Source organism: Pezoporus wallicus, unplaced genomic scaffold (assembly GCF_028554395.1).
Source record: "Pezoporus wallicus isolate ANWC-B61680 ecotype Strahan unplaced genomic scaffold, APGP_CSIRO_Pwel_v1 contig_7553, whole genome shotgun sequence".
NCBI lineage: Eukaryota > Metazoa > Chordata > Aves > Psittaciformes > Psittacidae > Pezoporus > Pezoporus wallicus.
Window position 1 is genome coordinate 593726 of NW_026635101.1, and position 263547 is coordinate 857272.

At 48.1% G+C, this 263547-nt stretch overlaps 12 protein-coding genes across 18 annotated transcripts; 8 read left to right on the forward strand and 4 right to left on the reverse strand.

The window, feature by feature from the left end:
- The first annotated feature begins 25195 nt into the window (after nucleotides 1–25195).
- On the forward strand, nucleotides 25196–37008 carry DSTN (destrin, actin depolymerizing factor). The gene is made up of 4 exons (XM_057403040.1): nucleotides 25196–25350; nucleotides 34447–34754; nucleotides 34957–35033; nucleotides 36718–37008. The coding sequence occupies exons 1-4, from the start codon at nucleotides 25348–25350 to the stop codon at nucleotides 36825–36827; spliced, it is 498 nt and encodes a 165-aa protein (XP_057259023.1). The 5' UTR covers nucleotides 25196–25347; the 3' UTR covers nucleotides 36828–37008.
- Nucleotides 37009–42076: 5068 nt separating this feature from the next.
- RRBP1 (ribosome binding protein 1) lies at nucleotides 42077–67643 on the reverse strand. 3 transcript variants are annotated; one of them, XM_057403051.1, is made up of 24 exons: nucleotides 67504–67643; nucleotides 60346–61050; nucleotides 56120–56268; nucleotides 55810–55932; nucleotides 54696–54848; nucleotides 54036–54154; nucleotides 53109–53262; nucleotides 51831–51969; nucleotides 51324–51511; nucleotides 51108–51145; nucleotides 50540–50630; nucleotides 49710–49802; nucleotides 49291–49383; nucleotides 49108–49188; nucleotides 48919–49008; nucleotides 48417–48509; nucleotides 46984–47055; nucleotides 46701–46796; nucleotides 46254–46337; nucleotides 45149–45238; nucleotides 44072–44155; nucleotides 43514–43612; nucleotides 42783–42926; nucleotides 42078–42532 (listed from the first exon to the last, which is right to left on the reverse strand). In XM_057403051.1, exons 2-24 carry the CDS (start codon nucleotides 61028–61030, stop codon nucleotides 42494–42496), a joined length of 2997 nt encoding a protein of 998 aa, XP_057259034.1. In that variant the 5' UTR covers nucleotides 61031–61050; nucleotides 67504–67643; the 3' UTR covers nucleotides 42078–42493. The 3 variants fall into 3 exon arrangements, with proteins under 3 accessions (XP_057259054.1, XP_057259034.1, XP_057259045.1); XM_057403071.1 differs by lacking the exon at nucleotides 42783–42926 and having other exon boundaries at nucleotides 42077–42532; XM_057403062.1 differs by lacking the exon at nucleotides 45149–45238 and having other exon boundaries at nucleotides 67504–67642.
- LOC130595998 (baculoviral IAP repeat-containing protein 5-like) lies at nucleotides 55801–177716 on the forward strand. The gene is made up of 5 exons (XM_057403208.1): nucleotides 55801–55805; nucleotides 176211–176351; nucleotides 176446–176555; nucleotides 176704–176821; nucleotides 177509–177716. Exons 2-5 carry the CDS (start codon nucleotides 176235–176237, stop codon nucleotides 177590–177592), a joined length of 429 nt encoding a protein of 142 aa, XP_057259191.1. The 5' UTR covers nucleotides 55801–55805; nucleotides 176211–176234; the 3' UTR covers nucleotides 177593–177716.
- Nucleotides 105340–122278, reverse strand: SNX5 (sorting nexin 5). Of its 3 annotated transcripts, XM_057403117.1 has the most exons (13): nucleotides 122134–122278; nucleotides 113478–113582; nucleotides 112852–112962; nucleotides 112135–112256; nucleotides 111679–111802; nucleotides 110966–111061; nucleotides 109635–109740; nucleotides 109479–109554; nucleotides 108641–108680; nucleotides 108463–108549; nucleotides 107630–107789; nucleotides 106910–106995; nucleotides 105340–105892 (listed from the first exon to the last, which is right to left on the reverse strand). In XM_057403117.1, the coding sequence occupies exons 1-13, from the start codon at nucleotides 122164–122166 to the stop codon at nucleotides 105845–105847; spliced, it is 1194 nt and encodes a 397-aa protein (XP_057259100.1). In that variant the 5' UTR covers nucleotides 122167–122278; the 3' UTR covers nucleotides 105340–105844. The 3 variants fall into 3 exon arrangements, with proteins under 3 accessions (XP_057259100.1, XP_057259116.1, XP_057259107.1); XM_057403133.1 differs by lacking the exon at nucleotides 122134–122278 and having other exon boundaries at nucleotides 112852–112985; nucleotides 113478–113584; XM_057403124.1 differs by lacking the exons at nucleotides 105340–105892; nucleotides 106910–106995; nucleotides 107630–107789; nucleotides 108463–108549; nucleotides 108641–108680 and adding an exon at nucleotides 108767–109225.
- MGME1 (mitochondrial genome maintenance exonuclease 1) lies at nucleotides 122593–128785 on the forward strand. The gene is made up of 5 exons (XM_057403147.1): nucleotides 122593–122649; nucleotides 124413–125019; nucleotides 125904–126123; nucleotides 126568–126700; nucleotides 127931–128785. Exons 2-5 carry the CDS (start codon nucleotides 124473–124475, stop codon nucleotides 128123–128125), a joined length of 1095 nt encoding a protein of 364 aa, XP_057259130.1. The 5' UTR covers nucleotides 122593–122649; nucleotides 124413–124472; the 3' UTR covers nucleotides 128126–128785.
- OVOL2 (ovo like zinc finger 2) lies at nucleotides 133146–141429 on the reverse strand. Its single transcript, XM_057403184.1, has 4 exons — nucleotides 141195–141429; nucleotides 140338–140528; nucleotides 138020–138209; nucleotides 133146–133930 (listed from the first exon to the last, which is right to left on the reverse strand). Exons 1-4 carry the CDS (start codon nucleotides 141292–141294, stop codon nucleotides 133620–133622), a joined length of 792 nt encoding a protein of 263 aa, XP_057259167.1. The 5' UTR covers nucleotides 141295–141429; the 3' UTR covers nucleotides 133146–133619.
- LOC130596004 (protein PET117 homolog, mitochondrial) lies at nucleotides 151758–153499 on the forward strand. Its single transcript, XM_057403220.1, has 2 exons — nucleotides 151758–151917; nucleotides 153337–153499. Exons 1-2 carry the CDS (start codon nucleotides 151822–151824, stop codon nucleotides 153484–153486), a joined length of 246 nt encoding a protein of 81 aa, XP_057259203.1. The 5' UTR covers nucleotides 151758–151821; the 3' UTR covers nucleotides 153487–153499.
- On the forward strand, nucleotides 153760–173123 carry KAT14 (lysine acetyltransferase 14). 2 transcript variants are annotated; one of them, XM_057403083.1, is made up of 10 exons: nucleotides 153760–154015; nucleotides 156660–156778; nucleotides 158846–158967; nucleotides 160924–161105; nucleotides 161645–162064; nucleotides 163375–163946; nucleotides 164474–164610; nucleotides 165114–165289; nucleotides 168215–168405; nucleotides 171388–173123. In XM_057403083.1, the coding sequence occupies exons 1-10, from the start codon at nucleotides 153760–153762 to the stop codon at nucleotides 171559–171561; spliced, it is 2349 nt and encodes a 782-aa protein (XP_057259066.1). In that variant the 3' UTR covers nucleotides 171562–173123. The 2 variants fall into 2 exon arrangements, with proteins under 2 accessions (XP_057259066.1, XP_057259074.1); XM_057403091.1 differs by having other exon boundaries at nucleotides 161648–162064.
- Nucleotides 177717–180128: 2412 nt separating the features above from the next.
- DZANK1 (double zinc ribbon and ankyrin repeat domains 1) lies at nucleotides 180129–200319 on the reverse strand. The gene is made up of 19 exons (XM_057403232.1): nucleotides 200235–200319; nucleotides 199414–199538; nucleotides 198623–198776; nucleotides 197710–197827; nucleotides 197229–197325; nucleotides 196344–196468; nucleotides 195712–195797; nucleotides 194934–195051; nucleotides 193447–193560; nucleotides 192295–192387; nucleotides 190611–190730; nucleotides 189636–189827; nucleotides 188828–189023; nucleotides 187656–187759; nucleotides 185560–185634; nucleotides 184559–184655; nucleotides 182544–182632; nucleotides 181234–181314; nucleotides 180129–180543 (listed from the first exon to the last, which is right to left on the reverse strand). The coding sequence occupies exons 1-19, from the start codon at nucleotides 200270–200272 to the stop codon at nucleotides 180412–180414; spliced, it is 2154 nt and encodes a 717-aa protein (XP_057259215.1). The 5' UTR covers nucleotides 200273–200319; the 3' UTR covers nucleotides 180129–180411.
- Nucleotides 200320–202195: 1876 nt separating this feature from the next.
- On the forward strand, nucleotides 202196–211075 carry POLR3F (RNA polymerase III subunit F). 2 transcript variants are annotated; one of them, XM_057403161.1, is made up of 9 exons: nucleotides 202202–202276; nucleotides 203198–203315; nucleotides 203799–203866; nucleotides 204858–204925; nucleotides 205998–206110; nucleotides 208101–208244; nucleotides 208983–209090; nucleotides 209828–210019; nucleotides 210673–211075. In XM_057403161.1, the coding sequence occupies exons 1-9, from the start codon at nucleotides 202221–202223 to the stop codon at nucleotides 210748–210750; spliced, it is 945 nt and encodes a 314-aa protein (XP_057259144.1). In that variant the 5' UTR covers nucleotides 202202–202220; the 3' UTR covers nucleotides 210751–211075. The 2 variants fall into 2 exon arrangements, with proteins under 2 accessions (XP_057259155.1, XP_057259144.1); XM_057403172.1 differs by lacking the exon at nucleotides 204858–204925 and having other exon boundaries at nucleotides 202196–202276.
- A 4115-nt stretch (nucleotides 211076–215190) lies between these two features.
- On the forward strand, nucleotides 215191–232123 carry SEC23B (SEC23 homolog B, COPII coat complex component). Its single transcript, XM_057403104.1, has 20 exons — nucleotides 215191–215345; nucleotides 216310–216545; nucleotides 218028–218085; nucleotides 218753–218839; nucleotides 219049–219285; nucleotides 219589–219674; nucleotides 220445–220589; nucleotides 221085–221243; nucleotides 222297–222412; nucleotides 223584–223707; nucleotides 223802–223882; nucleotides 224212–224301; nucleotides 225094–225200; nucleotides 225385–225538; nucleotides 226882–226959; nucleotides 227231–227392; nucleotides 228825–228911; nucleotides 229828–229983; nucleotides 230821–230886; nucleotides 231691–232123. Exons 2-20 carry the CDS (start codon nucleotides 216325–216327, stop codon nucleotides 231778–231780), a joined length of 2304 nt encoding a protein of 767 aa, XP_057259087.1. The 5' UTR covers nucleotides 215191–215345; nucleotides 216310–216324; the 3' UTR covers nucleotides 231781–232123.
- Nucleotides 232124–234865: 2742 nt separating this feature from the next.
- On the forward strand, nucleotides 234866–244278 carry DTD1 (D-aminoacyl-tRNA deacylase 1). Its single transcript, XM_057403197.1, has 6 exons — nucleotides 234866–235026; nucleotides 236525–236615; nucleotides 238725–238960; nucleotides 240487–240584; nucleotides 241752–241928; nucleotides 243680–244278. The coding sequence occupies exons 1-5, from the start codon at nucleotides 234984–234986 to the stop codon at nucleotides 241905–241907; spliced, it is 624 nt and encodes a 207-aa protein (XP_057259180.1). The 5' UTR covers nucleotides 234866–234983; the 3' UTR covers nucleotides 241908–241928; nucleotides 243680–244278.
- The last annotated feature ends 19269 nt before the right edge of the window (nucleotides 244279–263547 follow it).

The following is a 263547-nucleotide window of genomic DNA, read 5'->3' on the forward strand; positions in this document are numbered from 1 at the left end:
ATGCTCCCTAGCCCCATGCATCACTGGCAGGGACCTGTGCCTCCCATGAGGACACAAGGGGAGCACCGTGAGAGGGAAAACCAGTGCCTTTGGGATCCAGGGAGCTTTGGCCTTGCGGGCAAACAAGAAAGCAGAGTCTTAGCTCTCCTTGGGTCACTTCATTGGTGTTAAAGTGTCCAGTGGGGCTTACACTCACAAGGGCAGGCAGGAAGTCAGCTCTTGGTAGTCCTGGTGATGTCACGGTTATTCCCTCAAGTGGTCACTGATGATCCCCACTTAGAGTTTCCCCCCCAGGTACCAGTCAACCCAAGCAAAGAAACGCACTGGATCTGCAGCTTAGAGGTCAGCTTGCCCCTTTCTTCCCAGTGACCTAGCCGGGCACTAGAGGTCCTGAGCACTGATGGTGCTCAAGCATCAATATACAAATTTCCTGTTCTCTCCCTTGGTCCTTCTGCATTCCTGCTCCTTCCCACAAGACACAAGAGACGTAGCTGGAGACCTGGCTGAAAGCTTTTCTAAATGTCTGAAAGGAGCTGCAGTGTCATGTTGTCCTCTTCCTTGGTCAGCAGCACCTGCCTCAGCGGAACACATACAACAGCAGAAAGCAGAGCTGACTGAGGCCTCACACCCTCAGTTCCCTTGGTGCCAGGATTTCATTTCTTCCAGGGTTCATGAAATAAAACTAAATTCTGCCTTTTCCTTCTGAAGGGTGCAGCCATTTGCCTCTGTCAGAGGTGCATTTTCAAACAGTCAAATGACCCAAGGGAATTTGAGGTAATTACCAAGCAGCAGGAGACTCACGATAACACCCCAGAAGTCTGTAACACTATGTGCTATCGCAATAACCAGAAAAATACAGTTTTAATGCCTTATTACACGGCTGGTTCAACAGTATTTGTGCCAAATCCAACATTTTCATCTTCCTTTTTGTCTATGTTCCAGTTTCACTCAGGCCTGGTGAGTTTTTCATGTTACCAGGCATACTTCTTTCTTCAGGTAGCTGCTGTGTTCCTTGCCCTTGCTGTTGACACCCCTCATCTCTCTTTTAACAAAGGAACAATTATAGATGTTTCTACTTGGTAGCTAACAGAACAGCTCTGGAATACTGTGACATGTCATTCAAAGTACAGTTAGACAAGGATGTTTGGAAAAGCAGATAGTCCTTTAATCAAGAACACCAGTTTCTCCACAGAGCTGAAGTCTAAATGACCCTCAAGAGACAGTAATTACTGGGATAGAGGCAGGGACAATGGGAAAAGCATGATTGAACACTAAACATCTGGTTTCAATTTCTCTGCAGGCCAAATCCATGCTGGGATCAGTGCTTTGTATCCCCCTAAGTGAATCTATAGCAGTGAAGGGTGGGGTGCTGGCATGGCTCCCCCTTCTCCTCCCACTGCGCTGCGTAACTAGCACAAGGTGATAGAAGGGAGATGTTCCGTAAAAGGAGCTTTCAAAAGCTGAAAGCCTCTTGAGCAAGAGAGTCAGCAGTTTATGAGGCAGGGCTCAGAGTGATTCAATACCAAAGGCAAAGCCATCTCAGTGCTGTTGAAGAGTGCTCTCTGCTTATGGAAACAAACTCACCCCATACAAGCTTATATTCAGTAACAGTGGGAGAAGTAGCGACACTCAGATTCTCATGGCCCCCTATGTCCACTCCTGGCATGCAGAAGTATTCATTTCAGGAGAGGAAATGCCATGATTTGTCTGCATAAGGAAGATCAGGGCGACATATTACTCTCAGCTTCAAAAGTGTGGGGGACACCTGGTCTAGTGGAAGGTGTCCCTGTGTGTGGCAGGGGGCTGGAACTGGATGAGCTTTAAGGTCCCTTCCAACCCAAACCAGTCTGGGATTCCATGATTCTTCAGCTGAGAAACATAATGTGCCAACAGAGACTTCAAAAGCACTAAAGGGCTCCTCTAAACATATTTCAGTCCTGGCAGCACAACTGGATTAATAAAGACCCTGCCTCCAGTCCCTCTGAGACACAACCATGCTTCCTTTGCTCTTCACAGTAGCCGGGAAGGAGTTAATGACTGTCTACTTTAAATAAGCTTAGCGCTTAGTGCTGAGTGTCCCTTTCAGGCAATTCAGTGGGAGCAGAGCTATTAGGAAACACAGGCCCTCAGTCTAGGTGTTGAGCTCTCTTGAAAGCACAGCCCTAGATTTCCTGGGAACAGAAAGCAAAAAACAAAACCCAACAGGAAGCAAGTGCAAGTGGCACTGAGCCCTGTTCAGTCATTGGCAGTCACTTCTAGGAATTAAATGCCAAGCAACCCTTAGGACTGATCTCAATAAGGTCAATGATTATCACCCTGCAGAGAGCAATTCTTGTGAGAGGAGGTGGGGGGAGCTACGCGGGTCTCTGCTGAGTCCCATGCTGCTCACATCGCTTGTGGGATGACAGCATTGAGTCCCTTTCCCTTACACCAATGCAGAAGATAATTTGCTTCTAAGAATGGGTATTCACATACAAACATCTGCTCTAGTAATTACTGATGTTAATCTGTCTTTGTGCCCACAAGGGAAGGCATTACTGGTTTACCAAGCAGTAAATAAAGTAATTGCTAGCAGGAAAGCTGCATTTCAGATAACGGCAAGCAATCAGTTAGGGTCAGATTGCACACTGGAAGCAGTGAAGCTATGGTATTGATAGTGAATGCTGATTTAAGTGAAGTACTGGCGCACTTGGGGTGTTAGCAAAATAAAACCAAGCAGCCTTTTTCACTCGGAGAAATAGAAATGCTGTCACAGCAATAGCATGTGTTCAAAATTATCACCAGAGATTATATGCAATCTGTTGCCTTTGACTGCTGCATTAGCCTGTAGTTACTAAGAATAATTCAGCCATTCCCTTCTCTTCTGTATTGCTTTCCTTATGTATTTGTTCGCCTCAGCCTGCAGGCAAAATAGCTTTGCTGCTTAAGGTTTGTGTTCATTAGTTCTTACTAGATGCTTTTTTGATACCCCAGCAATTGTTTGGTTCAGAGCTGACAAGAAAATGAGTTCTGCCCTCGGCCTCCAATCCAATCAGACACACAAAGTGTGTATTTAAGTTTAGCTTCTGAAGAATACCAGTGACTTCAAATGGCTAAAAATAAGCCTAGAATGAAGTGTATGCTTGTGAGCTGTGCTGGGGTACTGTTCATTCCTGTCTCTTCCAGCCGCAAGCTCTGAAGTTGGAGGGAAATGGTCGGATGTTTCAACAGAACTTTGCTTAATGGAAGAGAAGAAAAGCCAGGCAGTAAAAGGAGAATTTCTTCAAGTGCGGACCATGATCTGCATACTGCAGAGAAGCAAAGTGCAGTGGACAAGCCTGCAAAGACTAGAGCTCCTCCTCTGGACTTTCACAGGTTGTGGAAGCCCAGAGGGGAAAGTGTTTCCTCTACGGTAGCATGGTATATGTGCAGAATTCCTCCAAGCTCCCCAGGAGAAGGTAGTTCACTAGCCACAGCACCTTCCTCCTCTCTATAAATCACGTCCCTCTTGTCCTGCCTTTTCAACAGCTCATAGCTCTAACTTCATCACGAAGTCCAAGGGCACTACTAAGTCCAAGGGCATAGCATGAATTCAGGTGTTCACTAAACATGTTATCACCCCTTAGCTATACGTACGCGTATTTGTCATAAAAATGGGTACAATTAGAATCATAGAATCACAGTGTGTTGGAAGGGACCTTAAAGCTCATCCAGTTTCAACCCCCTGCCATGGGCAGGGACACCTCCCACTAGAGCAGGTTGCTCCAAGGCCCGTCCAACCTGGCCTTGAACACTGCCAGGGATGGGGCAGCCACAGCTTCTCTGGGCACCGTGTGCCAGGGCCTCACCTTTTGATGAAGGCCCTTTTTAGGAAGCAAGATGATACATCCCTAATGCTTGCAAGAACCCATAATACAAGCGCTATCCAGAACCTCAAGTTTGTGTTGATTGAAGCAAGCTCCTCTGCGATGCTCCCAGCAAAGCCAAGCCAGCTGGCAGCCAGATGCCAGACTGCTTTGGGTTGCATGGCACTGCCAGACAGACACAACAGTCACAACTGGGTCTGAGGGTTTTCCTTTTTGAAGAGACAGCTGTTGTGCCGTCAAATAATGGCGTTGATTTCTTGTGGGAAGGCAAACCAGTGGTGCATAGCGTGGATGCATTCACATCCCCACAGAAGTACAGCCTCTGTGTTAGATCTTGAAGTGGTTACGGTTTCTGCCTGCTCAGCATCTCAGAGCACCAAATTCTGCCTGGTTAAGGCTTTTTTTAGAGATAGGGAAGTAAAAATCTGGTGTATGAAATATCTCAGTGCAGAGAACAGCCTGTTCTCAAGGGGCTGACTTGTCAGCATGATTGCTGGCTGCTGCTCATTAGAAAGGACTTAAGCTCTTTTCTACATTGTTCTTATTGGATTTGGGGCATTGGGAAGGGGCAGGGATGTTTATTATGTTTAACAATTGCAAGAGAGAAATCCTTAGGAAGTCAAGGTAGCTTTCAAACAAAACTAGGCAGTCACCCATACCAGACAAATATATTTAGTCACTGAGACTTTTCCCTTAAGAGCTCAGGAATACTGTAAAAAAACCTCCAAATTCACCCAGTCTGCTGTCCACATACTGCTCTACACATGCATCTTCAGCAACAGGACCAGCCCATTCCAAAAGGCCTTACAGAACAGTATATATTGTTACACATATGGATGATTATTGCATCTATTATCATTAATTAAACAAAGCATAGAGTCATAGAATGATTTGGGTTGAAGGGACCTTAAAGCTTGTCCAGTTCCAACCCTCTGGCACGGGCAAGGACACCTTCCACTAGAGCAGGTTGCTCCAAGCCCCATCCAGCCTGGCCTTGAACACTGCCAGGGATGGGGCAGCCACAGCTTCTCTGCGTTAATAATAATTAGACTTCCATGAACATGGCAGCAGGGCAGAGACAAGGAAGCTTTAATTTCACTGCAATATATTGAAGATCAAGTGCCTGGCTCCTGCAGCTGCATGGATCAGTCCTTCCATTTAAAATCTTAAGAGCTCAGCCACGGTGTTATGCTGTTGGTGGGCTCCCTTTCTACCCTGGCTGCTTGTTTTGGCCTCCTCACAAACTTCAGTGCACAGACTTGACGCAGCCGCAGTTCTTTGGTCAGCAAAAGGCTTCCACTGAAATAATTAAGATCAGGATTAAGGAGCTTTTGCATAGCTTTGCAAGGAAACGTGCAGAGACCCACTGCAGGATCCCCTCCATTGTCTCTGGCATGCTGCTGTGTTTATGGGTATTAAGTCTTTCACAAGCATTCAGTAATAAATTAGGTAACATTTTCATTAAAAAAATGTGTTTCTCAAACATTTAAGCTTTGCTTTTACAAGTCTAGCTATTAGGATATGGCCGTATTTGCAGAAAATCCTTCAAATAAATGGCCTTTAGCCTCCACCCAAAGCCTCTTGCCATCTGTACAGGCACAGAGAACCCTCTGATATAGTCAGACCATTTTCCAGTTAGACAGTCCCACGGACAGCTTCTTATCAGTGGGACTGAGAGGTAAAAAACCCAGTTTAATTCAATGGTAAGATTTGTAGAATCAAGATCATGAAGACATGGACAACAGCAATGGCAGGTGAAAGTATGATGGCATACATCAACAGGTAGCGCTGCTATGGGCCATGTTCCCCAGTTTGCTTTCCTGGTATGAAACACGGGGGGCACTTGCTCTTTTGGAAAATAATATATTTAAGTATGGGAGATTTTGTCACCTGCTCTCAGCTTTGGCAATGCATAACTTGTACCCAAAGCTATTCTCTGGGCACAGAGTTTCAGGGTTTGGCTGCACTTCCCAGAAAAACAGCCTTTCTTGCAGTTCCTTGCATGTTATCTACATACCTCCACTCCTGGCCTGCTATCTGTACTTGTCTAGAGATAAAGACATCTAGCACAGCCCTGCGCTGGTTCCTGCAGGGTTGGAAAGCCAGCTTGCCAAACTCTAATCTCTGCACAGCACTTGGGATGGAAACCAGGGCCTGCCAGAGGGACAACAGCTTTTGCTGTCCCTAAGCAACGAGATAGCAAACCTCAGATGCTGACAAATGAGTAATGGTGCTCTCTAAAGCTAGGAGATTACCTTTGAAATATCTCAAACCCAATACACTCTAAATGCATTTTTAATCTGATTTTTTATTCATTTTTAAAATATAATAATCATAAATCAGGGTTGGATTTCCCAGTTTTCCTCTGAAAAAAATCCTCCAGAACCAAATGCAGTTTAACATTTCCCTTTTTGACAAGGGCCTGTAGATACAGAACAAGGGGGAATGGTTTTAATCTGACAGAGGGGAGATTGAGATGAGACATTAGGAAGAAATTCTTCCCTGTGAGGGTGCTGAGGCCCTGGCACAGGGTGCCCAGAGAAGCTGTGGCTGCCCCATCCCTGGCAGTGTTCAAGGCCAGGTTGGACACAGGGGCTTGGAGCAACCTGCTCTAGTGGAAGGTGTCCCTGTGCATGTCAGGGCCTTGGAACTGGATGAGCTTTAAGGTCCCTTCCAACCCAAACCAATCTGGGATTCTATGATTTATTCAAATTATTCTGAGATTTCTGAGAGGAAACCAAATCCACAAAGGTCAGCAAGGCTGTGATGATCCATCACTGCACCAGCCCAGCAGCAACATGTAGGACTCTGAGATACTTATTAGGCAAAAGATGTTTCCTGCTAGACTAAGAATGAACTAATAAAACCATATGCTTACAAACACACACAGAGACAGCTAACCAATATACAAATAACTACCTGAATAACTGAGAGCAGCAAGGGGAATACAAATTATGCATGAGCCTATATTCTTGAGAGATCACTGGTTTTAAAAGCTAAATTGCCACTCAGATATTTGAACAGCTTCTTCCTGATGGGACAGGAAGCCTCATTTGGAGAATGCACTGACCTGATGTATTCAGTCCTTCTTCTTTTCAAATGCTGGGGACCTCCAAAACCTGTGGGGACAGAATAAAGAGAAGTCAGACAGCTGGATGTGGAATTAACTAACCACACTGACACTTGGTGTTTTCTTTCCAGTTATTCTGAATCATGTTGTGCCAGGTCAAAGTATTCCAGCAGGCACTTAGGTACTGGCTGTTAAATCTCAGGACTTCAGCTGAATAGTTTTTTACCTAGTAGGAAATCACGCAGCAACAAAAAGGCCTTATTCACCATGGCTGCACTTCACTAGGAAAGCAGACAACAGCTAAGCATGCCTTGAGGTGTTCATGACAAGAATGCCATGGCCACCTCAGCATCAAACTGCATTACCTACCTAGAAGGCCCACTGTGCTGAGTCTGTACAAAGCAAGAACCCTGGAGGGTCTGTAGTCATCACAGAATCCCAGACTGGTTTGGGTTGGAAGGGACCTTAGAGCTCATCCAGTTCCAACCCCAGCCACAGGCAGGGACACCTTCCACTAGACGAGGCTGCCCCAAGCCCCGTCCAACCTGGCCTTGAACACTGCCAGGGATAGGGCAGCCACGGCTTCTCTGGCACCCTGTGCCAGTGCCTCAGCACCCTCACAGGGAAGAATTTCTTCCTAGTGTCTCATCTCAATCTCCCCTCTGTCAGGTTAAAGCCATTCCCCCTTGTCCTGTCCCTACAGGCCCTTGTCAAAAGCCTCTCTCCAGATTTCTTGTCAGTCCCTTTAGGCACTGGAAGCTGCTCTAAGTTCTCCCCAAAGCCTTCTCTTCTCCAAGCTGAACAAGCCCAGCTTTCTCAGCCTGGCTCTGTAGCGGAGGTGCAGAGCACTTCAATGTTGGGCTTGAAAACACAACATAGGCAACCAAATAATGTCACTTGGTCAGGTGCTGTGATGCCTTCTTGAAGTAAACAGCAGATGCAGGACTTACTCCTCAGCTATCCCTAACTTTCAAAGATGAGGACATGTCTCCTGAACCCATTTCTAGCTTCCCAAGTTAAAATTTAATTCTCCCCCAAAAGCATTCATCTAAACTACTCCCAAAGGCACCTTTTCTTTCTCCTTCAAATTCCAAGAGAGAATTGTTGAGAAAAACAAAACCAAAGCAGTGAACAGGAAGGTAGTGGATTAAAGCCCTGCCTATCTGCTACTTGCCACTGTGTTCCTCTGCCTAGATCTCACTGCTCATTTTAGGCAATCATTTGAAGCTCTGAGTGGTAAGAGCTGGTTCCTTATCCTACACTGGTACAGCATCTGCAGGTACAAGCAAGGAGCCACAATACCACAAGTCATTTGGAGTTCACTGGGCTGAATCAGCTTGCACTGGGGGAAGACCTGTCCTGTATGATCTTTCTGCATCTTTCCTGTAGCTCAGATCTTTCGTGGAGAGGTAAACTGTGAACGTGGGGAGCTGTCAGTGTGGCTGTTCACTGAACTCCTAGTACACGTGATGGCTCGCAAGGCCAGTTCTAGCAAGTGTATTGCACAAGAACACACAGAGTAGCTGAATATATTGAATGAGATTTGAATCAAGGCCCAGAATCAGGAGAGGGAGACTGAAAACATGCCTTAATACTTCTCATTTAATTGCATTATTACTTCTTTCTTTCCCCCCTCAGCGTATTTCCTTTCAACCATACAGGGAAAGTATCTCCAGGAGGTCACTGTTAATAAAGGAAAAGGCATATTCCTTGTACTTATGATTGATTAACATTAATCACTTGTTGCATGCCACACAGTAATCCACCCTCAAACATAATTAACAATGTCCACGTGGAATTAACAATGTCCCCTTTAATAATGTGAGGAATGAAGGCTCTCTTCCCCCCACTACAAAGGATTTTGGCTGTAACAGGGTCCAACATTTCAAGGTCACCCCACCAGTCTCAGTTCTGGATGTAATCCACACCTTTGCTTACACAGACTATAAAGGGATGAGTCTAACTTAGGTCCATTCTCAAACCAGGGCATCCCCTCCCCACTACCCAGTGGAGGTATCTGCTAGAGCTGTAGTTTCCATAATCAGAAGAGAAACAAAACCAATCTCACCTTTCCTATTACAAATGCTAGTTCATAGGCTGCTTTAGGAAAGAAAAAGAAGGTTGCAGACCTCTCACCATGATACAGATTATAGCAGAAAAGATGCTACACATTACCTCAGCTGCCTAAACCGCTGAAAGTTCTAACATCTGCTTCCACAAGTCCATTAAGAGACAATTTAGGCTGCTTAGAAACCCCACCTGCTTCATCCTGAGCAGCACTGGAACCCTTCTAAGGAGGGGTCCCATACCAACATAGATGAGGGAACATCGTGTCAAGGGGAGGTGGAATGATGTGGGTGACAAGCGACTTAAGCCAAGAGGCTGTCCCTAAGACAGTGTCATCTGGACATCCCCTAGCAGAAGGTATGGGGAAGAGTGAGCTCAGAGGGTTTTCACTGAGAGGAGCAGGGGAAGCACAGCCCTTTACATGGGGCAGAAGCTGAGGTCTGCAGGGAATCCACAGAACCGAGGAGGCTGAGGAAAAGGAATCGTGAGGGACCCCCAAGCTGCCCCTGTGCTGCTCCCCTCCTGAGTGCAGGGTCTGGAGATGCCTCCAGCTCTGATCCCTTGCTGTTGTCCTTGCCTGCCTCAGTCACAACATGTGACTCACTGCTGCGGTGAGATGAGTTGAAACCTGTGGTGAGCAGGGTGATCCCACTGGAGACAGAGTGAGTGCCTCCGCAATCCTCTCTGACCCTGACCCACATGAAGACTGCTTTCTCCCAAACCCTCTCACCCATGCTTAAGAGAACAACAGCCCAGCCAGTCCCCACCACAGGTCATCCTCTGTTGTGAAGCCACGCTGTTGGATTCAAGTGGTGCCTGTGTCCTGCCACTCTGGGAGTCACTCAGCTGAGATTAGAGATTCTGGAAAGGAAAGAAATTAAGCAGAAATTAAGCAGAAATAAACCAACAGTTTGGTCTCAGGATCAGAAAGGAGTCCCAAGCCATATGGGCATCTGGGGACATGGCCCATAGGATGAGGGTGGTGGCTAGCTCTCAACTTTGTGAGACAATCCTTGGCTTAGGGACCTCCCACTATAAGCAAATGGAGAGTATGGGAAGAATGAAGTGAAATGATTTACCCAGAGCTCTCAGGCAACTGTTGGCAGAGCTGAGACCTGAAGCCCAGCTGCTGAATTCCACCCTCCTGCATTTTCTTCCTCTTCGGCACAAGACAGTCTTGATAAATGAGTAACATTTGTTTCTGAAGCGGCTGTTTCTAGGCTGGAAGCAGTTCTCTTGTCTCTCTCCCCATGTGTCTATTCCCATTCATAGAGAATCCTAGAATGGTCTGGGTTGAAAGGGACCTTAAAGATCATCTAGTTCCAACCCCTGCCATGGGCAGGGACACCATTGCACTCTCTGTTGATACTATCAAGTTTACTGGCAAGAATATTTACAGGACCAGGCAAACCCAAGCAAATCTTACAGAACATGGCCAAAATACAGGTTTTCTGCATGCTTTTCATGGCAAACCTAGTTTTAACAGACAAGGGAAAACCAAACACCTTGCAGTGAACAAATACCCCACAGGAGACGTTTCTCAGATAAGAGTATCCCAGCAAGGTGCTCCCAAACCAAACCCAGCAGAAACACTGCTGAGAAACATCACAGGCAGCCAGCAACACACTGGCTGGACAAGGAGAAGGAAGGAGAAATCAGTACAGATCTGTCAGAAACCACTTCTCTCTGATCTATCAGAGCTCAACAGATTTGGGCTCCGATGGTCAAACTCCAACACAACAACTTTGGAGTTTGAGGAGAGGCTGGGAAAGCCTGTAGACAAAAGTCAAATAGGGATTTTTCACTCATTTGGCTACTGCATCCTGCTCCATGCCGAGGCCCCAACAGCCTCATTTTAAGGTCATGCTTTCTGCAAAGTCCTCACGTAGGAATTTTAAGTAGCAGCTCAGCAATCAGTGCTTTGAGGAGTGGGTAAACACTTGCCCTGGAGACCAGCAGTGCCACCATATCTTCATAGACCTGGCCATGCCACCTCTAACTTTCTATATCTCTCTTTGCCTAATCAAGTGTTCCTAATCACTCTATGCCACCCAAAAGCTTCTTCCAAAAGGTGTGTACACACCACTTACTAAAGGGGGCAAACACACATAAGTGAGTCCATGCTGCGAGGACCTCATGTGTGGCTCAAAGGAAAGCCTCTCCTAACTTCTCTCTCTTCCCAGCCATGCCATTTGCTTGTATTTGTTCGAGCTGGGACAGCTCAGCCTACCGTAGGGACTGATGCAGCCTCTCCCAGCAAGATGCAGGGTCTGTTACCAGGTGAACTGGTTCTGTTACAGATTTCCTGCTCTAGTAAGTCCCCTGCTATATAGTGCTATCACAGAGCACATCTGTAATAAATTCAAAAAACCTCCAAGAAAGAAATTCAAGAAACTTGCAAAAAATCTGGAGAGGGGCTTTTGACAAGGGCCTGTAAGGACAGGACAAGGGGGAATGGCTTTAACCTGACAGAGGGGAGAGTGAGATGAGACATTAGGAAGAAATTCTTCCCTGTAAGAGTGCTGAGGCCCTGGCACAGGGTGCCCAGAGAAGCTGTGGCTGCCCCATCCCTGGCAGTGTTCAAGGCCAGGCTGGATCATTCTATCATTCTATAATACAGGTTGGAAGAGATTTCTGGAGGTGATCAGTCCTTGTTCAAAGTAGATCCAACTTGTTCAGGTTACTCAGGGTCTTGTTCTGACTAACCTGAGTTGAGGTCTCATAAGCCTATAACAGCTAAACCCTGGAGGCACCTCTCTTTTTTGGTTTAATATGGGAGTAAAGCTGCCCCTTCCTTCTGGCAGCCTGTTGTATGCATTGCTTAATTCAGGGATAGGCCCTTGGCTTTCAATTTGTACGTAAGAATTTCTTCCTAATATCTAATCCTCCGATTTCTCTCACACAACCCAATGGCTTCACCAGCAGTATGGCCACAAAGTTTGCCACTACAGACCCTCAGGGCCAGTTCTGCTTTGCAGAACTGAAATCCCTCTCCATGAATTCCTGCACCGTGCATGCCTTCCACCGAAAATTCACTCATCTCCTCTGGAAAAACAAAACAAGCCAACAGCTTCCCAGTCACGAGAAGATGAGCTCAAATGTGACCTGGAGTGGCTGCACTGAGCCACTCGGAAACACCCCACGTTCAGACAGTAAAAGGCAATATCCAGGTACAACATCACCCCCCACCCAAGGTGGAATTTTCCAGCACCAGCTCAAAACCAAGCTGGAAAGCAAAGAGCAGAATGAAGAAGCCAAAATGAGGAAAGGAAGAAAACACCATCTGAGGTCAACATCAAAACCTAAGCAAATGGAAATTTCCAGGCAGAAACACTAAGCTGAAGAGGGAAAGAAGAATCAATCAGAAGAGCTTCAGCATGAGAATCTCAACTCGGAACAAAACAAAATTAGCTGCAAAACAAGAGACAAAATGAGACTCAAGGAATTCTAAAGAAAGATTTGAAAAAGAAGTGTTCTCACCAGAGAAAGAGTCCAAAAATAGTTCTTTTTACAAAAACCACTATTGCCTAACCGAAAGGAGACTAAACTCTGATTACAAAACCCATGTGCCCTCATGCCAGCAGTCAGGTCCCAAAAGTCAGATATTGATAGATTTCTACACTGCAGAATTCCAAAGCCAGTCTAAGGCTATTTGTTTATTTGCCGTCTGGATTTTAAAGCTATGAACCAAGTTTTCCATTGTGTTTGGGTTTGATTTCAACATCCTCTCTGGAACATTCGGCTCATGTTTTCAGGGGTTTATTCTAAGCAACACAAGGGTTAGAAACTTACTCCTTTTTTTATAATGAGAAAATGGAGATTCTTGTGCAATATCTTCCTTCCAGCAGCTGGGATTTTAACAGAAACAATATACATACATGTATGGATGTATGCATGCAATCACCCTGAGGCTCCTGATAAAACCATAAGGCTTGGTGACCACTGCAGTATGCCATAAAGAAGATGCTGTCCATTTCCCCTCCGCACATAACTCTCATTTGTATCCTTCAGTCCCTCTTCCAAAGAGTTCACCGCAGTGTTGGCTGAACCAGTATAAACTGAAATGAGCTATTTGTAACTCCTTTAAGGAATTTCCATTAATGTGTGACTTGGATGGCTCAACAAGCAAATGTCAGTACTGCACCTGCCACAGCCGAACAAACAACATCTGTGCTTGGATGGGATCAAGACATTGTTTTCTGGAGAAACAGCGTTCCCAAGCCTATCGCAAATCCCATGGAGCCTGTGAGTGCCAGAGTTTAGGTTCATATCTCAAACTAAACTCAAGGAAGTGGAAAATCACAAGTAGACATGGAGCCCCTTCATGGTTCCATCAACAGCTCAGAAGAGGCCTGTGCTGTGTTTGTTCTGGCAAATACGTCAAATATCTGAGCCTCATGAAAATGTAAGTAAATGAAGAAGCAATTTCTGCCACTCTAGAAGAGCCCTAGCTCCTTCTAGCCTATGGATATTGACACAAAAATGAACGCTCATATAGGCTGATCTTCCAATATGTATGCCTCCAAACTCACCATGGAAGTATCTCCATCCAGGGATTTGGTTGCTGTGTTATGTCTCTGTTGCAAAAGCAGGACTCCTTCAGGCTAAGAGGCTGTTCTGATAATCACTGAAGGTGTACAATCCTTGGATACAAGTTTCTAGTGAAAATCTGGGTAGCAAAAAGGCTTCAGTCAAAATGCTAGACCTATTTCAGCTGAAAAAGAAACTCATTTCACAGCTGCTGCAGCACTGGAGCCAATTCTCATCCATGCTAAACATCCTTTACACTGCTCAGAAGGAAGACAGGACACTTCATATGGCACCAGCAGTAATTCACACCCCATTTAAAATCCCTGCATGCTGGCTCTGCAACCAGAGCAGGGAGCTCACCAGGAGGGAGGGTGTTTCGTGGATGAGATCTCATATCTGTTCAGATCTGTTGGTTTGCTTCTCAGCAAGACAGAGCTCACTGCCTATGTCAGAGGCCAAGCAGAACTTCTGACTCGCCTTGGCAATTCTGCCTAACTCAGCACTCCCAAGAACCGATCCCTGATGGCCCCTTGCAAACTACCTCGAGCTGCTGCAGTTTCTTGTTGCAAACAGGGACACTCATGACCAAGCTGTACTTAGAATCGCAGAACCACAGACAGGTTTGGGTTGGAAGGGTCCTTAAAGCTCATCCAGTTACAATCCCCTGCCACACACAGGGACACCTCCCACTAGACCAGGTTGCTCCAAGTCCCTGTGTCCAGCCTGGCCCTGAACACTGCCAGGGATGGGGCAGCCACAGCTTCTCTGGGCACCCTGTGCCAGGGTCTCAGCACCCTCACAGGGAAGAATTTCTTCCTAATGTCTCATCTCAGTCTCCCCTCTGTCAGGTTAAAGCCATTCCCCCTTGTCCTGTCCCTACAGGCCCTTGTCAAAAGCCTCTCTCCAGATTTCTTGTCAGTCCCTTTAGGCACTGGAAGCTGCTCTGAGTTCTCCCAAAAGCCTTCTCTTCTCCAGGCTGCACAAGCCCAGCTCTCCCAGTCTATCTCCATAGGAGATAGGGAAATGGGGCCATTAAGCAAATTGGGAGCAGTTGTAAGAACCGGCCCTTCAACCTCCGCTGGAGCCATGAGCTGAGACTATTGGTTTGCAGATTCATCTCTACCAAGATACCACAAGGTGGCCACAAAGGGAAGAAGTGCTCCTTGGCTGACATCTCTCAGGCTTCAGGTGAGCCAGCACTTCCTCAGGCTCTCAGCCTGAGGTAGGCAGGGAGGAGAGGTGCAGGAGGAAGGCAGGACATCACATCAGCCCCCAGAAGAGGGAGTGCAGTCATTTTTCCAAGCTCACTGTAATGTTCAGACTGCTCACCCAGTACTAACTCTTCAGTTATCAGTTTCACATATTCAATGAACTAAGCCAGTTACCCATCTTTTCCTCCAAGTGTGTTACACTTGTCTCCTCAGCAAAGCAGAAGTGTGGGAGGATGGAATATGTGTTTGTGAAAGTGCCAGGTAAGAGCAGGGAAAGGAGCCAGGCACTGGAAGGGAGGAGAATAGATAGAAAAGGCCTGAGTTACATTGTCTGGGGAGTTAATGCTTCAACCCAGTAATTAAACAAGTGATGTCATTCATTACAAACTCAGATTAGTGCAAAACTAAACCTACTGCATGTGCCAACACCCGTCCTAGAAGCACAGGCAACTGATGCAAGCAGAAGCCCCATGTTCCTCTGTAGGAGATCTAGCAGCTAGGGTGTGCTTCAGGCAGACCCTCTCAAGCCCTGCTATTCCATCAGCAGGACTGCCCAAAACCATCGGAGGCAATCTGCATTGCTGCCACCAGGTTTCAAGCTGCTCACTGTTTTCTCGCATTAGCCAGCCCCAGTGAAGGGATAAAACTCATCCAAGCACTACAAAGAATAATATTTCTTTTAAAAGGCAGAGCAAGCACCAGAGTCCAGCCCTTACTACAGGAGTTCGGATGTGGTGGAGACTCATAGACTTCTGTCGTGCTGGCCACTATTCCCTCACCCTGGGACTGGTGTGAAGGATGGGAGCTCTCTGGTGGCAATGTGTGGATTTGCAGAGATGGACTTCCAGTGGCCCTACGGTTTTCCCTTGTTCACATAGAATCATAGAGTCGACCAGGTTGGAAAAGACCTTCAAGATCATAAAGTTCAACCATTCCCCAGCACTGCCAAGTCCGTCACTAAACATGGAAGACACAAAAGCATAACAGAAAACCAGCCCTGTGATGCCCTCTCCTAGAGCACTGATAGCAGACAGACCTAAACACTAGACAAGATGCTTTTTAGTGCAGGGCTGCATGGTTCAGAACCTCCTGGCCGCAGGAACTGGGAAGAAACAAGAACTATAAAGGAGAGGAAGAAAGGAAAAAAAAGGAAAAAACAGTTAGAAACTACATTTTTTCTTCGACAAATTCCCTTCATGCCACCAGATGGGGCCCTGCCTTCAGTCATCAGGAGGCAGCTGGCCTGGCAGGAGACAACAGCCCTGCAGCCTTCTGATCTCCAACCTGTGATTGATGCGGTTGAAACTGTAGGGATGCAGGGAGAGGGGAACAGCCTTACTTTGCCTGGCCTCCCAGAAGGACGCCTCATGGCTGCAGGGCCACCTCCACCTGGAACCGGGCTGAGGCTGACTTTGAACCTGGAACAGAGAGACTTGGGAACCAGGAGAGCTGAGCATCTGTTTAACGTCTTTGTTGATGACATGGACAGTGGGATCGAGCAACCTCAGCCGTGTGCTGATGACACCGAGCTCTGTGGTGCGGTCGGCACACTGGAGGGAAGGGATGGGATCTAGAGGGACCTGAACAGGCTGGGGAGATGGGACCATGTGAATATAATGGTTCACAAAGCCAAGTGCAAGGTCCTGCCCCTGGGTCAGGGGCAAACCCCTGTGACCCATCTTCAGTGTGTGCTTGAGCCCACAGATCAACCGTGTCCTGGGCTGCATCCCCAGGAGCGTGACCAGCAGGTCAAGGGAGGGGATTCTCCCCCTCTGCTCCTCTGCATCCTTTTTTTAGACAACCTGATATATCAAACAGCAAAAAACGTAAGTGAGGGCAACCTGATGTGTTTGCTCTCCCTAGCACCTCACCCACAGTGCCACTGGAGCCCTTGGACCCATCCAGTCCCAGGCTGTGGGCAGGAGATTTGTCCTACTGCCCTCCCAGTCACGTTCCACAGGCACTGGAAGTGCTGCTGATACCGAATTAAACTAGTATTTCACAGTACATAGAGACTTAGACAGGGCTACAGGGATTCTTAAACTAGCATTACACTGTGTATAGAGGCTACAGGGATTCTCACGATAAGGAAGTCATGCAACAAGAGGACCAGATGTCTTCTCTCAAACCAATGTAGGCCTTCCTCCTGCTGATAAGGCCTGAGAAATAGTAAATGGCTGTGAAAGAAAACTGCTAGAGAAGCCTCTCAGGGTCATGAATTAGCCCAAACAAGAACATGTAGGTAACTGGCAAGACTAAACACACACTCAGTGTGCTTACCTAATGGACTTCCATAGAAGTATAAAACCAGTGAGGGTATTTCTGCCCAAATGACCACCATGACTCCCAGAGACCACTCCTCAAATCCACAGTGCCTGCACCATGGCCTTATCTTCCCAGATTACATAGGCAATGAGGAAACTGGGTGAGCATTGCAGGGAATTGTGATGAATATGTCTATAATAAAGGTATACGAGTTGTAAACTGCCTCTTCTCAGTGTGCATGAGTGGCGGAGCGATCCCCCATGCTCCCAGTACTGCAATAAAGCAATGTCAGCTTCTAACCCGTCATTCTGGTTGAACAGTCTATTTCCCGGATTTCAGTGTCACTGTGGCTTCCCACCAGTGCCACAGCAGCCAGGGCTGTGCTTTGGAAATGAGTGCTTAACCTCTCCGTATCTGCCATGCAACTCTGGCCTCCAGTAACCACCCTAAATCCTCAGATCAGACCCCTGTACACCAGCACACCCCACTCAGTGCTGCTTCGTTCCCTTTGGACTGTTTTGAAGCAGCTTTCAGTACCCTCCAGTAAATCCTTCTCAGCTATCAGGCACTGAGCACCCGTCATGCTGACTAACATGGTCTCATCACTTCCTCTTTCATTACCCCATGCATTCCTTATCTCACGGTTAGGCAGTAAGCAGATTGGGGTGGGGATTTTCCAGTCTATGCCTGTACAGCACCTTGCATGCACGGTGATACATGTGGTAGGGCTAATTCACATCCTGTCTAATTGTACCCTCAGAAGCCCTCCTTATAGTGAACTCCCAGTTTTAGCCACCCCAGTAACAAGAGCCAAGCTTCCCCCATTCACAGAATCCCAGACTGGTTTGGGTTGGAAAGGACCTTAAAGCTCATCCAGTTCCAAGGCCCTGACATGCACAGGGACACCTTCCACTATACCAGGATGCTCCAAGCCCCATTCAACTTGGCCTTGAACACTGCTAGGGATGGGGTATCCAAAACTTCTCTGCTCAGCCCATTCCAACATCCCACCCCCCTCATGGTGAAGAATTTCTTCCTGATGTCTCATCTCAATCTCCCCTCTGTCAGGTTAAAGCCATTCCCCCTTGTCCTGTCCCTACAGGCCCTTGTAAAAGTCCCAAGGGCTAAACCTAGACAGGTTCAGCAAGTGGTCACAGCCCCAACAGACACAAACACCTCCCAAGCCAGAAGAAAGAGCCGTTGTGCAGAAGCAGCACACTGCTGCAAAGTTGCTTCATTATTCAGATGCAGCTAAGAGCAAACCCTATGGGGAAAAAACAACCTGCTACAGCACCCTCCTGTCTGGGTCACCGTGTGAGAGGAGAGGGGGTTAATTTAGTCAGGAAATAAAAACATATGAATGGCATTGCAGCTGGATCTCAGCAGCAGCCACCTCCACACCTGGAACAAAGCCCATGTAACCTACAAATGATTATTCCCTAATAAACTCATGCACCCATGCCACATGTAGATGTAGTAGCATTATCATCCTGCATGCAGAGCAAAGGGATGGCCTCAGGTTAGGGTGTTACCCTGCAGAGACAGCGAAGGCTTCATCAGGCAGACCACAGATTTCCTGCCCAAGGCTGGGAGGGTTCTGCAGCCTCCTTGGCTGAGCCCTCCCCCTCTATAAAAGGGGTTGCACACACAGCCTTGTCTCACAGCAAAAGCTAAAGGCAAAGCATTCAGGTAGTGCAGTCAGAGAGGCTGCTCAAAGCTTTACCCACTGGTTAAGAGGAGTTCAAGGACTCAATGCAGTTACAAAGGCATTTAGGGACAGGACAAGGGGGAATGGCTTTAACTTGACAGAGGGGAGATTGAGATGAGACATTAGGAAGAAATTCTTCCCTGTGAGGGTGCTGAGGCCCTGGCCCAGGGTGCCCAGAGAAGCTGTGGCTGCCCCATCCCTGGCAGTGTTCAAGGACAGGCTGGACAGAGCTTGGAGCAACCTGGTCTAGTGGAAGGTGTCCCTGCCTGTGGCAGGGGGTTGGAACTGGATGAGCTTTAAAGTCCCTTCAACCCAAACCAGTCTGGGATTCTGTGATTCTGTGAAATTGAAAAGAATACAAGTTCTGGCATCCATCCTTAGCAATTTAGGACAGCCTTTTCATTACTGTAAAAATAGCACGGGTTTATAAGCAACATCCAGCTCTGATCACCACTAACTCCCAAATTGTGTTATGGAAGATGTAACAGTGATAACACTTCACAAATGGGAAACTAAGGTAATGGGAATGCACCATGCCCAGCCTCACCCCACAGACTAGGGCCGGGGGTCAGACCACACTCTGGGTGTGTGGTTCCTTCACACTGCCACACCGCTTCCTCATGGAGCAAGGAATGGAGCATCACAGCAGGGTCTGGAAATCACCGTCAGGATTCCCTCCTCCCTCAAAATTTCCCTTCAAATTTGTACTCCTCTGCATCTCCGAAGCAGTGTGTTTCAGCCAAGCAGAGCGATGGGCTTCTCATGGCTCTGCTTCTGCCAGTGGCATAGCGATGACTGTAAGGTTTACAGAGACTTTCTGTTCCTGTCTAAAATTATCTTTGCTGAGCCTTGCGACGCCAAGAGCACAGAGCCAATATTCCATAAGCCCTGAGAAAAACGGACTGCATCACAGGCACCCTGAGCCAGGGTGGTTACAGCAGCAGCCATCATCCAGGACCAATGCTCAGAGCCACCACCACATCAGGCCTTGCACAAGGGGCACGGGCTGTTCCTCTGCTGCATGAGGCGGGACATGAAGCCAGAGCCTGATCCTGCTGTCCGGGTGCTCTGTGGTTGTGGGGTGGTTGTCCTGCACAAGCACAGCTACAGGCTTGGGGAGGCTGAATGGGGCAGCCATGAGGAGAAGGACTTGGGGTAGTGGGTGACAAGAAGTTCCCCGTGACCAAGCTTCAGTGTGTGCTTGAGCCCAGAAACCAACTGTGCCCTGGGCTGCATCCCCAGGGCGTGAGGAGCAGATGGAGGGAGGGGATTCTCCCCTTCTGCTCTGCTCTGATGAGACACCCCCCCCCTGCAGTCCTGGGCCCAGCTCTAGGGGCAACAACACAAAAGGGATGTGGAGCTGCTGGGGCAAGTCCAGAGGAGGCCATGGGGATGCTCTGAGGGCTGGAGCAGCTCTGCTCTGGAGAGAGGTTGAGAGAACTGGGCTGGTTCAGCCTGGGGAAGAGAAGGCTCCACTGAGACCTTCGAGCAGATTCCAGTGCCTGAAGGGGCCAAGAAGAAATCTGGAGAGGGGCTTTTGACAAGGGCTTGTAGGGACAGGACAAGGGGGAATGGCTTTAACCTGACAGAGGGGAGATTGAGATGAGACATTAGGAAGAAATTCTTCCCTGTGAGGGTGCTGAGGCCCTGGCACAGGGTGCCCAGAGAAGCTGTGGCTGCCCCATCCCTGGCAGTGCTCAAGGCCAGGTTGGACACGGGGGCTTGGAGCAACCTGGTCTAGTGGAAGGTGTCCCTGCCTGTGGCAGGGGGTTGGAACTGGATGAGCTTTAAGGTCCCTTCCAACCCAAACCTGTCTGGGATTCTGTGATTCTGTGATCCCTGCTTGAACTGTGTGATCAGGGCAAAAGGGGATGACAAGACATGAGGTGGGTGCAGACAGATGGGGGAAGCAGGGGCTGACAGAGTGACAACAACCATTAGCACGAGCAGCCGCATTCTCAGCTCACCAGCTGCTTTCCCAGCTGTCTGCCTCCTCAGTTTCCAGCAGCAAAGCAGCAATTTGCCTCAGAGCACAGTCAGTAGCTAAATCTGCCCCTCAGAACGTAAAGTATTGGGGAGACAAAACCCAATTTCCACGGCAGAAAAGCAAGGCTTGCAGGGCTGTCATGTAGGAGTTTGCCTAAGTAAGGCATGGAGCAGGCGGCTCAAATCAGCCACCAAATACTTCAGAGTGAAAGGCTAAAAAAGGAAGGTTAGAGAGGAGGAAATGAGTCAGTAGCTTGGAGGGCGGGAGGGGGAGTTCAAATAGCTAAGGCATATAAAGTAAGCAAGCAGTCACCGTCTCAAATGCTAGAAAGTCAGCAAGGTGGATGTATTGATCTTTGGTTTCAGTTGATGCAGGGTCTCATTCACAGACAGGAGTCCACAGCGACTTTTGAGATGGCCCATGCTGGGTTTTGATGCAGTCTTTCACTCAGCAGATGCCTGTTGGCTCCATTCACCCTGGTGTGTCAGACCAGAGCCAAAGCAGTACCAGCAGATACACGACTGCTGAAATTTCATGGGCTCCCCCATAGCTGAGGGATGGATTTTGGTGGGGTGCAAGTTTTAGGTTAATCACAAATGCATTTTGGCTTAAGAAAAGAAGGAGGATTCACCTTTCCAGATGGTTCATGCAGACATCCAGCCTGAGCTTTCAGCCTAGCTTATTTATAGCGCTAATGCTAGGAAAAAAAAGGACAAAACTTATTCAGTGCTGAAAGCAGCAAAGACAGTAAAAAACACTCCATCTCCACAATGCTGTAATGATCCACAGCATTCATTTCCTTATTCATAACAACCTTGTATTGCACTAAAACCCTGGGGGCAAAGGGGGATGTCTCACCCTGAGAAGCCTTTAACCTCACTATGGAGCTGGCAGTAACAGGCATGCATTAGCAGTACACCATGCAAGGGTCAGTGGCAGCATGGCAATGAGCCACAAGGCACCATTTCTCCCACTCTCTGCCCCAGGCCCCTGTCCCATCGAAAGGGCAGGACTGATGGAAAGGGAGCTTGTAAAAGGAAGCATCAAAAATCCCTCCTGAAACAGGGAGTTTCCCCCTGGGTTCAGGCACCAAGACAACAGCTATGTGCTCTAGCACGAGGAGGCTGTAGCTAGTCCTCTCTGAAGGAAACTGCAGTGCTGCAAATGGTTGGGGTGATGCTCCAGGTCATGGGCATGTGAGGAGCAGGCTGTGGAGTCTGGGAGCACAGAGAGCAGCCTGGGCTGCATACCCAGAGCATGAGAAGCAGGTCGAGGGAAGGGGTTCTCCCCCTGTGCTCTGCTCTGATGAGACCCCCCCCTGCAGTCCTGTGCCCAGCTCTGGAGGCAACAACACAAAAGGGATGTGGAGATGCTGGGGCGAATCCAGAGGAGACCACGGAGATGTTCCAAGGGCTGGAGCAGCTCTGCTCTGGAGAGAGGCTGAGAGAGCTGGGCTGGTTCAGCCTGGGGAAGAGAAGGCTCCGAGGACGATTTAGAGCAGCTTCCAGTGCATAAAGGGGCCAACAAGAAATAAGGAGAGGGGCTTTTGACAAGGGCCTGTAGGGACAAAACAAGGGGGAATGGCTTTAACCTGACAGAGGGGAGATTGAGATGAGACATTAGGAAGAAATTCTTCCCTGTGAGGGTGCTGAGGCCCTGGCACAGGGTGCCCAGAGAAGCTGTGGCTGCCCCATCCCTGGCAGTGTTCAAGGCCAGGTTGGATGGGGCTTGGAGCAACCTGGTCTAGTGGAAGGTGTCCCTGCCTGTGGCAGGGGTTTGGAACTGGATGAGCTTTAAGGTCCCTTCCAACCAAACCAGTCTGGGATTCTATGATTCTGCGACTGGAATAAAAAGACTCCCCTTCCCCTACACAAGCAGCAGCACGGCATTTACATCCCATCAGGGTTCCCAATCTGTAACATACATACTGCTGATCACCATCAGGCAGCTCCTGGTGCAATGGTGGAGCTCCCAGTGCCGTGCTGGTACAGCACATAGAGCCCGTGGGGTCTTGTGCTAAGGCAGGCCGGTACCACCATAACCATCTCTGTGCACAGCTCCTGCCTCTAGCCCCCTCAAGGCACCACAACCACTGTGTTTATGCCTCACTGGGCTACATTGTTTTGTCATTTGGAGAATGAAACCTTGGTTTTGATGATTTGTAGTTAAAAACTAAAACAGGCTCTGGGTAAGTGCCCTTCCCAGACCAAGCACATCTGTCCTGTGAAACAGAAACAAGTGAGAGATCTCTCTTACTCAGCTGGTGAAGTTTGTCCTTGCTGAGGCTCCTTTAACTTGTTAGATACCTTCGCAACCCACTGCAGTGTTTCCAAAAACACAAGACCTCTCAGAACAGCCTGAGCCAACAGGCCAGCTCCAAACTCATTTTCCCTTATAAGTATACAAGTGAAACAGCCCCAGTCCTGTTCTCATGGCCTTACATCATCCCTTCCCCTCCTCCCCAGGATCTGACTTCTGTACCCCTCTTTCAAAGCAAAAAAACCCCACAGTCAATTAAGACTTTGCTCCAAATTTAATCATTCCTTGATTAAATCAGAAGACCTTAAGGAAGAGCTACCTGCTGCCCAAAAAATTAAGTCCTAAGTCATACTGGTAGGTCTTTTGCTAGTCTCACCACAAATCTGATGCAACTGCTCTTGCAAAAAGGACCCCTGGCCAATGAAAGCCACCCAGCAGGAAAGCAGAATGAACTAGTAGTGTTTTTTCCATACATGCTTATCGGGTCTTTCAGCAGCTTCTACCTAATGTGAATAGGCGTAACAGCAGATATAAAAGGGCATATAATGGGGTATGCTGCAAGGAGGGGAAAAAAATCCCTTATTACGATGGCAATATGGGTAAAAACTGTAAGGCATGGCTCACACCTTTCATATTGAAGCTTTAGGCTAGCTGTAACCTGGTATGAAGTACTGCTGCCTTATACCCCAGCCCTGAAAACACGCAGTCCAGTCTTGGCTTTGTTTTCTGCTTACAAGAGACTCAGAGACTCCATAAATCAGCCTGGAGAAGAGATGGCTCCGGGGAGACCTTGGAGCAGCTTCCAGTGCATAAAGGGGCCAACAAGAAATAAGGAGAGGGGCTTCTGACACGGGCCTGTAGGGACAAAACAAGGGGGAATGGCTTTAACCTGACAGAGGAGAGACTGAGACAGGAAGAAATTCTTCCCTGTGAGGGTGCTGAGGCTGTGGCACAGGGTGCCCAGAGAAGCTGTGGCAGCCCCATCCCTGGCAGTGTTCAACGCCAGGTTGGATGGGGCTTGGAGCAACCTGCCCTAGTGGAAGGTGTCCCTGTCCGTGGCAGGGCCTTGGAGCTGGATGAGCTTTGAGGTCCCTTCCAACTCAAACCAGTCTGTGACTCTGTTCTACAATTCCATGAATAAATACAATTGATGCAAAGGGTGCTTAACTGATCAGTTCAAGCCAGGAACATCACTGCAGGCAGGATCCAGGAATGAAACCTAACATTCTGTAAATGTATTAACATCAGCAGGTGCTTCTGTAATCTGATTACAAACCCCCCAAGCTTCACTCCCCACAACGTTTAGAATATAGTATTTTGGTATCATTTAATTCGGCAGCGCTGCAACAAACACGGAGCCGCAGCTTCTCCCCTCTCCCCCCACCCTCCAGCAGCGGCGTTTGTCAGCCTTGTCCCGAGGACAAACCCTGCATTGTCTCAGCCACCTCGGCTCTGATTGAAGCGGGGACGCGAACGCCGCTGGTGCTGGTGCCACCGGGAAGAGCCGCACAGCGCTTCCTCCTGCTGCTGCTACTGCTGCTGCTGCAGCGAGGGCGGGCGCGCTGAGCCAATCAGGAGTGCCTGACTGAGATCGCACCAAAGTAGGTATTGAAAAAACCCTAAAAATAATTAAATAAATGAGGAAAAAAAAAAAAGAAAAGACAGAGAAAAGCCCCACACTTCCTCCTCCACAGCTCTTCCGCCCGCCCCATCTGCTCCCTCACAGCCCGCCTCCCCCTCCTGCTCGCCTCAGGGCCATAGGCACCCCATGCCACCCTCTCAGGACCCACACAGCCCCTTTCACCCTGCCTCAAATCCTCTTCGTGCCCTCCTCTCCTCGCCCCGGCCGTCTCGCCCCGGCCGTCTCCCCTCGCCCTTTCCCCGACGGCTCCCTGAGCCCCGCAACGCTCCCTCAGCGCACCCCGACCCCCCTCACCTCCCGCCGCACACCTTGGGGCAGGTAATCCCGCCCACACCTCGCACAAAGGGACGCCGCGATTGCCCGGCCGGCGCCTGACCGCCGTCAATCAGCCGGCGGCTCCCCCTGTGATTGGGCAGCGCACCCCATCCTGACTACGCTTTGGGCGGGGGGGGGGTGTCTGTGGGTGCTTGGGTTTCTGTCCCCGCACCGGGTGCGGGCGGATACACGTGTGCTTGTGGCGCCGGGGGGGTGCGGAGGGAGGAGGAGGAGGAGGAGGAAGAGGAAGGTCCCGGGGCGTTGCCACGCAGGGCTCCCACCATAGCAACCGCTTCCTCCTCCGGCCGTGACGTCGCAGCGTTTCCGCCCGGCTCGCGCCCTCGCTGCTTCCCTTCCTGCTGCCGGAGCCCGCGCCGCGCCCAGCATCCGAGGGAGCAGCCGCCGCCGCCGCACCGCGCTCCGCCGCCCGCAGCGTCCCGCCGACACCATGGTAGGCAGCGGGCGCCTCCGGGGATGCGGGAGTTGGGCGGCTTCTCCGCCTAGCAATCCCCCCCCCCCCGCCCCATGCCCTCTTCTTTCATCCCTGGGGAAAGGGGGGTGGTTGGTATCGCCCGCCCGCCCGCCGCATCTCGGCCTGCGCTCCGGGCACGACGGCATCGCGCCCCTCCGTTCCTTCTCCGTCCATCTCCCCGCTCCTTTCCGTTCGCCTTTGAACCTGACGCGGCGGATCCGTTCTCCTCCCTTCCCTCCCCCCCCCGCCTCCATCCCGCCATGAGGCGGCGGAAGGTTACTCCCCCCCTTGAAGCGATGGAACTGTCCTCCTCTCTGTCCTTCCCCCCGTGAGGCGATGGTACGCTCCGCGCCGCACACAGGCGCTAGGGGCAGGCGCGTCCATTTCACGCGGGGAAAGGGGGGAGCGGTGAAGAGAACGATCGCGGCGGGAAGATTCGGAGGGGGGACATGGACGCGGCGGGGCGATGCGCCGCCCCTCCCCGTGCCGCAGGGCGCGGCCGTGGGGGGGGGAGGCGGTGGCTTCTCCCCCGAGGGGCTGCGTGAGGAGCAGGTCGGAGCCTGGCAGCAAGGCCACGATACGGGGCGGTGGGGTGGGTCCCCACCGGGAGGAAGCGCGGCCTCGGCCGCATCCGCCCCGCCGTGCGGTCCGGGCGGGAGCCATCTTCCACAGAGCCGAGGGGCTTCGGGCCTGGCCTAGAAACGGCGGCGGCTCCTCGGCGGAGCGGGGCGGCTGAGGCACACAGGGCCCCGGTGCTGGAGCCAGCAGACAAAAGGGGGGAAGCAAAACCCGCGGAAGGAAGCGCTCGGCCGTAACAAACACGCGGTTTTTTGCAGAGGCCGCTCGGAGAAGCCTAAATTTTAAGGTGCTTGCCGCAAGGATTGGAGACTTTTTGTGTTCTCTGCACAGAGATAATGAAGATATAATGCTGGGAAGAGAGGAAATGTATTAAACGTACACATGCGCGTTTTCTCTGGCGTTCTAAAAAGCCCCAGGGGACGCCTTTCATAAATGGGGCAGAACAGACCAAACATCTGTTATGCTTCGTTTGTTACCAGGCCAGGTTGGACGGGGCTTGGAGCAACCTGTTCTAGTGGAAGGTGTCCCTGCCCATGGCAGGGGCTTGGAACCAGATGAGCTTTAAGGTCTCTTCCAACCCAAACCGGTCTGGGATTCATGGTGGTTCACTTTCTGTTTGGTTTGCCTACATTAAACATTTATATCCCTGTTTAACTCGGGCTACTGACACTGACAAAGTGGAATTACTAGTTCATACAGTTTTACTGCTGTCCTGCTTTTGCTTGAGTCCTGCACAAGCATTTGTGCAGCAACAAGCATCACAGTTGCTTAGGTTACTTCCCCTTAGTAGGGGGGTAACCCATTGAGCCCTTCCCATGGTATTTACTCTCAGTTTCTTGAACATGTGGTATGTCCAGTAAATAAATTTTTAGTGTGTGTTGGCCCACAGACAGGATGTGCTACTAATCTCCCTGCTTCCTATAACACCCAAGTTTGAAGCCTCTGTGACTGGTCTGCAGCATGGAGCAGGAGCTAATGAGAGTTGCAGAGGAAGCTGCTGAAAGTCTGACGAGACTTGCAGCTCTTGTTTAAAATAGGCTTGTCTGAACAAGCTGACTACCACCTCTGCAGTACGCAAACCTAGTTTAGAGTGACTACTCACTGTGTCAGGCTACGTCTTGCTTCCGAACCACAGAATTCCCCAGTCAGAAGTGGTATTTCTTATAGTGATCTCTTTTTTGGAACACGGTTTGCATGGGCTTTTTTAAAATGCTTTCTAGCTGATGCAGATGAATTTGCTTTTGGGCAAAGAGTGTCGGCCTTCTGGCAAAGTACAGCAATGCCAGCAGGAGGGCATCACTTGGTATCAAAAGAGCACTGGATTTTCTGCTTTTGTGTCTTGCCACAAGGCCAGTTTCTTTGCTACTGGATTAAATGAGTCCATAGTCTTTGGAGGACCATGCAAATTGTTTTTCTTGGTTGTTAGTCAATACTATTCCCAAATCTGTGTAATTACAAGGTACGTATGCCTCATATACAAGATGACAGGCTTGTGACAATTGGTAGTGTGGGTGTCTGGCGTGTTCCTACTTGCTTTGTCAGAACATCGCTATCAAGAGGCTCCTGCTGGGAGCAAGGACCAAAGCCATCTCATGCAGGAGAGCCTGCAGACAGCCATGACTTGCCTGTAAAGCAGTTCAGAGCCTGCTGCTCATCTGACTGTTCAGCATGCACAGCCATCTCCAGGAAGGATACTTCAGTAATGAGTTTCTGGGATGCCCAGAGCAGGCCTTCAGGGCCTGTTTTTAAGGGTGAGATTTGAGCTTTAGGCTGCTGTATATGCCTGGGGGGGCCGCAGGAAAATACCTACAGTCACTTTGGCTCATAATAGCTGATTTCTGTGCTGAATACATTTCTAAGAAGCTTTGTTTTCCTGCAAGAGTTCTGAGGCATACCAGCTTATTACCCTCATTGCCTTAAAAACGTGAGTTTCAACACGGGAATGGATCCTGCTCAAAAGTTCTGCCCTATTACTGGCTACCATGGTTCCTGTATTTCAGCAGTGTTGCTGGGATTGCCTTTTGTGGGTATTGCTTGTTCTGCTCACCTTGATAGTTGTATGGGGAGTGAACTTCATGGCAGCTCTAAGAAGGTGACAATTCAATTTCCTCTTTGGCTGAAAGCTGAGGAAGTGACCTCCAGGAATTCAGGGGAGACTTTTTCTCTGCCTTTTTTTAATAGTTGCTGCCTTACTCATCTCTCCTCGTCTAATCAATAACCTTTCTTGTAGGCGGGGGGCGGGAAGCTGAATAGACTTTTGATTCTTTGACCCCAGAAAAAAAGAAAGAGGAAAAGTAATGCAAACTCAAAAACTCAAGTCAGGCTGGCAAGACCTGCCTACAAGTGATATGCAAATAACTCTGTACTTCTTGCTGGTTTATGATGTGCAAATAATGGCCTCTTACACAACAGCAGTAAAAAGGCAGTTGGTTATGTTTCCTATCATGCTGCAGATCTGAATTCAAGCTTTGGACTTTCAGCTGCCTTGGCGTAAGCGGAGGTGTCTGTCTGTAGGCAGCAGAGGACATGGGCATACAGAGCCTTGGGAAGTCACTGGTCTCCTTTGCCCAGAGGTGCTGTGGCTGCCCCATCCTTGGCAGTGTTCAAGGCCAGGTTGGACAGGGCTTGGAGCAGCCTGGTCTAGTGGGAGGTGTCCCTGCCTGTGGCAGAGGTTGGAACTGGATGAGCTTTAAGGTCCCTTCCAACCCAAACCAGTCTGTGGCTTTCCCATGCCAGTGCTGGTTTTTGGGGTGATGTTAAACTAGTCACTCTGTGCATTTCCTCCTTTCTTACTCAGGAAGGTGGGGGTGGTAAAGTCAGATGGGTTTTCTTGGGTGCTCAAATAACAGATGAAAGCAAAGCAGTATTTAAGATCCTTGTCTTTTTAACCACCCACATTTTCAGTTGGCTTGTGGGCCACAGCTAACAACTTTTCAGGGGCCTGATTTGGCAAAACCTTCTAGATCTAGGTGCTGGTGATGTCCCAGTGTATTGCATGGCAACATAAGGGACAGCTTTCTGAAGGCTGCTGTCGCAGAACAGCCAGGTGGTAATAGGTTAAGTGAAGAAGTATTTGTCACAGGAATGAACCATGACACATCTCTGAGTCAGATGGAAATGCCACATGGTTACACAGGCACTTCTGGCAGCAGCAGTGGATTTTGAAGGTAGATATGAGGGGTGGTATGCCCAGCATAGGGGAAACAAGGTGTTTGCTGAAGAAACTGAGACCCACATACAGGACAGTAATATGACTAGCAAACATGGGAGCACCCAAATCTGCCTTTGCAGTTAGACAAGGCGTACCTTAATAAGTCTAAGTGTCAATTCTGGAAAAATTGATGATGCTTTTCCAAGGAGCAAAAATTTCCAGTTGAGTAGCTATAGACAGTCCACACTGGTGTATACAATGTGTGAGCATAGTTCCCAAACAAAACAAGCCAAGAACTGGTTCTTGAAATGTCTCTGTAGATAACACATGCACAGGCACTGCTATGGAGGGCTCTGATCACAGGAAGCAAAACCCACACTGTACAATTGTCAATCCTTAAATTCAGTCTTTCAGACTTGTCTTGAGGCAAACTAAGTCATTAGTTTAAAGTCTCCTTGGCTGTCTTACAGTCAAGGAAGGAACTAAGGACTTTTTCTAGGTAAAATATTTTAAATATTCAAAGAAAATACTGAAGTTCACAGCACTTCCCGACAAAAGAGGAAGTGACTTTCATTGTATCAAAGTTGTGTTTCAGTGCAGCCTTGCTTCAGATCCAGTTTATCAGGTATCTGGCATGTGTCTCACTCCTGAAGTGGCTTTCTGTATCTGGGGATTGTCTTGAGAAAGCTTATTCTTCAGTGTTCCCTCATTTAGATTAAATTTCAGTTGTGGAAATGTAATTGGTGATAGAGGCAAGCTGCTGGAAGCTCTTAGTGGAGGCAGCTGGGGATGGCTCTTGCAGTTGGAAGCTGGCTAGACAGAAGGCTCTCTCTTCGGGCTGGCCCGTGGAGCATTCTGTTCTCACAAGGCTTCTGCAGTGCTTTGCACTTAAGGCAGGAACGGTGTCTTTGTGTGGGGAATAAGAGCCACTGTGTTACTGCAGCACATGCTGACGAGGCATTTAATGCAACCATTACCTCATGTGCCTACAGCAGTCTGTATGAAAACACAATGGGGAGACTGGTGGAAGTGCTTCAGAATAATATATGAGGCCATGCTGCCCACAAGACACTGCCTTTGCAGTAGCTGCATGGAGGTGGGGGTGGAAAACTCATCTCATTTTTGCTGATTCCCTCAGAGGAACTTTGCCCATTCTTGCTAGAATGTCTCCCTGAAGGTGCTATACTGGCATCATTTTCCCATTTGATAATTAGGTGGTTTGCAGTTAAGGTCTTCAACACCTCTAGAAACAGGCTGGCTACTTGAATGTAGTCTTTTCTCTGCAGTTGTGTCCCAGGAACGGCTTTAAGTTGATGTTGCCTGTGTTATGGGTTGATCTGTCCCTTACAACAAAACATCACCAGCTGATGGTCGAGTACCCCACAAGTAGCTGCAAACATGTACAGCTCAATGAACAGCCACCGGCAGAATCACAGAATCAATTAGGTTGGAGAAGACCTTTAAGATCATCAAGTCCAACCTTAAACTGTGCACCAGTCCCCAGTCTGATAACTGCTTTCATGCTGAAAAAGGAGCGGAACCAGGTTAGCTGTTGTAACTCTGTGGTGCTCAAGCCAGAATGCACAAAATAATAATGAATGTGCTGTATTGAATCCTCTGAGCAGAGCGATACTGGGCCAGAAAGAGAAAATCCAGACTAGGATTAACACTCGTATCACAGAATTCCAGACTGATTTCGGTTGGAAGAGGCCTTAAAACTCATCCAGTTCCAACCCCTGCCACAGGCAGGGACACCTTCCACTAGACCAGGTTGCTCCAAGCCCCGTCCAACCTGCCCTTGAACACTGCCAGGGATGGGGCAGCCACAGCTTCTCTGGGCAACCTGTGTCAGGGCCTCAGCACCCTCACAGGGAAGAATTTCTTCCTAGTGTCTCATCTCACTCTCCCCTCTGTCAGGTTAAAGCCATTCCCCCTTGTCCTGTCCCTACAGGCCCTTGTCAAAAGCCCCTCTCCAGATTTCTTTTGGCCCCTTTAGGCACTGGAAGCTGCCCTAAGGTGTCCCTGGAGCTTTCTCTTCTGCAGAAGAACAAGTAAACAGTCTTGTCATTGCTGGTGGGGTGGAGGCTTCTCACCAGCTATTTTTCTGGGCAGATCAGCAGAGACATGGTTAAAATGTCAGTTGAGGATGTATATTTGAGTGTGGCATTTCAGCTTGTTCTTGTGCTCTGAACAGTCATCCTCTTGCTGCCCTACACACAATGGTTGCAGCCACCTTCCAACAAAACCTGCCTAGGATTTGGTTTTTTTCTGTTTCCTTTTAAAGTATGTTTATGGAGCCAGCAATGGCTGGTACAAGCCCACGGTTGAAGAGGGAGTCCCACAGCTACAAAAGTAGATCCCCTTTGTGGAAGCAGTTATTTGCACTGAGAGCTTATGAGTTCATTTCAGCCCATGCTGTGACACAGCTATAGCATTTTCTGAGATGGAACAAATCTGCATTGTCCCTAGCAATATAGTGGCTGCTAATGTCATCCTGTGTGTTGAATCCAGGGGTTGTACAGCAGCTGTGAGAAGGAGCAGCACCAGCTATTAACAGCATTTTGCTTTGGAAAGCTGAGAAGAAAATCCAGTTGTTACTCCTGCTGCTTCAGTTTCTGGTCAGTCCCAGTTGTCAGCTGCAATTTAACAGTGAATTTTGAGTTTCCAGGCTAAATACTCTCCACATTTTTGGCATCTGAACTGACTTGCCAGCAGTGCTCAGTTTCTTTATAAGGAAACAACTTGTCTCCCAATTTGGAGACATGTTTCTGGCTGTGCAGTAGCACATGCATATGCTCTCTGACTGCACAGTTTGCATCGGCCTGCAGCTCCGTTGCTGCTCCTTGCTTTTGCATCTCTGATGAGCATTAACCTCTTCTTCCAAAGTTGACTTCCAGTTGTTGTGGTCTTGGAGCAAAGATCAAGAAGTGACAAAAGTGGAGCTATTTTATGCAATTACTAGATGCATTCCCATGCTAGTTCAGGCTTTCTAAGCATTTTCTACTTAGACTTTTAAGGGCTTTGTGACTAAAAACCGAGTCTTGATACCTGTTGTCAGCTACTGAGGTGCCATTATTCAGAAGACAAACATCAGGGAAATAAAGGTTGTCTTGAGCTCAGTGCAGATTTGTCCTTGGTGAATGATGCTGTAGTTCTAGTTGCTGCACTCTTTGCTTTATTAGGGCAACTTCGTCGTCCCAGAGAGCTCTTGTCCACACCAACCACAAGGACAGGAAGAGAAGGACCTTTATTCTACGTTAGTTCTGTATCATGCTCTGACAAAGTGCAAGTCTCTCGCTATGGAGGAGGTGACACAGGAATGAGTCACTTTTGAGTCCATGTTTGCACTTTTGCTCGGACTGGAATCCTGGAATAGGCTCTCTCTGCTTACTTTCCTTGCCTTATTGGTGATATGTGTGAGGGTGGCTGTCTGCCAGGCACAGTGACTTTCTCCCTGTCCTCCTGTCCCAAAGTGCAGTGGATTCTGGATAGATTACCCCTAATAAGGAAGCCATGCATTAGAAATCTTGAGGGAGGTCCCCTTGTGTTTGAGTAACCCCCTAAAGAACACTGTGCGCCGTACTAGAGAAAAGCTTCTGTCTCAGATTCACTGCTGTAGGAGATTGCCCTGGTTTTGCATGACCAGCGCTTGCTGTCAAGCTCCATGGTGATAGTTGCTGCCAGCTGTGCCATCTCTCTTCACTGGGTTAGCAAAGCTATGCCAGCCACGGGAAGTTACAGGAGGAGACATGTTGGTAGGAAAACTGAGGTCCTGCAAGGTAGGCATTAGTCAAGGCTTTAAGAAAAAAAATATACATTAAGTAGTTGTCCAGTCAGTAACCATCTCCCAAGGACAACCTGTTGGAAAGCTAGCACTGAGCACCCCTAACCCCCCTGGTTTTGCAGGTGAACTCCGCTGTGTCTTTAGAACACTTTGGCAAGGTACGATGCTTCCCCCACCACCACCAGTGAATACATGAAACACACATTTTGGGCCTGAGCTTAAGGAAAACCAAAGTAAAGAACAATCCTTAGTCCTTTTCAACCTTTACTCTTTTTTCCGTTGGTGTATCTCTCATAATGCTTTACCTGACTCTGTAGTGGCGCTGACTGTGCTTTAACAGTGATGTGTAGGAGTTTACACAGAGGGAGGAGGGCCATTTTTCCTTCTGTGGTACAAATTACCATGTCTGAGAATAAAATCATTTGGATTTGGAAGACCAGCAGGGGAAGAAACAGTATGAGAAAGGAATCTCACTGTTTACACTGCGTGCAGGGTTTTGAACAGACAAATAAGTGTTGGACAGCCTTTGGTTTGGTCTTTACTGCTCTGGCCAGGATGTCCTTCCAGCATGACTTCCCATTATTTGCTATTACACAGCTGCTTTTAAGCTCTCCAACTTTGCTGCACTCTGATAACAAAACACAGATACAAATGCTTCTATCCTGCCACCTTTTTTGTCTCATTCCCAAAAAAGCAGCAGACTGAAAATGCAATTCAGCCTCTTGTCGTTCTCACTAGGTCTTGTCCTCTTTATTCTGTGTGCCTTTAACATCAGATTGGTGATGCTGCATCTGCACCTCCCATTACAGCTAGGACAGGAAGATACACCACAAAGTAACTAGAATCCCCCATCAGACTTCAAGGGGAAAAGGATGGAAAGGCAGGCAGCTTGCTTTGAAACACTGAGGAATTGCTGGGAAATAGACACATTAACTGTTAGTCTTGCAAGTTGTTCTCCCTTTAGAACACTGAATTCAGAACAGCTTCCGAAAGTTGGCTTGTTCAGCTAAAAACCATACCACTGCAGTCCCAGTGGCCCACACAACATCTCTCTTCATCTCTAAGCCAAGTCCATGTGACAAGTGTGGAATTTGGCCACGTTTTACCTCTGTTCCTAAAGCTGCTAGCAAGCATGCTAGACGTGGCTAGGACACTTTGAACAGAAGATTCTCATGGACTTGGTTGTCTAGTCAGCCTGAAGTGGGTAACAAAATTGCGCTGCTCTAATGCCAAAGGATTTGTCACAACTGAATCTCAGAGGACAAGGGGTGGATGTGTGTGTGTGAAACTACCCCAAAAATAAGGTTCTAGTATAAGTAGGATTGTGCCTTCTTTGGAATAGTTTTGGTTTGGCAGCTGCCTGTGGGCAGCATCGAGACTCCAGATTCTTTGCTTGGCTTGGAAAAAGAGGGCCTGCAGCCTTTCCTGACAAGACTCTCAGGCCACTGGTGACTCTTGCCAGTGTCGGTTGTCTTCTAGCCCCGGATTTAAGGCAATGTGGTAAAGGAGTTGTGAAACTTTGCAGTGCTAGCCCTAAAGGTCTTTGCTGTTGTCTTTGCAGGCATCTGGAGTACAAGTTGCTGATGAGGTATGCCGTATTTTCTATGACATGAAAGTGCGGAAGTGCTCTACGCCTGAGGAAATCAAGAAGAGGAAGAAGGCTGTCATCTTCTGCCTCAGTCCAGATAAAAAGTGCATTATTGTGGAAGAAGGCAAAGAGATTCTGGTGGGAGATGTCGGTGTGACGGTTACCGACCCTTTCAAGCACTTTGTGCAGATGCTTCCCGAGAAGGATTGCCGTTATGCCTTGTATGATGCAAGCTTCGAGACCAAGGAATCCAAAAAAGAAGAGCTGATGTTTTTCTTGTGGTAAGCCATCTTCCCAGCTCACTCATTCCTAGCATGCAGTCCAGGCACTGTGGGCGAGGTCTCTGAGAAGTGGCAGGCTTAAAGTGAGCTTGTTTTCTGAGCCATGAGACATTTCACTTGCTTATCATCCCTAGGATGCAGCTTCTCACTCTGCTGGATAATAAATGTCACTAACTGCACTCTTTCTGGTGTATCCCATTAGGGCACCAGAACAAGCACCCCTCAAAAGCAAGATGATCTACGCAAGCTCCAAGGATGCAATCAAAAAGAAGTTTCAAGGTATGTAATGCATCTAATGCTCTTACACGTGCCATGCTCCTACAATGCTTGCACAGCAAGGCTTAACCATTGGCTAATTGGTCTGGGATGGGGTTTTTTGAGGAGCTAGTGAGACATGAGAGCTTCACAGGCAAAAAGCCCTGTGACAGAGCTAAAATGAGATCTGGCTAAACCCTGCACTGTCTGACTCTGAATTGTAGAGGCACTAGAGCTATGCTCAGGACAAGAGTAGGCTTAGCAGTGTGTGACGCTGTATTTGTACTGTACAGAGCTGCATTTTGTGCAGACCTACCTCTGTGGTAGAGGACTCTCAGCCCTGTGTCTGATGAAATACATAATCTGGTAAATTTACTGTGCTGTAGTAGTAGTAATTAATGATTGCTTTAGAGATGCAGTTGGGATTGCTCATTTCAAAAGGCATCGCATCTCCAAGTGGAGAAGCGAAGTTCTTCTGTCAGGCACCAGTATCCAAGGAGTAAATACCTTGCTGCAGCATTCAGAAATTTCATGCAAAGTCAGTCTGGTGTGTAGGCAGATAGCACTGCCCCCCTTCAGTTCCTGCTTGCAGTGTGCTGGACTGATGGGATCATTGTGCAGCAGTGCCAGCCAGTGGGTTGGAAATGCTGCATTCAGCTCTGGGGCCCCCAGTACAAGAGGGACGTGGAGCTGTTGGAGTGAGTCCAGAGGAGGCCACGGAGATGCTGCAGGGGCTGGAGCAGCTCTGCTCTGGAGACAGGCTGAGAGAGAGGGGCTGGATCAGCCTGGAGAAGAAAAGGCTCCAAGGAGACCTTAAAGCAGCTTCCAGTGCCTAAAGGAGCCAACAGGAAACCTGGAGAGGGGCTTCTGACAGGGGCCTGTAGGGACAGAACAAGGGGGAATGGCTTTAACCTGACAGAAGGGAGATTGAGATGAGACATTAGGAAGAAATTCTTCTCTGTGAGGGTGCTGAGGCCCTGGCACAGGGTGCTCAGAAAAGCTGTGGCTGCCCCATCCCTGGCAGTGTTCAAGGCCAGGCTGGACAGGGCTTGGAGCAACCTGGTCTAGTGCAAGGTGTCCCTGCCTGTGTCAGGGGGCTGGAACTGGATGAGCTTTAAGGAAGGTCCCTTCCAACCCAAATCTTTCTACGGTGAGACTTGTGTGCTGCGTGTGTGGGAGTTAGAAAAAAAAGAAATCCTGAGGAAATTCTGCTTTTCTTCACATAAGACAGGCTTGGGTGTTGGGCTCCCTGCCCTCCCTCCCTTCACTTACACCAGCAAAGTCTTTCTCGGCTTTCCATCTCAGATTCTCACTCTGATTCTTTCACGCACATCCCCAGAGCCAGCAGAAGCTGAGTCAGCCATCTTAGTGTGCTTGGGTGTAGCTCCCTCCCCTGCCATCGTCAGGGTAGCAGTAGAAATGAGAGCTTTGCTTGTGAGACAGCCTGCAGTGAAAAGACCAACAGTCTGAGCACTGAGCTACTGAAAACGTTCTCCCTGATGTTTCTGCATTGGCATGTGGTGTGCAGCCAGGTGTCTCCTGTGACATATCAGGGGAAAACCATCCAAATGCCTGAGCTAAGGCAGGACTTAACCTGCGTGAGTGACCAGACTGCTGCTTCTTATACTACTAGCAAGTATGTTTCTTCGATTGATTACTAGCATGTGGAAATAATAATGCGTTATTGAGTGTTTTGCCTCTTTTTTAGGCATAAAGCATGAATGCCAAGCAAATGGGCCAGAGGACCTCAACCGAGCTTGCATTGCTGAGAAGCTAGGAGGCTCCCTAGTCGTAGCTTTTGAAGGAAGTCCCGTGTAGATGTCATACAGTGCCACAACTCTACAAGCATTCCATGTTTTAATATATCAGTTATGTAAAGCAACTATTCTAGGCCAGGGTTCCACTAACTGTAGGGAAGCTGTCTTGTAGAATAAAGTAGATTTTGGAGATGTAGCTCGTATGTACAAATGACCCTAAATAAATCAAATCTAAGGATTTATCTTGGTGTATTAATATTTGCATTGGTTGTCCAGCCCAATTATGTCCCTGATGGATTTAACACTAAAGGTCTCCAAAAAATCGTGGTCCAATGGAGCACCGTATCACGGAATGAAAGTGGGGGGAGGTGAGAACAATCTGGTTCCTGTTCTTGCTCTTCTAAATCGTACCAAGCAAAATGCAGCCCGTCTTTTTGAGGCTACTGGCCAAATTGCCAAACTCAAAAATGTTTCCCCCTGTAACTGTTTAGTACAGAACTTCAAACCTGTAGTTAAATGTTTGGCTAAAGCAACCTGTTGGCACCAAAACTGGGTTAAATTCTTAGGCCTTTCAGTTGCAGAGCAGTACTAATAAAGGCTAATTTTGAAGGTAAATAGAGATGAGACACTTTTTTTTTTGCCTGGAGAAATAGTCCTAACCCACTCTCTTGTAAACTCACGGTGCAGTGATAATATTTAAAGGTTCACTTGTTCTGTAGGTTCAGTTTTCTTGTTATGAAGTGTCTTGAGGTCTTTCCAGCCTGAGTGATTCTATAAAAACTGCTTTTCTGTTGATGTAGTTTTCATTTAGAACTACCTTAGTTTCTCTAATAACACACTTAACTAGCAGATTGGATGCTTCTGAAGCTTTTACAAATGCAGATCCTTATAGCAGCGCTCTCCAGTGATGGGTAGTACAATGCAGAGGAGCCACATCTTTAAACAGTGGTATTCTCAGCCCCAGTCCTTGGTCACTTGGTCCATTTGTCTGTAATTACTCTTGATTTAACTTAGTAGAACCCATCAGCCTGACTAATACGGCTTGATCTGGGCTTTTTTGTCTGTTAGCTTCTTTAATTCTGTAGAAATGCATGGAAATATCACCTACTAGAAAGTTTGACCTGAAATGCCTTTTGTATGGGGTGGGGGGGGGGAGGGGGTAGAGAACATTCCTGTGCCAGCTACAGAGATCTTAAAAGCTTCCATGTTTCACCAGTGGTTGATTAAAGCTGTTTCCTTTGTGTAATGTGTACATGGGAGTTGCATAGAGTTTTCCTGTATGTCTGTAGAGAAAAAGAAAAAAAAAATAACAAAACCAAAACCCTTAGCCTCCAGTGCGTTACTGTTACTGTTCTGTGCGTGCCAAATTAAAAGAGCCTAAATAAATGGGCTTTCCCCTCCCCTGGGTCAGCGATTTGATTCCTCTCCAGCCTCTGGATTAGCCTGGTGCTTGGGGAGCTGGTACCCCTTCTGCAGGTATTGATTGCCCTGTGCTGCTCATGGTGGGAGAAGGGATGGGGGGAAGCAGGTTCATCAGCACAGGGTGCAGCTTGCTGTAGGCATTAGCTCCCTGACCTGGTCTCTGCATTTTAGGTGCCAGACCCAAGTTTCCATGGGTTGGGGAGGTTTCTGGCAAACATTTGCTGTCTGAGCAGGAGAAGCCAAGCACGTGTCAGTGATTTTGTGCTGCTTTCCCTGTAAAAACAGGGCGCTTTCTCTGGCCAAGCAGTTGCAGGCTGCCCCTTCCTCTGGCCAGATGTGCAGGGACAGAACAGCTGTGCTGCCCCACAGCTCCTTGGCAGAGCACTGAGCTGCTGCTTGTCATTAAAGGCAGGCATTGCCTGCTTGCTCCAGCTTGGCACCCAGGTGGGTCACAGAGTTGGGAGCACAAGGTTTTCCAATGCAAAGAGACCCACCAGAGCGATACTTTGTGAGAGGAGCAAACCAGCCTGGCTTCTGCGGGTGCTTTAGCCTGTGCTTGAGTCAGCTCTGAGCTCTTCCAAGTGGGTGATCATCATAAGGAGCTCCTCCTTGCCTGGGTGTCTGCAGTACAGGTCTCTGTCCAAAGTCCAGGTTGAGATAAGGTGTGACACAGCAGGAGTGGTGCTGCCTGACAAACAAAGGGAACTCCCAGCCAAGATCCAACTGATAACCAGTGCTGCCAGAGCCAGACTGCAGGCATCTTCCAAGAGATACCCAGCCCAGGTGACGCCATGGTGGACTTCTGCCTGGGATTTCCTTCCTTGGTTAGAAGATGGAGCCAGAGACCTTGCAAAGGGAGAAGGATGTGAGACCTGGAAGGTAGGAGGGAGCTTCCCACAGCATGAAAGCTCTTGGATCAGGGTGCAAAGTGCCTTAGTCCTGGGACTTGGAGGGATGAGAAGTCTGAGGAGGCACTTGAGGCCTTGGCTAGGTGCGGTCCCACAGGTTAAGCTGATCTTTGAGGTTCTGGCTGCTTTTAGGACCCTCACAAGTCCTGAGGTATTATACTGGCCTCTGGAAGAGTGTTCCTGCACTCCAGGGCTGGCAAAGAACTCAACCTTCAGAGCTATAATGCTTCATACCTTGTCCATGTCATGGAGTTAGAGAGCCAAACTTCACCACCTCCCAGGGCTGTTTGTCCTTCTGTGATTGGAGGGGATAAAAAGCACAGGGAGATGTTTTCTCTTGTGATTCAAAGGTTTCTGAGCCTTTCAGTTAAAGTTTCTCTGGTTGGACTTAATGATGTTAAAGGTCTTTTCCAACAAAGTTGGTTGTATGAAATCACCCAGAAGTTCTCAAAAGGCAAGGCAAGCAGGGAGAGACAACATGAAGAATGCTTCCTACATCTTATCTGATTGCTGGGGAGAGAAGGTAATTTCTAACAAAACATGAAGAAGAAACAGGACATGGCTCAGAGCTACGCAAGCTCAGCAGGACCACAGCCCAGCTTGGCTGCAGCAGGAGTAGAGCTGCTAGAAACCTTTTCAATTCCATGTGCGGGCAAGAGTTTCCCCAGTTTCCAAGAGTTTCACACTGGGGAGAAGATGGGGATGGGAGATGAGACTGGTAATTCAGGCTGAGCATGAGCAGATGGTGCAAATGTGATTTAGCTGCTCCAGCAAAAGTGAACTTGAGGATCTGAGCTGTGGCTTAGGCTGCAAGGTAACTCCAACTGTGGCTGAAACCAGGAGAAGGACCCAGTGTTCCCATCCAAAATCACTCCACCTGGGTGCTTGGTCGATCTTTATCACTGAATTACCTTCCCTGCAGCACCCAGATCATACCTGCCCTGAGTCAGAGGCTGACAAGTTACAAGGTGACAGTGTGGCTTGCCTGGAGGAACGATAGCCCTCGCCGTCGGTGAGTAGCCAAAGCTTATGGTGGTACATTGCAAAGTCCCACCAGCTCCTGGCCAGTCAGCCCTGCATGAGGGCAAGGCTTGGGTTTTCCTATCCCCTTGGGATGTCTTTCCCTTTCTCCCAAGCTGCTGAGAGAAGAAAACAAATCCCAGTGATGTCTTTCCCCAAAGAGAAGTGGGTTTTTTTTTCTGCCCCTCTCTTCATAAAGCAGCCAACTCAGTGACGTGTCCTGGAAGGGCACCATGTCACCCCATGCAGAGGACACTGAATCTCTTCTTGTGTGGTTTTTGGAGCCCTATATGGCACACATGGGACACCAGCTACCTTCCTCGTGTTCGTTGGGTTGGGGCTTTGTCACTGCTGGTGGGTTAGTGCCTGGGTAACTGCTGTGTTTTGTGCAAGAGCTCACGATAGAGGAAATCACTGTTGCAAAAGCAAGAAAACTGAAAAACCAAAGTATTGCATCACTTGGTGGCTCCTGATTCTCTGGGGCCCTTCCTACCAATGCCTGTGTGGGGTGATGGTTACCTCAGTAGGCTCAACAACTCCCTCCAGCCTCTGGGGTTGTCGGGGGTGGTTTCCTGGCAAGCCTGGTGAATTCCAGGTGATCTCCAAAGCCACAAGGTGCCAGGCCAGGCACGCTGCTCTGCAGTGAGAGGAGAGGGTGGTGGCGTTGAGGGTTGAGGTCACCGGCGGTCCTTGCGCCATGAGGTCCTCCCCATGCACCACAAAGTCCAGAAGGAGAAACCAAAGGGTAGTAATGGCTGTTGCTGAGCGAGTCTGCCCCTCCACCGTGGGCAGATGGACCGGCCAGAGCCCTCGTGGGATCTGTGCATACGTGCACATCCACAAAGTGCTGCCTGCGTGGAGTCCCTGGTGTCTAATACAGAGGTTGAGCACACACTGCCTCCCACAGGAGCAAAATGGAGATGGGTCTGTTCCTCATCCCCCTTCCTGGTCTTGGTCCTTCACACATCCCTGAGGGACCCAGCACTTCCGGGGCCTTTTTCCTCCCGCCCCTCTCAAATCCTGCTGATGTCAGCACCCTGATGTCAGCTCAGCAGCTCTATTGTGGGAGACAGGCACTGAGCCATCACGTGGGGTCTGCCTCTTCCTAAGAGCACAGCTTGGGGGGGGGGGGGAAATGGAAAAAAAAGATAAAAAAAGATGGAAATATGAAAAAGGGAGAGAAAAAGGAGAAAGAAAGAAAAAGAGAAATCGGGGGGAAGAGAGAAAGAGAAAAAATAGCTAGAAAAAAAGGGGAGGGAAGGGAAAAAAGAGAACAGAAAAAAGGGAGAAGAAAGAAAGGAAAAAGGGATAAGGAAGGAAAGATAAAGGGGAAAAGAGAAAGGGAGAAAGAAAAAAGAAAAGGGGGAGTAGGATGGGGAAAGGGCAAAAATGGAGAAAAGATAAAAAATAGGAAAAAAAAGGGGGGGGGGGAGAGAAAAAAGGAAAAACAGGGGAAAAAAAGAAGAGTGAAAGTAAAGAAAAAAAAGACATTTTAAAAGGGGGTTGGGGAGGGGGGAAAGAGGGGAAAACATCTGCAGAAGGAAAGCCACAAGAAGAAGGGGAGAGCGAAGCAGAGCCCAGCAGTACCCGGGGGCCACCACCGCCCAGCAGCCCCCAGGGACAAACTCACCTGAGCTCACAGCAAGGGAGCAGCAGCAGGCAGGGGCTCGGGGAGTGCCAGCACTGGAGGAAGCGGTGCTCTGCTTTGGTTACGTTGGGGAAACACCCCATCGGGAATGGCTTTTGCAGCACAGCAAGCAAAGAGGTGGGGGGTAAAGGATCTGCTGCTGACCAAAGCTGGGGGCTTCTTCAGTGCTGCCGGGCGTGAAAACTCACACTGAGAAGAAGCAATCAACAGAAAACCAAAGCAGTGGCGAGCTCTCCGCTACCTCACTTTTAATTGCATCGACACCTAGCAATACAAAGAAGCAGATGTGCCGAGAGCCACCCGTCATGGAGCGGCTCCCTTCCTTCCGCGGTGGGTCTGACTGTCACGCTTCTTCCACTCCCAAAAGAACCAGGAGAAATAAACCAAGTAAGAACAATAATTGCACTGGTTGCTGTACAAACACAGTCTTCCCTTTTCACACATTTGTGGGCTCTGTCGCGACAGGAGGGGGAAGCCCCGGCGCCCATCCCGACATGGCCGGAGCAGGTCCCCAGGGGCCAAAGGCTTGTATAAAACAGTATGAAGATTTTCTTACAAACAGGGTTTTTTTGGGGGGGGTGTATGGTTTTTTTAAGTTTCAAAACTAGGTTTTGGGTCACTAATGGCTTGTATCTTTTATCTACAGTAAATTCAGCATATATTTTTATCTTTAGGAATGTGTAAGGCATTTTGGTAAGTCGAACAGTTAAGGTCTAGGTCGCACGCTCATCAAACTGAAGTCCCTTCCTTTGAGCTGTCCTCTTGCCCCTGGAGAAGGAAAACAGAGGTGAGTGACTGGGCTGGGTCTCAACCTTCTCCTCATGGCAGCTCAAGCATCAAAGCATTCCACACATGGCCCAGCTGCCTTCTAGGCAGGGAGAACCATGACCACTACCATGTGTGGTCCCCCAAAGTGGCACCTTGCCTCTGGTTTGAAACCATTGCCCGACACAGGCTTCTTCCCCCTCCCCGCCTCCACCAGCATCAAGGTGGGGATGGCCGTGGCCATCACAAGTACCGTTTCCTGAAGCTGTTCTTTCAACTTCTTCACCGTTTCTCTCTCTTTGGCCAGTTGGTCCTGGGTGACCTTCAGTAGCTCCTGTAGTTTAGTCGCTGCCTGGCCCAGGTCCTTTGTTAGTCTTTTCTCTTTCTCAAGTCTTTCCTACACGGGAGCCAAAAGAAGGCATCTGCCTCAGCCTCCCTTTGCCATCTGGTGATCTTCCCCCCTCCAAAACACCTCGGGTCATCTCAGGTCTGCCTTGCCCACAAGAGCTCCAAGCTCCGTCCTTGCCAAAGGGGCCAGGCATCACCCCAAACAGCTACATAGAGGTCACTCTGAAGACGCCATGGGCTGAGATAACCTCATGCTAGCAGAGCAGTCTCCCAAAACATGACAAGCACCTCCCTTATCTTGGCCAATGTGATGAAGTGGCTGTGACTTGCACCCTGCTGCCCTCCACAGACTGGTTTGGGTTGGAAGGGACCTTAAAGCTCACCCAGTTCCAACCCTCTGCCATGGGCAAGGACACCTTCCACTAGACCAGGTTGCTCCAAGCCCTGTCCAACCTGGCCTTGAGCACTGCCAGGGATGGGGCATGTTGGGAGTTCACAGCCAGCCCCAGGTAGAATGCTGCTTGCAGGGGAGCCATCTACCTTGCCCCACCATCCCCAAGAATGGGAAATGATACCCTTAGTCCTACTTAGACATGGCTGAACACCAAGCGCAGGAGAGCAGGGCAGCCAAATCACCTTGAGATGCTGGGCCTCCTCTGTGTCTGCAGCTCCTGCGTTTTCAGCCAGTCTCAGCTTTTCCAGCTCTGCTTGCAAACTGCATGCTCTGCTCTGGGCCTGGAAGGGGGACACACAGCACACAGTGGCAGTTACCTCCTGCATCCTGCCCTGTACATCCCCTGCACCCCTGCCTCTGGTGAAGGGTTAAGTCATACAGCCAGGGTTGGATGCGAAACACAATACATTGCTTTTGCTGACCCAGCTTGTACCAGGAGGATGGCACTTCTCACAGCATACAGCATGAAACCCAGCTAAAGCCCTACAGGGACAGAGCTGGCAAACCCCTCCTCAGGGGGACTGGGAGAGGGGCAATTCGAGGGGCCAGCACTGCCAGCTTTAGCACAGCTCCTGCGGGAAGTTCTTCAGATGTGTGAAGGAATGTGGCAATGCCCGATGTGGGGACAGGGATGAGGAAAACTTGCAAATTAATCCTTCAGATTAATTCCTGGGCTTCATTAGCAGCCAAGAACCCACCAAGGCTTTGCAAACCCTTGAATCCTCCTCGCCTGCACCTACCTCCTCCAGCTCCTGCGCCAGCTTCTGCCGCAGCACTTGCTCCTTCTCCACCAGTGTTTCGTTCTGCTCCAGCTGGGTTTTCAACTGTGTTAGGAACAGGGGAAAAAAGAACAGAAATAAGACTTAAAATGACCCAAGAGATGAGCCATGGGGACATCATCAAGAAGTGACACTGCCAAGAAAGCTGGGCTAGGCAGGAGAAATGAAAACAGCTTTCCCAGGGCACCAAAGGGCAATAGGTACAGGACCCCCCTCTCTGCACAAAACCTGAAGAGGCTGATGGCGAGCCCCAGGCTTGGCTTTGCATTGCAAGTTCTGCCTGCTCCTTGGGCAGCACCAGGTGGGACCTGGGACAAGAGGCACCCCATAGTGGGGGATCCCTGGCAGTGTCCAAGGCCAGTCTGAATGGGGCTTGGAGCAACCTGGTCTAGTGGGAGCCGTCCCTGCCCATGGCAGGGGGTTGGAACTCCATGAGCTTTAAGGTCCCTTCCAACCCAAACCCTTCTGTGATCCTACGATTCTATGACCCTGGCAAGTCCCCATGCCCAGGAGAAGGCTCCACACTTAATAGGATTAAATGGGAGAGATAGAGCCCAGCTCGTGGCAGCTCCACCACCAAGAGGCGATAGCTGAAAGGGAATAGCTGCTGCTGCTGCCCTCAGCCTGGTTCCAGTGAGATTTATGGAGTCTCTGTAATCCTAATCCCCACTGGCTGAGAAGGGATCCTGGTGCAGCTCTGTTGGGGTGCCTGCTTCCTCCAAAGAGACCCAAACCCAGAAGGGCATCATGACATGGCAACGTCAGCCCAACATCGCAGCATCCACTGCCTGCCTCCTGCTAAATCCTGCCAGCCTTATGCTGTGACAGAGGGCTTCCAATGGGAACAGTGCGGTGACAGCCAGCTGGTGACGTGTTCCCAGAGGGAACAGGACATGTAGTCGACGGGACGGGGGTACACAGGACAGGAGACAACACAGCCGCAACAACAGCAAAGGCACGTGCAGTTCTCCATGCGGTTAGCGACGGTGAGACGGGACAAGGGATGTGGTTAAGGGTCAGCGGTCTCACCGCCCTAACCTCGAGGGGTGCAGGCTCGCTTGAGTCAGCTCGTAACCCCACTACTCCATCCTGTACATGGCTCTTCATCTCACTCAACTGCTGCCTGACCTGGAAGGAGGACCAGCAAGCCTGGCTCAGTTGCACATCCCCACACCGCAGCCATTACAAGACCCACAAGGACCTATAAAGTTTTCCAGGGTTTTTTTCCTTGCACATGAGCTGAAATGTTTGGAAAACCACTTGTTTCTGCTAGACACGGGATGGTGGTTTAAAGCCGCTGCTGAGGGTTTGCACTAACACGGTTGAGGTGTTCAATAAAGCAATCGAGGGAGGGTGGCAGGTCCCATTGTGCCATCAATCACAACCAGGATGGACAGGGAGGCAGCTTGCCCAGAGAAGCTGTGGCTGCCCCATCCCTGGCAGTGTTCAAGGCCAGGTTGGACACAGGGGCTTGGAGCAACCTGCTCTAGTGGAAGGTGTCCCTGCTCATGGCAGGGGGTTGGAACTGGGTGAGCTTTAAGGTCCTTTCCAACCCAAACCAGTCTGGGATTCTGTGATCTAATGAGATCAAGGCTAATGATGACCTCATGCCAAGAGGCTGCACTGACCTGCACCATAGCAGTTGCAAGGCTAGGAAGAGTCATTTTCCCAAGAGCCAGTTTCCCAAGGGAAACTGTTCTGGCTCCGTTCTGAGCAGCTCTGCAAGCCAGCAGTACTGATGAGGATTTTAAAAGCCATCTCCTGAGCCTCTTACAATCAAAGTATGGATTTAAAACCAGGAGCCCCCATGGTTTTATCAGGTCTGCTGGCTCTTCTGGCCCTATATCCCAGCCCTCTTCCCCACTTCCATGCAGAAGCCCAGCCCCATCCTCCAGTTCCCTGAGTGACCCCTACATGTGCTCTGCACAGCCTCAGCTTTCCCATGCAGAGGTGGACGGATGGATGCTAAAGGCACCCAACTCTCTGCCTCAGGGTGGTGGTGGGGTAACCAGTGTCCAGCAGTGGGGTGGCTGCTACACGCCATACACGTGAGCCTTCCTGCTCTCCCTTCCTTCCCACCGCCATCACTGGAGGAGAGGCAGGCAAATAGAAATCTCCTCCTGGGTCCCAAACAACCCCTTACCAGGGCCAGCTCCTTGCTCTGCTTCTGTGTTTCCATCTTGGCTGTCTCCAGCTGCTCCTTGGACTCTGACAAGAGTTGCCTCAACTGTCAAGGAAGAACAGAGAAGTCCATTCATGCACTTGGGTTTGGAACCCTTTGGCCCAAGGAAGCATTTTCATGATGGAAAATCTTCCTATGGAGCCCAAGAATCACAGACTCATGGAATGGTTTGGATGGAAGGGACCTTAAAGCTCATCCAGTTCCAGCCCCTTGCCACAGGCAGGGACACTTCCACTAGAGCAGGTTGCCCCAAGCCGCATCCAACCTGGCCTTGATTGGATTGGTTTTCTCCTGCTTTGCAAAGCTGCAGATCCCCAGGGCACTCCCCCCATCCCAAAAGCATGGATGGGCAGTGAGTCTGGCTCAGAAGAAAGAAGCATTTGAGAAGGTAACAGCCGCCACACTTACCACTTCAACTTCTTTTGTGTAGTTTTGGCGTTCAGAGCTGGCCGTCTTCAAGTGAGTTTCCAGTTGTGTTTCCAGAAGAGAGGTGTATTCCTTTAGCTGGATTAAAAGGGAGGAAACCAGGAGAGAGTTGACTGAGCTCCAGTATCTGCCAAACATCCCATGGTCCAAGGCCGCCTTCCCCAGGACAAGACAGGTGATGGACCCGAACCCAGCCCAAGCACAGGATGCATCCATCTGGCACCTGCACAGGGACCTTTTCCAGTACCCCCAAAAAAATCCTTACCTGATCTGTGCTCTGCAGATCTGCTTTCAACTTCTCCACCATGTCTTCAAGGGATTTCAGTTGGAGCTGCGACTAAACCAGAAAGGATCAGAGAAGGTCAGCGAACAACACTTCACATGGACACTGAGCACACCAACCACTGTTCCATTCCCACTTCATCCTGCACCCGAGTGTGGAAGAGACCTGACATCAAAGCGGAGCTCCACAGCCTGCACGGCAGGAGCTCCAATTCTCATGGAGGATGAATCCAACAAGCCCAGGCTGTAAATCGTGGAGCGAGGCAACAACTTTTGCCTGCAGGACTTCAGCTGGCTGCAGTTGGCTTCCAACACCCCAGAAACTGGCACCAGACTCGGCGCAAGTTTCCTACTGAAAGTGCCTTTGGTTTGGAAACAGCAAGGCAGACTTTCCAATGAGGTGTCATGGGTTTTGCGATGGAAAGCAGCCAAGCATGGGGTTTGCATTTAAACCTGGACTGCTTTGTGGAGAGGATTCAGCCGCTGAGCTTTCGGGATAGGAGGAATTCACCTCTTCTCCACAGAGAGGCAGGGCTGCTCTGGGACACGCTCTCACCACCAGACGTTCATCCCATCACGCACACCACCAGCGGCCACGTCATCCCGGTGCAATCCTACACCCCCTCAGCAGGAGCCAGCAAGGGCTGAGGAACCAAGGACCTCTTGTACAAGAGCTCCCCCCACCACCTCCCCGCAGCCCCAGTTAACTCCAGAACCCCACGTGATGGATGGGGAGCAGCCAGACCATGGAAAGCAGCTTCAGCTCAGCTCAAGAGGGAGGAGGCAACTTAGGTCTGCTCTGCAGAAGAGGCGCGGCCAGCCAAGTTCTCCCAGACTCCAGCTAAGTCACGAGAGCTCACAGAACTCCTGGGCAACAACAACAGCTCTCTGGCTCTTCTTTAACCAGGAAGAGCCGTACCCAGAGCTAGACACACAGCTGGACCCAAAACTATGTGCAGAACGTGGCTTGGACCTCAGCTCCTTCCTAAAGGCTCAACAAACGCCAAGGTCAACTGGTCTTGAGAGCAAGCCAAGTCCTTCTGATAATGGGAGTTCAAGAGCCCTGCACGAGCTCTCCTCCCGTCACACCAGCATCCACCAGAAGGGCTCAGCCCCATTTCCAAGCATCCAAGCTTGGATTACTGAAGCAGTGCTGTGGTTTCCCAGCTACCACGATGCCTGAACTGGGGAGCTGTCACCATTCCTCCAGCTGCACTGGCAGGGTCTAGGCACACACCAGAGGGAAAAGAGGCCTCGCTCCTATGTGAGGTGGGCTTCTTGTCTCCTGGTTTGGTGACAGGAGAGTCCCTGTGTCCTAGAGCTTAAGACTGGCAGGAGCAGTCAGTGCCATAATCCCATTTACAGCCAGCAGCCCGTCTGCTCCTGTAAGTCCAGCTGCTCAAGTGACAAACCCACCTTCTGGACTTCCTCTTCGGATGCCATGAGCTTTGCTTTCCACACCTGCTCCTCCTCCTCCACGCTCTTCTGCAGGTCTCGCAGCATCCCTTCCTGTTGGCAAACCCTCAGTGAGCCCACACCTCCTCCAGTCCTCCCCAAGCCGAGCAGTGTCAGGGCTGGAAGCTCTGGAATACCCAACACCCTCCAAGGATTTGGGCCAAACAAGGAGTGACAGAATTAGGCAGAGCTAGGGGACCCCAGCTCCTTAACTGGCTCAACCACCCTGCCCATCAGAGCCCTTGCTGTGCCACATCCCACCACCACCAGCAAGGTTTCCAATGCAATTAGGCTGAAGATGAACTCAAGAACTTCATGTTTCTCCTATTCCCCTGTCTCAATAGCAAACACAGCAGCCCCCCAACGTACTGAGGGATGCCCACAATGAGCCTGAGCTGCCAGGAGACCTCTCAAGAGGTATTCTTAGTGGCAGACCAACAGAGCACAAAGGGCTGTAACCTACCGTCTCTGCAAGGATAGTTCTGTACTGCTCACATTCTGCTTGTAAAGTGCTTTGCGCTTCTTCTGCCTCTTTTAATTTAAGTGCTGAATCCTGAAAAGAGAGGGAAGTGATGGAGAGGGAGGTGAGGAAAAGACGTGAGCGACCTTCAGGTACTGCCTCACCCCTTCACTTTCCAGCCCCTTCACTCACTGGGGGCTCTGCGGTAACTGTTTGCTGCTTTAGCACATCCACGGCCTTCTCCTTAAACTCTTGTAGCCACGTGTCATAATCCTGAGTTTGGAAAAGAAGAGGACAAGGAAGGAAAAGGATGCTCAGATGTATGTCCTTCCCACGTGGTGGAGGCTAGAGGGGCCTGAGCCAGCCCATGCCTACCTGCTGCAATGACACGGTGACACCGGGGAGGGCTGAGAGCAGCGTCTGCTTGGTTCGTGTCTGGAGTGTGTCCAGTTGTTGGGCCAGCTCTTCCTGTAAGAGGGACAAACTGGCATGGGATGGAGGTCTTGGGTGCCTCCGGTCCTGCTTTCCTGTGCTTACAGGGGTGAGCTGGCACGGGGAAACCAGCCAACAGAGACCACCATAGAAACATCCCTTCCAGATCGCCTATCTTCCCAGTTCCCTGACCAGGACCTAGCAGGGATACGTGGCCCTCAAGACAACCTTTGGAGAAGCTGGCAGGAGAGCTGGGCCAGCACTGCTCCCAGGAGAAGAGAGGCAACCCAGGGCAAGCGTCTCTGGTGGCCTGGGGAGGCTGTTTCCCTTACAACATCACCAGAGAGAAATGCCGGGCTCACCTTTGTTTTTGTAGTAGCCAGTAGTTTTTCCTCGCATGCCTTCTCCATCGTGGTCAACGCTTCCATCGCTTTCCAGTTCTTCTCACGAAGGTCCTGCCAAGACAACACACAGAGGGCAATAAGGCACACGTCATGCCCAAGGCCACCAAGCTGCTTCCTGGCACTGAGGAGGATTTGAAAGCCTCCACTCAGGAAAACAGGCATCAGCTCATCCCTGGCAGTGTTCAAGGCCAGGTTGGATGGGGCTTGGAGCAGAGCTGGTCTAGTGGAAGGTGTCCCTGCCTGTGACAGGGTTTGGAACTGGGTGAGCTTTAAGGTCCCTTCCAGCCCAAACCAGTCTGGGATTCTATGATTCCACTGCCCACATGTGCCCCCTTCCCTCTCAATCCCTGTCACGGCCCAGGTGATGGCCTTGAGGGAGCAGAGCAGAGCTGGATGGAGGCAGGAGCTCTAGGAGTAGCCCTCAGGGTGCCTAGAGAGGACAGAGGCCAAGCAGAGGGCCTCAAGGTTGCCTCCACACAACTATTACCACCCTGTAGTAGAGGAATAAGGAGCAGAGGAGCAATGAGGTGTGAGGGACCCTTGCTCAGGGATTGCCGATGGGACCCTGATGGGGTAGGAGCTCCCTGGCTTACCAAGAGAACAGGGGACAGACACCCGCACAGCCTGACAAGGGGATTCCTGCTCTCCAGCAGATGAGGCAATGCCTCCGGTGCTCCGCCAGGACACACCATGGAGCTTCGATGGGTTTGTCATTCAACCCCTAGAGATCTCAGGTTTGGAGGAGTAAACTGTGAGAGGCAAAAGCTGAGCCCGGCTCACTCACGTACGTTGTTTTTCATCTTCTGTTGCTCCACCGCCTCCCGCAGCCCTGTGGCTTCCCTTTCCAAGGACAAGAGCTGCTCTGTCTTCTCCTGGAGCCTGGAAGGGCAGGATGCAGGAGTGAGTCTCAGCATCCACCACCCTCCCAGGTAGCAAGGTCCCAAGATGGGGACCACAGCCCTTCCTATCCCGGTCTGCTCCAGCATCTACAAACAGCAGGAGGAATCGGACTAAAAACCACAGCCATGGCCATGCTGGAGCAGGATCTGGCTTTCTACTGGGTTATCAGCAGTAATGGAGTAGCTGGCTGTACACCCAGGACAGGAGGAAGAAGCAATCTGATCCAAAGGCCAGAAATTCCAGCTTACACAACCAGGACTGCTCCTGTCCATGGTTCCTTAGGCTGAGACAGCTCTGCATTTCTAAAGCATCATCCTACTATCTTGAGTAACCAGTCTCAGCTACTACCTGTCAATCTGGGGCCAACAGTGGAGCCAATTAGTACTTTAAAGCCCTGGGAGACATGGACAGCAAAGTGGAAGTGCCATAGCAGTCTCCACGTGCACCCAGACCCACCTTGACTGCAGCTGCTTCATTTCTGCTTCATTGGCTGCCTGGAAGAGAGAAAGCACTTTCGTTACCTCTCCTAGGCACATGATGCAGGTTCAGCCCTTCCTGCAGCATCCCGGAGCAGAAGATAACACAGGTATCGTGTTAACACAGCGCAAAAGCACCTGCTTGAGCGGTGTCACCCCCTCCCCTCCTCCCACCCCATTTAAACAAACACACAACCTGCAAGTCTCTGTCTTTTTGTGCCTCCCTCATCTGTCCTGCCTCCAGCAGAGCTTCAATGGATTTGATCCTTTCTAGGAGCTTTGTGTTCTCCGAGCTGGCATCCTGCAGTCTCCCCTTCGCATTGTCTAGCTCCAGCAGCTTGCTTTTAACTTCTGCTTCAGAGCTCAGCAGCTTGGCCTGCAGTTCTGTTGGAGGAAAGGGTGGGAAACAACGTAAGATAGGTGCAAACAAATCTGGAGGCTCCCCACCCTGCCCTGCCCAAGTAGGACTATTGGCCAAAGAAGCCTTGGCCATGGATGCTTTTCAGGACGCAGGGATGCTGGACAGCCCAGGAGAGAGGCACCGGAGTGGCATCCATATGAGCATGGACCAGCCCCGTGTCTTGCTCACACTGATACCAGGTATCCTAACTCAACCCTGGGTCTCCTTGTCCCACCGAGCACCCAGCCCCAAAAGCTCTGGGTCTGCTTCAGAGCTCTCCCTGCACCAATCCAATGTCCTCACCAGCAATGCTCTGCTGCTGTCCTTTGGCCTTTTCTGCATCTGCCAACAAGCTTTTGTAGCTGGTCTGGGTTTTGCGGAGCTCATCACTTACTTCATCCAGCCTCTTCTGCAGCATCGTCTCCACCTCCCTTTGGGAAGCCTATATGGCAGGAAAAGAAGGCTTTTGTTGCGTGCCAGGTCGAAGCAAAGCTCCGTGTGTCACATAATGGTATTTTTAAGCTGTGCTTCAGGGGTTTAAGTCATCTTCCCCCCTGCTCCCCACTGTGCACGAAGCATCTTGCCTCGTGCGTGGGTTTTGTCACTGCCAGCCCTCAAGTGGGAAGCAGACAACACCCAAATGTCTCAGTTCTGGGCCAAGACCATGGGCATCCTCTCCTCTGCTGCAGCTCTGAAAAGCCTCTGAAAGCACAGAGGTCCTAATGCACAGCCCAGCAGAGAGAGGTGCTGCCATGGTGCTTAGCAGGACGGAGACACCCAGCCACGTGTTTCCACAGCGGAGGAATGTTCTGTGCTGTTTCAGCCAGGGAATACTTGCTTTTTCCATCTTAGAAAGTGGTGAGGAAGCAGCCTGGACAAGGCAGGCGCTTCAGGGCAAAGGCAGAGGAGGAGGACAAGCGTGCTGCAAACCAGCCACTCTGGGGGTATGAGTTGCACCCTTGCAGATGCAGAAACACTGCTTTGCATGGAGGTGATAGAAGGTAAACCAGCAACCCCGTCTCTCTCTGAGGGATGCTTCCAGAACCACTAGGATAGCAGGACTTCTCCGTTCCTTGAGGTTTTGACCCTGTATCCTCAGCTCAGAGCCTCAGAAGAGAAGGTTCAGGGGAGATCCTAAAGGAACTGACAAGAAATCTGGAGAGGGGCTTTGGACAGGAGCCTGTAGGGACAGGACAGGGGGAATGGCTTTAACCTGACAGAGGGGAGATTGAGATGAGACATTAGGAAGAAATTCTTCCCTGTGAGGGTGCTGAGGCCCTGGCACAGGGTGCCCAGAGAAGCTGTGGCTGCCACATCCCTGGCAGTGTTCAAGGCCAGGTTGGATGGGGCTTCAACCAGGGCACTGTACTCCCAGGGCTTTGCTGGTGATGCTGCACCAAGAGCACATTGCATGTGACAGACTAACAGCAGGGAGGAAATCAGGAGGTCTGCAATGCAGCCTGCTTTCCAGCCATGGACTCTCATCTCCCTCCAAGTGCTTCCCATGTTCAAGCCCACAAATCCCATGCAATTCAGCCACCATCTCTGTGAGGGGAGTGGGTTTGCTGGCGCCTGCCTGACCTGCAGCTGCTCGATCTGCTTCTCTGAGGCCAAGGCTTTGATCTCCCAGCTCTTCTTCTGCTGCTCCTCCTGCTGCAGCCCCTCTGATTTCTCAGAGAGCTCTTTCACCAGCTTGGTGCACTCCTGCCGCAGCTTGGCCAGCTCAGCGTTTTGCCTGCACCAACAGAAGCAGGGTTAATGTAGCCCATAGGCCAGCCAAGCACCTCTGATGTTACCTAAGGGGGAAAACATCCTCCTGTGGGCTTGAATCAGGACTTGAAACTTCCCAATGGCTGTGTTCCCTGTTTCTAGTCCATGCCTGGTCCTTGAGGGAGGGGTGGAAAGAGCTGACAAATCCCTTCTCCAAAGCCATGTTTCAATCACAGGAGACATTCCTTTCTCATGAGGTAGAGGACACAAGGATCTGTGTTCCCAGACACAAGAGGAAGCGCTCTGAGCAGCTGGAGCCCGCTCTGTAATTATTTGACCGCTGTTAATCACCAGCCATTCAAGCTTCCTATAAAAAGGAGTGTGAAATTCTTCTACCTGGCTCCTATTTGTTCTGCACGCACCAGGCAGCCCTCAGTTCTCTGCAGCATCAAAGAGCCAGCTGCATTTGTTCACGTGTTTGAGAGTACAAGCTCCCCTAAGGTGGGAAGTGCCACGGTGCCTTCTGGTCCCCTCTCCTTCCATCCGCTGCCTGTTGGGTCTACCATCAACACAGGTGACTCCAAAGCAGAATAGGGTTCCACTGCCCTTCCACTTGGGAAGAACATCCTTGTTTCCCCTGCCAGCCCCCAAAAGCCATTTGCCGAGCTCTTCCTCACCCTCTCCTCTAGCTGGCCTGTCTACAGAAGCAAGGAAAGGGGGTGACCAAGTGTAATGGACAGCCAAGCCCAAGGTTTGCCAGAGGGCAGCCCTATGCTCTGCCCCCCATCCCAACCTTACTTGCTTTCCATCTGGCTGGTGGCCTGGTTAAGGGCATCCCTCAGGATGGAGTTCTCCTGCTGCAGTCGGGCCAGCTGCGTGTTGGGGCCATTCTCCAGCTGCTCCTGCAGCGTCCGGATCTAGAGAAACCCAGCAGGGGTTAATGCCACCACCAGCCCCTTTGCCCTCCCTGTGAAGCCCACACAATGAGCAAGAGGGACTGGCAGCATAGAGGGGATGTCTACTGATGCTGTTGTGACACCCCATGAGGATGCTCCCACATGCCTCTTCTCCCTCAAGCACCAAGGTCCAGGAACATCACAGAACCATTAGGGTTGGAAGGGATGGCTGGAGATCACCTTCTCCAGCCCTCCCGCCATGGCAGGGCCACCTACGGTGGGTTTTGAATGCCTCCAGAGAAGAAGACTCCATGACTGAACCCCTGGGCAGCCTGTTTCAGTGCTCTGCCACCCTCACCATGAAGTTCTTCCTCTTGTTGAGGCGAACCTTCTTGTGTTTTACTTTATGCCCACTGCTCCTCGCCCGATCGCTGGGTACCACTGATAAGAGGCTGGCACCATCCTCCCCCCCAAGGCTCCGGTCACCTCGCACCCCTCAGTGTTCTCCAAAAGCCACCCCAGCAGCCAGAAGCTGCACGGAGGAGCAGAGCGTGGGGCTCACCTTGCCCTGGAGCTGCTGTGTTTCGCTGACGTGGTCCTGGTAGCTGGCCTGCATGCGCGCCTGCACCGCGGCAAGCTCCCGCTCGCGGGCCAGCAGCTGCTCCTTCAGCTTGCCCTCCACGGCTCCTGCCTTGGTCCGCTCGGCCACCAGCTCCTTCGAGGAGAGGTCACCCCGTTAGTCCCCAGCGGAGGAGATTCCCGCTCTAGGGATGCAGGATGGGTGGCTCCTAGCTCAGAAGACTTCACAGTTTAGCCCTTCCAGAGCTGCCCCCCTGCCCAGCTGCACCGTTTAGCACTTACATTTCCTCCTGCATTTTGTTTTGGGCTCTGTGGCCACTGGATGCCACTGTTGTTCCACATTGGGGCAGCTAAGAGAAAGGAGTTAAGACAGCCTGGAATTGGATTTCCTCTCCCTCCCAGGATCAATAACATCACATAAAAGTTTGGGGAAAAGCTGGAAAAGTAATACCGAAACAACAAAAACACAACCAAAAAGGCACCCTCTGCCGCCTGACCAGGCAGGATGCTCTGCTGGCTGGTTGGGCAATGCTGTGCTGCTGCCTTGTGTGGTCTGCAAAAGCTGGGGCTTATAGCACAGCATGGGGTGGCTTTGCCCTCTCCTCTCCTGCCTGCAGGCAGATGGACTCACCACTGCCTGCGTCTGCCGGGTGCAAGGTGCTGAGTCCACCACGGTGGGGTCTGCACCCACTTGAACACCCGAAAAGAGGCGTAGGCAGGGGGCTGAGTGAGGGAAGGGGGCTATAAATACAATCAGGCTTCCTGAAAAGGGATTGATCAACATCTTCTCAGCTCAGGGGATCAAGGCAGAGACAAGAATGGATTTGTTTTCCTCTCTAAAGCAGCGCAAAGCTGCATCTTTTCCATGAGGGGCTTTGCCCCCCTTCTCCCATGGCTGCCAACAGGCACTACGCTGAGGCTCTTTGGGCTGGATCAGGCCCAGGAGAAGAGGTCAGGGGAGAAAACCGCAAATGGGTGGAAAGCCAGAGATTCCCCTGGGCTTCACCTCCAAGGGGGATGAGATGCAGGAGGCACACGGTGAGCCCCGACCAGCAGAGCCCACACCAGGGGTGCCAGGAGGACCGCGCAGCCCTTACCTTGCTCAGCTCCCGCAGCTTGTTCTTGGCTGCAGCTGCATCCTCCTGCTCGGTGCTGAGCTGCTTCTCCTTCTCTTCCAGCTGCCGTTTCAGGACAGCAACCGGGTCTCCCTTCTGCGTGGCCTGAAGGGAGGCACGTCAGTGGGGACCCCCACCTCCAAACCCCTCCTCTCCATCCCACACGTGCAGGATCCTGCCCTCTGCGCCAGGGGAAAACTCAGCTCCAAGACTGACCAAGGAGATGGAGGTGCCTTCCCTTCCCTCCCCTCCACAGCTCCCAAGGCTTGGAGAGCCCACGTGGCAGCCCTACCGTGTGCCAAGTGTCCTGGACGATGCCCGCCTTCTCCGTCAGGATCTCGATCAGCTGCTGGGCCTCCCCCTCACTGAACACCATGCTGCTGATGGTGGACACAAGCGTCTTGTAGGGCAGGTAGAGGGGCCCGTCTGAGTCTGCAGGTGCTAGGGAGGAGAGAGGAGGGGTTGGGACCACTCAGGCCAACAGCACTGCTGAACAGCAGCATCTTGGCTGGCTTCAGTCCCACAACTGCCGTTTCAAACCAGCATCCACACAGATTTCCAGCCAAGTTTGATACCTCTCTAATTGAAAGCAATATGATAAGGGGGACCTTATTGCTCTCTAGAACTGCCTGAAAGGAGGATGGAGCCAGGAGGGGGCTGGGAACTGCTCCCAAGGAACAAGACATACGAGAAGAGGAAACTGCCTCAAGCTGCACCAGGGGAGATTCAGACTGGATATCAGGAACAACTTCTTCCCCAAAGAGCAGTCAGTTATTGGAATAGGCCACCCAGGGCAGTGCTGGAATCACCATCCCTGGAAGTGTTCACAGACCGTGTAGATGAGGCCCTCAGTGCCATGGGTTAGTGGTGGCCTTGGCAGTGCTGGAATGGTTGGACTGGATGAGCTTGAGGGTCTTTTCTAACCTGGTTGATTCTGTGATTCTATACTGGGCTGCATCCCCAGAGCGTGAGCAGCAGGTGGAGGGAGGGGATTCTCCCCCTCTGCTCTGCTCTGGTGAGAGCCCCCCTGCAGTCCTGCACCCAGCTCTGGGGGCAACAACACAAGAGGGACGTGGAGCTGTTGAAGTAAGTCCAGAGGAGGCCACGGAGATGCTTTGAGGGCTGGAGCAGCTCTGCTCTGGAGACAGGCTGAGAGAGCTGGGCTGGTTCAGCCTGGGGAAGAGAAGGCTCCATGGAGACCTTAGAGCAGCTTCCAGTGCCTGAAAGGGCCAACAAGAAATCTGGAGAGGGGCTTTGGACAAGGGCCTGTGGGGACAGGACAAGGGGGGATGGCTTTAAACTGACAGAGGGGAGAGTGAGATGAGACATTAGGAAGAAATTCTTCCCTGTGAGGGTGCTGAGGCCCTGGCACAGGGTGCCCAGAGAAGCTGTGGCTGCCCCATCCCTGGCAGTGTTCAAGGCCAGGCTGGATGGGGCTTGGAGCAACCTCGTCCAATGGAAGGTGTCCCTGCCTGTGGCAGGCGGTTGGAACTGGATGAGCTTTAATGTCACTTCCAACCTAAAACAGTCTGGGATTCTACAATTCTAAGTGATGGAGATGATAATCACCACACACATGCGCTTCTTGAGCCAGCTGTCACCTCTGCCTGGCATTGCTACTGGTCCCACCACCCTGCCACCATCCTCCATCGAACAGAAGGATTCCCAGAAGGAGCTGGGCAGGCTTTGCCAGCGCCAGGGAGCAAGGATGTTCTGGGCATCAGAAGCACCACGATACAACTTTGCTCAGGGACATCACCCAGTGCAGCAGGGCTGGTGACGCAAAGCACAGCAAGGTCAACTCCCACCTTTCACCAGGCAGGTTTGTTCCAGCTCTTTGCTAAGCAACAACACATCTCCAACCCTTCCCTGACCCTTCTGCTAAGCCAGGAAAGCCAAGGAGCATCAGGGGCGATGATGCTGTTGTAGGACCACAGTGCACACAGTCATGATGCACAGGGGGTGCTGGGCAGTGGTTTAGGAGCTCCTGCACAGTGTCTCTGGCCCAGTGTGCTCATTTTCCTCCAGAGCCTCTAAAGCCGTTAACACCAGGGTCCCTTGAATGCAGAGCTCAGACCCTCCCAAGGACAGAGAAGGATGAGGTGCTCCAGGCATCAAAGCAGAGATTCCTCTGCAGCCCTTGGAGAGGAGCCCGTGCTAAAGCAGGTTCATCCTGAAGGACTGCAGCCAATGGAAGGCCCCACACTAGGGCAGGGGAAAGGTAGAAGGAAGAAGGAACAGCAGAGAGGAGTTGTTATGGACTGACCACAGCTCCCATTCCCCTGCTCCACTCAGGGAGGGGAGGTAGAGGAGTCAGGAGGGAGGGAGTGAAGTTGAGCCTGGGAAGAGGAGGGGGGGGGGGGGGGGGGAGGAAGGTGGTTTAATTTTGACTTGGTTTCTCATATATTTTAAGGGGAAATAAATTAAATTAGGGTTTTTTGTAGACAAGGCCCCCAGTGACATGGTTTAATGGTGGCCTTGGCAGCGCTGGGGAACAGTTGGACTTGGTGACCTTAAAGGTCTTTAACAACCTTGTCGATTCTATGACTCTGATACCCATGTAGAGCCTGTTCTGCCTGTGACAGTAACTGCTAAGTAACTGCCCTGTCTCCATCCTGACCCACAACCTTCCCCATCTTATTTTCTCCCCATCCTGTTGAGGAGGGGAGTGAGAAAGCAGCTGGGTGGGCATTGGGCAACCAACCACGGTCAACCCACCACAGCAACAGAGCAGGAACACCTAGCAGCATTAGCATGCACTGCTTGCTCCTGGTTTCTGGTAGATCCATTTGGGATAGCAGCACTAAGCCCTATCCCTCGCATCCAGCCTGAATCTCTCCTCTCTTAGTTTCAAACAATTACCCTCTGTGCTGTCACAACAGGCCCTGCTAAAAAGTCTCTCCCTGTCTTCCTTATAGACCCCTCTCAAGAACTGAAAGGCCACAATAAAGTCTCTCTGGAGCCTTCTCTTCTCCAGGCTGAACAAGCCCAGCTTTCTCAGCCTTTCCTCAAGCAGAGGTGCTCCAGCCCCCGGAGCATCTTTGTGGCTGAAACAAGAAGCAGTCACCTGGCAAAACCGCCATGGGCAAGCACAGCAGGGACGAGGGGTCTGAAGAGCCACTTCTCAAACCCAAGGGAACATAGGAGACACGGATGGCCCTTGCATGGAGCCCATACCCGGGAGGCAGCACCCCAGATCCAGTACCACATCTGTTTCATGGGAGAGCTTGGCTCCTGCTATCACAGATACAAGGGACATGAATACAGGCTAACCACTTGCAAGCAAGTCTCTGTGTGATGAAGGAGGCTAAAACCAAACCATACAAGAGAAAAATACCCCAAGATGCTCTTTGTGAGCTTTTCCATCTGTTTCATGTCCCTGAACACTTTGAACACACATTTTTATCTGCCACGGGATAATCTGTTGCTTCTGCCTCTGAGGAGGAGAAACCACAGCTGCCAAAAGGCTGCCCAAACTACCTTGGTCGAACTGCAGCCAGCTTCACGGCACAAATACTGCTGAGAGCTTTCCTTGGGAAAATCCCACAGGACCACCTAAGACATCACTTAAGACACACAGGATCGGCACTACATACTCAACAGAGTAGATGCTCGGAGCAGACAAAGAACTCCCAACTTAACAAGTGCTGAAAGTTCATCTCCCATTCACATTCCCTCTGCTGCTACAGCTTGGATTTAGGACCATGATTTCCAATGTTAGAGAGGTACAACCCTGTATGCACATGCCAAACCAGCTATCTCCAACTTCCCCAACACCACCATTGCAATACCCTCCTGTAGTTGCTATTCAGACCACTTAAAAGCTACGTGGAGATGGCCTTTAGCAAAATCCCCTCCTCAGAGGAGCAGACACAAAGGGTTTAACACAACCTTGGAGACCAGTGGCTGCAAAACATCCTGCTGAATAGTAGGCCCTCTTCCAAAACATGGGAAAGGAAACTCTAGCAGTGACCCTGCTCCCCACAGAAGAGTCATAGAGCTCCTGTGTGCTTTTAATAATCAGGGGTAGTAGGGGAAAACACCTCGTCTTGGCTTTGCACCCAGGTGTGCAGCACCTTGGCACCTGTCCCCTCTCATAGGATAGGTACATGCACCTCCTGGTCATTCCCAGCGTGCAGATGTGCTTAGAGACCCACAGCACAACAGCAAATCCAAGAGGAACCTATAACTCCAACAACTGTGTGCTGGACCAAGGAGCTAAGCACCAAATGGGATGTGCTGCAGGAGGCAACACATTGCAGAGTGAAAATGAGTCAATAAACTCTTTATTTCAACAATACTTTCCCTAGAGAGAACTATGATCTAGATAGGCTTCTACAGCCCATCTTTCCTTTGGTGCACATGAGCCATGTCACCAGAGACAGCCTTTCTACAGCTGCCCTGTTTCCAACAGTGAGGAACGAAGAGATCTCAGAATGGGATAGCTCCGTTTTAACAGCACCAAGATGTGCCGCTAGCTTACTTGATGGGGATATACGCAGAGGAATTTGGCCTTACCTGGTTCGCTCTTCTTCTTAGACGAAGCCTTCTTCTTGACAGGTCCATCATGCTTCTGCTCCTCATGGGTTGGAAGAGCATCAGTTTTCTTGATGGCAACAGAGCTGATGCCCGGAGGAGCACTTTGCTGTGTGCCAACTGGTGGCACAGCCACCACAGGCACTTCCTTAGGGGTCACCTCCAAGACAGGAGAACTTTTGGAGACACTGACAGGAGGCGAAGCCACCACTGGGCTAGGAGCAGGCTCTACCTTTGCAACCTTCTTCTCCTTCTTCCTCTTCTCCTTAGGTGATACAGCAGGTTTCTCCTTTTCCTGGGGGGCCACTGGCACCGCTGCAACTGGAGACTCAACAGTTACAGGCTCAGGCACCACAGCAGGTTCAAGAACCACATCCTTGGGAGAGTCCACCACTTCCTGAGTCACCTGCTGCTCCGGGATCTTTCCATTAGGTTTCTCTTCCTTTTTCTTTGCTTTTCCTTTTTTCTCAACAGGTTTCTCTTTCTTCTTTTTCTCTATTTTCTGCTGCTGGGTCTTCTCAAGTTCTTTGCGTTGCTTGGCCAAGGCTTCCTCATAAGACGTCTCCTTCATGGAGAAGGTGGACACCAGGAAGATCCCAATGGCTGATATCACCATAAAACCTCCAAAGACCATAACACCCAGCGTCTGAGGATCATACACATCCATCCTGCCTTATTCTTCTGTGCCTGCAAGACATCAGAACAACAGTTAGTGGGGGGAAAGAGATGAAACAGTCTCTGTGCAGGGAGTTTCGTAAGGACATCTGTGTCTACAAACAGCACCACGGACTGAAAAGGCTGCAACAACCTCCAGAAGAACCAAAGAGAGGGAATTAAAGAACAGGGATGTGGAGACAGCCATGAGCAACTACCTATTAGTCTGATGGGATGGATTTGCATGACCTCAGGCAATACCTGCAGCCCTGTGGCAGGTAAAGAGCCTGTTTTCAGACTGTCTGGTGCAGTCTGGCCAGGACCTGGGCTCTCCCTGGAGCATCTGTCCTTGTCATTGCACCCAGACACACATCCAGGTCTCAACTTTGGAATCAAACTCTGCCCTGGAAGGAGAAAGAATGCATAGCCTTCTCCCTTCACCGCTTACACCCTGAGGCACTGCTGGCTTCTGCCCAGCCCGGGGAGGAGGATGCGGGGTGACCACATCCCGCTGCAGAGCTGTCCCCAGCAATGAGAACCACCCCAGCAACGATGCTGCATGCACAGATTCCACACAGAGAACCAAGTCACCACCATTTCCTTAAGATATAAATACCAATGAAAGTCACAAGTTCAAGCTAAAACACCCCAAAAGGATGGTCGTTAGTTATCTCATCTCCACAGGAGCTGCCTGCAGGAAGAAGTGAGACTTGCAAAGCAAGTGCTGGATGCAGAGCTTCTCTTTCTACTTCTGCTGTTAGCTGGTGGGTAAACCAGCCACAGGGTCCTTTCCTCCCTCCTCTCCAACCTCAGGTTTTCCACCTGTAATGGAGCAGCAACGGAGACTCTATCCCCTGTCTGAGATCTGTCAGCCACACATGGAGAATGATGCTGCTATCTCCACTCTTCTCAACTGCTAGTTGAACCCTGTCCCGAGTTTCAAAGCCAATCTCTTATCTGCTGTCCCACTCACGTGTTCCTCCCATCAGGGCATCACCTTCACGTGGCTGCGAGGTGGCTCCTGAACCCCAGATGCTGGAGTCTGGCAGTTAATCTGCAAAGGGGCACTTCCCAGGAGGTGCCTGCCTGCGGTTTCTTGTTATTGTGCCTCAAAACAGAGTGCAGAAACTCCTCGGCTATCGCAAGTTCCCATCCCCACACTTAACTGCAAACATGATCGCATTTCCTCTTTAGGAGGCTGTGGGTTGAGGCGGGAGGGAGGGGTTGGAAGGGGAAGAGGCAAAAAGAAGAATAAACCCAAGGAGATCAGCATCTTTTCAAAACCTCAGTGCTCTCAGAGGGACACCTTTACCTGTCCAACTGACGGAGAAGGGAACCCGCAGCCAATCTGCAGCTCAAGGCTGCTCATGCAGCAAGGGGGTGACAGTGCAATGAAAAACTCTCCTCCAACACCCAAGCAGAGCTGGAAGGGGCTGCAAAGTGGCTGTTTCCCATTGGAGATACTGCCCTGCCCAGGGAAGGATGCTTTAACCAGCAGCCCAGCACTCCCGGCCCAACCTCTCCAACCATCCATCCAGGCAAAGCAGGAGAGAGCTGGCAGGCGGGAGGGCTGCCAGTGCCAGCTGGAACCAGCCTCCCCTGGCAGGGCCAGCTTTCTACCCCAGGGCACCACTCGAGATCCCAGCTGATACTACAGGCATCCCCACTTCACATCCGCCCCGGCTGTTTCGGATTTAAACAGCCTCAGCCCGCTGTATCCCAGCACATCTGGGGCCAAGTCACCCCCTTCTTACTAAACAGCATCACCCTGGGACAGTCCCCACCAGGACAGACAGATTATTCCTAACCTACAGAGTGGAAAGGGCTGGATTTCCTCTCCCTGGCAGTAAATACAACGCAGGGCTGGAGAACACATACCCATGACCTTGTGCTGAGTTTAGGGCTACACTGAAGCACCCAGAAGCTGTTTTAGGGAAGGAACAAGGCGACCTGTGTTCCTTGCCCAGCAACCCAGACACATCAGTAAAAGTAAACACTTCCTGGCCTCGCACCACCACTGCTTTGTATTTAGATGAGAACTTGTTGCTCCAGCTTAGGGCAAGGACATTGCCGATCACTGGCAAATGCACCCCAACCCCACCAGCTGCTACTGCCACCTCCAAAAGCAGCTGGATGGAGCCCACAGAGGATGGGAGTGGAGGAAAACACCCCAAACCTTTGCTATAGAGGCACCCAGCACTCAGGGAATGGATGAGGACAGTTATTTCACACAGAGCGGGGTGGGGAGGTGGGTGAGATGGCAGTGCCGGATGCAGCACTACACTGCCACAGCTCTCTGCCTGACCTACATCTCACCCCACACTGCTGTCCCCACAAAGCCCTTACACGCAGGGTGCTTAAGCCCCACATCCCCTCTGTCCCACACGCAGCCTCACCCAGCCCCACTGCTGTAAAAGCTGCCTGCACCTTGCCTCCTCTCAGGCTTTACAGCCAGGGCCAGATAAGGATGCAGATTAGCGTTAAAGTCCTTCCTAGCTAAACAGAGAAACCACCCAGCAACCCCTTCCAAAACAAAACCAACACAAGGAAAAAGCAGCCAAGAGCACTGACCAGCTGTGGACCTGCTGGGAGAGCTGTCACAGCAGTGATGCTTGCACGGGCCATTGGGAAGCTCCCACCATTGGACCAGAGAAACCCCGTGCTGTTCCCAAGGTGTGCCAGGAGAATGAAGAGCGAGAGATATCAACCAGGCAGCAATTGCTCCCAGCAGCACCATTAAGGCAAAGGGAAACCTTGGTCCTGTCCTGATGCTCGTGCCCCGCAGCCCACAGTGTGGGGCTGGTCCTGGGAGACCCGGCGCTGACTCCAAGGAGCAAGTTCTACCAGTAGAGTTCCTCCTGCGGTTGAGACTTGGCACGGACCAGCCCCACAGCTCGTTCAGGGAAGAGCCTATCACCTGGCAGAGCAAAGATGGCAGCAGGTTGTATGCTACCAGAGAATCATAGAACGGGTTGGGTTGGAAAGGAGCTTAAGGTCATCCAGTTCCAACCCCCTTGCCATGGACAACACGTGCTTAAATCAAACCAGCTTTGCCCTTTGGAAGGAAAGCTCTCCATACTTCCCACCTGCACGAAGCCTTAGACAGGACATGATAAAACAGGGCACCAAAGGTACCACCATTTGTCTGCTAGCGGATGGCTAAAGGATGGTTTCACACTTCAAGGTTTCACTCAACAGCCAGGCTCTGAAGAGGCTTGAAGACTTCAGCATCCTCCACTCTGCAGGACTTTGTCTCTACTACGATGCTTTTCAGTCTGATGCCCAGGCTGTTCTGGGAGATGGCTGGATGCTTAAAGGGTGCAGAGACAGCACCAGCTATCACAGTCCATGTTCACATTCGGCACTAAGCACATTTACCTGCATGGAGTTTCTTGAATAAGATCATCCTCTGCTCCTCACCCAGCTGAAACAGCGGAAATCAAGTATCTCCACAGGCAAACTCCTTCCCTAGAGCAGCTTGTTCAGGTAAAGCTTTTCACAACCACAGAACAGGACTAAGATGGATAAGTGGTTATTTATTTCGCTTGGCCTTCTCATGTAAAGGAGACAACTGAAAAACGCTGAGCTCTGACTCTTCCATTCCCATTATCCATCAAACTTCCCAACATCCCAAACAACAACCTGGGAGACCTGACCTCCCCAGCCACCCTGCACGGGCACTCACCTCTGTTTGCCCTGAGCAAACCCACCCTAAGGAAGCCAGATTAGTGAAGCACCCAGCCTTGCTGGCTTTCCAATTTAACTAACTAACTAACTAATCAAACTAACTAACCCCCAGACACGTGGTGTGACAGCAGAGGGGCCACGCTCGCTGTCCTGCTGCATTTGCCAAGGACAGCTTTGTGTCAAAAATCAGGTAGAGCCTTCTCCTGTTCAGCCTTTCCTCTTCGCTATTCCATGGAATCCATGGGTATTCAGTGTCTTTGCACTCAGTCCTCCGCCAGCCCTGGTTTCAATCAGTCAGGTCAAGCGTCAGGTGGGCAGGAGCAAAGGAAGAGACGGGTTGTGTAATAACTACAGAAACCTTAATTCTTTACACAGCCAATGGAAAAATATACCTGTTATCTCTCCTGTTCTGGATAAAAGCTGCAGAAAGGAAAACATGCTCTCTGCAAGCAGAACACTTGGTTCCTCCACAACCCAAGGCTGCATAGAATCCCAGACTGGTTTGGGTTGGAAGGGACCTTAAAGTTCATCCAGTTCCAACCCCTGCCACAGGCAGGGACACCTTCCACTAGACCAGGTTGCTTCAAGTCCCTGTGTCCAACCTGGCCTTGAACACTGCCAGGGATGGGGCAGCCACAGCTTCTCTGGGCACCCTGTGCCAGGGCCTCAGCACCCTCACAGGGAAGAATTTCTTCCTAATGTCTCATCTCAATCTCCCCTCTGTCAGATTAAAACCATTTCCCCTTGTCCTGTCCCTACAGGCTCCTGTACTTCGCCATGGTGTCAAGGTGGCATCTCAGGTTAAGGCAGTGTTGGAGAAGAGGCGATGGGGTGTTGGAGGGCAGACTGAGAGAACTGCAGAGCCCTCAGCAACACCTGCCTGTGAAGCACCAGGCTGAGATTTCAGCTTTTTCCCAAGCTCAAAGTTATCCCCCAGGCCAGCAGGGCAAGAAGCAGCAGCAGCAGCAGACCAGCTGCTGCTTGGGGAGGGCACTGCCTGGCCTCTGGTTCCAAGAAACAAGGTCTCATCTCCTTCCCTGCCCCTGGGCTGCAGCTACCATCGCCAAAGAGGCAGCATCAGGGGCAGAGCGACAGCTGGCGGAACAGCACCAAGGAGGGAGAGAGAACCAGGAGGCCTGATCCTGCCAATAGCAGTGGGAAAAGACAGCAGTAGCAACACCAGCAGATAACAGACAAGCACCAGATGCCCCTCCTGGAGCTTCTCTCTCTGCCCTGTCACAACCAAGGCAAAAATTAAACACAAATGGGAGAAGCCCGTGCGCGGATCCTGCCCGCATCCCACAGCCTCTGCTGAAACACATTTTCTGCCTAAGTGACTGTGCACTTCCAGCCTCCTGGCAGCGTGTGTTACCCTATGGAGCAACTCCAGATTGTCAACAGTTAGAGCTCCACTTAATTGAACATGTCTCAGCGCTCCATTAGCTCTTGGAGTGCAGCGGCTACGGCCACGGCCCTGGGCAGTGCTGCCAGTTCCCTCCCTGAGCCCCAGAGTGCAAAAACAGGGCAGAAGAACCATACGTATCATAGAATACTGGTTTGGGCTGGAAGGGATCTTAAAGCTCATCAAGTTCCAACCCCCTGCCACGGGCAGGGACACCTTCCACTAGATCAGGTTGCTCCAAGCTCCGTCCAACCTGGCCTTGAAGACTGCCAGGGATGGGGCAGCCACAGCTTCTCTGGGCACCCTGTGCCAGGGCCTCAGCACCCTCACACGGAAGAACATCTGCCTAAGAGCTCATCTAAATCTCCCCGGTGTCAGTTTAAGGTCATTCCCCCTTGTCCTATTGCTCCAGTCCCACTACATATGTATATATATATATTAATACATACATACACACACAAGAAGAGTGAATTAGCACTGTAACACAGCTGCAGCTTCACTAATCGCTGAGGTGGCTGTTACAAATTTCCTCTCTCAAACAGCATTTCACCACCACCCCTCATCACACCTGCTCGGGGTCTACATCCCAGGGAGCACCCACCTCTCCCAACCTCCTTCCCAGCCCTTTCCCGGCGAGTGGAGGCCGCTGCCACCACTTCTTGCCAAGAGGAACGCTGACATTTGAGGCAGGGAGGTTCCTCTATCGCGCCTGGCCACGTGTGCAGCGCGATTCCCCGGCGGGGCGAGGAATTCCCGGTTTGCCGGCGGGCAAGCTGGTGACATCCAGTTTGGAAAGATCCCAAGCTGGTATGGGGGGGGGTGCCTCTGCTGCCTCTGCTTACAGAGTCGATGCCCCTATCGGAAAGCGTCGGGCATCGCTGGACGCAGCGCTGTGGGGATCCCTCAGTGCTTGGGGGGATTTGGGGGGATGTTAGTTAAGAGAAAGAAATAAATACGGAACAACTGCCTGCGGGCTGTGACCTTTTGTAACGGCGATTAACCCGATTAGTGAATTTCATCAGGAAGGCGCTGGGGCAGGGAATGGGGCTGAAGGCTGCGGAGCAGGCGGTGATGCCCGTGGGGCAATGCCCGTCGGTAACCGGGGTCGGGAAGCCGAAGGGGGGACCGGGTTCGCCTCCTTCCTTCTTCCCTCCCCTCCCGTCCGCCCCCGCCGCCATTCCACACCGCCCTCGCCTCGGAGGCCATTCATCCGCCTGACCCCCCCCCGCCCCGCAAACGTGGCCAGCCCCCAAACCCGGGATCCCATCCCCCTCCCTTCCCCGTTCCCGGGAGCGCCGGCATGGGGGTGGATGCCCCCCTCTCCCCCCCGCTGCTACGGGGGTCCCGCCTGGAAGAGGAAGGGAAAGGGGAGGGTCCGACCGCCGCCGCGTACCCACCGGTGCCGGGTCGCGGTCCCTGCTGCCGCCGTGGCCGCCCGTGTGGAGTCGTGGCACTTTCCGCCGCTGTCTCGCCGGGTTCGGGGCCGCCCCGCCCCGCCCCGTCCCGTCCCGCCCCGTCGCTCCGCGCCGCACCGCGGGGCCCACTCAGAGCGGCGGGGCGGGACGGAACCGCACCGGACGGGACGGGACGGTGCTGGGGGTGCAGTCCCCGCGGGTGGAGGGACCCCTGCGTGCCCTAAGGAAGAGCTGGGAGAGGATGGGGGGAAACCCGGGAGCTCCCTGCCGTGGGTGGGGAGGATGATTCAGGCTCCGGAGGCTCTCCGAGGGCACCACGGAGCAGAGAGAACCCCGAAGAGGGACGTGGAGCTGTTGGAGCAAGTCCAGGGGAGGCCACTGAGATGCTGTGAGGGCTGGAGCAGCTCTGCTCTGGAGCCAGGCTGAGAGAGCTGGGCTGGTTCAGCCTGGAGAAGAGAAGGCTCCTTAAGGGGAGACCTTAGAGCAGCTTCCAGTGCCTAAAGGGGCTACAAGAAATCTGGAGAGGGGCTTTTGATAAGGGCCTGTAGGGACAGGACAAGGGGGAATGGCTTTAACCTGACAGAGGGGAGACTGAGATGAGACATTAGGAAGAAATTCTTCCCTGTGAGGGTGCTGAGGCCCTGGCACAGGGTGCCCAGAGAAGCTGTGGCTGCCCCATCCCTGGCAGTGTTCAAGGCCAGGTTGGACACAGGGGCTTGGAGCAACCTGGTCCAGTGGAAGGTGTCCCTGCCCATGGGAGGGGTTGGAACTGAATGAGCTCTAAGGTCCCTTCCAACCCAAACCAGTCTGGGATTCTATGAAAAATCACACAAAAGGTCTGGGTTCGGATGAGAATGTCTCCCAGCCTCCACATCTTCAGCCAAGCCAAAAGCTGTATCTCTCCCTTTCCTGCACCTCCTCGGTCACATTGAGGTGCACACTCTGGGTTCTGGGCACTGACTGCAGACTGAGAAATGAATGCATTATAAGAGTGGCTGTGAGGGAGTGATAATTTGGAACCTTCCAGCCTCCTGCCACCTCGCTCCTTGCAGCCTGCTGTGGCTGCTTGGGGCACTGATGTTGTATTCCAGTAGCCAGCCATTCTCGGGAGCAGGCAGTCAATGCTGTTCTTCCTGGTTATCCCTGGGGTTTACATCCGCATCATCGCCCCTTGCACGGAGAACAAGCTGTGCCATTGAGGCCAGGCAGGGCACGGGCAGCAGGTCCTGCCCACAGCCTGGTACGTCTCGACACAACAGCAAGGAGAATAAGAGATTGTTTCATGCGGGCTGATGTGATGGAAGAAGAGAAAAAATGCGCTAATGGAGAAGCATTCTGGGCTAATTATGATAATAAGGCTTCTGCAGAGGGACCTGAAATAGGCATAAACACTTCCAGTGTAGAGTGAGCAGATGGAGCAGGGATGTGAACCCAGGTGTCTTCTGCCACCATGGCACAGCTCTCTCGGTTCCTCCTCCCTCTGCTGTGTTTCGGGGCTGTAGATGGATGTCTGAAAGCCTTGTTTGCCCTCTGCTCACCACCATGGCTCAAAGCTGGTCCACCCCACAGCACTCTTCCCATTATCCACAGCCTATTATTCTTTGGCCTTTCCCCTCCCACTTTCTAAGACCTCAAGCATATACCTCCCACCATGGTGTTTCCCTCTGATTCTTGCTGCTGATCCAGGCCACTGGGTCCTGTATTATCAGTATAATTTGCTTTCCCCCCATATCAAAGGAATTCTCCCTAACTACTAGTTCACCCAACTCCTGCCCAGAGACAGCATCCAGCCCAAATGGAGAGGTCTGTGTACCCTGTTGTTAAAACAACCAGAGCGCTGGCGATTATTCACGGTCATCCTCTCCGCTAGACAGTTTTTCTTGGGTTCAGTTTGAAAACCCCTTGCTCCAGCTCAAGTTTTTCAGTTCCCAGTTATTTTTGCATCCACAAGTCTTTGGCTGTTGGTAAAGAAGCTGTTGTTTAGCCCTGGAATGGCTCCAGATCTCTTCACTGGATGTATTAGTTATCCTAAATTCATAACCATCGCTGGGGTATTTTTAGCTCTGCGCAACAGTCATCAAACCAACCCCGCCACAAGGTCTGCAGGGCTCTCTCTGCAGCCCTGTCTCTTCTGAAGGTCCAGACTCAGTCGTTGCAGAGATGACCATGAAATCCTGCTTGGGTAGGATTGGGATCCACATCCAGGAGGCTGAGCATGCAAACAGACATGGCTTGTGTTTCCTTACAGGAGAGCAGTCAGCTCTGCCTGGGCTCAGCCTTGCATTTCAATCCTGAGCACTTGGACTGTGCCTGCCACCCTTGCTCCCACCATGGGATACTTTATGCTACAGGAATACACCAGAAACCTGGTAGGAATGAGAGCAGAGGGGGTCCTTTGCTCCACATTTGGCTGCTGCCTGCACTATGGGAATGATGCTGCGTTGTCTACCAGCCAAGCTGATCCTCCATGTAGTCCTCCATCCACATTCATCCCTTTGGAGACTCTGGAAGCAGCCTTTCCTTTTGTATAAATACAGGAATTGGTACATCTGGCCTGGATAAGGCTTGACACCAAAGAGACATGCCAACCAGTGACTTCAGCTTCCCAGTTGCCTGCTCAACCAGAACTGTTCTGCAAGCAGCTCCTGCTCTCCATGGCACTCGGGAGCCCCTGATTCATCACTCTGTGCCTGTCTTGTTGCCACTTGGTAAATGTTTCACATTCTACTCCTAATTTTCTCCCAGAACTCTGCATTCTTTCACTTGCCAAGACGGACACATCCCACCAGGATGGCTTCAGATACCAGAGCTGCACAGCTTAGCCAATGCCAGGTGTTAACTTTCCCTCCCTCTGCCATGATGACAGGGATGGGGTTGTCCTGGCTGCTCCTGGTCTTGGTCCAGCACATGCCGTGGTCTCCCAAATCTCACATCAAAGCTTGGGCTGTTTGGAAGCTTCCACACAGCTATGCCAGGCACTGGAATGCTAGAGAGCTGTAGGACTCAGCATTAGCCTAAGGTCACTCAGAAAGGGCAGCTGGTAGACTGAGTGTAGCTGGATCCATCCCAACCTCAGCTGCACCATTCGATGCTGCTGTAGATGCTGCGGTATCACTTGTGCCAGAGCAGGCTTGTAACAGGAAAAGCCAGCCTAAGGGCAAAGCCAGGAACACAAGCTAATTTGGGAACACAATGGTTATACTAATCAAAACACCTTCCAGAAAAGAAGGGAAGGAAATTACCTAATCCTTCACCATGCAACGTGGCACCCCAGTGCCCAGTCTGCAGAAGCAGGGCTATATACAGCTTAGAAGAACAGGCATTCTCATCTAGGCAAGGAAAAAAGCATAGGGATCTCTTGTCCTCCAGACATTCTTCATTGACATTGGATGCAGGAGAATCTCTGTCTTCCCCACCCCAAACTGGCTTTAGGTCCAGATAACTTCATGCATCTCTTGAAAGCTTGGCTGGACACAAACTGACGTGATTCCAGGAGCTGGGGCTTAGCAAGAAACTTCTTCAGGACTTGGAAAATCTGCCCAGAAAGAAGGGTTGCAATGATTCAGGGACGTGCAGCTTGTCTTGTTCCACCACTAACAGATTGTGATGGGGCAATCACTGATGATATCAAGGGAACTATTCTCACTTCCCATGTATTATCTCAGCAGGGTTCAAGCTCCTTGCCTGACTCAACATCTGGAAATTGTAATCCAGCTGAAAACAGCCCAGGAAGGACCTCCTGATGTGCCAGGAACAAACACAGCTCCCAGCTTTGAGAAATCCCAGAGCATGGCCCCAGGTGGAGAATTAAAGGTATTTTGGGGATACGAGCACGGCAGAGCTATGGAGAGGTCACGAATGCACTGGCGGGTTTAAATATAAAGCCACAAAGTACCTCTGGCTTAAGAGACACCTCTTCTGGGGTCAGGATGCTTTGGTTGAAGGTCTCCCATGTTCAAGCCTCCTCTGCCTATTGCACCTGCCCCTCAAAGGTGAAACTCATGCAGCACATCTCCCCTGGGTGAAGCATCATTTGCGGGAGAGCAGAGGCATTTGCTTCTGCAGGTGTCTTTTGCCTGGTGCAACCTGCATAAAGACAGGGGTAGGAAGAGACAGTCCATTGCTTCAGCTGTGCATGAGAGAGTGTGTGTCCATACTGGTGTTGTGTGCGGATGGCAAGTGGACAAAAGGAGGCTTATGTGATCCATCTATCTACTTCCCATCAGCAGCTGATCTCTGACCAACCTAGTAACAGGCCATAAGCTTCAAAGATACTGGTGTAAACAGGAGAGGTACCCAAGGAGTCCATGAGTGCTTTGGCTGGGTGAAAGCCAGAACAAGCAGTTGGGGACATCACATGGGAAGAACATCAGGGCTTCCCACCCCACAAACACTGCACAGCAAAGCCTGAGAGCCACTGGATGCTCACAGCCCTGAAGGCCAAAGGGAAGAGAGAACTCAAAGCAAAAGGAGCTGGTGTGGCAACCACCACCCTGTCACACCAGCTCCTCTTCTCTCTGGGCTTGGTTTGCAGGGAAGCAATATGGGAAAATGTGAACTGTGTCCATGGTTGGAGGTTTGGATGTGGGCAGAGGGACTGCAAAATCTTGGCACAAGAGCTAGGAAGGGAAAGCAAAGACCTGAAGGGGTTTCTTCTATTCAACAGTGCAATGAAAGCTGCAAAGATAATAAGGGAGAAAAACATCACCCTACGGCTTTGTGTCATGGTGTTATGGACATGGCAGCTTCCAGTATATCATACCAAGCTGCTGTGAAGCCCTTCGGATAGAAAGGCAGTGCCATCAACCCCACTTTTCAGGAGGAGAAACGCAGGCAGAGGGAGGATGCAGCTTTTCCAGGGCCAGTGATGGAGGCATCTCCCAGGTCCCAGCTGAACGTGCTGACTCCCCAGCGAGCACAGCATCATCCACCATTCATGTCTGTTGAGGCACAGTGCCTCCTTCCAAAAAATCACATTCCACACTCATGTAAAAAACATGCATTCTAGAAGGGACAAGTTTTTCTGGAGGAGAAAAATTCCTGGTTTGAATATGGAATTCCCTTCTTTTTCCACCCCAAAAAGGGGCTTTCTATGGAAAAAAATGAACTTGTATTCCCCCCCCCCCCCGGCTTTGATTTCTGCCTGTTTGAGTGTTTCTCCAGTCACAGACACGCAACACCTACCTTGCGAAGAGGACTTTGCAAAGGTCCAGCAGCACCTCTCCATCTCTGCTGGGAAAACCTTGCTTCAGATGTCCTGGGATCTGCCACATCGGCACTGAAACGTATCAGAAGGTCTCTAAAGCAGAAACACCTAGGAATCGTTATTTACACAGAGAAGCTGAACCGGTGTACAGGGAATGCTCTGAATGTGCTGACTCTGTAATGGGACCAGTGAACCAGATCCTGAGAAGGAGAAGAAGAGAATTAAGGAGGAGGAGAAGGAGAAAAGAAAAGGAGTAAGAGAAAGAAAAATAAAAAAGCTTTTTTTAAAAGAAATATATATATATATATATATATATATATATATATATGTATTTTAAGCAGCTTTCTTTCCAAAAAACACAGCAGAAAACCTGAGGCTTGAGGAGGTTAAATCTGTGCATGAGGTGGCATTGAATAATGCCAAGGTAAATCCTAATTCTGAATTACCCCTCTTAGGGCAGAGCCGTGTACCTGCACGGGGCCATCCAAGAACACTCTGTGCTTGCTGCCTGCACACCACACTTTGTACTCTGAGCAAAGCAGGGAATTTTACATTACCAAGTTAAAAGAAAGACCTCTCTGAGTGCGTATGCGATTACACCCAGGTGCCAGGCTGACGTCTCATCCAAGCGAGAGGTTTGAACCCACACATGGGTCACAGCAGCAATGCACCACTGCAGCAGCACAGTAGGATGGCTGATGTTCGGGGGTCAAAATATCAGGGGTTTGGGGCTTAAAGGAGGCTTTTGGGTGTGCAGGGGGGAGCTGGGACTTGTGGGAGAAATTCCAAGTCCAGTTTCAGGTTTGCCAGAGGCGTCACATTTGTCCCCCCATCCGAAGACAACAGACTGGTACTGAATTAACACAGCCAGGGTGGCTGCTTGTGCCAGCCCTGCAATAGCAGCATTGGACTCTGGCAAGGGGAAGGCACCCCAACACCCCAAAATGCCCTGCTAGGCTTTGCCTGGTGTCTCCAAGGGGAGCTCTAAGGGATGCTCACAAAACACCTCTTCCTTGGATGCACCACCGCTCATCCCCCTGCCTTGGCAAGGGGCAGTGTTACTGGGGACATGACAAGGGCCTTCAAAACACCCGGAGAGAGCAGTGATTAAACAGGAGAACGCTGAGGAATAAGGTCACCACGACACTGGCCGTTTGAAGCACTCTGACACAGCAGAGCCGTCCCATGGGCAATGGCCTTTGGCTTGCTCATAGCGCCTGGGGAGCCGAGCGTGCCACAGCATGGAGCCATCCCAGCCAGCAGAAGCTGTTCCCGTTTCCACTGCCGGGGGCAGTGCCTCTCATAAAGTTAATTAATCTCTTCATGCAGCATAATTACCCGGTGGGAATTGCTCATAAAGAACAACATGCGAAATCCAGGCCTTTGGATGTGACAGAAATGCCAAGATTATCCTAAATAAAAACCCCCATGCAGAATCAAATGCTTAAAACTTAACAGAGGGCAGGGGTCATGCTCTCCGGACTCTTTCCTAGCTGTGATTCCATTCATGCTGCTGGAAGAGCAGAACATCCCATGCTGGAACTGCAAGAGGTCCCAGAAGAGGATGTGGCAAGCATTGACCCGGAATAAAGCCAGCAAGCTGCCATTTGTCCCTGGATTTATAAATATATATATATTGTAAACTGTACTTTGACTCTGTGTACTCAAGGGAAATATTTACCTTGAGAGTGACAATGTAAAGCTCGTCTGCAGAGCTACCTCTGCTCCTATTTGTATCCCACCTTGCCAGCCTCTGAAACGCCAATCACCACACTCACACCTTCGCCAGGAAATAAATGGTGAATGCATAGAATCCCAGACTGGTTCGTGTTGGAAGGGACTTTAAAGCTCACCTAGTTCCAAGCCCCTGCCATGGGCTGAGCTGCTCCAAGCCCCATCCGAAAAAGCCCCATGCAAAAAGGCTGTTCCTTCCACAGGAGTGCAGGTCTGCTTGGAGGGCTCAGAGATGCTCAAGGGGGAGAGGGGCCTGGTTTAAAAGGTGGGGGGGTTCTATCTGGTTCCCAAAATTAAAGGGCTATCTTGACTCCTGGGTGAGATGTGTTTTCCTAGAAGAGTCACTTTTCCACAAATACCTATAAAAGCAAGAACAGATACTTGTCAGCCTGCCCTAGTTCAATGGGAAGAACAAGTTACACACTTGTTTGCAAGTCAGTAGATATTACCAAGGGCACTTTGTTCCAAAGAGCAGCTTTGGGATTAAATGCACTTTGGTAGCATTCAGACAGGATCATCAAAGCCTTGCTCAATCATCAAGTACCTGGGGCTGGAAGTGACACAACCACCCCATTCTGGGAACTGCAGTGGGGAGGACTGTCTCCATGACTGCTCTCCATCATCTGCTGGGGCTCCAAGGAGCAGGACACACAGGCAATGCAGGGGCTTAGCCCTGCTCCTCCCCAGCCTCTGATCTCCAAATCACCCCCTCTCACTTTGGTTTCTTCTAGTTTTAAATGTCAGGCTCTGCTGTTCTTCAGAAGGTGCTAACACCTACAGCAAGGGCTGTATGTTGGAACTGGAAAAGAGAGGGAAGGGTTTGTAGCAGGTATCCTTGCTCATTTATTAATTGAGTGCGTGAATGAAGCCACATTCATTAATCCAGGGAAGTGTTCTCCCCCTACTCATCGTGCTCAGGAACAAGAACAACATCTTCCCTGTAGAAATGCCTCCTGTTATGTGGGAAGAGGCAAGGCTAAATGGAGTTCAAAGGGCAACGGCAGGCAGGGATCAGCCTGTGAATAGATAAGTAGTAAACACAGAGCAAACACATCTTCTGGGGTGCCCGTGCCTTTAGGAAAAAGTGTCTGAGACCCAAAAAGAAGAGAAAGATGTTAGTGATGCAGCCTGACACTCCTGAATCGTCTTTATCCACACCAGATGGTTTGCAAGAGTCAAGCTCATAGTGGATCTCATGATGCTCTAAGAGTTACATGGGGCTAGATGGAGAAGGGGACAGCCAGGGACATGCACAGCCCATTTTGACAGAGCAACACGGCTCCTGTAACCAGTGGCTGCCGGGAACTTGGTGCAATCGAATGGAGGGAGGTAAAGAAAAAAGCAGCCTGGCAGTAAATAGGCTCAGCAAATTCAAACAGTGAGCGAGTTCCAGGAAACAGAGATAACCCTGTAGGCACAAAGATCCTGATCCAAAGCCCATGGAAGCCAGCAGGAAAGAAAACCGTGTTAGCTTTTAGCAGGCTTTGGGTGAAGCCCAGGGAAAGGTAAGTAAGTGACCCAGTCCCAATGAGTCCGTGATTAAATAGCCACCCCAATCTCACACACCTTCCCTGGCAGCTCCTCCCCTGCAGGTTGGCCCCAGTCTGGGAGTTTGCACTGGGGGTTCCCTGTACATACATACATACTGACCTATACATACGTGTACATACTGACTGCTGCTGGGTCCTGCTCTCCTGGCTGCTCTCTGCTCCCTACGGCTTTGTCACGAGACCGAGCATTTGGTGTTTCTCCTCGAGCCTCCTGCAGTAAGAAGGGTACTTGAAGATTCTAAAAGGCAGCAAACAAACACCTCAGCTATGGCTCACTGGTACGGACAGCACAGGTTGTGCTGCGCTTTCCTTCCGCAGGCTTCGAACACAGAATCCAAAGAGAGAAAATAAAATCTCTCTTTTAAAGAGGACAGCCTCAATTTTCCCAAGGGCTGAGCAGCCCAGGATCTCTCTCTGCTTTGGGGTGCAACACCCTGATTTAAGCAGGGCCCTTGTTTGGGCTGCTCAGCAGCCAGCAGAGCTGGGCTGAATGCTTTACGTTTGTAATAAAAATGTGGAGGTTTAACTGCAATTGTCTGGATTAAAAAATGAGAGCAGTTGCACAGTGCCTGCTCCAGAGACCACTGACATCAACGGCAAATCACTGCTGCCCTTCTTCAGTGGGTTTTGAATCGGATCCGACAAATGCAGCCCAGCCCAGCCGCATCTGCAATACCGCAGTCAGAAAGGAGCTCAAGCATCCTAGAAATCCAAAAAGGCAGGGAATAAAAGGTGACGACTAGGAAAAGAAACGTGCTGCAGGTCAGCAGCTGTGTTAGAGCTTGAGGGGAGAGCACAGAGCGGGGAAGTCACTTGGAACCACAGCATGGAGTTAGAGGGACAATTGTCGCGTTAATACCAACATCATCCCACTCCAAGCCACTCAGTTTCTCCATGCTGACAAGTGTTACTGTCCCTGGGCTGTCGGGGCAAAGCTAAACAACTGTTTTCCAACAGAAAGAGCCTTGTCAAAGAAGAAGGTGTCTTGTAAGAGCGGTATGTTTGTAGGAGAAAATACAGAGATTTGATTTCGGAGGACTCCCTTCCCCCACTCAAATCCCTAACACTAAAATGAATTGGGTTGAAAATAAGGCTGTTGGGTTTGTGAATTACAATATTTATCAAAGAGAGGCTTTCACGGCGCAGGAAAGGAAATCGAGCTGAGACTTTGGAAAACTGTTCCTGGAAACAACTCCTTTTTTCTTAACGTGGTTTTAGTATGGTTTCTTAAGGCCATTAAAGCTTAAGCAAGAGCTGCATCTGCTCATCATTCCCCCTCTTGTAACATCTTAACCCACTGAAGCCTTTTAAATAGATCTGATAGAGGGTGAGAGCTTCTAAAGACAGGTCCAGTGATTTCACTGGGAAATGAGCTCTGGAGAAATGCTCCTACAAAGCCCTCCCTCTTCACTAGAGAGGCTGGACCATCAATAGGCATTAGAGAAGCCATGGCAAGGCACAGATCCACAGAGACCTGGCACCGCACTGGACTAGCACAACTATTTGGGATGGGTCTCTGTTGCAAGGGACAGGAGCCTGGATGGGTTTGATGGATTTTTGCCTGGGAGCAACTGGGAGGCAGCTGAGCTGCAAGGGCATCTGGCTTTGCCACCCACCAGACCCAGAGACAGCATGTGGGCAAGGAAACAAATGAAGGCTGGATGACACAGCCTCCTTCAAGGCAGGGATGGTTTAGGTTTTCCATGCCTAGCATCAGCTCCCTGGAGGTCACATCCTCAGTGAATGAGGCAGGCAGGGGGTTGTGACCCTCATGCTTCCCACCCACATGCCAGCAACAGCATGCATCCAGATCCAGCACCAAGAACCAGCCCTGTTCAGGATTACAGCCAGTAATGTAATGCACCCACTGCTGTGGCATGACCTCTGAGACAGGGATGGACCATGCCCTGTGCTCTCCCTCCCGGAAGGGTTTGGGCTTAGGCCAGGTCTTTGTGTGACAGTGTGAAGGTCTAGGCTGGGTTGTGCTAATGATGCAGGCTCAGCACTTGACTCCAGAGGAACATCCCTTCATTGCCAAATCAAAGGCAGCAGCTCTGATGGGATACAGAAGGAATAACGCTGTGCAGTTCCCAAGGCTTGCTTACCTGTTTGAAGATAGAAGGTTACCAGCTCCTCGCAGCTTTTCAGGGAACCACATGAGGCCAGCCTGCCTGCAGCTACATCTCTGCCACTCTGTAAGCTGATGTTCTTCTGCTCATCCACCAGATCACCAGAGGAAGACCTGGTCTGCTCTATTCTCTTAATGTTTTTTCCTCTTTCCCATAGCATTTTGAAGTGTCAGGAGGTTTCCTCCATACATATAAAATAGTGGGGTTTGCCCCCATCCTTAGGCAGCTCAACACCAAACAGTAATCCTTTTACAGAAGCCTAATGGTTTAAATTACACCCTGCCTGTTCTGATTGTCATTAACAATATTGGATGAGCTGCTCTGCAGCTAGACCTGTAAGGAGGAGGAGGTCCCATCATGCCCAGTGCTACCCAGATGCATGCACAGACACAGGACCCTTGCCACTGCACTCCCTGGGAAGCTGATCTGAACCAAGGACCTGTCCCACAGCAACTGGAAGTGCTGTGATATCCTCTGAAGCACGTTCATACCCCTGCTCCTTCCAGCGATGTCAGGAGAGAGTGGAGTAAATAGCACAAGGTATCTCTCAGCATTAGCATCCTGGGCAGAAGCTGCAGGGGAGAAGTGCCACGCAGCAGCATGCTGGACACCACATCATCACAGGAAGCTACACTCATTTCTTTTTCCAGCACCGGCCCTGCCATCTCTCCATCTCCTGGGGTTTTCCTGACCATTCTGGAAGGTCTCTGTGCTGATGTGCATTAGCTAGCCCATGCTCTTGGGTTCAACACAGCGTGTCATCAGGGTATATTAACCCCCTGCTGCTGCAGGCTTTTCTGGCTCCCACAGACATCCAAGGCACGCAGCAGCAGCCCCACAGCTCCAGGCGCCTCCGCTGCTTGGGAAGCATCAGTCAATATTTTAGGGCTGATTTTCCCCAAGGGATTTTAGGGGCTCAGTCCAGGGGTGAAAGACATCACCTCCTTCCCACATGGACAGCTTGGACCAGCTCTTGCTGCTGTAGCTGCAATGGACAGAGCAGAGTGGCTGCAACCAGGATGGCCTCGGGATGAAGGAGAGACTGTACTGCCCATCTTCCCACAACCATGGGCTCTCCTGAGATTCCTGTTCCCTGGGGCTCTGCCTAACTCATGCTCTCACAATTTCCTATTGGGGGAAAAAAAGAGACGGATGCAAAGTAGGCCTGAGGGAAACATCTCCTCCTCACTGACTAGCCAAGAACAGGCAATAAAAGGCCGGTTCTGCCTGCTCCCTGGTGCTCCGTTTTGTTTGTCTTTCCAACACGTGGAAGGAGACTTTTGGCTGGATTTTGGATACCCAATGGAAGTATTTTGAAAGGCTGAACCTAGAGCCTTTCCTAGCTTTCCATAGGGGGGAAACACTAAATGCATCCCTGGCACCAGCATGTGCATGGAACCCCCACCACCCCCCTTCACACATCATCATCTTCTGTGCAGCTAGAAGTACTTACCCAAAGCTCTGCCTAAACACGTTTTTGTCTTGGATTTCACAATACCAGAAACTGCAATGCTAGCCCTGAAAAATGAAGCCCCATGTAGCATGTCCTGAACAAAAACAGCTTCGGAGCTGAATGAGAGCAGCGCTGACCTGCAGATAGGACAGGAGACAATGGCACAAGGCTCAGCATGGACTCCACCACCCTGGAAGACAGGTTCATGCTCCTGCCACAGCTTGACCATGTCACTCAGCACGTACCACAGACATCCAGCCAGGAGGCCTGAGGAGAACAGCAACAGCGGCCATGAGGGTACAAGACTTCAGGATATTGCAGAGATGTGTACGAGATGGAAAGCAACACCCTACTTGATGGGGAATGGGAAGATGAAGCAAGAGCTGATGGTGGATCATCGAGATAGCGAGTTAGCTGATCAACACTGCCAAAAGTCTTGACTACCAGAGATCTGTAGCACTGTTGCTGGTGTTCCCATGAGGAACTGGCACATTGAGCAAGAGCCTTCACATAATCACACAGCCAGCCCAAATCCTGGCTTCGACCCATAGCCACTGACAACCCGGTTATGGCAATGTGCCTTTCTGGAAAGAGGAAACAGGAGCTGCAACAAGAACCGCGTCACTGCCAGTAGCCATTGCTGGCTGCTGAGCCCATTCCCTTTCCATGCTACAAAGGAACAGGTAAACTCAGAGGGGCCAAGAAAGATGTGACCGAGTCCAAATAAGCCTGCCAGCAAGCAGGTTATCAAAGCAGCAAGGCCACCCAGCAAGAGAGCTTGGGCACCCTGCCCAGGGGCAAGAGCAAACCAGGCTGGGGAAGGAAGTCATGAGCTAGGAAGAAGAGAGGTCATGGCGAAGGGGAAGCATCCTCAGAAACAACAGAGATTGATGGGCATAATAAATCCCAGATTGGTTTGGGTTGGAAGGGACCTTAAAGCTCATCCAGTTCCAACCCCCTGCCGTGGGCAGGGACACCTTCCACTAGACCAGGTTGTTCCAAGCCCTGTGTCCAACCTGGCCTTGAACACTGCCAGGGATGGGGCAGCCACAGCTGCTCTGGGCACCCTGTGCCAGGGCCTCAGCACCCTCACAGGGAAGAATTTCTTCCTAATGTCTCACCTCAATCTCCCCTCTGTCAGGTTAAAGCCATTCCCCCTTGTCCTGTCACTGTAGACTCTGTCAAAAGCTAGCAAAAAGCACAGAAATGTTTCTGCTCGGTATTTATAAGCAGCAGGGAATATTGCCCAAATACCAATTGCAGGTTACACCTGGTAAACAGAAAAGGAAGCAGGCACACTCACACTGAGAAACAGTCAGCCCCTAAGACAAGCCTGAACTGTACCTGTGCATAGCGGGGCAATATCCCTTAGTGTGAAAGTCTGAAATTCACTTTCTGAAAGCACAACACTCTGCGTGAAGGGAAGCCTCCTTTCAGGAGAAAGCATGCCTTTTTCCTAGGTGTGAATGAGAGGACCTTTACTCCATTGCAAATTCTCCCTCAGGGGCAAACATAGTGGAAGAGAACAGAGGTGTTCATCCATAAAGCATCACGGCAGGCACTGAACTGACAAAGAGGATTTGCATCAGTAAGGAGAGCCTGCCCTCTGCTTGCTTGGAGAAAGAGGGGTCCCTGCAGGTATAAATCAGTGCTCCCCACTGATGCTCAGACAGTGATTTCTGCCTCTGGCAGCAGGAATGACCAAGCCTGGATCATGCAAGGGCAGAGGTCCCCCTCACACCACCTCTGCCCTTTGTTCTGGGCAAAATAGCACTGGTGAGAGTCTTGCTGCTGGGACAGAGGTGAGGTTTACCAGGGACCACCACTGGGATGGCTGGAATTACACCTTGCCAGAGGAATGTCCCCTGTAAGGAGCTCTTCCATCCTGTGCTGCTTTCGGCCCGTGCCGAAACCCAAAGCACGCACCAGCACACCTGCAGCCGAAATCAGCCCCCATGATGGGAAAGTCTGAAGGTCACAGAAGCAAACAAATATTTGGTGAGCCGATACAAGGCAGCCTTGAACAGTGCACCTCCGGCAGCGGGAGGACCCTCCTCCGCCGTGCCTGCATGTGAATGCCCTTCAGCAAACCACCCACAGCACCCCTGAGCTGCCCCGCTGCCCGCGCACCGCTGGCTTTGTTAATGTTTAGACTCCTGTCCAGGCTCAACGAGCAGGAGCCGGGGACATCGATCAGCTGCAGACAACGCACTGACCTCAAATGCTGCTGTCGCCTCTTCCATAGGTGCAGGAGCCATGTTTGTGCTGAGCTTCTCTGGGTGACCTTTCCTCCACGGCCAGCCCTCTCCTGGGATTGCCTGAGCTACAGCCAACCCGCTCTGGATTTGGCCACCAGAAACTGGATCAAGGGACGTGGAGCTGTTGGAGCGAGTCCAGAGGAGGCCACAGAGATGCTCCAAGGGCTGGAGCAGCTCTGCTCTGGAGCCAGGCTGAGAGAGCTGGGCTGGGTCAGCCTGGAGAAGAGAAGGCTTCAAGGAGACCTTAGAGCAGCTTCCAGTGCCTAAAGGGGTGACAAGAAACCTGGAGAGGGGCTTTTGACAAGGGCCTGTAGGGACAGGACAAAGGGGAATGGCTTTAAATGGACAGAGGGGAGATTGAGATGAGATATTAGGAAGAAATTCTTCCCTGTGAGGGTGCTGAGGCCCTGGCACAGGTTCCCTTCTGAATTTTCTTGCAGGAGATCTGCAAATTGCATGTTCCAGTGCTCTCACCTGAGGGGAATCACCTTCCTGACATGAAGAAGAAGAAAGCTTTTTACTGACACCTGAAGGGATGGAGCTTAGGTCTTGTCTCCTGACTCAGCAAACCCCCATATGCCCAAGTGGCATATGCCACTTGCTCTGCTGGGAGTTTTGTGGAAAGCTGGGAGAGAGACTATGATTTAGGGTGTCTTTCTCTCTTTCCCTACCGCCCCATAAATGTTTATATGGACAAATAAACCTGGCCATCCCACAGGCCCTCCAGCCTAATTTACTGCCCCATCACAGCATGGCAGGAGAGCATGAGACTTACTAGCCCTTCCAACTCTCCACCCAGCATCTCAGCACAGCTCACCCAGCTGGCGCAGACTGAGGGCTCTGCCACAGCCATCCTGGAGAAAGCCTGGTTTAAAAGGAATTAAGAGGATATTGCATCATTCCTACAGGATTAGCTTGACTGAGATGTGAGCCACAGACAGCAATGAGCCCCTTCAGAAGGAGGAGCCTATAAGGCAGACCTGCTCACAAATCCCTCTCACAGAAGTCAGTTATTCCCCCCATAGGAAAGACAAGCTGATCCACAGTGCCAGCTTAAAACTCCCCTCCTTTCTCAAGAGCTCAGCTTTCATCACCCAGACTCCATGTACCACCTAAAGCGAGAGCCACAAGGTGGTACTTGCCCTGGTGAGCTGTGATCCCCCTTGCTGCAGGAACTGAGCATTTACTCGCACTAAATTCCCCCAACCCTCCTCAACACGTAGCTGCAAGAGCAGCAAAACACCCCATTAACCATTCTTTCCCCATCATCTTCCCAGCAAACAAGGTTTGCAACAGTCTTTGTTTGCGTTCTCCAGCTACGTGGCCCTTTTTAACACCCGGCTGCCCAAGCATAGCCACAGGGCTCAGCAAAGCAGGCTGAACTTTCAGCCTTTGAGGTGGTTTCGGACCTAAAACACCTAAAATCCTGGTGCTAAAAATACACCCTCCCACTTTCAAGAACTAAACCAGTGCCCAGTAGTCATGTCAATTTACCTGCTGGCCTGGTGTTAGCATCCCCAGATGTCTGCTAGGGAGCTATTTCCCATTGAAGAGGTGCGTTGTCTCCTGACTTTTTCTGTTTTAAGTCTTAGCTTAAAGTCCACAATGAAGGGACCATTTAAAAAACAGCATCCTACTCTCTTGCAGCAGTTTCGGGTGCTCTAGTTCCTCCCAGCTGTGTGGGTTTCTGGGCAGAGGCCCATGTATAGTAGCTATTTCTATAAAAGCCTCTCAAAAATGCCAAGGGGTGGCCCAGCACCAGGATCTTCAGTCCTCCAAATGGATTTGGTCCAATCCTGCTGGCCTCAAGCACTGCAGGTATGGGGCCTCCCACCTTGGCATGGAGTAAACCTGTTGGTTGTGGACCCTGCCCAGTCCAGAAACATCTGGACTAACAGGATTGCCCCTGTATATCAGAGCCTGGGTACATGAGAGGGCTGGAGCAGCTCTGCTCTGGAGCCAGGCTGAGAGAGCTGGGCTGGGTCAGCCTGGAGAAGAGAAGGCTCCTGAAGGGGAGACCTTACAGCAGCTTCCAGTGCCTAAAGGGGTGACAAGAAATCTGGAGAGGGGCTTTTGACAAGGGCCTGCAGGGACAGGACAAGGGGGAATGGCTTTAACCTGACAGAGGGAAGATTGAGATGAGACATTAGGAAGAAATTCTTCCCTGTGAGGGTGGTGAGACTGAGGCAGAGATTAACGTGCTCATGGCCAGTGGGGGAGGCAGCAAGGGGGACTCTGGCCATTGGGTTTCCTAACAAGACACCCTGCACCAACACATGAGCTGTGCCACACGGGAAGAGGCACTGGGAGGAAAGATGGGAGAACATCCCCTGCTCTTATCCACAGAGAAATAAATGGATAAGAAAAGAGTGAGAAACCATCTCCAGAAAGAGTAACCCAGAAACCTTAGTTCAGGTAAACCAAAGATTAGTATATTGGCTTGAGAACCAAGCTGTAGAAGCCATTGTCCTCACAGCTGTCCCTGTGACTGAGAAAGCAGCTGCAGAACGTTTGGTGGGTTACTTTTAACGTGAAACCGAGCAGCAGAAGCGTGAACAAAAACCTCGCAGATGAGATTTCACATATTTACATGTAATTAGGGACTCCTGGCAACATGTGCTTTCCTAGAGCATTCACCCATCATTACCGGGAGCTCTGACACCAGCTTCTAAGAATCACAGAATCAACCAGGTTGGAAAAGACCTTCAAGCTCATCCAGTCCAACCGTTCCCAGCACTGCCAAGGCCACCACTAACCCATGGCACTGAGGGCCTTGCCTACACGGTGTGTGAACACTTCCAGGGATGTTGATTCCATCACTGCCCTGGGCAGCCTGTTCCGGTGTTTGATCTTAGCTCTGACCAGTCAGACCTTGGCATACCCTTAGGCAAGCATTATGCACGCCTGGGGTCTTGCTTCCTGGTTCCAGTCCCTTCAATGGACCCCATCTCTCTGCTTCCCACCTCCCGCCTGGCTTTGCCTCCACACCAGGACCACGTCACCCCCCCACAAAGAGGGGCCTGTGCAGCAGCCGGGGCTCAGCCATGCTGAGGCATCATAAAGCTCCTTTTAAGCCAGGCAGCACAAAGCCGAGCCTGTTTGGGCGCAGGTTGGGGCTGCTGCCTGCCCTCCCCTGCCTCTGCCAGGCACCGAATCACAGCCCTGATGTGGGGCTGCCAGCCCAGCACCGGACAGAGGAGCCCTGCCCCACTCACCACTGCAGCAGCCGGGGCTGTGCATCGGTGTGGTGCTTCTTCCAGAGATATAGAGAGGAAATATTATGGAAAAGACCCACGGCTGGCAGGGAAAGGGGCAGCCACGTGGAAGGGTCATGTGAAATCTTCCTCAGGTTTGGATTTTCCAGCACAAACCCCTTTCAATGCTCTGTTTGGCATAAAGAAAGGAGGGTTTCTATTTGCTTCCTTTTACAAGCCAAGGGAGAGGGCCAATAAGAAATCTGGAGAGGGGCTTTGGACAAGGGCCTGTAAGGATGGGACAAGGGGGAATGACTTTAACCTGACAGAGGGGAGATTGAGATGAGCTCTTAGGCAGAAGCTCTTCCCTGTGAGGGTGGTGAGGGCATCGCACAGGTTGCCCAGAGAAGCTGTGGCTGCCCCATCCCTGGCAGTGTTCAAGGCCAGGTTGGACACAGGGGCTTGGAGCAACCTGGTCTAGTGGAAGGTGTCCCTGCTCGTGGCAGGGGGTTGGAACTGGATGAGCTTTAAGGTCCCTTCCAGCCCAAACCAGTCTGGGATTCTGAAAGTGGAAGATATTTTCCAGCTTGCAGCACTCACAACTCTCACGGTGGGAGCTTCCCTCTCAAAGACTCAGCGCCCAGAGTTAACCCTGCAAAGAGCTCTCTGCTGTTGTCTAAGGCAGCACAGAGGATAAAAACATGAAAATTCAGAAGTGGGTTTCGGCAATTTTTCAAGTTTTTTAAGCACTTTCATAACTCTGAGGAGTTCCTCTTTTTTTGACGCTCTGAGCTGGCAGCAAAGCGATGCTCACAGGTCAGGGGCTTTACTGGAGCCCAAGGAATCAAGGTGCTGGTTCTCCTTAGCTCCCTTGGAAAGTATAGTCCAAATTCTCTGAGAGCAAATGGAGACGCAAAGCCTCCTGGAGAGATTTAATGCGTATCATTAGCGAGCCGGGAGGAGAGCTGGAGATACACATCTTGATTTCAGTCTACCAGCTCTTAAACCATAGCAATATAGTAATGGCAGGAAAAAGCTGGGAGAAAGGGTCCTGCTCAGAGTGAGGAATATGAGGTAGGTTGGAGAAACCACTTCTTTACCCTGCCTATGCCTGTGATCCAGGGGCTCCCTTAAAGGCCAGTTAGCACCAGCAGGAAACAGCCAGCAGCCAATTTAAGCAGAGGGAAATAAGCATAAAGGCCTTGAGCACCCCACCTGCACCCAGATGTGCGAGTTCAACAGCTGGAAGCCCTGGGCTGTTGCAAAGGCTGAGTCACACTCCTAAATACGTCCCAACAGGCTGGTTTCACATAGTAATTGCCTTCTTAGATCGAAGAGGCTGAGGGGGAAGACAAACGAAACAGTTTACCAGTCTGCAGGTCAAGAGAGAAATAACTTCAGCACAACAAAGATGACTCAATGCAGGCTGCAGATTCGTCCTCTCCACTTATTTGTCTTCCTGACTCTGCCTTTCCTCTCCCTTTGTCTTCCAGGTTATTCAAGGTATGCTAACAGCAAAGCCTTATCCAAAGTCACCCCCACGTCCTTCTGATAGTCTAAACCCAGGGCAAGTGCCAAAGACCTATTTGCTGAAACCAAACTCACTCCATTTCTGTCTCCATAGATATCATGGGCATTCTCCATCAAAGAAATGGTTTTTGTCTGATACCCTGGCTAATCGTGCCATGATCCCACCTGGACTCACCCACAGGACCTGTTCTTACAGGCATCACAGATTTTAGCATTGACCTCCTGGTCACAATGGGCAGATCAGCTTCTATAGACGTGCAGAGCTGATTGATGTGCATTTGGTCTCTGAGGAAAGCCAGTGGCAGCAGGTTCTGAAGGGATGAGTGGATTTAATCAGTGCTTGAAATGGCTCAGCCTTTTGTGCCAGGATAGGCACAGATGAGCCATGGCAGCCCAAAAGCTCCAAAGCTATAAAGGGAAGGGGTCAGATTCCTAACAAAATAAAATAAAAGCAAAGTCCTGCTGGTATTGCTGTCAAGGGGAGAGAAGAGGCTCCTCTCCCCTGCAGGGCTGGTTCCCTCTACAAAGGGGATGGGTATCTTGGGCACACTGGGATAACCCAGAGGTGCTCGCTGCTCCAACTCGGCTCCGGCTGGTCCCACATGTAACGACACCAGTCACTGCATCTTCACTGCTGGACCAGTGACTGCAGGGCAGCCCTGTGCCTCTACCCACCCTCAGGCCTGTGGAATGAGCCCTTCGCCTCCTCTTTTGCCTGTTTTGGTTGCGTCTCTTAACTGAATGAGTGGATTTTGCAGGGACAGGAGCTGGAATGGGGCTCACCAATGAAGCTGTTTTAAACTAGGCTTCCTTTTGCTGTCCAAGGGCCAGCAATTCCCTCCTCCCACTAGGATGCTCTGCCCACGCAGCCCACAATGGGCTCAAGGCACAATGGGGAGGAAGCGCTGTGAAGCCACCGGGACTCCCAGCACAGCTCTTGGCTCAGTTTCCCCTCCACAGCCCCCAGCTCCAGCAAGCCCTGGGACACCGGCTGCACATGTGCCTGCCTGAAGACCCCTTAGCCCCTTCATCTCAGCCAGCTGGGAATGGCGACCCCTGAAACACATCTGGCAATTCCAAGCTACGGTTTCAGGTGGACCAAACCAGGGTTTGCCACTGAATAAGCTCCATCAGGAGCACTGCAAAGTGTTGCAGGCACTCGAGAGCAGCTGAATTGCCCCCTGATGCTCTCCCATCAGCCCTGAGCCCTTCATTTGCTTCATTCTGAGGATCAAATGAAGCTCACTGCAGTCCTTTCCGTTCTGCAGCTTCTGAAGTCACTTTGTCCCGCTCTGCAGCTCCCAGCATCCATCTCTCCCAAGCCTCCTCTCCATTTCCTTGCAAGGAAAAGCCCAGGAGAATCTTAACCCTTCCCTCTCTTTAAACACATTCCTGTTTAACTTCATAACCCTGTCAGCGCTGGCTGCGCTCCACAACAGATCCTTGGAGGTGTTCCCACCTTTAGGCAATGTGTCACCTAACAGGACTGACCTAGGACATTTTGCAGGGTGGTCTATGCTACTTCAAGCCAGGCACTTGCTACAGGAGAGGATGGTTTTGGTTTCTCAGTCAGTTTACTCTTGCTCTCTCTAAGTGAGCATTTGGTGAGCAAGTTTACATTAAAAAGATCCTTGGTTTTGGTGGCAATTCTTTCCTTTTCCCAGTCACAAAAAGCCAAGCCAACCCCTGCTGCGCATGGAAGTAACTTTTAACACCACAGAAGCAGGCTCGCATGCATGTCAAACTCCAGCCACGCACTATACACAGCAGTCAAAGGGGAAACTGCTGAGGGGAGCACCAGGCACTGGTTCCTCACCTGGCTGAGCCCCCTGCAAAGCCCTGACCTACAGCCTTCACCCAGCGGCGGCACAGAAGTCCTGCCAAGCATCAGTAACTGCTCCTGACAGCCTCACATAGAGTCCTTCTCGAGACGTCAGGACCAGTTAGTGAGCATGCAGGAGCCAGGACAGAGAGCACTGCCCATGTCATAGAGTCACACACTGGTGTGGGCTGGAAGGGACTTTAAAGCTCATCCAGTTCCAACCCCCTGACACGGGCCAGTGCCCCACCTGCCTCACAGGGAAGAACTTCTTCCACCCCAGAGCACCTCCTCCAAACCCCATACTGATCGTTTTCCTTCTTCCCCCACTTTTTCCCCTAATCTTGACTTTTCATGCAGTCTCACCCATGCTCACTAGGGATGCTCTGGCTAACCAAGACCTCTTTGGCAGCTCAGGCACTGTCATGGCAGTGGGAAACTCCACCTCAAGCAGAACTGGGATCTGAAAAGAAGTCATCATATCCCCCGCAAGGGAGTGGGGGACACATGTCCAGTGCCTGATAGCCTGATGTATGGTAGACCACACTCTACTCTCTTCCAGATTAGATAGTATAAGAAGCCTAACTAGGATGCTTGACCTACAGAGACCTTCCTGCTCATCCCCTAGGTCAAGGGTGGTCCTGCTCATAACCCAGCTTCCTTGAAATCCTGCTTCTGAGCAATGAGTAGAGCAGGGTGGATGGGAGCAGGAGGCAGCAATTTACCCACTGTGAAGATGTGCCCCATGCTGCTCCCATCTCCAGCTGCTTGGAGGCAAGAAGGAAGGACTGCAACACACAGTGCCTGTGAGCCAGAGATTTCTCTCTTCCGCATCATGTTGATGTTGGCAGTCATCCTCAGCCTCCCTCCTCCTTCCTTTTTCTCTCTCTTTTAAAGATTCCCCCCTCCCCGCCTTCCCATCATTAAGGCCCCAGATGATATCTGTGACCCCTCTAGGTGGTAGGGGGACCACAGGAGGGGTTGAAGGTGGTGGGGCAGAGATGGCTTTTCTCTGCACAGAGGTATTTCTGCAAATCAGCCCTCCCATGTATTTCACAACAGGCAGAGAGCCACCAGCAAATGGGGCAGTGAGTGCCTGCAATCCCAGCTCAGGGAAGACAACAGAGTCTATTTGGCTACAGAAGGATCACAGGATATATTAAAAGAGCTTATTAAACTCACTTTGGTCATGCTCCAAAGCATGTTCCAAAGCTCAAACACGTTGAAAGTCAGGGGAGAGTGACCCATGACTGCGTTTTGAATGGGGGTTGATACCATTAAGCTGTGTGCTTGGGAGCTGCTGCAAAGCCAGCCAGCCCTATAGTTATTACACTGTGTGTAAGCTGTCCCTAATAAAATAAAGAAGACAAACTGGCCTCCTGTGTTTAATAATCTGCAATGACTAATGATTCATCTGTGTCTGTTAATAGCCATCTCTTACATAGCCCTGTCGGTCCCTAGCTAGCACCCAGCCTATCCTTCCTTACTGAAGCCTCAGCCAGCTTTCCTGCTGAAGGTGAATTCCTTCCCAAGTCACTTTTCATCTGCTTTAAGCTACCCCTTTAAATCCGGGCTTTTACACCCAGTGACTCCAGAGGCTGTGAGGAACTGCCTCCCTGCTTGCTCACTGAGCCCATTTAGCCTTTTTTGGACAGGAGGAAGCACCCGGGAGGGAGGGCGCATTTTTCCCCTCTTTGAATCACAGAAGGAACACCGCAGCTCATTCCTCATATCCAGGCTGCTTAACCCTTCCCATATCCAAGCAGCCCTCAGCAGCTCCTCCTGGCACTGGAGCCTCTCGCTATCACTTTGCCTGCTGGTCTGAAAAGCCATGTATTAGGGAAACAAAGGCATGGGGTTTTCCCATCCTTTCAGGGCTAGAGCCAAGGCAGTCTCTCCCACCTCAATCCCGTGACACAGACCACAGTCTGACATGCAGCCCCATAGAAAACCCAGAGGGATTCTTCTCTCCAAAACAAGGAAAGAGTGTTTTTCCCTTCCCACTCGTCTAACAGCTGGTCTCCACTGGCTTTACTGTGCAGGCCTCCGGCTTAGCTGGGTTTCCAAGCGCCCTGAATCTGCATCCCCGGCACATGAGAGAGGCATTAAGCCTGCCCACACAGCTGGCAGAGAGCTCACTGGTGTAAGTTTGGCTGCAGGGAATGACTTTCTGATCATAACATTACTCAGAGATTCCCCTGCCCTCTCCTCCTCCTCACACTCCCATGGGATGATGTGGCATGCCGGATCACTGGGCTGGAGAGCACACGGAAGCTCAGAGAGGTGGGACTCGGGTTTTATATAGACATAGATACCTTACCTCTTCTTTTTTCCCTAGTGTTTGAATACAGGCTCGACTATTCACATAGGCAAAGGCAAGGATGAAGCAAAGCAGATCACGTCTCTCTGCCCCAGCCTGGAGAGTGATGAAAGCTTGTCACAGTTAAGGATGGCATATAAAGAACTCAGGATCTCTAAGTTAAGGCATTCCTCAAGCTGACCTTTAGATATACTTTTTTTAACTGAGCCGGTGATAGAGATGCTTGCTTGGTAATAGCCCTGCTCTTCATAAAAAGAAAATCCCACGTAACAAAACACTGAAAACATCCAAATCTGACAGATGTGAAATTACATAGCAACACTTTTACAGTGGAAGAAACAATTGATTTCAGATGCTGCAGACTGCGGGGACTCAGGGAATTATCACATCTCGTCTCAGCCACGTCGGCATCTGTCCCTGCACCCTCAGCAGTGGAGACTACCCCGTGATGGAGCATCTCATCCACCCCAAGACAGGATGACACCCTGTCTCCTGTCCCAGCAAGCTGTGCTAAGAGCATCCAAGTGCTCAGGCTACGCTTCAACCACCAGAAACAGAGCATCTGTGCACCAGACCACTCACCAGCACACATTGCATCTCGGTTTTGCATGGGCAGAACATTCAATTCCTACCCAATTAGCCACGGTGATGGAGTTTATGCTGTCTCTGCACAGGGAAACAGGCGGTACGGGGTCCAACAGTTAGTGGGCTGCAGAGACAGGCAGCTTCTGATGTGGCACAAGGCTCTGCAGTCAGCCTGCCAAAACCAGTTAACAAATCTGAACCAGAAAAGGGAGTTCGCATCGGTCATTAATGCCTGCAGTCATGGGGCTGGGATATCTTTTTGATGCGGTTCCTGGGAGCCCTGACACCACAGCCTCCAGCCCTCGGCATGAATACGGCAAAGGCCAGGAGGCAGCACAGGATTCACCACGTGACGAGCAGCACCGTTCTCCTCACCTCATTCTGGAGAGCAGAGCCTTGAAATATTACAGAATCCCAGACTGGTTTGGGTTGGAAGGGACCTTAAAGACCATCTATTTCCAGCCCCCTGCCACAGGCAGGGCACAATAACTATGGTTATCTGAGGACCACACAGATGAACAGACAAATCTCAGCTCCTCCAACACGCTGACAGAAAAGCAGAAGAGCCTGAGAAACGTAAAATACGATCGCAAAAACACAGCGTGAAAAGAGATCTACACGGGTTAGGGGTAGCCAAGATGCTAAGGCAGCAGCTGCACAAGGGGACAGGAAAGCACTTCTAAAGCGACCAGACGCACTTCTGCAGTTGTGATGGTTTCTGCACATGGTCAAAGGACAAGAATATTCCGTTTCCCTTGACAGCTTCATCAGCCTGCGTGTGCGCCAGGACTCCCAGCCACTCCACCACGAGTTCCAAGTTCTCCGAGGCCAGGAGTGCTTTCTGCAGCACTGCTCAAGCACGCACAGCAAGGACAGCCCTGATCCCAAGCAGCTTACAGGCTGAGAACAGATGGGTTGCGTTGTAAGGAATTATCTGGGAGCCGTTGGAAGAGAGCAGAACACAGCAGCTGTTGACACAAGGCTTCTTTGCCCAGCACCGGCGTACTTCTGCCTCAGGGAGGAGTGTGGCAGCTGCTTCTACAGAGACCTTGGTGCAGCCACAGCTTGGAGTGGATGGTGAAAGCTCACAGCAAGATGCAGCAACATCCCAAGAAACCAAAGGCTTCCCAGCACAGACACCAGCACATATTCACATCGAACCACAACCTGCCAGAAGGGTGACAGCCCATTGCCCAATAACCAGCACTCCTCCTTCCAACCCAGCAAAGCCATTTGTGTTCAAGGCCAGGTTGGACAGGGCTTGGAGCAACCTGGTCTAGTGGAAGGTGTCCCTGCCTGTGGCAGGGGGCTGGAACTGGATGAGCTTTAAGGTCCTTTTCAACCCAAACCAGTCTGTGACTCTGATTAATGAAACTGCTATTAAGTCAAAAGAACAAGCACTTCCTGAGGAAGCGGGAATACACAGGGTGAAAACACAAGTGGAGACACAGGGACTTACCAGTCAAAACACCATCTGTCTCCTGCCTCTTTGTGGGCTGACACTGGGCAACCCCTTCTGCTGCTCCCTGCCCTTTCTCTGGGTTAAAATAAAGAGTTTCTGAGAGAGGTGTAACACTGGCACAGGGATCAACCCATGTAAACATCTCCCCAGCAAGTCAGTCAGAAAACAGAACATCATCAGACTCGGGCTGCTGCAACATTCACACTCATTTTGTCCAATCCTGGGTGTGATTCAGGCTTTAGGGCTTTCTTACTCTGAAATTACTACCTTCAAGAGCCAACACATAGCAGAAGCAGCAGCATATTTCTCAAACCCCTTCTCTGATACCACCAACCTTGTAGCTGTTAGGGTGAAAAGTGCCTGTGCTCAAAAGGTTAGAGCAGTTCTGGAAAGTCCACCTGCCTTCTCCGACCATGGCCATGGTTTCACAAGCAGTGTCAGCAGCAATACATAAGCCACCAAGTTTTGCTGTGTTATTTTTAGCCTGGGTCAGTTCCCTGCTGTTCTACTCCTGGCTCCACATTGCGGATAAACAGGGAGACAGGAGCAGGGACCATTGCTTAAGCCTGTATCGCTGCAGAGAGAATACTTCTGTTTGAGCACGGAGAAAATGGATATTCCTGAACAGCATCAGGAAAAAGGCTGGAAAGGAAACCTTGTCAGGCAGAACCTGGCAGAAGTTAGTTGCACATTAACACCCACAGATATAAGCAGGGATGCTTCCCTTTGCTCCCAAGGGATGCGGTAAAAAGCACTGGAGCAGCCATCCTACTTGGGATGCTCAATGTGGTCCAGATTGCTGCAGTCTGCACACCAGTCTGTTTGAAACCAGCTTTGTCCAAAAACTGCAATGTAGACATGCCCTTAAGTTACAGGTTTCAACTTCTATGTCATTGCAGCAGTTTAGAGCTGAGGAAATTAAGCTGATTATTTTCACTGCCTGGCTCGTCTCCCCACCTATCTCCCTTTTAACATATCTGGGCGGGCTCAGGAGTCCACCACAGTTTGAAAGCTATCAGACACTTCCTGGTATGGTGGAACAAGGTATGTCTGGAGCTTGGGAGTTCAATTGAGGATCCATCAGGAGGGAAAGGGGCTTTAAGGCAGAGCAGATCCCTGGTCCAATCCACCATGCAGCCACTGATGGGGCAAGGCTGGGCAGAAATCACATGGGTGATGACCCTCATGCTGTGGAACCAAAGCAGTACTGATGGAGAGGAGAGTGGCATTCAGGCAGGGATCACTGAGAGAGCCTCCTAAGGAGTTCAGGCTGCCAAAACACCACAGAGAGCCTCACATCAGAGCACCAAGCACCTCCCTTTGCTCTATATAGCAGCACAAACGCGCCTGTTGCACTGGGAGTGGAAGGAAAAGGAGTATGCTGCAGATCCCAGAGTGGCCCCGGCAACCAGTCCCACCACTGGGCAATCTGGCCCCAGAGTCTTAGAAAGAAGAAAGGTTAAATCTGCAGCCAGTGGAGCTGGTTGGCTCAGGAAAGCATTGAAAGATGAGAGATTAGACACGTCAGTTTACAGAAAGCCCTGGCTCTCTGTAGAAGCCTACAAGGTATTTCCAGCTAAAAGCACCTCTTGCTCTGTGGGCAGTCACTAGATAAGCTGAGTGCCCCATAAACCCCCAGATGAACGTTTCCGAGACCATGCCCCTTGGCAGCATGACACGGCAGAAGGGAACACCACTGCTTCCTTCCCACCAAGCAGCCTTCCTACCCAGCTCCTGCGGTCAGGCTGCACACAACATCAGTTCTTCAAACATCTGTTACCTTCTCCCTGTGCAAATACCAGGCTGCTGATGGACGAGGGAGCCATGCAAATATTGACAGACAAGGCGAAGGTGGGAGCTCTGCCAGGCATTGTGCTTTGCCGGGCAGCAAACAGAGCAGCCGGGGTGCCTGTGCCATGTGCCTGCTGGAGGGACAGGGCCAGCAAAGCCCAGAAGCACCAGCAAAGTCTTTATTTTGGGGCTGCTTTCAAGAATCTTGGTTTAAAGCAGAGATGTTGGAGGCAGATGGGGATGCGGGAAGCAGTCCCATTGCTGCCAAGCTATCACAGGCCCCTTGTGGTTAGGTACACAAGGGTCCCCATCCTCCCTGTCCAGACCAATGGACAAACCAGCCTCCCACTGGATCAAAGGAAGGAACAAGCAGTTCCTGAATTGACTGGGAACTGGAACTGAGGCTGTTTGGATGGTCCCTGGTGTGGCTTCAGCCCATGCCAAGTAACTTCATTCTGCAGGTATCCCAAATCCAGGAGACAGGATGGACATGGCATGACTGTTCTGAAGGCAATTTACAGACAAACCAGGCCGCAAAACACTCCTGTGTACCTTCAATTTCTTTATGGCAACGTAGCCCCCTGCATTTCTCCATTTGAAGAGCTAAGGATGAGCACCCTGGGGCAGGTGGATTATCTTCCATTCCAGTTTTTGCAGGCCTGCTCATGAATTCCTCTTCGGTCTGACCTTTGCAGGCATCCAAAGCACCAGATCAGTTTCCTGGGGTTTATCCCTTCCCTAAAGCTGGAAAGGGATTTTTGGTGATTAGGGGAACATTGGCCAGGGAAGCAGAGCCTGCCTTTGATGCTTAACAGGGAGAATCAGCTAGCCTTGCTTTGGGAGCATATTCCTCCATAGTGTGGAAACATGCACACTAGGATAGGACTCTCCTACCTGCTGCAGAGTCCTTGTCACAGCTGATCACGCTCCACTTGCTGCTTTTCATTTCCCAATCTAGCGCTATGCTACGAGCAGCCTCACTGAAACATGCCAAGGTGTTTTTCCAATCCCTGTCCTTACCAGCCCCAGGAAATCGGCCGTGATATTGCTTCCACAGATCAGATTTCTGGCCTCGCTCATTCACGGCAACCAAAACCAGATGGTGAGACCACATCCTGCAGAGCCCATCAGGGAGGCACAGGAGCCCAAGCCAAATCACCAGGCAAGGATACAGGACACTGGGGTTCAGGGCAGGGCGAAGGCTTTGTTTACCCTCTCCTACCACCAAGCTTGTCCTCCATATGGGCACCGAGTGGCTGGCACACCACTCCTCATTGGCAAACACTTTGGATACGGAGACATTCACCTCTATGTGCTTTGGTAGGAAGGCTGAGGACACGTTATTCCTGCAGCCAGGAGATTCTCGATTTATTCCAGCCCTGTGAGCAGCACTAGCTGTCTCTCCCCTCGCCAACCTGTACTTGTGCACTGCACTGCTACAACTCTTCTCCTTTAAGCATCCCTGCAACTCCAGGCCAAGGGAACAAACCTGTTTTCTCTGGCCCAAGGCTGCAGAAGCCTCTCCTGTAACTAGCACAGAGGCTGTCTGCAGGCAGCCAAGACCCTGGCAGAGCCTCCTCCTCTCTCTACCACTCAGCACATACCTGGCTATGGCCCTGCAGAGCAAAGAGCTCTGAAGGTTCAGAGGGCTTGAAAAGTGCCTGCTCCCAGGGAGACCACCAAGACCTGGGATCACCGAAGCTGTGGCTGCCCCATCTCTGGCAGTGTTCAAGGCCAGGTTGGATGAGGCTTGGAGCAACCTGGTCTAGTGGAAGGTGTCCCTGCCTGTGGCAAGGGTTGGAACTGGGTGAGCTTTAAGGTCCCTTCCAGCCCAAACCAGTCTGGGATTCTATAATTCCTACATCTTTCCTGCCATGGGTGAAATTGGGGGAGGGAAGAGGGGAGGAAGCTGTCACCACCTCCATCTTTCACCAAAGCAATCCATCTCTCACCAGCTATCAGTCAGGCCGCCTGTCCTCCCAGCGTCCTTGCTCCTTCTTTAGTTCCTCTGTAGCCAAACAGAGCCAGGTGGTTTATTTACAAAGGCTTGTCCACAAAGACATAGGGATGTTTGTCTCCCACAGAGGACTCCCTGTTCCCATTGGACCTCCCTCTGGTTGTGTGCAACGAGGACATGTTGGCAGCTGAAGGCTTGCATACTCGCACCACGCTGCTGCTGTGATTAACTGGTTGCTGTAGACTACTTCCCTGCTTTAGGAAAGTTTTCCAGCCAAGCACCATCTCTGTTGCTCCAGCACGCATCCTGCGGCTTGCCGTTTCACTCAAGCAGGCAAGCATTACATGCACCACTCCAAGGACAGTAAGTGTTGCATTTACCCTCTTCCCCTCAGCCCAAGGCTGAGGCACGTCCAAGCGCCACGTTCCAGGTTGCACTTGACTTAAGGCGTTCTGAAGGATTTTACCAAGTCAGCCTCTCCAGAGCCCCTCAAAGGGTCTGACAAAGCTCAGAGGCATGTGCATGTAGAATGTAAAAGATGGGTAGCCAGACACCCACCAGTTCTTTTGGGGGGCATTGGTTCTATTGACATTGCTTTCCTCCATCCTCCTGCAGAAGGCCAGACTCTGGCTGTCTTTTTGCCAACCCCTCCACAGAGGAGGAAGACACTGTCTCAGGGTCTAATGGGAGAGACGATTCATTTGCTGTCCTGAGCCATGCTCCTCTGCCTCTTCTTTTAACAAAAGGATGGCCTGGTCCCTCTAGCAAATAAAAGAGGCTGTATGCTGCACACAGCTGCCAGAACGGTTGTCACGGACAATGGAATTGAAGATCAGTGAGATCAGCTCTGTTTTCATTTCACCTGACAGAGAGGAGATTGAGATGAGACATTAGAAAGAAATTCTTCCCTGTGAGGGTGCTGAGGCCCTGGCACAGGGTGCCCAGAGAAGCTGTGGCTGCCCCATCCCTGGCAGTGTTCAAGGCCAGGTTGGATGGGGCTTGGAGCAACCGGCCCTAGTTGAAGGTGTCCCTGCCACATGTAAGGCAGAGCTTCGCTTTTTCACATTGGCTCATTGAGATCAATGAGTGGTTTCTGTGGCACCTTGCACGTTTTACATGCCATAGGATGAGGCATCCTTAAATAACCCCAGCCAGGCCCTACACCAACAGGCAGAATGGTGCCAACCCAGCCCCAGGGCTGATGCAGGCTCCTACAGTAGATGGATACAAAGCCTAAAAAGCCCGGTCTCACAATGGGGCAGAGGAACCTCATCACGTCGAGGTGCAGACCTCCCAAGCACACATCATCAGCTATAAATGGAAAAATAAAGCAGCCCAGAGGGTGGGACTTGACTTGTGCAAATATACATAGGGAGGGCTGGCGCAGAGAGGAGGAGATGGCACTCTGCGGTCAGTCATGGAAGGACAATGTGGATCAGGTCACTGCATGCTGACTCCAGACAGACGTATTCCGGGCTAGGCAAAGGCTGCCAGAGAGCCCCATGGTGTAAACCTGCCATGCATTCATGCAAGTCAACCCAACGAGGCCAGGTTACATCAGAAGACACTCTCCTAACAAAGAGGAAACAGCACAAGAGGGTTGTTTGAACTAGGACTGCATCATCCTGCACTGCATGAAAGCTGGGCCATGGCAAGTCTGGGAACAGTTGCCCAGGAAATCCTAGAGCAGCTTCAGGAAGGATCGAGGAGTTTAACCCCCACAATCACAGCCCTGGGATTCTGATGCTGTTCCCATCACACCAGATGTTGAAGGTGCCTCAAATTCACCCACAGCATCCCTATGAGCAATTCTTGGTATGTATCCCCAGAGGCCTGGCTGGTGATTTAACAGCATGCAGCATTAAGGACAACATCTCTCTGCTTGGAGAAGACAATTCCCAATCCAGTCATCCATCCACAGATGATCAATAACCACTGGTGTACATGAGTGGTAATCTGTTTGTCTGGCCTCTGAACGTCCCCAGACGACGGGGAAAGGACATGTACTGGTGATGGGTTAGGTATTCATGCCAAGTAGCTCAACTGTTACACAGCCTGATTAACCCACAGGCTTGTCAGGTCTCAGCTGCTGAAGGAACCACATCCTCTCACACAGCCTGCATGGGAAGATGGTACCACCATGTCCTGAAAGCTGATCCTCAAATCTCACCTCTTTCCCATCTCCTAAGGGCAGACCAGCCCCTAGCCTGTAGGTATTAGCAGACACAGACGTCCAGCTGCTGGAGCTGCACACACAGCCCAGACTGGTCTCCCCACCTCCAGCAACAGCAGCCAGGACACACCTGGGGCTGCCAGGTGGAAAACACAGACCCACCTCAGCAGAGGCCTCCTGCTCATAAAGGTCCAAGGGAAGAAAAGGCAGAGACCTCCATCTGCAAACAGTAGAAGGAAACAGGAACAAGAAGAGCCGCAGAGTTAAAAGGAGAGGCAGATACTGTACGTTGGCAAGTGCCTTATCCCAAGCGAAAATCCCGCCTGCTTCTCACATTAATCAGGGCACTTAAACTAGTCCTAACCAGCTGCTCCCACGTCCTTTGGCCATTAAGAAACAGAGCAAACATGTGCAAAGATCGCAGACAAAACCGAGACCTCTGGGAACCCCCCCTCCAGAAGCAAGCGCACCCCTCTCTCTCCCATCTCAGAGGCAGCTGTGCTTTACAGTAGGACAGCTTCCAATGTTTTCCTTCTCTGTGCAGACGAGGGATTTCCTGTCCTCCATGGCAACAACCTTGCAGTTACTGGAGGAGGCTGTGCCAGTAATCTCCGCAGCAGAGTGAAGTTTTAAAGAGGCACTGCCTGTTCGGTCGGGGCTTCAGCTTCCCGACGTGTTCCACACCATGGCCCAAACCCACCCTGCTCCCTGCCTCAGAAGGGAGTGGGGGTCACCCTCCAGCACGGCACTGCCTGCACAAGGGGGTCTTCCTGGTGTTTTCCTCAAGCACTAGTGATGGAAAAGCTTTGTGAAGATTTCTACCACCACCTCCCCGCTCACCATCCAAAGCTTTTTATAACAGCAGTACCCAGGTTGCTCCAAGCCCTGTCCAACCTGGCCTTGAACACTGCTAGCGATGGGGCAGCCACAGCTTCTCTGGGCAACCTGTGTGATGCCCTCACCACCCTCACAGGGAAGAGCTTCTGCCTAAGAGCTCATCTCAATCTCCCCTCTGTCAGGTTAAAGCCATTCCCCCTTGTCCTGTCCCTACAGGCCCTTATCAAAAGCCCCTCTCCAGATTTCCTGTAGCCCCTTTAGGCACTGGAAGCTGCTCTAAGGTCTCCCCTTCAGGAGCCTTCTCTTCTCCAGGCTGAACCAGCCCAGCTCTCTCAGCCTGGCTCCTCAGCAGAGCTGCTCCAGCCCTCGGAGCATCTCCACGGCCTCCTCTGGGCTGTCTCCTGAAAGGGAAGCAATGACTGGACCAGTGCTGGTCCAACAGTTTCAAAGCAGAGCTGAGCGCAGCTGAGCCTCCCCAGCAAGGTCTCCCCCTTTCCATCCCCTCACGCAGGCCTGCACGCTTCCCTGCTCCAGGAACACCGATTCAGTGCACTGACTTGGCACAAAGCCTGCCTTTGCCTTGGCCCATCTCATGCCATTTTAGTGAGTTACATCAGCTTGGCACGAGGCCACGTGAGCATCGGGGACCAGGCTGAGGGATGCAACGGGAACAAAACAGGAGGGGAAGTGAAGCCATTCCCTTGCGGTAGCAGCAGACTTGTGACAAAACGACATCCATCACTACCTCGAGTTTAACCAGACCAGCTAACATCTTTGCTAACCTGCTCATTAACCTCTTCTGCCTAATGAGGCTTTGTTTAGCAAGGCCTTCAAGGGGGAGCAGGTCAACAAAGAGCTGGAAGCCCCTGTCTATATCGTATCACACCCGAGGTACACTTTTGGGCAGAGCCACGGGTGCAGTCTAAACCTGCGCTGTCCTACAGAAATCAGCCTTTCCTTTTCATTTCCAGATCCCCCAGAGAGGAAGCAGCACAAACTCGATCCAAACTAAACCCAACACAATAAAGCAGTATGTTGTTTTCAAAGCAGGCAGCAGGCTGGTGTCAAACAGGAACCTTCAACTTCTTTCCACCCTTATTTTATACCAGTGAATCAGACTCTCAAGGCCATTTTCCACACATAGAACAGGCTTAGGAAAGTTTTTAAGTAAAGCAAATACAAAGAGAATGTGAATCCCTTAACGGATGGGGAAGACTTGCACAGCCTTACCTAAAAGAAAGGAAGGTGCAAGCAGCAAATGCACACGCTCCAGCCGCTGCCCTCTGCCTTCGAGTGCTGACAAGAAGCTAAAATGGCAGCAGAGAAGCACTCGTGTTTCTACCTCCCTGGGACTCCACCACCCTTCTCTTGCACAAAGTGACCCCACAGAAAACAGACCCACAAAGAAGAGCCCCAGGAGTCGCTGAAACCGACACGTTCCATCGCAGGCGGAACAGTCACGCTGGCAGCTACCACGTCTCCACAGAGGAGCAGTAAACCACAGCCAAGGGACAGGCAGCCCAACTACAAATCACAAGCACTCATTTGACTGCTTCCAACCGCAGCGGGTCGAGACGGCAGGAGCCCCGGAGTGGAATTTCGGATCCAAGTTTCTGGCTCTGACCAACAGGCAGGGCACCTTTTCCACGCTCTACCTGAATTCCGTGCCCTGTAGAGCAGGCACTGTTCCTGCCTGTCTGTTCAAGTTACAGAGCAGGCCTTGCAGGGATTATTTTTAGCAAGCAAGCACAAAAGCCCAGCAGAGCTGGACTCTGATGTCAAGCTGGGCCTTCTCGTTGGCTTTGTGATGTGAAAAGTAAACAAAGCCCAAGGCTGAGCTCACACCAGAGCTTGGCCACAGCAATTAGACAGCACATGAACCACAGGTCTCGGAACACGGCTCCAAAACTGGAGCCAGGCAACAATCTGAGGGATTAAAATGGATCACCAGTGCCTGTAGCCATTTGCTGGTGACCAGTGAGCTGCCAACAGGGAGATTTCAAATCCATTACAGATATTCCACTGTCACCAGCAGTGACGCAGGTGCCGAAGAGCACACTTTGGAATAACACATAACTGTCCTTTCAGACACAGCAGCAAGTGCTGGGATAGCAGGGAAGTACTGGAAACTGCAGCCAAGAATGGGAACTCTGCAGAGCTCTCTGCTTCACAGCATAAACAAGCAGCTCCTCCCAGTCTTCTGAGGGACTGCAAGTGCCAGAAGCTATTAATACCTGCCGAGAAAACCTCCCCAGCTCCATGTTTTGAGAAGTTCACATTTGCTGCTATCAGAAGCATAGCACAAACTGCTAGAGGTCAGGGCTGCGGATTAGGGCCCCCCTACAGAGTGTGCAGTCAGGAAGAAACAGGATGGAACAGAAACAGGAGAGGAGCTGAATGAGTTGGCAGCACATCCCAAGATACGTGAGGCTGCACCTGAACTTCTGCCCCCAGTCAGGGTGTTTAGCAGAGGTTCTCAGGCTTGTAAAGGCAGTCATAGCTGCAGGAAGCACAGACCCAGCAACAACTAACATGAAGAGTCTACGCTGATGGCTCTTCCAGGCTTTTTGTACCCCAAAGGCACAGAAACCATTCTCTGCTTAGTTCACCAGCCTTAGCATCAGCAATGTGTCTTCCCAGCATCATGAGTGCTTGTGTAAACCAGCTCTTTCCTGAAGCACACTCAACCCTTAATCATTCCCTTTCTATGGCTACAAATCTGTTTTATTTCCCACCTGGAATCACAATTTCATACAAACAGGACACATTTATGAGCTTCTCCTATGCAACCAGGTTGGTTCCCAACCCTAAGATGCTCTCATTTTAGTATGCCTGACCTGTTGCAAGCACTAGGACTGCAGCCCTTTGCACACAGTTATCCTTTTGCTAGTCTCTCCTGGGTCTGCCCCATCATCCAGATCCACTGCTTTGTGCCCATCTTATCTATTAGCTCTGCTCTGCTGGAGACAGCCATCACCCAAGGTCTTGGTTCTAGCCCCCCTTGCCTGCACCACCACAACAGTCACTACTGCTTCTCTGTAAGCAGAGATGTGCTACTCCTGTCCAAGAACACGAATCACCTCCTTACTAATGCTGAGCATGCAGCCAGATTCCTCAGGATCCATGCTTCTGTTGGAAGGATGACAAACATCTGCTCTTCCCCAACACAGAAGAGAAAAAGCTAGACTCCAAACTTCACCAGAAGTTGAAGGAAGGAGAAGCAAGCACTGTATCCTATAACACTCTGTGCAGCCCAGCAGAAACATCCTTCCTTGGAGCGCAGTTTCACATCTCCTGTGACACAGGCCACAAGTTAACACCAAGGCACAAAGTGATGCACCTCTGCTACCAGCTCTGGTTAGACAATATGCCCTTGACTACAGGCTGGAGATTTGTACCTGCTGGGAGAATCCCTATCCTATCTCATGCAAGGTAAGCTGGATTAGCAGACCTACTATTTAAACTCTTGGAGGCACCATGGCTGGAAGGAATTGCATAGAACCTAAGCACTTGTGCTGCAGGTCAACAACTTGCTTACCTCTAGATAGTAGCCGCATCTGCCTTCATTAACAATACTAGAGCCAACTACTAACACACTTTAGTAAGCTTTATCAATACTAGTTTTCCCCTCTGACTTCATTCAAATGGACAGGAAAGAACTGACATCTCTTCACATCAGTTACCATCACAGTGATGAGGCTTGGTTTTGTTCTTGAAAGCCCATTTACAACCCATAAAGCAGAGCAACAAGCTTGTAAACTGCTTTACAGATGTGATCAGTAAATATACACTAGTCCATCCTTGTTTGGGACATCTATGAAACTCCTCACTCCCCCAGCCAGCCTTTTAAATTCAGCCTCAGCTTATTTTCATGCTGATGCTAACCTGCCTTATCACACTGATGTACTTGTGCGGATCTTAGTTCTGCTAAGGCTTTATTCAAGGCCCTGCTGCAAGTAAAGCCAGGTCCAGACATATTGCATTAGTTAAAGAAAGATTTCTGTCCTTTCTTAGGAGCAGACTGCCCACATATGCAGCTAATTTCTCTTCCAGATCAACACATGTCCAGCTGCCAGGTAAGAAACTCGGCTATGCAGCAGCCTTTCCAGTACCTCATTACAACTCAGTCTGAGTAAACACCGGGCAATTATAGTTGCCAGCAGCGGCCCCAGCCCGCCACCCACTGGCCTCCAGCAACGGGATTTGTGCTGTGACTCGTATTTTCCAAGTCAAAGCGGTTCAGACGTCGACGCTGACTGCAATGCACTCTACCGGCAGAGCTGACACAGAACAGCTTCAGAGCAACTGACTGGCAGGCAGACCGCTTCCTGCAGTTATTAACTAGAACTACCATACCTACCACATCAGTATAAAGCCATAATTACATCCACTCAAGTCTTTTACATACTTTTTAACCTGATCAGATTTAACACATTAATCTGAATCGAGCTATGCCAGGAATTTAGAATGCAAACCACACAAGAGCAAGTATCTAATACTCTAAGAGAGCATTAAAAAAAGGGCATCTCGGCCTCAGATACATGTTACTGGCAGCACATAAAGCCCACAACAGTCTAGACTGCTTCTCGAGTAAGGACAAAGTGTTGTTTGTCATGTTGATACTAGCTGCAGCCTTTCTCTGGGGAAAAAAAGGCCCTTGAAATGGCCCACAAGCAGGGCCTAGGATGAAGCAGCCAGAAGTGAGAGCAAGAGGCACAGTGGGCATTTCTAGGAAAAGCCAAAACTTTGCCAGCATGAATTGCCCAGCTTGGGACCACTAGCTCCCCCAGGACAAGCGCCATATAAACTCCTAGTCATCTGTCATAGGTGACAGTGATGCCACGTACCAACTCTCTTCTATACAGGGGCCACATATCCACAATCAATATACTTGTATGGCTGCTGCTGAAACAGAGTTATTTGAGCAGAAGCTGAGCATGAACTGTAGAACCCTTAATCAACCACAAGTTGAAACCATTCCTGTCAAGCAAAGGTAAAGACAATTCAGACATTCTTCAGCTAGACTGCTTCAGGATAGTGTGGCTGGTAAGAGCTGCTCAGTTGTCCTGGAGTACTGAAAGAGAAAAGGCAATAGGTCATGGAAAAGTAAATTACTAAACAATCCTTACATATACTGCTGCTGAGCTGCCCATTCTCAGAACTTCTGTGGTTGTAGCTGCTTCAGGCAATCTGCTCAGAGCATAGCCACATAGGTTACTTTGAGCACAATTAGAAGTTCCATCACAAGAAATTAAGCACGGCTCAGATATTCACTCAGAAAGCTGCCTTTAGAAGGTTATGGCTCAGTGACCTGTATCCACATATGCCATACAACAGCCAATCTATAGAAACGACCCTGTTTTACAGGCTGAGTTGCCTCAGCTATGGCAGCATACACCCAGGTGGCCATACCAAGTTTAAAGAGGTTTATCTTACAGAAGATTCAGGGCTGTGCTTCCTGAAGTTGTGAACAGCCTCCTGTTGCTTGCAGGAGTGAAAAGATTGACAAAATATCAAGCATCGTAAAGTAATCTGAAGGAGTCCAAGCCATCTGTACAGCTCAATGCTTTGGAAAAGCTTGGTTACCTTTGTGTGCAGCATGTAGGAAGTAAAAGTTTAAAGACACAGATATGACCCGAAGTCCCCATATTTTGGGTCAACACCCATTCCAAGAACGATCCTATTGAGGCAAACACTTATCTCTAGTGCTCTGCATGAAGATCTCCAGGTGATGAGTGATTTGTCGTAGTTCTGTGCCTGAAACCTCAGTTTGGCATGTTACATCCCACACAAAGTCTTGCCATACAACAGCTTGTTCTATCAGACATCTTTATTTGCTGTATTGCCCAAGTGTACAAATACTGAATGTAGTTATAGAAATTCAAAATATATTGTAATAGAAATCTGTCTGGGAAGTGGAATGTTAAAGATATTTGCTTTATAAAATTACTACACATAAGTCACTCCCATTTGCAAGTTTTAAATATATCAGGGCTATGAAGAGACAGATAACTCTCTGATCCTGCAAAAAAAGGGAGTTCTCGGGAAACATTTTCTGCTAGATGAAGTCAGTCAACAGCAAGTTGATTTCTTACATTTGACTCATTTTGAGTTATCAGCCAAGAGGATGTTAGCTACATCCAGACAATTCATACACAATTCTCATTTATACCAAGAAAGTCAATGCATCACTATCAATATATTTAAGTATTAGTGAAACAGAATCTCAGTGACAATGTTTAAGCTAATGAAGTCAAGCCAATAAGTTGCCCCTGGCCATTGAGTGCAATTGATGCTTTTTTTCACATTTTCAGAATAAGGCGCTTTAGTTCTTGAACAAGTCAATACAGCTTTGCAGGAGAGAGACATTGTTCTGGAAAGGAAGAGAATTAGTTTCAAATGAGTATGACTGATAATTTAACAACCTGCTTCCCACACCAAAGTAACTTCCAGACCAGTAGGTCCATCCCAGGATTTCCTATCCTATGACAATACTAAAGAGCTTAGACTGCAAAGACAAGCATTTAAGTAGTAAAGCATGAAAATCAGATCACAGAGTCTGTGATCTGCCTCTTCCTGCAGGTCTGCAACCATGACTCAGTTTATGGTCATGAGAGGGGCAAGAGAGTAAAAGGTTTTAATGTGGACCACACTGAGCACCGTTGTCAAGCCTTTATGTCACATTCAAGCTCAGCACTGACATAGCTACCTGTGATGAAGTCCAGGACTCCCAGGGAAGAGTAAATTAGAATTCTTCCAAGAGAAGCTGAGGATGCACAGTTATCTCTTCCTGAGCCTTCCTGCTTTCTATATTAAGTTAACAGACCCTTCCACCAGTGTGCACTTTCCTGGATTAAGCTGGCAGTACATGGTGTTGTCTCTGCAGCCTACTCCTAAACCTGCACAGTAAAGCCTGGCAGAGGCTGCTACAAAGCCAGTGTTCCCCTTCACTGCCAAGCCAAGCGAGAAAGGCTGACAGCTAAACCACAAGCTGCAGTATGTGCTCTCACAGCACTCAGGAACACTTGAAGCAGCAGCTGCCTCTAGATACAGGAAGGGTCAACCCCACAGATGAGACTGCCTGATGGGAAATGAGGTGAGCTGTTACATACTACCTGCAAATTGAGATTTCTCACTTGCAGTGCAATAGGCTGGTCTTGTAGGAGTCACAGGCTGAAAACAATTTCTGCACATGACAGACAAGACTGTCTTTGTATGTGCTATACCTACAGCTTTTCACTTCCATTCCCTCCCCTCTTCAGCTCCCAGCTGAAGAGCTGCCCTGTTTATTTTACATTTCCTAGCTTTAAAGTGAACCCAGCAAATTCTCCAAGTTACCTCATACTCACTGCTCTAAAGCTACACCTGTTAAATGCCAACGAGAACACACCTTTGCGTGTTTTATTTCCAGTTCTGCCATTTCAATTAGGTTTTTGCGGAATGCTGCTATTCTCTTCTGTTTGAAGCTCATCAGTTCTGTAGAGAAGAAAGAACAAAGACAAAACAGACACACAAAGTGTGACTGAACTTTCAAGTAATGCCTCCGATGTTTCACAAGTTCTGTTGTACAGTTCTAGTTCCAGTACTCGACCACTAAGAGGTTCAAGAGTTAGCCTTTCTGTTTGTAGCCAGGGATGCATTCATCATACAACACTGACGTCTTGGTGAGGAAACAGCTGGTCTAAGACAGAGGTTTTGTAGGAAGACAATCAGAATAAAACAGGAGCAAACCACACATTATGTGTTCTCACTGAGCATTTAACCAAGAACATTAAAGGAGTAGCATGTGTACCATGAAAGCATGTTTCCTGGTTTATACTGTCCAAAGTATCTAAGAACCAGTGTTTGAAACTCCATATCAGACTCAGCTGTACTGGGACAGAGTAAAAGCCTGTTTGCACAGTTCTAATTGAGATAATCAGAAGCCTAAGTAGTCACCTTCAGGTGGAGGCAGAAAACAACACTTCAGTCAACTCTTAAAAGCATTTAGCTACATTAGTTTTACAGGCATCTATATTGCCCTTAGACTACTTGCTTCAGAAGCCTTCAGTACTGACAGAAGTCAGGTGGAGACTTGGACTGCATTAAGATCCCCATTCAGCACAAATACCTTGTTTTGCAGATTCTGAAATCTTTTCAAACTTCTGACAACAATCCTGTTGATGTGCCTCAGCCAGCATGACGTCCTTGCTCTTTAGTCTTGCTTTATCTAGAGCTTTGTTCGAGTTTTCATAGTCGACAAGAGCCCTTGTACGTCTGTACAGAAGATCCTGAAAGCAGACAGCAATAATGCATCAAAGCCTTTAGAGAACTACTTCCCAAACTGAGGTTCAGCTATTTTAGCAGCAGGTTTCACTTCTTCCAGCACCAGATTCTCCTTCTTCCAACACGATATTATAATCTATACTCCTAGCATGGCAACAGAAGCCTTTCACCAGTGCAGTGTCAAGTTTTCAGTACAGCCACTTATGCCTGAGCAAGAAAGAAGCCTGAGGGCTACTGTAGGCGTCACTTCTTCCCTTGAAGTGGCTTTATCCTATAAGGTGGGTCTCTCCACTAAGAAGGAATAGCACTTTCTGAACTCCTTCAGTCTACTTCTATTAAGGGATGTGTCCCTATCATTTAATTTGGTAGGGATCTAACAGATTGACTATACTAAACTAGACATGACAAGCAGTACAGGTCTCTGCGCTAATTTCTTTCTAATCTAGAAAAACTGTTTAGAGATCTTAAACAGCCCTTCTGTAAGTGGGCTGGACTGCAGCTAGCCAATATATAGTTTCTGTATTCTGCTGTGGTTTAGAAATGCCAGGTTTCTTAGGCAAAACAAGGGTCCAGCTTCCTTTAAGGTGGACTTCCCGTCTTCTTAAAGCACAAAGAAGACCACAAGCGAGTCATGAAGCCCATAATAAAACTAAGCTTCAAAGAGAAAACTGTTCTCACCTTAGCAGCTTCTATATTGAGCATGTAGTATCTCAACAGTTCAGAGAGCTTTAAGTCTTCATCAGATGAAACTCTACTCTCTACCTTCTGCAGAAAAGATCAAATAGTTGGTATGTAACAGGAAACGGCAACATCCACATTCAGAGATTCTTTTCTCCCCCTCCAAAGCTTCTCTTACCCTGAGTTTCTCAAAGAGCTCAGCAACTTTCAACAAGTACCTACAAGGAAAAACAGCGTAAGTAAGTTGTAGATACTAGTCTGATAAGTAACAGGATATACAGATCCCATCAAGGTCTTGACCAGAACTCAGGTCTAGGCAAAAGACCTGGACAAAAGGTTCAGTGGAAGAGGTGCTGGATTCCAGCTTAACAGACTACTACAGCTAAGCAGCTAAACACCATTTAAAGTAAACACTGACTTCTAGAGCATGAAGGCCTTGTGAAGAATTTCCCTGCTACTACCTCCAAGATGGATGAACTGTCTTGTTTACTCAGCTATACACTCTGTTTTAACCAGGTATATTCTGTTTTCACCGGCCTATCTATTTACCAGCCTAGGTAAATAGATAGCAAAGTTTAGGAAGGTGGAATAATTCACCTTAAAGAAGCTGACAATGTTTCCATAACTTAAAAGTGCCCTATTATTCTGGAACTTCAAAAGCCCAGAAGATAATGAAGGCCTAGTGTAAGCTGTGGTTGTATTTAACAGCACATTAGAACAGATGCACAACCCCTTCCTCTCATATTCTCTGGGAGTTTGTGACCTGAAAGAAAATATCAAGGAGACCTCTGTTTAAAAGAGGCTTTGGTGACCAGAACAATTTGGCTCTAGGGCATTATTGGCAAGAGATCATCTAGTTAAGAATCACCAGGAGCAGCAGAGAAAAGAAAGTTTCAATCCACTTGCTTGCAATTCAAGAAACTCAAACCAGCTATGACTCAATCCCCTGGATTTTGCAGAAGCAACTTGATATTCCCAGACTCAAGGTATGTTTATGGACAGTTAGAATTGCTTACTTTTTGATAACTGTAGGCTCTTCTAATGCCAGGCTGTTCAAGCAAGCTGAAGTATAAATATAGTCATCTGCAACATCTGCAAGAACAAAGGCAAAGCTTTCAGGCTGAAATCAGCAAGACTGCAAAACCTTTAGGAAAGTCTTTCAAAATACTCACTTTTATGAGATCTTGTCATCTTATCTGCTTTTGCACATGCATCCTTGATTCTGTTGTAGTAGTTCACGAGAAAAGTCTTTTCTTGTTCAAAAAAGTCTTCTACTTCCTGAAAGAGAGAATGACCTGTTAAGTCAGTTATATTACTGCAGAATACAAGCGCATCCCTATTTTGGAAGGGGCCAAGAGATATAACCACAGCCACCTGAGCATCTCAGATGAGACCTTATAAACAGTTTCTCACTGCCTAAAGGGACAGACAAGAAAGCTGGAGAAGGGCCTTTGACAAGGCCTGTAGGGACAAGACAAGGAGGAACGGCTTTAAACTGACAGAGGGGGAATTGAGATGAGACATTAGGAAGAAATTCTTCCCTGTGAGGGTGCTGAGGCACTGGCATAGAGTGCCCAGAGAAGCTGTGGCTGCCCCATCCCTGGCAGTGTTCAAGGCCAGGTTGGACAGGGCTTGGAGCAACCTGCTCTAGGGGAAGGTGTCCCTGCCTGTGACAAGGGGTTGGAACTGGATGAGCTTTAAGGTCCCTTCCAACCTAAACCAGTCTGGGATTCATTATGCCCATCAACCTCTATTGAAGAGCAGAGTTTAAGACAAGATCCTGACCCAAGGGTTTGACAAACCAAGCTGTCCAGCAAGTTTCTTCACCACAGTGAAGATGGACTTAATACTCAACTATTCAACACTGCAAGTCATCTGAAGCAACCAGTAAGATGGTAATCAGACAGCCCTCAGGGCTACCAACTGTTGGAATTTCCCAGGCCTGCTACACACAATAGCTAAGCAGCTTACAAGCTTGCTTCACATCCACACCAAACATTATACATACTGTAATGTTTCCTGACATCCTGATTAGAAAAGCAAGTCTATTAGAAAGAGCTACTGTGGCAGCACCATAGAAAAGCTGAAGCTGGACTAGTTGCAGGAGTCTTTGATAGTTGATCTTCTCTAATGCAAGCACAAACCTGTAAAATCATGTCTGTTCAGAGCTCTAAAGCAGACAAAAGCCACAAGCACGTTTGCTGAAGGTGTAGTTCCCTCCTCTTCACAAGTGTCAGGTGTTAAGACAACTTTTCAGCATCCACAGTAATTTTTAAATATGCACTTCAATTTTTAACAGCCTATAGCTTTACTGCCTTATTTCTACAAGAGACAAAATAAATCCATGCTACTCCACCCAACGTGGGACAGCAGTAACAAGGAAGGTTAGCATTAGTAGCTGAGACTTACATACCTCAATCCTAAAGCAGACATAACTAACCTCCCTAGAGCAGGAAGCAACAATCAGTATGAGGGTACGCAAGAGGTAAAGCAACTACCTTACCTTGACTCCAGAGAAGAGGACTTCATCAGCACTCTTTACCATGCTTTTCAAAAAGCCACCAAACATCTCTTTTGTGTTTTTCCTCCGAACACTCAGCTGCAACAGAGACCAAACAGCTTTAAGAAGTTATCCCAAGGGCAAAAATGTGAGGATTTTGACATTTGCAATGAAGTAATATCATTTACATCTAGCATATGACAGAGTAGGCTGATTTCCAAGCTCTCTAGAGCACTTGTATAAAGATGTACAAAGAAGTGGCCTGAATAGAGGTTGTTCAGCTATTGTGTGCCACAGAGTTTTTTCCCATTCTCAGAAACAGCTCAGTTTTTCCCTACATATCTTGGATCAGCATCTATCATTCATCATTGGGTGTGACAAAACAGATGCAGCACTAACTTTAATAGACCTCCATTATTCCATCTCAGGGCCATGCAACACACAGCACAGCTACACCTGAACCATACTTGTTCCTAAGATAAAGACATACAAAGCTGACTGCCTAACCAACTTAACTAGAATTAAGAAACAAAGATGAGATTTATACCAGAAAGAGGCCTAAAGGTCAGGCTTTTCACCCTTTTATCTCACAGAAGCACTGGCAATATCTTGCTCACTGATGCTGCACATAGATTTACATAACATTCTGACCGTGCCAGAAAAAGAGACACCTCTAACATTGTGCCTCATTCAGAAAGGAGAATGAAGTGCCTTACATCCTGGTCATACTCCAGGAAAACATGAAAATTGCGATCTTTGCTGAGCACAGGATGAGAAGAAATCCGCTGAAGGAAGATCTCGTGTGATGATACAGTCTTCTTGAAGACAGCAAGGTATTCACTGAAAGGAAAGAACAGACTGAGATCTTCTCTTGTACTGCCTTCTTCAATATACAAAGAATTGCTTTAAGTTTATCCAGTGAAAATATTCAACAGCATGCCTCTGAAATAGCTACTGGTGATAGAGAAACTATTTTCAATCCCTTTAGCTAGGAAGTTTTCCAGTTTGAAAAGAAACTTTTGGCAACTCCCAGCTCTAAGCTTTTAAAGACTATGCAGCATCAGACACCCTTCAAAACAGTCACACTCAGAATCAGTTATCACCAACTAAGTTGCCCTCCAGGAGGATTCTCTAAGTGCAGCTGCTTTTGGCAGCAGTCTCATTCTACTTACGCTTCTAGCTCTTGCTTCATTTTGGCAAACTCTTCTTTTGTCATGGACACTTCTCCTTCCCCCAGCTTCTGCATCTTCTCTCTGGGACCATCAAAGTCAGGCTTTGAAGGTGCTGGAGGTATCTAGCCAAGGAATTTGTTAGTGATAGATGCTAGCAAATAAAGCTTTCCAAAATTACTTCTAGCCTTCCCTGGAAGGAGGCCCTTTTGCCTGGTCATCCAAGCCAGGGAGGCTTCACACCCAGAAATTCCAAGGCCATTTTGAGGTCTGGGTCCCTGCTTGCTCCTCCCAGCTCTGTGCTACCCCTGCCCCAGGAAGGAAACCAACCAAGAGGAACAGCTTCTATATCCACCCTATAGTCAGCCACCTTCTATGGCCCACAGGGCCTCTTAAAAAAATCATCATAGGAAAGAAAGGCTATATTAAGTAGGAGTATTTCACTGTATCATCTTCCAGCACCACCAGAGAGTCAAAGACTCCCAGAGCATCAAGGTTTTTTTGCTGCTCCAAGCTATAACAACAGCCATAAGTTCATAAGTTAACATAAGAGCCGTATCACTCAAGCTGTTTGGGAATTAAGGCAAGAGGAAGCATAGGGAATACCCAAGTTATTAAATGCTAGTAATATTAGTAAAGCAAGCTTCATGCCCTTACTAACATGCATTTTAAATCACTATAGTCTTTTGCTTGGAATGAAGTTTCTTAGGAAGTACTTACAATGAGTCCTGCATACTCCTCAGTTTCAGTGAGCGTATCGTGCAGCCACACAAAGTCTTCGTGCTGCCTTGTAACTGAAAACTCAGGGTTTTGAAAAGCTGGCAGTGTAGTCTGGAAAAGAAGATATAGAAGCCCTACTGTTTTGTAAATTAGTAGCTTTTAGAAACAGTTCTGTCCCTTTCCAAAGGAAGCTATTTTGCCTAGTAAGAGCCTCGCCTACTCCCTTTTAGCTGAGCTGGCACTCCTTTCAGAGCCATACTCCCAAGGAGACTATTTAAAGAAAAGGCACTGTTGTGAAACAGCATTAATGCAGTTTATTCTATGAAGTTTCACAGTAACTGGTTTCTCCACCCCTACTCCCCAGTTTCCTGGTGTCAAGCTAGGATTCCTCAGCAAAGTCAATCTAGTGTACCAGCTACCTTGTCTCTATTTAGAGAGTGTTCAAGCCTCAGAAAATCTCAAGTTTCTGCATATATATACACCCTCAGGCCACCTTTAAGTGGAAAAATCTCCATCTAATTAGATTTCTTTCATTGCCAAGTCCATCTTTACAGGTATGCATATTACAAATACAAACATTACTTGCATAACATTTATAGAGACTTCTTTCTACGCCATGATCTTACCTTAGTATGCACAGTGAACTTCACTCTGTCTTTTTCACTTAGGGCATCAGGTATATCAATTTGGAGAGAAGGATCAACATTCAGGTCTACCGATACAGACCTCAGCTGCAACAGAATTCACAGTATAAGCCTCAGTTCAAACATCAAGTAGGTTTAGTGAAGCTAGACTGGTCATCAGCTATCAACAAGAACCACATGCACTGAACTGCTGCCTTCAGGATCAGCACATATGAACAAGCACAACAGACTTGACACTACCTGCACATCACTGTGGCAAGCCTTCCCTTCCAAACACAGGAAAAGAACAAGGCTTATTAGCTTAAAGCCTGAAGAACCAATAGAACCAGTTGGTAGAATTCACACAAGTATTTGGAAATACCTGCCTTGAAAGAAGCATCTTCCTCCAAGTACTTCTCCAGCTTGTTTACTTGGAATGCATCAAGCCAGAGCCTATTATGCCGTTTAGCAACAACCAAAATAGTTCTCTCTTCATTACCCTGTGCCTCCACAATATGTGGCGGCACAGCTCCCAAGAGCCTAGGCTTGTGATCTGTTTCCTCACTCTTAGATCAGAGAGCTGCTTTAATCTAAGGCAAGAAGAATTAAGTGCTTTTATCTATCACAAGTAGCAAGCCCTAGGCAAAGCCTGATGCTTCCTCACCAGGCCCAGATGGATCACTACTGCCATTCCTACCTCCCAAAACTACTGCACATATTCCACTTGCTGTGCTGACAGCTGCAGAGGGTACACCACCTCTGATCTTGGAGAAAAGTGGGGCACAAAACACCTTTAGGCTCCCATAAAGTCTAAGAGCAAACTGGTTGCCAGAAACAGGGCCAAAACCCAAGAACACTGTGGCAGTAGCACTATTTGATCTTATTTTCAGGATACCTGGCATCATATTATTCATCGTGGCTTCAATTTCCTGAATGACCTCAGAAACAAGCAAAAAAAGTTCAGGCATATCCAGCATCTCTTAAGAGATTCTTACATCAAGCAGATTCATGTGTCTAGATACCAAGAAATAGATTTTCACAAGCTATTAAACACTAGTGATCACAAGCTTCAGTCATCGCTAGTCCAGAAGCATGGAAGAACCTCAGCCTAGCACAGGAACCACCGTAACATGACACAAAACCAGTCTCCAAAGAGGCCCCCCCTTCAGTGCTGCAGCACTCATTCTCTGCAGAAGGGAGAAGCTGCCAGAGATCAAGGTCACAACACAGGAAGTTTGCTGAAGAGTGACCATCACAGCCACGCTGAATCCCAAGGTTATCCTTTAGAGATAATTCTGAATGCCTTCCCAGGAAGGCAAGCAGGAGACAGATCTCATTTCACCACCCTGAAGCATCCAAATAAATACACAGAACCCACCAGCCAGGAGCTTGCCCTTACCTCCCATTAAGCACAAGTTTCAGCATCAAAGCCCACAAGCAAGCGGTGCCAGACAGCATCTGAGCAAGGCTGTCATGTCACAGATAGCTTGAATGCTGCCTTCAGTTCTTGTGCAGCTTTCCAGAAGCTTTTGAGGGGTTGCCTTTTATACGGTGAAGCTTTGCATCCAAAAGCTTTGGAAACTCCTTTTCCTTAGTCTGGTCATCTGTGTGCTGCAGATCTGGTGGAAAACAAGTCTCTAGCTGCCTGCATTTGCCTCCAGCCAGCCTGCCCCTGCCTAGACTCCCACTACCACTGATGGTTACTGCTATCATCTATAATCAGGGTCTCACACCTAAACAAGGGATAGCCCAGCCAACATAGCCTTATCCTTCAAGCCATGCTAAAGACTTCCATCTCCCCCTTCAGTTGGTAGTTGAAGCTTGTGATTTTATGCCTATGGAAAGGCCATGTACACAGCACACTGAGCTTCCCATTCTGGCTTCTATAGGACAGAAGGCTTTTATCCCATCCTGGGTATTGGTTTGGCAACAAGGAAGACTGTTGAGCTTACCCTGCATGCCCTGGAACACAGTTCCTAGCAGTCCGAGCACTGCTCACATCCAAATGGACACAGTGGGACTCCAAACACCTCAAGGACTCCAATAGTAGTCACTTCTCTCCAGTAACCCCATAGGGCAGATTATCATTTTATCCTACAGGCATGCAATTCTGATACTTACTAGGAAGGTATAGACCAAACAGTCCAAATGTGCATTGTTCAGAGGTCACTGAGACTGGTTTAGGCAGAAGCTGCCCCATTCAAGCACCAGAGGAAGGATAGATGGAAGGCCACCATTCGGGCATTAGTCTCATTGCAAGTACAGCTCTGTGTTGCCAGCTAAACAAAAGGCAAGTTGGTCAGTGTTTCCCAGCCAGATAACCCTAGCAGCCAAAGCAGTGACAGTGATGCAGACCCCAGTGTTTTGCATCCTGCTTACTTATCTTTACTGTCCAAACAGGCTCAGCAGCACGAACAATACAAACTGCTGAGTCTGGAAAGTATGATAAGCCAAAGGAAACTGCTTCCTCTCAGTTGAACTAAGGAAAGGACTACACCAATCTGCCAGTCCAGAATTTGTGAGCTTTCTTATTAAGTCTTGTGGAGAAGGTAAGCCATGATTAAGTGCTGTCGGCACCCGCTTCCATGCCTAGTAGTTGGCTGCACAGGAGATGGGCAGGTATGGACACAGGATGGTACTACTTAGTCAGATTAAAGACGTTCCTGTATCACAGGCATTTCTCCCCACACACCAGGACTATAAATTGCAGAGGCAATGAGCAAGGACAAATAACCTCCAGCTTCAACAATCCCCAGGGATGCTGCTGCGAGAGAACTTATTGCCCCAGTGTGGCATCACACAGAAACAACTGGGAGTCAGCAGCAGTGCTCAGCTGTGCATTCCAGAGCAGCTGTACTACACACAGTGCCCAAAATGAGAGCAGCCCAGAAACAGGAGAAGAGTCAAGAGCACCCCTACATCCAGTGGTGGGTTTCAGCCTCTCAAGCCTACATGAAGCCACGTGCTAAAAGTAAAAAAAGTTGGTCCTCTATTACCCTAAACATCAGCTGTAAGTCTACATGGCCCCCTATTGTTGCAGGTCACTGCAAGCTCAAACATTAAGCATATAACTCTTTGAAGAAAGTTATATACACAGGATTATCACCTCTGCACTTCAGGACTCTGAATTCAGTAAAGGACCTGGAGCCATCTGAAAGAGAGAATCAAAACCACCATTTTGTTCTATTCCTGTGAAGGTCACTGTGGCCGCCTAACTCCAGGCCAGAAACCTTTAGGATTACACAATCATGGCAGCAAGGCTCAGACTACAAAGAGAGCATTCACAATGTCTGACTTTGGGAAAATAGAGCTCTTCCTTTCCCTACAAGAACATGCTGGAGCAGCATTTCTCCACTGAATTAGAATCAAGAAGCACCCCCCACACCCCATCTTGTTACCACAGCTCTATAAGGCACTATAAAGCAAGCACCTAAAGCAGATGTTCCACACCAGCACCTGCCCCTGTAGCATTAGCAGCTCATCATTCAGGACCTTTCATTCCACCATCTCTCTTACACTCATACTACAAACACAAATGAAGAGCACCTTGCTTATGATCATATGAAAACTTGCAGAGCAAAGGAATTAAGCTTTCATCATCAGGCCTCAGGCTTGCTTCTTTATCATAACAGACATCCAACCCAAGCCCTTCCCATGAAACCACTCCATCCTAGCTCTCTGGCCTGCCATGGCTGGCAGCTCCACCTCTGGAGGCATTTCTCTGCTAGGACATAATTACTTCTTCCATGCACTCCAGGCAGGGGGGAAGAGAAATGAAGTTTCTCCATCCCAATTACCAGAAACCACCATCACCCCCATGCTCTTCAGGGTATATAGACCAAGCTCAGCAGCTGGCAAGAGATTATTCCTTACTTGGAGCTCATGTCCAAAAGAAGTAGAGGATGGCAACTCCTGGAACAGCACAGTGGGGAAACAGCAAACTGAAACACTAACCCAAGCTCAGCACAGTTCCCCACTTTCACCTCTTATTTCCCTTTCTCAGAAAAGCTTAAACACTTCTGTTTTACAATGACCACAGCAACTGTTACAGCTGCTCTGATGCCTTCTACTTCTAGCTTCATGCCTCTAGTGACTTGTATTGGGATCCAGTGGGGTTTGTGAGGATTGAAGAAAAACTTCTCCCTGTTCAATACTGTCCATCACACTCTGACCTGGAAATTGAAACAAGACATAAGCAGAGCCCTCCAGAATAACAGACAGTCATCCTATTGATCCTTGTTTCTAGGCACCAGGACTAGAAGACTAAAAATAGATATTATGGTACCAATTAGGACACTATCACCTTATCGGGAAGCCCAAGAGAAGAGACAGCAGAGAGCATTACTGTGAGCAATCCAGAGTTTTACAGCACTTTTTCCATTGCTTAGAGATATTAAAGGGTTGGATCATTTAAGTACAACCATTGATTACCATCACCTGCCCTAGCTTTAGCTTGACAGACAAGTTTTTGACCAGCCTCACCCAATGCAAACACACCTTCACATTAACAGGTACCCAGGGGAATGAAATGCCCTCACCACTGAAGCTGCTTCTTTCAAGTGGCCCGAGCTGCTGGCAGTTTTAGCATCAGTTCTGGATGACTCAATGTTACTTCTGCATTCTAACAAAAGAATCTGTCAGTGCAAGCAACTGTGTACAATATCCGATTGCTAGCAAAATAAGAATCCATATTTGTTTAGGTTAATGCAGGGGTTTCCCACATAGCTAGGCTCCCAGAAGGAGCAAGGAGCCCTTCCACAAGGGCTTGCATGTCACAGAGCTTTCTGCTTATTGTCAGCTACCTTATAAGAAAACGCCTTTCTTCTTACTGATCACCTCCCTGCTGTCATTCAAACAACAGCCACAAACAAGAGTGTAGTGATTACATCTGCCACTACCCAGAATTCATTACTTTTTACAGAGCAGTCTAATTAAGCCAGTTTAAGTGCTCTCCAGAGAACACTAAAAGATCATGATCTTTCCTGGCAGTTTATATAGAGCCCTCAGAAGGCCTTGTCTCAACACCCAGGAGTTAACCAGCAAACCTCCAGAGTAACTGGCCAGCAGATATTAGTGACATTAGTTGCTAGAACTATGTTTTAGTCATATTTGATACAAGCAGTCCAAGTTTCCCTTTAATCAAGATACTAAAAATACATCAGAAAGTACACCACACACATGCAGCAGTACAGACACGATACAGTAGATGTGAAACTTGGATTTTTTAGCCTTTGTAACAGATTTGCTGTTTGCTCTCTAACATGCAGCTGAAGCAGTACAAGTTACATCTAGCCACTGAACCAATCTTCTTGCACTCAGTTTCCATGCTGCTACTTAGGATACAAAAAAATGCTTCCCCAAATTTGTGACTTTGGACCACAGAACTCCAGCAATGCAGTGGTTTAATTACTTTTGCTTAAAACAGATAAAGAGGAAGTAACAGCTCAATTTAGTCATCGCAATCGTGTTTCTCACCAAGTACAGTGCTTGCCAAGTAAGCAGAAGGCAGCCGCTATTACCACTGGCTGTGCAGTAAGCTGGCCCTGATGGCTTCGCTCTCCTGTCAGAGGGATCTCTGCATCACTGCAGAAACCAAGTGGTCACACACCTTTTCACAGAGGGCAGGATGTTCAAGGATCCCATATTCAAAGGAAAAGTAGCTCATCTCGCTCCACCAAGGAGCACAGGGACACCTCCACTCAACGCACTTCTTCCTCAGCTTGAGGGGTCAAGAAGCAGCTTTGGCAGCACAGGCCAAACCCACCCCACTGCAGTAGTCTGCTGGCAGAGCACAACCCATGGCTAAACACTTTTAGCCAACATGCCACCTGTAACATGATGCATGCCCAGCTAAAATTGGAATCGGGCAACAGAAGCAGCCCCTAAGCCACAGTCAGCATCTACAAGAATGTTTTGCTGACCTCCTGCAGTGAGGATGGAACTGGTGGTAGGGTGTTTCAGCAATGCAGCCTCACCCCATGCTCTCCTCATTTCCTATGGATTTGAGATCAGATCATTAGCCCAAACAGGACACAGGCTGAGAGAGCTGGGCTTGTTCGGAGTGGAGAAGAGAAGGCTCCGCAGAGACCTTAGAGCAGCTTCCAGTGTCTAAAAGCTCCGACAAGAAAGCTAGAGAGGGGTTTTTGACAAGGGCCTGTAGGGACAGGACAAGGAGAAATGGTTTAAAATTGACAGAAGGAGATTTACAGAGGGGACATTAGGCAGTTCTTCCCTGTGAGGGTGCTGAGGCGCTGGCAAAGGGTACCCAGAGAAGCTGTGCCTGCCTCATCCCTGGCAGTGCTCAAGGCCAGGTCAGACGGGGCTTGGAGCAACCTGGTCTAGTGGAAGGTGTCCCTGCCCATGGCAGGGGTTGGAACTGAATGAGCTGTAAGGTCCCTTCCAACCCAAACCAGTCTGCGATTCTGTGTCCTTAACAGTACATTATATTTATCCAGTAGCTTTCTCCTTGCTGCAGTTCATCTCCCTCCTTGCTTTCAGGCCCAGCAGGATGCACAGTTTTCTTGCAGAACACAAGCAAGATCTAGTAGGCTCTCAGTTTTCCTCTGTTTATAAAGCATATAGAAGTTGTCTAGCACGGAGAACCGCTGTTCAAGAGTAATACGAGCAAGTGCCAGGCTATGGCATACCATTTTTATCTCTGACTGTTCTGAGAAAAAAGGGCTACAATACTCTCTCAGTATTTCAATCTAGAGCAGTTTAACTGCAGACTGCAGCCTTTAAAATGCTATCAAGCCACTGACACTAAAAAACACTGAGCTTAGCTTGGCAGTCCCACTACTCGCTTCACTTTCTGAAGTGCCTTTTCCTCTCCATGACAGATTACACCATCTTTCCCCACTGCACTTCCAGGCACCCTTATCCTACTCTTCCTCCCTCTTCCTACATATCCTGAGCTTCTCTTGCTTTGCCACGTCAGGGTCAGCTTTTAGTTTATACTTACCAATGAGTCCTATTCAAGGTTAATACCTAATGAAGTTTCCTTTATAGGTACAGGCTTTATCTACTTGCCACACACCAGTTCCACATGTCTGTTCCTGTTTAGGTAAGGAAACACCAAAGACAGGAGTATTTCTATCCTCCCCCTTGCTGCTTGAATCCCAAGGCAGCCCTCCTACCTGACACAAGCTGGTTAATCTTTGGCCATTGAGCATTAGAGCTTAAAGCTACTCAAGCCCTCACTGTAGGAACATTTTCCCCTCCCCCCAATATTCCTGTTAAGTTCAAAATGACACACAAACACTCAAAGTTACCAATTGCTGAAAGACAGTTGATATTTTACCTTCCCCAGAAGGTCTTGCAGGCCTATAAAGGCTTACACTCATTCTCAGGTGGCAGACACCACAATACTAAGAGATTCACATGCAGGAGGAAAAAGTTAAAGCACTGGCTCATTCATAGCTCAAAATAACTAACAGGAAAACACCTGCCTATTCTGCTGGATCAAGATTGTTTTAAAAGTCATATGCAGGAGATGTTGTGTATATTTCAGTTGTCCATGTGCAAGGAAGTTACCTAGGAAAGTTAAAGGTAGGTGTATTCCTAGCTCTCAAGTCAGCCAATATACATCTTCCAAAACAAGTCAGCCAATATACATCTTCCAAAAAGCTAGAGAAAACACAGAATGAAAAGACTCAAGCTCCCTTAATAGTGTAAGACACATCTCATCTACCCACAAGTGAGTTAAGCTTAGTCACAGTGCAAAGCTACTGCAACAATATGAAAGTCAAATAAGCAGCTCACAGACTGCTACAGAACTGGCTTACCTTCTATACAATGTGTGTGGGGGGTAGTTATTAAACCAGGTAGATTAAGCCAGGCAGCTTCTCCAGCATAAGAAATAACTCCAAGCACTGCCAACATACATGCACATTGATTCACAAAGTTCCCATTTTTGCATTTAATTTGCATTTCCTCTGCAAAGTTGAGAGTCTTCACATCGAGCAACACCCCCCACTCCCTCAAAGACAAGATATAAACCTCCTTTGCACTTAAAGCTTCAACATTGCTACAAACGACAAATCAAGCCAGCTACCGATGTGGCAAGCAAAGCAGTGGCACAACTGAAGGGACAGCTGACAGCCTGGTTAACACAGGCCACACCACCAGGAAAGCTGGGCACAGGCACGCGAGCTGGCCTGCAAGTTTAAGCACCTCGGCAAAAACACCTACAGCATTTCACTGCTAGTGCCCAGCCACAAACCCTGACGAGCAGGTCCAGCTCCTCCATCCCCAACAGGCCCAGGCCCTGCCTGCCATCCTGCTCCCACCACCATCACCAAGGTGCTCCACACACAATCTGCGCTGCCGGTGGCAGCCAAAGCCCTTCCCTTCTTCCCATTCTGGCTTTAATTCCTTCTACCCCTCTTTATCTTTCTCTGGGCACCTCTTCCTTCAGGGGCAACACCCCACGCTCACCCTGACCACCTGCTCACACAGCACCTCGGGTGCAGGGAGCAAGCAACACAGGGACTAAGGAAATTAACACTTAAAAAGAAACAAACCAGAAACACCCCAAGAAACTGAACCGAAGTAAACCCCTGCCACTGCCGCGGGCGGGCGGGCGGGCGGGCGGGACGCGAGCTCCCTCAAGCTCCGCGGGACCAGCCCGGCCGCCCTCCCACCGGGCCGCCGCCCTCACCTTGCCTTGCGCGTCCTCCCGGACCAAATCCATACCGCCGAGCCACAGCCACCGCTCACAACCCTCCCCGCTACCGCCGCCGCCGCCTCATATAAGCCCGGGGCGGAGCCGCCACCGCCTCCCGCCGCCGGCGACACACCCCCACCGTCCCGGCGACCCCCGCGCGGAGCGGCGGCCATGTTGGGTGAGGGCAGTGTGCTGCTTGCCTTCATCCAAGATGGCGGTACAACGTTAGTTGGGGTTATTTTGTCTTTTTTCCTTACTTTTAAAGATTCGGGTTATTCTCATGAACGGTTTTCAAAGAACACTCAAAAAATAAGGCTAAAGGGAGGAGGCACAGCCCCCCCTCCCTCAGCACCGCATTCGGAGACTCCGGAGACAAGCCCCTGTGAGCAGCGGAGGAACTACAAATACCAGCAAGCCGCGGTGTGCGCATGTGTAGTGAGCGTGCTGGCGGCGGCCGGACTGCGCCTGCGCACCGGAGGCCGCGGCGGTGGCGGGAAGTGCGTTCCTGAGGTAAAGCTTGCGCCCGGGTTTCCTCCCCGGGGGTCCTGTTCGTGACAGGGCCGCGGCCGCGGCCGTCTCGGTGAAAACCTGCAGCGCGGGGAGGGGGAGAAGGTGAAGGCGGGCTGGGGCTGTCCGGCTGTGGTGGGGAGGTGAAGGGGCGCGTTCTCAGCGGCGGTCTTCATCTGGCCCTGATGAGCGGAGGGCATGCAGCGGCCTGCCCCGGCAGCTGGGCCTGCAGCTACCTCTGCCCGTGGTCAACCGGCAAGGGTGTGCCCACCCGTGTCTCCGGTTTGGAACCGAGCGGTCCTCATGGCCGGACTCTCCAGGGCTGTGGGGGCATGGCCGCTGAGGGGGGCAGGCCGGCCGCGGGGACAGCCCGACCAGGGCATCTTATCCCTGAGTGGATTTAGGTGAGAGATTAGGAAGAAATTCTTCCAAGTGAGTGATGAGGCACCGGCACAGAGTGCCCAGAGAAGCTGTGGCTGCCCCATCCCTGGTAGTGTTCAAGGCCAGGTTAGACGGGGCTTGGAGCAACCTGGTCTAGTGGACGGTGTCCCTGCCCATGGCAGGCGGTTGGAACTGGATGAGCTTTAAGGTCCCTTCCAACCCGAACCAGTCTGGGATTCTATGCCTGCACCCACACGTTGGTGTCACTGCAGTTCTGCTTGAGCACAGGATTTGTCCATGCAGGACAACTCTTCCTACTATATTTTTGTTGCCTGTGGTGCCTATGGCTTGGGCAGTGTGTGAAGTGTTGGTTAAGAAGTGTGGAAAAAAACAACGAGTAACATTTAAGTGTTGTCAGGAGCAAAATTCCGACGATAGTTGGCAGTGTGCATTGCCTGCATTTTTTTTTGTTTGTAGTGGGTGGAAGGGAACTTTATCAGGGTAAGCAGATAACTTTAAGTAGGAGAATAGGGCCTCAATTCTGCAAGTGTTTGGTGTTGATTTAAATGCCACTATTCAAGTGTTCACAACTGCATAAACTTTCATAGGACTTAGCACAGCAGTTCCAAAGCAGTGTTGAAAGCTATGCTGGGAACAATATTTCTGGTATACTGGTTTTGCTTTTCAACTTTTAAGTGTCCTGGCACACAGCCACATTTGAAACTGTGTTTAGAAAAATACTTTTCTGTTTTACTCTGATTTAGAGGAACCTGAATATACTTGCAGTCCATATGGTTTCTTTGGCTTTCCCAGTCTCACATCTCCTGATTTCAGAATGCACATACTGCTGCTGTCTGCTTTCTCCTAGAGATACGAAAGTAAAAACATCGTTTTGTTCTCCCAAATGTACTTTGTCACCACAATCCCCTTAAGCTGGTCATCCACTGTAGGCTTACATGGTTTTAATACCTCACAACAATGAATTTGCTTCGTTCTCTCTGCATAGCCTTTTTATTCTATTACCCTCACCCTCCTTTTGGGGATTGTTTGTTGCAGATCAGGTTTTCGTGTCTACTTTAGTGACAGTTCTGATACTGTTTCTGTAAAAGCATCCTCTGCTGTAGCTTTTGCTACTTGAAACACCTTTATATGTTTGCTCTCTTTCAGGTTCTGTGGACCAGCACCAGTTCTTTTCAGGATCATTTCCTCTTTTCATGGCTTATTGATTCTTTCTCTTACATTATTACTCACCTAAAGGAGTTTTGGTGGCATAAAGTGTATGAAGACACTTTATGACCACAGCAGTTCTCTGTTTGGCAAAGGGCAAAAATAGGTTGGTGGCAGAGTTTTATGACTCTGGAAATCACATATTTCTTTTTCCACAGGGTGGAAATACAGTAATCTACCGACTGTTGCAAACAGAAGAAAGAAAATTCCTATTCACAATGCTTCCTGTCAGAATGAAATTCCTACAGCTACTGTGCATGAAACCAGGGAAACTAGAAACACTCTTTCAAATACCTTTTTGCCAAAAGCAATTCCCATTTATGTGTCTGGCTACCTCCACATGTCTTCATAGTAAAAATAAAAAAGTGAACAGCTATGAACTAGTTGACCAGGAAAAATACAATAATTTGGTCTCCTCTGTGATCTCCTACAAAACCAGTGCCCAAACGCCAGAGACAATATTTGAAGAAGACAATTTTTTATATGGGCCACCAAAACAACACAAACATCCGGTTAAAGCTGAAACAAAAGCTCCAAGAAATTGGGTTCCTTTAATAAACCCGAACAAGAAGATTCCCCTTCTCAACAGTGATTCAAACTTCCCCTTGAAAATCCCTTTACAAGAGAATAACAAGACAAAAATACCCAGTGTTACCCATATTCTTCAACAGACTATTTCTCCACAGCAAGCCTTTTATCTAGAAAGATGGAAGCAGAAAATGATACTGGAACTTGGAAAAGATGGTTTTACAGAGTATACTAAAAGTAAGTCTAACCACAGCATGATTGCAAAGCGGAAGCAATGTCTGGACAGCTGGCTGGGATGTGCTAGCATAGCTGCAGTGTCTGTCCCTACAGATCAGGCATTTTGGAAATTCAGGCCTTGGAGCAACCTGGTCTAGTGGAAGGTGTCCCTGTCTGTGGCAGGGGTTTGGAACTGGGTGAGCTTTAATGTCCCTTCCAACCCAAACCAGTCTGTGATACTATAATTCATTTCATAAGACATACAAAGGTGACTTCCTCCAAGCTGTAGGATTGATGGGCGTCTGGGAGGACCTGGGGGATAGAAGGTAGCCTCTTGCAGAGAGGCTGACAAACACTCGAGCGCTCCTCGCATGAATTCTTATGCTTTTTAGAACCGAGTATCCTGTGTTTGTGCTTCTTGAGTTACACACTTCAGTGAATAATGTGGCATAACAAACCTTACATAACTATTTAAAATTTATCTTTCTTGGAATCATTTCTGAGATAAGCCTTTACTCCTAGGACTCTGCCCGCCCATTTCAGGAGGAGATTTAATTCCATTCAGGTGAACCAATGCAGCAGAAGAAGTAAAAGCAGCCTAGAATAATACTTTTAATTCACAGAAATTCACAAATGCCTTTGAATTAACATTTAAAATCATACTTTTGTTTGTGTAATTAGAGACCAGAAAAAAGTAAAGTAAGCATTAATATAAGAGATACTGATTTCACTGTTGGCATTTCATTTGGTTTTCTGTCTTATTCCCTCTCCTCCCCATATCCTCAAACTTTCAGTCCATAAACTAGGACTAGTTTATGAGCTATGTTGTGTAATATCTAGAATACAAGTCCCTCAGGTGTTAAGAGTAGTGTGTAAAATGTGGGTTTTTTTCACATTTTTCTTAGATCTTTTTCTCCAAGGACATCTCTTTCATGCCACTTTGGAATCTATATTCCTGTCTGAAGAGATGGTAACTAAGGAGCAGAGAGATGTCACTGTTTCCGGCTACTTGTCGAGTGTGGAACATGTCTTGAAAGATATCAGCGAAGTGAGAGCTCTGGAAAGTGCAGTTCAGCACGAGACTCTTCACTATCTGGGCCTGGTAGACTGCGTGGCTAAGTATCGGTGAGGTACTGGTTCTCTAAGAAACCTGATCATGCCAGTGTGGTGTGGTGGTTTGTGGCACGGAGGAGGCTGTGTCCCAGGCTGGAGCTGGTGTGTCTGGGGAGGGGGAAGCTGGACCAGATCTCTAAGAGAATAGTAATAGATGAACTCCCCTCGATGAACCTGGTGTTAGAAGTGCTGTTGTGGAGAATTCCTTTAGTGGAACACAGTATGAGTGGGGCAGGGTTAAGGGATCCTCAGCAGCTGGCAGGAACTGCAGTGGATACTCATTTTGGAGATCTAAACTACCAAAGTGTGGAAGAGACTTGTTTAGGCATAATCATGAGCAACATGCCATTGGTGAAGCAGGCTGAGAGCAATACAACTTTGCTGTCACATCCCTTATTTCTTACTTATGACTAAACTTAAGTTTAAAACATTGTCCTATCTTGTTCTCTTATGCAGAGGCCAGTTGTGTGTGATTGACTGGAAAACTTCAGAGAAACCAAAGCCATCTTTGAAGAATACTTTTGACAACCCTTTACAGGTTGCAGCATATATTGGAGCCATCAATCATGATGCCAATTATGACTTCCAGGTCAGTAGCCCTGCTGCCTGCCAAGACAAGCAGCAGCACCCATGTTGTTTTCATTGCTCCCCACCTACTGCCTTTAGCACTTACTGGCCATCATGGAACTGTTGGTAGGATTTGTGATAAAGCAGCTCAGTCTTAGATCAGGTTTAGCTGCCATACTGTGAAATAACTCCACTGCCCTTGCTAATCCTGCTGCCTTTGCCTGTCAGCAGTCTATTTTCAGTGGTTTTAAGGAGCTGCTCAGTGGCACTGAGGGATGCTCGGAATGTCAGATGAGCTCACAGTGACTTGACACCTGGGCACCCCCCAGTGCTTAGTTCTGTGTGGTTTTTGTTTATGTGAAGAGTAAGAAGCGGGATAAGTGAAGCAGAAGAGCCTGCAAACAGGGAAATGGGGTGGCAGGGCATTGCTAGCATCATGTGTTGCTGTATCCCACCAGCAAAAGAGGGACTGATTTACTCAAGTGTTTGGAAGTTGTACAGTGTTTTCTTAGAGGAAGAGTGTGTTGTCAATCACTTAACCGCAGAAGACAGTGGAATAGTGTTTTTAAATACTTCAAATGCAATTGTAGCCAGGCCTGCTTGGCCTGAAGAATTATTATTTCAATACAAAACACTGAAGGGGGAAATAGCAGAAGAAAGCAGAGTAATTCATAGGCTGTGCAAAGGACTTTTCTAGGGTACTGTAGAGGTCAGTAAACACAAGCACATAACAGGCATGATCCTTGCAGAGTGAAATATAGGCAGTAATTCTAGAATTGTGCTATTAGCCTTCTGTCCCCCACCACTTTCTTTTTATCCTGGTGGCTCTTTGAGGTTTGGATTAGATGTTTGTCAAGTATGAAGGATGTCAGAACATACCTAAGCAGCCATTTCTATTCAGACTGATGCTGGAGAATGGCATCAGTCTGGTTATGTGACCCCAGGCAAAACCTAGTCAGTCACTGGGAATTCTATCAGCATCTGCAAGGTTTAAATAGACCTCATCACTCTGAGACTCAGAATTCAGATCCTCTGGTTTGCACTGAAGTCAGTCAGAGCTTTGGACTCTTGAGTCTTTGGAGCATTTGAACATCAGTCTCCAAGTATTTTATGGTGAATTATTGCTCTTTTTTTGTTCCCTGTTTCTTATTTAAGATGCTTACATGTTAAGATGGGGTTTAGTTTGTAGAATTCCTGATTGAAGTTGTATCTTCATGTTGGATTTCCAGCAGCCTTCTATTTCTACCTGTAGGTTAACTGTGGACTCATCGTGGTTGCCTATAAGGACGGCTCCCCCGCGCACCAGCATTTCATGGCTCCTGAGCTGTGCTCAGAGTACTGGAATAAGTGGCTTTTGCGCCTTGAAGAGTACACGGAGAAAAACCCACCCAAACTAAGCTGTGCAGAGGCAAGTGGTCTGAGCACAGAGCCAGAATCCTTTAATTAAATCTGCGATTTTGATACATACTTTTTGTTGAATAACTTTGGTTAGTTTCTTTATATCAGGTTCACCCTCCCTAAAAAGGAAGAAAATTTGGAGTGGGGAAGGGGGAATGTGTTTTTTCTTGTGCTGTTGGTGACTGGAGTGGACCAGCCAGGACAAAGTCAACTTTATTAATCTCTGCTTTTCTCCTCATAGTTTATACAATCTGAGGTCAATAGGAAAGTTTCTGTTATCAAGTAAAAAAGTTCAATCAAATCATCCTTCTTTTGTCATTTTTGAGACAAAAAAAAACAACAGTTGTGGAACTGAGGCTTTGAAAATGAAGTTAGTGAACTAAAGCAAAATGACATCTGCATTGTCTTGAGCTGAGAGAAATGCAAATGATAAACAAATGAATGTAGCAGACTGGGTTTCAGTCAGCTTAGTTCTTGCTCATCTCAAAGGTATCTGTTAACAGGCTTGTTGCTATTTGTGGGTTTTCTTACAGCAATAACTGGAAAAAGTGTGCTAAGAATTAGAACCAAAATTGTTGTAAGCACCTATTTAAAATACTCGGGCAAGTGGTCATTTAGCAGAAGTGTTAAAAGGTGTTACAAGGGCAGGTAGTGACAGGGTAAGGCTCTAAGTTGACAGAGGGTAGATTTTTATTAGAAATTAAGAAGGTCTTCCCTGTGAGGGTGGTGAAGCCCTGGCACAGGTTGCCCAGAGAAGCTGTGGCTGCCCCATCCCTCGCAGTGTTCAAAGCCAGGTTGGGTGGGGCTTGGAGCAACCTGGTCTAGTGGAAGGTGTCCCTGCCCGTGACAGGGGGTTGGAACTGGCTGATATTTAAGGTCCCTTCCAACCCAAACCAGTCTGTGGTTCTAAGTGGTTTATCAAAAGAGGAGCAGAACTGTAACCAATACAGCAAGTGTTCTGAAAAGTTTGCCTACTTAGAGTGGTTACTCCTGCAGAACTGTGAGAGAGTAGACAGGCTTTGTACATCAGGATGTGAGGCTTTGTGCAGGCCAAGGCTGCAACTGCGTTCAGCTCTCCTGACATCACTGTGCATCTGAGCTGACGAGGGGCCTACCAGTGTGGAACGATCTCCAGTGTGAAGTTACAGCGTTTGCTACTGCGACTAAGTTCCTTTATAAGAGCAGGCTGATGACTTTGAAGCTGGGCCTTTTGAAGAGCCAGCTGCTGCTGGTTGGGTTTTGGGGGGTTGGGTTTTTGAGGCTTTTGTGTTGGTTGGGGTTTTTCTCCAAATAAGTTTTTGAATAAGTGTTCTGAAAACAGAAGTCACTTTTGAAGCTTGTTTCATAAAATCAAATCTCTAAGACACAGATTAAGCCTTGATAATGTCAGGCAGTATTGCTTTGTATGCTGCACACCTGGAAAGCTTTTTTCTTCCTTCTCTTTATTTTCTCTGAATGGTGTGTGTGAGTTTTCATAACACCACTGCAGATTACAAATAATATGACCAACCCATCAGCTTCAAGAAAATCAGCCAAAACCATATCTGAAAACCTCAGGCTTGCTGCTGAAGAAATACAGATCTCCATAGTGCTTAAACCGCTGCTGCTCCAGAGTAGTGAAGTATGGAAACCTATGGAATGAAACTTAGTGGTACTTGCTTATTCAAACCCAGTCTGGTGATGTTATGATTACTCTGAGCTTAATTAGATTTCTGTCTAGAAAGACTAGCCATGGAGACTGAGACACTGGGTTCGGAGATGACTAACAACGGCAGTGCTGCATTGTATGCTAAGTTCTACCTGTTCTGCAAGTATCTTCCCACATCACAGAATTTTAGCGAGTGGGTGTTTCAACATCACTGAACACGGTCAATTTTCTGTGAGAGATAGCTCCATGGATGCAAAGACGGTGGACATAAGCAAGAGGTGAGATGACCTGTGCAGAAGCAGGAGGTAATAAAACGTACTGTATTCCCTGGGTTGATTGGGATTGGATAAATGGGGAGGAGAGTGTGGAACAGTTGGGCAATATTTGGGTGGGGTTACCTTCACCATCAGTGTGTTGTTTACTCTGCAGATGAGAAGGCTCAGGGGGACCTTATCACTCTACAGCTACCTGAAAAGTGGCTGGGCCCTTCTCCTAAGGAACATGGAACACAACAAGAGTAAACAGCCTCAAGCTGCACCATGGGAGGTTTAGACTGGAGATGAGGAACAATTCCTTCCCCAGAGGGTGCTCAGGCATTGCAACAGGCTGCCCAGGGCAGTGGTGGAGTCACTGTCCCTGTGTTCACAAACCATGTAGAGGAGGCCCCCAGTGACATCGTGTAGTGATGGCCTTGGCAGTGCTGGGCACGGTTGGACTGGATGATCTTGAAGGTCTTTTTCCAACCTAGTTGATTCTGTGAGCATACAGCCATTAGGTGTCTCTGATCCATGCAAGATTTTAGCCTCATCCTGCCTCCTAGGAAAGAAGGACAAGTCTGGAGCCTGGGCAGTGTGGATTCCTGTAGGTTTCACCTGTGTTCATTTGTTTAACAAAAGCCTTGTCTGAGGAAGGCTGCCAGCTTCACTGGCAGTGTCACTCTGTAAACCTGTCTTTAAGTCCTGGGTGAGTCTGTACCATCAGAGAGCCCAGAGAAGGCAGACAGGCTTCAAAGACAGTGGTGGATGTTACTTATGTCTGGCACTTCTGAAAGTGTCTGCCTTGGGCGTCCCTGTGTTAGCTCTGGAGCATCTCTGGGGAGTCACACGCTTGTACCAGTTTTGCCCCATAACAGAACTGGCAGATGGCTGTTGCCAGCGTCATGCAAAATCAAGCCACTTTGTGACCAGTTTGAACTAACTTGCCAGACTGTTAAATTGACATGCCCAAGGCATCTGCTACAGGCAGTGACTGTCCTCCGCAGAAAAAAAACAGCCCATCAGGGCAGTTAGTCCAGCTTACAGCATCCTACTTGTCAGAGCTCTGCTCTCCATCTAGTGTGGCTTTAATTCTGTGTACTTTTACCTGCTGCTTTCTCTGCTGCTGTGCATGTTTTCTTTGGCTTAGATCACATAGATGGGCCACCTCATGGTGGCTGTAGTTCTTTTAGCAGGGACATGCTTTGGCAGTGACACTGGGGGGAAATCAGAAGCAATGTCTGCTACAGGAGGAAAAGAAAAACACACACACACACACACACACATATAAATGCATCTCCAGTTAGACAGGGAGGGCTTCAGCTGCACCTCCACTGCTCCAGTGAAAAAGCTGAGGTTTCAGCAGAGCTAAGCACATGCATCCTTTGCAGTCAGGTGAATCATAGAATCCCAGACTGGTTTGGGTTGAAGGGACGATAAAGCTCATCCAGTTCCAACTGCCTGCCATGGGTAGGGACACCTTCCACTAGACCATGTTGCGCCAAGCCCTGTCCAACCTGGCCTTGAACACTGCCAGGGATGGGGCAGCCACAGCTTCTTTGGGCACGCTGTGCCATCACCTCAGCACCCTCACAGGGAAGAATTTCTTCCTAATGTCTCATCTAAATCTTCCCTCTGTCAGGTTAAAGCCATTGCCCCTTGTCCTGTCCCTACAGGCCCTTGTCAAAAGCCCCTCTCCAGATTCTTGGTCACCCTTTTAGGCACTGGAAGCTGCTGTAAGGTCTCCCCGAAGCCTTCTCCAGGCTGAACAATTTAGCTCAGATGCTTTTTTTTTCCATGGACTTCCCATCTATTAAAGTATCCTGCTGATTTTCCCATGAAACAGGATGACAAGTTTGTTTATTACAAAGTAGCATCACTTTACTATCCTTGTTTTCAAGGTCCTACGCACCAACAGTTGTGCTGAATAAAATATTGATAGCATTAGAAATGCTTTAAAAACCACTAGAAGCTTTGTCCCCACAAAACCCCAAACAGATGCCTGTGCAAAACTGAGGCAGTTGAGAAGATTTTTATGGTTCTTGCAGAAGTGTTAATAATCATTTTAGTAGCAAAGACTACAAAGGGTCCTGGCTGTGACTCTTGTTTTAGGTGGGTTGCTTTTTAGCTCTTGTTTCAACATCTGTAGAATGCAGCATGTCCTCCCCCAACGTACAGCTTTATTTTGAGCACAAAATGGATTTGAGGACTCTACAAATGAAATCCATTCATTGATAGGCATTTAAATTGATGTAAAACCTTTTTAGCAGCTGTGTCCATTAAGAGACACATGCATAATGTGCTTGGACCAGAGAACCTTGTGGTGGGCTCACCCAAGTGCTCAGTAAAGGCTGCAGCAGCTTCTGAAGAGCTTTAAAGTGTCAGGCAACGTAAGTTATGTGGATATCCCTCTCCTCTATTTTTAAATCCATAATTTCACACTCGATAGTCCCTATAGGCTTCCTGCTTGGTTGTCCCAGAGCAGCTGGAGCAGGACCATAGGGGAGCTCTAAAAGCGTAGAGATGTAATACAGGTCCCTCATTATCCCCACAGTCTCCATCCCTTGTAGCATCAACCTCTCTAGGAGCCTTCTAAACCAATGATGGTTACAGATGAGAGGTCAGATTCCTGCCTACAGCTGATCTCATGAGGCAGAGAGAGGCCAAGCCGCCCTTTTCACTGCATTGCACTGCTCCTGTTAGTTAACAGGCACTTGGTCAGAGAAAAGAAAGAAAACTCCCCAAGCACACACTCATGCACATATACACCATAAAATACATGCAAAACTGAGTTTCATCACAACAGAAAATACAAATCTTTAAGTCATTAAAGTGTTCTCTTTGGGTTTCTGAGTGATACTGATGTATGTTAAAAGGATATGGGAATAGCCCCCCAAAGTGAGCGTAAGAAGTCCAGGAACATCAGAGTTACGGTTACACTTAAATCTAAACATTAGAAAAGTTCACAGTTTCAGGTACCTCAAGCTTGACTGTAAGTCTGTCCTGGGATAATGTAATTTGCCAGTGGAGAAAGTTTGGGAGGAAAAAGCTCTGCATCCTTTAAAAGAAGTTCCAGCTTACTTTGGATTACCCTTCCATAAATCATTAGTGTTCTGCACAGGGCAGGGTTATGGTTATTTGCACATTTTAAATATTTACCCATACAATGCACTCCTTAAGACCATTTTAATTAACTTTGCATAGAACAATGCGTGAGTAGCTGTACTTACACGGCACTTTTCACTCAAAACTCAGAAGTCATTTGCACAGGAGGTAATGGTTATTATTTTTACAAAATACACTGGGTAAAGGCAAATTATTTGTCAGTGGCCTCTTGGATGTGTGGTAGAATCGAAACAGAAGACAGGTTGCCCGGTTCAATTCAGAAAATACTCCATCCAAGAGGTGACAGCCTCTTCCAAGCTTCCCATTTCCTTTGGCCAGATAAAAACGTCCGATGCTCACATCGTATAGGGGAGTATTTCTTTCAAGTTGAGGTTCTACCAACATCAAGAGAGCCCCGTTAGCAAAAGCATCCCTTTCATCTCAGGGATTCCTTTCCAAATTGTTCTAAAAAAATAATATATATATATAGTCCTACATGTAAACTTCATTCCTGTAGACCACTGTAATCCATTGCGTTACTCATCTTTGTCATCGTCTTTGGAGTTCCTCTGCAAGACGGGGCTCAGTTTGTTTTGCAACACAGCCGCCAGTTTTTTTGAGGTCTTTTTCAGGAAGGCACTTCCAGGATGCACGTTGCTAATGTGCAGGTACAGGTCCTCCTGCGTGGGGCCCGTGTAGCCGCAGTCTTCACACACATAAAGTTTATCTCGCCTCTGTTTGTAGGCATATTGCTGCTGCACACCGTGGATCTTCTTCAGGTGGGACTCCAGGGAGCAGCGCTGGGTGAAGGCTTTGTTGCAAACCTCACACTTGTAAGGACGAATCCCTGCAACGTTAAGAGACAGAGGTTAGCATTCTGATTTATGTTTCTTAAAACCAAGTGAGCAACCAGCTGAGAAAAAGGCTCTGGCATTGAACCAATTGAACTCAATACTCATTGAACCTATTGGCTCACTCACCATATTGAGCCAATATTTACTCTACAACTACCTGAAAGGACAATGGAGCCAGGAGATGGCTGTTCTCCCAGGGAACAAGGGACAGGACAAGAGGAAACAGCCTCAAGGTGCACCAGGGGAGGTTTAGACTAGATAATGAGGATATTAGGAACAATTTCTTCCCCAAAAGGGCAGTCAGGCATTGGAACAGGCTGCCCAAGGCAATGGTGGAATCACTGTCCATAGAAGTGTTCACAAACCATGTAGACGAGCCCCTTAGTGACACGGTTTAGTGGTGGCCTTGGCAGTGCTGAGGAATGGTTGATCTTAAAGGTCTTTCTAACCTTCTTGATTCTATGGTATTGAGCAAATACCTACCAGCAGGGAGCTACTAGCCTGAGGAACTCTCTGTCCAAATAAAATATGTTACTTTCAGACTAAAACTGTCAGGAACGGGTTGATGTGTTTAGGCACAGAAAACCTCAAAAAGCTTGGAGCAGGTATAGGCAAACACTGAGGACAGCAGGTGCCCATCAGCACTTGCTCCTAAGAAGAAATTGTTATCAACTCCTGCAAAACTGGCTCCTTTAGACTCGACTTTCTGAAGTCCTGTCATCAGGTAAAACCATCAGTTCAGCCAGCCTTTCAGTCTGGCTTTATAATGAACACAGTATCGCAGTGAGATGTTAATTTTCCTCTTTTAGTGACCAAGCCTCAGCGAAGGGCAGCCCAACGTGAACACGCAGCAATCTTAGTACTTAAAATGAGTGTGTGTTTTCGTAGCACATGGATTTGATGACTGAAATGACAAGCTCAAGTTCCAGATGAGAAGTGCATTGAGAGAGAAGAAATATGTGTGTGTCTCCAGAAGAGGGAGAAGGGGCTGGCTTGCGATTTGAATGTCCAAGGAGTTTTGTTGAGTACAGACAACCAACATTACAAAAAGACTGAGCAGTAGAGTACCCATTTACCACCAACCAACATGATTTAAGAGCAACCCCCAGTACTTGAATGACAAACAACTGAGGGCTTAGCAATGCTTTAAAAAACAAAACCAGTTGTCATTTGACTTACTGGACTAGCCCAGTGAGTTTTCAAGCAAAGGCCAGCCTTAAAACTGATGCAAGGAGTTACCTGAACTCTTTTCCCAATGAAAGGTGAGACGAGCATGTGGAAGATCGGCCCTACAATGAGCCAGGCAAGAAAGGGCAAAGCACACACACCCATGCTGACAGATGTAACGTTCTAATCACACTGTGTTAAGGTCACCACTCTGTCGCTGAGATTCCAACCAGAAATCCAAACTAGAGGTTCCAGCAAGCAGCACCTCAACTGCAATTATCCCATTGCACCAGCTTAAAATATCAGGATTAAAGTTTTATAATGCCTACTGCTGTGAGACTGCTTCAATCACATCAAAATGCAGTTGGAAAGAAACTCCCAATCTTCATTAGAATTCACACACAAAAATGCCTCTTTTACAAACAGTATTTTGGGAGCAGTTTCATGCTCATCTGAAGGCAAGTTGAACCACTGTCCTTGGTTCCTGCTGCCAACAGAGCTCCACAAGCATGAATACAAGCACAAGAGGGCTGTGGGAACCTCATCATTACTTTTATCATTTTAAACCTTTATTTTACTGTGTATATTAATTACTTTTCAATGTTTGAGTCTGCTTTTACCATGAGGCTAGACTGGGAAGCTTGGCTTCCACTCTCTGATGCTGTTGCACAGTCTGGTTACAAACTGCATAATAATTTCCCCTGGAATTCAGCAGAGCACACGTAGATGAGTGCCTGTAGCTACAAAATAAAGCCTGCCCTACCACTTTCAGCCTGTCTGCTTTTTCATGTTCAAATGCTGTCCAGCTTTCCTGAACAGCAATCAACTTTGAACTAAAAACAGAGCCACACCACTTTAAGAGGTGCCATATTTCACCCTGGGAAAGATGCATCCAATACATCACTGGTACTGCTGCAGCAGCCAAGCCTTCACTCCCTCATGACCCAACGAACCAGGCAAATTCTCTGGGATTCCTGAATTGCGAAGGATGAGGGAACAGGTTGAAAACTCACTTTAGAAGCACCAACTCCACATTTCAGGTGTACCCCAGCAGCAGCTCCCTGCTGCAACAGCAGCTTTCCTTTGGACATGACAGATTTGCAAACAAACCAAACCAGCACAAAACATGTGCTGCAGCCAGTGCTTTCCCATCAAAACCAGTGGCATTGCCTTCATGAGCTCTACTGCTAAGAAACAGTTCCTGCCAAGCAACACAGGCCACCCATATGCTGGGCTGCATCCCCAGAGCGTGACCAGCAGGCCGAGGGTGGGGATTCTCCCCCTTTGCTCTGGTGAGACCACCCCCTGCAGTCCTGTGTGCAGCTCCAGGGCCCCAAACACAAGAGGGACATGGAGCTCTTGGAACAAGTCCAGAGGAGGCCATGGAGATACTCTGAGGGCTGGAGCGGCTCTGCTATGCAGACAGGCTGAGAGAGCTGGGCTTGTTCAGCCTGGAGAAGGGAAGGCTCCTTAAGGGGAGACCTTAGAGCAGCTTCCAGTGCTTAAAGGGGCCAACAAGAAATATGGAAAGGAGCTTTTGACAAGGGCCTGTAGGGACAGGACAAGGGGGAATGGCTTTAACCTGGCAGAAGAGAGATTGAGATGAGACATTAGGAAGAAATTCTTCCCTGTGAGGGTGCTGAGACCCTGGCACAGGGTGCCCAGAGAAGCTGTGGCTGCCCCATCCCTGGCAGTGTTCAAGGCCAGGTTGGACACAGGGGCTTGGAGCAACCTGGTCCAGCAGAAGGTGTCCCTGCCCATGGCAGGGGGTTGGAACTGGATGAGCTTTAAGGCCCCTTCCAACGCAAATCAGTCTTGGTTTCTATGACAAAATACTTGTGTCATCTCCAGCAGTTTGCCTGGTTGATGGTGCCTAAGCCAAAATACAGGCATTGCAGAGCAAGCCCAAATAACCAGCAGGTAACCACAGACCTGGCAAGTTGGAACCTGCCCAGGAAATGTGGTGGAGATGGTTTAGGCCAGTGGTCAAACAAATCTGGATGGCTAGATCTGCAGAGGGAAACAGCTCTGAGAAAGGACTGAATGAGCTGGTAGCCCGAAGCATGGAGGATGCACAAGTCAGATGTGCCTGGTTGCCCTAAAGAAGCTGGAGGTACAGCATGAGCCACACTCCGGTTCCTTTAGCTGGTGTCAAAATCAAGCCCTAACCCCATCCTGCCGGACAGCCATCAGGGAAGCTTCCCAAGAGCAAAACCCCAAGAAACTGCTGCTCATTGCCTCTAGAGGGCAAAGCATTTTCATGCACCGCTCGCCTCAGCTCAGCGCTGCAGGCTGGACTTGCAATAACACACAGTGAGTTAACCCAGTGGGTTATATCGGGAGTGTTAACCTGGTCTCGCTGACCAGCACAGCAGCAGCATACAGCTGCATCTACAACACATCTGGATGGCAGCTCAGGCACCCACACTGCCTCACACGGATTTCATTAATGGCTTTAATCTGACAGAGGAGAGATTGAGATGAGACATTAGGAAGAAATTCTTCCCTGTGAGGGTGCTGAGGCCCTGGCACAGGGTGCCCAGAGAAGCTGTGGCTGCCCCATCCCTGGCAGTGTTCAAGGCCAGGTTGGACGGGGCTTGGAGCAACCTGGTCTAGTGGAAGGTGTCTCTGCCTGTGGCAGGGGGTTGGAACTGAATGAGGTTTAAGGTCCCTTCCAACCCAAACCAGTCTGGGATTCTATGATTCAGAGAAGTCCTTGGACTTCATTAGTCCCAGGGCTTACATCTGTCCACACCCATATCTTTCCCTTTCCTCCACTACATCCCCTCTATTCTTTGCTAATGTATTACTGTCTTGCTGGGTTACCCTCACCCTCTCCTCATCCCATCTCAGGCTTCTCCCACCTCCCACTACCCAGAGCTGCCCACAACCCCGCCCTGGGAACGCGTTCTCACCAGTGTGGGTCCGGACATGTCTTTTCAGATCGAAGGTGTCATTGAAGCCTTTCCCACAGAAGGTGCACAAGTGCCTCTTCACCTGGCTGTGACACTTGATGTGACGGTTGAGCATCCTCTGCAGGCGAAAGCCTTTGCCACACAGCTCGCAGCTATGCACCATAGCATCGTTACAGGTGCCGGTGGTGAACTAAGGAATGGGAGAGGTCGGGGTGAGTGGGCATCGAGATGGCAAAGACCAGCAGGCAACAAGCAAAACAAGGAGGGATGACTTATTGTGGCATTAAGATATTCTTGGGATGTATTCAAAATGAAAAGTGAAAGCATTCGGAGACTCTTGCTGGGTGAAACCTTCATGCTTCCCTTGAGATCAAGCAGGTGACATATAGTGCACGGTTTGGGACTAACGCTAAAGCAAAGCCTATGTAGTGGCTACCTCCTAGGAGCAGGCACCCTTGTCCAACTGTATCCATAAGCTTTAAGGTCCCTTCCAACCCAAACCCTTCCATGATTCTATGATTAACCTCCTCCCGTTAGTCTCGTTACTTAACAGCAGAGTGTCATTAGGGGTTACTCTCCTCATTCCCGCTCCTGACACCAAAATACATTGCACCAACACCGTGACCTAACTTGACTAAGGGAGACACTGATGATTCAGCTCTTGGGAAGAGCGTTCCTCATACGGAAGGCTTAATGTCTCGACGATGCAAATACTTGGCTATTAGTTTAATTACTCGAGGAGGAGCGGACGTGCTCAGGATATGGGCAGCCACCAGAGCACAGCACCACGCGCACGCGTCCATTGGCCCTCGTGGTGCGTTTGGGGAGTTTCTGTGGCACGCTGAGAACACCCAACTCTGCCAAAACGAGGTTTCACTGTGACAGTTAATAGCCCAGGTTAAATTATAGGTTAAGGCTCTTCCCAAAGGAATACGTTTGGGGTTTCTCTTTCCTGAAGAGCCAGTTATTTTTCCTGATCTTCCTCCTCCGCTTACTACCAAAGCAACGCTACTTGAAATTGTAAAGGTTAGAGAAAGAAGTCAGCTATGAAACCACAAGGTGTGAAACCAGAGGGGGAGCAGCTGGGAAGTATCTGTTGGGCAACAGGTAGGGCTCCATCTCAAGTGGCCACATACAACTAGGGTGAAAACCTAGTTTTAACCATTATACTAATAACAGGGTGGCTACAGGGCTGTCATCCCAGCAGAAACAGTGGGAATCTTTACAGTGCCATCCAGCAAAGCAACAGCCAGGGTTTTAACAAGGTGTTAACTAGCCACAGGTAAACATGTCTTCTTCCTAGCACGGGGGTGGCCTCTGCTGAGGATGTTCAAGAGAAGGACAGTGGTCCTTCCACCCTACCTGCATCACTACTGCACTTTGGGAACTCGGTCTGGGGTATCAGGAGGGATTTGAGTCTGGAGAGGGGCTTTTGACAAGGGCCTGTAGGGACAGGACAAGGGGGAATGGCTTTAACCTGACAGAGGAAAGATTTAGATGAGACATTAGGAAGAAATTCTTCCCTGTGAGGGTGCTGAGGTGTTGGCACAGGGTGCTCAGAGAAGCTGTGGCTGCCCCATCCCTGGCAGTGTTCAAGGCCAGGTTGGATGAGGCTTGGAGCAACCTGCTCTAGTGGAAGGTGTCCCTGCCCATGGCAGGGGTTGGAACTGGATGAGCTTTAAGGTCCCTTCAACCCAAACCAGGTCATGATTTGCCTTCCCAGCCTGGGAAGGGAAATCACCACTCTTGCTGGCTCTGCCCAGGGGACACCCAGACAGCAAGAGCTCCTGCCCATGCAGCAGGGAGGTTCTGCAGCAGAGTTAATGGACAGCTAATTGCTTCACTTCACCCAGCCTGCGGGCCCACCTCAAGGTGGCAATGGCCTTTCCCAGCTTCAGGGCAGGACCTTTTCCTAGCTGCTATCTTGACAAGCCAAGAGGGTAGGGGGGCAGCGGGAAGATTAAGGCTTGACTACAGCCTCCTAGGCGGCCGTTTAAGGAGGCCCCACGTGAAGGAGTGCAATCCACCCAGGCGCCGTGGGGCAGGACTCCCAGCTGCCAGGGCTGGTCCTTCCTGGATGGGTTCAGAGCTCCTGCGGGACCCAAGCCAAGCAGGTCAGGGGCAACATGTCCCAGGCAGGGATATAAGGAAAGGCAAAGGGCACTGGAAGATGAGGGTACATCGCTCATGAGGCTTGTCCTGCCACCCTACGGTGTGTGGCACGGGTGCTGTCACCTCTAGAGCAGAGGGAGCCCAAGGGACTGTTGCCGCCCGGCGTCCCCAGCCCTTGAAGCGGGGAGGAGATGGTGCCTGGTTACCTTGATTTTCGACCTGGCCATGGGGCGCTTGACGGCCAGGTCCAGCAGCATCCCCCCGGCCGTGCCCAGGTCGCCGGGGACGGGCTGTGGCGTCGGGGGATCGCTGGGCTCCGCGTCCCGAGTGCCGCTGCTCCCGCTGCTCTCCAGGCTGCAGCTGTCCTCGTAGCCCAGCAGCACGCAGCCGATCCCGCCTGCAGCGGGGGATGCGGTGAGGACATGGGGGGGAAGGGGGAAATACGGGGTGGGGGGACGGACACCACGGAGCCGCCGGGCGCCGGTGTTTAACCTGCGGGCGGGCCCGGGCGGCGGGGGAGGATCCCCGGCTCCCGCTGCAATCGGAAACTCAAACACGAACGGTCCCAAAGTTCAAACAAGCCAGCTCCGCCGCCTTCCCGTTATACCCCAGGCAAGGGCAAGAGGAGGAGGAGAAGAAGAAGGAGGAGGAGGGGGAAACCATCACCCCCTACCCCAGGACCTTTCTTCTGCTCCTCTCCCTCCCCACCCCCCCCCCCCCCCCCCCCCCCCCCCCCCCCCGCCACCTTTCTCATGCAAACGAGCTTTCCCACCTTCCCGGACACACACACACAGACACCCCCAACGCCCGGGGGCTCTCCGGGTGGGAGATGATAGCGGGCATGGAGCCGGCCCCCGGCACCCATCACTCCCTCGGCTGGGCATGGAGGGTGCCCCCGGACCTTCCCCACAACCCCCCTCGGGGCTCCCCCAGCCCCTTCCCAACCCGCGGGGGAGCGGGGCTAGGGCTGGGGTCTGGCGGGGACCCCCCATCCCTCCCCTCGGTGTGTTCCGTCCCCCCATCCTCCAGGCAGTGCCGGCGAGGGGCCCCGCCGGTGCCGTACCTGGGATGTAGGTGTCGGCTCTCTCCTCGTCGGGCAGCCCATCCCAGCTGCGCACCGCCGGCTGCGGGCTCCGGCGCTTCACCAGGAAGGCTCTGGGCATGGCGAGGGCAGGGGGGGTCGGCTCGGAACGGAGCGGAGCGGAGCGGCTCCCACCGCCCGCCCGTCCGCGGGGAGCGGGACCGCACGCACCGGGGCAGAGCCGCTGAGGAGCGGGGAGGGGAAGGGGAGGGGAAGGGGGAAGAGAAAGGGGGGGTGAAGGAGGGGGGGGGGGGGGGGGGGGGGGGGGGGGCAAGTTTCATAAGGTGGAATAGAAAAATGCACCAGGAAACTTGGGCAGGAGCATGCGTGCTGCCAACATAACGGTGTCAACAAGTCTGCTTACCTGTCCGACCGGTTGGAGCAGCTGAGCTTTGTTCCAGCCCTTCCTAAGGCATGAATGTTTGCAGAAGAATTTAACGTCTGGAAATTAAAAAGAGGGAAGCGAGGAGGGCAGCGCCGCTGCTGCCGGGGTGCACAGGGGGACCCCCAGCACGGGAAAGGATCCCCGAGGCATATGGGAGAAGCCGAAGCTGTCGGGCAGAGAAAGTTGGTTGATTGTGACTTTCCTTCAGGACAAGACTTTGTGCTGTTAAAAAACCCAGCGCTTTATTCTGCTTCGGTCATTGATCTGAAATGAAAAACGTGCCTCAGCCATCACACACACACACCCCCCCCTTTCTTTTTCTTTCTAATTTGCTTCTTGTCTTCTCCCCTCTTCCCGAAGTGGAAATGAAACAAAAGACGAGACGATGGACGGGGTGGAGGGGAAGGAAGCAAGAGAAACAGAAGAAAACCCACAAAAGTGCACTGCAAGCCTCTGAGAACAGCACATGGCACGTCCCCACGGCTTAAACAGTGCCCGGGGTCCCTTCTCCTGCCTCACACCTACTCTTCAGTCTGCTTTTATCACTAAATGCAGTGGAAATGCTCTCGGTGCCTTCATCCCCAGCACATCCTTACTGTAGCAGCTGCGCACAGCACTGGGACTGAGCACCAAGAGCTGTCACCCCACATGAAGGAGTTGGAAGGCACAGGGGAGACCTTATAACAGTCTTCAGTGCCTAAAGGGGCCACAAGAAACCTGGAGAGGGGCTTTTGACAAGGGCCTGTAGGGACAGGACAAGGGGGAATGGCTTTAACCTGACAGAGGGGAGATTGAGATGAAACATTAGGAAGAAATTCTTCCCTGTGAGGGTGCTGAGGCCCTGGCACAGGGCGCCCAGACTGGTTTGGGTTTGAAGGGACCTTAAAGCTCATCCAGTTCCAACCCCCTGCCACAGGCAGGGACACCTTCTGCTGGACCAGGTTGCTCCAAGCCCCTGTGTCCAACCTGGCCTTGAACACTGCCAGGGATGGGGCAGCCACAGCTTCTCGGGGCAACCTCTCAGCAGGTACCAGGTGAGAAGCCACCTCAGCTGCCTCTGGGCAATACCTCAGCAGTACCACAGGTAAAACCTTCTCTGCCTTTCTCTCTCTTTAAGGCTATGCAATTTCTCTGTTATGTCTGAGAATTTGCTCCAGGTCAAAATGCAGCTACATGGGGTTTAATTGATATATTTTATTTATTTTTTTTTTTTGTAATGCTTTCAACTTGAGGTTTTTCTTTCATTTTAACCACTCCTTGTCTTTTAAGCCAAAAGAGGTAGCAAACGACATCAATCACAACTCTCCCGAACCAAGAGTTTGCTGTGACCGCTTTAATGTCGTCTGGGCTTTTTCAAATCCTGCTTTGAGGTTCCCGTTTAGCGAGGTCCTGGAGCACACGCTTCACTCTGAGTGCTCCAACCCAGACATGCACTTACAAGCACGGCTGAATCAGGAACTAAATGATCATTGTTATTATCAGCTCTGGAGCCTTGACACGAGTGGTCAGGGTTGTGGTGTGCCCAGCGCCCTCAGAGGCACAGGGTGGAGAGAAAGACCCGAAGCACCCCCAGCAGCATGAAGTAGAGCATCTCATCGGCAGCGGGCTGCCTTCCTCTTGAGCTAGAGGGTGGAAATGCAGACCAGTGACCAAGTCTTGGTGTTGCTTCGCCATAGCCCAGAAGAAAACCGTAACACCTCACCTAAGAATACCACTCCTTGGTGTTTGCAACCAGGAAGAGCACGCTCACAGCGTGGCCCCACATGCAGCACCGCATCGTCTTCAGCCCGTGGACACATCACTGAGGCAGCCCTCGGCCTTCTCCATACACCCACAGGAGCAACACTGTACACAGAGCCCGAGCACCATCATTGCTCAATAAATAACAACACTAAGGAGATAATGGCACCCGACCTTGCTGTAGGATCTTGTTTAATTTTCAGCATTAGTTGGGTGTGGGAGAGAATCCCAGTACGTTTGGGGTGTAAATCAAATTAAATGTACAAAATGCCCTGTAGGGTCAGAGCACAATGGGACCCACCCTTACAGATTGGGCTACTAAAATATGTTTCATTTGACTCGAATCATTTGGGAATGAGGAGGGAGAGATTGGATCAAACAATGAATCAGCCATGTGTCGCTGTCGCAATCGCACCCAGCTCCTTCCCAAAACTAACCCCACAGGGGAGCAGATTGATGGGGCCGGGGGGACTTGTCCCTTTGGGAGGACACCCTCTCACTGCCAACCTCTTCCCCGTCCATATAGCACATAGAAGGTGCTTAGGGGCAAGGAGGTGGGTGTAGGGATGAGGGAAGGAACTGGAGAAGAGGGAAGATTAGAGGAGAGGAGAGGAGAGGAGAGGAGAGGAGAGGAGAGGAGAGGAGAGGAGAGGGGAAGGGAAGGGAAGGGAAGGGAAGGGAAGGGAAGGGAAGGGAAGGGAAGGGAAGGGAAGGGAAGGGAAGGGAAGGGAAGGGAAGGGAAGGGAAGGGAAGTGAAAAGAGAGAAGAGAAGAGAGAGAAGAGAAGAGAAGAGAAGAGAAGAGAAGAGAAGAGAAGAGAAGAGAAGAGAAGAGAAGAGAAGAGAAGAGAAGAGAAGAGAAGAGAAGAGGAGCTCCAACTTTCCTTCCACCTGGATGCCTGCCCTTGGTCTCACAGCTCAGCATCAACCTGCAAGGAGCCAACGTGCTCCCAGGGGAATCACCATCCCTGGAAGTGTTCACAGCCTGTGTAGACGAGGCCCTCAGTGACCTGGTTTAGTGGTGGCCTTGGCAGTGCTGGGGAATGGTTGGACTGGATGAGCTTGAGGGTCTTTTCCAGCCTCACTGATTCTACAGTTCTGTGGTTCCCTCACCCGGCCCTGTGCCCCATCGCACACCTGAAGCACTGTGTTGCTGTAAGGGGTGCTGTTGCCTCTGAGGGCAGATTCCCGCTGGAAGCATGGCATCTCCAGTGGCAATGTTTGGGTGAGCACTGGCCCATGGTGCTACAGAGGTCGCGGGGTGGGGTGGGGGGGGTGGGTGAGCATCACTGTGGTGGCACAGGCTGCCAGAGCAGAGCTACCGCCCTGGTCACTCCTGCAACACCGCCCTGTGCCACCAACTACGGGGTCAAGCCCGGGCACCAGAGAGCTCTGCTTCAAGCCAGGTTTTGGCAGCTCCCAGGTCCGATGAGGAACTACCTGACCGCAGTGGATGGAGCCAGCGTGGCTCCACGCCAGCTTTATCTCAGCAGGAGCGAGCAGCGGCTCCTCAAGCAGCCCTGGTGAGGAGCGCGCTCCTGCTTTCCTCGGCCGCGCAGGGGAGGAGGGATGGAGAAGATGCCGGCCGGGGGACGAGGGCTCCGCAGGCTGCGGCAGAACCTGCCCTGCCTGTGCTTCACAGCACCCACCGCGCTGACTCACCGCGCTCTGTCTCCCTGCCTCCCACGGCCCCTGCCACTCCCAGCGTCTCCCTGTCTTTCTCCACCGATACCTCCGCTTCCCCCCGGCTCCGCTCCGCCGGCTCGGCGCTTGTCTCCGCAGCCACCCACTCGCTGCGGCTCCGCTCCCTCGGGGCGCCCGGCGTCACCCCGGGCTGCCCGGCCGCTCCCCATGGAAATGGCTCCCAGGCACCACCACGGAGCCCGTGCCGGGTGTCTGACCCCAGCAGCATCCCCAAAGCATCCTCCTCGGTGGCACCCGCAGCCCTGAGGCTTGGGGGAAGAGGGTGCCCAAGGACCTGTGCACCCCACGCACACGGAGTACAGGATGATCCCTTTAGAGAGGTGTCCTCCCTCATGAGGCGTCAGCAGAGCCCTGAGATCGCAGACTCTGCCATAGAAACACAACCACAGGAGCACTCGGCTTTGGAGGCCCTTGAAGCACCTTCCCCGGCTCTGCCTGCACCGCCCAACTTTTCCTTGTCACTTGGTTTCCCGTGATCCCGCTGTCTGCCCAGTGATTCCTCCCTGGGAAGTTGGGTGTGTTCCTGCCAAGCCTGATGTAGCAGCAGAGGTTGCAAAGGTGGTGAAATCCCAGGAGTTTCCTGCAAATCAGCAGCTAAATAGAGGACAGAAAGCTACTCCCTCTTAATGCTCCTGCTGTGCTTAAAAATACACCATGCACACAACCTTTATTAGACACCAGTAAATCCACATAGGATCTGACGGCAGATCCAAAATCATGGAATCATAGGGTGATTTGGGTTGGAAAAAGCTCACCCAGTTCCAACCCCCTGCCACAGGCAGGGACACCTTCCACTAGACCAGGCTGCTCCAAGCCCTGTCCAACCTGGCCTTGAACACTGCCAGGGATGGGGCAGCCACAGCTTCTCTGGGCACCCTGTGCCAGGGCCTCAGCACCCTCACAGGGAAGAAAAAGCCACATCGCCTCCAGCAGCCACTCACTGGCGGTGGTCCTTGGTCCCCCGGGTTCCTCTGATGTTACCACAAGAGACATCTCTCTCAGCACCAAACCCAGCAGCTGTGCGGGCAGTGAAAGAAGGGGACAGGAACCACTCACCCTTTTTGACTGGTGGTTTGGATCTGGGGCTCTCCCTCACAGGAACTCATGGAAAGCTTCGGCCAGGCAGGTGCTGATACCTGTGGAGATGAGCAGCTTCCCTGTCTGAGCCCGACTCCATTTCCCAAGAGGGCCCCAGGTACTGGAAGGCCAGAACCCCATGCCCTGATTTCATCCCTGAGAGCTGTGTGCCTTCTATCTCGTGATGCTCTGCTTCCAGCATCAACGTGTTTCCATTTCACTGCCCAGCTGGTGCCTGCTTCAGTGGCACGATCCATGCAAACAGGAAGCATTGCCCTGGAAAAGACACATTTTCCTTGCCATCAGGATGCACTGTATGTCAGGATGTGCTGCCATTGGGATGCATTGCAACCGGGGTGCACTGCTGTCAGGATGCATTGCTGTTGGGAAGCACTGACATTTGGCTGTGCTGCCATCAGGATGCACTGCCACTGAGAAGCATTGCTTTCAGGATGCACACTGCACATCAGGACGCATTGCTATTGGGATGCACTGCACATAAGGATGCACTGCCATTGGGATGCCCTGCAACCAGGACGCGCTGCACTGCTATTGGGATGTGCCGCTGTCAGGATGCACATCACATCAGGATGTGCTGCACATGCTCACAGAGGCGGGGAGCTCAAGCAGGGAATGTGAAGCCTGGCTGCTGGGCAAGGCCAGCCTGTCCTGCTAGCTGACTGGGACCACAGCCTTGTGCCAGGGGAAGGCTCTCCCTGACAAGGCAGGCACCGCTGCTGCGTGTGAGCCTCAGCTGGGCTCTGACCCCGGCACTCGCTTCCCAGGTTCCTAAAAATAACGAGAGCGCTTTCGAAACGCCTTTAAACCCCCCTGCGCCGCAGCTGGCAGAGGCTGATAAGCCACCGGGGGCTGCGCTCCCCCTGCCACAAGCCCCACCAGCTCTGACACCCCCCCCGCCTCCAAGCTCCAGCTTTGGTGGTAGAAAGTCCTTTGTCCCCTCCCCAAGGACCTGTGGGGCCCCCCAGGCTTCCTCATTCCTGGCAGATGACTGCTGCCATAAACCCATTGTATGTAGAAGGGCTTCATGCATTTCTTTACCATTTCAAAAACGTCCCGGCTGGGTGGTGGGTGCTGTCCCGGCCATCCCTCTCCTCTCTGGGGGATAATGGGATGATTAACAGCCTGATGGAGCAGTGATAAGACATAGAGGATCAGTGATGAGCTGGAGGAAGGAATAACTGTCTCGGGTTGGTTGCTTGGGGATGGTCCCACCACTGCCACCCGTGGCTAAGCAGCCCTGGAGCGGAGTTCCATGGGGATTTTGGCAACAGTAAAAAGGGAAGGTGAGGTCCATCTGGATTCCTCACAGCTCCTGTCCAATAGAGAGGACCACCAGGACAGCCTTGGCCATAGGCACCAGCCTGAGCACAAGCCTGCACCAAGCCAGGCCAGGGGACGGGTCAGGATGTCCTGGCCCCTGTTCAAACACTGCTGTGTTAAAGATGGACCTTTCCGACCGCCCGTCCTGATGCCACGGGTGCATGAGGGCAGGCATGTGCTCCAACATGCCCAGGGTGAGTTAAGCATCAGGATACGCACCCGCTGCCTATGAAACTGCCCAGGGAGCTCAGTGGTGCCGCTTCCAGACAGGATCCTTTCTATACAGCGCCAGTTTGACAGCTGGGGGGAAGGAGGGGGAGCTCATGGGTGCCTCTGCCCCCTCCACACCCACCCAGCTGAACCCCACTCCCTCTTCTCCCTGAACTTTTGCAGCACAGGAATCCCAGTCCAGTTTGGGTTGGAAGGGACCTTAAAGCTCACCCAGTTCCAGCCCCCTGCCACGGGCAGGGACACCTTCCACTAGACCAGGTTGCTCCAAGCCCCTGTGTCCAACCTGGCCTTGAACACTGCCAGGGATGGGGCAGCCACAGCTTCTCTGGGCAACCTGTGCCAGGGCCTCAGCACCCAAAGACGCTCTCCTCCTCCCCAGGGAGCCCTAGGAGAGTGGAAGCCAGGGGTGCACCCCACGGGGCTGGGACCCCACGCACGTCCTTGCAGGTACCGGGGCAGGGTTACCTTTGCCATGCAAGCTGCAGGGACACTGCTTGCAGAATTACTCCGCCAGCGTTCTGGGGGGTGCTCAGCACACAGGTTTTTATCTCCCAGTGCCTTTTACAATGTTTGCCAGAGGAAAAGAAACAACCGCCCCATGTGAGCACTTCTGCCCTCCACTCCTGCTCCGCGGGCAAGGGTCTGCGCGATTGCCGTCAATATAATGATCAAGGGCTGGGTGCGCGTCCTGTGCTCACCACGCGTAGGTAGACTTTGGCCTCCGCCTGCCTTTCAACTGCCCATCCCTGCTCGGGGGACAGCAAGGGCAGCTCCCTGCATTGGGACCCCCCTGCGGCACCCCAAACCAAAGGGCATGGATAAGGGAACAGTGGGGTGAGCTGTTGGAAGCGGAGGCAGCATCTAGATGTCCCGCCTCACTTCCCACCATCCCGGGGTGCTGGGGAAGGATCCCGATCCTCCATCCGGGGTGAAACGAGGCCGCGGCAGAGCCCACACCTTGGTTTATTCACCTGGAGGTGACCCGCTGGCGTGGGACTGGCGGAGCTGTAACCACACATCGCCCTGCTGTAAAACCAGCAGCTCTCACATAGCGGCTGCCTCCGGGTTCTGCACCCTCCCCGCTGGAAGCAGGAAATCCAAATCCAAACCAACTGTTTTGCTGGCTGCCCTGCCAAAGGGAAGGGAAGTTTCCCTTTTCCCTTGCTTGCGAGGGAATAAAAGGAAGGTCTCTCCCTCCAGGTTTTCTCTTTGCTCCATCTCAGGATGATGCTGCCCTCCAGTAACCTGGCCAAAAGAGGGCATTTGTAATACATATATTTCATTAATTACACTATTTTTTGAGTCTCTGCACACAAGGAAGCCCCCAGTGACCCTACCTTGTAATTATAGAGGAGGCACACAGAAACTTTAACCTGTTTTCCATTTTTCTCTCTGCATTTTCCGATGTTTTGAATACCAATAACGTGATGCACACCTTCTACCACCAAATCTGATAGAGACGTTCACGGTGGGGCCGCGGCGGCTGCATCAGGATGACCAGTGCCTGCACTGCCACAACCCGCTCTGCCGCTGTGGGACTCACCATGAGCTGGCAGCTGGAGGGAAGAACTTCCTAATGTCTCACCTCTATCATCTTAAACCCATTCCCCTTTGTCCTGTCCCTACAGGCCCTTGTCAAAAGACCCTCTCCAGATTTCTCATCACCCCTTCAAGCACTGGAAGCTGCTCTAAGGTTTCCCTGGAGCTTTCTCTTCTCAATGGCTGAACAAGCCCAGCTCTCTCTGCCTGGCTCCAGAGCAGCCCTTGGAGCATCTCCATGGCCTCCTCCAGGCTTGCTCCAACAGCTTCATGTCCCTCCTGTGCTGAGGGTGCTTCAGCAAGACCTAACCCTCGTGAGGAAGGGGGACAAGGGGGAACACCTCAACTACCATGGGAAAAACTGCAGACTGTGGAAGCACAGCATGAACGTTCCGCAGATGAGGTTTTAGTCCTTCAGTGATAGATGCCAGCCTTGGGTAGAGGCTCTCAGCTTCCAGCCGGGGGGAGCTGCGCCCTTCCACGGAGCCATGGGCGCTGCGCTGGCTCCCATCTGCCTGCCTCTGGCTCAACTCTGTTCTTGGCACTCCAGTAGCCTTGGATGTGTTACAAGCACTTATGCATGAGTCTTAATAACAGTAAACACACTGATGTGAGCAAAACTATTAGACGCAATTGAAATATTATCATTCCCACTAATTTTGTCTTTCATTTTAATCACGATTATTCAGCAGGAAGATGAAAAAGATTATAATGAGGAGGGAGAAGCTTCACACGATTGGTTTTCCTCTTCCAGTCCGGGCTGGGGATGCAAACCCCACCATCCCCTCACAGCACCCACTGCTCTGTAACTCCTCTGGAAACATCCAAGCCTGGTTTTGAGACAGGATCTGTGCTACCTGCTGAGGTTGAGGCTCCTCGTGCCCCACCGTCCTGCCTGGCAGCGAGCTGTGGCAGATGCTCGGAGGGAAAAAATGTACAGGAATGTATTGGGAACCAACCTACCCCTTTCACAATAAACCTCCCACCTCCCTCGTCACTTGTGCTTTGAGGAGCTTCTGAGACACGAGCAGCATCCCAACATCCAGGGCACTCCAGGAATCTGAGCAGATCCCTTCTGTATCCGCAGGTTACATTCAGCTTCTGTAGCACCAGGGGCAAGGACTTCCACAAACCCACCCTGGACTGTGGGAAATGGCGAATGAGTCTTGCCTGACCTCCTTCAGGGTTTTACAGACCTCGTGGCACATCCCACTGCCCCACCAGCCATCCTTTTGTCTGATCCATTCACAAGAGTCACTCTCCTGCACCGCTGATGTGCTCATTCGGGTGGTACAGAGCACAGTGACTGCAGTACAGAGCACAGTGACTGTGGTACAGAGCACAGTGACTGCGGTACAGAGCACAGTGACTGCGGTACAGAGCACAGTGACTGCGGTACAGAGCACAGTGACTGCTGACAAGCTCCCTGCTTCTCGGGAGCGTGACCGGAGCCTCTGTCACAGTAGCCAGGGGGAAGTTTGATGTGTTAGAGGGTAAGAGTGCCCTGAAAGGCTGAAGTCCTGTAGCCAACGCCCGAAGTGCATCTGAACGTGGTGGATCGAAGTCATGCACGATAGCCATCTGTTGCCCTCACACGGGAGCACAGGGAACATAAATCCTCTCTGTCTGTAAAGCACTCGGATACTTCAGTGAGGAGGTGCCAGGGAACGACCCCCGGGGACAGGAATAATTCTGTCTTCAGAGCACGAAAAACTGCCAAGCACGAGGCCTAAGGCCACACATTGAACAATGAGCAGAAACCAGACAATTGAAGAGCTGCTTTCTCCAGCTGCTTCATCTGTTCAAAGTGGGTTTTCTGGGCAAGGAAAGTGCAGAACTGGAGGTCTCCGCTCAGTTAAAGCGAAGACAAAAAATAACCGGAATCTTTCTTGAACTCAGAAGAAATCTTTCCCCTTTTGTTTTTTCGGCTCTGCAGCCGCACTGGAAATGCAAGCGCACGCCGGCAGGAAGCTCCACAAACACCCCCTGAGGAAAGGCATCGGGAGCCACCGCCGCCCTCCTCCCTCACGCCCGCGGGGGCTCTTTCCCCATAGCAGTATCGATGGGCAAAGGCGCGGTGAGGAGGGAGCCGGCCCGCCCGCAGCACAGGGGTCGGTGAGTGAGGGCTGGGTGTGCTTATAGCACAGAGCCACGGGCTGGTTTGGGTTGCAAGCGCCCATCCAGATGCACCCCCTGCCGTGAGCAGGCACGTCTCCACCGACGGGCCACCGACGGGCCGCCGACCCGGAGCCGCCTCAGCCCTACGGCACCAGGCCGCCACCTGCTTCCACCATGGGCCTGGGGCTGCCCCGCGGCACCCCCTCAGCCCCAACCGGGAGGCCGCGGAGCGCCGGGGCCTCTCCACGTGCGACGGGAGCGGCGGGAGCGCCCGGTTCTGCCACCTCCCACCAGCTCCGCCCCGGGCCGAGGCTCCGCCCCCTCCCCGCTCGGCCCAGCCTCTCAGCGGCGGTCGATTGCTCTGGCCTGGCTCGGCGCTCGGCTGGGGCACCTCCTCTCACACACACCCCCCCCCCGGCTCCGCGCCGGGCCTTCCCGCCGCGGCGAGCAGCAGGCAGCGGAGCGCTCCGCCCGCGATGTCGCGGAGGTCCCGAGCGGTGCTGGCCGTCTCCGTGCTGCTCTCCGCCGCCACCGTGGTGGCCGTGCACATCCAGCAGCGGCGGGAGCAGGAGGTGAGTGCGCGGCCCGCCCAGGGTAGGTGGGGGGGGGGGGGACACGAAGCGGGGACACCTCCGCGTCCACCCGCAGGCCAGACCACGCCCCTTTGGCGATAACCACGCCCCCTCACCTGGCGGCCTGGGCCGAGGTGTGTGGTGGAGCCACGCCCCGTCGCGTAAACCACGCCCCCTTCTCCGTTAAGCCACGCCCCGGGCCCTCACGTGCACGTGCTCCTGAGCGCGGTGGGCGGCCCGGCCGTGCCTGAGGCGCTGCTCACAGTGGGGCCGGCCCGGCCTTTACCTCACGGCGGGGCCCTGCCGGAGCTCACCCCCGGCGTTTCGCTGTCCACGACCTTTGCCTTCCTCGCCATTTCCTGCCCTGGCATTTGCTCTTCCCATGTTCTCTCCTTGTGGCAAGTGGTCCCTTGGGAGGTTGGGAGCTGCGGGGTGAGGCTGATGGGCTTGGTGGGGCGGCTTCATAGAAGCACAGACTGGTTTAGGAGGGAGCTTAAAGCTCATCCAGTTCCAAACCCCTTACCGCGGGCAGGGACACCTTCCACTGGAGCAGGCTGCTCCAAGCCCCATCCAACCTGGCCTTGAACACTGCGAGGGATGGGGCAGCCACAGCTTCTCTGGGCACCCTGTGAGTAAAGCAAAGAGCAGCTGAGATTTTAGAGCTTTCAACACTCATTGGGGTGCTTACCCACTGATGGTCTGTACTGCACAGGTCATTTTTAATCAGCACTTTGGGTAAAGGGGATATTTTTTTATTGTAGTGCTTTGCTTTTTCACGAGCTTGGCATAAGCAGGTTGTGGGACTTTGATCAGCCATGCAGCAAGAGTTTACAAGGCATTTGGAAGGTACTGGGGGTTGGAACTTGATGTTAAGGCCCCTTCCTAAGGGGCCTTAATGAAGCTAAGGCCCCTAACTATTCTGTGCTTTTGTTAAGACTGAGGCATGCGCGGGAAGAAGCAGATGAAGCCACATGGCAGTTTTTCTTAAGATAGTTTCCACTTTGCCACAGAATTGTCTCCAAGCAGGGGAGAAGCTCTGGGGAGATCAGCTTGAGTTGGTGAAGATTTAGGGCAGAGGTAACAGGGGTTTATAGATCATGTCCATCTTGCATAGCATGGGAATTACAGGCGCATAGCATCTGTTTGCTTGATAGCTTTACCAATTGGTGTGCCCACCCATCTGAAATGAGGACAAATAACGCACTTTTTGGTTTAGTACCATTAGCTGATAGGTATTGTGTATTGGCTCCTGTAGTTTTACATTCAAACCCTGTTAAGTGGCTGTGGCTACAGGTGGTGGCAGAGGACTTGCAAAGGCAGCATAGCATGGTGAACAGCCCTGCAGGAGGGGTTAGAGTGGGAGTTAATCACATTCAGCATCCAACAGGCTGTGATAAACGCTGTCCCTTGTGTTTGCAGAGGCTGCACCGTGGAGTTCTCCAAGATCTTGAGCGTCAACACCAGAAAAAGGAGAATATTCGCCTCCTGGAAGAGCAGATTGCTTTGACAAAGCAGCTTATGGAAGAAAGAGACAAGGCCCTGGTTGAAAAAGGGTCCCAGCAGTCATAGGCACAGCCCTGAGTCCTTAGGGGTTTGATTAAAGATGTTTGGGGATCACTGCGATCTGAGTACTTGCAAATATTTCGGCAAGCAGAGGTAATCTGTGGAAGACTGTTTTTTTTTGTATAGGTTATAATTTACTCCCGGAAGCTATAGTGTGGTCACAGAACATTTCCTTTGTCATTGGCACTTTGACTGTGGAGACTTTGCTGGCACATCCAGTGTGGGTGTACTGGTCAATGCGTAACAAGAAGTTATTCCTTCCCACAAACACCATCTAGGATGGCTAATAATGTCCACATGAGTGGGCTGCTGAGCCGTCATGATGATGAAGCCACCAGGACCTCCACCTCAGAGGGCCTGGAGGAGGGTGAGGTGGAAGGGGAGACTCTCCTGATTGTTGAGTCTGAGGACCAGGCCTCAGTGGATTTATCACACGACCAGAGCGGGGATTCTCTGAACAGCGATGAAGGTGACACGTCCTGGATGGAGGAGATGTCCTATTACTGTGAGAAGTGCCAGAAGTGGATACCAGCAAGTAAGCTTGCCCATTGTTTTGTGTCACATTGCTTGCATTGCTGTGGTGGTTATTTGCACCGTGTCCTGCATGCCTGTTTTATGGGGCATCCTTTGTTTAGCTGTATTTCATCTGATGTTGGAGGAAAACAGTGTTATGCAGTGTACCCTTGCAGACCAGAAACCAGCTGTGTCCTGGGCTGCATCCCCAGAGCATGACCAGCAGCTGGAGGGAGGGGATTCTCCCCCTGTGCTCTGCTCTGGTGAGACCCCCCTGCAGTCCTGTGCCCAGGTCTTGGGAAACAGCACAAGAGGAATGTGGAGCTGATGGAGCAAATCCAGAGGAGGCCATGGAGATGCTCTGAGGGCTGAAGCCGCTCTGCTCTGGAGACAGGCTGAGAGAGCTGGGCTTGTTCAGCCTGGAGAAGGGAAGGCTCCAGGGAGACCTTAGAGCAGCTTCCAGTGCCTAAAGGGGCCAACAAGGCAACTGTTATTCTGAGAAAGGCTCTCTTGGCATTGTATGGAGCCCTTCCAGCCTGATGCCAGCCAGCGGTGTGTGTTAGGCACTTCAACCCACGTACTGCATGCATGTCAAGAGCTGGCATTCCATGTAAAGAAATGGGATTGTCTTTAATTAGTAGAGAACAAGGGTAGGACTTCAGAAACATGCACACTCTCCAAAGACTTCCCAGTGGTGTGTTTAGGGAACTTTAGCCCAGCAACTTGGCCTCTGCTTACCCAGATAGTGACCCCTACCGTGAAGCTCTGTAGGGGAAAAGGGCTTTGGGATGGGTTAGTTGTTTTTGGTTTGTTTGCTCATTTGTTTTGTATGTGTTTTTTCTGGTCAGTTTGTCACATCTGTAGAGCATATGGCTAAATCTCAACCTTAATGGTTTCCTGATATTGTGAATTTAAGCTAGCTTTCACAGAAGTGTGTCCAGCCTGTAGCAGGTCACTCTGGGAGGCACTTGGAGCAAACTGCAGAACTTGATCCCTCTGCTACTGCTGCTTGACATAAGATACATGCTGTTAGGAGCTAGGAACGTGACAGACCTGACTTTACTTTGTAAATTCTGGATTATCAGGTCTGTTACTAGCTCCAAAAGTTGGATATGGCTACGTGCTAGCTGGGGTTTGTGGTGGTTTGGGGTTGGTTTTGTTATTTTTTGGTTGCTGGTTGGCTTATTTATGGCTAGAAATAGTGAACTCTTCAGGAGGTACCTGCCTTGCAGTTAGGTCAGAGCTGTCCTTTTTGTCACCTTAGAGTTTGCCAAGAGTCACAGTTGTAAAAGTCTCCTCTCAAGGGGTGTTAGTGAATGTTTAGATGTTAATGTAGTGAAACCAGCATCATACTATTAAGATGGTATGCAGTTAAAGGGAGATACTAACTTGAAATGTATTAATAAAAGGAGCATTAAAAGTGGCATTGGAGCACTTGATTTAACACTCATTTTGCTTTATTTTGTAAAGGCGTTCCTCTCTTGTTACTGTGGAACAAATCCAAAGAGCAGAAAATGCCAGTCACAGAGCAGGGGTAACTAGATACAAATGTGCCAAGTAAATGAGCTGGAGAAGGGAAATACTGTTCTCTTTGCTAATTGTTCAGGTGTCAGTTGTCACTTGTGAACATCACCACCATGCTCAGACAAATGATTGCTTTTACCTTTAATTGCCATGTGGAACTGTTGTTAATCTACTCAGTGTGGGTTTTTTCCCCCCCATCAGACATAGGCCAACTCTAATTGTCAGGTTCTGCGATTCACTGTGAAAGCAGAGCATCTGTGTATTACAAATGCTTTATCTGATGTCCTTGTACAGTAAAGGAGTTGTCATCCTGTTAGAGAAAGTCCTGATTCAGGTGGTGGTTTTTGCTCTAATGCAGAAACACCAAATTAATACCTGTACCTTTGGGTGTGTGGGGTTGTTAGGGTTAGCTTTACACAGCAAGGCATGTGCTGAAGTTCTGTGCTGATTTGGGATCTCACGTATCAACTGCAGTAAAGAGAAAATGTTTCCTGATAATGTTGGGCTGTTCTTTTGGCTCTCAGTCTGAGAGAGAGCTGTAAAGACGCATAGCAGTGTGTGGAAAGATGACATGGAAGAGAATGCGTGTTTACTCTGATAGCCTTTGCACTCACATACTGTTTTTAACAGGTCAGCTATTATTTTTTTAAAGCAGAGGGGGAAAACAGCTATTTATTGACATATGTAGAATCATAGAATAGTTTGTGTTAGAAGGGACCTTCAAAGCTCCTCTAGTCCAGCTCCCCTGCAATGGGACATCTTCAACTAGATCAGGTTGCTCAGAAACACATCCAGCCTGGCCTTCAGTGTCTTCAGGGATGGCACATCTAGGCTATCGTGGGGAAGCAGGGAAGAGAAATGCATCAGAAGCAAGGAGATCCTTGGCTTTGTACCTGCATTCAGATGTTAAGTAGAATGCCCCTTTTTTGATGCCTGTGTTTTTCAGTTGGTCACTGCTGGCTGCTGTGGCTGTGAAATAAATCCATCATAGTGAGTTCTGATGCTTCCTGTGAACTGTCTGGGTCTTTGGACTCTGGAAGAAAAAAGTTCTTTTCTGCCTGATGTAGGAAATCCAGATCTCCTCTGGAGCACTTTTTCCTATAAAAGGATCGAGAAATTGATTTTTTGCCTCTTCATTTTAGGTCAACTGAGAGAACAGCTCAGCTACCTCAAAGGAGATAACTTTTTCAGATTCACTTGCTCCGATTGCTCAGAAGATGGGAAGGAGCAATTTGAAAGGCTGAGGTTAACGTGGCAACAAGTGAGTAAAACGTGTGTGCTGGCAGAACAACCACAGGACATTGTAAAATTGCTGTTTGTTGTGTATGTGCTACCTAGAAAAAGAGAATCGAGGTATAGGTAACAGTGAGACATGTGAATGAGCTTCAGAAATGAATTCGCTAAGGATTGCCTGCGTATTAGAACTTGGGCATTTGGCAGGTAAATGGCAGGATAATCATACAAGCCACATGCCTTGTTCTTATTTTTTTTCTTCCCCCTTATGTTATTCATGAATTCATGGCTTCAGGCAGGTTTGGGAAAGCAAAGTGAATGCAGTTTGGCTGCAGGGCATGAACAGCTTTTTGTGTATATGAGCAAATGTAAAACTAGTGAGGTAGCAATGTACAAACAGAAAGCTTGCCAGCTCCCTCAACACAAAGCCCCAACCCAGCTGCTTACTAGCAACAGTCCTCACTGAAATTTGGTATTTCAGTCATTTAAATACCTGAGCAATCAAATTTTATTATCAGCAACCACCCTTTGGGTAGGCTGATGCAGGTCATGGTGCTGGAGGAGCAGTCAGGGTGCTGGAGGAGCAGTCTCTTTGGAGTGGCATGGGGAAGAAGGGATGGACAAAATCAAAACAGATGAAGAAGAACATTGACTAGTGAAGGAACTGTCTCCTTAGGCTTCCAGCAGCCAGAGCTGCTGCTGCTGCTTCCAAGTATGTTAAATTGAGGGAAGTCACCAAATCAACTTCTCTGAAGTAGGAAAAACGGGGACAGTGATTTCTGGATTTATTTGGTTTTCATAGTATGTGGCCTCTACAAATCCTTATTTTTGGCCATTTGGAGAGAGTGGTTTGTGAAGTCCTTAGACTGTGTCCCACCTGAATTAAAAAGAAAAAACAGAAAAAGAGACCTCAAAGTCCTAGGTAAACAGTTATCAAACTAGAAGGGGTTACAAGGCAGAACTAGAGTACAGGGGACATTAAAGCTGTCTATATTTCCTTGCTTTGGCATCTTCAGCAATGCATTCCAGAAGGCTATGGCCCACTGTGAGGAAACCCATTTCCTTGGGAAAAACACATTCAGACTTCTTTGATGGTGAAGAGTAAGTCCCCGCTGGAAAAAGTGTCCATTAAAGCTGTGTAATGGTTGAAAGACCATAGAATCCCAGACTGGTTTGCATTGGAAGGGACCTTAAAGCTCATCCAGTTCCAACCCCTGCCACAGGCAGGGACACCTTCCACTAGAGCAGGTTGCTCCAAGCCCCTGTGTCCAGCCTGGCCTTGAACACTGCCAGGGATGGGGTAGCCACAGCTTCTCTGGGCACCCTGTGCCAGGGCCTCAGCACCCTCACAGGGAAGAATTTCTTCCTAATGTCTCATCTAAACCTCCCCTCTGTCAGCTTAAATCCTAGCTGATTTTAGTTGTATTCAAATAAATTGGGTAATTTTAAATTGGCCCCCTTGAATTAACATAAAGAGATGTGATACTTTTTATACCTGCCCTTTAGTTTAGGAGTTCAATAGGTCTGGCTAAATTTGGTTGTGAAGCACATGAATTGAGGTGTAAATAGATTGTGTTCAATGACGATCACTGGGAGACAAACCAAATTCTTTCAATACCCTGAACAATAAGCAGATGTGTAATTTTACAGAGAGTTTAAAGTCTGTCCAGTTTGAAATGTAATAGTAAGTATCTAGAGAGACCGTTGTCACTGTGTTCCTGATGGATTAGGTAGTGGGATTACTTGTGACCCTTTTTTGGAAGGACTTTTCCGTACAGGCCCCAGTTGTGATATAATTCATTTATACAACCACTGCAAAAGCTTGGATCTCAGTATAAACCTGCATAACTAGGCAGCTGGTTATTCCCTTGGGATGCAGAAATCTCGGAGGGAATGTGCATCTAACAATAGAAAGACGAGAATGGGCAGCATGAAAGCGGGAGGAAGATGGATTGCAGGAGTTGCCTGTGAGATATTGCAAAAGTCAGTTATAAATGAGGGAGCAAAGATCTGTGTGTGTGTGGCAGCTCTGGGGGGCCATTCAGAACACAAAGCAGGGGCGATTTTCACTTGTGTCCAACGCTTTCTGTTCCAGGTTGTCATGCTGGCGATGTACAATCTGTCACTGGAAGGCACGGGCCGTCAGGGATACTTCAGATGGAAAGAAGATATTTGTGCTTTTATTGAGAAACACTGGACTTTCTTACTTGGGAACAGGTAAAGATGTGGTGTTTCCTGAAGGTCTGGTTGGTGAGCCAAAGGAATTAAAACGTGTTATGCAGATAGACAAGAATCGTGGTGAATTTGGTGATGTCTCTGTTGAGCCTCACTAGTGGGGAGTTTGAAGGATTTAACGTTGAGAACCTGAATGTAGGCATAAGGGGTACTTCTGGGAAAGAATAAGCATAGTATAGTGAGAGAAAACAACCCCAAGAATGTCCCATAAAAGCAATGTAAGTGCGTATATTCTTGTCTTCCTTCAGGTAGCATATGGGGAATGGCTTTAAACTGATAGAGGGGAGATTTAGATTAGACATTAGGAAGAAATTCTTCCCTGTGAGGGTGCTGAGGCCCTGGCACAGGATGCCCAGAGAAGCTGTGGCTGCTCCATCCCTGGCAGTGTTCAAGGCCAGGTTGGATGGGTCTTGGAGCAGCCTGCTCTAGTGGAAGGTGTCCCTGCCCATGGGACTGGATGGACTAGTGGTCTATGCTGACTTCACAGCTTCTTTTCCTCCCCAGGGATTTCTCTTTTGTAAGTTCTGGCCTTTCTCCTTAACTGGATTGGCTCATTGGTTTGCTTTCATTGCTTGTCTGTGCCTCCTTGCTCTGTTCTCATAAATGTTAGTACTTGTCCCTGCTGGAAGCCAGGGGGATCCTGGCAGGAAGGCAGCTGAAGGTCCCTTGTCCCTCACTTAGGGAGCCATCACCTCGCAGGGTTTGCTGCAGCCTTTTGAGACCTGCCCTGGTGACTGGGCACTCCTTGCTCTGACTAAAATTCAGATGAAGTGATTATTGGCATCAGACATAGTTTTGCTGCTTTCCTGGACAAGCCACTGGTGGAACAGGGACAGCTGAACCATGTGTAGAGGTTCGAGGCATTCAATGCTTTGCTTTTTTGGCATGTTTAACATGTGCTTATCCAGAACAGCTTATCCAGACTTACTGGAACACTCCAGACTGTGATCTGGGGCACCCAAGTTTAATCTCCCACATTTTAAGGTTGGTACCCCAGGATGTGTAATTGCAGTGCTCAGACACCAGTGAATACTTGCTCAGTCCGCCCTAGCCTGGTACTGATGGTTTTCCCAGTGGTGATGTGCAAAGACAAGAAGGAATCCTGAGACCCTATGCAAGTATGGGTTTAGACTGTACACCACGAATGCAGTTCTCCAGTATCTGAGACGTTACCTCTGTTACTGGCTATAGGGGCAATTTTTTAATGTTTCTTTTCACTTCCTGCCTAAACAACATCTTCATCAGCACTCAGAGGATCAAAAAGTGCTCAAATACCCAGTAGAGTACATGGTCCTGCAGAGTGAAAGGCTTAGAAAGCTGGGCTTGTTCAGCCTGGAGAAGAGAAGGCTCTGAGGATGCCTTAGAGCAGCTTCCAGTGCCTAAAGGGGCTCGTAAGAAATCTGGAGAGGGGCTTTTGACAAGGGCCTGTAGGGACAGGACAAGGGGGAATGGCTTTAACCTGACAGGGGAGACTGAGATGAGACATCAGGAATAAGTTCTCCCCTCTGAGGGTGGTGAGACCCTGGCGCAGGTTGCACAGAAAAGCTGTGGCTGCCAGTCACATAGATTGTTTATAGGATGGTTTGGGTTGGAAGGGACCTTAAAGCTCATCCAGTTCCAACCCCCTGCCACAGGCAAGGACACTTTCCACTAGACCAGGTTGCTCCAAGCCCCATCCAACTTGGCCTTGAACACTGCCAGGGATGTGTCCTACCAACCACAGGATTTTTTTGGGGGGGTATAAGTGAGGGTATAATCAGCTTTGGCTGCTGGGGCTCTGGTAGCAGTGTGGATCTCTCTTCTGTAGGCTTGGTGTGTGGCAGCTCATTCACAAAACAATAATTGCACTGTTATCATCTTGGTGAAGGAAGAGGCTTCAGGATGAAAGCAGACTGACAAGTGGGGACCTAACACTTGTTTTCCTCTCTCCCACCACAGGAAAAAGACCTCAACATGGTGGAGCACAGTCGCTGGCTGTCTCTCTGTTGGGAGCCCCTTGTTTTTCCGCTCAGGGGCGCAGGAATTTGGAGAACCTGGATGGTGGAAACTGGTTCATAATAAACCCCCGACAATGAAACCTGAAGGAGAGAAGCTGTCTGCATCTGCGCTGAAGGCAAAAGGTAACTTCTTTCCCTGATGGTGTGTAGGGTCCTCTCTGGGCCAGAGCTGACAGAGCTGGAAAGCATGAGAAAAGCTTACTTAAACCCATGTGTCTGTGTGCATGGGCTGTTTCTTAGTTTTGCTGTGCTCTAACAGTAGACTGAAGGAGACTATGGTGCATATACTGTAGTGTGAGAAGGCTGTTAAATTTTATTAGCCTTTTGCATTGTTAGTAGGTGATTTACAGGGTTTGGAGATTTGTGCAGGGGTTTTGTTTTAGCTGACATCTACAACTTCTCTGCTCCCCTTTACCTGGGGAGGGTTTTTTATCTTATGTCACTAGGTGCAAATCCCCTTCTGTGCAGAGGAGCAAGATGGGGGCTTTAGTGAGGCTTTAGAGGTGCATTGGCTTTATCCTGTGTGTCCCAGAGTGAATTTCTTGGCTACCTTGAAAATGCATCCTCTAAGATTTGTAGTGAATGTGTTTTTCTGACTGTGTAGAATGCATCCAGTGGTTGCAGGAGCTCTGTCTGTTAGAATAAGCAAACTACTTCTTTAGCAGCTTCCAAGCCGCCTCTGGATCCCATCATTACGGTGGAAGGACTCAGGAAGCGGGTAAGCCGCAATCCAGTCGAGTCAGCCATGGAGCTGAAGGAGAAGAGATCTCGTACTCAAGAAGCCAAGGAAATTCGGAGAGCCCAGAAGGAGGCAGCCGGCTTTTTGGACCGGAGCACTTCTTCCACTCCAGTTAAATTCTCCAGTCGAGGCCGTCGTCCCGATATCGTCCTGGAGAAAGGAGAAGTGATTGACTTCTCCTCCTTGAGCTCCTCAGATCGCACTCCTCTGACAAGCCCTTCTCCTTCCCCATCTCTGGACTTCTCCGCTCCTGGCACCCCGGCCTCGCATTCAGCGACTCCCAGCCTTCTCTCAGAAGCAGATCTGATCCCAGATGTCATGCCACCACAGGCTCTGTTTCACGGTAAGAGATGCTTTGGGTTTAGTTTAATAATCATAGTAGAATCCCAGGCTGGTTTGTGTTGGAAGGGACATTAAAGCTCATCCAGTTCCAACCCCCTGCCACAGGAAGGGACACCTTCCACTAGAGCAGGTTGCTCCAAGCCCCTGTATCCAACCTGGCCTTGAACACTGCCAGGGACGGGGCAGCCACAGCTTCTCTGGGCACCCTGTGCCAGGGCCACACCATCCTTACTCTGAACTTGTTCCAGCAGCTCCACATCCCTCTTTGGTTGGGGGTCACATGTAGTTGTTTAGGAAGATGTTAAAAAAAGGTAACTTAGGATGAGCTGCAGGATCTCTTCAAGATAAGATGGGAAGTAACTGGTAATAGTCTGTTTGTCTTGGCTGCATGTAACCCTCGATTAATTTTCCATGGCTTTATTGCCAGCTTCTAAGGACAAAAGAAACAACCATTATTGTCTTCTGAGGGATCCTGACTAAACAGTGGTAGAAGATTTCACCTAGCAGCTGCTGCATCACTCAGCAGAAGCATTTTGCTGCAACACAGATTACACTGTTAGAAAGCAACTCTGTTTTTGTCTGTAATGGTTTTCAATGGCAGAAATGTTATTCTCATGGCAGTAGTTCCAGTAGTGTTATAAGTTCGAGCATCCCAATTAACAGATGTTGGATTCTAGTTGAGTTGCAAAGCAGTGATGCAGGCTGAATGCTGTTAGTTCCTTAAGGAGCCAGACCTCAATCTAGTTGGTAGAGTAGAGAATAAAGCACTTCTTTGTGGAAGTGATGGATGGAAGGATGAATGGAAGGAAGAATAGTCAGGTTCTGTAGAGGGACAAATCCTGTGTTTCAGTAACTTCTAATCGTTCCCTCAGATTAAGCAGAACTTCTCCAGGTTATGCTCACTGAAGATACATCTCACCAGCTGGACCATTTGATCCCCAGTCTTCAGGAACTGTCAGCAATTCAACGTTTGTCCGAGAGCCTGAGCTTGCAGCTCAGGAGTGCTATGTTTTCAGATGCCAAACTGCAAGACACCTTAGGAGGAGGTGTCCTGAAATTGGACTCCCGATGGTTTCTCCTGTCCAAAATCAGGAGGGCCAGAAGTATGTAAGACCTACATATACTTGTACATATACTACTACATGTGGAGTGTGTTGAGTAAACCTGCATTGTTTCTCCTTAGTAGAGAGGAAATAGGTGCTCTTTAAGGTCCAGCCCTAACCATTCTGTGAGATGTCCTGTGACAGCCTTTTTGAAATGGGGCTTTGATATTTACATTTTTAACCAGGGTTATTTTTCTCTATTGAATAGATGATGAGGAGATGGAAGGAGATGGAGTCATAGACCCGGGAATAGAGTACGTGCCCCCTCCCAATGGGACAGGCAGTGCTGGCACTGTGATAGCAAGTAGGAAAAAAGTGAAGACAGTTGAACAAATCAAGCAAGAGGTGGAGAGTGAGGAAGAGAAAACAGAGAGGATGGAAGGTGACAGTGAAGATCCTGAAGAGTCAAACTCATCGCTGCAGGTGAGGGGACGAGACAAGAGGAAGCCACAGCTGGAGAAGGATGCTAAACCCAGAGCTCCCAAGCACACCTCTGTTAGCATCTATGAGGAAAAGCTGCTGCTGAAGAGACTGGAAGCCTGTCCCAATGCCATGAGCATGACCCCGGAGGCCCGGAGACTGAGGCGCAAGCTGTTAGTCAGGCAGGCCAAGAGGGAAAGAGGGCTGCCACTCTTTGACTTGGACCAGGTTGTGAACGCTGCGTTGCTCTTGGTTGATGGGATTTATGGAGCCAAAGAAGGAGGTGTTTCCAGGTCCCCACTAGGGCAAGCAACATACAGAACTACTAGCCAGGACTTCAGGATCTTGGACAGATACCAGGTGAGCATTTCTAAATCTAAGTGACCTTTTGGCACTGACAGCTGACAGTGTCACCTTGAGGTTATCTGACTCCCAAAGTGAAAAGGGTTATGAACAAGAGTCATTTTGACCTGGGGCTGTGTCCCCACCAATGCTGTCACAAGCCCTTTTCTTCCTGGGACGTGCTCGTACAGCACAGCTGTCTGTCAGTGTCAGCACCACAAATGTCTATGTATTTGTACTCCAGCCCTGCCCAAACACTGATGGTGGAGGCTTGGAAGCACTCAAATAAGCAGTTGATCTTTCATGTGATATAGGAGGAAGATCACTTGCAGTGCCTTTCTGAGTGATGTGTGTGGCTCATAGGTTTGGGTGCTGAATCCAAGAGTGCCAAGCATAGTCCTCTTGAGGTGGGACCATCATGCTGTGGCTCCAGTCCATCTGGTCACATTGAGAGGCCCTTATACCCCCTCTGTTGATGTGATTCCCCTATGTTAAGTCATTGACTGATATTCCTGAGATGTTCTGCATTGTTTTTGTACATACAGACAATGCTGCCTGCCATGAAGGGCTATCGACAGCAGACCACAAAGTTCCTGTATCGACTGGTAGGCTCAGAGGACCTGCTGACAGACCACAGCATCGTCAGTCCTTACACATCCCGTGTGCTGAAACCTTACATCAGGTACAGCTGGTCAGAGGTTGAGTCTGAATTTGCTCTTGGCTTATGAACCAACAGTCCGCAGAGGGGACACCCTGGCCAGTGCTCCTTGCTCATCCATATAGAGCCAGTCGTAACCCTGAAGGGATAGTGGTTGGGTTAGCTGAGGATTTGAGCTGGCTGTGCGCTGGGAAGGGGAATCTCCAAGAGAGAACAGATGGAGGGCAAAGAGGGAGTCACGGAAGTCTTGCAGTGCAAGTTGCACCTGCTTTTGGGTCAGAACCATGATTTCCTTGCTCCTGCCTGTTAGGGGAGGCTGGCTTGGCTTGCTGCAATCCAGAACATGTCCTGGCCTCTGACACAAGGGCGGTTTTGCTGAGCTGGGTGCTGTTTTCCCAGTTGAACGAAGAATCTGTTCTTTTGTTCCTAGTTGAGCGTGTCAGGAAGTATTTCATGGGCAGAACCCATTCAGCGGCAGTTACTGTTGCTCACTCATGTTTTGTGTTTGCTTTTCGTGTTACTGGCAGGCGTGATTATGAGACAAAGCCCCCAAAACTCCAGCTGCTGGCAGAAATCCGGGCGTATCCGCACAGGAATGATCTCAACTGGAAGGCTGAGCCAGAAGCACCCGTCGATTACTGCTACGTTCGCCCTAATCACATCCCCACTATAAACTCCATGTGCCATGAATTCTTCTGGCCTGGTAAGATTGCTTCAGTGCTTGGTTTTCAAAGAAGGAAGTGGTTTTGTTCCAAAAAGGAGTATTCTTGGGCTCATTTTTGCTTCAGTTGGTGTCTGGCTCCGTTCTTAGAAAACCATTATCTGATGTCCTAGGAATGCAGCTGAGATGGAGACATGGGCTTGGTGTCTTTGTCTCTTGAGATCATTTAGAACTGGGCAATTAGGCCAGAATTAGCACACTGCTTAAAGAAATAGATAGTTTTGGGTAACACTGTTGATGGCAATAGGAGTAGTCAGTTGGGAAAACTAGGCATCCAGTGAAACAATTGGGGCTGTTTTATACCAGAGATCTACTGCTCATTAGCTTCATGAGAAAGTTTCTTCCTAGCAGCCATAAGCTGGGTATGTTGGAATGAAATTTAGGAATTACACTTCAAACCGCAAGCTTTACTGTGGTGTCCTTTATTTCTTCAAGCCTCAGTATTTGCAAGGTAAGGGAAAGCTTGGGTATCGATTTTTGGGTGTCTTCTTGAACTTAGGCTCTTTGGGGACAGCGTCTGCCCTTTACGGGGGCAGTTATGAGGCTGTAGTCTTTACTCCTGAAATAATAATGGTGATGTTCATGTACTGCATGGATCAGCTTGTGATCAGCAAACAGCATGGCAGTCTAATTAGAAAAGCCCAGTACAAACAGTACACACCTTTCTTCCAAGTAACTGTTTGCTCTGTGTTTTGATTCAGCAGATAGTGATTCAACAGGGCTTGTAGTTCAGCAGTGCTCCTGCTGCAGTCAGGATGGGTGCTCTTTGTGCTACTCACTGCCCAAACTGTACCATTGTGGGGGAGAAAAGGAGGAGTACCTTCCCTTTCACAAGCTTTTTGGAGCTCGCTTGCAGTCCCAACAGAGGCTGAACCCCTTTGTCACAGTCTCTCCTCTTCTGATAATGCATTTGAAGTTCTGGCCAAGTTGGGTTGCACCTTCATTAAGTTCTTCAGGACTCACCCTGTTTTATTTCATGTAAGAAGCGTGGGTGTGTTCCACCTGACTGTGAACTGTTCATCAGTAAATCAGAAGCTGGCACTCCCATCGGCCTTCAAACGGGAATCGGGATCTCTTCCATGGTGTACGTTCTCTGAGGCTGGGATTACATGATTTGTTGCACCTTGGTTGTGTTTTAGCAGGAGAGGTGAGCAAGGAGGTTGATACATCAGGAGATAAAGCACAGTGCCTTTGTTGATACAAAGGGTTTAGCTCCACAAGGGGCTGCTACAAATGAGGGGGGTGGGATATGCAGAAAGCACTTTTCAGAGAAGTAGCTGTAATTCCACCTAAGTTTAGCCATGCAAAGCATGTGTGCTTGGGGATGCTATGGTCAGTAAATGGCTCCTTAGGTGTGCTCAGTTGCCTTCTAAAAGCGATGCTGTAATTGACTGATTTCTTAAGTTTTGGGTGCTTCACCAGGTGTGGTGAGCCCAGGCCTCAGTCCTTCCGCCTGTCCTAATCCTTCCTGTCAGAGCTGCTCTTGTTTCTCACAAGGCAGAAACAAGTTTGCAGGTAGTTACTGCAAATGAGCTGATGTGAAGCAAGATTCCCCCTTGTCTCTCACGGTATCTTGTGCCTTCATGCCCTAACGGGAAACATCTCCCCAGCAGACAAGTGGTAAACCATACTGAGCTAAGCATCTTCTGACAGGAATAACTGCGTGCTGAGGGGACGGCACCATTCCATAGACGCCAGCGTGCTCAGGGCAATGCAGGGTTCCTGTTCAGACATGCTGTGAGGCACTTCACAGTCAATTGCAGCCTTGAGATAATTAACGTGGCTCCCTATTGCCAATCGATTCCTCCCACTCACTTCTCCCAGCTTACTCCCTTATTTGTGCCTGGTGCCTTATGGAGTCTTGCATCTCATCAGGAGTGATAATAAACATTACAGGAAAACACACTGTGCTGCTTTGTTATCCCAAATAGATCTGTGATGGCCAATTTGAGGCTGAAACTAACATTCTTGGAGCAGCTCTGCTATGTATTGCACCTCATTTAGGGCCTGTCCACACAAATTACAGAGCAGTCTTCTGTGCCTTGAACTGCACTGCTTGGCCTTGACATGCTGTGTGAGTGCTGCCAGGCTGCTATCTATTCTGATAGCAGAGAAAGCTGTGGTCAGGTTCACAGTGCAGCTCCACAAACAGCTGAGTGTGCGCAACAGGAGGCAGCAGAAGATCAAGGCCAGGTTACCTTAGGCAGTTGTGCTACCAAAGCTGAAGCCCAGTTTCATGTCTGCTGCATCTGGAGAGAGTTTGCAGGAGGACCAGGATGGTGCATCAGGCAGATGCACTCTAAACCAGCCCCCTTTGCTTGTCTGCAGGCAGGTCCTTGGCAGCTGGCATAGGAGTGGTGTACATCAACCTGGTGCTGGCCCAGCCCAGGTGAAATGGAGAACCAAACCCCTATCATTAATCTTACTGCAGCCCTTAAGAGCCCCAGGCAAGAGGCACAAGCTTGCTAGGACCCAATCCAGCAAACATTTGCACATGCCAGTACCTTTATCCACATGCATATTTAGAACTGGGTGCTTAGCAGAGCCTGCTGATACAGCTCACAATACAAACCAAGGAAGATGAGCTGGATGCTGAGGTCGTGTGATCTTTATTTTAAGCCATACTGTTTGAGAGAAGGTGCTTTCGAGTTGTTAGTTTCCTCCTTGAGTTGTTTGGGAGGAAAATCAGCTCTGTTTCATTTCTCTGTGCAAGAATCCCCACTAGTAAGCAGGTCTCATTTTGTCTGTGTGTTTTGCTGAAGCATCTCTCAATATCAGTGCTTTGAAATTAAGGTGAAGGGAAGGGATCAAGTGAATGTTTCTAAAAGGCCTTATGCCCCTGAATTTCCATGCAGGTGTGACACTTTTCATTTGCAATGCTTCCATCTGCTGTTTCTCTCTCCATAGGAATCGATTTGTCAGAATGCCTGCAGTACCCAGACTTCAGTGTTGTCGTCCTTTACAAGAAAGTGATCATTGCCTTTGGCTTTATGGTGCCAGATGTGAAATACAATGAAGCTTACATCTCTTTTCTGTTTGTTCACCCTGAGTGGAGAAGGGCTGGGATTGCAACCTTCATGATTTACCACCTTATTCAGGTAATGAAAAAGTCCCATGTTTCTGCTAAAGAACTGGCTCTCCCTCCTTCCTTGTGTGCACACATGCAAATATTAGAGTAAGTAGTGTTGTGTTCTTCCCTTCTGGCTCTTCCCCTTGCCCTTCTTCTGCTTACATCGCATACATTGTCAGCAGCCCATGTCCTATGGGGAGAAATCACTTCAAAATAGAAACTACAATGTATTTAATAGAATAACCATACAGGTCAGGTCCTGGGAGCTAGTGAGATGCTGCAGGCTTTGACTGTTGGGATTAGCTTTGTGTTCTTCAGTGCTCAACAGTTCTCATAACAGTAATACCATAAATTTGGGGCTTAAGGGAGAAAATGTGATCATATGGGGAGGTTCAGTTAGAAGCTATTGCAGCTTTCTTGGCTGCACGTGGATGTTTATTCCGTGACCAGGGCCGTTGCATTAAATCACTTACTGATCATAATCATTCTCTTTCGCTTTCAATACCCTGGTTCAAATCCAGCTGCATTGAAGATAAAGAATAAGTGTTCGCAACCTCATTCAAATTTGTTCAAACTAGCTTGTACTGGGCTTTGTTCCATGGGATACTTGGGAAAATTAGTTGGAGCTCACTAAACAGGTGGAATTAAAGTAGTTAAACTTCATTAAATCTCTATGTGAATACTGTTATTCAGGCGGCCTTAATTCCAGTCACTTTACTGAATTAAATAGCAGGAAATCCAGCTTAATTCTGAGTAAGGATGCAGACATATGTCCTGTTTGCAGCCAAACTGTGCCTCTTCAGGACCCACAGCTTCACCACTCCCTGAATAGTCTTGGCAGAGCTGCCGATACGAAACATTTCTTAACTTGTTTTACTCCAGATGAGCTGCACTAGCATAAACTCGCCATTCAAACTGTTTTTCCTCGTGCTCATTTGGCTGGAGAGAGGTAGAGAGTGCCGGTAGAGCCTTGGGAACAGTGATCTGTACCTTGGAAAAGCAGATTCCACTGAGGGTGGCTCTTCTGGGCCACCTGAGGGTAACTCTTACACATCTCTCTGTAGTGTCCACCTCTCTTTGCTCTATGTGTCGATGCAGGGCATGAACCAATCTGCTTTAAATTCACCCCTTCAGTTTCCCAAGCATCTCTGTGTAAAGTGTTTAAGTAAATCTCCCTCAACTGTCGTCTGTTGATGTGAGATGTCAGCACTTGGTGAGAACAGGCGCAAGCAGTGTGCCAAGGTTTGCAGGGATCCAGCAGCTGGATCACGTCTCTCCAGCAGAGTTGGGATGTGTTGGCAAGCGAGCTACAGAAAATCATCACAGCTTTTTGTAGGGTATATCACAGCCAATTAACCCAATTCTGCTTGCAGGTACATAGCATAAAGTTGCCAGAGGGGTTGGACCTCGATGATCTTCAGGTCCTTTCCAGCCCTAACTATTCTATGTTGAGGAGAGGGCCAGGCAGGTTTGAGGCTGACGAGGCTCACTCGCAATGAGAGATCACCATTGTATGTTCGGCTCACACTAGGTTTATTTTTCCATTGTGAACTGTTTGTCAGTGGTAGAAGGCTTTTAATCATGGAGGAGAAGAAATGGTTCTTCTGACCATTTGTTCCTTGACCCCCAGATTGCAGGTGATGCTTCGCAGCCTGCTTGGGCTAACACTGGGGTCTGCTCTCTGTAGCAAGAGTCACTGTCATACACTGTTGGGATTAAGGGTGATTCTCTGAATACCTGAAAGGATGTTGTAGTGAGGTGGGGGTCAGTCTCCTCTCCCAAGGAACAAGGGACACGACAAGAGGAAACGGCCTCCAGCTGCACCAGGGGAGGTTTAGGCTGGATATTGGGAACAATTCCTTCCCCAAAGGGCAGTCAGGCATTGGAACAGGCTGCCCAGGGCAGTGCTGGAATCACCGTCCGTGGAAGTATTCACAAACTGTGTAGACGAGGCCCTCAGTGCCATGGGTTAGTGGTGGCCTTGGCAGTGCTGGGGAACGGTTGGACTGGATGATCTTGAAGGGCTTTTCTAACCTAACAGTTTCTATGACCAGATCAGTGGATCAGTGTGCTGAGTTTGGGGATGAATTCTTAGGAACAGCATAATCTAATAGGAAATGTGTTGATGTAAATGGTGCCTTGATGATGAGTTTGTTGTAAGAAGTTACCCTCTAATGCATGTGGCCCAGAGAACCAGACTGCATCTTCTTAATGATCTCATTCCAACTTCCCTTCCCCAAAAAGGCCTCCTGATTATATTCCCCCCATTAATCCCTATGAGAGCTTTCCCTTTAAACGATCTACCTTGGAAATTTCCTAAGGGGTGGTGCTGTTCCCACGTAGACAATAGTGTACACAGAATGCTATTAAAACACTAGATGAAAGCAGGAAAGCTTTATTATATCAGCATCTTTATCAGAGAGCTGCTGGTTAGAGTAATCTGGGATCTTCTAGGTAACTTTAGCTGTGCCATTTGCTGTCTGAACTGAGTTCCCTGCCTTCTCAGGAGTGCTGTGCCCTGAAGGATGGGAGAGGAGCTGGGTGGGATAGACAGGAATTCCAGCGTGACGGCCCAGAGGTGTGCTGGTCCCAGAGCTCGGCTCTGTTGACAGGGAGGAGTGGGGCACCTGATCCTCTGGCATGTTTTGCCTTTTCTTCAGGCCATTGTTAATAAGTATTAGAGACCTTTGCTGTGCACTGAGGTTGCTTTTAATTAACAATCACTTAGCAATTGACAATGGAAAGCTGACAAATTATAATCCAAATGCCTGCTTTCATCGTCGAGGATTCCACATTTCCCAGAAACAAAGGAGCGGAGGAACAGCAGCGCTCCCTCTGCTGTTGCTGTGTGTGGTAACTTCTGTGTTGGGGCCTGCAGTTTTCTCACGTTTCCTCAGTAACCTGAATACCTGAACTGATGAATCTCTTCACCTCCGCATTCCCCCAGAGGCTGTCTCATTCTGTTGCTGTGATACTTCTTTCTTTTCTCCCCCTTCTCCTCCCTTGGCAGACCTGCATGGGCAAAGACGTAACCCTTCACGTCTCTGCAAGCAACCCTGCTATGCTGCTCTACCAGAAGTTTGGATTTAAGACTGAAGAGTACATTTTGGATTTTTATGACAAATACTACCCCTTGGACAGCAAGGAGTGCAAGCACGCCTTCTTTCTCAGGCTGCGGCGCTGATCCGTGTCGGGGGGCTGCGGAAAGCCCAGTCTGTCAAGCAAAGAACTGCCACGGCTTTCAGTGGAGGATGTTGGCTGCCATGTGAGAGCTGGAGCACACCGACGCCTTTATCCCTAGGACGTTGAATGTCAACCGTGTTGTGTGATAAAACTGCAAAAAGAGGATTTGTTCCTATTGCTCCGAGGGGACAGGCCTGGAAATGCCAACCGGGACCTGCTGAAACCACTGGAAGACTGAAATTCTTTATGGGGAGTTTTTGTGCCGCTCTTATTTTGGAAAGCCTCGTTGTCAAACAGAAAACCCCAAACAAAAAACGGTTGTCACTTCAGAGGGTGTCAAATTTTGAAACCTGCCCAAAAATAGCCACAGGTTTTTGGGGTTTGTTTATGGGAAATGAACGTCTGAACTTAACTCATCCGGTGTTTCTGTGATTTGATTGCTTTGTTAGGAACCGTGTCTTGAATCCGTGAAGGGAACCAAGTTCCTGGTGCCCCTACCTGGAAGCGCTCTTTAGGAAAGCTCTGCACTTGCCAGAACAGCAGTGCTGGAACCATGCTTTAGGAATAATGAAGAGCGTGTGAAGTCCTGTTCTTCCCCAGTGTGAGGCTCTGTGAGGTGTGTGTCTCCCACTCCTTCACGACTGCCTTCCTTTCCTTTTCCCTTGTTGGCCCTGTGCTCACTGTGAAGTTTTTGTAGTGCCAGTGTTTGGTGTTCAGAACAAGATGTCAAGCGGGTTTTGCTGCACATCAGCCCCTTGGGCACACCTCTAACCACAGAGCCAGCCTTGCAGCTCCAGCACCCACCTCCTCCTGCTACAGATGCTCTGGCGAGAAGAAACCCAGAACAGAAGTCAGTGGTGACGGCTGAAATGCAGGCTCTGGTTTGTAGAAGCAATCTGCAGCTTGGAGGGAGGGAAGGGTAGAGGTAGGCCAGTTCCAGTTTCTGGAAGCATCTTGGCTGGGATTTCATGGCTGTAAGTATAAGAGAAGAGCAAAGAATAAATAGGAATAAGCAAGAATTAAAAGAACACAAACCCGAAACAGTTTCTGTGGTAGTGGGGATTAGTCCTTTTACAGTTTAGCAGCTTCTCTCTCTCCCTGACTTTTATTGCAGATGAACAGCAAGCAGGCAGTGTGCTGCCTGACCAAAGGTCAGCCTGTGCGTTTTCAGTACGATTCACATTCGCTGTTCTGATCCTTCCACATCAAGCCTTACAGAGATCTGCACAAGAAATGTGACTTCTTTATCCTTAATCCATTGTGTATACCTGCCTGTAGTAGTAGTTGCCTTAATGAAGTCTTCATTTTGGTAACAGCAGAGACAGACACACGAAGTGTGGTTTTGTGTAGCCTATGTACATCATCACCAAAACAAAAACAGTGTTAGTGGGAGGGGAAAGGAACCCATCCAAGTGTTACGTGCCCTAACATCTGTGCACATTTCTGCCTGCTTTATGACTGTGTGAAGTTCAGTGTTACTGATGTTTGAGTTAGCTGTGCTTGGAAGGAAAAAAGTATCTGTCTTTATGAATGGAATTAAAGCCCTTCCCTTGGAAAATCCTACCTGTAGTCATGCTGCTTGTTAAGCTGTGTCTCCATCAGCTTATTTCACTGAAATCTGGCAAACTCGAGGATGCAAAGCCTGTGTATGGGCAGCAGATAGCAAGAAACCCTTTATTCCTTTACTGGGCACCCACACAGAAGTCACACACGTGCAGGCCCCAGCAGGGTGTTTCCTTCCTAGCCAGGAGGAGGAGATAAAGTCTGAAGAAGATGAGATGAACGTGATGTTCTGTATCATGTTCTTAAAGGTGGCCATGAAGATTTTGAGCAGTTGCTTGTTCTATGCTAATACCTCCGTGGCTTTGTCTCTCAGAGGGAAAATGCCAAGTAGAGAAGGTGTAAGAACAGCACTGGGATTCCTGCTAATTCGCTTGTATTTCTTGGGAAATTGGCCAGTTAAAGGCTATACCTGTTATATCCCACACTCCTGGGGCCGTAGGCTTAAGTTTTGATCCCTTAGTGTTATCTTACGTGCTTTTGTAAACTGCACACCCTGTTCCTTAGCGCTGCCTGTGAAAATGGGGCATGCCTTTGAATTGCTTACTGTGAGATCCTTCCCTGTTGATCCTAGTGAATCACTTTGCTGATGGTCTGGGTGAAGCTGAATAGCTGTGACCCAAGAAGACTTGCAAAGGGATCCCAGCAAACCAGGACTGAAGGACACTGGTGAAGTCTACCTCACTGGTGTAGGACACTGGTGTGGTATCTGTGTGTTACCTCCTCTCAGCAACTCACACTGTCTGTAAGAGGTGATTTCTTTTGCTCTGCTGGCTGTATGGGTAAGCACAGAGGCACTGTTCAGGGAGCAGGAATTCAGCCCCCGCTTCCAACAAGAGGCTTCTGAGGACAGGAGGCTGAGGCCAGGCTGGTAACTGGCAGCATGTGAAGTCAGGTGTGTGATCTGATAGGAGCTGGCAGCCCTGGGGAAACACCCAGCCTTGCCAGAGAGCAATGCCTGCCCTCACGAGGTCGGCACCAGGATTAGGCAGCCTTTGGAGTAGCTGTAAGATAGCTGCTGCAGCTCCAGATGTCGTTTGTGGCTGCACAGGGACCACTTCCAGCCTCCTCTCAGGAGAACATTTCTTCCCCAGGATGCTGACTAATGAATAATGCTTAGCAGCTTAAGGCCACACTGCTTGAACAGTCACGTGCAGCTGGTTTTCAATGCAACGGATGAGGTTCTCCCAAGGCACATGGGGAAACAAATTGTGTGCTCTCAGCCCCCTGCTTCCCTCCATGTCAGGCTGTGGAGAGCAGCATGATGAGTTATGTTAGCTGTGATTGATGAAGCCAGCATCCACCCCGCTTAAGGACACAATTACTCCACGCTTCCCTGAGCTGCACAGCGACGGTAGCAGCGATTACAATTGCCAAACACATCCCAGTTTAGCAGAACAAAGTTTTCCTGCAGAATAAAGGTGGGACCTCACCCTGTCCTAGTAAGGCAGCAAAGCCTGAACCTTCCCATGTGCTCGTGTGAGCTTTGATACTTCACAACCAGGAAGCTGCCTACTGTGGTCAGCTTTATCATGCCCATTGATCTACAGTGTCTGAGCTGGGTAAATACTGGGATCATGCTGCATAGTTGTCAGTAAATTTGTAGGAGTCATACTTTGCAGTTTACTTTGAAAGAGAAGTCTCTTCCCAGAGAGTCCTGAGGCTGCCCGCATAGGTGCCGAATGCTTCTTTTCAGGTTAGATTCAGTCTGGGGGAAGAAGCAGGAGTTTGGTCTGTTTGTTGCCACCTGTGGTGTAAGGATGTGCTTCTTCACAGCCCCACCTGCTTGTAAGGATGAGCTCCTGGGGAGCAGTTGAGCTCAGATGTCTTTATCCCTCATCTCTGACTCCTGTCCTCACATCAGCTTGCCGCAGAGGTAACCTGGGAGGAGATAATCTGGAGGAGGTATCTCTGAGCAAACACTGCCTGCCACGTTGGACCGCGCAGGAAACCCAGCCCCTGCTGCTGTGATGGATGACTAGCTGCTTCTTCCCCGCAGAACCAGCTGCCTCTTGCCCCCGTGGCTGGGAGCCAGATTGCCAGGTCCCGCTTCCTTCTCCAGGCAGAGACAGTGAGCTCAGCCGCTCCTGCTGCCCGCGGGAGGGGAGAGCAGCGCTCTGTGCCAACAACAGGCGGTCACCGCCACGGGGGAGTGGGAGCAGCTCTGTGTGGGTCCTGCCTAGCAGGACCCTTCCTGCTGTGCTCCTCTGCCAGCTCTGTCAGTGTGGAAACCCAGGGCAGCTTCTTATGGAATGTAAAAAAACAGGAAAAAAAGGTCAAACTGGCAAATTTGTCCTCTTCCCTGATGGACTTGTGCTGGAGGCTTTAGAGCATCCCTTTCCCAACTGGCTCACACTATATCATGGAATCCCAGACTGGTTCGGGCTAGAAGGGACCTTAAAGCTCATCCAGTTGTGGGACACCTTCCACTGGAGCAGGTTGCTCCAAGCCCTGTCCAACCTGGCCTTGAACACTGCCAGGGATGGGGCAGCCACAGCTTCTCTGGGCACCCTGTGCCAGGGCCTCAGCACCCTCACAGGGAAGAATTTCTTCCTAATGTCTCATCTCAATCTCCCCTCTGTCAGGTTAAAGCCATTCCCCTTGTCCTGTCCGAAGCCCCTCTCCAGGTTTCCTGTAGCCCCTTTAGGCACTGGAAGCTGCTCTAAGGTCTCCCCTTAAGGAGCGTTCTCTTCTCTAGGCTGATCCAGCCCCTCTCTCTCAGCCTGTCTCCAGAGCAGAGCTGCTCCAGCCCTCAGAGCATCTCCATGGCCTCCTCTGGGCTCTCTCCAACAGCTCCGCGACCCTCTTAAACGCTGGAGCCTCACACCTCAGGCTCCTCGGGAATTACAAGGTTGCTTCTTGCCTGCCCTTGCCAGCAGCGCTGTGTCCGGCGGGGCTCACCCCTCTGCACGGCCGGAAGGGCGGTGCTGGGGAGCAGGGCTCGCACCGCAGGGTGGCTCCCGGGGGCTGCGGGGCGCTGCCCTCAGCCGGCAGCGCACGGCGGGCCCGCGGCCGCCACCTCAGCGCCGGGACTACAGCTCCCGGCGTGCCCCGCGCCCAACAGCCGCTCCCGGCCTGCCCCGCGCGCCTGCCCGCCGCCATTTGAACGGCGCGATGGTGGCCGAGGAGCTGCAGATGTCTGAGGAATGGCGCTCCTACCTCGTCTGCACCCGCGCCGCCACCTTCCGCAACTGGCCCTTCGTGGAGGGCTGCGCCTGCACGCCAGAGCGGGTGAGCCCGGCGGGGGGAGCGGAGCGGAGCGGGGCTGCGGCAGGGGTGCGGCGGTGGGGGCTGATGGCTCCTCCCGCCCTGCTTCCGCTCGCAGATGGCGGCGGCAGGTTTCGTGCACTGCCCCAGCGAGAACGGCCCCGACGTGGTGCAGTGCTTCTTCTGCTTCAAGGAGCTGGAGGGCTGGGAGCCCGACGATGACCCGCTGTGAGTGCTGCGGGCGGCCCCGTCCCCTTCCCCCGCGGGGTAGAGCTGGGCTCCCGAGGTGCCTGTTGCGGGGTGGGGAATGGTGGCGTGTGCCCTGTTGTGAGCTGCTGCCCTTTGGTTTTCCTGGTCTTCTCTTTGCTCCTTTCAGCGAGGAGCACAAGAAGCACTCTCCGCGCTGCGCCTTCATCTCCCTTCAGAAAGATCTGTCTAAGCTGACGCTGCAGGAGTTCTTGAAGCTGGATAGAGAGCGAGTGAAGAACGCAATTGTATGTACATGGCGGCACTGTGATGTCCGCACCCCCGTGATGCTGGAAAAGTCATTTACAAGTTTCTAGTCGTGTAATCTTTTCCCTGGCCTCCTGGTTTCTTGCCTCAGTGTTTCCTGATGGGTTCTGTCTCCTTTCCCAGTTCTCAGCCTTTGCCTCATGGGAGATGTAGAATCCCAGACTGGTCTGGGTTGGAAGGGACCAGTTCCAACGCCCTGCCACAGGCAGGGACACCTTTCACTAGACCAGGTTGCCCCAGGCCCCATCCAACCTGGCCTTGAACACTGCCAGGGATGGGGCAGCCACAGCTTCTCTGGGCACCCTGTGCCAGGGCCTCAGCACCCTCCCAGGGAAGAATTTCTCCCTAATGTCTCGTCTCAATCTCCCCTCTGTCCGTTTAAAGCCATTCCCCCTTGTCCTGTCCCTACAGGCCCTTGTCAAAAGCCCCTCTCCAGATTTCTTGTCACCCCTTTAGGCAGTGGAAGTTGCTCTAAGGTCTTCCTGGAACATTCTCTTCTTCAGGCTGAACTAGCCCAGCTCTCTCAGCCTGGCTCCAGAGCAGAGCTTCTCCAGCCCCTGGGGCATTCTTGTCTTCTGGACAAGGCTTTAGTATAGCCTCCTTTCCCATCAGAGCTGAACGATGCCAAATTTAGTGGGGGACAGTAACGTTATTTTTATTCTCCGCAGAAAAAGGGAATTTCTCGGAAGGTGAATGACGTTCGCGATGAAGCCAAGATGGTGCGTCGGGCAATAATGAGTTTGGCTTCCTAAGCTCCTGTGGCTTCTCGCTCCCTGGTAACACCTGTCTGATGTGTGCTCTGGCACTGCTGCTCTGATCGATGGCTGTTTCCTGGACTGCTTCTAGAATGGCCATCCCTGTCAGGAGCAGACTTGAGGATCTGATGCGCTACATACATCATATTTCTTTTTAATGCAGGGGTTCTCCTGTCCTTCCTGTTAAGGATTACTACTTGTTGCTTTATTTCTTGCTTCCTATTTTTTAAACTGGGCTGTTTCTACTTTAGAGACCCCAAACCTTGTGTTTCTTGCAAGGGTTGGAAGGCACTTCCATTTTCATCCTGAAAATACCAATGCTTTCAGATACATTTGGCAATAAAGAGAGGGGGGAATTTTAAAAGTCCTTTGGGGGTTTGGGTTTGTGGCTAATAATGTCTATCATGCCAAATCTTAGTGTGCCTGGTATCCTTGTAAACCTCTGTTTGTAGCTGGTTTTGACTCATGTTGATGCATTTAGAAATTAAAGTTGAAGGTAAAAGAGCAAAGTGATTTTTACTCAGTTTTCTGGTGAACAGTTTAGTGCAATGTGATGACCTGCACGAAATGCACTGTGAAGTTCAAATTGGGAAACAAGCTAATGAGAGTACAGCTTGCAGTGCTACTCATCTTTCTTGTGTACCCTTTAGGCACTGGAAGCTGCTCTAAGGTCTCTATGGAGCCTTCTCTTCTCCAGGATAAACAAGCCCAGATCTCTCAGCCTGTCTCCAGAGCAGAGGTGCTCCAGCCACCTATTGCTCAAGTGGATTGTCAGATCTCTTTACAATGACCTTGTGTGTTGGAAGGACTGGTTGGTGCTTCTTCTTGCACAATTTTGGAAAGAAATCGTTCAGAACAGAACACGGTGAAGAATTGTGTTGTGAACTGCTGGGGAGGAATAGGAGGGATCCTGTAGAAAATACATTGCTGTTAGAAGGCCTGAGTTGTTTGTACAGGGCTGGTAAGTCTGTAGACAGAACAGGATGTGTGCTAAGGTGCTCCCATTGTTGAAGAGCCTCCAGCTCGATCTTGGGGGGAGTCGATCACACACTGACACGACCAGTGTTTCTGGGTTTCACAGGTTTTTCCACTGTTCCTTGTCTAAGCTTACTTGTGAACAATGAAATCACTGTTTCCAGCTGTAACAGCTAAATCATATGCTGATTGTCCTTCTGTGTTCTTCTTTATGCTTGCATTGCAGCTGTAAATAAAGCATATAGGGTTTAGCTACTTAAATTCATCCCCACTGTCCTGGTTCAGCTGTAGCAGTTACTTTTCTCCTTCCTAGTAGCTGGTGCAGTGCTGTGTTTTGGCTTTAGTCTGGGAACAGTGCTGATAAAACCTATGGTTTTAGTTTTTGCTAAGTAATGCTTACTCCGATCAAGGACTTCTTCAGTCTTATGCTCTGCCAGTGAGGAGGGGCACAGGAAGCAGGAGGAGGAAGCAGAGACAGGACACCTGACCCAAACTAGCCAAAGGGGTATTCCATACCACAGCACATCATACATGTGTTTATTGTTTTCTTTTCCTTTTCCCCTTTTAGTTTTATATTCTCTCCCCTTGTTATTTCCCTTATTATTATTGGTGGTAGTAGTAGTAGTTTCTTATTGTATGTTAAGTTACTGGACTGTGTTATCTTAACCTATGGGATTTACTTTCTTCATGCTTTCTTCCCCACCCCTCCAGGAAGGGGGCGGGGCTTGCCAAAGAAGAGGGAAAGTGAGGGGGTGGTTGCATGAGTTACCGACTGGGCTTAAACCATGACAATAAGGTACTGGAGTTAGTGAAGGAACATGCAGGACCGCATCAACAGGAGCATGGCCAGCAGGGTTGAGGGAAGGGATTTTCCCTCTCTTCTCTGCTCTGGTGAGATCCCCCCCACCCTGCAATCCTGTGTCCATCTCTGGGGGCAACAACACAAGTGGGACATGGAGCTGTTGGAGTGAGTCCAGAGAGGCCATGGAGGTGCTCAGGTTGCCCAGAGAAGCTGTGGCTGCCCCTTCCCTGGCAGTGTTCAAAGCCTGGCTGGATGAGGCTTGGAGCAACCTGGTCTGGTGGAAGGGTCCCTGCCTATGGCAGGGGGTTGGAACTTGGATGAGCTTTTAAGGTCCCTTCCAACCCGTTCTACGATTCAATGATAAATGTTGTTGCAGGGTATGTTCAGAATTCCTGGATGCCTCTTCTTGCAGGGACAGATCTGTGAGAGATGACTGCTGGGCCTTGGGCGGGCTCTGGGTGTTCAGCATTCCCAGGGAGGTCTCTGCAAGCAGACTGGGGGTACCCTGCAGCCGAGCTAGAGGGTCAGCCTCAGCACTTACCATAAGAGAACTTGGACACGCTCCTCTCCTTCCGATCCAAGCAGAACTGCCTCATGGAGAGCAGTGTTGTTGCGCCTGTGTAGGTGCAAGAGCAGCGTACCCATTACCTGGGGAAGCTGTGCTGGTACACAGAAAGTGGTCTAGCAGATTAAATGAAACAAATGAATAGGAGGATATAGAATACATTAGGAGTCATGATGATTTAGGTTATTTTGGTAGGCTTTAGTGTGGTTTATTGTATTAAGTTGAAGTGGATTGGGCAATGAGTTGAATAGAACAGCAGCTTTCCTAAGAGAAATTATGAGCAATCTTCAAAGCTGGCAGCTGCAAGGCCTGTGAGTACTATTTTCTTTGCTCATTTGCAGGTTGTTATTTTCAGATTTGGCTTTGAAAGGAGCTACAGATGTGTGGAGGAGGGGTGAGAGGTTAATCCTCTCTAAAATTGGAGTACAAGTGCTTTTTTTGGGAACACTTCCAAAGACCAGAATGAGTGTTTTCTTATGGTCCTGACTGCTGGTTGATGTCGGCACCTTTCTGCACCAGAAGGGAGATGGCTTCGGCATGCTTGTTAAGGACAGCAAAGGTGAGTGCAGGTTGGTCCTCATTGCTGGTGCAGTTTGGGTCAGCTCCCTAGCACACACAGGAGAGGGAAGGTGAGCTGTTAAAAGCCATTAAGTTTCTTCAGCTTCCATCTTTAGAATCACAGACTGGTTTGGGTTGGAAGGGACCTTAAAACTCATCCAGTTCCAACCCCTGCCACAGGCAGGGACACCTCCCACTGGAGCAGGTTGCTCCAAGCCCCATCCAACCTGGCCTTTAATATTATGCCAGTTGAAGTTGGCAAATGGACTTTCATGCTCAGGACAGAGAAATATTCAAATTGTGTGGTATTGTTTCTTTGTGTTTCTTCTGAAGATATTTCTGGTCTTCTAGCTCAAAGCCAGAGTAAATGTATATAATAAGTGCGTCAAACTAGGATGCACCTTACCATACAGCAAAGAGGTAGAGGTTTGCTTGCTTTTCCTATATAGAGGGCTTGACCCTAAACTATAAAATTAATTTATCTTTCATTCTGTATGCCTTTGAGGGGAGGAGGAGATGAGGAGGATGCCTTACACACTGTCCAAGTAGGAATTTGCAAAAAACATATACAAATGTAAAATAGGCTGTTTCTTCTCTAAAATGCTCTTTTAATCTGAAAACAGTCAGTTGTATTGCAAGGATGTTGCTTCCTAAGCATAAAGTTGCTAACCAGGCTAATATTAATGCAGTAAATGGTCAAAGAGTTGGAAAAGGTAACTGCAGCAAGCAGTGACTTACTTCACTAAGTAATTGTTCTACCAAGGGGATTCTTCCTTTCCCATTTGGACCCAGTTCGTCCAGTAGCTGTCTGGACTCTGGCTGTGGAAATACAGAAAACAGCCAGTAGCATTTCACGCAGTGAAAATACAACTAGGTGGGCCCTACTCTGCATTTGAGTAGAGGTGGAAAATGCACACAATGGCATGAATGCAGTGCAGCTGACCCTCAGTAATACTAATCCATGTCCTTCCTTTGGGAATGTCTTTCCAAATCTGAGGAAGTGTTGGGTAACCCAGGCTAGCATCTCACTGTTGAGGTCTTGATTCAGTAAACATGTCTACAAATGATCATCTTTACATCAAGGCAGCTCTCAGAGCTGTACAGAGATCTGATAGCCATAGTAGATTCAACTTGGGCACAAGTTCTTTGCTAGAGGATTAAAGTTTGAGGCTTCCAGAACTTGTGAAAGTATTTTATTTAAAAAAACAAGTTATGTTTTGCCTCACAGAAGTTCATTCACTAAATCCTAAACCAGCGAACAACCAACAAAACCTAAAAGCTTTTCCTTGTATTTCTTCCCAGCCTTCTACCTCATTCTTCTTCCCTTTTGAAAGCCCAGTCACTTGACCAAGTATTTCTATCTCTGTACTCACACCACAAAGCTCTATAACTTCCTCCATCTGTTGAGTTGGCAAACTGATCCAAGTTTAGATTAAAGTACTTTTCCCCTTTTGAAATGTTTCATGCCATTGCTGGCATAGTAGTAGGCAGTACTTCCAAGATATACGGTCTCTAGTGGAAGTAAAGCCTTGCTTCTTGCAATAAACTAGCCCTCAGTTGTGCTGACACCTCAGCTTGATGAGAAATCCGAGCCGACTTCAAAGCTTTTTGATTAGATTAACTTCTGCCTCGTTCACAGTCTGTGTGCACAGTAGTTCCAGCACAGCCAAGGGTATGTCCTATGGAGTCAAGCTAAGCAGTAGGGTCAGGGGAAGACAATAGTGCCTCCACTTGATTTTGCTTCTGAGAAAAACCTGTAACAAAATCAATCTGCAACAGTCTTTAGTCCTAGGGCTGTGTCAGTAAATCAGAATGGGTCCAAAAACCAGAGAGTACCAATGTAATTAAGCTTCTAGTAGAAAATAGTTATTTCCAGTTCTGTAATAAATGCCACTTACCAGTGTTCAGGTTTGATATTAAATTGGACTTTTGTCCAATTCCCCCACCCCCCTGTCAGTGTTAAAACCTTTGTATTTTTACCCTTGGCTGCCCTCTGTGTTCGTGCTGCTCTATAGGGGGGTTTTCCTGTACTGGCAGAAGATACGTACGGGGAGATTATCTTCCTTTTCTATAAGTGTTCTTGACTTTGTTCTCTCTATTTTGTCTCTTGAATGGAAAAGATTATGATCGTCTTTGCCTACCAGAAAGGGAAACAAGTATTAGTTGACAGCAAAGTCAGTATCCTAACAAGAACTTGGGGGAGAGATCTGGAAATAATTTATCCACAAAAAATATTTAATTTTGTGTTGAAATCAAAGCAATATTTATCAGTTTTCTACAAGAGAAAGTGATGAAATATCTGTTGCAGATCAGACTGGTTTTAACAAAAGGTTTACACTTAAGCACTCATAAAAACTTGCTATTTTGAAATGACGATTCAATGAGATGCAGGGTTTGAGGAGGTTTAGTCTTTCTTTTCTTCTTTCTTTAACTAGCTGCAGCTATTCAACAAGCTTGACTTGGAGTCATGAATTGTTTTGACCAAATACCTTATGATTTTTCAGTGCTGTCTGGCTCCCAGATACTCAAGAACCAGTGGGCCTAGAGTAGACTCATTCATCTGTTATATTAAAGAGACATAATCTACTAACATGCAGGAGGGTTGGTAAGTAAACTAGGCACCATGTATGGACTCTTTGAGCTGGTGCTACCAGGGTGTCTGGAGTCACAGTCATTATTGACACTCCCCAAAAACTCAGCTCCTAGTGCCCTGGCTGCCCCTTGCAAATGCTTAGACTGAAAGCACAAAGTGGGTGGAACTTCCATGTGAACTGAAGTATGTCAAATGTCACCATAGGAATTTCTGAATTCTAATCCTGACTTCACAGCTAGTTGATTGAATGAAAGCTTAAGTCCAATATGAGATTCCAAAACCACTGATCTCTTAATGCTAACAGAAATGCAAGTTGAGCTTCTCTGAAAACTAGGTCTAGCATGAATGTATTCCCTCATTTCTTAAGTTTTCCAAACGTGCCAAAGCTGAAGTGCCTGGCACAGCTCAAAAGCAGAGATAATACTGACATTCCTGGCTGTGTTTAAGGCCAGGTCGGATGGGGCTTGGAGCAATCCGGTCTTGTGGCAGGTGTCCCTGCCCGTGGCAGGGGTTGGAACTGGATGAGCTTTAAGGTCCCTTCAACCCAAACCAGTCTGGGATTCTGTTATTTGTGACTCCTACTGTAAAATAATATGCAAAGCATCTGAAGTTTTATCACTATAACAAAACCACTGCTATAAGCTGCATTTACTAGCCTCCTCAGCTGTCTTTCAGTGAGAAAGCATTTCTATGAGTTTTTGACAGGGTCCATACACTGCTTAAATCTCAACTCGGCCATTTTGAGACTTAAAGATCAACTTAAGTAGGCTCAGAATGTGCCAGTGTTTTATTTTGGATGTTTCAGTGTCTGACCTTCAAAAAGCTACTTCTGTATTCTTGACTACTATATTTAACATAAATGTTACCATAAAAGCTGGTTGGAGAAATTCTCTCAGACTCAATTTGGAGTTTTAAAAAGCAGGCATTCTTTATTGCAGAGCTGTGAGCACATGTGAACAGTTTTACAGAGGTGAGCATGCCCATTACTTGCTGACAGCTGCTCTACATTTAGCATATTCATGCATATTCATAGATTTCCCAGGAACTAATTATAATATTTGCATCCTAATTAGACATGCCCTTTCATGCTAAGTGGGGGTCTCTGGTGGTTGCTGATTGTCTTCCTCACTGTATTTCCTGAATGACCTCAGTGCTTGACCATGCCCGCAGGGTCCTAGTGCTGAGTTAGCAGTGGTAATGTCCTTCCTTCTGTTCTGTTCCAGTCTTGCTCCACGCTGGGTGCTGCTCCGCTATCATGAAGTCTAGCAGCCTTGGTCTTATTTACTGTCTCCTTAGTTGTTATCAGTCCCATGATGTTCCTTCCCCCGTCAGCCAAACATTCCTTTCTCTCTCTATGGGTTAGCAAGTTAGAACAGTTTGCTGCATTCTACTATGTTAAAGACACACGCTATTGTTAGCTTAAACCTACAATTTAAGCCTACATAAAGACAGGGGGAAAAACAAACTCACCCAGACTAGTCTGACAGCCGTCCTGTCCATCTCTGACTTCTGTTGCAGCACTCAGGTAATGATTGCTGATCTTCACTGGCTTATTAGTATGAATGTTCTGTAGAATTATCAAATGGAGGTAGTAAGGGTATCACCTAAGGCTGTTATAATCTTAGTAGCACAAAACAGTGGTGCGGCAGATGAAAAAATATATAGGCTTTTAATATCAGTGTCAAATTAGCACAAGACAAATTGTTGTATGTAACTGAGCTCTGTTTTGAGGCAAAATAATGTAGCAATTTTTCTAAACCTTGTGGTAGTATTTGGTTTGATTTAGAAAAACAAAGTGACACAACTTCACCTAATGAAATGAAGATTCTCATCCAAATGAATATGTTCTACCCCTTGAGATATCTGATTAACTCCTAACTTGTGAAATGATGTGATACACCTTTTCAGGCATCACGTAGCAAGGTAAGCTTGTTCAGATTCTACACAAGAAATACAATCTGAATTTTGGATCTTTCAAATGGAGGATTCTCATCTCTGAAAAGTTGGGAATAAATATCTGTGTGGGTTTTAGAACATGGTACTTCTGGAGCTAGGGATTTTAAGTGTTTGATACAGTTAACAGGAGTTCTGGTAAATGTTATCTCCAAACTATTGAAAATTACTGAGCTTGTTCTTTAAGAACACAATTTGCACACTGAAGACAAGGAGCACCTAAGCTCAAGGTGCTGGGATCAAACATCAGTGGTAAAACTGAATGTTAATATTAATAATAGCAAACTAATGAAATGCAAGATGATAGCAACATAACCACGAAGCCTGGCTTAATCAGGTAAAGATATCTGTTCAGCCATTAGAAAGATTCCTTTCTCTGAAGTGATAAGTTAATACCCTCTCAACAAAAGAATTTAGGGTTTTGACGTGATTTTAAAATATACAGGTGTTACACTCACTGGTCTAGTGACAGCTTTAGATCAGCTGCCTAACAATGGGCCTCACCCCCCCAAACTAACCTTGTTAATAGCAAGAGCATAATTCAGTGTAATAGTGACTTCATAGTCATCCTCACAGATGGTAGCAGAATTAATCTAGAGGGAAAGAGCCACCGTTAGTATCTAATACAAACAATACACAGAAACAGCTTTAGGAATAAGTTTTGCTTATGATGTTTGTTTATTATGGAGCCAATACACCAAATCACATGTGGCCTTTGCCTACTGTGATACTGTACCAACACTTCCCATCTCCCTGAGGAAGGGGCAGGTGGTATTTAGAGTAACTGGAAATATCAAAACTACTGACGTGCCAAATGAATGCAAAAGATTTAATAATGCTATGCTTCATGCAAGCTCAGTCATTCTCCACCCAGGTTTTGCAGCTGTGTGACAGGCTGTGTTGCTCTTAGGACTCCCTGCTCCAGGAGAAATGGTTGTTGCTTTAGTTGTAGCAGCCTGTAGAGGAATAGTTTGTAGTAAAACTTGCCTAACTTTCTATATGCTTAAGTGGGTTCAGAGAAGGGCAACAGAGCTGGTGAAGGGTCTGGGCACAAGTGTGATAAGGAATGGCTGAGGGAACTGGAGGTGTTTAATCTGGAGAAGAGAAGGCTCAGGGGGAACCTCATCACTCTACAACTACCTCAAAGGAGGATGGAGCCAGGAGGTGGCTGGGCTCTGCTCCCAAGGAACAAGGAACACTACAAGAGGAAACTACCTCAAGTTGCACCGGGGAGGTTTAGACTGGATATTAGGAACAATTTCTTCCCCAAAGGGCAGTCAGGCATTGGAACAGGCTGCCCAGGGCAGTGCTGGAATCACCGTCCCTGGAAGTGTTCACAAACCGTGTAGACGAGGCCCTCAGTGCCATGGGTTAGTGGTGGCCTTGGCAGTGCTAGGGAATGGTTGGACTGGATGATCTTGAAAGTCTTTTCCCACCCAGCTGATTCTATGATTCTTTGATTTTTATATCAATTCACTGAGACAGTACCTCTGGCAAGAAGACTAGAAGTTACACAAAAATGAGTGCATGGTGGATTATAAAGAAGTGGAATGAAGCTGATGAGGTTTATATTGCAGCAAGCAGAGATTTTTGAGATGAATTGATTATATTTCTAAGTCACATGACAATCAAAACCAACATTAAACCCACATAGCTGGCATCTGCTTTGAATCACTTCTGTTACTTTTCCTGCTACATTTGTACTAGCAGTAATGGCCTATTTTTCCCTCTAGAGCTATTTTTAGCCTGGGTCAGTCCCTGATCCAGTCCACAGGACATTGCCCCATGTGCTGGCAGCACCTAGGAATTAGTGTGAGGGGATTCAATTCCTTAACCCAGCAGGGCTGCCAAAGCAAGCAATACAGTGCTGAGCTGAACAGCAAGGATAATTGAGCACAGAAATGGACTGCCTGGGGCAGTTGTGAAATTCCATTGTTGGTGAGTTTGAAAAGCTTCAAGGCAAACATCTGTCAGGAACTGTTTAGGCAGAGTTGATCCTCCCTCAGGACAGGGACCAAATGATCTCTCAGTCATTCCAGCCCTATCTTCTAGGGCTACAATCTCTAGTTTCCACCTTCTTGGTATCACCCCTTTAATCATTTTAATGCAGTTTAGTGACATCCTGAAGACTACATCTCCAGTAGGAAAAACAATGCCCTGTTCCTGTAAGACTGGTATCGTTTACGCTAGAAGTAGATGGTATAGCCAAAGAGAATTGCTGCTATCTGCTGGTATAATCCAGCCCTGAGCAGAGGCAAGCATATCATCTAAATTTCATTTCTAGCAGAGCTTATTAAACTGACCAACTAGTGATCTCTCTTTCTTGATTGCCTGCTGTGAGATACTGTAAAAGCAGCTGAGTAAGGGCTCTCTCGCTTCCATCGCTTCTCATACAGCTTTGAGGTGAAAGAAGAGAAACTGCCATTGGAAAGAAAGCAGAAAAAAACCCTTCAGTAATAGACTGAGCAGAAAATGGAAAACAAAACAAGACAAATTACACAAACAGGTCAAGGTCTAAAGAAAAGGGAGGCATTTATTCTTCCAGTGTTTATGTAGCAGCCACAGCAGTCTTTTCATGATGCTCCATAGGAAGATAGTACAAGCTCCTTCCTACCTTTCCCATTCGAGGTTCTCCAATCAGTGCTCTGAAGTCAAGATTGTTCTGAGCATAGCTTCTAAGGTGAGCACAGACGTGATCCAGCTGTTTTCTCCAGTAACCTGATCAGAGAGAGTTAAACGGGAGAAAAAAATCCTGAAATTATGCTTAACATTTCTTCTCATACAATGGATAATTTAAAAGAACTTATTTTCCCTAAAAAAGGTTAAATACTGTCTTGTCTATAGGTTATAATTAATTCTTAGGGGAGCTCTATTCATAACAAAACCATGCCTTGGAATTGTTATTGGGAATCAAAACTGGCCGTGCATGAAGGGAAGTCTCACACTATTCCACAAGAGTAAAAACCAAACAAACCCCAATATTACAACTAAACAGTTGAGTGTTGTTGAACTGATTTGTAGTCGGTTTGAGATCACCGACAGGTAACAATAAGCCAAATCTGAAAACTGCAGACATAGAAACTTACCCTATACAGCATTCTGGTCTGTGCAAATTATTCCCCAGATAAATGCCTTTTAAGTATATCATAAAATCACAGAATGGTTTGGATTGGAAGGGACTTTAAAAACTGAAAACTGAAGTTGAAATTTTGCCAGGATAGTAAAACTAAAATCTCTAAAAATTGCAAACTTTTTAATGACAGCAAAGTGATTCCACAAAGAACTAACTGCCCAAACCAGGGACTGAAACAAAACTGTCTGCAGTACTGATACAGGAGCCTGTGAATGGACAGGCTCTGCAGTGAGTGATGTAGATGTAGATACCTTTGCAGGCCCTGAAGATGGGGGCCTACAAGAGCCCTCAAGGTTTCTACCAACCCTGGGTTTTGTAATCCTCTTTAAGAATCCCTTTCTCTAGTTTACTTTCCTTTACTTCCAAAACTTCCACAATTCATTCCACAACAGGACCCCAAACATGTTCTTCAGATACAAAAGCCTCATCATGTTTTTTAAGAACTGTGATCTACTGCTGTTGTAGCTGTTGATGGAGATCAGTGGCTGAATTCTAAGGCACTGCATTTACAAGTGACTGGTGGGAAGACAAACTTACAAAGATGTAAATCAATGTCCTACTGATGGCACATTCCAAGATGATAAAATCTTCCAGAAAAAGCAAGGTCATACATTGCATCTTTGTATAGAACACATAAAATCAAAACTCCTAACCTTTTCCAGGACTAATAGCTGTCAGGAGAGGCTTATGATCACTCATCTTTTCCAGTTTTTCTTTTTGTGAAATCAGCTCAAGCTCCTTCTTTTCCAACAGTTTGCTTGATGGGTAAAAAAGTCCAATGGTTTGAGTTCCTTTATCTTCTCTTTCTTTTAGTTCGGCCCTTGATTTGGGCAAGGAAATAGGAAGAGGCTGTGTGTGGGGTGGAGGGGAAGGAAAAGTGTATGTAATATAATTAGATAGGTTGAGATGGCTTATAAGCAAAAATTGTGTAGAACAGTACACAGAATTGTCCAGGAATGAAAAAGCTAGCAGGAAGGATCATTAACAATTCCTGATTTTAGTTACCAGTCTATAACAATGATGCAACTGGACACAAATATTCAAGCAAAAGCAAAACTCTCCACCATTGCTAGCAGTACGTATGCTTTTGCAGGACAAAAGCTGGCCTTGGCTAAGTATTGTGTTCTTTCTCAAAGCAGAGTTTTTAAAACAGTGTTAAATGTGCATGAAAGAATACCCTGTATTAGCAGGACACAAATAATTCACAGGTAGTAAGATAAAAGTACTTAAAGAGCTGAGACTTTGAAAAGCTGATTGTTTCTCACTTGGCTATTTAGAATAAGGCTGGCTTAAGGCCTTTGGCTAAAGCTACTATTTGGCAGAAAGCAGTTCTCAGTAGAAACATATCCTCTTTTTTGCCCTCAGCAGGCTCATAGGCCACAGCCTTGTCTCAAAGAGGAAATGAATGGGGTTGTGCTGATCTCCACCTGCAGTGGACTAGGCTCTTAGCTGTCTTCAAACCTGGCTTTGTAATACTGTGTGTCTTACCTCAGAAACCCCCAGTGAGTCCCCAGCATCCATGAGACTGCTGTTGGGAGAACCCACCCTTGATGGGGGCTCTATGTAAACACCACAGGACCCACAGAAGCGAGCGTACGGATGATTGCTTGTACCACACTTGAAACAAGAAAAGTAGGATGGAGGAGGTCCAGGCTGGAAAGTCCAATGAAACACTTGTCACTACAGAAACATCTGATGCATGGTTCAGGGATGATAAAAGCAGTGGCATGAATTAAAAGGAAGTAAAGTAGCACTATCAGAAGCTATTAGGTAAGTAATATTAAGCAGGATAACAGGTTGCTAACACACTGGTAGATGCGAGACACCAACTTTTCAGATATCTCACCATTATGCTATGGAGGCAAACATTTTTCAGACAGATCTACCACTATGGTATGTTATTTAAACTGAAAAACAAATGCTAATTTTCTTTGGCAAAGTCCTGTAATTACTAGTCTGGTGCACTGATACTGAATACTGACTGCTATTCTTTCCAGTCCAATTCTACCACCACCTCCCCAGAGTGCCCACAGTACAGCAGAGGACCACTGGTTACGTAGGCAGAGGTGAGTGTTTCAACTTTAATGCAGACTCAGCTCACAGAGAAAAAGAGTAGCTATGGGAAAACTTGCATTAGGTCAGTCTATACATTGACCTTTGGTGGATCAGTTACTTTGGTATGACATACAGCTATTGCCTCTCAGGTGAGCTGATGCTTATTGACCCATGGTAATTTGTTTACATACCTAAAGCCTCCAGTCACCTACTGATGTGGGGTCAGGATGTCATCTAAGCCTTTCATTTTTCTTTACGTAATCCTATGTGCTTGAAGTACTTTGATAGTAAAAAGCTGTATACTAACTGACAGAGTTTTGCAAAGAGAAGTCACGGATGAGTAGAAAGAGATTTGTCAGCACAAAGACGGATAGCACGTGCCTTGGCTCCACACCAGTCACAGAAACGGGCATCACTTTGGTTAACACGATGGCATTTTGAGCATGAAACTGTCTTGCTTTGCTGGCTGTGGTAAGGTGGGGGGGTGTCCCCGAACATGGGCTAATTAAAACAAAACAAGAATTAGAGAGAAAATACTTCTTATGAGAAAAGGGTCACAAGCCAAATAAGAGGGAAAGCAAGCTACTTTGATAACATTAAGTAACAGTCAACCTAAAAGAATTATTTCACAGAAGCATCACAGAATCCCAGACTGGTTTGGGTTGGAAGGGACCTTAAAGCTCATCCAGTTCCAACCCCCTGCCACGGGCAGGGACACCTTCCACTAGAGCGGCTTGCTCAAGTGAGAATAAGCATCAGACTGACTTGGCTCTGACCTGTAATTTATCATTTTGTTTTTCACTACAAACCCCCAGTAAAACGTGGCATTTATTAATTTTAAAATATTTTCAGTAGAACTAAGAAAAAAAACCCCAACCTTATCAATCAGTGTCCTTTTACACTGAGTGTTTACTAATATGGCCCCAAGTAGACTCAGCATTAAGATGGAGGTTTCCCTGTTGATAAACACAAAACACAACTCAAAACACAACAGATATTTTCCATTGTACCTTTCTTTGTAGTAGTATGGCAGGGAGAGTGTGTTCAGACAATGAGTTTTCTCTCACTTTGATATTTGCTACCTAAGGTCGGTTTGGGTTTTTTCATTTTGCACTTTTTTACCTCATACAAGTTATATATTCCCTAGCTCCCACTACAATTAACTTACATGGGTATGCAAAAGAAAACAGATTTTTCAGCTGAAACTTCTAGAGGTTGATTATAGAACCAATAGTTAGGACAAAGAGGTCTTAAAGATGGTTTGTTGGGTTTTGCCTCAGGGCTTACGCTGTTTATTTTCTGTGCAAATCAGGAATATGGATAAGGAGCAGACCCCAGGAAAATTATTCTGATTGCAGACACCACAACAGCAAATAAGCAAACAGGCAATAGCCCTATTTTCATCTGCGGCCTCAACTGCAATTTGATGTGATTTGGGGTTCACTTGGAAGATAATATTTACAGGAGCACAAGTTTAAATATGCTCTAAATCTAAATTATTTAATAGCCATTAATAGTAATATCAGATTTGTTACTAATTAGTATTCAGGAATTACTATTGGTTATTGCTAATTAACCATTATTAGTAGTAAAATTTCTGATTACTATTAATAATTCTTCGTAAGCATTTAACTTTCTCCCTTAGCTACTACAGGTCTAACCATTCACGGCATATGCCTAACTACATATGCAGCTGCGTCTTAGTATCTACAACCAGTGAAGCACTAAGCATATGTTTATTTTAGGTAAGTACAACTTCCTACTTAAATTTACTGTGAAATAACACCTCAGTGGTTGTACAAGAGACCTTTGCCTCTAGCTACTGGCAGTTTTAGAACTCGGGATGTTTGTGTTAGACGATTTTTAACTCGCAGGTACGCTTATGTTTAGCTGGACGTTTGTAATGGCGCATCTGTGGGAGCACTGAGCTTGAATATCCCAAGGGGGAGGGAATCTCTGTTTTTGTAACATAGGGACACAGGGATATGGCTTCAGTTTTCCAAAGGAAAAGAATGTTGTGCTTTGGTTTGATTAAGCCTAGTGTGATCGACGGAAGAAGCCTTACCATCTGTATTTCAGGCAGCCTGCTTTCACAAGTCACACAGTGTTTATGGTGAAGAGGATTTCCTGTGCCACACGCCTGACAAATTACTTTGCCCTTTTAAATAGAGAAAGAATACATTTTACTCAGTATTTGACTTGATCGCACAAAGTGCTGTGGTTATTCAGCCCTGCAGGGATAAGAGATCCTGAAAGTCTGTGCGTGGGCTTCAGGTTTTAGTAAGGCCATATTGTCTGCACATCACACATCTATGGTTCCTGATGACAATTTAAACTATGGTACAGTTCCCTTAGGAGACCCAGCATCAATACCCCAAGATCTTTGCATGTATTAGTTTACTTAGTCATTGCATTCACATAACCAGAAAGTCCAGTATCTGCAAGGAAAATCATTATTATTGTCCCCCTGAGGGTGCCCTAGCACAGTCACTATTAACAGTGAGTTTCCAGCAGAACTGAGAATCATCAGTCTACTGTTTTGATTGTTGCCACCAAACCAAGTCTGCCTTTGTACCTACATCAGGGCTGCCATAACACATCATATTTGGAGCAATGTCTATAATTACCAATTGTGGACATGCAGTATCAGCTCTTTCCTTCTCACACCCTTTTCCCTGACTGGAGTGGTTGAGGAGGGCCCCTACATGCATCCACATACCCTTAGGTAGGGAGTATTTTGTAGGGCACATTTTGTCTATTTGAGACCACCAGCACTTTTGGATCACTAAGACTGTGCTTGAACATTTTGGGCATCTACCCACTGCCGCAGTCCTGCCAGCAAACCTGTGCTAAGCACTTATGGTCAAATAAGGTAAGCAGAGTAATGAGGATATATTTAACAAACTTAAAATGCTTAGTAATACTAAGCCAGAAATTATAAAATCATGGACTATCTCTTTCCTGAGCACAAGTGCACATGTTCCTGTCATTCACACTGCTACATCATGTGCTCTTCAGTATGCCTTCCTGAGCTTATGTGGTTTGCCTTTAATGATTATTTCTATTCAAAGTGGTTTTAATCCTACTAACTCTTAAATCTGTCATAATGAAATTATACAAAACCAAGCTGGCGCACAATGGTTGTAATGAAGTCATCTGTTAGAAAAACACATGCCAGGAGGTAAACTGCTATTTTGTTAGATTTATTCTTAATTACCTTTACGCACATGTTGGTCTGGGGCTGCAGCTGTGGAGCTATTGGTGACTCACATACAATGCAAGAGGGTGTATTCATTGGCACAAGATGTCTGCATTCAAGACATGGCGCCATCTGAAGAAAAAGCCACATCACAGCATGTCATAAGGGTTATTGTGAGATTTTCAGTGTTTTCCTGGTTAGAGTTTACATCAGCAGCAAAGTCACTAGAAACATAGAAACTGAGAGCCACAGATGCTGATACTGATCCTTAAAGATAACAGGCTATTGAGAAAATATGAAGACAACTGGAAAGAGTGACTTTACTGACAACTAAAATATGCCAGAAAGATACTAAGTTAATTTTCAATAGAATTAAATAGCTACTATAAAATGTAGTAGCTGAAATCATCTTAATTATGAACCTAATCTAAAGAGGTGGTGAATATTCTCAGTCATCACTTGAAACTACAGCATTAATCCAGACATTTTTCTGATTATACATGAAAAAAAATTACACCACTGACTTGTTAGATCAAGTTATTATCTCTTGGGAAGAGCTTAGAGAAGACAGTTACAGGCATCACTAAAAACTTGGTGCTCTTACATATATGCCCACACATGCCACCATGTAAGGTTTCAGGCGTATTAGGTGGATCTTCCACAGCAATGACATAAGCACTAGTTAGCACTGGAATAAGATATACATGCAGGTCCTGAAGATGCAGTGGTGGTTCTTGCAGGATGAGAGGAACCTGAATTTGGTAATGTTTTCTGACACTGGCAAATAAAACACAGTTTACTTTTTCATTGTTTCACTTATTAAAATATATGGCACTTGAAGGAATTTATGGTTAATTTTGCCCATTGTTTAAGAATTACATTGGATTCAGTGATGAAGGTATTGAACAAAATCATAAAGTCACAGATTAGTTTGGATTGGAAGTGATCTTAAAGCTCGTTCAGTTCCAACCCCCTGCCACAGATAGGGACACCTTCCACTAGACCAGATTGCACCAAGCCCTGTTCAATGGCCTTGAACACTGCCAGGGATGGGGCAGCCACAGCTTCTCTGGGCACCCTGTGCCAGGGCCTCAGCACCCTCACAATAAAGGATTTTTTCCTACTATGTGATCTAAATCTCCCCTCTGTCAGTTTAAAGCCATTCCCCCTTGTCCTGTCCCTACAGGCCCTTGTCAAAAGCCCCTCTCCAGATTTCTTTTTGGCCCCTTTAGTCACTTGGAGCTGCTCTAAGGTGTCCGCAGAGCCTTCTCTTCTCCAGGCTGAACAAGCCCAGCTCTCTCGGCCTATCTCAAGAGCAGGCGTGCTCCAGCCATTGGAGCATCTTTGTGACCTCCTCTGGACTTGTTCCAACAGCTCCACATCCCTCTTACGTTGGGACCACGAAGGAGTGACTAATGGATTTGCCAGCATTACGGGTGTAATTTTCTGAAGAATTTGTTTTCTCCAGAGATATAATTTGTTGATTGTTATGATGTTTCGCTGACCTGTGATCCTTCAGGGGGTGGAAAGCAGCGTACTGGCAGAGGTGGTACAGGACATCCACATTCCTGACAGAAGTGAGCCAAGGGGTCAGACAGGCGGGGTGCAGAGCAGCAGGCACATCTGAAAATAAGAACAAACTGACTGAGCTTGTTTTGGTATTGTACTGCTGCATAACAACGAATAATCTGGAGCTTGCTGTGACAGGGCTTAGGCCACTGGTTTCTCAGTTGCGGTTTCCAGGCTGTGGTGTCCATCAGACTATGCCCCAGCATCCATGACATGAGGTTCTGAACTATAAACAGCTTTGCAAGGTAGAAAGCTCTTTGGCTGCTATGGAGGTGTAGTGTCCTGACATACAATCTGTATCACGCCTCACTGCTGCACCATGGGGAACCGCTGATGTAGATCACAGAACCCTTCTAATACTGGCAAATGCTAAAGTTCTGTGAGACTACTCCCAGGAGCAGTTTTTACCTACAGCAGTGAGGGCTGTACTCCAATTTGAAAAGACAGCTTTTCCTCTGATCCTACAGGTGCTAGGAATATTCTTTTAAAGGCTGATAAGCTAGTTGATAACTGTCTATGGTGAAGTGTAAATAAAACTATATGCAAGAGAAAGAATTTTCAAAGCCTTACCTAGATCATATTACCCAATTATGACCCGGAGTCTGTCTTTGCTTTCCTCATTTTCACAGAGCCCCACAGCATTATCAACTTAGTTGCAAAAGGCAATTGCTCAGTTACTTTCCAAGGACAAACGTGTTACCAGAAGTCACTTACTTGAGGAAATCTGTCTCCCTCTGGATCCTTGACAGCTGTGTGCTTGCTAAGCTTTTCCTGCTAGTCACTGCCGGAGAACTAGCAAACTGAAATAAAAGTTATTCTTTAGCCTGAATAAGCAAATATTTGCAAAACGTATAGAAGAGTAGAAAATCAGCTAAAGATGTTATTTGAGGCAAACTGCACTGAAATACATTGCTTTAAGGAGTACCTACTACCCTTGATTTCCCATTAGCTGCATTAAAGATCCACAGCTTCTTCCAATGAAAATAAATCACTATTTACTTCCAAGACACCTTTACTGAATATTAAATGTCAACTTGCCAAGATATAGCAATAAGTATTTGCTAATTGCAGATTCAGTAATGAATTAGAAGAAAATTAGTAGGAATCTAAGTATTGTTAATTTGTTTTGCCTGGTTTTGTCCTTACTGATAATTGTTTTGCTTTGGGCCTTCCTATTCTAGCATGTCATTACCAGCAAATTTAAATGAGTACTGTATAATATAGCCCAAAGCATTAATTTCTGAGAGATTATATGAGTATGATCACACCTCTTCATATCTGTATTGTTTTGGAGCTCAGTTTTGATGACAGCCTTTTACAGTTTTCCTCAACACCTATTTGCTTACCTGTAATGAGTCTATAGGTGGTGCTGAGACGGATTCCTCGCTGTACTCTGCTGTTTCCGAATGGCTGGCAAGGAGCTGTGGTCCTTGCAGGGACCTGTGAGTAATCTTTCTTTCTGCTTCCAAGTCTAAAATTACAATAGTGTTATTCCACTGTCATTAACTTCGTGCAGTTAACATACATCTTAACATGAATATTACATGCCCTTGTAGTTTTAAATTAAAATAACTGAGCATATTTAAAGGTGTATTTGGCATCCAGATTATGGGTTCAAATAAACTGCATGGAATTACAGGATATTAATCTATATGAAACCTCATGCCTCTCTGAAAGAGCTTACTTTTGTATTTTACTCCATTTACAGTTTACTTCCTGTCTGCTCAAAGAGAAACCCATCTCTGAAGAGAAAATTAATGAGTAAACATTAATACAACTCCCTGCTCTTAAAGAGTCCCATTGCTGTTACCGTGGAACAGGCTTTATCTATAAAGAAAATCGGGGTCAAGCTTTCATTTCTGCTTTGTACATTTATTTTGGAATCTTGCTGCAAGCAACTCCCAGTAAAAAACTCTACAAAGGATCTGCAATCCCACCAATTTAACAGCACTTTCTGGCACAAAGGGAAATATTGACTGGGCCTTATCATGTTGCTGAGGAATGAATGACATTTAAATATGGTTTTAGGAGGTAATGTGAAACATATAGAAGGTAATCTTTGTTCTCTATTTGCAGCATTGAGCAATCTAAATTGGAATTCCCAGAGGATGTTCTGTCTTCTGAGGTGGTTTTAGAATTACCCATGGTTTACCAGTGATACAAGAGGAAAACTTTACACTATTTTCAGCTAAGACAGAAGCCTGTTTCAGCTTTATGAAGCAATACTACACCTTGAAAATCTTGGGGTGCTTCAATCCAGGCAGGCTTGATTTCCACATTGACTCCATTCTTCTTCGGTTTTGTAATAAATACACCACCTTTCTTCTCCTAAAAAGTAATTCCGTTTGAATTCTAAATGAAATTTTTGGTTTTGCTCTAATCCCCTCTTGATATATTTTTTGTGATGATTTTCAAAGTACATGGTTAAGGTATTTATTTTGATGCAAGCATTTGAAAAGCTTAAATTCTAAGTGTATTTTTAAAATATTTGACCTGAACTGCTCATAAAAGACCAGCAACAAAAAAGAGACAAAAAAAATAATGTGTCCTCTTGAAATTTAAATATTACAAAAAGGACCAATGCAGCCAAGATGCTTAAAGAGAGGAAATAAAATGTATTAAAAGTATAGGCAGTCAAGGTTTAATCTCTAAATTGCATCATACATATAGCATCTTATATTCACACAAAGGGTTACAACTTCTAAAACTTACCTGAGTGGTGATATCTTTTAGGAGATTCTTGTCATCCTCTTCAACAGAGGAAAGGGCATTTGGTTGTTTGTACTCTACCAGAAACACCTTTGTTACAACTGTACTCTCCCTGCAGTCCCTGAAAATCAATTTTCACAAAGCTATAGACATCTCACAAATCCATGTGCAGCAACGAGTGAATCACTGATGGACATGGCTCATTTGCTGGAAGAGCCCTTCCAAGCTTACAAGTTGGTAACTATAATCCTGGGCAACACTCTCATGAACTGCTCCTTTGTTTTGTTTTGTTTTCAGTTTAGAACATACATGATAAAAAGTTACCAATAAAACATACAGATACTTTAATCCCTCAACATCTTTTACACATAAAACTCTTGATATTCCCGTGTCTGCTTTCTGGAGTGATAGTGTTTGCCCGTGTTGCAGAAAATAGAGGAGAGCAAGACTTTTTTTTCCCTTTCATAATACCTGCCATGACAGAACAAGGGGGAACGGCTTTAACCTGACGGGAGATTTAGATGAGACATTAGGAAGAAGTTCTTCCCTCTGAGGGTGCTGAGGCCCTGGCACAGGTTGCCCGGAGAAGCTGTGGCTGCCCCATTGCTGGCAGTGTTCAAGGCCAGGTTGGACGGGGCTTGGAGCAACCTGCTCTAGTGTAAGGGGGCTGGAACTGGATGAGCTTTAAGGTCCCTTCCAACCCAAACCATTCTATGATAATCCAACTGCACAAACACCTGATAAAGTGAATGAAAAAGTGAAGTCAGTGCAACCCATGCAAATCACTTTGATTGCAGACTGGCTGGGGAAAGGGGCGTTTACGAGGTATGGAATACTTTAAACAACGCAAATCGAGGCCATGACTAGGATGTCTGTCCCTTGCCAACATACAACTGAAATAAAACAGGACACATACTTTGTAACTGCAAGTGCTTTGACCATTATTTTCCCAGCTGGTAACATGATAGGACCCTTATATCTAAAAGTGTTATGCTCTCCACAGCCAGGTTTTCTAAAGAGTTCTGGCTTACTTCCATCTAAAGTGTAATAAATAGAGACCTCAGGTGTATCTGAAAGACACAGAGAAAGTAATTAGTCAAACTATACTCAACCTGTGAAAAACAAGCTCTACACTTCACAGTACTCACTTCTGGGCTTGATTTTTCTCACATAAAAAAATAAACAACTTCCATAAATGTCTGAATGCTTGGGACCAAAACTGTTTATTCCATGAAAAAAATGTGTTACTCAACAAGTATTTCTCTTCACAAAGTAGCTGTGCAATGGCTTTGCATGAAAATATTGCACAAATTTGTCTGTTCTGATGACAGAAAAGATATTTGCTCACATGGTAAAAGGTGACATTTCAAAAATTGGAAGGAAAACCTATGGGGTGAGCCTGGCATGTGACACTTTCACACACTGTTTTTGCAGTCAAAGCAAAATGCAACAGCTTAAGAGCCTGACCTTGGAAGCAATTAAGACTGCTAACGTATATGAAATAACTCATATGTCAGTAATAGTTTGAATGCATAAAATTAAGTTTATTTGATGTATCAAAACATATTAGTTAATTTTGTAAGTTCCTTAACGAAATGCTCCCACATAAAAATAATCCTTAAATGCAAACAAAAATATAGAGGCTAAAATTTTCAAATGAACACATTAAGAGAAGCTTTCACCTGGAGTCAGAGCTTTTATTCATACCTGATTTTATTTCTACAAGAGTATTTGTGTCTATTTCATGTTTAGCCTTTCCTGGAAGAGGGATGCGAAGTGGTATGACCTGAGGAACTGAGACAGAGCCAGCTGTCATTTTTCTCCACAGTGATCTTTGAGAAGAAAAACAAAAAGGCAGACAACAATTTTTCTAAACAGAAGAATCCTTTAAGAGATACTTTGAATGTGATTCCTGTCTTCATTTGTTTCTTTTAAAAGAGAGAACACTGGATTCTTTAAACTCTTATTTCTTATCAATACTTACATGATCTTCACATCGAAAAGGAGCAAGGTCCTAACAACCATCCCAATTCTAATTTATTCTCCTTTTTTAGAACTGTGAACAAAGCTTGAGGTGAGCACTGTTGCATTCATTTCACTTTAACCTTCCTTGTCCAAGCCTGATTTCTATGTATTCCATTGAAACAGCTTTATCATCATACATCAACGACACATGGTAGGACTGAGTAACAGGGAAGTATCTCCACCCTAATGGCAGATTGGAGCCAGCCTCTTGTTTCACTGCAGCCATCTGCAATGATGTCTTAAAAAGGGCTAAAGCAAGACAGCTACTGCTTAAGCTTATCTCAGCTATTGTGTGCACTAAGAATATACCCATAAAACAGGTGCCAAACATGATTTATCATAATTTACATAGTCATTATCATGTCACACAATTTAAGAATGAAAAATTGCATTTGGATACGATAACATTTTACAGTACAAAAAGATGTACTCTAGATCTTGGGAACTGATACTCAGGGCCAGGAAACATGTCTACACTAGAAGCATTTTGTTCTGTAACCAACTCTTTAATCCACCAGAAACATCTCTTAACGCTATTCATCAATGCAGACAGTAATGATTCAGCACAGGAGGAGTTTGTTAGTCCATGCTCTGTGGCTATGCTGATGTAGGCCACAGTGCTGCCCGTGGGTGCTCATTTCTTTGGCTAGCTTGCCCGAAACAGTAGTTAAGGACTGTGGCAGTTCTCAGTTAAACTTTCTTGGGCTGCATGCAGTAGCAGGGGAGAAACAATGGGTTTTTACCTGATGCAAAGGGGCAGAGAGTATCTTTCCTCAAGGGCCCGCCTGCTCTTGTGACACCTGGACCAAAAGCACAGGACCTCATTTCAGCCTTCTGGAAGCCCACTACTGGTGGGACACAATGGTCCTGCCGCCATCCCCAGCATGCCCAGCCCGTGCCCTGGCCTGGGCTCCATCCCTGTCTGCTGGGTCAGGCCCTACTTCCCGTACCCCTACACAGCCCACCCCACCTTACCCTACTCTGTCCCTGCTATACAGCATCTGGGCCACCCCACTTGATCCTGTCTTACAGCCCTGAGCACCCCACTTAATCCTACAGAATCACAGAATAGTTAGGGTTGGAAAGGACCTTAAGATCATCCAGTTCCAGCCCCCCTGCCATGGGCAGGGACACCTCACACTAAACCATGTCACCCAAGGCTCTGTCCAACCTGGCCTTGAACACCACCAGGGATGGAGCATTCACAACTTCCTTGGGCAACCCATTCCAGTGCCTCATCATGCTTACAGTAAAGATCTTCTCCCTTATATCCAATCTAAACTTCCCCTGTTTAAGTTTGAACCCGCTACCCCTTGTCCTATCACTACAGTCCCTAATGAAGAGTCCCTCCCCAGCATCCCTATAGGCCCCCTTCAGGTACTGGAAGGCTGCTATGAGGTCTCCACGCAGCCTTCTCTTCTCCATCCCACAGCCTTGACCATGCCACTTGACGCCTGCTACCAAGCCCCTGCTCAGTCCTGGCCACAGCCTTGCCCACCCCAATTGATCCCACTCCACCCCACAGCCTTGCCCAGACTACTTGACCCCTGCTACTGAGCCCCTTGTCGATCCCACCCCACAGCCCCGTCCACCCCATTCAATCCCACCCCACAGCCCTCTCCACGCCACTTGATCCCACCCCACAGCCCTCTCCACCCCACTCGATCCCATCCCACAGTCCCGTCCACCCCACTCGATCCCACCCCACAGTCCCGTCCACGCCACTCGATCCCGCCCACATCCCCGTCCACCCCACTCGATCCCATCCCACAGCCCCGTCCACCCCATTCAATCCCACCCCACAGCCCTCTCCACGCCACTTGATCCCACCCCACAGCCCTCTCCACCCCACTCGATCCCACCCCACAGTCCCGTCCACCCCACTCGATCCCACCCCCCAGTCCCGTCCACCCCACTCGATCCCACCCCACAGTCCCGTCCACCCCACTCGATCCCACCCCACAGTGCCCTCCACGCCACTCGATCCCATCCCACAGCCCCGTCCACCCCATTCTATCCCACCCACAGCCCTCTCCACCCCACTCGATCCCACCCCACAGCCCCGTCCACCCCACTCGATCCCATCCCACAGCCCTCTCCACCTCATTCTATTCCACCCCACAACCCTCTCCACCCCACTCGATCCCACCCCACAGCCCTCTCCACCCCATTCTATTCCACCCCACAACCCTCTCGATCCCACCCCACAGCCCTCTCCACCCCACTCGATGCCTCCCCACAGCCGCGCTCACCCCGCGGGATCCTCCCCTCGACCCCCGCCCCGCTCCCCGTTACCACAGACGCCTCTCGCTTGGCCCCTCCCCTGGCCCCGCCAGCGCGGCCGCCCATTGGTTAGCGTCCCGCTCCTTAGCAACCAGCCCGCCCGCTCTTCTTTACGTCGCGCCGGCTCTGACGCCAACTTCCCGCGCCTCCCGGTGGTGCTGTCGCGGCTGGCGGCGCGGCCCGGCCCGGCCCGGCCCGGCCGCGCCATGGCGGAGGTGAAGGTGAAGCCGGAGGTGCCCGACCCCGTGGATATCGAGAGCAGGTGCGGGGCGGGGAATGCTCAGGCAGCGGGGGTAGGAGGGCCGGGAAGCGGCGGGACGCGCTGGGGGTGTGCGGAGGCTGGCAGGGAGGTGAGGGGGACGCCAGGAAATAGGTCTGGAGGAGAGACGCGGTGCTGTTGGGGGCAGCGTGTGTTGTGTCAGGGCAGAGAGGTGCTTGAGTGGCAGTGGGGGTTAGTTCTAGTCACACTTTCGGCTGCTCTGGAGGTTTTCTGTTCCGGGAAGGGGGGATTGTGGCCTTTCTGCGTTCTTCTACAAGGTATTTCATCAGTATTTGCTTTCTCTCATGCTAGTATCGTACTTCCTATCAGAGCCTTTTGTATAGAGAAGCTGTAGAGGGATCTTTAAGTCTGTGGTGATAATGAAACCAACGTCAAAGTAAAGCGGAGCACCGTTTTCAGTGTTGTCACAGAGGAAAAGCAGTTTGTCCAGCAGGTGCAGCAGCGTGTTTGTCAGCACGGCAAATAGATATCAAGTTCTCTCAAAAGATGTCAAGTTCTCTCAATAGATGTGACCAGCAATGTAGTCATAGGACAGGGAATGGTTTTAAGCTGACAGAAGGACATTGAGATGAGACATTAGGCAGAAATTCTTGCCTGTGAGGGTGCTGAGGCCCTGGCACAGGGTGCCCAGAGAAGCTGTGGCTGCCCCATCCCTGGCAGTGTTCAAGGCCAGGTTGGACACAGGGGCTTGGAGCAACCTGGTCTAGTGGCAGGGGGTTGGAACTGAATGAGCTTTAAGGTCCCTTCCAACCCAAACCAGTCTGGGATTCTAAGAAGTGATTCATGAGTGCTTTTTCTCTAAGTTGTTCTTTTTCCTGTCTTCTATTCTGACTGCAGTACCATTTGGATTTGGTTTTGGATGCCATAGAACATGATTTTAAGCTAGCTTTTCTCCTCCCTTAGGATTATTGAGCTGTGTCATCAGTTCCCTCATGGTATCACAGACCAGGTGATTCAAAATGATATGCCTCACATGGAAGCCCAGCAGCGAGCCATGGCGATCAACAGGCTGCTCTCAATGGTAGGGAGATCTCACCTTCCTGTTATTTCAGCCAACCCAGAGCACTCTTCATACACCCAGTCTGCTTGGTAGCAGCCTGTTGGGCAGGGCTAGCAAGTGAATCCCTTTGGATTTGGCATCATTTGCCATAATACACAGCTACCATCCTTACTTTTGGTTGCCATAAGCACTTATCATTACCAAAGCAAATGAAAACTTAGCTTACGAAATTAACATGAACATGTATATCCATGTGGATTTCTCGGTGAGGAAGTTACTATTGAGAAGTACATTGGCTTGTTTGTTTGTTTTTTTTTCCTGGTTATTTATCGGGGGAAAAAATATTCTCAAGGGTATTATTGTTTCCAGCGTTAGAAATGTTAGTTCTCCCTTTAGCCAACTGACATGAAATAAGATTTTTATTTTGGAAGTTTAGAAGATTCTTGCCAGCTTCTGAAACAAGCTATTTGAAGGAAAATAAATGCATGTGCCCACCTCTCCTAGGGGCAACTGGATCTTCTCAGAAGCAATGCAGGTCTCCTGTACAGAATCAAAGACTCTCAAAATGCAAGGTAAGCCTCTTATTTGCTGGATAAATATATTTGGGACACCGTTCTGCAAGTCATGTGCAGCCTTGCTGAGGAGACACAGCAGCGTAATATGGATTCTGTAACATGGATGTTATAAGACATAACTGCTTGTTTCAGGAGGTACATTTAAATCCCCTGAGCTGGTCCTGACAATTGTTTTGGATGTAGTGGTTTCTATTGAACAGAGCTGTAACTTTCTAGCAGAGTTCCTAGTCCAGATGATTACAAAGTGATCTGTGCAAATGTATGTATATACTCGGGTGAAAGCCAGCTGAAGCCTGACCAAACCCTCCAGAGTCTGGGGTTCTGTGGTCTTCCTCACTGCTCATGTTTCAGGATCAGCAATCACCTTTACAGCTGTTCCAGGGGGGCACATGATCGCTTTGGTTTACTAAAGTGTACCTTCAAATCATGTTTTGTGATGCCTGTGTAAGTCTGAGTGAGAGATGCAGAGGCATCCTTTCAAATTATCCTCAGTGCAGGCATCTCATCTTCTTTTTCAGATGCTCATCTTCTTTTTCAGATGCTTTAGAAGAAGACTGTCAAGTTCAGGCTTTCTCAGACAAGTGAAAAGACATGTCTGAGAGTTGGGAGCATGCTACTATTCTTTTGAAGATGCTCTGTCTAGAGACAGATTATCCTAAATTATGCTCTGTGCTGTGTTCGGCCTTCCCTAGCTGAGTTAGTACGTGACCCAGATTCCCTATTGTGATGACACATTGAGTAACTCCCTCGTTGCAGCTTTTCCTTCATACTGTGCTCTTTTCTCTTTATTGTGGCTTCTCACTGGCAAGCTTGACTGGATCCAGAGAGGTTTAGTGTCATGTATTATATTGGCCACTGGCTGGCTTATTGTGTAGAGGTTCTATTTTGTGTGTTGGTTCTTTTCATAGTACTTGTTTGCAGTTTAAAACAAATTCAACTTTTGAATTTTGAGCCTTTCAAAAACCCTGATATCTGTCTTATTTTGCAGTAAAATGAAAGGCTCTGACAATCAAGAGAAGCTGGTTTACCAAATTATAGAAGATGCAGGGAACAAAGGTACTTTAATTGTGAACGTTTACTTACAGAACTTCCTGCCCAAACTTTTAAATGCTTGTTCAGATAATATAAATATGAAATCTGGAGTCCCCAACCCAGGTCTGTAGTTAATGTTCCATGTGTCTGCATTTTAAAAACAAATGAGAAGATGACCTATTTCTCTATTAAAATACCAACCTATCCTGGTTGACTTTTTGGGGGGGCTCTTCCAGAATACTTGGAATATCTTTCTCCCTCTCTGCTCTAGTGAAACAACCCCCTACCCCACCCTCCCTGCAGTTCTTTGTCCAGCTCTGGGGCCCCCAACCCAAGAGGGATGTGAAGCTGATGGAGTGAGTCCAGAGGAGGCCGTGAAGATGCTCTGAGGGCTGGAGCACTTCTGCTTGGCAGACAGGCTGAGAAGCTGGGCTTGTTCAGCCTAGAGAAGAGAAGGCTTCTAGAAGACCTTAGAGCAGCTTCCAGTGCTTAGAGGGGCTGTGACAAGAAAGCTGGAGAGGGCCTTTTGACAAGAGCAGGTAGGGACAGAACAAGTGGTTTTAACCTGACAGAGGTGAGATTGAGATGAGACATTAGGAACAAATTCTTCCCAATGAGGGTGCTGAGGCGCTGGCACAGGGTGCCCAGAGAAGCTGTGGCTGCCCCATCCCTGGCAGTGTTCAAGGCCGGGTTGGACGGGGCTTGAAGCAACCTGGTTTAGTGGAAGGTCTCCCTGCCTGTGGCAGGGGCTTGGAACTGAATGAGCTTTAAGGTCCCTTCCAAGCCAGACTATTCTATGACTCCGTGTATTCATGTTGGCAGTAAAGTGGGGTCTACTTGTAAGAGCCCTCAGAGCAAAGCACAGAATGACAGCATGGTGGTTGTGGTATGTTTCTTGGTTTTGTTAGTTGTTTGTTTTGTTCTGTCCCCTTCTGCCCCTTTTCTCCCTTTTGCTGGGAGTGGTAGGATTGAGGGTACACCCTGTGGCTGGCAAGCAAGTCAAGCAGTCCTGTGATGTGACTTTTGGTTTGTGAGTATGTACAGAAGCAAATGGTTTCTTTCATTAATTTCTGTTCACGTCTCTGTTTTTAAACAGGTATTTGGAGCAGGGACATTAGATACAAAAGTAATTTGCCTTTAACGGAGATCAACAAGATACTGAAAAACTTGGAAAGCAAGAAACTAATTAAAGCAGTTAAATCTGTGGCAGTGAGTATCTGTGACTGCTTTTTTGGGGTGTTTTTTTATTTTAACAATTTCCAGCATTTGCTGCATGTAGATTTGAATGGGAATGTGAGCAGAGAAACCTCATTCATTCTGCCTCCAACTTTCTCATTGACTGTACACCAGTGATTGACTCTCTGCTTTAGTATACAGGTTTGGGGTGCAGCGATACAAGAAGCCATAATGATTATTAAATAATCAATATACCACTAACAAACTGATTTAACTAATAAACACATGACTAGTAATATACAGTCCTATCACTCTTCCCAGCATTACTAATTACACATGGTTACTAACAAATTGCAGTTCTAGATCTCTTAACTCTTCATTGCACACAACTGTTGTTATAGTTCTGCTACCCTTCACAAAACCCTCTCTCTGCTTGCTGCTGATCTCCAGTTATGGCACCCTTTTCTCTGCACTTCCATACCTGGTCTTTAAGACTTAAATATAGGGAAGGTTTTGGTGTGTTCTCCCCAGCATCCTATGGGCTTGGATTCACGGATGTGCTTCTCTGCTGTCTGTACACATCCATTCTCCTGCTGGCTGCAGATCCTGCCCTCTATCGCTCCCTATTTTTATACCTTATTCTCCTTTTCTGGTTTTTAACTGTTTTTCTACCACTCTTATTTCTCCACTCAATGTCCACGCAAATAAGCAACCTGTCTGTAATTCCTTTTTCTCCATTGGTCCCAATGTTGCTGTATCACAGTTTGGTATTTCTGATACTGAAACAACCTCAGCCTTTTACACGGGACAGGTGATAAGGTTACCTAGCTGCAAGTGGCCATACAAGGTTCCTGTCTCCTGGAGATCCTGAAACTCCCTTCAGTTATCTGGTTCATACCAGATTTGTGTTGTTTACCTTAAACAATTTCTAAGACATTTGATTCTGTTTTACCTTGGTTCCTCTACTTTGTTCCAGTTGCTCAAGTACTTTATGTGCAAACAGTTTGCGTATCAGAGTAGGGCTTATCCTTTCCCATGCTTTTTCCTCATGCTCTCACAATGCTCATGCAGCATCTGTTCTCCTTACCTGCTTCATTACAAATCATTAGTATTAGCATGTTCTTTGGACCCTTTCCTGGTTTTCAGCAGAGGTTCTGTCTTGTTGCAGGGCCTGGTAAACCAGGAAGTCTACTTGTTTGTGAACTTGAAAGTTTTATGTTGTGTGCTTTTATTGTGTGCTGATCTCATCTGCACCTTGGAGACAATACCTTGTCTTGTGTGTGTGAGTTTGTCAGGGGGAGTGAGAGGTGAGGGTAACTTCTTTATCTCCACTTTTTTTCAGGAAGTTTGACACAGAAAAGCAGTCGCTTTTTCGTGTCCTTGTGAGAGATGCTGGCTTCATCTAGTTATACAGGGGATGTAATGCTGCTAAAATAGCTCAGGGGTTGCTGAGTTAGTCCTTTGGATGACCATTGTCCTTTAACTAGCTGACTACTACTATCAGGACTGAAGCAGCATTCCCATTCACCCTGTCTAGTTGTGGCAGTAAGGAGTGGGCTCGCAAGGGCTGACTAGCTGCAGGGTTTAATCATGTAGGGGTGGTCCTATCATCATTGTACAGGTTGAACCCTGCAGAAGCAGTTGGAAACTTCTCCATTAAGTTTGTCTTTGCTGTCTTCTGGAGACACTTTCCTGTCATCTTTCAATTGTGGAGGGGAATTAGAGTCAATATGCTACGCTTAAGTTCTGAGACCTCCTTCAGTGAGGTTTGTATTGTGTGCACGTTGCTGGTATTCTGGACTCTCCTACCACTATGTTATAAAATAATTAGGAATCTAGATATATTGATCTTTATCTCCATGCTATCTGAGGGTCAGATGTGTTAAGGATAGCTCGAGTCAGCTGGATGTCTGTGCCCTGAGTTTTAGGAGTAATGAACCATCTCTTTGGCAGATACAATCTTAAATCTTCCTTTCTTAAGGAAGACTTCCTGATGTTAAAAGCTGCATGTTTTCTCCAACAGGCATCCAAGAAGAAGGTGTATATGCTATATAACCTGCAGCCTGACCGCTCGGTGACTGGTGGGGCTTGGTACAGTGACCAAGACTTCGAATCGGAGTTTGTGGAGGTGTTAAATCAACAATGTTTTAAATTTCTACAGAGTAAGGTGAATGCCACTGCTAAAGTCAACTTCTGTTTGTTTTGTGCAAATAATTATTCTCTTTATAAAACAAGCGACAGGCAAGGCTTAAGTTTTCCATAGTGTTTCCCATAAATGTTGACTGTTGTTAGAACCAGATTGGCAAATCTGCACTGGTTTATTTTTGTCCCAGCAAGTGGGATGGTGTTGTGTTTTAATAATGCATATTTTCACACGCTGTGCAGGGAGTGAAGCCTTCTGTCTCCAAGATCCATTGACAAGCTAGGCGGCACCAACAAATCCAGCAAAAATCACTGTTCCCTGCAGAGCTCCTAATTTCTGAGAGGTTATAGGGTGCTTAGATAACAGTTTTCCCTAGTTTACCTGCAGGAGAAGCCTGCTCTTGCTTAAATACGTCCTATGCAGATTGCTTCATTTCTCTATTCCATTAAAATATATTTTAACAGAAAATAGGGACTGCAGGGACTTTCTTTCTTTGCCAACAAAATGCCAAATGCTGATATTCCTTCTCAGTAACGTAAATCACTCTGTAAATTTTGTCATATTTCTTGTAATATTCTCTTTGGTTGTGCGCTGCATTGCCTCACAGTTTTAAGGACACAGCTTTGAATGTTAAAGAAAAAACATGTCCCAGAGATAGTGTGGAAATCAACTTTTGTATTTCGGTCTGCCTGAAACAGAACCATGAAGGAGGCTCTTGGCAGTGGGTACTGACTGTAACTCATCTTTGCTTTTCTTCCTCAGGCAGAGGCTGCTCGTGACAGCAAACAGAATCCCATGATACAGAGGAACAGCTCATTTGCCTCATCCCATGAGGTGTGGAAATACATCTGTGAACTGGGTATCAGTAAGGTCAGAACAAATTCATTTTACTACTGTCAAAATTGTCAGTGCATGACTAGTGCAACTAGGAGTTGGTTGGGTCCTGCAAATTGGGTGAGGGTTCAGTAACTGCTTTAGTACCCTATGGTTACTGCACTGGAGGTGGGATTTGCTGCTTGACTGCTTTTTGAAGAGAGTCATTGATGCTGCATGGGACTCCAGAATAGACTGTACCTGTGGGTTTTCAAAGAGTTACAAAAGAATTAGCATTCACATCCTTGTGGATGAAATAAAACTGAGTTCAAAGTAAATGCGCCTTTAAAAGTCTGAACCAGTTTATAATTTCTCTCAAGTTTCCCCATGTACTTTAAGCAGTTCTAGGGGTGGGGAAAAAAAAAGGAGGGGAAAAAAACCTTGCAAGTATCCATTGTTAGGTGTATCTTCAGCAGGCTTGTCTTTTTACAACAATTTTCCTCTAAAACTGGAAGTGTGTAGTGTTTGGATGATATAGACACTTGAGGTGCATAGGGAAGCTTTTTGGTAAGCCAAGGCTAGTGTAGCCCCAAAGTGCTTGGGAGGTAGGAGGTATTGGTCTGTGCTTTTCTTTTTGTATCTGCATAGCCTCATAAAGTGCCCAGCATCATCAGTGCCTTCATCTGGGCCAGGTTAGAACCCTAAGGATTTGTTACTCAACGTGCTGGCTCATTTCCTTCTTGCAGGAGTTGTTGGCATGTATCTTTACTAGTGTTGTCCAAATTGTTTCTTAGGTAGAGTTGTCGATGGAAGACATAGAAACCATTTTAAATACGCTCATATATGATGGAAAAGTGGAGATGACTATTATTGCTGCAAAGGAAGGGACGGTAGGCAGTGTGGATGGACAGATGAAGTTGTACAGAGCCGTTAGTCCTCTCATACAGCCCACTGGATTAGTCAGGACACCCTGTGGACTCTGCCCTGTAAGTAATTAATTTTGTGTATGAATAGGTGGGTGCATTCAGATTTTCAATATGGTCATGCAAATGGCCAGCAGGCTCACTAAAAAGTTATGTCCATGAGTGATCCTTGTGGCTTACTAAGCCAGCTATGCTTAGGAGCGTTATCCATGATGCTTTAGCTATGGTGCAACAGGCAGGTTCTTCAGTTTAGACCAGGATGCTTCCCACTTATATCTGTCTTTTCCCTGGACTGTATACGAAAGGGTACTCTCAAGTGTAGCCCTTTCCAAATTACAGTATATTTTCTGATCCCAAGTGCCCCCTGAGCCTTCTCTTCTCCAGACTCCCCCCCGCCCCCAGATCCCTCAGCTGTTCCTCATCACACTTGTGCCCAGACCCTTCACCAGCTACGTTGCCCTTCTCTGGACCCACTCCAGCATCTCTACATCTCGCTTATTGTGAGGGGCCCTGAACTGAACACAGTGTTTGAGGTGCGGCCTCCTCAGTGCGAAATACAGGGGGACGATCACTGCCCTGGTCCTGCTGGCCGCACCGTTGCTGATACGGGCCTCTGTCAGACTACTGCTTATCTATTGGAGAAGGAGCGTGTTATTCCTGTCAGATCCTGCTTGCTGTATGTGATTTCTCTGCTGACATGAGGCTTTCTTTTGTAGGTTTTTGATGACTGCCATGAAGGTGGTGAGATTTCTCCATCGAACTGTATTTATATGACAGAGTGGCTGGAGTTTTAAAGTGAAACTGTAAACTGGACTCATGCTTCACAGCCAAGGTGACCAAGTGGCTTGCTTTTTAAAAAGCAGACTTCCTAAACTTGTGAGCAGCTTCAGGACATTGGAGTGACTTTGCTTTTAATGAAACATAAAGCAGCAACACATCAGTTCTCCAAGGAGTCCTGTGAGTGGACTGGAAATCGAGTCAGCACTGAAGATCAAGGCTGAAGTGGAAATACAGACCCCTTCTTGTACCAAAAATTGGCTGTGCGATTTGGTAAGTGCCATAGAGCAGCTGGGTGGTGATGCACCACTTCAAGGGTTGTGTTGAGTACTTGACAGGTGCTTATTCAAGTATCTTATGTGGGAAAGACCTGAATACATCAAACAGAACTCAGTCTTTATTATCTTTCTTACCTGCTAATTTATCATTAAACCCCTGATTCTTTTCTCATGTATATTTGTGTTTCATTTCTTCCGTTGCCTGGTGATGCATCCCTTGTGTTTATCCCTTCATCTGACAGCTACAAGAGCATCATCAAATCTGTGCTGGTGTGTTCTGGCAGCTGCATCATGTATGCCGTTATGAAAATTTGAGTAGATGTATTCTGGGAAGATGCATTTCCCAGAAGAGGAAAGAAAGAGTGTGATGGTACAGGGAAAATTTTTATAGATGATCTGAATACCCTCAGGGTTGGAAAAGATGTCGGTGACAGTTGTTGGTACATAAATATGACCTCTGGCCTTGGTTTGTGATTTGGGAAAGGCATGATACCAGCATATCATCAAAAAGCACAACCTTCTCAATGTGATGCAGAGCCAGTTTCTGCGTATCTTGTGTGACCTCTCTGGCTCCTCTGTGTGACTGGAATGATGAATTGGCAATTGTGTGGTACAGTCTGTACGTTACAGACTGTGGTGTTGTCATAAGCCTCTCAAGAGAGAGCTGTCTCTAGATTCCGCTGGTTATTGATGTCCATCTGGCAGTTGTAGAGGGGTCATGGTGTCTTTAGAAAAAGCAGGTTTCAGATCCTGATCTGAAAATGCAGGTTCAGATCAGGGAAGTAAACAGATACTTGTACCAGCTATATTATGCTAATTAGCGACTCCACCTCTTCCTTAACCTATAATCAAGCAACCTCTAAGGAAAACCAGTCAGCTTCCTTCTGGTAAGTGAGAATGTTGTGCATGTAGGGTACAGCCAGTTCCAGAGTAACAGAGACTGAGTGATGTACTAGCAGCAGGGCACTGTGCAGACACTCTTCTCCCAGTACAAGTTGCTACCTATGGCTTCATTTTGCTTCATCCAGGCTGGATCTCTACTCATCCTCTTCGCAAACAGCCTCCCAGCACTGGGCAATGAGTGGGCCAAGCATAATGCTGGACCTGTTGCATCTAGCTATTTTCAAGATTCCCTGTCTGAAAATAAGCCCTCCTGGGCACTGTGTTGAGGGGGCAATGGTCAAGCACTTCTACAACAACTGAGTTATCAGCTTGCCAGGTAATTGGACCACAAGTAGCAAGCGGTTGGGCTGACAGATTTTGGAAGACAGCTTACCAAATAAGGGTAGGAGTCTTTACATCAGCTATTTCAATACTGTCCAGGAGTTCTTCCCTTCTAAAAGTAGACTAGATCACATATAGAAATGTTCAAATTTTCCTTGACCCCCACCTTCCTACTTACATCGTGGGTTGTGGACAGAAGGTAAATGTTGAACAAAGAATAAAACAAAAAACATGGTTTCTGTCCTCCTATTCAGGGAGGGTGTAGATAGAGGCAAAGGCTCCTTGTTTGTGGGCAGCTGGGCATGCTGTCTCCAGCAAACAACTAGTACTGATAAGCTGAATGTGATTGTTTACCTCCTGTGAGCACCCACAGCCAGCTCCCTCTTTTGTTGCAGAGGTGACAGGGATGCATTATCTCTGCAGAGGCAGAAGAGCTCTTACAAAAAGAGTATTGGGATTTAAATGATCAGATGTTTATTCTTTCTCTGCCACTTTAACCACTCAGCACACTTAAGCCTGAGGAAAATGCTGCTTCAGATACCTGTTATGTGGCCAAAGGTAATTTCATTGAGGTGTGGGGCTGGGGTTGCCTTTTGTCTTCTTGTGTTCAAAGAGGACCTAACACAATGGGGTCCTGAATCCTCCTGCTGGCAGAGATAAGTCGTTGTTTGTGCTCTGCTTCATAGCTTTGAGGCAAACAACATGTCTTTATCATTCAGGTATGTCACTTCATGCAGTATAACCATATTCACTGGCAATAGGAAAACGCAGAGCTTGTCTGTGAACAGCTTAAGGAAGCAGAGAATTGGTTTCTTAAGCTCTCTAAATTCTGGCTCATTTGTATAGGGTTTACCTGGTTTAGATGACCTGTGTGGTCTCTGAAGCTTCCTGGTGTTGCAGCTCTAACAAAGCTTCTCAAATCTGGAAAAACACATCTATGCCTACAGAGAAAAGAAAGCCGTGTCACTTGCCTATCTGCAAAATAGGAATCTGATCTACTTATAAATGAATTGGAGGAATGATCTTTCTGTCACTCTGGTTTGTCACAAACCTGGCTAATCTGTCAGCCTGTAATTCTTCCTTAAAAAGGGAGTAAATGCTAAAAGGTAACCGTATAGTGGTTTTTTTTTCTGCCTGAGTTGCCAGGTAGGAGATTGAAGAAAAGCTGTCCCTTTTACAAACTGGTATGAGATGGAACCTTTTGAGGAAGCTACAATACTAGCTCCAGTACTGAATGTGACTCAACATACTCAGCCGTAGAAAGCTGAGAGCTAAAGTTAACCCTCAAAAGATGGATGACCGCTTGGAAACATGACCTGCTCCTTTCTTTAGGCAAGCCTCCTAGGAGAGGCTCCAGTTGGGCAGGTACCTCCTGGGTTGGAGAGCTCACCCTTGTGCAGTGCAGCCCCTGCTGTGAACCTACCAAGCTGCTCGGAGCTGTTTCCTCACCAGTGGTAACCAACTGTCCAAAGGCAAGTGGAGGGTTGTCACACCCCAGTGCCATCTCCACATGGGATCAAGTGCCAGACTGCTTTTCAATTTCCAAGAGAAACAGGAACTTCAGTACCAGGCTGTATTGTGAACTGACAGAGGAACTGTCTGACGTGTCTAGCCTTTACAGTCCGAAGTCTAAAACATCAACGTTAATGGCAAGCATGTGATAGTGAAACCGTTCACCCCATGGCTGAATGGCTGCTCCCTTTCTCCTGCTTCTCTTTTCTTTCTTTGCTCTGCTCGTAGCTGCGGTTGGAGGCGTTTAGCGCGACGGCTGTTCATGTGGTGCTGTTCGAGTGCCACCTTCTGTCTCCTCCTGGTATGGCTTTCATGGGGCACAGAAAGGGAAGAGAAAGCTCTAAACCCTCGCGCTGGTTTCCCGTTTTGCCTCCATGTGCAGGGAGCTTTTGGGGAAGAAACGATCCCGAGTGGGGACAGCTGGGTTTCCTATCGCTGCCAAACACTTTATGCTTTGAAGCAGGGTACAGACACCTTAAAGAGGGCTGTCCACCACACAGACTGCCTTCCCGCTACTCAGGAGATCCTGGGGCGAGTAAAGAAGAGGGGAAGCAGAGCTCAAAGCGTTCTCTTTCAGCTGTTAAGCACAAAACAAGTTGGGGCTTATATAGGCAGCTGATGGTTTTCCCTCCCCCTTCTCTCACTTTTTGAGCAAGCTTGTGATTCTTCCAAGACAACAGAAGGGGAAAGCTTTTACATTAGTTATTTGGTCTAGAAACACTAAGCAGAAGAGGCCTTGACTCTGTGAGCACTGCTCAGCACAGCTAAAACATAGTGGTGTTATCAGTATTATTCTATGCTAAATCCAAAACACAGCACTGCGCCAGCTGCTAGGAAGAAAATGGGAGTTTATCCCAGCTGAAACCAGGACACAAGCTCGCACCAGCTGCTCAGTGTTTTCACCTCATGCTAGCATGTGGCCTTGGAGCCCTGCGTCCCCGTTACGGTGCTGTGCTTTGCTCTGGAGACATGGCGATGTGAGGAATCTGTAAAATGAAGGATAAGCAAGCAACTGCAGAGGAGCAGATTTGCTTTGCCTCTTACTGGTAGCGCTTGGAGAGCAAGTCCTGGGTCTGACGACACTAACAATAGTAGTAATGTGAATATTATATAGCTTTTAAGCATAGGTGGTTTTCCTCTATGATGAGTGATGAACCCCTGTGGCCTCAACCCGGCCGTGAGGGTAAAGCTGTCACGACCACGACAGCACCCCCTAAAGCTGCCGAGCACACTGACAGAAGAGCTGCACCCCTCACCCATCGGGCCGCCAGCGCAGGAAGGCGACGCCTCCCCCGCCATCTTTAGTAGGGGCACACCGTTTGTCTCCATTCCAACACTGCACCTGGCACCCTTAGTGAAGATGGCGGCCCGACGCCGCTGCCTCGCCATGTACGATAGGGTCGCGTCTCTTCCCCTCCTTCAGACCGGCGAGCAGCGTGCCCGTAGCCAAGATGTCGGCGGAGCCTCGCCGGGGCCGGGCGGGGCGTGCCTGTGCCGCCATCTTGCCTACGGGCACGCCGTACCGCTGAGCTGGCCTTGCCGGGTGCGCGGGGCCTGCCGGGAGACAGCGGCGGCAGGGAGCGGCGCGGAGCGGGCAGGTGGGCGCTGTGGGGACGGGGGGTCCGGTCTGTCCCCTGTAGGAGGCCTGTGGGGTGTGTCAGTGCGTGCCCTATAGGGGCTGGGGAGTCAGTGGTGTCCCATATGGGAGGTGCTGGGGGCATTCAGTGGTGTATCCTATGGGAGAGGCTGGAGGGGTCGGTGGTGTCTCCGGTGGTGTTCAGCAGTGGAGGGGGTTAGGGCTTTTCCCCATGGAATTGCCGTCGGGGTCGGAGGTGGTTCCTGTGGCTTTGCTGGCGATCCGCGGTGTCCCCTATAGCTGTGCCGAGCTGAGGCTGGGTGATCTGCTGTGTTCCCTGTATCACCGCGAGGAAGGAGCAGGGGTTAGCAGTGTGCCCTGTAGTAGATCCCGTGTGGATGCTGGAATACTACCGCCACTCATCTGCTGAGGCTTTGGAAGGGTCTGTCCTCTATCCCACCTGGAACACTGCATCCAGCTCTGGGGACAGCAACACAAGAGGGACGTGGAGCTGTTGGAGTGAGTCTGAAGGTCTTTTTTGACCTTTTTGTGGTGTGCTCCTTTCCATCTGTAAGCAGGTCAGGCTGGCAGCCCGGTGACATTTGTGATGAGTGCTTTGGCCTTCATTCCCCCGCCAAGGTTTCAGCTGAAGGCTTCAGGTTATGTTGGAAACCTGTTTTACCCTTACCTGAGTCAGGCAGGACTGCCTCGAGGACAGTATGAGGCTGAGTGGGTACTGAGTGGGATGTTAAATGTGGATCATAAGGGAAAAACCCCTCACATCTAGCCTAGAGTTCATGATTGCCGTGTTTCTTCTTTGGATTTGGTGGTGTTTTAATTGCCTGGAATGTCTGGAAAGCACCAGACAGAAGAGGTTAATACAATCACATTGTCCATTTGATAATGGGATTAACTCATCATAATGTATTGGCTTTGTCCTGCAATGTCTTGTGTCTACATTCAGCATGTTGCTTATGTCCTTTCAGAACTTCTGCAGTCCCATGGCGACGTACCTGGAGTTCATCCAGCAAAATGAGGAGCGTGATGGCGTGCGTTTCAGCTGGAACGTGTGGCCCTCCAGCAGGCTGGAGGCCACGAGGATGGTTGTGCCCCTGGCCTGCCTTCTGACCCCGCTGAAGGAGCGTCCTGACCTACCTCCTGCGCAGTATGAGCCGGTGCTTTGTAGCAGGCCGACTTGCAAAGCAGTGCTCAACCCACTCTGGTATGAACTTCTTGGCTGGGGATGTTGATAGAGGAAGGATAGTACCTAGTTTTTATCTGAGCTTTGCTCCTTCCTTATTCCTCTTTTTCTCTGCCTAGTGCTTGGTGGCCTCTTTCAGTTAGATGCCGTGGGTTTGTTGAAGTCATCCAATGATAGAATCCCAGACTGGTTTGGGTTGGAAGGGACCTTAAAGCTCATCCAGTTCCAACCCCCTGCCACAGGCAGGGACACCTTCCACTAGACCAGGTTGCTCCGAGCCCTGTCCAACCTGGCCTTGAACACTGCCAGGGATGGGGCAGCCACAGCTTCTCTGGGCACCCTGTGCCAGGGCCTCAGCACCCTCACAGGGAAGAATTTCTTCCTGATGTCTCATCTCAATCTCCCCTCTGTCAACTTAAAACCACTTTGTCCTGTCACTACCTGCCTTTATCAAAAGCTCCTCTCCAGATTTCTTGTCACCCCTTTAGGCACTGGAAGCTGCTCTAAGGTGTCCACGGAGCCTTCTCTTCTCCAGGCTGACTCAGCCCAGTTCTCTCAGCCTGTCTCCAGAGCAGAGCTGCTCCAGCCCTTGGAGCATCTCTGTGGCCTCCTCTGGGCTCACTCAAGCAGTTCCACATCCCTAAACTCCATGCATGCTTGCTGTTGAATGCCAGCCTGTTACTAGAGCTGCCAGATCCAGAGGAGAGAGGAGTGCCTTTGGGGAGGCTATTAAGGCAGAGATGATATGAAAATGGCCAAGGAGTTTGTGATGAATGATGAAACTTAAAGATGCTGATTATACTGATATTGTTCTCTGTACTGTGATGTTCAGTTGGTTTCCTGCTGCTTGTAGGTCAGCTCCCCTATGAGCATCACAGTTGTCTTTGAAGTTTTGCTGACAATTCAAGAGGAACAGTCTTGGTCCCAAAATCATGTGATCGTCGTACATACTCAGAGATTAGTGCTGGGCTGAGAAAAAGCAGGGAAGGCCAGTAAGAAGAAGCAAAAAGAGATCAAGCCCATAAATCAAGAGTATGGCCAGGCTTTACTGCATTTTCCAGGATGTTCTAATGAGCTAAGTAAACTCTTTGGGGCAGGGAACAGCCTATTTGTTCAGTGTTTGTGCAGGATGTGGGTGAGTGGCTCCTGCTGCTCTGTGACTGGAGTACTTGTGTGCCACAGCTGTACAAACAATAAGATGACTGAGGTAAGTCCAAGTGTGGCGAAAGAACGATTAGACCTGAGTCTTTGTCTGCCCAACCTATGCTCCAGAGAGCTGTCCGTGGTCTCTCATGCTGACAAGCCTGGAATTGCAGGGCTGGGTGAGCTGATGGACTTTCTGGCAATAGAACAGGAGTCTGAATCCCTAAACCTCTTGTCATTCAAGTTGAGTGTATGGTATTCTGTTTCTTCCTCAGGGCTGTGAACCAGCATGGACAATTGTGAAGCTGTGCTGTAGAATCGGTCCTGTGGTTATACTAATGCTTCATCTTTCCCTTGCAGCCAGGTTGACTATCGGGCCAAGCTCTGGGCTTGTAACTTCTGTTTTCAGAGAAATCAGGTAAGTTGGAAAAAGCATCAGCCCTTTCTGCTTTTCAGTGAACAATTTTATTGAACATCCCTGGCAAAGGATATTCAGCATAAATTCCACTTTTCTAGATTCCTCCCCTTGGCCTTTTTCTCCTGATGAACCCAGAAAGAGTACTTGCTAATGGGTCTGTATTACCTGACATCTTGTCTGGCTTGAGTTCAGTTTTGCCAGCATGCAGAGCTTAGGAAGGAGATAATAATGCTATCTTTGTCCCATGTCCCATGTGTTCCACACTATGTCCCATGTGTTCCACACTATATCCCATGTGTTCCCAGTGTGGTTTTTGCACTTGACGCTTACTGTTCTTGTCGAGTATGAAAATCATTAGATTTGAGTAGACTTTTGCTATCAGAACTGTCATGTGGCTAAGTGAATTCCAGCTGACACACAGTCGCTGGTTTAGTCCCACCTTTTATTTACACTGGGTTGAGCAGCTGTCCATACTGCTGGGAACTTGTCTGTGCTTTGGAAAACAGCACTGTGGGTCTCTTGTCATGAGTTAATCAGGTTGATGCAGTGGCAGTAAATAAAGAGTTGAGTAACCACATCATGAGCAGGGCAGCCTCTGGACGGCAGAGGAGGGCCTACATTTCTGTCCTGCAACTTCCTTGTCCTGATTTTTTGTTCTCTTTTTCAGTTCCCTCCAGCATATGCAGGCATATCTGAAGTCAATCAACCAGCAGAGCTTATGCCTCAGTTTTCAACAATCGAATATATCGTGCAGGTAAGTGAATCACAGGCAAGTTTGAAACCCCCCAGAACTGTCTTATTTGTGACAGATTATGTGTATTGTATTTCCTTAAGATAATGCAAATAAATAACATTTCTGCAACGTGCTTAAGGTAGGGCTGATTTTATTCATTGGCTGGAGGCATTATGAAGTGTCACCTGGCATATGTACACACGCAGTAAATGCATCTCTTTCCACATCAGCGAGGTCCACAGACACCATTGATCTTCCTGTATGTTGTCGACACGTGTTTGGAAGAAGAGGACTTGCAGGCACTGAAGGAGTCCCTCCAGATGTCCTTGAGCCTGCTGCCTTCTGATGCTCTGGTAGGGCTTATCACTTTTGGCAGAATGATCCAGGTTCATGAGCTGAGCTGTGAAGGGATTTCCAAGAGCTACGTGTTTAGGGGCACAAAGGACCTGACAGCTAAGCAAATACAGGTATGTTCTGCCATGTCTTAGGCCAGTGACTTGCTCCTGTTGGCTCTGCTGGCACCACTGCTGGTCTTTCGAGCACTGGGCTCCTCTCCTTTCTTCTTGCCTTTGGTTGAAGCTTGTCCAAAATACAGTTTGTGTATCTCACATATGGGCTCACTGATCCATTCCTAATGGGAGTACAAAGATTAATAATTGTACAGATTTTTAATGTATTTAATGTTACAATATTGCAGCCTCAGGGTTTGACAGCAAATAATGTTTAGTTTTTAAATAGTACATCCCTGCCTCCTCTTCACTATTCTCCAGGATATGCTTGGGCTTTCAAGGCCAGCTGTGCCCATTCAACAGGGAAGACCTCTTCAGACTCCAGAGCAACCTGTTATTTCAAGCAGGTAAGCTGCACCAGCACAGCAGAAAAGCAGGGCAGGTGCTTTATGTTCCTTCGGAGTCATGCTTATAAACCTGGGTTTCCCAAGAATAATCTTTGTAAGAAGATTTAAATAGCATTCTCTTTTCACAGCTATCTCTCTATTTCAGGTGACAGGTATGGATGGGATTTACTGAAGCTGCTGACAGTGTATCAGACTTACTGTAGTGTCTTGGGTTTGCAGTTGCAAGAATACAATTGGCATTCAGTCTAGGTTTCTATTGAAAAACAGAGTAGCTGTCTTTGGAAAGCACATTGCTCAGGAGTTGTTTAGAGCAGGGGCTTGTCTTTTTGATTGAACAGCCAGTGGTGGGGCATGTCTTAACAATCCTGCATACTACCTCCTACCCTTGGCCCAGCAAAGTCCAAAACTTGATTGACAGGCAAAAGTGATCCCTGAGCTGTAAAGCTGTATCTGCCTCTGCTGAATACAGTTTCTTTCTTTATCAGCTTCTATCTTTCAGTGGCAGCTTTTTGCATTTTGGTAGACTAAACCACCACTGCAGTTCTTTCCTATGCTTGATGTGACTTTGGCTTGTTTTCAGTTCCTGATGTCTTGCTTTGATCAATTCTTGTCTTTTGCAAAGGCCTTGGGAAGTGTGGATGTAAGAAGGGCACATGCCACGTGACTTTTTACTTCTGATAATTCAGTGCAATTTAAGTGTGCCAGGAACAGAGAGGCACTTTCTTCTCTAAATTTCTAAGCAGGAAAACATTTTATTTGGGTTTTTGCAGGTTTTTGCAGCCAGTACATAAGGTTGACATGAATTTAACAGATCTGCTTGGAGAACTGCAAAGGGATCCATGGCCAGTGACCCAGGGAAAGAGGCCTTTACGTTCCACTGGAGTGGCTCTTTCAATTGCAGTTGGTTTACTGGAGGTACTTTTCTTCATGCTGCTGCTTGAGATGAGGCAGTCAAAGTAAGCACCTATCAGTCTTTGCTGAGAGGTGTGCAGGTGTCAGTCCAGCCAAACCAAGCTGGCCCAGGTACATTGGCTGTAGAGGTGCAGTTTGTCTCTAGGACATTTGACATGTGGGCTGGGGGTTTCCATTTAAATGATAAAATAATGCAGGTGTTTCAAGGTCTCTGATTCTTGTGTGTGTCACCATGTGGAGGTGATAGGATGCACTGGTTTTATCTGACCATCATCTAAGATGTAAGTAAAAAGAACAGAAACTGCTTGTTTCCTGTTACAAAGACATGAAGCTTGACGTAGCTTGAGTCTAGACGTGAGAATGCTGTGACTGTCAGGAAATGCATTGCTATTTATCAAGGTGGGCTGTAGCAGAGACAGGTCCCTAAAGCATTGGTTGCTATTTAATAATATTTTCCCTCCTCTTCCCCCTTAACATAAGTCTCTATTTTTATTTTAGGGCACATTTCCAAACACAGGGGCCAGAATAATGCTGTTTACAGGTGGGCCACCAACACAAGGACCAGGCATGGTGGTAGGAGATGAGCTGAAAACACCCATCCGTTCTTGGCATGACATAGAGAAGGACAATGCAAGGTTCATGAAGAAGGCCACCAAAGTAGGTGCTGGTGCCTGCTGGGAATGTTTAAAACCAAAACCTGAATGTTGTGTCAGAACACTAAATGAGGGGAAAGTACATAACACAAACCTACACTGCTGTTTTGAGAGCTGCTCAGTGTCCTTCCCTACGGAACAGACATATTCCATTCTCTGGATGTGGGAACTGTATGTCCAGATATCGGCACAGTTGTCCTTGGAAGTGCCTGGCCTTTTGTGTATGTTAAATTATGAGAGTGGTCAAGGGAAGGGTAAAAACCACTTCCTTCCAGTTACCTCTCCAGTACAGTCTTGTGCCTTCTCAGAGAAAGAAGTATTGCAGTATGGTTTCTTAGCTGATGGTGGGTGGAGAGTTTGTTCATCAACATCATTGTATCTCTTTCTGGGGAGGAGAAAAGCTGTTTTCCAAGAATTGGTCCCTTCCTATAAGCATCCTTTGTCTTCTTGACCTATGACTTCCGATACCTAAAGGAGGCCTGCAAGAAATCTGGAGAGGGACTTTTTACAAGGGCAGGTAATGACAGGACAAGGGGCAATGGCTTTAAACTGACAGAGGGGAGATTTAGATCACATACTAGGAAAAAATCCTTGCTGAGGCCCTGGCAGAGGTTGCACAGAGAAGCTGTGGCTGCCCCATTGCTGGCAGTGTTCAAGGCCAGGTTGGACGGGGCTTGGAGCAACCTGGTCTAGTGGAAGGTGTCCCTGTCTGTGGCAGGGGGTTGGAACAGGATGAGCTTTAAGGTCCCTTCCAACCCAAACCAGTCTGGGATTCTATGAGAAAAACCCAGTTAAAATGGTAAAAATGTCAGACATGAACATGCCTGTCAGCTTACAGAAAGCAGTATGGCACCTCTGACATGCTACTCAAGCTCATCCGAGCACAAACATCTTTGGAGGGAGAAGTGTGCTCCAGCAGTAAGAGCAGAACTGTTTAGCTACCAGAGCGCTGGTAATCACATCATTTGAACCTTGTGTTTCATGGGCTAGCCTCAGCTGGAGAGCAGTATTAAAACTGCTCATTGCAGCATCCTGACCACCATGTGTGTTTCCCCAGCACTACGAGACCCTGGCTAATCGCGCTGCAGCCAATGGGCATTGTGTTGACATCTATGCCTGTGCCTTGGATCAGACTGGACTGCTGGAGATGAAGTGTTGTGCAAACCTCACTGGGTATGTTCACAACAGGAGAGCACAAAGGTGGCACCTGTGCTTTATTTTGTTGTTGTTTTGGAGGGGGCCAACAGTTCAGAAAGCAGTTAAGTTTGCAAAAAGGTGAGATTTTTACCAGTCTTTTCTAAATTGTGGTTTGAATTTGCCAGGAGTTTTATGGCAAACCTCACCTGATCCCAAGTCCTCATTTCTGAAGTCTCAAAACAGCATGTGAATTAGCACTGCTGGTAGAAAACTCCATGTCCTGCTTTGAGAAAGGTATTCTAAAGCATGGTGTGACATGTCCTTTGCAAATGCTTCCTGCCTCCTTGGGAGATAGCAAGTATCCTTTCCAGAATTTATGGGATAGATCTGCCATGCTTTGTGATGTGTGCATGACTGAAGTGCCAGCAGAAGAGCAGACTATCAGGCACTGTGGGTAGAAGCTTTCTTTGTCTGGGCCAAATTCTCTCCACTTAACAGCTCACTTGTGCTTTCTCCAGGGATTCTTGGCTTCCCCGGGTCTAGTTTTAAGTGACATCTCTAAGGGGTACATGTCTTGTGTTCTGTATCACTGAAACCAGTTATGACCTCTCTGAGGATGGCTGTGTGCTAAACCAGGCCTTTTGGGTACTCAGCATGTCTTATCAGTCATTATGTCTAGAGAGTCAAAGGAGGGTTTGAGCAAGGTATTTGCAAGTAATCTTGTAGTGTGCAGTAAGCAGCAGATGGTTTGACCTGTTGGTTGTGTTCCTAAGCTCCATCTGATCAGGCCTGGGGTTACCAAGGCACCATGGGAAGGCACAACACAGACCCATGCACCTGCAGGCATCCTGTCTGTAATGTGGCTGGTTCCAGCCCTGATCCAGGAAAGCAGCCTGAGTGAAGCTCTTTCCTCAGTTGAAGTATTTCTAACTGGTGAAACATGAGCATTTTTAAGACAGCTAAAGGGATGGGCAAGAAATGTAGTTGAGGAAGCAAGCTGGCCAAGATGGAGCATTAACACGTCTGGCTTTGGAGGAGGCATCCATGAATCTGCACTCCCTGATGTGAATTCTACCTATGAAAGGCATGCTTTAAAACAGGACTGCATGTGTTTGCATGCATAAGAGCTGGAGAGACATATTCTTTGTGATTTACTTCCAGTTCCCAGTTGCTTCAGTTCCTTTACGTATTGTTTTTTCTTTCCCAGAGGACATATGGTGATGGGAGACTCCTTCAATACTTCCCTGTTCAAGCAGACCTTCCAGCGGGTATTTAACAAAGGATTCAACGGGGAATTTCGGATGGCTTTTGGTGCATGTTTGGATGTAAAGGTGATTAGTTTCACTGGATGACATTAATTGGGAAAGAAAAGTGCTGGTGATTTTAAAAACCCAAACCAAACAACTTTTATTTACTTTGTTCCAGACCTCTAGGGAGCTGAAAATTGCAGGAGCTATTGGACCATGCATATCCCTGAATGCTAAAGGGCCGTGTGTCTCTGAAAGTGTAAGTTTCTGACATGGAAAAGCCTTTAACAAAGACGTGAATGAACAGTGCAAAGTCTGTCTAGACCTACAGCTCAGCTAGAATGTCAGAGTTCTCAAGGAGAAGAACAATTTGGAAACATCCCTAGGAATAGACAGTCTTCCCTAGATGGAATTTGTGCCCCATAAGGCTTTCTTTTAACTGTGGCCTTCAGTAACTTCATTCACACCCCAAAGATAACAGATCCAGAATGCCTGCTTATTACTTGTACCTCTGCTCAAAGTATGACATAAGCTTCCCTTACCTGCTGCTAGAGGTAAAAATGCTACTTTACTTTTGATCCTGTGCAGGAGCTTGGAATTGGAGGAACCTCTCAATGGAAAATTTGTAGCCTGGATCCCAGCACAACTCTGGCCATTTACTTTGAGGTGGTAAATCAGGTCAGTCCTCTAGGTTTTTGGTCTTTTTTTTTTCACACACCAAACTGTTTGTTTCAGGGCCAGAAAGTGCAATGACATCCCCTGTGTGGCAGATGGGTGGCTGCAAAGCAACCAGGTGTTTTGTGCTAAAGAAACAGTCTCCGAAGTTGTTTTCATATGCATAAATTGTCTATTTTTTTTTGTTCTGTAAAAACCTGAATTCTTTCCTTGTCTTCTTCCTATGGTATTTATTTAACAAAGAAAAAATTGTCTTTTTTTGCCAGTAGGTGCTGGGAGAATGAAATTATACTTTTAAATAGCAATGGAGACTTGGTCCTCCAAGCTGTAATAACTTGATGGCTCAGAAGTAACTTTTGGCTGGAGAAGCTTCTGAGCATATGGCAGCTAGAAGCTAGGAAAGCTACCCAAAAGGAATTCTGTTCCACATCTTGCCTCTGTCTTCTCTGCTGTGTGAATTTGTTACTCTTTGGAATAGGATGGTAGTCTCACAGCACCTTTGCTTAGACCTTCTACTGCCATTCTTAAGTTCGTTGCTATAGAGGTGACGAGTGGCTGCCATCCTTTAAGGGAGAAGCTGAGTCAGTGTCACACCCAATATTAAATGGGCCCAACACCCCTTGATTCTAAGGGCTGCTGGAAAACACAATGCTAATAGATGGATCTCTCTTCTCTGGTCCATCTCTTCCTTGTACTTTGTGACTGCTCAAATGATTCCCTGCAGTGCAGTTCTCTGTAGTTTACTGTTACGGAAAAGCCTCCCTGTTTTGAAGGCTTACCTTGTTTTATTTGCAGCACAACGCACCGATACCTCAGGGAGGCCGAGGGGCAGTGCAGTTTGTCACTCAATATCAGCACTCCAGTACGCAGAAACGCATTCGTGTCACCACCATAGCCAGAAAGTGAGTGTCTCCTGTCAGTCCTTTGGCAGAATGGCAGAAACTTAACGTGCAGTTTGTGCTGGAATTTGTCTAGCTTTTTGTTGCATGCATTGGCCATGGAGTGTTTGGCACCGGGAGGTTGAATCTGGTTTGAGTTTTGCTGAAGGTGAATGCATGTGGCACTAACCCTTCACTAACCCTATAGTTGGGCAGATGCACAGAGTCAGCTCCAGCACATAGAAGCTGCGTTTGACCAAGAAGCAGCCGCTGTGCTGATGGCACGACTGGGAGTGTACAGAGCTGAATCTGAGGAGGGACCCGATGTTCTGCGGTGGCTGGACAGACAGCTGATCAGACTGGTAAGACCCAAAGACTGCAGTTGGGTGCATTCTCGATTCTAGTAAAAATGGTCTCTGGAAACGAGAACACGATTCTCCTTTCAGATTGACTTGCTTCTTTTGTGCTCTGATTATGGTCATACAGTTGCAGTACACAATAGCTCAGTAGCCAGTATGATCAGTGAATTTGGGATGGAGTAGGTAAGCATCCCATCGTGCTGAAAGGGTTAAAGTGAGATTACAGAAGTGACAGTGAATGAAACACAGAATACTGCAGGTGGGAAGGAACCTCCAGATGTCTCTGGTTCAATCCATCTGCTCAGAGTAGGGCCAGCTTTGATGTTAGAACAGGTTGCTCCAGCTCTTGTTCAGCTGAGTTTTGAAGATCCCTTGTTTCTCTTGACAACCTGTTCCAGTGTTTGATCACTGTGATTCCCATCCCCTCCCTTTGCCCCATCAGAATTTCCACTTCTCCAGCTACCAGTCAGCAACATGACTCCCTAATCCCATTCTTCACCAGGCTGACCAAACCCACCTTCTTCAGCCTCTCTTTCTGCATGAGGTACTACAGCCCCTGACCAGCTTGGTGGCCTCTGCTAAACTCACTCCATTGTATCCATGTCTGTCTTGCACTGGGGAGCCCAAAACTGGACAGAGCATTCAGGTGTGGGTTCAGTGGTGCCAAGTTCAGGGTAGTAATTACTTCTGCAGCTTCATACTGTCTTTTGCTTTGAATTGCACAAGCCTGATTGCCTAAATTAGTTCTGGCCTTGTCCAAACACCCACGTGGAGTTGATACTAACAGATCAGATACTAAAAAAAACCAGGGCCAGTATCAAATAAAGATTTGAGTGTCAAAATGCACATGGGCATGATGCATGCTGAAATGATTATGGAGTCATGTATAGTTAAAGTCCTCAAACCATTTGATGCTGTTTATTTCCAGTGAAGCAGTTGGTGAAATGCAGCTGCTGCGGCTCTAGAAGGAAGTAGAGTTGCTGCAGAAGTGTTTCATAGTGTACAAAGCAGCTTAGGTATGAGATAGTATGCCTGATGTAATGGAAGAACAGAAATGGGTAGTACTAGAAGTACTATTTCTTTCATTCTTAGATAATTTCAAATCTCCATTTAATATATGTAAATAGATAAATAGATCAAATCATCATTCTTGTTCCAGGAAGACACAGAAACCACTGACTTAAAGAGGCTGTAAATTTTATCTTACTTGCTGTTGTCATGTTCATGCCTTGGTTGCTCTGTTTATGAAGAACCAAAAGAACACCCATAAAAAAAAGTGTAAATTCTAAAAAGGAAATAAAATAAAAAAATAGAAATAACCAAAGTATCCATTTTGCTTCCAACAGTGCCAGAAATTTGGACAATATAACAAAGATGATCCCAACTCCTTCAGATTGTCAGAATCCTTTTCTTTGTATCCCCAGGTAAGAATGTCACTTCCCACAGTATGGGAAAAGGATGCCAGGGTGGGTGGGAGTGATGATAAAAGATCTTGTATCATTTATCAACTTCAAGATGGGAGGCACAGATGCGTTTTTAATTTGGTGCTCCTGCAGTTCAGTGCTACAAATGACTGATAAGGAAAGAACTGTGAGGAGTTAATAAGGGGCTTTGCAGTTCAGGAAGACTGGACTTGGGTGCAGACGTTTTGACAACTTGCTGAAATGTCTCCTCTCACTCATTTTTCTGGTGCAGTTCATGTTCCATCTGCGACGCTCCCCATTCCTGCAGGTCTTCAATAACAGCCCAGATGAATCTTCTTACTACCGTCACCACTTTGCTAGGCAAGATCTGACCCAGTCTCTCATTATGATCCAGCCCATCCTTTATGCTTATTCTTTCCATGGCCCTCCTGAGGTGAGTCCCTGTTTAACAGGAAGAAGTGCATCAATCCAAAGTAATGAGTATTCAGTCAAGTAACAGTATTTCAGTAAAAAGGCCCTTATATGTTTTTTAATCGAGGTCATTATTAAAGGATGGGATGGGGCAATGTGGAATATGAGTTGTGTTTTCAGTAAGCTTACAGCTTGGATTAAATTAATATCCCAAAACACACAAAAAAACCCCAAACCTGCTCCTGCCCCCCAACATCCACTGAATGTTTTAGTCTGTTTCCACACACTTTTGCTTCTCTACCAGAGGCTGCCACGTCCACTTTGTAAGTCAGCAAGCCTCAGCCCTTCCAGATCATAATCTTTCACCAGCTGCTTGTTTTCAGTTGTTTAACTATTCAGTGAACAGACAAGGATTCCCTTAAGCTGGCAGCTTTCCCATCAGACACATTGGAAGGAATGTGTCTGGTGGGAAAGAAATGCAGGAGCTGCTGAAGTAATATGAAGCTCCCTTGGCAGCATTTGTCAGAGGTCACACGTTATTTCTTCTTATTTTTGAGACACTTTTGTTCAAGATAATTTGAAATTAAACATGGGTAGCCATAGGAATTGCTCTCTTGCATCCTGCACTTCAGACAGCAGCTGATAACTCATTGCTCCATGCGGATATGCTCCAGGAGGCTGACTGCGATCTGCAAGGTGTTTGCATGGACTGAGTAGCCTTGGTGGAGTTATGTCTATACAGGCTGGACCAAGCAAGCTGTTTGGCCAACTGTGAGGGTTAATATAGTTCTGAGGGCTTAGTGGCACCTCCAGTGTGCCCCCACAGCCAAGACCAACAGCTTCCTGGCCTGTATCAGCAATAGCGTGGCCAGCAGGGCCAGGGGAGTGATGATACCCCTGTACTGAGCACTGGTGAGGCTGCACCTTGAATCCTGTGTTCAGTTCTGGGCCCCTCACTACAAGAGAGACATTGAGGTGCTGGAGCAGGGCCAAAGAAGGGCAACGGAGCTGGTGTAGGGCCTGGAGTGCAAGTGTGATGGGGAATGACTGAGGAACCTGGGGGGGTTTAGTCTGGAGAAGAGAAAGCTCATGGGGGACCTTAATGATCTCTGCAACTGCCTGAAAGGAGGATGGAGCCAGGAGGGGCTGGGCTCTGCTCCCAAGGAACAAAGGATAGGACAAGAGAAAATGGCCTCAAGCTGCGCCAGGGGAGGTTTAGGCTGGATATTGGGAACAATTACTTCCCCAAAGGGCAGTCAGGCATTGGAATAGGCTGCCCAGGGCAGTGCTGGAATCACTGTCCCTGGAAGTGTTCACACACCGTGCAGACGAGGCCCTCAGTGTCATGGGTTAGTGGTGGCCTTGGCAGCCCTAGGGGAACATTTGGATTTGATGATCTTGAGGGTCTTTTCCAACCTGGCTGATTCTATGATTTTGACTTTTCCTTTCCCCAGCCAGTGCTTTTGGACAGCAGCAGTATTCTCCCTGACAGAATCCTACTGATGGATACTTTCTTCCAGATAGTTATCTACCTTGGTGAGGTATGTTGAAACACATTCTTTCTCTGTTTGCACACCTTCGCTCCTGCCAGGCATGCAGACAGCGTCACTGCGAGTACCAAATAAGCTGCTTGCAAAGCCCACACTAACATAATGACATTGCATGTGTGCTGCTGGTTTTAATACAGTTTCTCTCCCCAGTGTCCTAACAAAAAGTCCAACTGCAATTGCTAAGGATGCGTTGTGCACTGAGATACAGTTCTCATGCTAGTTTGGTGTCCTGTTTTCTGATGGGATAGAGTTAATTTTCTTCCTACTTCCAAGTAACCATTACCAGGACACTTGGTAATGAAGGTGGTCCCTTACCATACCTGGTAAAGGTCAGAAAAGCTTGGAACTAAGCAGGGCAGAGAGCTGCAGTTTGCTATGCAGATACAGTTTGATTTTCAGCTACGTGGCATACTTGGTTACTAGGTTTTGACACTTAAATACTGCTGCTCTTAAAGAAATGGGTTATGGATTTTTCCAAGTTTTGCTTTTAAATACTGGGAAGCATTTTAACTCTTCCCTTTGTTTTTGAACTGAGCTAATTCACTCGTATTTAACTATTGTTATTAGGATACTTGAAGTTGGGCATGCTAGTTTGTGGCAGCTAGCTTCTTATTAGCTCCTGACTGTGTTCCATATGAGATTAGTTCCCTTTGAGAGGTGTGCACGGATACCCGATTGACGTGAACAGGAGTTGAACACTTGAGTCAACAATGACAAAGAGTTACCTTAGAGAGTTTCTACATGTTGTTGGAGAGCAAGACACTCAGCAAATGACAGACACTAAATAATGTCATTTCCAGAGGTAGTGAAAAGTGTGCGTTCTGCTGCCTTAAAGAATGCAGGTTAAAAAGGGGAGGCTTGCAGACATCTCTACTAGTTTTATACCCCCTCCCTGTCCTGTCAATAGACTATTGCACAGTGGCAGAAAGCTGGTTATCAAGAGATGCCTGAATATGAAAACTTCAAGCACTTATTACAAGCCCCACTGGATGATGCCCAGGAAATCTTGCAGACCAGGTTCCCGATGCCGCGTTACATCCACACGGAACATGGGGGCAGTCAGGTAAGGAGGTTTATTGAGGAGTTCTTTCTGTTGTTGAATAGAGCAAATAGCTGTCTTTCTGCTTTACTTTAGAAGGATGGTTCTGTAAGTTAAATACAGTGGTAATTTAGCTCTTTGAAGTACAGAGCTTGCATATTTTCTGATGAGCTTTTACCACAACTTCGTCCTTTAATAAGACAATCACTTGCTGGATATGCTTTTGAATATGAGGATGTAAAAAAAAAACTCCAAAACCCCCAAAAGCCAGGTTAAATATCTTTTTATTCTGCAAAGAGCTGGGAAAGAAATGCTTTGGGTATGTATCTAAACTTACCCAAGACAGGAGTGCAATTAGCTTGCAAGGAAGTGTGACCATCTGTTCTTTTAGTCTCCAATGCCAAGTGCGGGTATGAAATACTTCCTATTTTTGCTCTTCCTGGAATTACAGTTGTGCTGTGCTTGTGTGTGCCTGGTTTGTTTGTAGCAGTGAAGAGACAGGGGTTGATGCTCTGAAACAAAGATTTGGGATTTGCTTTTGATGTGACCATGTTAGGCTGTTCCTACACTGACCTCTTTGCTGAAGAGCAGGTGGGGGCATGTGAGGGACAGTGCTGGTGACATGCCTGGGTCGCATGGAACCAGAACTGCCCTGCCAGGTGAGTGCCCCTTGGAGACAAGTTGCCTGTGGAGCAGAGCTGTTTCTGGACTTAAAACCCACTTATGTTAAATTGGTCCTTTGCTTGCAAAAGCAGAGGGGCATCACTAGTCATGGACCTAAAGCAGTAAGAAGTCTTGAGGAGCTGAGAGTGCTGTCAATGTACATCTTACATTTACTTCTCTGATATTTTGTGTTAATAGGCCCGGTTCCTCTTGTCTAAAGTGAACCCTTCTCAGACCCACAATAACCTCTATGCATGGGGACAGGTAAGCAATGGAAGAGCTGCTCATGTTTAGAATGCTATAAAATAATGTACAATTACAGATTTGTCTACATAGCAGGCAACCCAATTCACTACATGGCACAAACCATGAGCAGGTTACATCTGCTCTCTAGTTCTTACCTAAGAGCTTTTGCTGAAACCTGACTGGATCTGAAGATTTTACAGTGCTTTGCAGTGCAAAGAAACAAGGTTATTTCTGTGTGCTAAAGGATCTGGTAATTGAGTAACCAGCTTAGGAGGTTAGATTTTTATGCAACTGGCAAGGTAAACAGTGGCAGGAGAAGAGTGGTGTCCACAAAGAGTGCTTTGCCCCTTTGATACCCCTTTATCCCAGCTACACGTGGGTCACAGGCAGACCAGGAGCATTTTCTGCGGTGGCTGCTATTGAAGTGAGCAGCTAACTTGATGTACAGTATGTTCTTACAGGTTTCAGATGACCTGATGAAAAAAATCTGTCTGCACACTTTCCCTATAAATATGACTTAAAACTCTTAGGTCACAGTGTATTTAGCATTCTGCAGAGAGTACCTTGAATATAGATACATATAGATGTATTTTACCTGAGAATACTAGATTTTTATATCCTCTTTACCTTGTTTTGGGCAGCAAAATTCCTAACGCTTTAGAAAGAAAAGACTTTCTTTTGGGGATTGCACTAGAGGACAGTGTCAGCTCTTGCCATCTGTCCTTTGCAGGGAAAAAGGTGGTTGATTTAGCAGGGAATTACTTCAGAGTGCTGACATCTGATTTGCTTTCAGTTAGTCATTCTTTCTTTATGTGTCTGCAGGAATCGGGAGCTCCAATCCTGACGGATGATGTGAGTCTCCAGGTGTTCATGGACCACCTCAAAAAGCTGGCAGTTTCCAGTGCAGCGTGACTTTGGTCAAACCCAAAAGAGCAGACGTTACATAGACCATGTGGATAACGGAAATGGAGCGATTCATTTTACATTTCCTTCTTTCTCTCTTTTAAAGGTTTTTAAGTATTAAATGAAACAAATATACAGGGAGAATTTTTTACTTGGCCCTTCTAGATATTAATTTATTTGTATTTCTTTTTGTCTCTATTCACTCCACATTTTTCATACACTGTAATCACAGATAAAGGATGTTTTAGCCAGTACAGATTTTAACAGTCTTTACCTTGGTTTGTAACAGTGCGTGTTCTTAGGTGTCTTTTTAGCAGCCAGGGCCTGTATTAATTAAAAATAAAACTGGGTGAGAGCATTACTGTTTAGTGCTCCCAATTCATCTGTATGCTTAGCCTGTCTCCTTTCTGTTTGTGAAAACGTTAACTGGGGTACGTGCGTCCTGATGGAAACAAGGAGGAGAGCAGATCTCCTCTTGCGGGTCCGCCAGTCCCCCGCCCTATCCCCCCGCCGCCATCTTCCTGTCACCCCACCCGCCATCTTGGGACCGCTCCCGCCTTACAGCCCGGGCGCATGCGCGCACCGGCGCTCTCCGCCCCATTGGCGGCAGGGCCCGAGCGGTGAGCACGGGTGTTGCTATGGCTGGGAGTAAGTTGCGGCTGGCGGTGTGGAACGCGCGCGCGGCGCTGCTGTACTCATTGGGCGGCTGGACCATACTGGGAGGCATGCTGCACTACACCATGCACCACGGCGAGAGCGGGGATGCGGCCGGTACGGGCGAGCTCGGCACCGAGTCCCGGGTCGCCGCCTGGGGTGGGCCTGGGTAAGACGCTACCGGCAGCGGAGACTTCCTGGTCCTTGTTTCGGCTGTTCCCGAGGCCGAGGCCGGGAGCGTCGGGTGCTGTCCGCCCAGCCGGGCCTCGGGGAGATGTGGTTGCCGGGTGCGAGGGCTCTGCCTGGGGCCATTGACTTGTAAGGGCTCGGCAGGGTGCCCGGGCCGCGCTCCTGCTGGCTCTGTGTGAGCCCAGCGGCTCCTGGCATGCCGAGGAAGTTCGACCTGAGGGAAACGAAGTCCCGCGTTGAGGGGAAAAGCGTGTGCTTCGTCGCTTTGTTTGCAGTGTGGAAATGGTTCAAAGCTGCACCTGGGGACGTTCAGACGGGGCATCAGGAAGCATTTCTTTATAGAGAGGGTGGTCGAACTCTGGAACAGGCTTCCTGGAGAGGTGGTCGATGCCCCGAGTCTGTCAGTGTTATTTGGGCAATGCCTTTAATAACATGCTTTAACATTTGGTCAGCCCTGAACTGCTCAGGCAGTTGGACTAGGTGATCATTCCCTTCCAAGTGAAATAGTCTTTCCTTTGGCATCCTTTCCTTTGGCATCCTTTCCTTTCCCATCCTTTCCTTTCCCATCCTATCAGCTCTGTATTGCTCTTGCTCAGCATTCTGCTCCTTATTAAGGTGTAGTAGCATGGAGGTAGCTGTAATGTGGATAACATGGAGGCTCTTTGCAGTTGCTGCTACTGTAGTACCGATGTTAGTCCAGCACCAGTGCAGCAATGTAACTTACCCTAGTGAATCCTTTTTTCTGTCCATACAGTCAGCAGATCCTTGCTATCTATTTCTCACACCTTGATAATAAGCAAAGAGAAGCCTGTGTGGCTGCTGTTTGCAATGATGAAAGGATAAAATGTTTTCATTGCTATGCTCTTTTTTTATTTTTTTTCTTTTTTTCTTCCCCTCTTATTCCTTAGAGAATAAAAGTGATCCTCAGGCAAAACCAGCACTCAGGCAGGAAATATACACGAGGGAAACAGCTTTAGGATTTACAGTGACAACAATAGTAACACACAGGGAAATTGAACCTCCCATTACTCGACTGCTCAGGCATGTGAAGTCATACTTTTATCCTGACGACAGCCCTCCTCCCGAAAACTGAGCAGTCTGCAAGCTCAGGACTTTGTGCTGGTACCTCCGAGAGTCATCCTGGCACCAGCCCGTCAGTGGAAATCTCTTCTCCTGCATGGCTGAAATGACAGCTCCGTCTGGGACACAGCTCGGCAGGACTTGCAGGCTTTGCTTGGATCATCACTGTTCTTTGCACGTGTATCGAAGTTGCTAACCATGAACTGGGCTCAACTAGTTGTGCCGCGAGGTGTGGATGAGGCTGATTGTCACCTCAGTGTGCTGTGGCCAGCGGTCTGACCAGGTGGCCCTGGTGAAGTTGATTGTGTGCAGGATGTACCTGTACCCAGGATGGCTCCTCTGATCACCTCTGAAATGGATGATTTAAAGATTAGTAAACGGGAAGGAACGTGGTTTAATCTTTCTGGTCCGAGAGTTGTTAATCATCCTTCAAATAAAAGCTTCCAGGAGATGAATTACAAGTGCAGAAATACTGATGTAAGCTGAAAACTTGCCATGTTTTCTGCTCCAGGCCCTTGTTTCTGTAGGGGTTTCACTGATCCTTATGCATGCTGCCTCCCCTTGGTAGGGTACTGCTGCCCAGACACTGTGGCTGTAACTCACTCCCATTCTACAGGGTTAGATCCTTATGGACACTGCCTCCTTCCCTTTAGGAATCTGCTCCTAGCTGCTGTTTTCTGCTGGTGTTTTTCCCAGGTTCTCCTGCTGCTGACCCCTGTTGCGACAGGGGCTCCCTGCAGGGGCTTCTACCACCTATAGAGGCTACTCCCCAGCCCCTGCTCTCTACAGGGGCTCCCACCAGTCCCTATGGACATGGAATCTCTTTTGAGGAGACTGACCCAAGGCTCTGCACACACAGGGCTTCCTTTCTTAGGGGCTTTCCCCTTCAGACACCTCATTGTTTCTATGGGGGCTGTCCCTATAGCCACTTCTGGGTCTGTCAGGTCTACCTGCAGCCTTGTCCCCTCACTGCATGGAAAGTTGTGAGCACCTCTGCCCGTACCCCCAGCTTCTGTGGGAGCTTCTGTCCCGTGCACAGCCACCATCTTTTTCCAGAAGGCACTATCAGATTCCTGTGGGTCCCCCTCCCTGTGTCCCTGTAGCCATCCCTATAGAGGACATCGCCCCCTCCAGCAAGCACCGAGGGGGCGCTGCGGCAGCACCTCCCAACCGACAGGGGGCACTGTGAGCGCCGCGGTCCGGCAGGGAACGGCCGCCGTTACCTAGCGCCGCCGCCTTTTCCCCGCACCGGTAGTGGCGCCGGGCCTGCGCTGCGCGGCCGCGCCAGCATGAAGGCCATCGTGCAGCGGGTGGCTCAGGCCAGCGTCACAGGTCGGTGTGCCGGCACCGGGGGGACAGCGGCGGAGGGCGGGGGTTGGGGGGGGGAGAATCGCGGGCGGGCTTTCTTCCCCAACGCCGTCCGCTCCTGGCCGCTCTCCTGCCGTCTCCCCCGCCGGCCTCACGGGCGGGCGCCCTCCCGCAGCGCGGCTCGGCTTGCTCGTTGTCCCCGGTGTGTGCCGGCAGTGTGGCGCGGCCGCCTCGTCCCGTGGTTCGCGTGTGTCGCCTGTGTAATGAGAGCTGGCTCCTTGCGTGGCGTGCCCGGGCTGGCAGTGCGGGTGCAGTCGCCGACTTGCGTGGCTTTGCATGCATTGACACTACGGTCGCAGGCGTCTTGCAGTCCTCGCATGTGTTTGCAGCGCAGTTGTGGGCACCTTCTGTGGCTTGCACGTGTCGGGCACTGTAATTTACCCCTTCGCTTTTCTTCCGTGTGTCACCAGTGTCGTACCATTGCCAGGGATGTGGTTTGCAGGCCTTGGCACTATAGAGTTGCTTCCTTGCATTGCTGTCGTGTGCTGGTACTTCAGTCGCAGTCATCTTGTATAGTTTGTGTGTGCTTTTGTCTTTGCTCATGGTTTGCCTTTATAACGACAGTTTCTTTCTTGCATGGCTTGCGTGCACTGCTGTATGGCTTGCATGGTCCTTCCTATTGCACTGGTTGGAGCTTCTGTGTTGAAGATGCTTAAAATCCCCAAGATGTTTACATGGGAGTCCTGCATCTGCTTTCAGGACTAGGAAAGTGATCATGCCCCTGTACTGGGCACTGGTGAGGCTGCACCTCGAATCCTGTGCTCAGTTCTGAGCCCCTCATGACAAGAGAGACGTTGAGGTGTTGGAGCAGGTCCACAGAAGGGCAGTGGAGCTGGTGAAGGGTCTGGACACAAGTGTAATGAGGAACAGCTGAGGGATCTTGGGGGGTTTAGTCTGGAGAAGAGAAGGCTCGGGGGGACCTTATTACCTCCTACAGCTGCCTGAAAGGAGGATGGAGCCAGGAGGGGGCTGGGCTCTGCTCCCAAGGAACGAGGGATGGGACAAGAGGAAACAGCCTCCAGCTGCACCAGGGGAGGTTTAGACTGGGTATTAGGAACAATTTCTTCCCCAAAGGACAGTCAGGCATTGGAACAAGCTGCCCAGGGCAGTGATGGAGTCACCATCCCTGGAAGTGTTCACAAGCCATGTAGAGGAGAGGAGGCCCTCAGTGCTATGGGTTAGTGGTGGCCTTGGCAGTGCTGGGAAGTGGGTGGATTTTATGATCTTGAAGGTCTTTTCCCACCCAGCTGACTTTATGATTCTATGAAATAACTCACGACATCAGGAAGACTTGAAAGAGGGCTTCTAGATGATCTCTAAAAATCTTAAGACAGAGAAGAAGGGTTTAGAATAATGTTTTCTCTGGTGGTTGTACAGTTGCCAGCTGATACCAGTAGCTAATCTGTGTCACAACCCAAGGCAGTGCATTTAGCCTCACTCTTCTTCCCCTCCCCTTCCCCAGTGGGTGGTGAACAAATAAGTTCGATAGGACGAGGCCTCTGTGTGCTGCTGGGCATTTCTTTGGAGGATACGCAAAGAGAGCTGGAGCACATGTAAGTCACATTTCCGTTTGCCTTGAACTCTTTTATTTGTGCATTTCTCACAGTCAGTGATACCTGTACAGTAGCCAAATAAATGGGGTGCCTGTTGGGAAACTCAGCTTTGCCTGTTAGTCCCTCTTCATATTTTACCTTGAATACTGGTTTCTTTCTGTGTTCCATTGAGAAAAATCTGTTTCATTCCCTGTCTATGTGTTTTATTTTATCGGGAACAGGCTCAAAAAGGGAGAATCAACATATTTGGCTTTTCTAATCTCCCTTTTTAAAATGTCTTTCCTCCTTACTGGACAAATTTACCCAGAGGGAGTAAATCCATTTCTCAAGGATGGGCTGTATCAGAAAGCTCAACTCTCATTTTAGCTTGCACATAGGAAGTTTCATTCCTCCTAAAGGATAGTCTCCTCAGTTACGTTTCTGGAGAAGTGCATCAATTTTGGCAGCCTGAAGGACTGGCTCTGGCCATCTGTTCCATGGCCACAGAATATGGTGATTCAGCCAGCAAACACATGCAAGAGAGAGTTCTCTAGGGGCTGCTTCTGCCTCCTTCAGACATTGTTCTAGGGCTGACCTCAGTTCTTACAAAGGCAAAGAAGAAATGGGTAATAGAGCTAACTGATGTCAAGAAGAAGAAAGGGTCAGGCAGTGAAGAGAGAAGAATGTGAGGGTGAAAACCCTTGGCAGATGTGGAAGAGGGAATGGGGGTGTGCTGAAGGTGTATATGCATGCTCCACTGGCTTGCCTTACTGTGTGCTTCTGACGTCGTTTCTCATTCCCACTTTGGTGAATGTGAAAGGTGCCTCCGAATGTTGCAAGCAGGTGACCAGTAGCAGCTGTGCTCTCAGCACCAGGTTGGTTGGATGACTGGCACAGGAAAGGCAGGAAGCCAGCAGCTGAAAAAGGAATGAGAGGAATCAGCTTAACTCTTCAAGTCCTATTAAAGGAAACTTCAGTAATCCTGTAAATGAAACACAAACATCTTTATCATTAGAACACAGCAGTGCCCATGATCTAAGCCTGTGCGCTGGGGGCTTCCAAGGCTTTTAACCATTCACTTCATGCAGGAGTGAATTCTATTTGTTGCTGACACACACACCAATTGAGAAGGATGTTTTTGTGACAAGGATGGTTTTTGTGAGTGTGCCTTACTGATGGCAAAGCCCTGAAGCTACACCATAACAAAGTCTCGGTTTTATTTTATACTCTATCCCTGCTGGTGCAGCCTAAAATGTCTGGCTAACAACCACAGTTGAAATGCTTTGCACTTCCTGTGCTCTCTTTATAGTTACTGCAGATGTGGACAAGCTACAAGAAGAAACAAAGACAGGAGAGTGGCAGGCATGCAGGCTTATTATCAGTCAAAATCTAACCGTAGACTGGGTTGCAAGTCTGCTTACTGCTTTAGAAGTTCTATTTATGAAAGTCCTCTTACTCTCTGAGTATTCAAGCCACTGAGCCCTACCTCCACAAGTCAGCCCTAATACAAATTCATAGGACAAATCCCAATCATAACTTTGCTGCACCTGCAGTTCTGTGCTGCTCCCTGCCTTCCTCCTCTCTTTGTGATGAAGAAGTACAGTTCTCACGTGGCTTGTGGGCCTGATTTGGAGAGAGTGCTGGGAGGTAGCAAAGCTGGAGGAGTATATGTGAACATATTTGGAAACAACCCTGGTTTAGGATGATCTCATTTCATACTGACTGTGATTTCCCAGTGTGATGGGAGGGTTAAAATTCCCAAAGCTATTCCCATGTTAAATAATGCGGCACATAAAATCAGGTAGTAAAGAGTGAGCTTTCCTAATTCCTATGCCATCTTTATGTTATGCTGTAACTTGCAATTATTCTGTCCTGATCTCATGCCCTATGGCCTTACAGTAATGGTCAGGCAAATGTGTTGTCTGTAAAGACCTTCTTGGTTATGGCTCTGCCTAATGTGATGAGATTGCTGTGATTTAGGAAGGGAGGGACAAAGGGATATCATGTTGTGTGGAGGCAAAACGAGTACACATCTGCATTCTCCTTTATCTCATGCTGTGTGATAGGCATGAACTTGTACCTGTTGATCCTATATGAGACAATTTATAAAGTATCATTTTCTTCATTTAGGGTTCGAAAGATCTTGAACTTGCGAGTATTTGAAGATGAAAGTGGGAAGCATTGGTCCAAAAGCGTGATGGATAAACAGTATGAAGTGTTGTGTGTGAGCCAATTTACTCTCCAGTGCATCCTGAAAGGAAACAAGCCTGACTACCACATGGCAATGCCCACAGAGCAGGCAGAGTGTTTTTATAACAACTTCCTAGAGCAGCTAAGAAAAGCCTACAAGCCAGAGCTTATTAAAGGTAAGGGCAAGAGGTTGGTGAGGTCCTTGGTGTGACCAGTGGACCTTGTTTGTGTGCACTCTTCCCTGATCATTACTTTCTTTATTCTGTGATTTTCTGTTTGCCTTGCAGAGGAGCTGTCTTTATGTGGCAGTAGATGAGGGGATGTTATGGTATCTTCACTAAGCAGCCCAGCAGGGTGATCATTCCTGTCTTCCTCTAGCCAAGCCGTTTCCTGATGTATGACACATAGATGTTCTTATACTGTCATTGGCTGTACAATGTGGCCTGGGTTCAGCAGTGGCAGTCATTTTTCTTCTTCCTAGTAGCTGGTGCCTTGCTGTGTTTTTGACTTTCAGCCTGGGAACAGCGCTGATAACGCCGATGTTTTTAGTTGCTGCTCAGTAATGTTTACTCTGACCAAGGACTTTCTGAGCCTTGTGCTCTGCCAGGGAGGAGGGGAAGCTGGGAGGAAGCAGAGACAGGACACCTGACCCAAACTAGTCAAAGGGGTATTCCATACCACAGCACATCATGCCCAATATATAAACTGGGGGGAGTTACCTGGAAGGGTGATATCACTGCTTGGGTCAGGCTGGGTGTCGGTCAGCAGGTGGTGAGCAGTTGTATTCTCTTCCCTTGTTATTTCCCTTGTCATTATTATTATAGGTGGTAGCAGCAGTGGTTTGTGTTATACCTTAGTTACTGGACTGCTCTTATCTCAACCTGTGGGAGGTACATTCTTTTCATCCTCCTCCCCGTCCCTCCCGGAGCCGGGAGAGGAAGAAGTGGAGGGGAGTGGGCGAGCACCTGCAGGCTTCTGAATTACTGGCTGTGCTTAAACCACGACACAATGTGAGCAATGACCTTAACAGCATAACACAGAGAGGCTGCAGCCATGAGAGCAAGCTCTGTACCTCTCAGCTGGTGTGCTAACAAATGACAGACATTTCTGATTTCAGCAGTGTACTCCTGTGAAGTAGGCAGGATTGGGGCAGTAGGTGATGTCTGTCTTTCCTCCCTTTTGGCCAAACTCTCTCAAAGAATGATCTGGGTTGCAAACAGGAAAGAAAAAGGAGCTGTAGCACATTGGGACTGAGCTGCACACCCTGCTTAAAGTATTCAATGTCAAATGCTCCAGAGAAGGCTTCAGGTCATTTTATCTTCTGCCAATATGTAAGATTTCCTCAAAGCATCAACTGGTTAGTAGGACTGGATCCCTGGCCTTAGCTGTTACCTCCTTTAATCTATCATCTCCTGCCTGCGAGAACTGTCCTGCCTATCCTGAACTGTGAGAACCTTGATTATCTGGAGACTTGGTTTGTTTTGTTGACATTTCTGTACTTAGGATTTATCATCTCAGTGTCAGACCACATAGCTGGGAGCACATACACTGGTATTTTTCTTTGTAGCTTTCTGCAGTTTGTTAGTTGTATGTGCTTTTGTGTATTTTTTTTTTTTGGTTCTTTTTAGTAGCACATGTAAAGGTTTTGGTATGTGTTATCCTTCCAAGAGCCATAAGCACTTCTTGTATCTTCCCTTTGCAGATGGCAAGTTTGGGGCCTACATGCAGGTCCACATCCAGAATGATGGTCCTGTAACAATAGAATTGGAGTCCCCGGCTGCTACTGTTGACCCTAAACAGGTAAGTGAGCGTGTCCAGAGGAGGCCACAGAGATGCTCCAGAGGCTTGGAGCACCTCTGCTCTGGAGACAGGCTGAGAGAGCTGGGCTTGTTCAGTGTGGAGAAGAGAAGGCTCTGGGGACACCCTAGAGCAGCTTCCAGTGCCTAAAGGGGTGATAAGAAATCTGGAGAGGGGCTTTTGACAAGGGCCTGTAGGGACAGGACAAGGGGGAATGGCTTCAACCTGACAGAGGGGAGATTGAGATGAGACATTAGGAAGAAATTCTTCCTTGTGAGGGTGGTGAGGCCCTGGCACAGGGTGCCCAGAGAAGCTGTGGCTGCCCCATCCCTGGCAGTGTTCAAGGCCAGGTTGGACACAGGGGCTTGGAGCAACCTGGTCTAGTGGAAGGTGTCCCTGCCCGTGGCAGGGGGTTGGAACTGGATGAGCTTTAAGGTCCCTTCCAGCCCAAACCAGTCTGGGATTGTATGATTCAATGATGTAATGTCCCCCAAACTTACTGCAACCTGTTTCTCTAGAAAATGAAAAACAGATGACAGCTGTTTGCAACTTAATTTGACTCTTAGTAGTACTGAAAGCATTACTACTGAGAGGTTGCAGTGCAGTGTAAGCTTAGGGCTTTGTCCAAGCTGATTTGAAATGGTTATTCTATATCCTAGGTGATACTAAGGCTCATACGTGTATTTTTCTTTGGATAAAGAATAAAATAAGTTCATTCTTGTGTGTTGGATGACTGAACTTGGGATATATCTGTTGTCAGCAGCTTTGAAACTACAAAACTGCCACGTAAGACCCAAAACAGAAGAGAAGCTTAGCGGAATCCAGCTTTCCCTTTTGGTCCTTGTGTTCTGTTTTTGATTACATTTGCAAATTGTGTTGGGTGAAGGAACCCCGGAAAGCAGAGGGTAGTCTTTGAAGATGGGCACTTCTCTCTTATACTCAGGGGGTGATCATGTTGGCAGATGATGATAATTCACTCTCTTATCCGAATTTCTGAAAATGTAAGCCTTGGGCTTTTTGGGTTTTATTTTTTCCTTTCTGTTTTCTTGATATTGGTGTGAATCTGAGTCACAAGTTTCGTACAAATGCTCACATTTACGAGTTTTTAGAAATAGTCTTCGGAAATAATTTTATTTCATGAAGTGTTTTCTTGCTCTCCTTCGTGAATAGCTGACGAAACTTGAAAAACAGCAACAAAGAAAAGAGAAGACCAGAACCAAGGTGCCCTCTGAGTCAAGTAGAGAAAGAAATGCTCCCCGGAGCAAGGATGATCCCAGTGCAAGCAGCGGAGCAGAAGGAGATGTGTCTTCGGAAAGAGAGCCTTAGCTCATCCAAAGCAGGCCTCAGGTTTGGCTTTTCCACTTCTCCATGTATCTGTGTCCTGCTGCTTGGCAGTCTCTAACCCTGGGTGCTTTACTGAAGCATCACATGCAGAGAATTGCATTAAGAATACTGAAAGGTGAAGTGCAGTAATCTTGCTGGTGGCTAACCTCTGCTTCTGCAGTTGGCACACCAGAATGTAGAAGTGGGTGGAAACCTTTTCTCAGCTGTGTGCTTGGCTGAAGGTGTGTATCTCTGAGCCTGGCCCAGCCACCACTCTCTCCAGGTTGACTCAGGAAATCTAAAATGGTGGTCTGATAGCACAGCAGTGGCTTAACTCTAAATCCTGCTTTGTATTCTTCATGGTTGTGTTTCTTTCTCAGTCTTTATGTATCAAGCAGGTCATTCTGGAACAGACCCCATTTGTAATTACCATTTATAATGCCCAAATAACACATAATCCTCAGCAATGGAAGTGGAAAACGTCAGAAATTTGAGACAGGCCAGAACTGCAACTTCATATCATGGTTCCTACCCCTCCTTAGTTTGTTCTTTCCCAGGGTGACTTGAGAACAGGCTCTTTCATGTACCTTCACTATCTAAGGAGCACATTAGGCCAGGCATTGAGAGCCAGACTTTCTGCTTGAATTCAGTAGGAGAACTGGGATTTTCTTTCCTTTTGGGCACTTGACCTGCAGGACATGCCTGGACATCAGTGAGAATTATCTACATATGTAGATATGTATTTACTATACTCTTCTGGTCAGTTTTAAGTCTTCAGGACAGAGCTTTCATTACCTTCCTTCTCCCCTCCTCAGCTATATTGCTGAGTTTGAACTTTCAAACATGTCCAAGCTCTCAAGAAAGTAGTATTTCCCTCATCTGCACAACTGAAGCCCTGAGTTGGCTATGCAGTTTACTTACTAACACCTTTACAAAGTTAAGGTCTAACCTCTCTTTCCTTTTCCTGCCCCTAGAGTTCAGTCTGGCCTGTGATTTGTACCGTTCAGTATCTTACATTGCTCAGAAAGTTGCTTTAAAAAAAGAGAATCCATCAATTTCCCTGGTGGTCAGGCACTGGGGGCTGATTTCTGTTTTATAGGAGTTCATGTTACCTGTATGGTACTAATGTAAATAAATTTGCATAAGGCATTGAATAGATTCCTTGAAATTTGGTTTGGATTGACCTGGAAAAGGGATCAAAGAGACTTTCAAGTCCACAGGCTTCTTTCTCTGGCCTCTTGAAGAGTAGCTTCAAGACTGGACCGAAATGTTTCCATTTATTAACTGAGTTGCAATCAAAAGTGGATTGTCGTATCAAACAACAGTTGGAATCACAAGTTCTGCTCTCTTTGGCTTTATGCTGGGCACACCTGCCTGCTTCAATACTGGAGGTGAGCAGGCATATAGGGAAGAAGAACATGTTCTTAGGAAGTGAAGCAAGGATGTGCTCCTTCTCAGCAACTGTTGGCCTTGTTGCTGTGCTACAGGAACATGAAGTTCCCCCCCCACCCCGGTTTTCTGTGTTGTGTGTTGAAATAAGAACATTGTGGAGAGCAGGAGTTTGTAGAGTTGGCATGCTTTGGTCAGTCTGACCTTTCCAATAGCATTTAAAATTCGGGAGAGCTGAACAGATCAAAAATGTGATATTGATAACCTAGCATTCATGTGCATGCTGTGGCAATAAGTAAAGATACTTTTCTCCGTAGGATTTGAAGGAATCCGATTCTGTTTCTGCTCTACTTATAGTAATGTTCCCGTTTGTTTGCCTTCCACAGTTTCTCATACAAAACCTACACTGGATTCTTGAAGAGACCCAGCATTCACCTCAGCACCACTCTTCAGTGACTTTGGAAAAGAATGGAAAACAGGAAAACAGAACTAAGACATCAGAAACCTGTATCATTCTGTATTGAAACAACCAAAGCAATGCCCTCAGATCCAGTTGTTAACGTGTAGTATCAGTAGTAAAAAGGACTTGTAACAATTTTGTGTATGTGTTTTCACATGACTGCTGAGTAAGGGATGACTATAGGCAGCTTGTAGCAGAACATTTACTCTCAGTACATAAGCTCCATTTCAAAAAGAAATCAGGGTTTTTCCTTAAACTTACACTTGAATTCTGAAGATAATCCGAGCAGGCTTGTATATTGATTCTCACTCTGGTGTCATGTGCGACCTGTTTTCATGGCAGCCTGTAAATCTGTGTATATTTTGGTATGTTGTTCAGCTGCTGCGTTACACTAGGGTAGGCAGTCCAGTCTTTCTGCATGGATTAAGAGGAGAGATCAGCTGCTAGTTGTTTATTCTGTGGAGCACATCTGTCTTGTAAACTTTTTCTAAGAACAGAAAAGACTTTATTAAACAAATGATGCTAGCTGTGTGCCTGTTGGTGTTTGTGTATTGCGTTCTCTCAGAGCCATGTGTGTAACAATGTGTGACACGAAGCAAAGGTTGCAAGCCAAGAAACACTACTGATGTAACTCATCCATATCGCCTTTGGAAGTCAGGTTGCTGACCTGAAATCTTTGCTTTTTCCAATACTTTTGAGTCCTTTAGTTACTTTATGGTGGCCATCAAAATGCTCCACATGCTGTGTGACGTGCTGCTGACATTTCTCTCGGATCCATCAGTGGCAGAACTGCATTTGGAAGCTGCCGGCAAGCAACAAGAACTGAGAAGCAGCTACAAAAGTGCTTTCCTGTGGGTGTGAAAGGAAGTTTCAGGAGAAATGAAAGACTGCAGATCCTCACACCTTTGAGTTCTTTCAGTATAAAGGATGGTGGTACCCTTTATACTGGCTATTCTCCAGGCCTGACTAGCCCTTAACAGTCTTCACTAACCCTCTGCTGTGGCCATCAGGAGAGCCAGGATGCTTACTGCACAAATAGGGGTATAGGGCCAACTGATGATGGATGTTCTTCATCCAAGTGTGTATTGTGTTTACAATCATAGAATCCCAGACTGGTTTGGGTTGGAAGAGACCTTAAAGCTCATCCAGTTCCAACCCCCTGCCATGGGCAGTGGCACCTTCTACTACACCAGGTTGCTCCAGTCTCTGTCCAACATAGCCTTGAACACTGCCAGGTATAGGGAATGCTGCAGACTGTGTTATCACTGTGGCTTCTTTTTGTGTGGTGGTTTTAAGCTTTTCTCTTGTAGGCTGCTTGTTCAGTAAAGTGTCAGTGAAACCAAGATGATAGGGTTATCTGCAATTTAGTTTGCCTGAAGTCACAGCCTTATGATGTTTCACCTCCAGGTACATGGGTTGTATCTTGCCCCTTCAGAATTTCCCTTAACCTGGCATTACAGCCTGATAGTTCGTTGTCACATTAATGCTTAATTGGCTGCAAAGGGCATATTCAGTCCCACCTCTCAGGTGCTGAGGAGGCTGTTGACCCACCAACCCTCAGACCTATTTCATGCAGCTGAACTGTTCTGCTTGCTCCAGAATCTATGAAATCTTGTCTTCCACTTTGCAGCTTGTCCTTAAGAAGGTAAGTGAAGAAAGTACCACAGGCTCTGCACCCTGAAAGCTAAGTGGATGGAACCCCAAACTACAAAGAATAATAAAGATTGAAAAGAAGTATCATAAGTATGTCTCAGGGGAGGCATGAGGTGTTACAAGGGCGACCTCGTAACAGCCTTTCAATACCTAAAGGTATTGGCCTATGAAAAGGGCCTACATGAAATCTGGAGAGGGGCTTTTGACAAGGGCCTATAGGGACAGGACAAGGGGGAATGGCTTTAACCTGACAGAGGGGAGAGTGAGATGAGCCATTAGGAAGAAATTCTTCCCTGTGAGGGTGTTGAGGCCCTGGCCCAGGGTGCCCAGAGAAGCTGTGGCTGCCCCATCCCTGGCAGTGTTCAAGGCCAGGTTGGACACAGGGGCTTGGAGCAACCTGGTCTAGTGGAAGGTGTCCCTGCCCATGGCAGGGGTTGGAACTGGATGAGCTTTAAGGTCCCTTCCAGCCCAAACCACTCTATGATTCTATCAAGTATTGCATATTATAATAATGAATATATTGTAACACTGGTGTAGAGGGAATGTGGCTCAGTTATGATGTAAGGAGAGGAGATGTAGTCTTTGGATTAGATGGTACTTTGCTATCGATGCCTATTTAGTTTTTTTCTTTCTTGTGTTACCTGGGGCACATTAACCACTGCCAGCTGAGGTATGCTGACAAGCTTTCTTTTCTTGTTAAGAACTGGGATTCATTTCGTTTGGGTGATTGAAAAGGAGAAAATATGTATCTTTTTATTACTCCTTTTTCACTAACACAAGTGTATGCAAAAGTGTGATGTACTTGGGGGTAAATAGTTCACGTGTCACTATGTCACTATGTCACTATGTCAAGGCTGAATCTGTGAAAGGATTCCACGGGAGCTCTTCTAAAACACGGAGTATATTGGCTTGCACCATAGAAATGGCAAATCTTATTCCTAGAGGTTGAGGTATGATGTAGCTGGCAGAGCAGGAACGCGGATGTTTCTTGCTTTAGGACCCTTTGCCTGTGCGCCACCAGGCGTCAGCAGAACCTAAGAAACGGAAAACCACTGCAGTGGATTTAGGCGGTTTTCATTGGAGTCTCCTTCCTTAAAGGAAAATGTTCGCTTCGGTGATAACTGAGATAGTTGTTTTCTTTAGAGTGTATGTATTTGCCTGTAAGTGGGATCTGTATCCTTCTGCAGGTAATTGCTCTGTTCAAAACCTGTGCAATAGAATCATTCTTTTTTTCTGTTAGTTTAATATAGGGCTACTTTTAACAGGTCTAGCAAAAGATATTGTGGCTAGATTTCCATTTCCCCGCCTCTGTTTTGGGGAAATCCATGTTGCTCTGCCGTAAAACTGAGTAGGAATATTACTGATGGTAGGAGGAATTGTATATTTTCCATTACGCTACTTTGTTAAAAGTATATTGAGCTAACTGGAATGTTTCTACGAATAATTACAGTGAAATATAATGCATTATTGATTAAAAATCTTTAGAGAAAAATGATCAGAATTTCTACCTCCAGACTAATATCATCTGCTTAAGAGAAACTGTCACTGGTGAGTTCATGGAGCATGTGTCATAGAATAGTTCAGGTTGGAAGGGACCTTCAAAGGTCACTTAGTCCCCCCACCCCTGCAATGAGCACAGACATCTTCAACTAGATCAGTGTAGTCCTGTGCTGATAGGAAGACTTTCTTGAAGAGCAGCGCAGTTCATTTTTGCAAGAATAAACATGCTGACCTTAAAAGTGGTACTGGTTATTTTGAACATGGCTTAGGAAAAAGGTTTCAAAACTAGCTCAGAAATTCTGACCACAACATTTGACTTCAGCATTGAAACTTCTTTGTTGTTGTCTGGATTGGTGTTTAAGCTGTGCTCTGTGTTCTTGTGGTTTCACTTGTTTCTTCACCTGTGCCAGCGCTAGAAACCTTTCACGGTGAATAGGATCTCAGGCCAGGAGAAGCGGTGTTGTTCCTGGTGCAAGTACCACTGTTGCTTAGATTCTGATCTATGCTAGAAAAGGCAGAAAAAAATTGTGTATATTATTATCCCAGACTGGTTTGGGTTGGAAGGGACCTTAAAGCTCACCCAGTTCCAGCCCCCTGCCACAGGCAAGGACACCTTCCACTAGAGCAGGTTGCTCCAGCCCCATTCCAACCTGGCCTTGAACACTGCCAGGGGTGTGGATGTTGCTTGTGACGGTTGCTGTGTTCTGAGTGATGATTTCTGTATTTTTGGCATTGTTAGCAGGTGATTTTTTTCCCTAACCTATCTTGACAGCTGTAAGGCAGTCTAAATGCTAATGGAGTTGAAATGCGCTAAAAGAGCATATTGAGACTACATCAGATGTTAGGAAGCAATAATTTTTCAAGTATTATAAATATTGCATTTACTTATGAGTTCATTTATTATATTTTGAAGGTGAATCTGTTATGAGATTTTTTGAGAAAGAGTCCTGTTTAGTATCTCTTCATAAGCGAGACATATGCTCTATTTCCAGAACAGAACTATATTAGCTTAATGGTTCTAATAAACTACTTCAATTTTCGTTTCTGTTTATTGGGTAAATAAGCAAATGTAAAAAATTAAATTTGTCTAATTTGTCCCACCATTAATTTTTCAGCTTATATTTAAGTATTGAATTTGACAATAGAATCATAGAATGGTTTGGGTTGGAAAGGACCTGAAGACTATCCAGTTGGGCAGAGACGCCTCACACTAGACCGTGTTGCCCAAGACTCCATCCAGCCTGGCCTTGAACACTGCCAGGGATGGAGCATTTACCACTTCTTTGGGCAAGCTGTGCCAGTGCCTCACCACCCTCACAGTAAAGAACTTGATAAAATACATTTGTCTGATTTCTGTTTGGGATGTGTGTGTGTATGGAAGGAAATAAGTTTTGTCAGTTTCCCAGTGCTTTTTAAGAGGAAAAATGTTTATTTTAGGGATACACTGAAAAAATACTCCTGGAGAAAGGAGCAAGCAGGGAATGTGAGGAGGATTTTGAATTACATGTCTGTTGCTGCTCAGCTTGGAAAGCTGGAGAGCTTAAGAAAGCTTCCATTGCCTGGTAATGGTTGTTATGCATTTAACTTGGGTTTTTAGACCTGCATGAATTGTCATTGGATACAGGTTTACAGTTTTAGTTCCAGTTTTGAACACTAATGTCAGATTTCAATATTTTCAATTTAACGTCAGTTAGAAGCAGGTATGCAAAATCGTTATTGATTATTTAAATCTTTTTGGTTTGGTAATTTGATGTATTTTTTTCTTAATTAATAGCAAGAAACAGGAAATCAAAGCTGTGAATAGATTGAAGACCAATATTCACGGTATTAACTATCCTCAGTAGCATGAGCAAAGCAGTTTGATTCTGATGACATAGCCCCTGTTATAGGATATTGTTCAGTGAAGATAATCTCCCTTTGGTCCTGAAGTGACAGCAATAGTTTCATTCACATGGACATATAAAACCTCATCACAATTATTCCTTTCAGCCAAAACTAAATTGGTTTCTATTAAACCTGAGGGTGTCTTAACCTAACCAGAGAAACCCTACAAACTGGTCTGTCAATAGGTGTGGGGGAATACATATTTAAAACCCCAAAGTATGGTAAAGAAATACCTTTCATCCCATTGCCTTTCCTGCAGCATGTCCACCAGTTGTTTATCTGCTGTTGCCCTGAACCTTCAGGGAGCTGGACCAGTGCCCCCTGGTCTATCTTCTTTCAGAGCAGGAGCATAAAACCACATCTAATGCTTAAGTAGGGTTGTAGATATTAATAAGCCATTATAATGATTTACAGTTCCACTTCTTACATATTATTATTAGCATACAATATACTGCTAACAATTTGCGGCTGTATGAGCCTGACTATCTGTCAGCTGAAGATTATTGGCATATTGAATAATGGCAACGTCCTCTATGTGGAGAAAGTGGTTTTCCTCTGTCGTATGTTATTTTAGTGCAATTTTAACAGTGCAGCACAAATAACTAATACTGAAGGATTACTTTTTTTTTGTCTTTGCTGCAGTGCAAAGTGTTTTAGTGTTAGAAGTAGGCTGATGGATATGGTGTGCTTCTGCAGGAGACCATTATACTCATCTGAACAAGACATATAGCCCCAGATCTTTAGAATACTGTCTTTTAAATGTAAGTTAGTTCTTTACAATGTAGAAAATAGGAAACCTGTTGCTCTAAGCCACACACAGAGAAGTCAGGAAGGTCACTTGGCTATGCTGGGTTGTCATGACAGTGACAGCTTAAACAGCAGCCGCCTACTAATGGTTCCCTTATCACTATGGGCAAACTGCTGAATAGTGAGGTCGCTCTGTGAAGTCACCAACTACCAGTTAAAGGTAATTTGTTTATTTGGTGCTGTGTAATGGTAGTGATTTACTGTGCAGTGTGTTGGCTGTTCCATCAGGTGCAAGCATCAAGTACCAAGCCCAGGAGAAAGACACCAGCCTATGGATTGTGGCATGGGGTGGCCATGGAAGGGGGCAGATCCCAACCTCCCAGACCCCTGCTGTATTTATGGGCATACCCAGTCTCCCCAAAATAAGCAGTTTTTGCAGCAGAAAACCAAGAATGGAAAGCAATTCCCAGAGTAGCAGGTCACTGCAGAGAAGCTTCTCCCAGGAGCCCTGTGATTCGTGGTTGGCAGCACTTAGAAACAAAGGTATTTAATACAAACTAAAGACTTTTGAAACAGCAAAATAATCAGCAGATGTTTGATCTTATTTGATCTTAACTTTTAGCGGAAGGGGATCATCAGCTAAGCTGTCATTGAAGGTGTGTGCCAGACTGAGGACTTCTCAGGCTGATGAGGCAGCCAGGCTACACAGATACTGAGAGTGCTGCTTTTTTCCCTTCAGCTCTTCAGGAACAAAAGGTAGGTTGGCAAAGTTGTCATTACCAAAAAAATGTCTTTAAATCAAATACTGCCTTCGAAGCTTTTCCAACAGTATGTAGCTTGCAACCTCTGGGCATCATCGATAAATCCAAGTATCAAAAGAACCGGTGTTTGTACACCCATCCTCGTCGGCTGGGGAAGGATGCGGGTCACAGGGGTCAGTTATGAAGTAAGATGATTTTTTTGCTTCGGTATCTCAGTGAGTGCTGTTCAGCAGAAAGAAATGTTCATTTTGGCTGCAGCTCACATGCTGCAGCTCACTTTCCCTCCAAACTCCAGAGAAGCCTGAATCTAAATGCATGCCACTGGCACTCAGTGTTGCTGTAGAAGGGATTGCTGGGTAATATCAAATATCTGTCTGTGGTTCTAATTAAAACATATTTATTCCTTGCCTTCATAGAATAATGAAATACAAGATTTTAGAGGTACCTGAGCCTGTAGGTGGCAATGTAACTTGTACAGCCAGTCAGGAATGTAAACCATTGCCAAAACACTGTTATTAGCATATTATTGTATGATAAATGTTGTTCTCTTAGGCAAACTCAGCAATGGTAAAAAAAAAAAAAAATAGGTAGGATTTTTGTTCTTAATGACCATATGAGAAATAACCAGAAAATTACAATGTAATTGTTCCATACTGTCTCACAAATAATTAGTTGACTTTAAATATTTGCAGCATTCTGGAGTTGCTAATACTGATGTGATCTGTGACAAAGGAGCAGAACAAGTGAGCCCCATGTGCTCAACCGCTTGTGGTGGTGATGGAGAATGTTTGGGAATGCTACTTAAAGGCGTCTACAGGCCAGATGCTCAAAAGTGCAAAACCTCTGGCTGCAAATGACATGCCCGGGTGTGTGATTTTCCAACAGAGTAAGTTTACCTCTTATTTTAAAATTACTCATAACTGCGTTGGCCTTTATTTTACTTTACTTTTTTGTCTGTTTGTGATACACGAGTAGACTCCACAACTCATTAAAGTTGTAAGGTAGGTGTGCTTTTATTCAGCGCTGAGGCGCATGGGGGATCGCTCCTCCAAAGGCATGCGCACCTCAGCCTCGTTTCCCCTTTGCATTTATCCTCTAAAGTTACACATATGCGTGAGGTTGCACAACACGCCTATACATATTCGTGTCCTATCCCCGCTTCATATTATAATGAGCTAAAACGTCCTTTGCGGTTGTGCAGTGCCTCCTGGTGGTCGTGGGTGAGGGTCTTAAGATGAAGTAAGCAAGTCTTCCTGGAGCCTGAACTTCTCACCCTTAGTCGTTACCCATGCTCCCTGGAGGCTTGGTCATTGTCCAAAGCGCAGAGCCAATTTCAGCCGGCCTGGGCGTCCAAAGGATGAGAACCAAGTCACCGTCCTTACCTCCTAACAATAGCCACGTCCTTACATCTTGTTCTAGCGTGCATGGCGAGTACAATAAGCGTGAATGAGCAGTAACATTGTCAGGCAAGTGGCTTAACCCTAACCCCCCTGTACATTGGCTAACCCTTTGCGTCAGTTTGCTCATTCGATGTGCAGAGTTTTCCTCCCTCCTTCCTTAGCTCCTGAGATCACAGATTTATATCTTTAGTACCTGGATGATGTGTAGGGTTGGGGTCAGGGGCAGAAGCTAAACAACCTTGCTGCAACCTGCTTTGGGAAGCTGAGGTCTTTGAAGAGGACTTTTAGAACATAATTGCAGTCTAGTTTTTGTGCTTTTGAAAGGCCTTATCAGCCCACCTTGGTTTTCTGGAAACTTCTCTTGATGCTGCAATTCAATCAAACAGACTCTTAAATAGATTCTTTTGAGTAACTATGAGTTATTGAAAAATACTCATTTACTTTCTCTGCATGCCACTGTTATGCATGAAAACAAAGCTACATGAATTTTAGACATACTTTTATAACTAAAACAGGGCAACAGCCCACAGAAGCAGTCATTTGCAAAACTGGACATACTTTTTGTTGACCATAGCAACTAGTGAACAGCCAGGAGTCAAAAGGACCTGAAGAAGAGAAGACTCAGAAGAATCCTCAGAGCAGCTTCCAGTGCTTAAAGAGGATGATAAGAAACCTGGAGAGGGGCTTCTGACAAGGGCCTGTAGGGACAGGACAAGGGGGAATGGCTTTAACCTGACAGAGGGGAGATTGAGATGAGACATTAGGAAGAAATTCTCCTCTATGAGGGTGGTGCAATCAGATCTTCCTGTGCTACTTTAAAAAAGTAAGTCAGACTGGAAGAAGAGGTATATTACACATATATATCCTCAGTACCAGGCAGCACTCTCCTCTGCAGCATTTTGTTACTGTACATAAACTCTAATAAGGTCTTTTCTTACCAGGGCATTATAAGCAATTCCAGCACCTTTGGAGAAGAAGAGCAACAACAAAAGGCCAGACCTTGTATATTTAGTTTGTCGGGGTTTTTTTCTTAAATAGAGAATGAACAGGTGTTTCAAACTCTCCTTCCCCCAGAGATTACATTTGCACCTATTCAGAAACCAGTCTGACTTACATTTCAAATCTTCATGAGGTGTGAAGACCTTTTAACGATCGCTTAATTGGGTATGAGCAACTCTTAGGCTATTATGTATGATAAAAAGCCATGTAATTTCCCAGAATAACTGCCTGCCTAGATGTATACATGCCTGAATTTCCATCTAAATGGGAACCTGAATGCTCCAAGTGTACAAAAAAGATCAGACCAAAAATCTTCAATAATTTGCTTTCTTTTCCAAGAGATTCACGTCAAAGGTTATTTTATGCACTTTCTAGTGTGGTTTAAAAAGCTTATTTCCTTTTTCAGCATTAAGAAACTTCATGTTTGAGTGCAACCAGCAGAAAATAATAATTTTTTATGCAATTACCATAAAACATACAGGGGAGAGCCCCAGTTGCCCAACTCTCTCTAAGCTACATATCAATGCCATTAGAATTGTCAGTGCACTACATTGTCCAGTATGAGATTGTACAACTACTTTGCACAGTGAGCCAGGCAGTTAATGAACCACATGCATAAACATAATTTATCATCTGTAATTGCTCTGTTATTTTCCATGATGAAGCATCTAATATCGCAGTTGAGCTTAGAAATACATGAGTTTTCTAGCTTATGATGGACAAGAATTGCAAGTGGAATTGCAATTGTGCAGTATGTTCACCTCTGCAATTACACTTAGTCTTTTATATATATATGCTCTATTTATATATATATCTCTAGCCACAGATTAACTAAGTTTGAAGTATTCTTCTTTAACTACTGCTTAGAAAAGTGTGAATGCCAATAGATGACAGAATTTCTCTATTGCAATTAAAACTACAAAGAGCATAACTTCAAACTCTTATAAATGTTTTTAAATGTCACTTTTAGCTAAAAATGGATTTATTGAAATACATTTTCACAACTTAATGGTATCTGAAATAAAAATCAGTATTTAAAACTTAGTAAATCTTGAAATCCTGCTCTTTGCATATAGTTATATAATGATTTTAATGACATTATATATCTTAAATTCTTTTGGTATAGGCTCATAAATATGGAAGTTTAAATATATTTTAATGAATAAAATCATGAAGAAAACACAAATACTTCATCATTTTAAATACAAATGTAATTCTGTAGGGCCTGATTAAGATCTAAGCACTACCATGAAGTTATTTCTATGTGGAAAAAACACAAAAATGAGACTAGTATATTTACCTTGTTTTATTTCACATGAACTCTAACTGCACCCATTTCTGTCCCTCCTAACACTGGCACAGCTTCACTTTACTTTCATCTCCTATCTCTTCAAACCTCAAATCACCATCAAAATCTGTAAACTCACTGGTGCTATACCTCTAGACGAAGCTGAGATTTGATGCTACATCTTGATTTGAGCTGTGACCTTATTTAATCCTTTGAATAGTATTTTATTGAACCTGTTTCGTAGGAGGACAAGGAGAGCTCAGAGACAGCAACATTTTTTTAGAGTAATACTGTACTTTGTTATGAATTAATTCTTTTAGAGGTAAAAATGAGAATCTGTAGTACTAAAGGAAAAGTCAATGATGATGTGAAGTCATATAGCCACAGAATGGTTTGTGTTGGAAGGGACCTTAAAGCTCATCCAGTTCCAGTCCCCTGCCACGGGCAGGAACATCTTTCACTACACCAGGTTGCTCCAGCCTGGCCTTGAACACTGCCAGGGATGGGGCAGCTACAGCTTCTCTGGGCAACCTGTGCCGGTGTCTCACCAACTCACTGTCTCACTGTCAAAATTACTTTAGGATTGCCTTTGATGGTTTTCTGTCCTTAGGATGTGGATTGGTGAGGATTTGCTAGAAACCAGCAAAGCTTTCTGTGTATTGTTCCCATGATTATTTTTATGCTATTGTCTAAAACGTTAACGTTTTAGGGGAGTGGTTTGTTACATAGGATTTACCCTTAATTTCGTTCCGGAATTAATGAGCTGGGGTGGATTCCCTCCATCTGTGGAGCAAAACGTTTCAGACCACAACGAGAACGTTGCCCATATTGCCAGCAGCCCCTTTGGTAATCAGTGCAATTAGCAAAAAACCCTCTGCATACACCCATTTCCAGAATTGAAGTGTCAAATAGCTCTTTGTGCTAATGCACAACAGCGACAGAAGTTTAAACAGTTGATAGTAATTTCATGTCCAGAACTTGGGCAGCAGAAACAGCAGTTATCTTTGTAGAAAACCATATACTTGAATGCGTTTCACTGGGGCAGTGAGTGCAGATTAGCACTGCACCTTCCTGACATGATTTGTTCAGCCTCTTGGAAAATTTAAGAGAAGATAATTAATATTGCTTGATTACATTTTATAGGCCATGTCCCACTGACTTTGTTTCTTAGTTTTGGAACTTGATTTGTATTTATAACACAGCATCTATCCTGCTGCCTTAGCCCTTGGTAATTGAAATACGAACTACATACATGATAATAATAAATATTTACAGCTTATTGTCAATCCTATAATCAAACTGAGGTCAGCCAAAAAGTCCAATAGCTGTTTGTCTGCAAATGCCACCCTCCAGAAAAGCAGATTTAGCACACACACTTTGCCATATGACATAGGTATTGTTATTGAGAAGTTGTTGTTCTTTGAAAGGTACTGAAATTCTGTTAAATGTTATTAAAGAAGAGGCTATTTGGAGTGTTACATGTAATGCTCATTGAAGGAATGTGCTCTGTCATCAATAAGGATGTGGTGGGCAGCTGGTGTTGCCCAGGCTCTTAGGAACCATCCTTGGTAGTCTTACTGAAATTACAGCAGATGAGCAGCTACATCATTGCACAGCGGGCTCAGTGTCCGTTCACCAAACACAACCAGAGGAGACCGAGAGGAGGGGAAAAAAAGAAGTCAAAAGTTCTCAGTTCTTCATTCTTTCAGCCAAGAGCAATGGGGTGGGCAGCCCAGGAGATGCAGCCTTTCCCCCTTGAAAAGTACTGAGTTGAGATAAGCTTGTCACGTGGCTGGGCATAGGACATTAAAGATGAAGGGCTCATGCTGACAAGTTCAGGAGCTGGCATTCACACCTCCAGCTGATGCGTGCCCCTGGCATGCTGGGTTTACAGCCCAGCGGAGCTGCACATCTGCTGTCTTGACCCCTCTGTCCTCAACCAGCACGTGCTCTTCACCAGCACCTTGCACCAGCCTGAGACAGTTGCTCATGGCCAACTTGGGCTCTGCTGTAGCGAGGATGTCCGCAGATCCCTGTGGATGTACTTCACGTTGTTGCAGCCTTTTCTGCCCAGACTTGGCACCACGCAGGATAATGGGAAGGCAGTGACCCCTGGAGAGGTGGATCCTCCAATTGGCTAAGGAGCTGTGTGTAGCCACATGGCTCTGCATGCAGACAGCTCAGATCCTGTGTTGTTAGTTAGCTCTGGAGTGTGCTGGCCATTGGCATCCCTGTCCTGGCTCCTCCAGAGCTACCCAGCGTGTCTGCCTCAGCTGGTGTGCATGGAGCTAGCAAACATCCCAATTAGCCAGCCACAGTGCAGATGCTCATCCTCTGTCACACAGCAGACGCAAGTCTTGGGCAGATACTCGCTTGGGGATCAGAACATGTAAAATAGCCCACGAAAGAATGGTGATGTTGATGCCTAATTCTCAAAATAGCTCAAAATAACTCCTCTCTCCCCTGTTTCATCCTCCTGGTTAGGAAGTGAAATGAAGAATATGATTTTAAAACAAAGGAGCGAAGACATGTATGTGGGTTTTTCTTCATGCTTTGAATATTTATATTTTCGTTTTCTCTGATCCTAGGAACTATACTCACACGATCCATCTCAGGAGCTAACTTTTTAAAGAATGCATATACCAAATGTTAGATAACACGTTCACCAAAAGGGCTGTCAGTCATTGGGACAGGCTGCTCAGGGAAGTGGTGGAGTCACCATCCTTGGAGGTATATAAAAGCTATGGTATTTAAAACCTCATTCCACAGGATGAGCTTTCTGACTCAGTCGGGGAGACTGGCTTGACCATAGCAGGCTCCTCTAGCCTGAACCGTATAAAAAGTAAACTAGATTTTTTCTTAAGTGAGGCACAAGTGATTGCAGTAAATATTTTAGATTACTTTGGGATAATCTAAATGGGGAAGCAGTTCGAGAAGGGTTTTGGAGGCACTGGAGTGGTTGTTGGTGTTAACTGGTTCCCAAAAATACATAGTGTCAGGCTTGTGCACGGCAAAAGCATATATATACACACAGATGCTATTTTCAACAGAGAATATGTATTAAAGACTGCCAGTTTATTCTTGACTCATACCATATGCTCTAGTTTTCGCTCAGATGTGCGAGTAATTTGTCATGCCTGGAGTAGTATTTCAGGAATCAATCTTCTTAATTTTAGATCATAGAATCCCAGACTGGTTTGGGTTGGAAGGGACCTTAAAGCTCATCCAGTTCCAAGGCCCAGCTACAGGCAGGGACACCTTCCACTAGAGCAGGTTGCTCCAAGCCCCTGTGTCCAACCTGGCCTTGAACACTGCCAGGGATGGGGCAGCCACAGCTTCTCTGGGCACCCTGTGCCAGGGCCTCACCACCCTCACAGGGAAGAATTTCTTCCTAATGTCTCATCTCAATCTCCCCTCTGTCAGGTTAAAGCCATTCCCTCTTGTCCTGTCTATGCAGGCCCTTGCCAAAAGGCTCTCTACAGATTTCTTGTTGCCGCTTTAGTCACTATATAAGTGTGCTATAAGCTCTCCTTGGACTCTTCTCTTCCTACTCCTGGTTGTTCACTAGTTGCTATGGTCAACACGAAATACAAATGACTGCTTCCTTGGGATGTTGCAATGCCAAGGGAGAAGGTGCTTTCCCCACCCAGGGAAGCAGGCAAACCAAGGGCCGTCACAGGGTGTTCCATATGTATTACTTGCACTGACCTCAGGAAAAGAGGATAAAGGAAAGGCTGCAGCCCAGAGGAAAAGGAATCCAAGGGAAAGATTATTCTAAGTATTATACTTCTTTGTGCTGTATGTTGGAGACAAGGGCAGGGGCTGTCCCCCTCCAGCATGATGGGCATACATTGAGTCTGCTCGAGGTAGAAAGGACTTTGGGCTCATCCTACGTGCCCATAGGGGACAGAAATACTATTTTGTTTTCCAATTAAATCCTCAACTATATGCATTGTTGTACTTTATAAATGCTCTTGTTGCTCTGCTGCCCTCCTGTTCTTGAAGTAAAGGTCAGGTAATTACTTATGGAAACCACGTAAGGACAGACCAGGCGTTTAGGGGAAAGGGTGGTGAAGATGCAGTGTGTGTTCATCAGTTGCTAAATAGGCAAACAAGAAGGTGAAATACCACCTTTTAATAATGAAAAGGTTATGTTAAACTCTGATCAGAAATTGTTTTTATTTTCCTGTTGGCCAGCAGACATGAAGTAATGTCTGCACCTGAGTATTTTGCTTATTAAATTAACCTTTTCTTCCATAACTTGCCCCTTTGTCAGTTCACTGGAAAGGCAGAAGCCTTCCTCTGCTACTTCTGATGAGTTCTCCTCTAGTTTCTTTCCTTCTTATTTGAATTTTTCTTACATCCAAGCTCTCTTTTCCAGAAACACTGTCCCGACACCTTTTGCTGGTTCTCTTGTTCCCCTTCTTCTCTCTCCCATTGAATGCTGCTGGCAGAAAGCCCAGAGATTCCTTTAATGCATTTCAGCCTGCTTAAAGTTTAGTCCATTCTATGTTCTTTGTTATTGTATAGCACTTATAACATCTAAAGAAACAGAAAGCTCCTTTGTAGGCAAGTTTAAAGCAAGTCTCCCTTTTCAGATGACCCTTTTTTTCTTCCTGCAGTTAAATTTAAATCAACTTCCTAAAATTTTTCCGGTACATATAGGAAGAACTTGATGATAAAATTTCTTTGGTATATGCTCCTTGAAATATATTCATTTTCAAAGTGCTAAAAAGGCTTGGCCTAAGATTCCTGATTAGGTTTAAGCCCTCAGGTTATTAAAGGTGCAGTGTTACTGTGGCTGACCACAACCCTTTTGTACTGGCAGAGGGATGTGAAGTGTTTGACTCTAAATGGGAATTGGAACTGGACATGTTGATCTCTAGCAAGAGACTTCAGAGACGGTAGTGAGAAATGAGACTTCTCTGGGGAGAAGTCAGAGGTGCGAGTGGAAGAAGTCCATGAGGAGACTGCAGTCTTTTGAAGCTTTGCTAACTCTGCTGTCAGGACTCTCTGACCGTATTTGAAACCAAACTGTCAAGCTTGCGTTAGGACGTTCAACTCCAGAATATTAAAGCTTTTTTCCTGAGCGGATGCACCTTTACAGACGTGTTTGTGAATTTTTAGCATGCTGTGTATCTGTTGCCCAATTATTTAGCAACCGAAGATGCAATGAGAACATCTGGCATTATATATCGTAAGACCAAGAGAGAAAATGTTCCCTTGGAATTGTTTCTTAATTTCACCTTGAAGCATTCAAGCTAACATGATTTACAATCTGTACAAACTGTAATTAAGAGTCTTAGCAGGTTTTAATACACCAGGAGAAGTTAAATTAAAATAACTAACAATAATAGATCATAGAATCCCAGAACCGCCTTGGGTTGGTAGGGACCATCCAGTTCACATCCCGTGCCATGTGCTGGGACACCTTCCACTAGAGCAGGTTGCTCCAAGCCCTGTCCAACCTGGCCTTGAACACTGCCAGGGATGGGGCAGCCACAGCTTCTCTGGGCACCCTGTGCCAGGGCCTCACCACCCTCACAGGGAAGAATTTCTTCCTAATGTCTCATCTCAATCTCCCCTCTGCCAGGTTAAAGCCATTCCCCCTTGTCCTGTCCCTACAGGCCCTTGTCAAAAGCCCCTCTGCAGGTTTCTTTAGGCCCCCTTTAAGGTATTGGAAGACTTAGATACATAAAGTCAGGTGAAATAGCACTAGCAATATTATTGAATGGATTAATTTATCTTTCTTGCTTTGTTGTTTGACCTACACTGCTACCCCCATACGGCAACAGAAAAATGAGGGAAATTTCCTTGGGATGTTCCTTCCTTCCTAGCTACCCAAAGCTGGTCTGAGATTTGCCTCACATGTGAGGGATGCACGCCAGTCATGCACCAAAGAGCATTCCTCATTTGCAGTTCTGATCTGTCATTCTGGGTGTGTTGTTACCTTATTCAGTGATGATCTCTTCTACCCCTTGTTCTTTAAAGCAAGATGATAGCTAATAAGCAAAGTAAGATGCCTCATCAGTGGAGAACTGGGGAGGTGGGGAGGATATGAAGTTAACGTTGTTTCTAAATCCCGCAGGTTGTCTGATGCTCCAAAATGTGCAGTTGTGGTTGTTATCTTAACGGCAGTATTATAATTATTACAGATATATTAGGGACAACATAAGGCAGAAGACTCTGCAGGAAGAGAGTCTCAAGACAAAATGGGGCTGCCATGATGTGCAGCCAAGTAAAACATGTCTCAGAAACCGAATATAACGCCTGTCTTTGGGAGTGACATCTACTCTTGCCATAACATCTCCAGTGAGTGACTCTAAAGCTTCCCCCCTGTTCCCTAATTGCCTTTACACTGCTGATGGCAGGAGCAGTTTCATTTCAAGTTTGAATTGGTGCGGTTTTGTTTAGATTCCAGCCACGTGGTTTTGCTGGTTCTTGGTGAGATGAAGAAGTCCCTTGCCATCAGATCCTGTTTCCGTCTGTAATTACGCATACACAATGATTGAGTCACCTCTCACCCTCCTTTTCAACAAGCTGCATAAATTGAACTTCACTTTGTAAGACTGCATTGAAGGAAATCCCCAGAAACGTTTTTGTTTGACACATTTAACAATGTCAGGGCAGACAGAAGCTGCTCGGGTTGTCATTGATAGATTTTCTTCTGTATGTTCTTCCCAGGTAGTGTGTTTGTACACACATTTGGAGAGATACTTCAGCAGCATCTCCCTCAAGGTGTTTAAATACACCTTAAGATGCCTGCACTGAGCATGTTCTGGTGGAATAGAGCTGGACCTGTCCTGTGATTATGGCTTCAGCAGCTGGTCATCCAAACTGGAACCAGAAAGTCTTCCCTGTGGCTTCTGTGGAACTTTCTGAGCAAGGAGAAGCTGCTGGATGTACCATGGAAGGAAGGAGCAGGCAGGTAAATGTCTGTGGCACAGATCCTGCTGATTGTCCATGTGGATAATGATGGAATTTAGTTTTGATTTCTTATGAAAATCTTGAGAGTTACATGCACACAAATGTATTAAAAATACTTGGGGATGAAGGAAGGGAGAGAGTAAGATGGTAAAATCAAATATTGAAGGTACTGGCAAGAGGCAGACCCTGTTTACCTAAGTCCTCTTTAGTTTCTCTGAAGAAGGCAGGTCTCTCTTTCATCTAGGTTTTCTTTGGAGCTCAGTTCTCCTCCTCTAGCTGCCTGGGGTTTGACCATGGTGTATTGTTCCGAGCTTTCTTGCCCTGTTATTAGAAAAACAACAATAGCAGATCCAGGCAGCAGCACAGCAGACACTAAGCAACATGAACAAAACACCCTACTGTAGACCACCAAACCCAATCTGCATGCATGCGGGTGTAGGCAGCAGGTAGGAATAAAATTTCTCATCAAATGTCACAAGGAATAATGTCAAAGAATAATTTGGAGCTGGACCAGGTTTCTGAATTGAAGCAGTCTTCACTTTTTCTCTTTGCTGTCTCCAGTGTCTTCACTGTGATCACTCTCAACCCAGGCAGCTCTCACTTACCCATGAGCAGACAGTAGACTTCGTGAGAACGAGATGCTCTGCAGAAGTCCTGTGCCTGCCAGCAGAGCATTTAAAACTAATGAGAGTGTTATTACTGTCTCAGTCATAAAAAAGATACGGCTTGTTAGCTGTTAAAATTGCATACTACAAAATTTAAATGAGCCCATATAGTTGGGGTGTTGCTGAAAGGCAGGGGCTGTTCTGTGTGTAATCCCTCCTTGTACCAGGGCTTGGTTCAGCTCTGCTAAATTCACCACGAGTCTTCCCTGTACCAGCTGGGCCCAAAAGGGAAAGAAGAAATCCAACGGATGTAACCTGCCCTCCTTAATCACTGGCTGCCCTGTAAACTGAGCTCAAATGAAGTCTGAAGGAGTTGGTCTATCCTTTCAGAGCAGATGCTGCAATGCTCATATGAAGAGCTATGGTCCGGGAGGCAGATGGTCACTGACGCTCCAGCATCAATCTGTGCTGGGGCACCTTCAGACATCAGAGCTTCTCACTGTCTCCTTTGAAGAGCTGGTGGGGTCAAAAGAGAAAGATTTCTTGAGGCAGAAGAAAGGACTAGCTGTGTTTGTACAAGAATGAAGTAAAAGCACAGACCAGGGAATCCAATACTATGTTGGGTCCATAATAATCCTCATAAAGACAGGCTGACACGGCCCTTACCTGTGGTGTTCAAACTGCAGTGGGCAAAGTGAAGTGAGGTTTCATAGGAGAACTATGTGCAGGTAAGGACTTAAGCAAGGAACCTATCCAGTTCTGTGGAGGGGCTCTGCTCAAGCCTTCAAACACTGCAGTGGGTTTGCCATGCAGAAAGGTGCCTTCTGAAGAGCATGAGTGAAATCTCAACCCTGCTAAAATCCAGGGAGGTTTTGCCACTCATAATAGGATCTCGGAGTTCATTCCAGGTTTCTCCACAGCAGGAATACTGCCTTTCTACACGGGAATACAACAACGGAGAGCTCACAGCTCAAATGGCTTTTGTACAACAGTGGTTATGAAACAGAGGACAGGATCAGCAGCATTCAGGTAACTGGAATGAGCTCTCTTAATGCTAGAGGCAGTGAGGAGCTCAGCATTGCTCCTTACTGGGGCAGACAGAATAACAGTGTTCACAGAAAAAACTAGCACCTTCTCAGACAGGAGGGCAAAAGGCTAAGGAGAGTGGCTGTGCATCGCTTTCACCCTCCCCACCTCTCTGCCCCACAAAACCTGAAATGGCTTTGAGTTCCTGCTGTTTTTCTTGACTGCCAGGTTAATATTTTTCTGCCTCTTTCTTGACCTTTTGTATTGTCAGAGAAGGAAGATGCACTTTTCTGAATGAGGGTGAAACTGCCCTGACCTGGAGCATGCACAAAACCTACGCCAAGTGTTTGGAAAACAGAGGGCAGCTGTGCTGTGCCTGCGTAGCAGAGAGCATATCAGAGCATTTGGCCTAGGGGAACATGTCTGATGGGGAAATAATTTCTCCCTTCTTTTCTCTGTTCAGACAGCTTTGGTGTGAAGGATCACTCCTGCATACCTAGGAGGGTAATCTGTCTTCTAGGGTCTGAGCTAAACATGGGCAGGACCCTATTGGTTTCCGTGGGAGCTGGATGGCTCATAAAGGCACCTTTTTTAGACATGATTTGGTACTCTCAGCTCTGGTCAGTGCTTTCAAATACTTGAATTTCATTAAGTTAATAGTGTGTTCAAAGATAAGATGGTCTTTACTAGTTCTGCCCTCATCTCCGGCTGCACAATCTTGAACAAAGCATGCAGGTCAGAACCTCCTATTTTGTATTTGTTGGTCCATTTTCAGGTAACATTGGTGAATTGTTTGACTTCCCAAGGTGTCCAACACCCTCAGGGTAAGATTCCCATATTAAAAAACCATGAGAGTACACCTTTGCTCAGCAGACACTGAGTTTGAAGGGCTGTCCTACATGCTCCATGCTGTACACATCCTAAGGGTATAGAGGTAAATGAAGACATGCAAAGCCAGAGCATCCTTTGCAAAGGGAGTGTGGTGACACTCCCTGCTTGGCACA

Excerpts from the sequence above, each read along its gene's own strand:
- DSTN (XM_057403040.1), top strand. Across the intron at positions 34,755-34,956 it reads GAGCTGATGTTTTTCTTGTG|GGCACCAGAACAAGCACCCC; the intron begins GTAAGCCATCTT and ends GTATCCCATTAG. Across the intron at positions 35,034-36,717 it reads AATCAAAAAGAAGTTTCAAG|GCATAAAGCATGAATGCCAA; the intron begins GTATGTAATGCA and ends CCTCTTTTTTAG.
- RRBP1 (XM_057403051.1), bottom strand. The coding sequence starts at position 61,030 with ATGGATGTGTATGATCCTCAGACGCTGGGTGTTATGGTCTTTGGAGGT. Across the intron at positions 49,189-49,290 it reads TCACCGTGTCATTGCAGCAG|GATTATGACACGTGGCTACA; the intron begins GTAGGCATGGGC and ends TTCCAAACTCAG. Across the intron at positions 46,338-46,700 it reads ACACAAAAGAAGTTGAAGTG|TTGAGGCAACTCTTGTCAGA; the intron begins GTAAGTGTGGCG and ends CTTCCTTGACAG.
- SNX5 (XM_057403117.1), bottom strand. The coding sequence starts at position 122,166 with ATGGATTTGGTCCGGGAGGACGCGCAAGGCAAG. Across the intron at positions 111,062-111,678 it reads TCCTGGAGTATGACCAGGAT|CTGAGTGTTCGGAGGAAAAA; the intron begins GTAAGGCACTTC and ends TCTCTGTTGCAG. Across the intron at positions 109,555-109,634 it reads GATGACAAGATCTCATAAAA|ATGTTGCAGATGACTATATT; the intron begins GTGAGTATTTTG and ends TTGTTCTTGCAG.
- MGME1 (XM_057403147.1), top strand. The coding sequence starts at position 124,473 with ATGCTTCCTGTCAGAATGAAATTCCTACAGCTACTGTGCATGAAACCA. Across the intron at positions 125,020-125,903 it reads TTTTACAGAGTATACTAAAA|ATCTTTTTCTCCAAGGACAT; the intron begins GTAAGTCTAACC and ends CATTTTTCTTAG. Across the intron at positions 126,701-127,930 it reads ATGCCAATTATGACTTCCAG|GTTAACTGTGGACTCATCGT; the intron begins GTCAGTAGCCCT and ends TTCTACCTGTAG.
- OVOL2 (XM_057403184.1), bottom strand. The coding sequence starts at position 141,294 with ATGCCCAGAGCCTTCCTGGTGAAGCGCCGGAGCCCGCAGCCGGCGGTG. Across the intron at positions 140,529-141,194 it reads AGCCGACACCTACATCCCAG|GCGGGATCGGCTGCGTGCTG; the intron begins GTACGGCACCGG and ends CCCCCGCTGCAG. Across the intron at positions 133,931-138,019 it reads ACATGTCCGGACCCACACTG|GGATTCGTCCTTACAAGTGT; the intron begins GTGAGAACGCGT and ends TTAACGTTGCAG.
- LOC130596004 (XM_057403220.1), top strand. The coding sequence starts at position 151,822 with ATGTCGCGGAGGTCCCGAGCGGTGCTGGCCGTCTCCGTGCTGCTCTCC. Across the intron at positions 151,918-153,336 it reads AGCAGCGGCGGGAGCAGGAG|AGGCTGCACCGTGGAGTTCT; the intron begins GTGAGTGCGCGG and ends TTGTGTTTGCAG.
- KAT14 (XM_057403083.1), top strand. The coding sequence starts at position 153,760 with ATGGCTAATAATGTCCACATGAGTGGGCTGCTGAGCCGTCATGATGAT. Across the intron at positions 154,016-156,659 it reads CCAGAAGTGGATACCAGCAA|GTCAACTGAGAGAACAGCTC; the intron begins GTAAGCTTGCCC and ends TCTTCATTTTAG. Across the intron at positions 168,406-171,387 it reads TGATTTACCACCTTATTCAG|ACCTGCATGGGCAAAGACGT; the intron begins GTAATGAAAAAG and ends CTCCCTTGGCAG.
- LOC130595998 (XM_057403208.1), top strand. The coding sequence starts at position 176,235 with ATGGTGGCCGAGGAGCTGCAGATGTCTGAGGAATGGCGCTCCTACCTC. Across the intron at positions 176,352-176,445 it reads GCGCCTGCACGCCAGAGCGG|ATGGCGGCGGCAGGTTTCGT; the intron begins GTGAGCCCGGCG and ends TTCCGCTCGCAG. Across the intron at positions 176,556-176,703 it reads GAGCCCGACGATGACCCGCT|CGAGGAGCACAAGAAGCACT; the intron begins GTGAGTGCTGCG and ends TGCTCCTTTCAG.
- DZANK1 (XM_057403232.1), bottom strand. The coding sequence starts at position 200,272 with ATGAATAGCGTTAAGAGATGTTTCTGGTGGATTAAAGA. Across the intron at positions 190,731-192,294 it reads GGCTGCCTGAAATACAGATG|CCCATGTTCGGGGACACCCC; the intron begins GTAAGGCTTCTT and ends TGTTTTAATTAG. Across the intron at positions 189,828-190,610 it reads GTGACTGGTGTGGAGCCAAG|CCTGGACCTCCTCCATCCTA; the intron begins GCACGTGCTATC and ends TGGACTTTCCAG.
- POLR3F (XM_057403161.1), top strand. The coding sequence starts at position 202,221 with ATGGCGGAGGTGAAGGTGAAGCCGGAGGTGCCCGACCCCGTGGATATC. Across the intron at positions 203,316-203,798 it reads TCAACAGGCTGCTCTCAATG|GGGCAACTGGATCTTCTCAG; the intron begins GTAGGGAGATCT and ends CACCTCTCCTAG. Across the intron at positions 210,020-210,672 it reads CACCCTGTGGACTCTGCCCT|GTTTTTGATGACTGCCATGA; the intron begins GTAAGTAATTAA and ends TTTCTTTTGTAG.
- SEC23B (XM_057403104.1), top strand. The coding sequence starts at position 216,325 with ATGGCGACGTACCTGGAGTTCATCCAGCAAAATGAGGAGCGTGATGGC. Across the intron at positions 223,708-223,801 it reads GTGCATGTTTGGATGTAAAG|ACCTCTAGGGAGCTGAAAAT; the intron begins GTGATTAGTTTC and ends ACTTTGTTCCAG. Across the intron at positions 230,887-231,690 it reads ACCTCTATGCATGGGGACAG|GAATCGGGAGCTCCAATCCT; the intron begins GTAAGCAATGGA and ends ATGTGTCTGCAG.
- DTD1 (XM_057403197.1), top strand. The coding sequence starts at position 234,984 with ATGAAGGCCATCGTGCAGCGGGTGGCTCAGGCCAGCGTCACAG. Across the intron at positions 236,616-238,724 it reads CAAAGAGAGCTGGAGCACAT|GGTTCGAAAGATCTTGAACT; the intron begins GTAAGTCACATT and ends TTCTTCATTTAG. Across the intron at positions 240,585-241,751 it reads CTACTGTTGACCCTAAACAG|CTGACGAAACTTGAAAAACA; the intron begins GTAAGTGAGCGT and ends CTTCGTGAATAG.